Source organism: Scyliorhinus canicula, chromosome 4 (genome assembly GCF_902713615.1).
Source record: "Scyliorhinus canicula chromosome 4, sScyCan1.1, whole genome shotgun sequence".
NCBI classification, from domain to species: Eukaryota; Metazoa; Chordata; class Chondrichthyes; order Carcharhiniformes; family Scyliorhinidae; genus Scyliorhinus; species Scyliorhinus canicula.
Genome location: NC_052149.1, coordinates 5,796,099 through 6,071,697, shown reverse-complemented (window position 1 = coordinate 6,071,697; position 275,599 = coordinate 5,796,099). Strand labels below are relative to the sequence as shown.

Genomic DNA, 275,599 nt, shown 5'->3' with positions numbered 1-275,599 from the left:
TTATTACTGCAGAGTAGTAGTGCGAAACAGTTAGAATACATCTATTGCCAAATCTTTTGAGACACTTTATCCTTCCAGGGAGCCTGAGCGCTTCTCCAGTCCGAAAGGGGTGACCTGAGGGCCATTCATGAGTTTGTGCAAGTGGTATGATCCCAGATCTCGAGCCTGTACAAAGACACGGGGAGAATTTGCAAACTCCACACGGACAGTGACCCGGGGCTGGGATCGAACCTGGGACCTCAGCGCCGTGAGGCAGCAATGCCGCTCCACAGGCTACAATTAGTTAAGATATCTTCAGAGACCGCAAGTCATTAACTGACATATTTCTTTCTTAACAGGAACTTGTAGAATATTATAAATATCATTCACTGAAGGAGGGATTTCGATCTTTGGACACGACTCTCCAGAACCCGTACAAAGAGCCTGAGGAGGCGTCAATGTTCAAACCACAGCGAGGTCGGGGTCACTGTGAGTATTCACACTTTATTCCATCCTTCTATACTGCTCAGCAACAAACTAAACAATTCAGGTTTAGAACCTTTGAGACTGGATAATGTCAGCAGTGACCGCCTGTCTCCCCGTGTCCAGGACAGTCCATCCAGAGAACACGGCCTGAGTTTGAAGGAGGAAATTTTAAATGAATCTGGGGAAACAATATTTGAGTGAGTGAGTGATTAATCTCTGGAATAGGATCTCCAGGGAGATGGTGGAAGGTGTTAGTATTGAATCATTCAAATCGGAATTGGAGAGATTTCTCCAGGAAATTCACATTTTGGGCTCCAGTACCTGAGTAATTGGAGACAGGACTGGGGGGGGGGGAGGGGGGGGGGGGGGGGGGGGGGGGGGGGGGGGGGGTTGGGAGGAACAGGTGATTTTGGGCTGATGGTTCCCAAAGCTCCCACCCCCTGGGGGCTTTCCTCAGCTCAGCTCTGGGGGGAGGTGGGCTGCTGTAGATTCACTGATAGCGATTGATCACTGTGATTGGTCAATTACTCCATGGCCATTGGATCATGTGACCACCAGGGTGGCAGACGGTGAACGAGATGAACCCTGGGACTGTTCTAGCATCACAATAGAACAGTCCCTTCGGCCCTACAAGCCTGTGCCGACCATGCTGCCCGTCTAACCTAAACCTTCTACACTTCCGGGGTCCGTATCCCTCTATTCCCATCCTATTCATGTATTTGTCAAGATGCCCCTTAAACGTCACTATCGTCCCTGCTTCCACCACCTCCTCCGGCAGCGAGTTCCAGGCACCCACTACCCTCTGTGTAAAAACCATACCTCGTACATCTCCTCTAAACCTTGCCCCTCGCACCTTAAACCTATGCCCCCTAGTAATTGACCCCTCTACCCTGGGGAGAGCCTCTGACTATCCACTCTGTCTATGCCCCTCATAATTTTGTAGACTTCGATCAGGTCGCCCCTCAACCTCCGTCGTTCCAGTGAGAACAAACTGAGTTTATCCAACCTCTCCTCATAGCTAATGCCCTACATACCAGGCAACATCCTGGTAAATCTCTTCTGCACCCTCTCCAAAGCCTCCACATCCTTCTGGTAGTGTGGTGACCAGAATTAAACACTATATTCCAAATGTGGCCTAACTAAGGTTCTATACAGCTGCAACATGACTTGCCAATTTTTATACTCAATGCCCCGGCCAATGAAGGCAAGCATGCTGTATGCCTACTTGACTACCTTCTGTACCTGCGTTGCCACTTTCAGTAACCTGTGGACCTGTACACCCAGATCCCTCTGACTGTCAATACTCTTGGGGGTTCTATCATTCACTGTATATTCCCTACTGCATTAGACCTTCAAATGCATTACCTCACATTTGTCCAGATTAAGCACCATCAGTCACAGATTAGAGTCAGTCACCGGGAGGGGTCAGTCATACCAATAGAGTCAGCTCACCGGATAGTTCAGTCACCGGGAGGGTTCAGTCACAAGATAGATTCAGTCACCGGTGGAGAGGTCAGTCACCGGGGGGACGGTACAGTCCACGATTGAGTCAGGCCACGGGAGAGGAGTCAGTCACTGGGCAGAGCAACGTCAACGCAAGAGAGTCAGTAACAGATAGATCCCAGTCACCGATTGTCAATCACAGACGGAGCTACGTCAATGGGAGAGTCAGGTCACACGATAGAGTCAGGTCACCGGGAGAGTGAGTCACCGGGTGAGTCATCACCGATGGAGTCAGTCAACGGAGACAGTCACAGACAGAGTCAGTCACCGGGAGTGTCAGTCACTTTGACAGTCAGTCACCGCGAGTGTTCAGTTACCGATTGAGCCATGCAATGGGAGAGTCAGTCACCGATAGAGTAAGTCACCGGGAGAGTGTCACAGATAGAGTCAGTCACCAGACACGAGTTTCCGATGTGAATCTAGGCTTTAACAACTTACTTCAGAGCAGCTATTACCCGTTGATGAACTAGTAGTGACCAGGCTGACTCTGGACACGGATACTTATACAGCTGCACTAGGGGGAGGAGTAGTGGTGGAACCAAGGGTGGAGCCAGTACAAGTTCCTAAGTGCTCCCAGCGCTACTCCCCCTAGTGGTAGAATGGCTCTACTGCGCTTACAATAACAGTGTGAATAGTATATATACATTCATATATTACATTCACCACACCAGCAGGAACAATTCTCCCCCGTCTACTCTGTCCAGCCCCTCATGATTTTGAAATCCTCAGTCAAATCTACTCTCAGCCTTCTTCCCTCCAAGGAGAACAGTCCCAACCTCTCCAATCTAACTGAAATTGCTCATTCCTACAACTATTCTTATATACCTCTCCTGCATTCTCTCCTTATTAATCTTTTAAACATTTTTTTGATGCGCTTCATATTCTGTCCAATCTTCCGACCTTTGCAGAATATTTTTCTTTCAACTTGATACTATCTTTAACTTCCCTAGTTAAGACAAAGATCGTGCAACCTTCCCATTAAATCATAGAATTTACAGTGCAGAAGGAGGCCATTCGGCCCATCGAGTCTGTACCGGCTCCTGGAAAGAATGAAATGAATGAAATGAAAATCGCTCGTCACGATTAGGCTTCAAGTGAAGTTACTGTGAAAAGCCCCTAGTCGCCACATTCCGGCGCCTATTCGGGGAGGCTGTTACGGGAATCGAACCGTGCTGCTGGCCTGCTTGGTCTGCTTTCAAAGCCAGCGATTTAGCCCTGTGCTAAACAGCTAAAGAGCACCCTACCCAAGGTTAACACCTCCACCCTATCCCCACAACCCAGTAACCCCACCCAACACCAAGGGCAATTTTGGACACTACGGGCAATTTATCATGGCCAATCCACCTAACCTGCACATCTTTGGACTGTGGGGGGAAACCGGAGCACCCGGAGGAAACCCACGCAGACACGGGGAGGATGTACAGACTCCGCACAGACAGTAACCCAAGCTGGAATCGAACCTGGGACCCTGGAGCTGTGAAGCAATTGTGCTATCCACAATGCTACCGTGCTGCCCATAAGTCTTCCATTTGCTCTAGAATGCAACTATTCTGAATATGCTGAATTCTGCTTCAACCCTGCATTTAAACATAGCTTCTATGTGCTGGTGCACTCATTGTAAAACACCACCGACTAACCTGGGATTGACGGTTGTAAGGTTAATGATTCCCTTGTTGCCCTTTACAACAAACCAGTTAAAGAAAGCATTCTGTTGTTTCGTCCCTTCTGACTGATATGCTCTCGACCTCCAATAACCTAGCGGCTGAGGTGTCGCTGACACCAAAGTTACTTCCTTTAGATTTCTCTTTTTCAAGTTTGCACACACAAAAAAAAAGACTTCAAAATTCTGATAAAGACCAACCACGCAGTAACGGCAACAGGAAGTGCAGCGCTGGTTCAAAGCTTGCAACTTTACAGTACAAGGGTTGATGCACCTGCAACCGATACACCAGGTTCCAAAGTTACATTTCTTATGAAATGAAAATCGCTTATTGTCACGAGTAGGCTTCAATGAAGTTACTGTGAAAAGCCCCTAGTCGCCACATTCCGGCGCCTGTCCGGGGGAGGATGGTCGCACTTTAACAAATCATAAGACCATAAGATATTGGAGGAGTAGGCCACTCGGCCCATCGGGTCTGCTCCGCCATTCAATCATGGCTGATATTTTTCTCGTCCCCATTCTCCTGCCTTCTCCCCATAACCCCTGATCCCCTTTATTGATCAAGAACCCATCTATCTCTATCTTAAAGACACTCAGTGACTTAATCCCAGCATAATGTCCAGACATTAATAAATAATTAATCAAATAAATAAATTCATTATTAATAATAAGACGACCATCTATAAAACACCAAAAACAAACTATTCAAGAATGGAAAAAATAAACATTATAGAACTGGAAAAGTTGCCACAATGCTTCACACAGCATTCCATTTTAAAATTCACTCTGCTCTTTACGGCTGAATGTTCTTTTCTTAAAAACACGAAAATACCAAATCTATCACGATTTCCTAACCATCTAAAACCTCATGCGACATGTTCTGTGATCATTAATGGAACACAAGGCTTACAGTTCAACAGAGAACTTCTTCCAAAAATGGACTGACAGAATTGAACTCTTTTTGTATTGAAGCTAATGGGTTACTAAAGATACTGAAACCTGTGCTGAAGGACAGAGTTCAGGTGCAGGCCCACAATACCACTACGTTTTAGATCAGTGTGGGGTCCATGGAGTCTCCAGAAATTAACTAACCTCATAGACACCACTGTGAGCAACCTGATAAATCTAATGGTAATAACCTACAAGTTTGAAAAAATATATAAAGATATCAATTTTTAAAACTGGATGTGGAAAATAGGACAGCAAAATAAAAATCTAATTAGATATTGAAAAGTCAGTTTGTTTCCCAATTGGTTTGGGTGATGGATGATGGGATAGAAGGAGTTGCACATCCAGGCAGAGAGATTTAGGGCTGGATTCTCCGGTCGTCGATGCCGAGATCGCGCTTGGCGATCAGCCTGAGAATCACGGTTCCTGACCCCGCCGTGTGGGGGGGGGGTGTGATCCGCCGGCAAGGGGGACATTATCTGGTGCAGGGGGCACTAGGGGAGGGGGGGGGGGGGGTGTCCGGGGCACACGAGCCGGCCAAAAGGGGGGGGGGGCAACTATTTCACGGGCCTGGTCCACGAGCGGCCAGCACCGTGTAGCCCGGCACAGCCATTGTAGGCCGCCGCCATGCGGATGCCCAGCCACGGAACCGTCAATTCTCCGGGCCGTATCAGCAGCTGGAGCCGGGTGCTCTACACTATTGGCATGCTGGCCCCAGCAAAGCAGGGAATCGGCGGCCTTTTGACACCATTTTCTCCTGGAGTAAAACGCCACCGTTCCCACGCCGGCGTGGGGACATACCCCAGAATCGGAGAAGCCAGTCCTTATGAGCTGTTAGGTCCTAGCAGGCTCCTCTGCTGGTAGCCAGGTGTAAGGTAGCCTCAAGTGGACAAAATGCACAAAACAATTTTCAATATGCGACGATGGATGGGCATGTCAGGCGAGCAATGGCGAGTGTGGGGACAAAGCAATTGCTGGCACAAGATTGTGTGATGACACCTCCAGGAACTCTTCCAACCAGCGTGGTCAACCATAAATCAATAACTTGAAAAGCCCCAACTATAAAGCTCGAGTGCATAACTTCCTGATTACAGAGAGACTTTATGCAATACTGAGAGACAGCCACATTATCTGGGCCATAACACTATCTGATGAGCATGAAGTGATCCGAATGTCCAAAACAATATTTTCCCCACTCAACCAGGAGTTCAGCTTCTGGGTCGGCGTGGTATTTTCCACTAACAGCATGCTGCCGTCAGTTCAGAAACATTACGACACAATTGAGCAACGTTGCATATGAATTTCAGTGCTGGGTATCTAGGCAATACATCCCAGTGGATGGCGGACGAGAACAAATAGCATGTTTCTTCAGTTGTTCATTACAGACAGAGTGCAGACCGTACTCAACCAGCCCATGCATTCACCTGAAGAAGGAGCCGTGCTCCGAAAGCTCGTGTTTGAAACAAACCTGTTGGACTTTAACCTGGTGTTGTAAGACTTCTTACTGTGCTCACCCCAGTCCAACGCCGGCATCTCCACATCATTATAAAGTGCAGCAGTGGTGGAAGGAATGAATGTTGACAGTGGTGGGTGGGGTATCCATTCAGGTGCCATTTTTCCCCTGGATGGTGTCAAGCGTTTGAGTGTTGTTGGAGCTGCACTCATCCAGGCAAGTGGAGAGTATTCCACCACACTCCTGACTTGTGCCTGGTTACATGTAGATGGCTTTGAAATTAAATGAAAATCGCTTATTGTCACGAGTAGGCTTCAATGAAGTTACTGTGAAAAGCCCCTAGTCACCACATTCCAGCACCTGTCTAGGGATCGAACTGTGCTGCTGGCCTGTTTGGTAAGCCAGCGATTTAGCTGAGTGAGCTAAACAAGCCCCTAGTGAGCTAAACCAGCCCCTAGTGAGCTAAACCAACCCCTTTGGGGAGTCAGATGAGACACTGCGTTCAGAGTCTCCAGCCTCTGGCCTGTGTTTGTAGTCACGGTGTTTACAAAGCTCAGCCCTGTTCAGTTTCTGGTCAATGGTAACCCCTGGACCTTGATTCTGCTGATGGTGTGAAGTAAGCAATTCTTGGTCTGAATTGTATTGGGAAAGGGCAATGTAATATTACAACACAAGAAACCAAAGAGTGTTACCTGGGTGGAAAGTAGCTATTCTGGTATAAAAGGAACTTAAATATAGCAATTAGCGGAACAACCGGATGATTCAAGGCATTTCTATATTGAGTGAAGTGTGAACAAAGAGGGGAATAGTTTTATTGTGCACCATCGCCCAAATCTATGTTTGATTATTTGATCATCAACTCCATACACATATCTAAAACTGCATTCACGGAAGTTAAACTCATTTTGAACAGCCAGCTATAGAGTTGGCTCATGAAACAAATCCCATCGTAATCATAAAGTGTGACCTATGGGTTGTAAAATTACATCAGGTTTTTCCTCAGCCTCTGTGTATTTTAGACAAGTAACCATGCATTTTCACAGACATCTCTTCATTGTAAATTATGGAGCTGGTGCCACTGAAGACCCCATCTCGTTCCAGGAGACTGGGCTTGTCAGGGGAAAAAAAAAAGGTTTTTTGCAGCTACTTATCGTCCTCCGACCCAGCGGTCACCTCAGTGGGTAAACTCTAGCCTCAGAGTAGCCCCACACTGGAGACTGTAGGACATGTCAACACTCCCAGTATGGGACTCAGAGTGCTGCACTGAGATCTACTTCAAACAAGATATTAAAACCTGTTCAGTCCTCCCAGGTAAGAGTTCATTTTACTATTTTCAAAGAGGTGAGTTCTCCCTACCTGCTAAGCCACTTTTTATCTTGCAAACAACAATATTTTTTAAAAACGGTCATTTACCGTGCAGAGATTTTTTGTATATAAATTGGTTGCCATATTTCTGCCATTGTCTAATGATAACTCCAGAGGTAACATTGCTCGTAAAGCACTTTGTGGGTTAAATGACCTGGGCTCAGGAACTTTACAAAGTTTCTTTATTGTTCTTTAGATTACATGTTCAGAACATCGTGGCTGCTGAATAATACCTGTATCTATACATCAAAACGTTCTAGTCTCATTATATCGAAGTAGGATAGCTTTTTTAGCCATGATGTGGAGATGCCGGCGTTGGACTGGGGTGAGCACAGAAAGAAGTCTTACAACACCAGGTTAAAGCCCAACAGGTTTGTTTCAAACACTAACTTTCGGAGCACAGCTCCTTCCTCAGGTGAATAGGATATTGGAGATACCTATTAGAAGAAACTTGTTATGTGGATAGATTGGAGAAGTTGGGACTCCTTTCCTTGGAGTGGAGAAGGCAGAGGAGATTAGATAGAGATGTTCAAATGGCCAGAGTAGATAGAGAAACTGTTCCCATTGGTGAAGGACTGAGAACAGGAGGGCACAGATGGGGGAGTGATTGGCAGAAGAAGAAATGGAGACGAGTAAAAAAAGATCTTCATGCACCAAGTGCCTGAATCTCCAACGCGCTGCCCGAGTGTGTGGGGGCTGCAGGTTCAATCAAGGGAATTGGATTATTATCTGACAAGGAAGGATGTGCAGTTTACGGCGGAATGAAACTCGGTAAATTGCTGCAAGGGCAGACATGACAGGCCTCCTGTGTTGTAACAACGCGGAGATGCTGTGAAGCATCAGTAGATATATCAGCAGCACATTCCCCAGCTGGCACCATTCCTACCCAAGTTCAAAGAGCTACAACAACTCTCACCATCTGTTCACGGTGGAATCCCAAGCAGCAAGGAGTTTACTTTGGAATTTAAATGCATTAGTTTTGCAACAGGTGCAAAAAATAAATAAATTGACATCTTTTTGTATAGTCGGTCATCTGTGAGACAATCTTGATAAAAGCACACTGCAGGAACAGCAACACACAGGACCAAAGGCTACTCAAAAACATGGGGCGAGATTCCCTGGCCTCCCCACGCACGGCGTGTTTCTTGGCAGCAGGAGGCGGCTTGGCGTTGGCTTGTGGTGGGATCTTCTGCTGTTACCACTGCCAATGGATGGATTACTAATGGGAAGAGGCATTTAGGAAAGGAATTCAAGAGGTTAGGGTCTGGACAGCTGACACCATGACAACCAGAGTGTTGAAAGTGTAAGGAGACAGGATTTATAAGCATCGTGGATTGAAGGACTGGAGATTGCTCGTCACGACGCGAGCACATTCCACACACTGGGAGTGCCGACAGGATGCGACACAAACTATTTAAATGACTCCTCCTGGATAAGGAAAGAAAGACACCACGTGAACCAAAAAGGATAATTTATTTCACTTCCAAAAAGAAATGAGCCTTTTTGACTTACATTTGCAATAAAGATTTACCAAGCATATATTAATTTTTGATAATGTATATGATTTAACACATAAAAAAAGTTGAATTCGGGCTGCAAATTAGTTCATTTTGCCATTTCCGTGACTACATTTTGATTCATGACATTATCCGAAGCAAATATTTATTCACACACCCCCACCCCCACCCCGCTGCTCCATTATCACCGTTATTTCAATGCCCGCAAGCAGTAATCCATCAGAAACCTTGCTCCAGGGCCCGTAAAAGGCTTTACAACCAGTGTGATAGAAACGTCATTTACACCCAAGAAAGTGGCAGGCCCAAATTCCCAAAACCCCAGATGGGCAACGTTAGCCCACAAATTAAGAGTCATAAGAACATCCACATCTTGGCACACGAACTTCACAGCTCTACATCATTTTAGAAGACACTTTGGTCACCCTCAAAGTTATTATGACAATCACAGCACTTGTCCAGGGGCAAAACTGTACCATTATCTTATCAGTAGTCTTAGACGCCTTACTTTTAAAATATTGTAAACGTGCAGAAATTGGTATTTATCTTAGGCAGCTTATTATTTCTTCGAAGCAGAATTTCCAGTCGCCAATTAGGTCTGAACCTTTCGGTATTCAAACAAGTCAGCTATCGATCGGCAAACAAATGTTCTCTTTCTCACCAGCATCCCAACCTGGTCAATTAGATGGGTCACTCTCCATTTTGTCAGAACAAATTCAGGTCGAAGGTTTTACTCTCTTAAGCTCCATTTTCGGACCTAAGAAAAAACAAATAATATGCAAAACAATATTTGCATTTCAAACATGCTCTCATCATACAGTCATAGTCACACTCTACCCCCTGGATCCTTGCCAGTGCCCATCCGACTTCCTTTGGAAATCATTCATCATCTCTGCTGTCTGCTTTCGCCACAGTCATTGAGTTCCAGGTCGTTATCACTCACTCCATAAAAAAGCTCCCTGCCTCAGCACATCTTAAAATCTTAACTCCAGGTCCCAAAATCCTTGGGTGGGATTCTCCAATCCTGGGGCTACGTGTTGACGTCGTCGTAAACGCCGGAGTGTTTCACAACGGCGTCATCTGGCCCCGAGGATCAGCGATTCTGCGTCGCACAAGGGGGCCAGCACGGCATTGAAGAGCCTCACGCAGCTCCAGCTGCCGATACCGGTGTCAGCACGGGCGGCACGGGTCCGTGCATGCGCGCCACGGCTGGCGCAAGTTCACGCATTCGCGCCACAGCCGGCGCAAGTTCGCGCCACGGCTGGCGTAAGTTTGCGCATGCGCGTTGGTTGCCTTCGCTGCGTCGGCCCCGACGCAACATAGGCCCCCCACTGGAATAGCGCACCCGCCGATCGGTAGGCCCCTATCACGGGCCAGGCCACCGCCAAGGCCCCCACCCCGGAGTCGGATACCCCTCTCCCCCCACCAGAGTGGCCCCGCAGCATGAACGCAGAGGTCCTGCCGGTTAGAGCCACACGGGAACGACGCCAGCGGGATTAATCGGGGGTCGGCGTCGCGTGATGCGCCCCCCCCCCCCCCAATTCTCTGAACCGGCACAGGGTCAGAGAATCCCACCCCTTGTACCGTCAGCTAATGGGAACATCAATGTTGTGAAGCATTCTCCCTTGACAAAACGCAGTCCCATCTTTTGTTTATTCCTTCCAAACGCGTCATCTCAGCCAGCTGGAAGGATAAAGGCAGCAGGTACCAGAACCCCACCACCTGGAGGTTCCCCTCCAAGTCACGCACCATCCTGACTTGGAAATATATCGCCGTTCCTTCACTGTCACTGGGTCAAATTCTCTCCCTAGCAGCACAGTGGGTGCACCTACACCCCAGGGACTGAGCGGTTCAAGAAGGCAGCTCACCACCACCACCACCATCTTCTCAAGGGCAATTCGGGGTGGCTAACAAATGCTGGTCTAGCCAGCGAAACCCACATCCAAGAACAAATTTAAAAAGTCTAACTAATGATTATCGTTCAAGCTTTGGAAGGTGGTGGTCGGCATCTCGAAAAGGGTCTATTACAATATTGAGGAATCAGAATGGCAAAGCCAATACACCCCACCGACTTTGAAAAGTGGTTCTGCTTTTCAGTGGATCAAGACCAGTCTCTCCCAGGAGTGACCAGCCTCACCCACCAGCTGGGCACATCACTGAAAGACCTGATGGTTTCAGAGACTAAGTGCTGACACCGGAACTGAATGGCTGGTTTTCTACGGCCCCGGAGCAATTTGGGACGGGCTAAAAGGCCACTACTGGCGCCACGGGGAACTAGCGCAATTCCAAATGATGCTGGTGTCAGATTCGCTGGAATCGGGATTGGCACAGGAGTGCCAGACAAGCTGGAGCTGCATAAAAACGCTCCACCCCCCACACACACTCGCATTCCAGCCAAGAAGATGCCACCTGAGAGTGGCCCCGGGATTTGCAGATGCAGAGCTGAAGACACTGCTGGATGCCGTGGAGGAGAGGCAGGACACGCTGTTCCCCGGGAGGGAAGGCAGCTCCCACCCACAGATGTCAACCAGGCCTGGGAGCAGCTGGCAGAGGCCGTGGGTCCCACTGCCAGGACCGAGCAGTAGTGCAGGCAGAAGCTACACAACCTCTCTCAACAACTTCTCCTTTAACTCATCTCACTTTCTCCAAATCAAAGGTGTAGCAATGGGTACCCGCAGGGGTCCCAGCTACGCTTACCTTTTTAAGGGAATGTGGAATATTCCTTGTCCCAGGCCTACCCGTGTCCCCTCCTACAGCTCCTTTATCGATACATTGATGACTTTTTGGTGCTCTCGACCAGACCTGGAAAAATTCATCAACTTCACTTCCAGTTTCCATCCCTCCATCACTTTCACCTGGTCCATTCAGACACTTCCCTTCCTTTCCTTGATCTTTCTGCCTCAATTTCCGGCAATAGACTATCCACTAATACCCACAACAAGCCCACTGACTCCCACAGCTATCTGGGCTACAGCTCTTCGCACCCTACACCCTGTAAGGACTCCATCCCTTTTTCTCAACTCCTTCGTCTCTATCGCATTTGTTCCGATGATACCACTTTCTAAAATGGTGCTTCGAAAATGTGTTCCTTCTTCCTCAACCATGATTCCCCATCTACAGTTGTGGACAGGGCCCTCAACAGTGTGCGGTCCATCTCCCGCGCCACTACCCTCGTCCTCTCCACTCCCTCCCAGAACAATGATTCCCCCTCGTTCTCACATTTCACCCCACCAGCCTCCGTATGTAAAGCTTTTATCCAGCTGCACAAACTCCTCAGGGTGGCCCAGGTGAGTCGCCATCTCTGTGCCCCTGGCACCAACGTCCGTCCCAAACCCCTTTCTCCCCCACACCACGCGGCCCCCACCAGGCAAACCAGGAGGCAGCACTGGGCAAGGGTGGGCAACGGCCCAAGGCCAGCCAGAGTGAGTCACCACCATCATCGTGCGCCTGGCACCAACCCCCATAGCACTCCCACCGAGAGGGCGATCGACCCCTACTCTGCACCACATGCCAACACCCATACCACCTGCCATGGCCAGGTGCCCCACACACAGGACACTGGCTGTGGACTTGTGCTGCCCACGTCCAAGTGTCTCACTCCCCCCCCCCCCCCCAGTACAACCACAGGGAGGGGCAGAGAAAGCAAAATCTGGAGTGGGCCCACCGGACCTACGGACCTTTCACCATTACAGAGGAGGACCGGGTCAGCAGTGTTGGAGGGTGGGCAGTCATTGAGGTGGACTTTGCCATTGAAGTTGCAAATGAGCCCCCAATGAATTGTGATGTCTCTATGGCATGTGTGTCATACACACACACTGAGTCTTGTTTTTTGTCTTGCAGGATCACTTGGCACTGAAGTGGGTCCAACTGGGGGTTCGGTTCCCTTCCCCCCCCCCCCCCCCCCCCCCCCAACCACCCCGACGCAATCCTGCGGTTCATCTGGTGACAAGGAGGAACCTGCTGATGACCCACACCCCCCAACACCAACCCCGCAACACCCCAGAGCACATGTCCAGGGACAACACTGACTTTGAGATACAACCGTCACTGACACCCTCCACCATCCCCAGAGACACTCACTGGGCACTTCAATGAAGAAGCTCCTGGGACACTGTCTGCTGTGCACCACACACGTGCTGCGGGGCATCAGGTGGAGTTAGGAACCTCCGAGGGACGGATGGCTCGAGGGTGGCCAGACGCCAGGGACCAGCTGCCATCCAAATGGGTCTGCAGCTTCTGGAAAGGGAGGTCCCAGCGATCGTGGAGATGCAGTCTCAGAGCCACTAGGGGGAGTCAGCAACCATCCTGTGCCTTCAGGTGTATTATAAGTCGGCACCGACCATATCTACCACACAGACCAACACCGCACTGGTGACATCCACAGTGGAGGCCCAGGATCAATGCTTCGGGCATCCAGTGCGGGTACTGGCCTAGCCACAGGATAGGGTGGCCATGTCACAGGCAGCCATGTACCAGAGGAACATGGACATTACAGTGACGTTCCAGAGCTTGGCCCAGTCACAATGGGGTCATAGATGTGGGTGTTGAGGGCATTGGCCTGGCACCGGCTGACCTGAGCCAGTCACAGAAGAACATGGCACGGCCACGAGGATCCTGGTTTGAGTCGAGAGCAGGCCTTCAGGTGATGGCGGAGCTCGTTCCGACCACGCCCTGTCCCAAGGTGCAGCCCGGGGGGCATCGGGCACCCCGAGGGAGAAGATAGTAATTGGTCCCAAGCTGATGTCTCCTGCAGGGGAGGTGCCAGAACACCGAGCACCCCCTCCCACCCCCAACACACCTGTCCTTGGCACATGCGAAGACTGCGGGGGCCATTTGGGCCGGGTCGCCAAAGGGCCAGATACGCAGAGGTTACCTCCACTTCTGATGTCCGCTTGGTGGAGCCACAAGAGGCGGCGTATGGGCACATAGTGAGAAAGTTAAACACCAGTTAAGTTGGCATGGGTGGTGATGCACACAGGTTAGTGATGATAGGGTCTAGGGCACAATACTTGTATATAACACAACAAAACACCTGTTCACCAACGTTCCGCACTGCCTCAGTCCTTTGCCTGAAGGGTGCGGGGGGGGCGGGCTGTGCTGGGCCAGAAGGTGTGCCAGATATGATCGGGCACCATATGGTAGGGCCAGCCCTGTGCACGGCCCACCACCGCACACTGCCCTGATATCCAACCCCACCCTGGACCCTACCCCCACCCTCGCCACCCCAGGGGTTCGATGAGACAGAATGGACAGCACGCATGCAGGGACCAACTGGCAGACGTCAGAAAGTGCTACTGAGGGCAGGAGTCAGTCCTCGTTGGACGACGCAGAGCATCAGAGCTCATCGTAGAGTGGGTCATCATCATCCGCCATTGCATGGATCAGACCTACTGATACTGTCAGCCAGCACCAGCCCCCTGTTGTGAGGCAGGTAGGAAGCACGGGGGTGGCCAGGCCCCCTAGTCGGTGAACCTGGAGGAAATCAGATGTACGGCAGCCATGGTGTTCATGCTGTGCGGCCTCCTGTGGCTGCCTGGTATCTCAAGCCCTGCCCACCCTGGCCCTCCTCCACATCCTCCTCATCAGAGGGGGCCTGGCATTCATCCACCTCAAACATGCTGCCCCTCTTTTCCCTCTGTTGAGGACGACACAGCAGGCCACCACGATGTGGGAGTCTCTCCCAGGGCTGCATTGGGAGGCCCCACCAGAACAGTCCAGGCACCTGAACCGCATCTTGAGCACAATACACTTCTCAATTACGCTCCTGGCGGCTGCATGGGCCTCGTTATAATGGTTCTCCACGTTGATCTGTGACCTCCAGATAGGTGTAATCAGCCACAGCTGCAACTAATAGCCCATCATCCAGAAGCCAACCCCTCACCCAGGGGAGCACCACGAATGAGTTGGGTACCATTGTGTGCCAGGGTGAAGGCACTATGCGCACTGCCTGGGCATCGGGTGTAGACGTGCTGCTGGTGATCATCACCAACTGTACATTGAGGGAGTGTGAAGGGCATCTCCTCATCCACCCCCATCACCCCTTGGACCTGGGGCATCCGGGTGATGGTGACGATTACCTCTGCCCGGGCAGCCTGGTCTATATCCAGGAGGATGTATTGTGTCACCTGGGCATTTAGGGCCTCCGTAATGGTGCATATGTATCTGTGCACAGATCTGTGGGAGATTGCAGACATGTCCTCACTCGGCACCTGGAAGGACCCCATTGCAAAAACATTCAGAGCAAACGTCGTCTTGACGGCCACCGGGATCGGCTATCCTCCCCCTTATCCCCCCCGACTCCGGATGTGCCATGATCCGGCACAGATGTCTCACGGTCTCCCTACTTAGCCGGACTGGCAGGTCCTCATAAGACAGGCCCTGCCACCGGTATACACTGGCCTTCTGAGACACCTCCTCCTCGGCCTGATGGGCGGCCGGCTCTCTATCCTCACCAGCTGCCTCCTGTTCCTCTGGGGAAGGCTCCGGTACTGCAGAGTCCTCCCCGGGCAGCTTCTGCCTCGTCCAGTCTTAGTGAATCCCCGAGGGCTGCTGGTGGCTGGGCAGATACCAATCACTCCTGGTTTGATATCAAAATCTATTGTCTGCAGGGGCTAAGGAGCAGACATGTTAGCATGGTGGCTCCTCCCGTGGCCAACCAGGTATACATGGCAGCCCTGGCCTGGCCTGCAGTCCCTAACCCCGCATGACTCTCTTTCTCCCCCCCCTCCCCCCCACCTGTTCCCTGACACTTTGACCTCCCGCCTGGACATCAAGGCACTTCACAGCAGCATCATCAATTGAAATTTGACTCTGAAGAACCACACGAGAAGATGATTTTTTTTTTTTTTTTAAAAAAGGTGAGCTCCTCTGCATTGATGACCACTCATTCCCTCTGAGAATACTCCCGTCTGTATCTGTCCCTTGGTCAGGGTGCCAGTTTCTTCAGGGCTGCATGGGCAAGTCTGTGGAGTGCAGCACAGAGTTGCATTTCTAATCCCCCCCCCCCCCGTTTGGATTTCAGACAGAAACACATAGAACATACTGTGCAGAAGGAGGCCATTCGGCCCATCGAATCTGCACCGACCCACTTAAGCCCTCACTTCCACCCTATCCCCGTAACCCAATAACCCCTCCTAACCTTTTTGGTCACTAAGGACTATTTATCATGGCCAATCCACCTAACCTGGACTGTGGGAGGAAACCGGAGCACCCGGAGGAAACCCACGCAGACACGGCGGGGGGGGGGGGGGGGGGGGGGGGAGAATGTGCAGACTCCGCACAGAGAGTGACCCAGTGGGGAATCGAACCTGGGACCCTGGCGCTGTGAAGCCACAGTGCTAATCACTTGTGCTACTGTGCTGCATCCACAGTATTTTGCTTTTTCCCTCTATTTTTCCTGGTTAAACACCTGCGCCCTTGTGTGCCAAGTCTGACTCAAGTTAAGCTGTAAAACGTCATCTAATCAGAAGTCCGTTTGCTGGTTTGCATTGCAACATAACTGGGTTAAGCCCAGCGAAAATTATCGCAGAGCTCAGCTCCAAAACATTTTGACCATTCGCATAGTGGCAATGTATAAATAGAAACAGAGCGCGGAAATAAAAACAGAAAATGCTGGATAAAACTCGGGTCTGGCAGCATTGGAGTTAACGCTTAGAGTCCAATGTCCCTTCTCCAGAATACATAGCTGTTGGATGAGGTAGGTTTACAGAATTGAAGCACAGAAGGAGGCGGTCCATTGTGTCTATGCTTTGAATGCACTATCCGATTAGTTCCACTTTCCCACTCTTTTCCCCATAGCTCCACACTTCCCTCCCAAATATTTATTCAAACCATCTTTGCAAAGTTACCACTGAATCTACTTCCTCTGCCCTTTCAGTCGGTCACTCCAGATCGGAACCTGACACACAAGCATCTTTCCCTTTCAGTCTCCTTCCTGCGTCTGCAAATACTGTGCCGTTTGATTACTGCCCCTTATTCCACCTGAAATTATTCCTCTGAATTTACTCAGCCCATGATTTTGAGCATCTCCCTTAACATTCTGTGTTCCTAGGAGACCAATCCCATCTTCTCTACATAACGCAAGTCCCACCCCTAATCCCTGTGGTGTTCTAGGTGGTTCTAATCCAAGATGGTTGGTGCAGTGTTCACAAAGACCACACCGAGCTTTTATATTAAACAAAGCTAAATATTTATTTACACTACTTAGTTGGATTTGACACTTACTCTGATATAATAAACAGTTTTTTTTTAAATTATAAATTTAGAGTACCCAATTCATTTTTTCCAATTAAGGGGCAATTTAGCATGGTCAATCCACTTACCCTGCACATCTTTGGGTTGTGGGGGTGAAACCCACGCAAACACGGGGAGCATGTGCAAACTCCACACGGACAGTGAGCCAGAGCCGGGATCGAACCTGGGACCTCAGTGCCGTGAGGCAGCAGTGCTAACCATTGCACCACCGTGCTGCCCCATAGAATAATCATACAATCTACACTCATTTTCTATTCATTTACTATTGCAATTACAATCTACACTCATTTACTATTAATCTCTACACTAAAACAATAACTATGATCTGCTCTCACTCACACCATCTTTCCTACAGTCTGTTTCTAGCTTTCTCCTCAACACTCTCTCCCAGAAGGCTTAGCATCGATGCCTTATATAGTTCTGCATCTAGCACCCTCTAGTGGTTGATTTGGACATAACATTAACCCTTACAGTTCTGTACATTTATCATAATGTCACAACCCCATTCCTTTCCAAGATGGCGTCGGAGCGAGGCGACTCTCTGCGAGCTCTCCCCAACAGATCCACTTTTTAAACTTAACTTATACTCATTCTAATCTTTTAAAAATTAATTCTAAAACTAACATTATTACTAACCTCTCTCTTTTATCTTCTCTTGCAGGCTTGAACATCCTTGGAGACCTTTTGACCCGACCCGACCTGACCTCCGCCACCTGGAAGCATAATCAAAGACCCCTTCCCACCCAGCTTACACTCTCTTCCAACTTCTTCCATCGGGCAGGAGAGACAGAAGTCTGAGGACACGCACGAACAGACTCAAAAACAGCTTCTTCCCCACTGTCACCAGACTCCTAAATGACCCTCTTATGGACTGACCTCATTAACACTACACCCTGTCTGCTCCATCCGATGCTGGTGCTTACGTAGTTACATTGTATATCTTGTGATGCCCTATTATGTATTTTCTTTCATTCCCTTTTCTTCCCGTGTACTTAATGATCTGTTGAGCTGCTCGCAGAAAAATACTTTTCACTGTACCTCGGTACACGTGACAATAAACAAATCCAATCCAATCCAATCTAACAAATTTCTCCATACTCGCTCTTAAAGGTTGTGACATCCTTCCTGAGGTACAGTGTCGAGAATTGAACACAAAAACTCCAACTGGGGCCCAATCTGTGGTGTATAAGCAGGTTTCATAGTTACACGTCAGGATTGGGACAAGGGTTACTGACTGTCAAGGAAACAACTCACCTGTTGCAACAGCAGGAGAGAGATAGCGACACCTCTTCCACTCTGTACCTGCCAGAATCCGGCAGATCTTTGCACTCCGCTATAAAAACACGCAAATCAGTCTGAGGGAAGCCAACCTGCTGGTAAAGCTGAAGAGCAGAAGGAAATACGTACTGGTCAGCATTGAGCTATGTAGAACAAATACTTTACATTGTCCAACAAAATTCAATGGGCTCTTAGAACATAGAACAGTACAGCACAGAACAGGCCCTTCGGCCCTCAATGTTGTGCCGAGCCATGATCACCCTACCCAAACCCACGTATCCACCCTATACCCGTAACCCAACAACCCCCCCCATTAACCTTGAATCTCTACAGTAGAGACTTCAACCCAGAAGTCAAAGAGGTTTCTCTCAATATTCCCGGCCTAGAAATCAGATTAATCTCGCGGTTACAGAGGTTGTGCAGTTCAACTGAAAAATAGATTACACATATCCCACGTTTAAAAGTCTAAAGATTCTCCAATATGATCAGAGCCCAAACTTTTTCCAGCTCCAACTCCTTCTCATTGTATACAACATTTGAGACCAAAGATGATGGAGGGACAAATAAAAATCCTGACATTGGGATGTAAACTCTTGGAAAAAGGCATCTCCACACCGACGATACCTTTCACACAAGCTGAAGCACTGATCACAGCAAAACAAAAAAGAACATCTTAGGAAGTACTTCATCGGCAGTAAATTGCTCTGACACGCACCCCACATTATTTAATATTATTGTCCGTCATTGGGCATTGTTTTCTCATATTTCTCCATATGAGACTTTGTGGGTGTCTTGTTATGCTCTTGGTGTAGCACAAGCTGCTTCCTTGATGTTTGTTCTGACAAAGGAAGGTTCAGACGTGGAGATAACTTCAACACGTTTATTTAACTATTTACAATTCTCCTCCTCGGGTTCGCCTCTACTGTTAATCCTTCTATAGCTACTCAGCCTGACGAATCAGTCTGCTACAATCCAGGTGGTGGGTGTGATGTTCAATTAACCCTGCGTCTGTACTCACTGTGTGTCTCCACTGGAAAGAGGAAGATCATGTGTGCTGCGTCCTTTATATATGGGTTGGTACCACAGGGGATGTGGTAGTGTCACCTGTGTATCGTGAATGCCCATTGGACGTGTCCTATCTTACTGACCTATTGGTTGAGTCTCCGTGTGTCATGTCTCTGGTGCTCCCTCTAGTGTCTAGCTAGTCTACGTGCACTTACATTAACCCCTTGTATATCTACAGTGATGCATATCACCACAGTGGGATCCATAGTCGCTGTTGAGGATTCTTAGGGCAACTCCCTCCTGGCTGTACACCACTGCCACTGGGAGAGGACATACATAGAGATGGTGATCGTTGTGTCTGGGACATTTGCTGTAAGGTATGATTCTGTCAGGCTGTTGCTTGACTAGTCCGTCAAGACAGTTCTCCCAGTTTTGGCACAAGCCCCCAGATGCTAGCAAGGAGGACGTTGCAAGGTCAACAGGGCTGGGCTTGCTGTTGTTGTTTCCTGGTGCCTGGGTCGATGCTGCGTGGTGCGATCAGTTTCTTTCCTTTGTAACAGTTTGATACAACTGAATGTCTTGCTCGGCCATTTCAGAGGCCATTTAAGAGTCAACCACATCGTTGTGGGTTTGGTGTCACATGTAGGCCAGATCAGGCAAGGATGGCAGATTTCCTTCCCTAAATGTTTTTTTTTTAAATGTCAATAGTTTCATGGTCACCGACTTTTAATTCCAGATATCTATTGGATTCAATTTCCACCATCTGCCACAGCGGGATCAAACCAGAGACCTCAGGATATTACCCTGCGTCTGTGGACCACCAGTCCTGTAACAACACCACCTCCCCACAAGGATGTCCCGGCCTTAAATATATTCAGCAATGGAGCATTCACAACCCTCTGGAGATAGAAAATTCCAAGGAACCACAACCCTGATTGAAGAAATTTACCCTCGTCGCAGTTTACAATCAGCCCAATAATCCTGAGACTTGTACCCGTGTTCTCGATTCCCCAGACCGGAGAAAACAACCACAGCGTCAGTGGGGAAAACCTCTCTACCAATTCAGCTTTGAAAACCAGCCTGGCTCTCGTGATTACCCCAGCTAACCCCTTGAATTTAAATGATACCACACACACACAAATACAAGCGCCTGAATATCAGTTGTCACAATGGCCAGTCCATCCCTGCTCACTACCACTTTCTGAAGGGCAATTAATAATAATAATAATAATCTTTATTGTCACAAGTAGGCTTACATTAACACTGTAATGAAGTTACTAGGCTTACATTAACACTGCAATAAAGTTACTGTGAAAAGTCCCAAGTCACTACCTTCCGGCGCCTGTTCGGGTACACAGAGGGAGAATTCAGAAAGTCCAATTCACCTAACAGCACGTCTTTCTGGACTTGTAGGAGGAAATCGGAGCACCCGGAGGAAACCCGCTCAGACACGGGGAGAACATGCAGACTCCGCACAGTGTGATCCAAGCTGGGAATCGAACCTGGGACCCTGGCGCTGCAAAGCAACAGTGCCAACCACCGTGTGCTACCGTGCCACCCAATTAGTGTTGGGCAATTATCGCACTGACCTAGCCAGCAGCAATCACATCCCATGAATGAATATAAAAATTCCCACTCTTCAGCATTCAACTGCACACAGCCTCTGAATACATTCTAAATTTAAACGTCATTTGATGGCTAAGAAACCTAACCATTATAAATAGTGGACAGCAAGACAAGGAGGACTACACCTACCTTAATTGTTTCATAAGTGTCAGTAATCAGGGCTATAAAGAGACTGAGAACCATGTAAATGAAGAGGGTGATGAATGTGGACAGATAGACTCGACTGAACACCCAGACTATGTAGCTCTTGTCCTGCATTGCAGCAAAAGTCGCAAACATGTCATCTCCGTTGATCAAAGAGAAGAGGCACTCAGAGACCATATTCAAAGAACGAAACTGTCAGAAGAGAACCACACAATTATTCTTGGTTTGTCGAGGTAAGATTACCACCCTAAAAAAAAATCCAAATGATTTTGTCCGCCACACATGCCAGCTCTTGATCGTGAAATGTGCGGCAGGAGGGGTGCAGAGAGATCGTGGTGTTCATGCGCATAAATCCTTCAAGCAGTGAGGGGGCAATTTGAGAAGGCAGTCTACAAAAAGCCCATCTGTTATCTTGTTATAAATAAATAAATAAATAAATAAATGAATAGAACGCAAAAGAGCAGGGCCGGTGCTAGGAATTGCGGGCCCAATTAGAAAAGTGATGGCGGGGCCCCTACTCTACAAAAGTAAAAATTTATGTATGTTTATATTTCGTGTAGTATGCTCGTCTTTAACCAAAAAAAAACATTAAATGCTTGATATACTAAAATTTTGAAACTTACTTACCCGGGCGGAAGGATTTGGCGGCGCAGGGCTGAAGGATTTGTCAACGGTAATGCGGTGCGTTCCCCAAAAGTAAAAACTACCCTATAGTTCCTCTTAGAATACAGAAAAGGCTTCAAACGGTAACTCTGTCGCCGCTGGCGCGGGGCCCCCTTAAGGTGCGGGGCCCAATTTGATGAAATTGGTCAAATAGGCTTAAAACCGGCCCTGCAAAAGAGGTCCCGTTACAACTTGGTCTTCAGCGGGAATATTGGGCACCAAATTGGGGGAGGTGTACCGGGGGTGAGGAACTTCAGGTCAGAGTAGACTTTGGGAAGATTAGACGCATTTTTCGTGGGCTGAAGGTGGTTCAAGATGATGAAAGCTTTAATAGAGTTGAGAGAGAGAAATGTACTCCCTCTGATCAGTGGGTCAATAATCAGATCTAGATTCCTACTCAGCGCAGGAATTTTTTTTTAAATTCAGTCACGGGATGTGGGTGTTGCTGGTTATGTAAGCAGCTATTACCCAGCCCCAACTGCCCTTGGCGAGTGGCCTTCTCGAAACCCCGGAGACCCTGTGTTGCAGGGACACCCACAAAGCCGTGAAGAAGGGAGTTCCAGGATTTTGACCAAGGTGACAAGAGAAGGAACGGCGATATATTTCCGAGTTAGGGCGGTGAGTGACTTGGAGGGGAAGCTCCAAAAAGACTTCAAATCCTGACAATTCCAAGTGAAAGAAATTTTCCACTTCCAATCTAGATCTTTTGCCAATGACTTTGAATCCATGATACCCGACTGATGACCCACTCACCAGAGGGAATACATTTTATCTCCTTTGTCTATCAAAGCTTTGCCTGAGGCAAGCAATGGTTTGAAAAAAGGGGAGTTGAACAAGTTTCTGGAGATGAATAGCTGCTGACAAAAAGCAGGAATGCAGGGTGAAGCATAGCTGCTATTTTAGAAAAAAACCAGTACCGGTAGAAGGGCCAAATGGCCTTCTTTGACAAGTTTCAATTACTAAGAAAACCCAAGTGGGTTTTACTTTTAAAAAAAGGTAAAAGAAAAAATATAGCTCCTCTCTTGCTCACCTTTTGATGGTAGGGTCCCAGTACAATCCACCCACAGAAACAGTAACCCAGGTAAATCATAGACGCACAGCAGCAGAACCGAATGACATTTGGGAAGGCTGCTCGGAGCGTTAAAATAAGAACCTGCGATAAAAGCAAAAGGGAAGTCAAAATTCCACAAGAGAGAAGACCTTCAACGTGACACAAAGAAAGCCAATTGCCAATTCTTACGTTATACTTTTCAAAGAAGCCCAAGTATCGGATGACTCCAACCCAAACAAGCAAGGTGGCCGTGCCTAGTAAAATACTGCAGACGTCATAAGATGCAAAACTCTGCAAGGAAAAGAAAAGGAAAAGTTTGAGCTTGTGAAACTGCATAGGGAGGAATTTATGATGCTGTTAGGAACAGGGGAGGCCACTCAACCTCTTGTCCTAGTTCTACCTTTCAAATGGGAAAATGGAGACCCCCAGGGTGATGCTTTGGGGACCCCGGTTCAAATCCCACCTCAGCACACGGTGGAATTCAAATTCAATCAAAACATCTGGAATTAAAAGTCTGATGTTGACCATGAAACCATTGTCAATTGTTATAAAACCCCATCTGGTTCAAGGACAATAAGAAATGGACAATAAATGCTGGCCCAGCCAGTGCCGCCCACGGCCCCTGAATGAGTTAAAAACGGAAATGAGATCGAGGCAGATGTGCAAACTATTCACCTGCCTTTGCCCCACACCCCTTAATACCTTTGCTTAACATCAATCAATTTCAGATTTAAAATTTACAATTGATCTAGCATCAATTGCCATTTGTGGAAGAGATTCCCCAAGTTCTACCATCCTTGTGTGCGTTGAATGTTTCCCAAATTTCACTCCCGAAATTTCTGGCTCTAATTTTTAGACCAAACTCTCTACATTCAGGCTCTCCAATCAGTGGAAATAGTTTTAGTCTATCTGTTCCCCTTAATATTTTCAAGCTTCAATCAAATCACCCTTCGAACTTCTGGGGAATACAACCCTAATTTGGACCCTTTACTTCATCCACTTTGTTCAACCCTTGGGAATTCAGGTATCACCGACATTGCAGAACGGTGAGAGACTGAGGAGATTGGATCTGTACAACTGAAACAATTTGATTGAGCTGAACAGACGATTTGTACGTTCGCTGACAGCGATCGACACTGTTACTTGGAGAAGCCACAGGATAGGGTGGGAAATGAAAGGACGTAGGGAGCTCAGTACATTGGGAGCCCCAATCAGAGATGGGGGTAGAGATTTACAGGGGGAAGAGCTGTTTAATATTAGTAAAATCTGGGATGGAGCAATAAGAACCGTTTGCATTTATGGGAGCGGAGAGAAACAAGAGAATGGGGTGCTCAGTACTTAAAAGGGCATAGTTTTAAATTAATTGGTCAAAGAACCAAGCTGAAAGAAGGAGAATTGAATTAAATGCAGCAAGGACCTCAAACCTGATACCTGAAAGGGCGGTGGGAGCAGTTTAAACTGTAACTTTCAAAAGGGATTGATGTACCATCAATTGGACGCGAGGCATGATGAAGGTCCAAACTTGGGCTTTAATCAGCTAGATGTTAGCCCGGTGGTCGACTACAGAGAAAGGCCGACCGCCGGGAACTCTGGGTACTTATACCCCGCCTCGGAGGCGGGGTCTACTTGCCTCTCAACCAATTGGTGAGCAGTCTCATGACTAGTCCCAGCCAATCAGACGAGAGGCACATGACCAGCCAGAGCCAATGGGAAACCAGCACTCCCATTCATACCACCACAGGGATTGAAACGGAGACACTTGCAGAGCTATGGGGCAAAGACAGGGGGAGTAGTACTAATTGAATAACCCTTTCAAAGAGTCATTGCAGGCAGGATGGCCAAACACCATCCTTCAAAAGGTGTAAGATTGAGCCAGGGCCAAACAATTCAAGGTGTGGAAGGCAAATTTAAGATAGATTTTTTTTTAAAGGATTCCCTCCTGGCATGTGGGTTCATTAACTGCTAGAGAGGGTTGCCAGTATGAATGGCCTCCTTCTGTGTTGAGTTCTGGAACAAGTTTCTCCACTTTAACAAACTGATTGGCCAGCAGAAATTCCGTGGCGTTACTGGCGACACCTCCTCCACACAAAGTGGTTCATCTCAACTGAAGAGGAACGGGCATTGGCGGCGACTTTTACGAGCAAGACCACTCAACATAGCTCAAGAGTCTATTGATTAAATGCAGCAATGGACTAGGCCTGGGCCCCAGCAACCACTCTTCATTTACCATTCTGACTTTTTATAATTCATTCACAGGATGCACATGTGGCTGGCCAGGGTGATGTTTGTTGCCCAACCCTCTTTGTCCTTGTATTGAGTGGATTGCTGGGCCATTTCCGAGGGCTTTTACGAGAAAACCACATTGTTGTGGGTCTGGACTCGCATGTAGGCCAGACCGGGCAAGGATGGCAGACTTCCTTCCTTCGATGGCATTTTTATTGAATTTACCGAATTGAAATTCCCCAGGTGTCATGATGGGATTTCAACTCTTGAAACCTGCTACATAGAAGGAGGCCATGTTGCCCACTGAGCCTGTGCCAGTGGAGCAAATAGAGCTCTCCAGCCGAATCCCATTTTCTAGTTTATGGCATTTCAAAATACTCATCCAAGTGTTTTTAAATGTGATGAGTATCTGTCTCCCAAGTATCCAAAGGATTACTTCACGTGGCTACATTACTAGCCCAGAAACATAGAATCCCTATCGAGCAGGAGGAAGCCATTCAGCCCATCAAATCTGCACCAGCCCCCTGAAAGATCACCCTACCAAGTCCACTTCTCTACCCTATCCCCATAACCCCACCTAACCTACACATCTTTGAATACTTTAAGAAAATAAATTTAGAGTACCCAATTCTTTTTTTCCCAATTAAGGGGCAATTTAGCGTGGCCAATCCACCTAACCTGCACATCTTTGGACTGCGGGAGGAAACCGGAGCATTCGGAGGAAACCCACGCAGACACGGGGAGAACGTGCAGACTCCGCACAGTCACCCAAGGCCGGAATTTAACCTGGATCCCTGGTGTTGTGAGGCAGCAGTGCTAACAAAACCACTGTTACCACTCCCCATTGGAGGACAGACATGCTTTACAGGGGGCACAGCAACGATTTCCGGGGATGAGGGGCCCGTCCTATGAGAGGCTGAGTAAATTGGGTCTGTAAACTCTGGAGTTTGGAAGAATGAGGCAATCTCAACAAACAAGATTCTGAGGGGAGGGGGCCTCGAGAAACCATATCCTTTGGCTGGGGAATCTGGAAGGCAGGTGGCAGCTTTGCACGACAGGGGTCCGACCGTGTCGGACTGAGATAAGGAGAATCCTCTTCACTCAATGGTTTGTGAATCTCAATTCTCTGCGGACAGACAGATCTTTGGTCTCTTAGAGAATCAGGGATTATGGAGAGTTGAAGTCCAGGATCATATTGAGTGTTAGAGCAGACCAAATGGGCCGAATGGTCTGCTCCTATCTTATGTTCAAGCACCAGGCTGGACTCCTGGTTCCTTTCCCGTACCTTGGTTTCAATTTCCAGTTTGAGGACAGATCCAACGATCGTCAGCAAGTCGCTAACGATGATGAGAATGTACCAGCCATTCACAAACTCCATGCGGTCGCTCCACGTCACAGCTTTGTTATAGTGGAGCAAGAAGAAGTCCACAAACTCCTGGAGTGGAAGAGCAGCAGCAGTTACTGGCGGGTCAGTTTTGGCAGCAGAATTACAGCAAAGCAAATCCTTATTCAACACCATACGTACATACTGCAGCTTTATTCCATTGACAACAGATCGGGTGCAGAGAGTTAGCGAGGTCAAACAAATCACAACAATAAGAGCATCAAAGACCATCATGTAGTGAGTGTTCTTTTGTACTTTGAGAAAGAAAGAAATGAAAATTTTACAAAAATTACCAATGCAAATCAGCGGGTAAAAATTCGGTGTTGATTCAAAGTCATTTCCATCTACAGCAATCGATGGAAAGCAGATCCATCTAGTGGACGGGTATTAATTAGCACATTTACCGACTTCCACTCAGGAGGAAGGCCATTCGGGCCATCAGGATGTATCCTGAAGTTCCCACCAATTCACTTCCCCAGCTGCTTCCACCCAGACCATCGGCAACTGTGGCAGTTAACAGTCTCTTCAAAAGGGGTCAACGGAGTGTGGATATGCGGAATAGGGGAGGAAAGCTCATATCCATTCTTTCTTTATAAGAACAGATAGAGTTATTAAGACTGTCAACACTCCTCACGATCATAGCATCCCTCGTGCAGAAGGGGCCCCACAGTGTCTGCAATGATCCTCTGAAAGAGCACCTCCTTCCGCCCTATCCTCAAAGACAAAGATCACCCTTCAGTCTCTGGAAAGATGAAGCTCCTGGACAGTTCAGCATGGGCGGGGTGGTCTTAGGCAGAAAGGGTGGACAGGTTACGTTTATATCCGCTGGAGTTTAGAAAAGAAAGAGGCGAATTGATTGAAACATACAAGATCCGGAGGGGATTTGACCGGATGGATGTGGAGAGGCTGTTTCCTCTCGTGGGAGGATCTCAAACTAGGGGTGACTGGCAGAAAGTAATTCTCCTCATCCATGGCCAAATGGCGACCCCAAATTTTCAAACAGAGGGTGGTGAGTCTTAAAAGGTAGAAGTAGACACATTCTTGACAAGCAAGAGGGTGAAAGGTTAACCGGGTGTAGGTGGGAATGTGGAGTTGAGGACAGTTGAGTACTGAATGGCAGTTCCGGCTCAAATCGGTCAAATGGCCTATTGCTAATTTGTATTTATGTCAGTAAAATATTCAACCATTAATTAAATCTGCAAAAGACTAAATACGGGTGGAGGTGGTGAGCTGTTCGACAGTCGAGGATTATTCCCATCGGATTGGTTTGCTTTTTGATTGGTCCAGGAAAGCAGGGCGTGGTTGGGCTCGATACATCAGATGTCATGTGACAAAACCACCCAGAATTCCTACAAGTGAAGTTGGCAATCTCGAACGCTAACCTGGCTAAATACAGATAGCGGCACATCTCTGGTGTGGAGGAAGAGATTCTCATTTCTCCAGATATGGGCTCCAGCTTTCCGGCCGATCATGCCCCTGGACCGTCGGACCCGCTGATCCCGCCACGGGTGCATTCAATGGGAAATCCCGTTGATGACTGCAGGACCAGAAGATCCCGCCATTGGCCAATAGTGCTGTCTCCTGCCACAGCGAAACACACGGACGTTTGTGCGGCAAATCCCCCCATGGACTTCAGAAAGGAGCAATAGTGCCTAACAGACCTCAACTCTCCAAGGAGTTTCATTGGCTTGTCCTTCCTTTCAAGTCCCTCCATGGCCTCACTCCTACCGGTGCTTTGTAAACTCCACCAGCCCCACCGCCGTCCACAATCTCTCGTCTCTGTGCAGGCCTCTATCCTGTGGGGGAGGGGTCCCTGACTTCAGCTGCCTGGGCATTCAAATTCCCATAAGACCATAAAGATATGGGAACAGAATTAGGCCATTCAGCCCATCGAGTCTGCTCCGCCATTCAGTCATGGCTGATATTTTTCTCATCCCCATTCTCCTACCTTCTCCCCATAACCCCTGATCCCCTTATTAATCAAGAACCTATCTATCTCTATCTTAAAGGCACTCAGTGAATTGGCCTCCACAGCCTTCTGCAGCAAAGAGTTCCACAGATTCACCACCTTCTGGCTGAAGAAATTCCTCCTCATCTCTGTTTTAAAGGATCGTCCCTTTAATCTGAGATGGTGTCCTCTGGTTCTAGTTTTTCCTACAAGTGGAAACATCCTCTTCACGTTCACTCTATCCAGGCCTTGCAGTATCCTGTACGTTTCAATAAGATCCCCTCTCATCCTTCTGAACTCCACTGTGTACAGACTCAGAGTCCTCAACCGCTCCTCATACGACAAGCTCTTCATTCCAGGGATCACTCTTGTGAACCTCTTCTGGACCCTTTTCCAAGGCCTCCCTCCCTAAACCTCACTTTCCTCCATTAAGTCTTGCATAAATCCCTACTCCTTGGACCGGTTTCTGGTCACCTATCCTCACACCCCCTTCTTTTGTGCCTTGGTGTCAAATTGTATCTGAATCTCTTCTGCGCAGATTTGAAATCTAGAGGAAAACAACACAGTTTTATCTGAGGTTTGAACTGTTACTCTCGGTATCTAGAATTTGTTTAAAAGCCGAGAAAGGCGTGCATCACAATTTGTAGACGATGCCAAATTGCGGTACCGGTAATTTCAGATAATAAAGGAATTGGCAAAGGGATACTGACAAATGAAGAGGCTATAGAGCTACACACGGAATTCAAACTTCATTAAGTGAAAGTGACGATAGTCCCAGACATTGCTCTCCCCTTGAGAGCGCGGGGACTGGGGGGTGGCTTACCCCGACTGTCACCACACCTCAGGCAAGGGACAAGTTTGAGAAGTTAACCTCAAGCCAATATGGGAATTGAACCCATATTGTTGGCTTCTCCCAACATCATGGAACCAGACATTCAACCAATTTAAAAAAAAATTATTTACAGGATGTGGGCATCGCTGGTTAGACCAACATTTATTGCCCATCCAGAGTTGCCCTTCAGAAGGTGGTGGTGCCCTGCCTTGTCAAACCGCCGTAGTCGCCGAGGTTTTGTTCACCCACAGTGCTGTTAGGGAGGGAGTTCCAGAATGTCGCCCCAGCAAGTGAAGGAATGCCGATATATTTCCAAGCCAGGTTGTTGAGTGACTTGGAGGGGAACCTCCAGGTGAGGTTCCCAGGTATCTGCTGCTCTTGTCCTTCTAGATGGTAGTGATCGTGGGTGTGGAAGGTGATGTCTAAGGAACCTTGGTGAGTTACTGCAGCGCATTTGTAGATTGTACACATGGCTGCCACCGTTTGGTGGTGGAGGGAATGAATGTTTGTGGAAGGGGGAGCAATCAAGAGAGCTGCTTTGCCCTGGATGGTGTTGAGCTTCTGGTGTGTTGTTAGAGCTCCATTCCTACAGAGTGGAGAGTATTCCATCACACTCCTGACCTGTGCCTTGTAGATGGTGAGCACAGTAAGAAGTCTTACAACACCAGGTTAAAGTCCAACATGTTTGTTTCAAACAATAGCTTTCGGAGCGCAGCTCCTTCCTCAGGTGAATGAAGAGGTATGTTCCAGAAACATCTATATAGACAAATTCAAAGATGCCAGACAATGCTTAGAATGCGAGCATTTGCAGGTAATTAAGTCGTTACAGATCCAGAGATAGGGGTAACCCCAGGTTAAAGAGGTGTGAATTGTCTCAAGCCAGGACAGTTGGTAGGATTTCGCAAGCCCAGGCCAGATGGTGGGGGATGAATGTAATGCGACATGAATCCCAGGTCCCGGTTGAGGCCGCACTCATGCGTGCAGAATTGTAGCAGAATTGTATGCATTATAGCCAAGTTCCGCACACATAGGGTCAGTTGGTAACATCTGAGCTAATAAACCAGACAACACAAGTTTAAACCGCACTATCAGAGTTTGAGATTTGGAGTTTGGTTTAAAACACGGAAATATTTTATCAGTAAGAATGACCATGAAGCTGATACATTAGAATGATACAGTTAGCCATTTGCTCCTTCCACTGAGCTTCTCTATCGTCAAAAACCCAACCAATGTGTTTCAGGGTAGGGAAGATGCCTTACTTACCCCTGTCTGGAATATTAAGTGACTTTAGCGCTGCGTCACTCAAATGTGCTTTCTTAACCTCTGGATTTGGATTCTTCCAATGCGCTCCAAGCTGTTCACCCACATTTTACCCACCATAAACATGTGATCATCCAAAACCCTTCTGCCCACATCTTACCTCATGTGGTAGTCACCACTGATGTATATATTGTATATAGAGGATGTTGTTATAGGTGTTTTACGGTAAGGCCCCTGTACTACAGGTACGGGGGTAGATCCCTGCCTGCTGGCTCCGCCCAGTAGGCAGAGTATAAATATGTGTGCTCCCCGTACAGCAGCCATTTCATCAGCTGCTGTAGGAGGCCACACATCTCAGTGTAATAAAGCCTCGATTACATCCTACTCTCGTCTTTGCGTAATTGATAGTGGATCACCTCACATCAAATCCCGTTCCCAAATCACCGCTGTGCTCATTGATCTGAACTGGCCCCTCACTAAGCAAAGCCTTGATTTGTAATTCTCATCCCCGATTCGAAATCCCTTCATGCCTCTCTATCGCGGTCACCTCCTCCACTACCCGACAACATCCCTCCGCTGGTCTAATCCTGGCTTCTTATGCATTCCCGATTTTAATTGCTCCACCATTGATGCCCGAACCTTCAATTGCCGAGGCTCCAAACTCTGGAAAATTCTCCCCGAATCTCTCCACTTAATTTTCCTCTAAAGGTGATCCTTCAAACCCCTCACATTGACTAAGATTCTGGTTATTTGACTTAATATCTGCTGTGTGCTTTGGCATTATACTCCTGTGAAGCACCTGGGGACATTTATAGGGTGCTTTTCATGTAATAAAGCGATCATTGAGGCGATTTCTGAAATGGTCTCAGTTACATTAAACCACTGCAAAGAATATCCAACAGCACTTTGGGAATGCCTTGACTGCAGTTGCTGTAGCAGTTCAACACTACCTTCTGAAGGGCAATTAGGGATGAGTAAGTGCCGATCTGGTCAACAACCCTTAAACCAGGAAAACAGATGCTAAAATATTTAATATAAATGCACTTACCCCTCATAGTGACATAAAGGGGCTAGATGATCAGCATCATCCTCATGAAAATGGGCCAGAACAACTTGTTTTAACATATAGGGATTACAGTATTAGCAAACGTTCTCCAGCAAGCAAAACGGGATATACTTACTGCCCCCGGTTACATGCCATCCTTTACATTCCCTAATGGAAACATCATTGTCCAAATTAATTTGAATCCTTCCGCTGTGTGCTTTATTGTCAAAGGTAATCTAAAAAGGACAAAACAAAACTGTATAAAGAAACCAATGGCTCCAAAGAGTAGATTATTGGGGCTGCTTTAGCACACTGGGCTAAATCGCTGGCTTTGAAAGCAGACCAAGGCAGGCCAGCAGCACGGTTCAATTCCCGTACCAGCCTCCCCGAACAGGCGCCAGAATGTGGCGACTAGGGGCTTTTCACAGTAACTTCATTTGAAGCCTACTCGTGACAATAAGCGATTTTCATTATTGGTCCCTTTATAATCTTTTCATTGCGAAGGCTTCAACAATACAATTCTTCAAATGCCCTGCCCCTTATTATCTCTGTAAACCATCCCCCAAGTCCATTAACAAGCCATTTACTTTACAACCAATAGGGTTGTTAGTAAAATAACTAAACCTTTCAGTATATTTTCTTTGAAATCACACTCAGCACAGGCCGGAATAGTGTGTCCAATTCTGGATAGCATTCTTCAGGAAGGATGTCAGGGATTGGGAGAAGGTACAGAGGAGGTTTCCTGGAATGGGAGCAGGGAGGACGGATTTCAGTTTATGTGGAGAGGTTGGGGACGCTGGGATTGTTCTCCTTGGAGCAGAGAAGTGTTCAAAATCCTGAAAAGGTTTGACAAGGAGAAACTTTCTATTGGCTGAAGGGCTGGAAAGCAGATGATACAGATTTAAGGTAATTAGCAGAAGAGGTGGCAGATGAGGAGAATGTTTTTGTTTTAAGATGTAGTGAGATACGAGACAGTATTTAATGCTCCCTCCCCAGTGATTTCTGGAAAAGGGGGTGATGGGGCAAGAGTGTTAAATTGCACGGATCGCATTCCCTCCAAGTTCCGCCTGTCCCGATCCAGGTTAATTTTACACGGAATCATACCGAAGAACCGGTCTCGGAAGACTCAAGTCCTTTACTAACCCATCCTAGGGCAAGACCCCTCCAAGTTAAATGCAGAAACCCTACCAAACATGGAACATTTCCCAGACGTGAGCAACCATCTCTCCTCTGACTGACATCGATGCAGAGATCCAACATTGTATACAATCCGTGAGTGCCACCTTCAAATGTCTAAGGATCATAGAATTCACAGTGCAGAAGGAGGCCATTCAGCCAATCAAGTCTGCACCGGCCCTTAGAAAGAGCACCCCACTTAAGCCCATACCTCCACCCTATCCCCATAACCCTTCCGACCCTTTTTGGACACATGGCCAATCCACCTAATCTGCACATCTTTGGCCGAGAGTCTTTGATGACTGCGACATTCGTGCTGACATCACATCTACAAGGCAGTCGGACTCAACTTTCTATACGGCTTAGGAACATTGGAATAAGTACAGACGGCACCTCAATGCAACTGGAGAGGTACCATTACCTCTCTTGTTACCTGCACTGTAAATTCTATGATTGTATGATTCATTAACCCTGTCTGAGACGGATTCTCCATATCAGCTGGGGAGACAGGTGCAATAACATCAATGTCCTTGAAGGAGCCAAGAACACCGGCATCGAGACCATGATCATCCGCAACCAACTCCGATGAGCCAGCCACATTCTTCGTCTGTCAGAGTCCTGACTACAAACAAATCATCTTCACACAGCTCAAGGAAGGCTTCCGAACAATCAAGAGGACAATGGAAGCTTCAAAGACACCCTGAAGGCAATACAACATAGGCTCTCCCACCACCAGCGGCCTCACCCTTTCTCCTCCCCCCCCCCCCCCCCCACCCCCAGAGGTCTCCCCCTTCCCTACCCCCCCTAGGGCATCCCCTACCCGGAACTTCCCAGAAATGCGGATCCAGGAATTAGTCTCCAGCACGGTGCTGCAGTACCTCTTCTGGCCACTGCAACGCTGTGTCTAGAAGGCTGAAGAGCTGTCCTGTCAGCCTCTCAAATTGGCCAACACCTCTCCAAGGCAGGGGGCTGGATTCTCCACCACACCGCACCAGATTTCTGATTCAGCACGCCAGCGGGATACTCCATTTTGCCAGCTGGTCATTGGGGTTTCCCATTGTGGGGCAGCCCCACGCCGTCGGGAAACCCCCGGGCTGTGGGCAAAACAGAGCATCCGGCCGGTGGAGAATCCAGCCCAGGGTGTCTATCGAAGAGCGGACAGAAATCTCACCTGGTGCCACGTGGGCATGAAATGGCAGCGGGCCCGAGGGACACTCGGTATGTTCAACACCGAGGGCCCACCATCGAAAGTCCAGGCCATAACGGATATGGAACGTGCTGCCTGAAAGGGTGGAGGAAGTAGAATCTCAAAATGGAATTGGTTACTATTTAAAGAGGAGATAATCTGAAGGACTATGGGTAAAGAGTAGGGTAGTGATACAACTTTCCCCAAGAACACAGGACAAGTCTCTCACCGTAATACAGAAATCGTAACAATCTGGCAGCTCGTGACGACGGATCGTTTGTAGGTTAATTGCCTTCAGTTTGAACTGAACTTGCACCATCACAAGCCTGATACAAGGAAAAGAAAAAGAAAAACAAACACATAGAATTTACAGCGCAGAGTAGGACCTTCGGCCCATCGAGTCGATGGTGGCCCACCGAAAGAGGGACGTTTGTTTCCTTCGGATTAAAAATAAACATGGAGACACAAGTTCATTTCAAAGACAGTCAGGGAAAGCAACAAAACCTCACCTGTGGAAATGCAGAGTCAGGTTCAGCTTATTGTCCATTAAGCGTCCACTAAACAGGGGCAGGATTGGTTCAATGTCAAAGCATTCTGCATGATAGAGAGAACACTGCAGACTTTACATTGGTTAAACCTTCGGTGTTATCCATCATTTTCATTAAAGGATTGACTTAATTGGCAAGGAAATGGATGTGGGGGGAGGGGTTACGTGAGAAATACTCGCTGTTCTTTTAATGCCACACTTTTAATGCACCATCGGAGCATCGTACTGCACCATCAGACCAGATCGGAAGCAGGACTTCAACCAATCATCTCCTGATGAGAGTCTGATGGGAAAAAAGTTCCACCTAACACACAGCTCATTTAGTGGTGGCACCAAGGCGTCCTACGTCCTGTCTGGAGGCTCTAGATCGAGGGGCTAGTCGGGGTTAGCTACTTCGGACAAAGAATATTTCTTCACTCAGCAGGTTGTGATTTTTTTAGAATTCTCCACCTCAACGTGTACGCAGACTCAGTCTCCGAGTACATTCAAGTCAAGAGAGGGCATGGAATCGGAGCTGATGTTGAGGTTTAGCCGTGGTCTTACCGAATAGCAGAGCAGACTCGAGAGGCTGTATGGCTTAGGCCTGCTCTTATGTAGAGCAATCTTCCAAATTAATTAACTGTAAAGTGGAGCTCCACTTTAGAAAGAGGGATAAAGTTGCCAAATACACCCAAACCTGGACAGGGTAGAGATTGGACATTGTTTGACAGGCAGAGAACGGGCATGAGGATCGGTTTTGGGGTCAAAGTATACAGTCCATCCAGATACCAGTGTGGCTAACAGCAGCATAAAACAAATCAGTAATAGGTCACTTATTTACATATACATAGGGTCTAATGGTGGTTTTAGCCGACAGTCCTGTCTCACACCTTTTGTGGGACTGTGGTAGTATGACTAGAGGTATTACGGTAACTAGCAATGCTGAGACACCATTGGTGGGGAAGGCTCGCTGCTCATTGGCCCAATGGTATGTAACACTAGTCACCCATTGGCTAGAGCTGTAAGGTAGCTCCGCCCTGTAAGGCGGGGTATAAGAGCCCGTGTGTTCCCCACAGATTCCTTTCTGTACCTGAGATGCTGGGGAAACATCCCGTCTATTAACGCCTTCAGTTCGGACTACAACTTCGCTTCTGTGGTCAATTGATAGTGCATCAGGGACATAATGTTCCGGTTCCCCAGCTGCCTTTTTCTCGACAGAACCCGGTTCGCTGGCGGTGGAACGCTCTGCACTCATTGCTCGTCAATGGGATTTCCTATTGATGCCACCCAACGCTGCCGGGAAACCCGCGGGAGGGGGTCATTGCCAGTGGATAAGAGAATTCCCAACAGCCGGAGAATTCCAGCCTCGGTAGCAATGAGCGGAGCAGGATTCCTGATCAGCCACCGGGACCAGAAGACCCACAACAATTTCAAAAGTTGGGCAGGTGAAACGTTGGGATTTTTAGGGTGCTCACTAATCAACTCATTCCTTATCCCGAGCTAGACCTTGAGCAACAAACTTAATCTTTGTAAAATCGGCAAGCTGGAAGCATTAGGCTCGAGACCCAATTCAGTCAATACTGGGTCACTCTTTGAGAAGAATGTTCCTTTGTTGGCCCAAAAGCAGCTTTACCCTCATCATTTTTCAGAAGCACCCTTTCCAACCATCTCCCAGGTTACCAGCTGAGTGAACCAGCTCTGAACTGTTTCTATCTGTATTTATAGAACATAGAACAGTACAGCACAGACCCTTCGGCCCTCAATTTTGTGCCGAGCCATGATCACCCTACTCAAACCCAAGTATCCACCCTATACCCGTAACCCAACAACCCCCCCCTTAACCTTAATTTTATTAGGACACTACGGCCAATTTAGCATGGCCAATCCACCTAACCCACACATCTTTGGACTGTGGGAGGAAACCGGAGCACCCGGAGGAAACCCACGCACACAGGGGGAGGACGTGCAGACTCCACACAGACAGTGACCCAGCCGGGAATCGAACCTGGGACCCTGGAGCTGTGAAGCATTTATGCTAACCACCATGCTGCCCTTGCTTTTATCCTTTTGTAAATATGGAGAACTGTGCACAGTACTGCAATCAAAGGGTAGGATTATGTGATGTAAGAACATAAGAACTAGGAGCAGGAGTAGGCCATCTGGCCCCTCGAGCCTGCTCCGCCATTCAATGAGATCATGGCTGATCTTTTCTGGACTCAGCTCCACTTTCCAGCCCGAACACCGTGACCCTTAATTCTTTTATTCTTCAAAAAACTATCTTTATCTTAAAAACATTTAATGAAGGAGCCTCAACTGCTTCACTGGGCAAGGAATTCCATAGATTCACAACCCTTTGGGTGAAGAAGTTCCTCCTAAACTCAGTCCCAAATCTACTTCCCCTTACTTTGAGGCTATGCCCCCTAGTTCTGCTTTCACCCGCCAATGGAAACAACCTGCCCGCATCTATCCTATCTATTCCCTTCATAATTTTAAATGTTTCTATAAGATCCCTCTTCATGCTTCTAAACTCCAACGAGTACAGTCCCAGTCTATTCAATCTCTCCTTGTAATCCAATCCCTTCAACTCTGGATTAACCGAGTGAATCTCCTCTGCACACCCTCCAGCGCCAGTACGTCCTTTCTCAGGTAAGGAGACCAAAACTGAACACAATACTCCAGGTGTGGCCTCACTAACACCATATACAATTGCAGCATAACCTCCCCAGTCTTAAACTGCAACCTCTAGCAATGAAGGACAAAATTCCATTTGCCTTCTTAATCACCTGTTGCACCTGTAAACCCACTTTTTGCGACTCGTGCACTAGCACACCCAGGTCTCTCTGCACAGCAACATGTTTTAATATTTTATCATTTAAATAATAATCCGTTTTGCTGTTATTCCTACCAAAATGGATAACCTCACATTTGTCAACATTGTATTCCATCTGCCAGACCCTAGCCCATTCAGTTAACCTATCCAAATCCCTCTGCAGACTTCCAGTATCCTCTGCACTTTTTGCTTTACCACTCATCTTAGTGTCGTCTGCAAACTTGGACATATTGCCCTTGGTCCCCAAGTCCAAATCATCTATGTTGTGCCAACAAGTTGACCAATCAGGTTGGGAAGCTGTGGCCACGATTGGGAGCGAGGGCAGTATTGCAGTGCAGGAAGATGACCTCCTTCATGCAGCCAGGGTAAGTCTGCCCGATGTGTCCCACTGCACCTCTAACACACCCATCACACCCCCATGGCGATCTCGCTCCCAACCACCTCGCTGGGTCCCAGCACTTCTTCTGTCACTCTTCCCTCCCCATAATCCTCCCATCATCTCCTCCGCTCCTCACATCCCCACTCACCTCCCGCACGTGCCTGAATTCATTGCCATCTGACCTGGCACAAGTCCCACCTACACTCTCCCCATTTGTCTCATTTCAGGAAAAGGTCGAGCACATCTTGTGTGAGCAAAGCCAAGCGAAGCGATGCCAGAGCCCAAGACCCTTCCCCTTTGAGAAGAGGGAGCTTGAGCTGGCCGGCGAAAAGCAGGATTGCACTTGTGTCAAGGGCCAGGTGGATGGAAGGGACAAAAGCAAGAACCCTCAACACATCCAACCATAGAGCAAGCTTCATGTGAGTTCACCTTATCCCATCAGTCTGCTCCAGTGACACGCTAATGCCATCTCGCTTCCCTTGCAGGTTAATCAGCAGACCTGCCCAGACCATCCTCTCATTCTCTAGAGGCCACAGACCCAAGCAGCTCCAAGGGAGACATCTCAGAGACGAGCACCGAAGAGACGTCACACCTGACGCCCGCACCCATTATGAGCGGGGGGGGGAATTTAGCAGGAAGCAGGTTTCTGGGTCACTCACTGGTGAGCACCTCACACCCGATGATCAACAACAGGCAGGGGCAGTGACAGCCCAGGGATCCAGCACCCAGAGGAATGCCGGAGCCCAGGACTCTACTGAGCCCCAATTCAATGACGTGCCCCTGAGTTCAGTCATCCCCGAGCTGCTGGAGCTACTTCGGTAGAATCACGATTATCAAGGAAGGATGGCAGCTTCCCTCCCTTGGCTGCAAGGCTGACTGGTGGACTTCCATCATTTGGCCCTTTGAGCCTGCTCCACCATTCATGATGACTATCCAACTCATTAGCCTAATCCCGCCTTCTCCCCCCCCCCCCCCCCCCGTATCCTTTGACCCCCAAGTGCTATATCCAACTGCTTCTTGAACACATACAATGATTGGGCTTCAACTACTTCCAGTAGGCTCACTACTCTCTGGGTGAAGAAATGTCTCCTCATCTCCATCCTAAATGGTCTACCCTGTATCTTTAGACTGTGACCCCTGGTTCTGGACACCCCCACCATCGAGAACATCCTTCCTGCATCTACCCTGTCCAGTCCGGTTAGAATTTCACAGGTTTCTGAGAGATTCCCCCCTCTCAGTTTTCTGAACTCCAGCAAATACAATCCTAACCAATTCAATCTTTCCTCGTACATCTGTATCAGGTTACCAGCTGAGTGAACCAGCTCTGAACGGTTTCTATCTGTATTTATAGAACATAGAACAGTACAGCACAGAACAGGCCCTTCGGCCCTCAATGTTGTGCCGAGCCATGATCACCCTACTCAAACCCAAGTATCCACCCTATACCCGTAACCCAACAACCCCCCCCCCCCCCTAACCTTAATTTTATTAGGACACTACGGGCAATTTAGCATGGCCAATCCACCTAACCCGCACATCTTTGGACTGTGGGAGGAAACCGGAGCACCCGTAGGAAACCCACGCACACAGGGGGAGGACGTGCAGACTCCACACAGACAGTGACCCAGCCGGGAATCGAACCTGGGACCCTGGAGCTGTGAAGCATTTATGCTAACCACCATGCTACCCTGCTGCCCTTGCTTTTATCCTTTTGTAAATATGGAGAACTGTGCACAGTACTGCAATCAAAGGGTAGGATTATGTGATGTAAGAACATAAGAACTAGGAGCAGGAGTAGGCCATCTGGCCCCTCGAGCCTGCTCTGCCATTCAATTAGATCATGGCTGATCTTTTCTGGACTCAGCTCCACTTTCCAGCCCGAACACCGTGACCCTTAATTCTTTTATTCTTCAAAAAACTATCTTTATCTTAAAAACATTTAATGAAGGAGCCTCAACTGCTTCACTGGGCAAGGAATTCCATAGATTCACAACCCTTTGGACGAAGAAGTTCCTCCTAAACTCAGTCCTAAATCTACTTCCCCTTACTTTGAGGCTATGCCCCCTAGTTCTGCTTTCACCCGCCAATGGAAACAACCTGCCCGCATCTATCCTATCTATTCCCTTCATAATTTTAAATGTTTCTATAAGATCCCTCTTCATGCTTCTAAATTCCAACGAGTACAGTCCCAGTCTATTCAATCTCTCCTTGTAATCCAATCCCTTCAACTCTGGATTAACCGAGTGAATCTCCTCTGCACACCCTCCAGCGCCAGTACGTCCTTTCTCAGGTAAGGAGACCAAAACTGAACACAATACTCCAGGTGTGGCCTCACTAACACCATATACAATTGCAGCATAACCTCCCCAGTCTTAAACTGCATCCCTCTAGCAATGAAGGACAAAATTCCATTTGCCTTCTTAATCACCTGTTGCACCTGTAAACCCACTTTTTGCGACTCGTGCACTAGCACACCCAGGTCTCTCTGCACAGCAACATGTTTTAATATTTTATCATTTAAATAATAATCCGTTTTGCTGTTATTCCTACCAAAATGGATAACCTCACATTTGTCAACATTGTATTCCATCTGCCAGACCCGAGCCCATTCAGTTAACCTATCCAAATCCCTCTGCAGACTTCCAGTATCCTCTGCACTTTTTGCTTTACCACTCATCTTAGTGTCGTCTGCAAACTTGGACATATTGCCCTTGGTCCCCAAGTCCAAATCATCTATGTTGTGCCAACAAGTTGACCAATCAGGTTGGGAAGCTGTGGCCACGATTGGGAGCGAGGGCAGTATTGCAGTGCAGGAAGATGACCTCCTTCATGCAGCCAGGGTAAGTCTGCCCGATGTGTCCCACTGCACCTCTAACACACCCATCACACCCCCATGGCGATCTCGCTCCCAACCACCTCGCTGGGTCCCAGCACTTCTTCTGTCACTCTTCTCTCCCCATAATCCTCCCATCATCTCCTCCGCTCCTCACATCCCCACTCACCTCCCGCACGTGCCTGAATTCATTGCCATCTGACCTGGCACAAGTCCCACCTACACTCTCCCCATTTGTCTCATTTCAGGAAAAGGTCGAGCACATCTTGTGCGAGCAAAGCCAAGCGAAGCGATGCCAGAGCCCAAGACCCTTCCCCTTTGAGAAGAGGGAGCTTGAGCTGGCCATCGAGAAGCAGGATTGCACTTGTGTCAAGGGCCAGGTGGATGGAAGGGACAAAAGCAAGAACCCTCAACACATCCAACCGTAGAGCAAGCTTCATGTGAGTTCACCTTATCCCATCAGTCTGCTCCAGTGACACGCTAATGCCATCTCGCTTCCCTTGCAGGTTAATCAGCAGACCTGCCCAGACCATTCTCTCATTCTCTAGAGGCCACAGACCCAAGCAGCTCCAAGGGAGACGTCTCAGAGACGAGCACCGAAGAGACGTCACACCTGACGTCCGCACCCATTATGAGCGGGGGGGAATTTAGCAGGAAGCAGGTTTCTGGGTCACTCACTGGTGAGCACCTCACATCCGATGATCAACAACAGGCAGAGGCAGTGACAGCCCAGGGATCCAGCACCCAGAGGAATGCCGGAGCCCAGGACTCTGAGCCCCAATTCAATGACGTGCCCCTGAGTTCAGTCATCCCTGAGCTGCTGGAGCTACATCGGTAGAATCACGATTATCAGGGAAGGATGGCAGCTTCCCTCCCTTGGCTGCAAGGCTGACTGGTGGACTTCCATCATTTGGCCCTTTGAGCCTGCTCCACCATTCATGATGACTATCCAACTCATTAGCCTAATCCCGCCTTCTCCCTGCCGCCCCCCCCCCCCCCCATATCCTTTGACCCCCTTTCGCCCCAAGTGCTATATCCAACTGCTTCTTGAACACATACAATGATTGGGCTTCAACTACTTCCAGTAGGCTCACTACTCTCTGGGTGAAGAAATGTCTCCTCATCTCCATCCTAAATGGTCTACCCTGTATCTTTAGACTGTGACCCCTGGTTCTGGACACCCCCACCATCGAGAACATCCTTCCTGCATCTACCCTGTCCAGTCCGGTTAGAATTTCACAGGTTTCTGTGAGATTCCCCCCCCTCAGTTTTCTGAACTCCAGCAAATACAATCCTAACCAATTCAATCTTTCCTCGTACATCTGTACTGTCATCCCAGGAATCAGTCTGGTAAACCTTGTTGCATTCCCTCTACAGCCAGAACATCCTTCTCAGATGAGGAGACCAAAACTGCACACAATATTCCAGATTTGGCCTCACCAATGCCCTGTATAATTGCAGCAACACATCCCTGCTCCTGTACTCAAATCCTCTCACAATAAAGGCCAGCATATCATTTGCTTTCTTTACCGCCTGCTGTACCTACATGCTTACCTTCAGTGACTGGTGTATGAGGACACCCAAGTCTCGTTGCACAAAACCCTCTCCTAAATTATGGCCATTCAGATAGTCTGCCTTCTTGTTTTTGCTACCAAAGTGGATAACCTCGCATTAATCTAAATTATACTGCATCTGCCATTCATTTGTCCACTCATTCAACTTGTCCAAATCATAGAACATAGAACAATACAGCGCAGTACAGGCCCTTCAGCCCTCAATGTTGCACCGACATGGAAAAAAAAACTAAAGGCCATCTAACCTACACTATGCCCTTATCATCCATATGCTTATCCAATAAACTTTTAAATGCCCTCAATGTTGGCGAGTTCACTACTGTTGCAGGTAGGGCATTCCACGGCCTCACCACTCTTTGCGTAAAAAACCCACCTCTGACCTCTGTCCTATATCTATTACCCCTCAATTTAAGGCTATGTCCCCTCGTGCTAGCCACCTCCATCCGCAGGAGAAGGCTCTCGCTGTCCACCCTATCTAACCCTCTGATCATTTTGTATGCCTCTATTAGGTCACCTCTTAACCTTCTTCTCTCTAACGAAAACAACCTCAAGTCCATCAGCCTTTCCTCATAAGATTTTCCCTCCATACCAGGCAACATCCTGGTAAATCTCCTCTGCACCCGTTCCAAAGCTTCCACGTCCTTCCTATAATGAGGCGACCAGAACTGTACGCAATACTTGTTGGGCAGCAGGGTAGCATGGTGGTTAGCATAAATGCTTCACAGCTCCAGGGTCCCAGGTTCGATTCCCGGCTGGGTCACTGTCTGTGTGGAGTCTGCACGTCCTCCCCCTGTGTGCGTGGGTTTCCTCCGGGTGTTCCGGTTTCCTCCCACAGTCCAAAGATGTGCGGGTTAAGTGGATTGGCCATGCTAAATTGCCCGTAGTGTCCTAATAAAAGTAAGGTTAAGGGGGGGGTTGTTGGGTTACGGGTATAGGGTGGATATGTGGGTTTGAGTAGGGTGATCATGGCTCGGCACAACATTGAGGGCCGAAGGGCCTGTTCTGTGCTGTACTGTTCTATGTTCTATGTTCTATGTTCTATGTTCTATGTTCTATGTTCTATGTTCTATGTTCTATGTTCTATGTTCTATGTTCTATGTTCTATGTTCTATGTTCTATGTTCTATGTTCTATGTTCTATGTTCTATGTTCTATGTTCTATGTTCTACTCCAAATGCGGCCGTACTAGAGTTTTGTACAACTGCAACATGGCCTTATGGCTCCGGAATTCAATCCCTCTACCAATAAAGGCCATCACACCATAGGCCTTCTTCACAACCCTATCAACCTGGGTGGCAACTTTCAGGGATCTATGTACATGGACACCGAGATCCCTCTGCTCATCCACACTACCAAGAATTTTACCATTAGCCAAATATTCCTTATTCCTGTTATTCTTTCCAAAGTGAACCACCTCACACTTCTCCACATTAAACTCCAGTTGCCACCTCTCAGCCCAGCTCTGCAGCTTATCTATGTCCCTCTGTAACCTGCAACATCCTTCCGCACTGTCTACAACTCCACCGACTTTACTGTCGTCTGCAAATTTACTCACCCATCCTTCTGCGCCCTCTTCGAGGTCATTTATAAAAATGACAAACAGCAACGGCCCCAGAACAGATCCTTGTGGTACGCCACTCGTAACTGAACTCCATTCTGAACATTTCCCATCAACCACCACTCTCTGTCTTCTTTCAACTAGCCAATTTCTGATCCACATCTCTAAATCACCCTCAATCCCCAGCCTCCGTATTTTCTGCAATAGCCGACCGTGGGGAACCTTATCAATCACCCTGAAGGATCTCTGCATCCTCCTCACAGCTCACCCTCCCACCCAACTTTGTGTCTTATGCAAACTTGGAGACATTATATTTTGTTCCCTCATCTAAATCATTAATATATACTGTGAATAGCTGGGGTCCCAACACCGAACCCTGCGGTACCCCACTAGTCACTGCCTGCCAATTTGAAAAAGACCCGTTTATTCTTACTGTTTGTTTCCTGTCTGCCAATCAGTTTTCTATTGATCTCAATGCACTACCCCTAATCCCATGCGCTTTAAATTTACACACCAATCTCTTACGCGGGACTTTGTCAAAAGCCTCCAGAAAGTCCAAATAAACCACATCCACTGGCTCCCCCTCATCAACTGTACTTGTTACATCCTCAAAGAATCCCAGCAGATTTGTCCAGCATGATTTCCCCTTCATAAATCCATGCTGACTGTCCGATCCTGCCACTGTTTTCTAAGTGTTCTGCTATAAAATCTTTGACAATGGATTCTAGAATTTCCCCCACTACTGACGTCAGGCTGACTGGTCTATAATTCCCTGTTTTCTCTCCACCTCCCTTTTTAAATAGTGGAGTTACATTAGCTACCGTCCAATGTGTTTGAACTATTCGAGAATCTGCAGAATCCTGGAAGGTGACCATCCACTATTTCTAGGGCCATTCCCTTTAATACTTGGGGATGTAGATTATCGAGCCCTGGGGATTTATCCACCTTCAATTTCCCTAACACTATTTCTCTACTAATATCCCTCTCCTTCAATTCCTCCCACTCACTAAACCCTGTGTTCCCCAACATTTCTGGTATCTTATGCATGTTCTCATTTGTGAAGACAGAACCAGTGTATATATTTAGTTGCTCAACCATTTGTTTATCCCCCATTATAAGTTCCCCTGTTTCTGACTGTAAGGGACCTACATTTGTCTTCACCGATCTTTTTCTCTTCACACACCTATAGAAACTTTTACAGTCAGTTTTTATGATCCTTGAGGGCAGCACATGGCACAGTGGTTATCACGGCTACCTCACGGCACTGAGGACCCGGGTTTGAATCCCAGCCCTGGGTCACTGTCTGTGTGGAGTTTGCACATTCTCCTCGTGTCTGCGTGGGTTTCACACCCACAACCCAAAGATGTGCAGGTTGGGTGGATTGGTCACGCTAAATTGCCCCTTCATTGGAAAAAATAATTGGATACTTTAGATTTTTTTTTAAATTCTGTTCCTTACAAGCTTAGTCTCATATTCTATTTTCCCCTTCCTAGCCAAATTCTAACCTGCTCCCAATCCTCAGACCGGTTGTTTGTCATGGTCAATTTGTGGGCTTCTTCCTCTGATTGAATACTATCCCTAATCTGCCTTGCAATCCATGGATTGGCCACTTTTCCCCCATTTTACTTTAGTGCCAGGCTGAATAAACAATTGTTGAGTTCCCCCCATGCATTCACTGAATGTTTGCCATTGCCTATCCACGGTGATCCCTTTAAGTAATGTTTCCCAATCGATCACAGCCAACTCATCCCTCATATCATCGTAGTTTCCTTTATTAAGATTCAGGACTCGAGTCTCAGAATCAACTACCTCACTCTCCATCTTGTTGAAAAAATTCTATCATATTACGGTCACTTATCCCCCAGGGACCTCGCACAACTAGATTGCCAATGACTCCATTTTCATTAAACAGTACCCAGTCTAGGATGGCCTGTTCTCGGGTTCCTCAATGTATTGGTCCAGAAAACCACCCCGTATACACTCCAGGAATTCCTCCTCTTATGATATTGTGACTAATTTGATTTGCCCAATCTAAAATCACCCATAGTTACAGATGCTCCATAATTGCACGCGTCTCTAACTTCCTGCTTAATGACATTCCCAATCACCACTGCAGTTAGGGGGTCGACGTACATCGCCCACTAACATGTTCCTTAGCTCAACAGAGCTAATATCTTTCCTCACCATTCCATTAATTTCTTCTTTAACCAGCACTGCTACTCCACCGCTTTTTCCTTTCTGTCTGTCCTTCCTAAATACTCAATACCCCTGGATCTTCCATTCCCATCCCTGGTCACCCTGCCGTAACCACGATTATATGATACCCATTTACATCTATTTGCATGATTAGTTCATCCGCTTTATTATGAATGCTCCATGCGTTAAGGCACACAGCCTTTTTAACATTACTATGTTTTTCACTGTGACCCTGTTTGAACCTGGCCCTTGGTTTCTCTGCCCCCCATCGCTTTTCTTATTCCCCATTCTGTTTTTGTTTTGTTCCTCATTTCCTCCTCCTCTGACTCCTTGCATAGGTTCCCATCCCCCTGCCCTTTTACGCTTAAACCCTCCCCAGCCACTCGAGGAGATACTCCCCCTAGGGCATCAGTCGCGGTCCTGCCCAATTTGTACTGGTCCCAATGCCCCAGGAATCTTGAAACCCTCCCCCTGACACCATCTCTTCAGCCATGTATTCATCCGATATATCCTGCTATTTCTACTCTATCAAGGACGTGGCACTGGTAGTAAATCGGGAGATCACTACCTCGGAGGTCAGACTTCTGAACTTTCTTCCTTTGCCTTCTGTACGAGGAGATGGTGACATCACAATGATGCAATGAGGCCGACACTGCGAGGATGCCATCCGCATAGCAGACCTGCACGCCATGGTTTGGGAGATGTCCACGCCATGGTTTGGGAGATGTCCACGCCATGGTTTGGGAGATGTCCACGCCATGGTTTGGGAGATGTCCACGCCATGGTTTGGGAGATGTCCACGCCATGGTTTGGGAGATGTCCACGCCATGGTTTGGGAGATGTCCACGCCATGGTTTGGGAGATGTCCACGCCATGGTTTGGGAGATGTCCACTCCATGGTTTGGGAGATGTCCACGCCATGGTTTGGGAGATGTCCACGCCATGGTTTGGGAGATGTCCACGCCATGGTTTGGGAGATGTCCATTCCATGGTTTAAGAGATGTCCATTCCATGGTTTGGAGACGTCCATTCCATGGTTTGGAGACGTCCATTCCATGGTTTGGAGACGTCCATTCCATGGTTTGGAGACGTCCATTCCATGGTTTGGAGACGTCCATTCCATGGTTTGGAGACGTCCATTCCATGGTTTGGAGACGTCCATTCCATGGTTTGGAGATGTCCATTCCATGGTTCAGCTCATGACCTCCATGGCTGAAGGCATAAGCTCCACCATTCAGGGCTTCAACCCGTGCAGGCATCAGTGGAATCTGAGAGCGTCAGAGGACGATGGGTCTTCTGGATCTCACTCCAGCTGCTCCTCTGTCCCATCGAGAAGCCCAGGGGGCCTCCAGGCAGCCGAAGTGAAAAAGATCGGCAGGTGCGCAGCCTGGGGCTTTCCACCGAGGAGACCGTGGATGGGGGTGTCCAGCCCATCTTAAACCCCCCTCCCCATGAGTGATGTACTTCCAGCCCAGAACGACGAGGGGGCAGCACTGCAACACCCATGCTGTCCAAAATCAGCTCCGGACCCTCATGGTCCCAGACCCACTAGGGAACGTCCGCCAAGATCATCTCAGGCAACAGGGCCTGGCAGACAGCAGATCACCTCAACCTCAGCTGTAGTTCCTGGGGATGCACCTCGACGTAGCAGGAGGGTGAGGAAGGCCAAGAAAAGATAGGCACATACTGGGCATAGGTGAACCTAGGCATGAGCAGAGATAAGAGTCACAAATGTAATAACAAGCTCCTTAGAGAGTCTGTCTACCTCATCATTGGGTGGACAAACACACCTAGACCACTGATCCCGGAGGCTGTAGTAGCTGAGATGGATCAGACCGCTGATCCCGGAGGCTGTAGTAGCTGAGATGGATCAGACGGCTGATCCCGGAGGCTGTAGTAGCTGAGATGGGTCAGACCGCTGATCCCGGAGGCTGTAGTAGCTGAGATGGATCAGACCGCTGATCCCGGAGGCTGTAGTAGCTGAGATGGGTCAGACCGCTGATCCCGGAGACTGTAGTAGCTGAGATGGATCAGACCGCTGATCCCAGAGGCTGTAGTAGCCGGGATGGATCAGACCGCTGATCCCGGAGGCTGTAGTAGCTGAGATGGATCAGACCGCTGATCCCGGAGGCTGTAGTAGCTGAGATGGGTCAGACCGCTGATCCCGGAGGCTGTAGTAGCTGAGATGGATCAGACCGCTGATCCCGGAGGCTGTAGTACCCGAGATGGGCCATGCAGCCCATCTGGGCCTCTGGATGACCTCTTTCAGTGGCAGGCCCCACTCACTGTCAGGCAGGAGTCAGACATTTCATAGAGAATTAGAGAATTATCGCTTTGTCCTCATTGCACGTCATCATCATTCTCCTGCAGTGTCCAGTCATTTTGCTTTCACGCCCATTAATGTTGCCAACATCATGATGCTGGACCAAGTGAGAAGGTGCGAGGCCCCATGGGGGGGGTTTAAAAAACCCAGGGGTCTTGACACCCTAGTCCTGGCCCTCCCCAAAGTGAGGGGCAATGGCGGCATCTCAAACCCTGGCTGGCCATCCTCCAAGGTCCTTCCCCTGCATGTTGCCCCTCGCCCCCCTCCTCATCCGAGATATGGTGCTTCTTCATGACCATCTCATCCGGGTGTGGAGGGAGTGGAGGGAGTGGAAACCTTAACGGTTTATAAACAGGGTTTCATGTCGCCATGGGGAACACAGGACCACACGGGGGCAGTCTATACAAAGAACAAAGTAAATTACAGCACAGGAACAGGCCATTCGGCCCTCCCAGCCTGCGCCGATCCAGATCCTTTATCTAAACCTGTCTCCTATTTTCCAAGGTCTACTTCCCTCTGTTCCCACCCATTCATATACCTGTCCAGATGCATCTTAAATGATGCTATCGTGCCCGCCTCTACCACCTCCGCTGGTAAAGCGTTCCAGGCACCCACCACCCTCTGCGTAAAAAACTTTTCACGCACATCTCCCTTAAACTTTCCCCCTCTCACCTTGAAATAGTGACCCCTTGTAACTGACACCCCCACTCTGGGGAAAAGCTTGTTGCTATCCACCCTGTCCATACCTCTCATACTTGTGTAGACCTCAATCAGGTCCCCCCTCAACCTCCGTCTTTCCAACAAAAACAATCCTAATCTACTCAACCTTTCTTCATAGCTAGCACCCTCCATACCAGGCAACATCCTGGTGAACCTCCTCTACACCCTCTCCAAAGCATCCACATCCTTCTGGTAATGTGGCGACCAGAACTGCACGCAGTATTCCAAATGTAATATGTAAATATGACATCCCGCATCTGGGATAGGCCAGCTATGCAGATGAAACCCTTTGCCCTGGCATCCTCGTTCGTCTGGTCCCCACCAAAGTTCATGTACAAGTGGACCTTCACAAATAACGCATCAGTCACCTCCTGTATGCACGGCAAAATGAGAGATGCCTCATAGGTCTCCAGTCCAAGGCCAGAAATATGAGCCACCTACACAGAAGTTCAAAGCAGCTGTAACTTTCGGGGCCAAAGGCAATGGGTGACCTCCCAGTCCGTATGGTGCCACTCCTGCTTCACCTGGCACAGGTGGTCCATTATCCCTCGCAGCCGCCTCCGGGCCTCTGACATTTGGGGTTATGATGCTGTCCAATGGTAGGCCCGTGACTGGTAGTGTCTCCTCAGTCTGTGACCCTGCACCTAGTACATCAACGAGCCCCCCCCCCCCCCCCTCCCCCCCCTCAGAGTAAGGCGTAAGGGCAGCTGAGTGCATTCAATGAACCTGCGTTCTAATCTCATAGGGGAATGAGACACTGCCGTCTGTGATGTCCTTAACAGGGTGCCTGAGGAACGCATTCACCCTCACTCATTGAATTGGGGGAGCATCGATGTCACGTCTGTTACGGAGAGGTGAGTATTGGCCTTAAAGATCGATGCTTGGTGGCTAACCTCCCAAAGGGTTAACTATTGGGTGCCAATGAGTCAATGAGTGGCACACTCATACATTGTGATACTGACTAAATTGGCACAATTGACTCGTCAAGGGTCAGGAATCCCATCCAAGGACTGTGCTATCACCACCACCACAAACACAGCAATGAAGACGACACAGGAAGCACTGCCAGCGTAGCAGCTGTCAGACCCCTTTACACCTAGAGGCACACAGACACGAAGGGCCCGCTAAGGCCTAGGAGCAGCCCTATCGCGCACACCCACCCCCCCCCCCCGTTCCCGAGATGCCGAGATTGGCCCCTGGCGGTTCCCAGCCTCCTCTCTGGTGCCCCCTCTGCAATTGACACCCTGGAGGCGATACGGGCCAGAATGCTCACCTCCGTATCTCCTTTGCCAGGTTCTCACTTTACACACAATGAATATTCAGTGGCTTGGGGGGGGGGGGGGGTCCTGGCAGGAGGGCTTGTCTAAATCGTGCATGTAATGGAGGTTCCCAACCTTCCTGGGGGGGGGGGGGGGGGGGGAAGCCTAATCATGTGACCGGTGAGGAGTGTGGAAAATCAGGAAACGCATCAAAAAGGGGCTGGTTTAGCACACTGGGCTGAATGGCTGGCTTTTAAAGCAGACCAAGGCAGGCCAGCAGCGCGGGTTCAATTCCCGTACCGGCCTCCCTGAACAGGCGCTGGAATGTGGCGACTAGGGGCTTTTCACAGTTACTTCATTTGAAGCCTACTTGTGACAATAAACGATTTTCATTTTTCATTCATTTCTTGCTGCTAATGCAGGCTCAACATTCCACCCGAGGTCTCACCAAGGCCCTGTGTAACTGTAGCAAAACATCCCTACTTTATTATGCCACTCCCCTTGCAATAAACATTCCATTTGCCTTCCTGATCACTTGCTGTACCCAAAATGTGCGATTGATGTACCTGGACCCTGCTACAAGAGAGTTCTGCAATCTCTCTCTCTCATTGCCTATTCTTGCTGCCAAAGTGGAAACTCGCAGTAAACTACCAACAGCAACCTTTCGCCACTGAGCTTCACTCGACTGAGACCTGAGCAGGGCTGGGGTGGGGTGGCTGGCCAAGGAAGGTGGACAGGTTAGGCTCATGTCCATTGGCGTTTGGGAGGTTGAGGGGTGATCTTATTGAACTCAAGATCCCGTCAGGGTGAGAGGAAAGGATGTTTCCCTTTGTGGGGGCAGCGAGAACTGGGGGAGGGTAGGAGAGGGTGGGGGAACACAGTTAAATCAGCGGTCGCCTATTCAAGGTGGACAGGAGAGGAAACGTTTACTCGGAGGGTTGGATCTTTGGAATTCTATCCCCCAGCCAGCACTGGAGGCAGAATCATCGAATATTTTTAAGGCAGAGATAATTTATATGAGAAGGCCAAATTTCACTGCACTCCTTCACGGCTGGGATTTTCCGGCACAAAAATGAAAGTGAAATGGTATTTTGGTTGGAATGCCATATTTTTCCCATTCTTGCTCGCAATGGGTCCCGCTACGGACAAGACTGGAGCATTCCACCGTGGATTGGAGCCCACAATCAGCTCAGCCATGATCTTAATCAATGGCTCGAGGGGCCGAATGGCCTTCGTCTGCCCCCTGAACAGTGCAGAAGGAGGCCATTCGGCCCATCTAGTCTGCACCGACCCACCCTGTCCCCGTAACCCAATAGCCCCTCCTAACCTTTTTGGACACGAAGGGCAATTTATCATGGCCAATCCACCTAACCTGCACATCTTTGGACTGTGGGAGGAAACCGGAGCAGCCGGAGTAAACCCACACACACACAGGGCAAACGTGCAAACTCCGCACAGACAATGACCCAGCGGGGAATCAAACCTGGGACCCTGGCGCTGTGAAGCCACAGTGCTATACACTTGTGCTACCGTGCTGCCCATGTATCACACTTCATAAGATAATGTGTCATGGCTGATCTTCTACCTCAACTTTACTTTCCCGTCCCAACCACCCGATCCCTTGTGTCCATAAAGCAAAATGTGATCCCAATCATCAGACATGTCAGTCTTCACCAGACGATACAATCTCACCTACCTGTCTCAATCTTTGGGTCAATGTTAAAGGTTTCATTCCCAGGGTTGACACTCCCCCTCTTATAAAAATACTGACACACAGTCAACGGTGTTAAGTCCATCCCCTTCCTCTCATAGGCGTGATTGCCAACAGAAATCTTACGCAGGTGCACATACTGGAAAGCAAAAGCAAAATTTAGAAATTGTCGGCATTATACTGCAAAAGGATACATTCCAGCTAAATTCAAAACATCTCCAATATCTTAATCATGTGACAATAATTGGTAAGAGGAGGAGCCAATGCAGATTTTCTCCTGATTAAAGAAATTAGCTCCAAATTAGGGATTCACAACCAGAGTCTTGACCCCCAGGAGGTGTTGAGAGATTAAATTTTAGAGTCACGCGCTCGGAGGCGGAAATGGTAACTCTGGTGCTCAGATGGAGTAGTAACAGCAGCAGGACAACTTCAAATCCTCACTTTTTTTTCTAATGGTGAGCAAGGTCTAATTGGCAGATCCTGGGAGGCAAATAAACAAGGTAGGCATAAGAAAATCCCCTCGAGTTGAAACAATTTTCTCCCAACACCTCCCACCCGCTGGAGTCACAAAAGGTCCATGGCATCACATCAGGAAAATGTTGGGAAGCACTGCTCAAATTTCCTGAAGAAATTAATGTATCCTCCACTATTCCGCTCAACATCAAAAACGTCTTCTCTTTGACCAAGGGTATAACTTGCTCTGCAATGCTCAGAAAGCTTTTTTCAAAAACAGCGTTTAAACTACACTTGGTGTATTCTGCAGAGTTCTCAAAAGAGATGGACGTTGTTGGAGAAGGTGCAAAACATTCAAAGAATGACAATGATATCAGAAGGAGAGGATATTATTATTCTTCAAGGTTGAACAGGCTGGAACTCATCTGGAAAAGTAGGTTGAGGGGTAACCCAATAGAGGCAGTGACATGGATGTCTTGCACTAAAAATCGTGTTGTGCATTTTGTCCACTTGAAGAAACCATACACATGTACCAGCAGAGGGAGTCTGCTAGGAAGAACCAATAAAAGATAAATTTTTAAAAGATCATTCAGTTCGAATAAATAGTTCTCACTTAATGTATAGCTGTTTCTGTCCCAAGGACTTTATTGTAGAGGTGGTCACTTGTAGTCAGCTCTCATCAACTGGCAGAAGCTGTCCTTTTAACCTTATCCTAGTCTGTAGGCTCTTTTGATATCCCAGTAGGGCGTCTCAAGTTCCACTCTTTTTTTTTGTGGGAACATATTCGATCTGAAGGATCTCTAACTCCTCTTCGATTTTCTCCCACTGCTCAGACAGCACAGTGGTTTCCAATTCACTTACGCCAAATCATATCTCAGTTTCGCAAATTAGTCTTTTCCCAATTTAGAGTTTATAATCTTGGTCTCTCTCTGTATTTTCCCGTGTCCAAACTATGATCAATAGAAAAGTCTGGCACATACAGGGTTAATGGGAGACTGTTTGAGTACATTACTGCCCACAGTGATGCAAGAAGGCACATAAGCCAGACCTACATTTGTGCGTTTTTTGGCCAGGGATATGTTTAAAACCAAAGATGGAGATTGCTCTGAGCCCGAATCCTTGCTGTATATAGATTTAGAGTTAATAAAGACTACCTGAACAGACAGACAATGTTCTCCAACCAACACTATCCCAATGACCAACCTCATCATTTTGACTTTTATCAAACTTTATTTCTTTTGGGGCCCTTTACACTAGTTTCTGGATTTAAAAAACAAACACATTCAGCTGTGAAGGAGGCTAACAGCATTCACCGATATATGCACACTAATCAGGCAGCAACTTTCAACAAGGACAAATGTGTGGTCGAGTGTGAACATCCTGGTTGCATCACTCCACCATTAGCTTTGAGAAATGCTAAAGATACTGCAAAAAAACATCAAGCTTGTCTCAGGAAAGGTGGGGCTGATCTATTTCAGTCCAAATATTATTTAAAAAGTGGGTGATAAATGCTCACTCCTGCTAAACACTAATGGTTACAAGCGTGGCATGTCATTCTTACAGCCTTTTATTGCTATTGGAGATTTTTGAAAACATTTTACATGCTGTTTTTTTGGTTTCTTAACCCAATCTCTCTTTTCCTCTCCATTTTGAATTAAAAATAGACTAACCAAAAAAGGACATAGCTGCCAGGCTGGGTCTGGGGCAGGTGATGAGGAAACGAATAGGAAGGAAAGATTTGCCTTGATGTCATCCCCAACTCAACTGTCACAGATGCATCCATCGAGGACAGTATTGGTAGGAGTGACCAAACAGTCAATGATCAATGATATTGGGTTGTGTGGCACTACAATTATGCCAAATGGGATAGGCGTCGAATGGTTCCAGCAATTCAAAACTGTGCATCCATGAGGCGCAGTGGGCCAACAGCAGCAGCCGAAACCACATTCTGTAACTTCATGGCTCGGCATGACCCAACTCTACCATTAAGCCAGGGGATCAAGGAGGGCATGTCAGGTCCAACATCAGGCATACCCAAAAATGAGGCATCAACCTGGTGAAGCTACAACACAGGACTACTTGTGTGGCAAACAGAGTGAAGGACAGAGCTAAATGATACCACAACAAATGGATCATCTCCTAACTCTGGCTTGGGTCAATAATTGGAAAGTAACATTCGTGCCACACAAGTGCCAGGCAATGACCATCTCCAACAAGAGAATCCAACCATCTCCCTATCATAGAATTTACAGTGCAGGAGGCCATTCAGCCCATCGAGTCTGCGCTGGCTCCTGGAAAGAGCACCCTACCTAAGGTCAACACCTCCACCCTATCCCCATAACCCAGAAACCCCACTCAACACTAAGGGCAATCTATCATGGCCAATCCACCTAACCTGCACATCTTTGGACTGTGGGAGGAAACCGGAGCACCCGGAGGAAACCCACGCACACAAGGGGAGGATGTGCAGACTCCGCACAGACAGTGCCCCATGCCGGAATCGAACCTGGGACCCTGGAGCTGTGAAGCAATTGTGCTATCCACAATGCTACCGTGCTGCCCATTCAATGGCATTACCATCGCTGAATCCCGCACAATTAACAGACGAGATGATGGTGGGGGGGTTAACCATTGTTGGTATTTCGCATCTCTCTTTACTCCGTAAGATAACCCAAACTATCTGACCTTTTTCTATGCTACCACTTCCCTGAACCATATCCAAAATGTGGTTACCCTCAGTATGGTCTCTACCCGATCTAGCATGTTCAGTCTATCGGAGTTACATGTGATAGCTTTGATGTGTTGGGTAAGCTGGGTCTACGAGCATTTACTGCAGCAGAGAGAGAGACAGGCTTCCAACACTTGAAGAAATGCAACTCGATTTTATTGAACTCTTAGCTATTATACATACTTTAACTGTGGGTTGACACTGTGCTGACTTGACTGGAGACCTGAGGCTAACCTGACCAGACTATCTTACTACCACATGGTGTATGTTCCAGATGCTGTTGGCGAGCTATGACTGTCTCAGAGGCTGCATCCCAAGAGAGCGGGAAAACTAGTGCCCTCTGGCTTTATAGTGGTTGTGTCCTGTCTGGTGATTGGCTGCTGTGTTAAGAACATAAGAACTAGGAGCAGGAGTAGGCCATCTGGCCCCTCGAGCCTGCTCCGCCATTCAATTAGATCATGGCTGATCTTTTGTGGACTCAGCTCCACTTTCTGGCCCGAACACCATAACCCTTAATCCCTTTATTCTTCAAAAAACTATCTATCTTTACCTTAAAAACATGTAATGGAGGAGCCTCAACTGCTTCACTGGGCAAGGAATTCCATAGATTCACAACCCTTTGGGTGAAGAAGTTCCTCCTAAACTCAGTCCTAAATCTATTTCCCCTTATTTTGAGGCTATGTCCCCTAGTTCTGCTGTCACCCGCCAGTGGAAACAACCTGCCCGCATCTATCCTATCTATTCCCTTCATAATTTTAAATGTTTCTATAAGATCCCTCCTCATCCTTCTAAATTCCAACGAGTACAGTCCCAGTCTACTCAACCTCGCCTCATAATCCAACCCCTTCAGCTCTGGGATTAACCTAGTGAATCTCCTCTGCACACCCTCTAGCGCCAGTACGTCCTTTCTCAAGTAAGGAGACCAAAACTGAACACAATACCCCAGGTGTGGCCGCACTAATACCTTATACAATTGCAACATAACCTCCCTAGTCTTAAACTCCATCCCTCTAGCAATGAAGGACAAAATTCCATTTGCCTTCTTAATCACCTGTTGCACTTGTAAACCAACCTTCTGTGACTCATGCACTAGCACACCAAAGTCTCTCTGAACAGCGGCATGCTTTAATATTTTATCGTTTAAATAATAATCCCGTTTGCTGTTATTCCTACCAAAATGGATAACCTCACATTTGTCAACATTGTATTCCATCTGCCAGACCCGAGCCCATTCACTTAATCTATCCAAATCCCTCTGCAGACTTCCAGTATCTTCTGCACTTTTCGCTTTACCACTCATCTTAGTGTCATCTGCAAACTTGGACACATTGCCCTTGGTCCCCAACTCCAAATCATCTATGTAAATTGTGAACAATTGTGGGCCCAACACGGATCCCTGAGGGACACCACTAGCTACTGATTGCCAACCAGAGAAACACCCATTATTCCCCACTCTTTGCTTTCTATTTATTAACCAATCCTCTATCCATGCTACTACTTTACCCTTAATGCCATGCATCTTTATCTTATGCAGCAACCTTTTGTGTGGCACCTTGTCAAAGGCTTTCTGGAAATCCAGATATACCACATCCATCGGCTCCCCGTTATCTACTGCACTGGTAATGTCCTCAAAAAATTCCACTAAATTAGTTAGGCATGACCTGCCCTTTACGAACCCATGCTGCGTCTGCCCAATGGGACAATTTCTATCCAGATGCCTCGCTATTTCTTCCTTGATGATAGATTCCAGCATCTTCCCTACTACCAAAGTTAAGCTCACTGGCCTATAATTTCCTGTTTTCTGCCTACCTCCTTTTTTAAACAGTGGCGTCACGTTTGCTAATTTCCAATCCACCGGGACCACCCCAGAGTCTAGTGAATTTCGGTAAATTATCACTAGTGCATCTGCAATTTCCCTAGCCATCTCTTTTAGCACTCTAGGATGCATTCCATCAGGGCCAGGAGACTTGTCTACCTTTAGCCCCATTAGCTTGCCCATCACTCCCTCCTTAGTGATAACAATCCTCTCAAGGTCCTCACCTGTCATAGCCTCATTTCTATCAGTCGCTGGCATGTTATTTGTGTCTTCCACTGTGAAAGAGTGTGTGTTCACTGGTCATCCTGTGTGTCAATCACTGCCTGTCTGTGCACCATTATATAGCTGTGTGTATATTATGACAAGCTTCAGCTGCATCTTCTTCTGCTTTCATGTGTCCCAGATTATGCTGTTCTCACATACATAGAACATAGGAGGAGGAGGCCATTTGGCCCTTCGAGCCTGCTTCACCTTTTATCATCATGGCTGATCATCAAATTCACCACTCTGAAACTGCCTTCTCCCCACATTTTGGCCTCAACTAGTTTCTGTGGCAGTGAATTGCACAAATTCATCACTCTCTGGGTGAAGAGATTTCTCCTCACCTCAGTCCTAAAAGGTTTACCCCTTATCCTTAAACTATGATCCCCTAGTTCTGGACTCCCCCACCATCGGGAACATTCTTTCTGAATCTACCCTGTCCAATCAAGTTCTAAGATCTCCTCTCACTCTAAACTCCAATTAATATAATCCTAATCGATATATTTGGCTGAATTTGTTAGTAAAGGACTAACTCATCTTTAATGGCGAGGAGACTTTGGCCTATTTTGAACACTCTTTCCTTCTCGTATTATCAAGCAACATTACCTCATTATGCCCCATTTTTTCTGATTTACGTCAACATTTCCTCTTGTGGTACATGTACATCTCTAAGTTCACCCAGGTCTGACTAAGTTCTCTCAGCACCGCTTTCTATGGAATCTTATATCACTAACTGATCCTAGAATTCCCAATGTCTTTTGGAACAAAGCTCTTCTGGAAGGGAAGACCTTTGAATTGTAAGAGGGCAGGCACACCATAACGCTCCACGTCAATACATCATTCTCACAGTGCAGAAGGAGGCCATTCGGCCCATCGAGTCTGCACCCACCCTCTGAAAGAGCACCCCACCCAGGCCATTCCCTCAGCTGTTTCTGTAACCCCACATAACCTGCCATTCCCAGAACACTAAAGGGGCAATTTTATCAAGGCCAACACACCTAACCCGCATATCTTTGGACCGTGAAAGGAAACCGGAGCACCCAGAGGAAATCCATGTAGTCTGGCCCGATTTTAATTTTGGGGCACTCCTGCTATTCTCCCGAGGTAGAGGGGTTGGCGCCAGGCTCAACAACTGGCCCAGTGCTCAAAGGGGTCTTCAAGGGGTTGGGGAGGTGGAGGTGGTGGCGAGGAACTTTATGTATGAGGACTTCAAGCCATCTTAAATATTGTGCAGACCCATAATAGGGGCCAGTCGCAGTCTGTCTGTCCCACCAAACACTGCCAGGCCAGGGCCCTGCTGCGGATTCAATGCTGAAATTCAATTACACTCCCTTTGACTGTATGAGCCTCTAGCTTCACAGCTGAGGGCTACTGCAAATGATGAATTAGTCTGGTTAGTTGCTAGAGCACTTCTGAGCTACAGGTTGTGCTCGCTGCTGCTCCTGCTGGTGGCTGTTGTTGCCTTCCTTTTCTATAGCCGGTGATGGAACCATCAATTCTACGGACACGTGCTTGTAGGATTAGAATAGCGGTTTTAATATACTTACAACAGAGCCAGCCTGTTCGCTGTTGAACTTTCGATGAACTGGTCGGCTGGCTCTGTGGCACGGGTCTTTATACAGCAGCTCCAGGGGGAGGAGTTCTGGGGGGAGCCAAGGGGGAGCCCAGTACAAACTCTCGAGTACTCCCAGAGCTACTCCCCCTGGTGGTCAGGTAGTGCAACTGCACTTACAATATCGGTACGTATATACAATGGGAACAGAGTGATATTGGTAACTTATAATACCGTGTGAATCTCATTCACCAGAGCCGGAAAGAAGGACAATTTAAATATTACCCACAAAACATGGCGGCCCTCCATAAATCACTTTATTCATTTAAAAGCCACTTGCACTGGTCATGGAAGATTACAGCTGTTAATAGATGCTCGGCATGTGATGCTAATTTACAAAACATGAGGTGCACATTTAAGCACAGTCCAACCCTGAGACACTCAAAAAGCAGCTACCGTTACAAGACACTATCAGAGTCCAAATTTCCACTCATCCATTATAGATCAGGAAAACGCCACCAAACGCATGATCAAACCTGGATGCATTGCACCAGTAAATTGTAAATAAGCTCTCAAGGCAGGGAAAGTTTAAAACAGTCTAGTTCAGAAGTTGAATTGAAAGGTTTTGGCGATTACTTTCCCCAAACATCTGTAAGAAACATAATATCGATTTTACATGACCTGTGGACCACAAAAAAAAATTTCATTTTATCTACAATTCCTAACATGAGCTCAAGACGTTCCGAAGAATTGCAAGTCATGTGGAGTATTGTCATGGTTATATTCAAGGGAAATTTAGCTGTTAAATTGCACACAGCAGACTCAAAGGAGGTAACCGAGCTGATAACCATTGCTGGGTGTGTCAGTGGAGGGTTAAATGCTGCTCTGGACACATCATCTCCCAGAGAAGACAATGCGCCTTTAAAAGACAGCAACTCAGACAGCGCGGCACTCTCTCAAGAACGTGTACCCCAGACTGTGGAGAGTAGTGATACCAATTACCTTATATTTCAGAGAAAGCTACAATACTCTACCCTGCCTCTCAAATCCTTGCTTCAAATGAACCCACCTGGGTGATTCTTATTTGGTAGCTTGCTGTTTCAAAAAGGAAATCTTAAAATAACGTCTCAAGGAAATAATCCGCTGGAAGTAAAAATTAATCATGTGCGTGATGTATATTTCAAAATACGCAGTGATTGATATACTAAAGATCGAACTCGGTGTAGCGACGTTTAGCGAGGGTACACAAGATCAATGATTCACTTACCTGACTAATCATAAAATTGAGATACTCATAGACTTCACTTTGTGTATAGATTGCAAAATCATTATCGGCATTATCAGTTGTATCCACATAGTTTTTAATAAAGAGATGTTTAAAAGCTATCGTGTTCTCCTCCTTAAAAAGCACAACCATCTGATTGCTCAGCCCAAACAGAACTAACTGAAAGGAAACAGAAAAACAATTGCATTACAATGAAGTGGCTGACGGGTGAAGGAAAGTTATCATTTATTTTCAAGGATACATTTCTCTATATCCCACAGCAATGTGCACAGTTATGGATTGATTTTCAGCTATGTTATTGAGTAATAAGGCACCAAAGGCCAGGATTTCTGGTGGAATTGTGACAGGCAGGCTTTCTGCCTGCCCCACTGCCAGCTTCGTCAAACGTCATCCCTGGCCTGATATATTGGTCAGTTTGCACAATTTTCATCTCAGTCTTAAATAGGCGGCCCCTTTTTCTGAAACTGTATGCCCCATTTCTAGCCCTTCCCACAAGGGGAGGCCTTCTTTCAGCATCCACCGTCAGTAAATGAGTGGGTTTTACGACAGCTGGGAGTTGAAAACACAAGACCGATTGTTGTCAGTGGTGGACAGACATAAAGTTGAAATACTTTGGGCATCTGGCAAGAAGTAACAGTATAAAAAAGGATGGAAAACAGCGTAGACAGGTAGAAGACCAGTTGAAGAGATAGTGTCATTGAACTGAAGGACTGGGATTTCACATGGACACAGTGACACATGACGGATGCAGCCCGAGGAAGAGAGAATGCACGTTGCCATAGCAATACTGCCCTAGTTATCTGTGCACACCCTTCACTGCTTGGCCAGGAAATATCCCCGAGATATGAGCATTGCTGCCAAAGCCAGGATTTATTAACCGTCTCCCCCACCATCACCTTCTCAAGGGTGATAAGGCATGGGCCTAGCCAGCAACACCTGTGACATACTCTGAACTAATACACATTCAAACAATTGCCTACAAGAAGGTGGTAGTGATGGTAAGTGGGCTGCCTTCACGAACTGCTGCAGTCCGTGCTGTTATGATCCCAGTTGATGTTCTAAGGGCAGCACGGTAGCATAGTGGTTAGCACAGTTGCTTCACAGCTCCAGGGTCCCAGGTTCGATTCCCGGCTTGGGTCACTGTCTGTGCGGAGTCTGCACATTCTCCCTGTGTGCGCGTGGGTTTCCTCCGGGTGCTCCGGTTTCCTCCCACAGTCCAAAGACGTGCAGGTTAGGTGGATTTGGCCATGATAAATTGCCCTTAGTGTTCAAAAAGATTGGGTGGGATTACGGGGATAGAGTGGAGGTGTGGGCTTGGGGAGGGTGCACCTTCCAAGGGACAGTGCAGGCTCGATGGGCTAAATGGCCTCCTTCTGCACTGTAAATTCTATGATCTATGATAACTGGACAGGAAGGTCCCAGGATAGAACCCTGGCTGAAAAAAAAACATTAACTTTTATTTTTAAATTAAAAGTTGAAGGAATTGAGAATACCAATTAATTTCAACAAGATTTCTCATGTTTACCAATACAAATACAAATACCTTAAAGCTAATTTTGTTTTCAAAACAGTCTGGTGCAGGTACACCTTAGGAAAGTTTTGGGATTTTGATGCAGAACACAGTGGCACAGTAATATACAGAGGGTTCCAGTGGTGTGCGGTTCTGGACGGTGTCAAGCATCGGGTTTTGTTGGGAGCAAATGGAAGAGTGTTCCATCACATTACTGACTGTGCCTTGCTGGTGGGCAGGCTTTGGAGAGCCATTAACCTCAGAATCGCCAGCCTCAGATCTATTCTTGTAGCCACTGCAAGTATTTCTATGGATAGTCCAATTCAGTTTGTGGTCACAGATAACTCCCAGCTTGTTCTGGGGGTGGGGGTGGGGGGATTCAGCAATGTGAAACCATTGAACATAATGTGGGAGGGATGGGGGCAGAGGAAACATTTAGATTTAGTCAGAACAGTCACAGCCTGGCACTTGTGTGGTGGAAATGTTATATTCCTCTTAGCTGAAGCCATTTCATATGGAAATTCAACACTCAAGAAGCTTTTCTTTCACAAAACTCATTCAGACCCAGGAAACTTTGATCCAGTTTGGTAAGTTATAAGTGGTTATTTGTAGGTGTAAATCACATTCTTAAAAACAAAAAAGGACCTTACCTGGAGAGTAACCATCGCTATTTTTAGGATCTGCACTCCCAGTTTCCATGGTTTGCGACCACGAGCTTGGAATTTTTCACACGGATTCATGAAGAAGAACTTGAGCTTTCTTCGGAGTTGATCAGCAACTGCTGGGTCATGTACAAAACCACCATTCCTCATAAGTGACCGAACATCCCCTGGTGCTCCACAACTGCCATTGATGATCAGCTCTGGACTCTCCATATCTGGATATGAAGAAACACAATGTCTCATCTTCTGTTCCTGGTCTCATTACCATCCCCCTTCTTGCCACAAGTAATAAACACAAAAAATGCTGGAAAAAAACCACAGCAGGCCTGACAGCTTCTGAGGAGGCAGTTTCGACTCCAACGTGGGCAGCACTGAAGCATAGTGGTTAGCACTATGGCTTCACAACACCAGGGTCCCAGGTTCGATACCCGCTTGGGTCACAAAGAGTCTGCACGTTCTCCCCGTGTGTGCGTGGGTTTCCTCCGGGTGCTCCGGTTTCCTCCCACAGTCCAAAGGTGTGCAGGTTAGGTGGATTGGCCATTATAAATTGCCCTTTGGTTAGGTGCGGTTACTGGGTTACAGGGATAGGGTGGAGGTATGGGATTAAGTAGGTTGCTCTTTCCAAGAGCTGGTGCAGACTCGATGGGCCAAAAGGCCTCCTTCTACTCGGTAAATTCTATGATCCTTCTTTGGAACTGTCATTTAAGTATCCCTTCCTCCAGCCCATTACAAACCCGATTTTATTTTCTCTCCTTGCCCCTGCCTCTTCACCTCTCCAAGCCATCCCAGCTCTGATGAAAGCTCATTAATCTGAAATGTTAACAGTTTCACTTTCCACAACTGGCACAGTGGTTAGCACTGCGGTCTCACAGCGCCGGGGACCCGGGTTGGATTCCAACCTTGGGTGACCGTCTCTGTGGAGTTTGCACATTCTCCCCGGGTGCTCCCGTTTCTTCCCATAGTCCGAAGCTGTCCAGGTTAGGTGAATTGGCCATGATAAATTGTCCTTTATATGCCCAAAAGCTAAATGGGGTTACGGGAAATATTTTGTTTATTAAAACAGTCAACGGTAACAAAGATTTGAAAATCACACTGACCATTAAACAACAGGGAAATGGACTTCCGGTTGCGGCTCTGCGGAGCTAAGCCGCTCGTTCGGCAGCTCCCGCTACTTAAGGACTTTTGGGCCAATTTGAGGGCCCCAAACGGCGCTGTTGCGACGAATCCCGGTGGGGGAAGGTGTCTAGAGGAGCATTCCCCATAATTTATGGTGCTCACCCAGAATGGGGCAAAGGAAAAAGCTGCAGCAGCTCCCCAAGAAAAGCGGGGGAAGAAGGACAAAATGGCGGCCGGCGGAACACCCGAGGACTGGTGGAAGTGGGCGCAGGAGCAGCAAGCCTCTCTTCTGCGCTGTTTTGCGGAGCTGAAGGCTGAGCTGCTGGACTCCCTGAATGCGACTACCAACAAGCTGCTTGGGACCCAGGCGGCCCAGGAGGCGTCCATTCGGGAGTTGCAGCAGCAGGCCGCTGAGCGGGAGGAGGAGGCCGTGGTCCTCGTGGGGAAAGTGGAGCTGCACGAGGCACTTCACAAAAAATGGCAAGACTGCTTGGAGGAGCTGGACGTTCGCACGAGGCGAAAGAATTTGACGATCCTGGGCCTGGCGGAGGGATCGGATCTTCCGTCGTATGTGACCACGATGTTGAGCTCGTTGATGGGGGCGGGGTCCTTCCATTTGCCCCTGGAGCTTGAGGGAGCTCATCGAGTGATGGCCAGGAGGCCTAAGGCAAATGAGCCCCCGAGGGCGGTGCTGGTGCGGTTCCATCGATTCAGCGACCGGGAGTATGTGCTGCGCTGGGCCAAGAAAGAGAGGAGCAGCAAGTGGGAGAATTCGGTAGTGCGAATCTACCAGGACTGGAGTGCGGAGGTGGCTAAGCGGCGGGCCGGGTTCAACCGGACGAAGGCGGTGCTACATGCCAAGAAGGTCAGATTTGGAATGCGCGCCTGTGGGTGACATATAAGGACCGGCACCACTACTTCGAGTCCCCGGAGGAGGCGTGGGCCTTTGTACAGCCGGAGAAGCTGAACTCGAACTAGGGTCTGGGGACACACTATGGCCGTTGCTGTTTTCGCTGTTGCTGTTCTTTAACTTTGACGTGTGCTTTTTATGCTGGTTTTCATTTTGCTCTGTTTCCGGGTGGGTTTGTCTGTTGGGTATGGGTGTGGGGAATGTTGGGGGTTTGTGTTTTATATGTTCTCTTCTGTACGGGGCTGGGGGTTGGGGTGAAACTGGATTTTGGGGAGCTGCGTCAGAAGGGTGAGTGTGGCAGTGTGAAAGCGCGGGCTTTCCTCTGGTTTCCCGCGCTGCGGGGCAGGGGGGGGCGTGGCCTCTACTGGTTTTCTTTCCCGCGCTAAGGAGGTGTGGTAAGAGGAGGATGACCCCATGCCGGGAGGGTTCTGGCGGGAGCTGCCGGGGTCAGCAGAAGTCAGCTGACTCACGGAAGTACCATGGAGGGTGCGTCGCGGCTACGAGGGGTCCTAGCCTGGGGGGGGGGGGAGATACCGAGTTGCTGCTGGAATGGCCAGGAAGGAGCTGGTGTGGGCCAGGGGGGTGGAGGAGAGGCGTTATCGCCATGGGGAATGGGTCGGGCGGGGCGAGCTGGCCTGGGGCGAGCAGTCGATAAGCTATGGCTAGCTGGCGGGGAAGGGGGGCGGGTAGCCCTCTGATCCGGCTGATTACCTGGAACGTGAGGGGGCTGAATGGGCCGGTTAAGAGAACTAGGGTATTTTCTCACCTGAAGGGGTTGAAGGCGGACGTGGCTATGCTCCAGGAGACCCACTTGAAGGTGGCGGACCAGGTTCGTCTGAGGAAGGGGTGGGTGGGGCAGGTTTTTCACTCAGGATTGGACGCGAAGAACCGGGGGGGTGGCGTTCGAGGCAGCTGAGGTGGTGTCGGACAAGGAGGGCAGATATATTATGGTGAGGGGTAGGCTGCAGGGAGAGAAGGTGGTGCTGGTTAATGTATATGCCCCAAATTGGGATGATGCTGGCTTCATGAGGCGCTCGTTGGGCCTGATCATGGGGGGAGACTTTAACACAGTGCTGGATCCCACACTGGACCGGTCCAGTTCAAGGACGGGTAGGAGACCGGCGGCGGCCAAAGTGCTGAGGGGATACATGGACCAGATGGGAGGGGTGGATCCCTGGAGGTTTGGGAGACCGAGAGCGCAGGAGTATTCCCTTTTCTCTCATGTCCATAGGGTTTATTCCCGAATAGATTTTGTCGTCCTGAGCAGGGGATTAATCCCGAGGGTGCAGGATGCCGCGTATTCGGCCATAGCGATTTCAGACCATGCTCCGCACTGGGTTGATCTGGAGATGGGGGAGGCGCGGGACCAGCGCCCGCTCTGGCGCCTGGATGTAGGGATGCTGGCTGATGAGGAGGTGTGTAGGAGGGTCCGGGGAAGTATTGAGGGGTATCTTGATACCAATGACACGGGGGACATCCGGGTGGGGATGGTTTGGGAGGCTCTGAAAGCAGTGATCCGGGGGGAGCTGATCTCCATCCGAGCCCATAGGGAAAGGAAGGAGAGGGAGAGACTGGTGGGAGAGCTCCTGGATGTGGACAGGAGATACGCGGAGGCACCGGAGGAGGGGTTGCTGGGGGAGCGGCGTAGTTTGCAGGCCAAATTTGACTGGTTGACCACCAGAAAGGCGGAGACACAGTGGAGGAGGGCGCAGGGCGCGGTATACGAGTATGGGGAGAAGGTGAGCAGGATGTTGGCGCATCAGCTCCGTAGGCGAGATGCGGCTAGGGAAATTGGTGGAGTGACGGATAAGGGTGGGAATGTAGTGCAGAAGGGGACAGAAGTAAATGGGGTCTTTAGGGACTTCTACGAGGAACTGTACCGGTCAGAACCTCCGATGGGGAGAGGGGGGGATGGAGAGCTTCATGAACAGGCTATGTTTCCCAAGGGTTCAAGAGGAGCTGGTAGAGAGGCTGGGGGTGCCGATAGAGTTGGAGGATCTAGTCAGGGGGATTGGACAAATGCAGTCAGGCAAGGTCCCGGGGCCGGACGGGTTCCCGGTGGAATTCTATAAAAAGTATGCGGATCTGGTGGGCCCCCTGTTGGTGCGAGCTTTCAATGAGGCATGGGAGGGGGGGGGCTTTGCCCCCGACGATGTCGCGGGCACTGATCTCTCTGATCCTCAAGCGGGATAAGGACCCCTTGCAGTGTGGATCATACAGGCCTATCGCGCTCCTCAATGTTGACGCTAAGTTGCTGGCGAAGATCCTGGCCACCAGGATAGAGGACTGTGTGCCAGGGGTGATACACGTAGACCAGACAGGATTTGTCAAGGGACGGCAGCTCAACATGAATGTGCGGAGACTGCTAAATGTTATCATGATGCCGGCAGTGGAGGGGGAGGCAGAGATAGTGGTGGCGCTGGATGCCGAGAAAGCGTTTGATAGAGTTGAGTGGGGGTACCTGTGGGAGGTGCTGGAGCAGTTCGGATAAGGAGAGAGATTCATCAAATGGGTGAGGCTGCTCTACGCGGCTCGGATGGCGAGTGTAGTTACCAACGGAAGGAGATCAGAGTACTTTAGGCTCTACCTTGGGACCAGGCAGGGGTGCCCCCTGTCCCCCTTGCTCTTTGCACTGGCGATTGAACCTTTGGCTTTGGCGTTGAGGGAGACAGGGAGATGGAGGGGTCTGGTGCGGGGTGGGGAGGAACATCGGGTATCGCTGTATGTGGACGACCTGCTGTTGTATGTGGCGGACCCAGAAGGGGGAATGCCGGGGTTGATGGAGCTGTTAGCGGAATTTGGGGGCTTCTTGGGCTATAAGTTAAATTTAGGCAAGAGCGAGGTATTTGTAGTACACCTGGGTGATCAGGAGGGGGGAATTGGGAGGCTCCCATTTAAGAGGGCAGTGAAGAGTTTCAGATACCTGGGGGTGCAGGTGGCCAGGAGTTGGGGGACTCTCCATAAGCTTAATTTTACCAGGCTGGTGGAGCAGATGGAGGAGGAATTTAAAAGGTGGGACATGGGGCCGCTATCGTTGGCGGGTAGAGTGCAGTCCGTCAAAATGACGGTTCTCCCGAGGTTCTTGTTCCTCTTCCAGTGTTTGCCCATCTTTATCCCTAGGGCCTTTTTTTAAGAAGGGTGACCAGCAGCATCATGAGCTTTGTTTGGGCGCATGGGACCCCGAGGGTGAAGAGGGTCTTCTTGGAGCAGGGTAGAGATGGGGGGGGCTGGCGTTACCCAATCTCTCGGGGTATTATTGGGCGGCCAATGTGCCGATGGTGCGCAAGTGGGTGATGGAGGGGGAGGGGGCAGCATGGAAACGGATGGAGAGGGCGTCCTGTGGAGATACAAGCCTGGGGGCCCTGGTAACGGCACCGTGGCCGCTCCCTCCTATGAGATATACCACGAGTCCGGTGTTGGCGGCTACCCTCAAGATTTGGGGGCAGTGGAGGCGACATAGGGGAGAAGTGGGGAGCTCGTTGGAGGCTCCGTTAAGGGGGAACCATAGGTTCGTCCCGGGGAACATTGATGGGGGATTTCAGGGTTGGCACAGAGCGGGCATCAGACAGCTGAGGGACCTATTTATTGATGGGAGGTTTGTGAGCCTGGGGGAGTTGGAGGAGAAATTTGGGCTCCCCCTGGGAAATATGTTCAGGTATCTGCAGGTAAAGGCATTTGCTAGACGGCAGGTAGAGGGATTCCCTTCGCTTCCCGCGAGTGGGGTGAGTGACAGGGTGCTCTCGGGGGTCTGGGTCGGGGAGGGGAAGATATCTGATATCTACAAGGTTATGCAGGAGGTGGAGGAGGCGTCAGTAGAGGAGCTGAAAGCTAAGTGGGAGGGGGAACTGGGGGAACAGATCGAAGACGGGACATGGGCTGATGCCCTGGAGAGGGTTAATTCTTCCTCCTCGTGTGCGCGGCTTAGCCTCATCCAATTCAAGGTGCTGCACCGGGCCCACATGACTGGGACGAGGATGAGTAGGTTCTTTGGGGGTGAAAACAGATGTGTCAGGTGCTCGGGGAGTCCAGCGAACCATGCCCATGTGTTCTGGGGCATGCCCGGCATTGGATGAGTTCTGGAAGGGGGTGGCGAGGACGGTGTCGAGGGTGGTGGGATCCAGGGTCAAGCCAGGATGGGGACTCGCGATTTTTGGGGTGGGGGTGGAGCCGGGAGTGCAGGAAGCGAAAGAGGCCGGTGTGCTGGCCTTTGCGTCCCTAGTAGCCCGGCGAAGGATCTTGCTACAATGGAAGGATGCGAGGCCCCCAAGCGTGGAGACCTGGATCAATGACATGGCTGGTTTTATTAAGCTAGAGAAGGTCAAATTCGCCCTGAGAGGATTGGTACAAGGGTTCTTTAGGCGGTGGCAGCCTTTCCTCGACTTTCTGGCTCAACGATAGGGTACTGGGGCAGTAGCAGCAGCAACCCGGGGGGGGATGGGGGGAAGGGGGGAACGATGACTATGTTTGTTTATTTAATTTTAATTTATTCTCTTGTTGTTTATTGTTTTGTTTTGTTTATTTAATTTGTTCTCTTGTTGTTCATTGGGGTTGGGGGGCTGGGGGGGATGTGATACATGCGTTGATACGGTCTGGGGGTTGTTACAGTTACTATGGGTTATTTTGTTGCATTTCATTGTTTGTCGTTATATTTTACATTTTCTGTAAAAAATTCCAATAAAAATTATTTTTTAAAAAATTAAGTCAGGGCTTTTGGTGACCGAATGGGAATGTCGAAAGTCCTCGCTATTGCTTGAAAAATAAAGGCTATTTTTTTAACTCCAAAAAAAAACAAAAAAACAACAGGGAAATGTTACTGTGTCATATTGGTATCAATACAAAGCTATAATCAGCTCATTCTCACAAAAACAAACACACAAAGCAGAGAAATGGCCCTGGGTACGATGCTCTTTAGAGGGCCGGTACAGATTCGACGGGCCGAATGGCCTGCTTCTGCACTGTAGGGATTCTATGGTTCTATAACTGCTACTTGAGCTGCTGGGTTATTTGAGCGTTTTCTGTTTTTATTTTAGATTTCCAGCATCTGCAGTGTTTTACTTTTGTTAAAATAACATCTCAGTTGGTGAGACAGTGTCCAATGATCAACACGCACGGAAAGGCCAGCTTCAGGATGCACTATGTGGAACTTATCCATTAAAGCCTCCATTTCTCTCCCCACCCATCCCCCCCACCCCTCCCCCTCAGCCACCCAATCCCTCCAAGCCTTTGTTCATCCAACAATACACAAAAAGCTCAACACCATCCAGGACAAAGCAGCCCGCTTCATTGGCACCCCATCTACCACCGTAACATTCACTTCTCCAGCACTGCTACTTCATGCCAGCAGCAACGGGCACTACAAAGCCCCTACAACATGACCTAGAGGGCAAGGGAATCAGTAGCAACATCACCACTTACAAACTCCCAAGCCACACACCATATTGACTTGAAACTTTCCTTCACCATCGCTGGGACAGAAATACTGGAACTCCCTCCCTAACAACACATGAATTGTAGCGGTTCCTGGCAGCAGCTCACCACCACCCTCAAGGCCTCCTAATGATCTCATGAATGAGTGACAAATAAAAGGAGGAAATGTAGAGAAAGGCAGGTGTATGAAGATAAATCGGTCAGCTACAATCTCACCGAAGACGGAACAGGATCAAGGGGACTGACTGAGCCATTCCCAACTTCTGCTTCAGTTTGAGTAACCAGGGGAAGAGGATGGCCAAATCAGTACCCAAGGTAGAATGTTTCTGGTCAGAGTCACAAAATTTAGTTATAATCTTCCCAACTTGCAACTGAAGAATGTTGAATATCGTTCATCACTTGGCACCAGTCAATCAGTTGTCATGGCTTCCAAGGTGCTCAGGACAAGAGAAAAGAAAACAAAGAAAAAAATATGGGCAGGGGAAGCCATTCAGCCCTTCAAGCCTGCTCCGCTATTCATTATGATCATGGCTGATCATCCATCTCAATAGCCGAATCCCATTCTTCCCCCATATCCTTTGACCCACTTCTCTCGAAGTGCTATATCTAACTGCTTCTTGAAACCATACAATGTTTTGGACTCAACTACTTCCTGTAACAAATTCCATAAGCTCACCACTCTCTGGGTGAAGACATTTCTTATCTCTGTATGGGCAGCACGGTAGCACAATGGTTAGCACTGTTGCTTCACAGCTCCAAGGTCCCAGGTTTGATTCCCGGCTTGGGTCACTGTCTGCGCGGAGTCTGCACGTTCTCCCCGTGTCTGCGTGGGTTTCCTCCGGGTGCTCCGGTTTACTTCCATAGGTCCCGAAAGACGTGCTTGTTAGGTGAATTGGATATTCTGAATTTCCCCTGCGTACCCAAACAGGCGCCAGACTGTGGCAACAAGGGGATTTTCACACTAACTTCATTACAGCATTAATGTAAGCCTACTTGTGACACTAATAAAAATTATTACTATTATCTATGCCCCTCGTAATGTTATACATCTCAGTCTCCTCTGCACCAAGGGAATAAATGCAAGTCTATCCAATCTCTCTTCAAAACTAAAACTCTCCAGCCCAGGCAACATCCTGATAAATCTCCTCTGCACCCTTTCCAGTGCTATCACACCCCTCCTATATTGTGGATTCCAGAACTGCACACAATACTCTAGCTGTGGCCTAACCAATGTTTTGTACAGTTCCAGCATAACCACACAGTGAGACACAGAGCTCACAGTCACATCAGAGGCTGTGCGCAGGTCAAAGAGGAAAGGTTTGCAGGTGGTCTGTCCTCCTCAAGGCAACAACTCAAAAATCAGCCATTCCCTATTTGTCAACCGAGTGACTCTGACGGGAATGCACATATGGACATTGCAGGAGAGCTCAGTCCTGCTTCCATTTGCTGCCAAGACTAACAGATGAATTATTGTCACATGGGCTGAGGTACCATTGGCACCAATGATGTGTTTTTGGGCCAATTAACTAAATAGAGGAACAGAGGGATAAATAAAGGGCCGCTCCAAAAAGATGCACAGCCCAAAGAGAAATGGAAACATAAAAACATTAAGTCAAAATGTGAAAATTGGGATTGATAAAAGCGGTCCAACCACTGTGTTGCCCACCGGGCACAGAGGGTCTTGAGTGTGCCCATGGATCCCGCATGCTCCCTCTTCAGGGACACCTGGCTACCAATAAAGCTGCAGACGCCAGGCAGGCAATCTGGTCGGATAACCCCCCCCCCCACCCCCCACCTCGGTCACCCGCCCGCTGCCTGGACCCATTTATGCCAAGCTTCGCCAGGCCCAGGAGCAGGGTGCCACCAAATCAACCATGGAAACAATCGACACTTTGACAAGAAGCTTAATGGAAAGACAAATTCCAACAAACTATAATAATCAATTAAATAAAAGCCATGATGTGGAGATGCCGGCGTTGGACTGGGGTGAGCACAGTAAGAAGTCTTACAACACCAGGTTAAAGTCCAACAGGTTTGTTTCAAACACGAGCTTTCGGAGCACGGCTCCTTCTTCACCTGAAGAAGGAGCCGTGCTCCGAAAGCTCGTGTTTGAAACAAACCTGTTGGACTTTAACCTGGTGTTGTAAGACTTCTTACTGAATTAAATAAAAGGCAGTTATGTATTGCACAATAATCCCCAGGATCATTTACACCACCAACTTCAAGTCAAAAGCTTATGTTGGTCATAAATAAAAGGACAAAAGTAAGAATGCCACCCAAAAGTACTAAACAGAACTAAATATTTCACAGAGATACCTTCCAGGGCTGGGCATATTCCAAACTGGAATTCACTTCCTAAAGGTTTGCGCAGGCATGCAAATGCCAAAACATGCAACGCGTAAAAGCACATGATAGGAGTTAACTGACATTCAAATTTAAGATCCTGGCCTCTGTCTTTTGAACAGAAAAAATGATAAAACTCCAGGAAACTGGTTTCAAGGACAGAGTTAGAAGAAAATCGACCTGGTTGACCAAAACCAGCAGATTTTTTAACGATAATAATTGAAACATCATATCAGTAAAGTTGGGAGATAATTTTGGTCGAAATCTACTGTAACTGTCCCATTACAATGACACATCCTATCTTCCGGGGGCGAGGGAGGTTATATTCAAGTCAGGGTTAAATAATGTATTCAATCTTATTTCTGGATCAATTATTTCCTTGTAGGCAAAGTAGTAACGGTGAGTTATGAACAACTGACCTTGTGCTCTTTCAGGGGTTGGTGGACAGACAGACAAACATTGCATTTCACACACCGTGGTGTCGCTTATTGCGGTTTCCATCTCATTGATATTGACACGGATACAAAACTACCCCATTGAATTTTATAGCTGGCTTCCATACTTTAGAGATTTCTGCAGTGGCAGCATCGCCCTGCGCTTAAGGAGGGACCTTTCCTTGCAGCCAATTGCCCGCAGAATAAGCACTCACCTCCTGTACAGCGGCGAGGTGTTAATTACACACAAGTGTCCCCGCTTGATTCAGCGCTACATCTTCGGGTTTGAGCTCAAGATGAGCTCTCCCGACAAGCCGCAATTAATTCAGCAGACGTCATCCTGTCTGCCCGCCAATCAAGAGCCGCCGGCCCGGGGTTGTTGTCGGATTGGATTTCCCTCTCAATCCCAAAAGTAGAAGGTTTAAATTGCTGGAAAATGCACTTTAACAGCCAGAGCAAGCATTCTGGAATGACTCACATCGAGTCTTATTCACTTGTATCAGTGTAGCGCCTGTCTTTTGGGTCAGTATGTGTTGAGTTGAGTTGAGTTGAGTTGACCACTGTGCTGCACTGTCAGAGGTGCTTGTCTTTCGCCCCCTACACTCCTGAGGAGCCCTACTCTCTCAGAAGGGCAAGGGGAGTTCACCCTGGACAGTATTAGCACTCAACCAGAGGAGCTGGTCACGATCGCATTGATGTTTGTGGGATCTTTCGGTGCTCAAATTGGCTGCTGAGTTTCCTGCATTACAACAGTGACAGGAACCTCTAGCTGTAAAACACTCTGGGAGATCGGATGGTCATTAAATATGCAATATAAATTCAAGCCACCTGCCGTTACACTCTTGCCCCTTGTGTGTTCATTTTCCTGGCTTCCTTCCACTCCTGAATAAAGGACATCTATTTACTGCTAGTTAACGGCTGCTTCATCTTAAATTCACCACAAGAGAGGGGAAGAGATGGCTGTACAAACTCAGGCAGTTCAAGCAGTTCCCTTTCATTGTTTTGAATCGGCTGGGTGATAGGAGCAATTTAGGCTGGTTACATTTACTGAGGAGTTTAAAACAGACAAAGATCAAATAGCAGCAAAAGGAAATTGCAGATCAACTCTGCAATTGGCGAGACAAATGTAAACCAGGTGAAACAGATTACAAATGTGTGTGGTTAGTGCACAGAGAACTGATTGTAAGCATTGAAAGAATGGACAATCTCAGATAGGCAATGGAGGCTTAAAATCCTCCTTTCCGGCAGAAGTCCTGTGATTGGAGCTGGAAGCTCCTTTGCCCTGCTATGACTGGGATGTCTATTAACATCTAGTCTGCCAGCCAATCAGTTGGAGAGGGGAGACCGGGCTTATGGGAATATTCACAGCAAACAAAGTCTATTTAAAAAGAACCTCTACCAACTACAGCAGACATAACCGATGACTCGTAACTACAGCAACCCTTCCCAATATCAGCAGGGTGATTTGTCCACATGCACTGAGTGGAGGATAGTCACATTATAGAAATTAATTCACCAGCAAAATGCAGTGAATAAATTAGAGATGTGCAACATTATTTTTTTCAGCAAAATACAGAGTGGAGGATAGTTTTCAAAATGGATTATTTTATGTGAACGTCGCTGGCAAGACCAGCACTAACCCCACACATTTGCAATCAGTTACACCTGGTTTACATTTGTCTCATCAATTGCAGAGTTGATCTGCAATTTCTTTTGCTGCTGTTTGTCTAGGTCAAGTCGGCATAAGGAAGGGGGAGGTTTTGGGTATTCTAAAAGGCATTAAGGTGGACAAGTCCCCAGGTCCAGTTGGGATCTATCCCAGGTTACTGGGGGAAGTGAGGGACAAAATAGCTGGGGCCTTAACATATCTTTGCAGCATCCTTGAGCACAGGTGAGGTCCCGGAGGACTGGAGAATTGCTAATGTTGTCCCTTTGTTTAAAATGGGTAGCAGGGATAATCCAGGGAATTATAGATCTGTGAACTTGATGTCAGTGGTAGGCAAACTGTTGGAGAAGATACTGAGGGATAGGATCTATTCACATTTGGAAGAAAATAGACTTATCAGTGATAGGCAGCATGGTTTTGTGCATGGAAGGTCATGTCTTACAAACCTAATAGAATTCTTTGAGGAAGTGACAAAGTTAATTGATGAGGGAAGGGCTGTAGATGTCGTATACATGGACTTTAGTAAGGCATTTGATAAAGTTCCCATGGTAGATTGATGGAAAAAGTGAAGTCACATGGGGTTCAGGGTGTACTAGCTGGATGGATAAAGAACTGGCTGAGCAACAGGAGACAGAGAGTAGTGGTGGAAGGGAGTGTCTCAAAATGGAGAAGGGTGACTAGCGGTGTTCCACAGGGATCTGTGCTCGGACCACTGTTGTTTGTGATATACATAAATGATCTGGACAAAGCTATAGGTGGTCTGATGAGCAAGTTTGCAGATGATAGAAGATTGGTGGAGTTGCAGATAGTGAGGTGGACTGTCAGAGAATACAGCAAAATATAGATAGATTGGAGAGTTGGGCAGGGAGATGGCAGATGGAGTTCAATCCAAGCAAATGCGAGGTGATGCATTTTGGAAGATCCAATTCAAGAGCGGACTATACAGTCAATGGAAGAGTCCTGGGGAAAATTGATGTACAGAGAGATCTGGGAGTTTAGGTCCATTGTACCCTGAAGGTGGCAACGCAGGTCGATGGAGTGGTCAAGAAGGCATACAGCATGCTTGCCTTCATCGGACGGGGTATTGAGTACAAGAGTCGGCAGGTCATGTTACAGTTGTATAGGACTTTGGTTAGGCTACATTTGGAATACTGTGTGCAGTTCTGGTCGCCAAATTACCAGAAGGATGTGGATGCTTTAGAGAGGCTGCAAAGGAGGTTCACCAGGATGTTGCCTGGGGGCTGTTTAGCTCACTGGGCTAAATCGCTGGCTTTGAAAGCAGACCAAGGCAAGCCAGCAGCACGGTTCGATTCTCGTAACAGCCTCCCCGAACAGGCGCCGGAATGTGGCAACTAGGGGCTTTTCACAGTAACTTAATTTGAAGCCTATCGTGACAATAAGCGATTTTCATTTTCATGGAGGGTGCTAGCTATGAAGAAAGGTTGAGTAGATTAGGATTGTTTTCGTTGGAAAGACGGAGGTTGAGGGGGAACCTGATTGAGGTCTACAAAATTATGAGAGGTATGGACAGGGTGGATAGCAACAAGCTTTTTCCAAGAGTGGGGGTGTCAATTACAAGGGGTCACGATTTCAAGGTGAGAGGGGGAAAGTTTAAGGGAGATGTGCGTGGAAAGCTTTTTACGCAGAGGGTGGTGGGTGCCTGGAACGCTTTGCCAGCGGAGGTGGTAGAGGCGGGCACGATAGCATCATTTAAGATGCATCTAGACAGATATATGAACGGGCAGGGAAGAGTGGGAAGTAGATCCTTGGAAAATAGGCGACAGGTTTAGATAAAGGATCTGGATCGGCACAGACTGGGAGGTGCCGAAGTGCCTGTTCCTGTGCTGTAATTTTCTTTGTTCTTTGTTCTTACCCATCCCTAACTGCTCTCTTCAGCTGAATGTCTTGCTAGACCATTTCGGGAGGTAGCTGAGTCAACCACATTACTGCCTTCCACGCAATGAGTTCCTCCGATTCACCATCCTCTGGCTGAAGAAATTCCTTCTCATCTCCATTTTAAAGGATCGCCCCTTCAGTCTGAGGCTGTGCCCTCGGATTCTAGTTCTAGAGAAACATTCTCTCCATGTCCACTCTATCCAGGCCTCTCAGTATTCTGTAAGTTTCAATGAGATCCCCCTTCATCCTTCTAAACACCAACAAGTACAGACCGAGAGTCTTCAACCGCTCATCATGGGACAAGTACTTCATTCTGGGCATCATTATTGTGAACCCCTCTGGACCCCCTCCAAGGCCAGCACATCCTTCCTTTGATGCCATATATAGACCCCCAAATTGCACCGGTGATGTTGGGAATGGCATTAAACACAAAATTAGAGATGCATGTAATAAGGAAATATCGGTGATCATGGGTGATTTTAATCCTCACATAGATTGGGCAAATCAAATTAGCCACAATGCCTTAGAGGAGGAATTCCTGGAGTGTATACGGGATGGTTTTCTTGACCAATATGTGGAGGAACCAAATAGAGAGCAGGCCATCTTCGACTGGGTACTGTGTAATGAGAAGGGAATCATTGCCAATCTGGCTTCTGCGAGACCCCTTGGGGGTGAGCGATCGTAACATGGTAGAATTTTTTATCAAGGTGGAGAGTGAAGTAGTTGATTCGGAGACTAGGGTGCTGAATCTTAATACAGGGAACTATGAAGATATGAAGCGTGAGTTGGCCTTGATAGATTGGAGAGAGTTAATTAAAGGGATGACAGTGGATAGACAATAGCAAACATTCAAGGAACACATGGGGGAACTACAGCAACTGTTCATTCCTGTCTGGCACAAAAGCAAAGGGGGTAAGAGGGCCAATCCATGGCTTACAAAGGAAATTAGAAATAGTATCCGATCCAAGACTGACACTAAGAGTTTCTGTAGATATGTGAAGAGAAAGAGATTGGTAAAGAGAAATGTAGGCCCCCTACAGACAGAAACAGGGGAATGCATAATAAGGGACAAAGAAATGGCTGAGCAATTGAATATATACTTTGGTTCTGTCTTCACAAAAGAGGACACAAATCAGATACCAGAAGTGTTGAAGAATGAAAGGTTTAGTGAGAGGGAAGAACTGAAGGAGATCAACATTGGGAGAGAAATGGTGCTGGGAAAATTGATGGGATTGAAGGCGGATAAATCCCCAGGTCCTGCAAATCTGAATCCCAGAGTGCTTAAGGAGGTGGCTCTGGAAATATTGGATGCATTGGTGGTCATCTCCCTGGATTCTATAGACCCTGAAACAGTCCCCGCAGATTGGAGGGTAGCTCACGTCACTCCAATATTCAAGAAGGGAGGTAGAGAGAAAGCAGGGAATTATAGACCAGTAAGCCTAACATCGGTAGTGGGGAAAATGCTTGAATCCATTATCAAGGACTTTATAGCGGAACATTTAGAAAGCAGTGGCAGGATCAGTCAGAGTCAGCATGGATTTATGAAGGGAAAATCATGCTTGACAAATCTGTTGGAATTCTTTGAAGGTGTAACAAGTACAGTTGACAAGGGGGAGCCAGTCGATGTTATATATTGGATTTTCAGAAGGTGTTTGACAAAGTCTCGCGTAAGAGATTATTGTGCAAAAAAGAGAGGAAACAAACAGTAGGGATTAATGGATCCTTTTCAACGTGGCAGGCAGTAACTAGTGGGGTACTACAGGGATCGGTGCTGGGACCCCAGCTATTCACAATATATATGAATGATTTGCAAGAGGGAACAAAATGTAACATCTCAAAGTTTGCAGATGATACCAAGTTGGATGGGAGGGTGAATTGTGACGAGGATGCAGGGATCGTACAGCAAGATCTGGACAGGTTGGGCCAATGGGAAAATCAATGGCAGATGCAGTATAATTTGGATAAGTATAAGGTTATTCACTTTGGAAGCAAAAACAGGAAGGGAGATTACTACCTGAATGGTTATAAATTGGGTGAGGGGAGTGTGCAGTGGGAGCTGGGTGTCCTTGTGCACCAGTCACTGAAGGTAAGCATGTAGGGTGCAACAGGCGGTAAAGAAGGCATTCAGGTGATGGGTGTGAGCATGCTGTCAGCAGAAAGACAGGAGTCAGACTTTGGCAGAAACTGAGGAGCATCAGAATTTTCCTCTTGGGTTATTGGGAGGTATTGGGTCATTTTGGATGGTCTGCTGTGCCAGAATGTGGAGGGCACTGCAGACCACCCAAAATGGGAGATCCTCCAGGGTGTGTGCTGCAGGGTACCACCAGAGTGGTCCAGGCATCGGAACTGCATTTTGTGCAGTCCGATGCACCGCTCAATGACCGCACGGGAAGCAGCATGGGCCTCGCTATATCGGGTCTCAGCCTTGTTCTCCGGCCTCCATACTGGCATCATCAGCCAGGACCACAGAGGGTACCCCTTGACCCCCAAGAGCCACCCCGTCATTCTGGGGTGGTCCTCGAAGATGCTGGGGATCTCTAAGTGCCCCCGGATGCAGTTGTCATGCATGGTCCCTGGGTAGCGTACACATAGTCGACGCTATCACCAAGAAAGCACAACAGCGCCTTTACTTCCTCAGGAAACTAAGGAAATTTGGCATGTCCACATTAACCCTTACCAACTTTTACAGATGCACTATAGAGAGCATCCTCTCGGGCTGCATCACAGCCTGGTATGGCAACTGCTCGGCCCAGGACCGCAAGGAACTTCAGAGAGTCGTGAATACCGCCCAGTCCATCACACGAACCTGCCTCCCATCCATTGATTCCATCTACACTTCCCGCTGCCGGGGGAAAGCAGGCAGCATAATCAAGGATCCCTCCCACCCGGCTTACTCACTTTTCCAATTTCTTTCATCGGGCAGGAGATTCAGAAGTCTGAGAACACGGACGAACAGACTCAAAAACAGCTTCTTCCCCACTGTCACCAGACTCCTAAATGACCCTTTTATGGACTGTCCTCATTAACACTACACCCTGTCTGCTTCATCCGATGCCAATGCTTATGTAGTTACATTGTATATCTTGTGTTGCCCTATTATGTATTCTCATGTATTTTCTTGAATTCTGTTCAATTCCCTTTTCTTCCCATGTACTGAATGATCTGTTGAGCTGCTTGCAGAAAAATACTTTTCACTGTACCTCGGTACACGTGACAATAAACAAATCCAATCCAATCCAATCCAATCCAATATGTGTGTGATATGGAAGCGATGGTCGCACACAATCTGAACATTCAGGGAGTGGAAAAACTTTCTGTTATAAAGTGCACTCCCTGATGCCCCGGTGCGCACAAGGTGACATGCGTGCCATCATTGCCCCAAGGACCTGGTGGAGAATCCTGCAGCCCGGACATCTTGGTGGGCCTGGTCCAGGTTGAGGGTAACGTAGTTGGATGCCCAGTCACACCAAACTGTGACCTCCCCGATGTACCTGTGGGCTGAGAAATGCCGCACAGGTCCCCACTCGAGCCCTGGAATGAATTGGTTGCATTAAAGTTCAGGGCTGCTGTTACCCATAGATCCCATCCTGCCCCGGGGACTTGTCTACTTCCTCCACTTATCTAGGCCTCTCAGCATCCTAAAAGTTTCAATAATAACAATAATCTTTATTAGTGTCACAAGTAGGCTTACATTAAGACTGCAAGTAACACTGCAGCCTCCCGTAACAGCCTCCCTGAACAGGCAGCCGCAATGTGTCGACTAGGGGCTTTTCACAGTAACTTCATTTGAAGCCTGCTCGTGACAATAAGCAATTTTCATTTCATTTTTCAATGAGGTTACTGTGAAAATCCCCCAGTCGCTGCCACATTCCGGCGCCTATTCGGGTCACAGAGGGAGAATTCAGAATGTCCAATCCACCTAACAGCCGTCTTTCGGGACTTGTGGGAGGAAACCGGAGCACCCGGAGGAAACCCGCGCAGACATGGGGAGAACGTGCAGACTCCGCACAGATACTGAGCCAAGCCGGGAACTGAACCTAGGACCCTGGCGCTGTGCAGCAACAGTGCTAACCACTGTGCTACCCCTGCCGTCCTTAAGCACTATCGCACATTAACAAGTATAATCAGAAACCAATCCAATGGAAGTCCTTGGTCGCCAATGCGGTCTTAGGGCCTGCTACTTGAATGGAGGGCAGACGGCACGCCAACATGGGCAGAGATGGGCATGACCTGAAATTTCCCCCTCATCATCCCCAAGCTTATTGTTGAGTAGTCAGCTACTCAGACCAAAAAGAAAACTAAACTGGAAATGCTGAAGGGGGACCACAGAGTAAGCAGCTCAGTGATTGAGGGAAGACCCGCCCTGCTCCATGTCTCCAGCTGCTATAGAGTGCGGGCTAGGGCCCCGATTGGCTGGACGGCCTGTCAATCACCAGAGTCTTCCTGTGTTTCGTAGCAACGGCCATAGAAACGAGAGACGCCGGAAGAAGCTGCGGGACAACAAGGAAGAAGCGAGTGGAGCCGAACTGAGCAACATGAATGTGAGTGAGCAGCTCCTTCCCCATGGGGGGCAGCCCCTTCCCCATGGGGGGCAGCCCCTTCCCCATGGGGAGCGGACCCTTCCCCATGGGAGGGCAGCCCCTTCCCCATGAGGAGCGTCCCCTTCCCCATGGGGAGCGGACCCTTCCCCATGGGGGGCAGCCCCTTCCCCATGGGGGGGCAAACCCTTCCCCATGGGGGGCAGCCCCTTCCCAATGGGGGGGGCAAACCCTTCCCCATGGGGGGCAGCCCCTTCCCCATGGGGAGCGGACCCTTCCCCATGGGGAGCGGACCCTTCCCCATGGGGGGCAGCCCCTTCCCCATGGGGGGGCAAACCCTTCCCCATGGGGGGCAGCCCCTTCCCAATGGGGGGGGCAAACCCTTCCCCATGGGGGGCAGCCCCTTCCCCATGGGGAGCGGACCCTTCCCCATGGGGAGCAAAACCCTTCCCAATGGGGGCAGCCCCTTCCCCATGGGGAGCGGACCCTTCCCCATGGGGAGCAAAACCCTTCCCCATGGGGGGGGGGGGGCAAACCCTTCCCCATGGGGGGGCAGCCCCTTCCCCATGAGGAGCGGCCCCTTCCCCATGGGGAGCGGACCCTTCCCCATGAGGAGCGGACCCTTCCCCATGAGGAGCGGATCCTTCCGCATGGGGGGGCAGCCCCTTCCCCATGGGCAGGCAACCCTTCCCCATGGGGAGTAGCCCCTTCCCCATGGGGGGCAGCCCCTTCCCCATGGGGAGCGGACCCTTCCCCATGGGAGGGCAGCCCCTTCCCCATGAGGAGCGTCCCCTTCCCCATGGGGAGCGGACCCTTCCCCATGGGGGGCAGCCCCTTCCCCATGGGGGGGCAAACCCTTCCCCATGGGGGGCAGCCCCTTCCCAATGGGGGGGGCAAACCCTTCCCCATGGGGGGCAGCCCCTTCCCCATGGGGAGCGGACCCTTCCCCATGGGGAGCAAAACCCTTCCCAATTGGGGCAGCCCCTTCCCCATGGGGAGCGGACCCTTCCCCATGGGGAGCAAAACCCTTCCCCATGGGGGGGGGGGGGGCAAACCCTTCCCCATGGGGGGGCAGCCCCTTCCCCATGAGGAGCGGCCCCTTCCCCATGGGGAGCGGACCCTTCCCCATGAGGAGCGGACCCTTCCCCATGAGGAGCGGATCCTTCCGCATGGGGGGGCAGCCCCTTCCCCATGGGCAGGCAACCCTTCCCCATGGGGAGTAGCCCCTTCCCCATGGGGGGCAGCCCCTTCCCCATGGGGGGCAAAACCTTCCCCATGGGGGGCGGACCCTTCCCCATGGGGAGCAGCTCCTTCCCCATGGGGGCAAACCCTTCCCCATGGGAGCAGCCCCTTCCCCATGGGGAGCAGCCCCTTCCCAATGGGGGCAAACCCTTCCCCACGGGGGGCAGCCCCTTCCCCATGGGGGGCAAACCCTTCCCCATGGGGAGCAGACCCTTCCCCATGAGGAGCGGATCCTTCCCCATGGGGGGCAAACCCTTCCCCATGGAGAGCAGCTCCTTCCCCATGGGGGGCAAACCCTTCCCCATGGGCCATGAGGGGCAATTGGACAACATTTACCAAATTCAGAGTAAAAAGAAAACTCTGTGTGGAAATATCTTATTTCTACATCAGGGAAAAGAGTAAAAAAAGCACAATTCCCTCCAAAGGACATATCCCCCACTCTCCACCCCACCGCCCACCCTATCCCCTCCCCACCCTAACCCCTCCCAACCCTATCCCCTCCCCACCCAATCCCCTCCGCACCCAATCCCCTCCCTCAACCTCCCACCCTCTCCACCCCTCCACCCTCTCCACCTCTCCACCCCTCCACCCTCTCCACCCCTCCACCCTCTCCACCCCTCCACCCTCTCCACCTCTCCACCTCTCCACCCCTCCACCCTCTCCACCTCTCCACCTCTCCACCCCTCCACCCCTCCACCCTCGCCACCCCCTCCACCCCTTCCACCCCTCCACCCTCTCACCTCCACCCCTCCACCCTCTCCACCCTCTCCACGCCCTCCCCCCCTCCACTCCCTCGACCCTCTCCACCCTCTCCACCCCTTCCACCCCTCCACCCTCTCCACCCCCTCCACCCCTCCACCCTCTACACCCCCTCCACCCCTCCACCCTCTCCACCCCCTCCACCCCTCCACCCCTCCACCCTCTCCTCCCCCTCCACCCCCCTCCACCCTCTCCCTTCCACCCCTCCAACCTCTCCACCCCCTCCACCCTCTCCACCCTCTCCACCCTCTCCACCCTCTCCACCCCCTCCACCCCCTCCACCCTCTCCACTCTCCACCCCCTCCACCCCTCATCCCCCTCCACCCCTCCACCCTCTCCACCCCTCTCTACCCCCTCCACCCTCTCCACCCTCTCCACCCCTCCACCCCTCCACCCATCCACCCTCTCCCCTCCACCCCTCCACCCCCTCCACCCTCTCCTCCCCCTCCACCCTCTCCACCCACTCCACCCCTCCACCCTCTCCCCTCCACCCCTCTCCACCTTTCCACCCACTCCACCCTCTGCACCCCTCTCCAACCCTCCACCCTCTCCCCTCCACCCCCTCCACCCCTCTCCACCCTCTCCACCCCTCTCCACCCCTCTCCAGCCCCTCCACCCCCTCCACCCTCTCCACCCCTCCACCCCCCTCCACCCTCTCCACCCCTCCAACCCCTCCACCCTCTCCACCCTATCCTCCCTCTCCACCCCTCCTCCCTCCTCCCTCTCCACCCCTCCTCCATCTCCACCCTCTCCACCCCCTCCACCCTCTCCACTCTCCACCCCTCTCCACCCTCTCCTCCCCCTCCCACCCTCTCCACCCTCTCCACCCCCTCCACCCTCTCCACCCCTCCTCCATCTCCACCCTCTCCACCCCCTCCACCCCTCCACCCACTCCACCCTATCCTCCCTCTCCACCCCTCCTCCCTCCTCCCTCTCCACCCCTCCTCCATCTCCACCCTCTCCACCCCCTCCACCCTCTCCACTCTCCACCCCTCTCCACCCTCTCCTCCCCCTCCACCCTCTCCACCCTCTCCACCCCCTCCACCCTCTCCACCCCTCCTCCATCTCCACCCTCTCCACCCCCTCCACCCCTCCACCCTCTCCACATCTCCACCCCTCCACCCTCTCCACCCTCTCCACCCCTCCACCCTCTCCACCCTCTCCACCCCTCCACCCTCTCCACCATCTCCACCCCTCCACCCTCTCCACCCCTCCACCCTCTCCACCCCCTCCACCCTCTCCACCGCCTCCACCCTCTCCACCCCCTCCACCCTCTCCATTCCTCAACCCCCTCCACCCCTCCACCCCCTCCACCCCTCCACCCTCTCCACCCCTCTCTACCCCCTCCACCCCCTCCACCCCCTCCACCCTCTCCACCCCCTCCACCACTCTCCACCCCCTCCACCCTCTCCACCCTGTCCTCCCCCTCCACCCTCTCCACCCCTCCTCCCTCTCCACCCCTCCTCCCTCTCCACCCCTCCACCCTCTCCACCCCTCCACCCTCTCCACCCCTCCACCCTCTCCACCCCTCCACCCTCTCCACCCCTCCACCCTCTCCACCCCTCCACCCCCTCCACCCTCTCCACCCCCTCCACCCTCTCCACTCTCCACCCCCTCCACCCCCTCCACTCTCCACCCCCTCCACCCCCTCCACCCTCTCCATGCCCTCCACCCTCTCCACTCTCCACCCCCTCCACCCCTCATCCCCCTCCACCCCTCCACCCCTCCACCCTCTCCACCCTCTCCACCCTCTCCACCCCTCCACCCTCTCACTCCCACCCTCTCCACCCCTCCACCCTCTCCACCCCTCCACCCTTTCCACCCTCTCCACCCCTCCATCCTCTCCCCTCCACCCTCTCCACCCCCTCCACCCTCTCTACTCTTCCACCCCCTCCACCCCTCCACCCCTCCACCCTCTCCACCCTCGCCACTCTCTCCACCCCCTCCACCCCTCCACCCCTCCACCCCTCCACCCTCTCCACCCCTCCTCCCTCTCCCCTCCACCCCTCCACCCCTCCACCCTCTCCACCCCTCCTCCCTCTCCCCTCCACCCCTCCACCCCCTCCACCATCTCCTCCCCCTCCACCCTCTCCACCCTCTCCACCCCTCCACCCTCTCTCCTCCACCCCTCTCCACCTCTCCACCTCTCCACCTCTCCACCCCCTCCACCCTCTCCACCCTCTGCACCCCTCTCCACCCCCTCCACCCTCTCCACCTCCCGCCTTCCACCCTCTCCCCCCTCCACCATCTCCACCTCCCCCCTCCACCCCATCATTCTCTCCCTCAGTGATGATCAATCCTCTTCAGAAATGACATTGAACCAGATGCAAATGTAATATTTAGACAAAAAAAAGTGCACATTTTAGTCAGTGACACAGGTCATCTGATTGTTTGCTCCAGCACCACCATTATCAATGTAACGTATACTATTAATGTAAACTTGACATCATCCAAAATTCTGCTGCTCGTGTCTGAGTTCACAGTCAGTCCTGTTACCCTCTCTCCCCTGTGCTGAGTGGCTGACATTGGGCTCGTGGTTAGGCAGCGCCTCACTTTTAAAATTCTCACCCCTGTTTTCAAATCCCTCTGTGGCCTTGCACCCCCTCCCTCTCTCTGCCATTTCCTCCGATTCTTGCATCTTCGCCATCCTTACTTAAGTTGCTCAATTGCCTTATGTTGCCTGGGTCCAAGACCCTCTCCCCGAAGCTTATCCAACTCCCCACCACCCTCCTGTAGGTCGCTCCTCACAATTAAGTGGCCAGAAGTTGAAAAATCCATGACCAAACCTTTGGCCATCAGCCTTAAGGTTGGCTCATCTGGTTTGGTGTTAAATGTTGCCTATCCAATGCTCCAGTCTTGGGATGTCTGTAGTTGTTATTGAATCTTCGAATTTACAGTGCAGAAGGAGGCCATTCAGCCCATCAAGTCTGCACCAGCCCTTGGAAAGAGCATCCTACTTAAACCCACACTTCCACCCTGTTCCCCGTAACGCAGTAATCCCACCTAACCTTTTTTTATTGGACACTAAGAGCAATTTAGCATGGCCAATCCACCTAACCTGCACATCTTTGGACCGGAGGAAGTCCACGCAGACACGGGGAGTACGTGCAGACTCCGCACAGACAGTGACCCAAGCCGGGAATTTAACCTGGAACCCTGGAGCGGTGAAGCAACTGTGCTACCCACTGCGCTACCGTTATGGACGATCAATAGCGCAAATTATATTTATTGCAGGGTTTTTTATACGTTGAAGCGCCAGAAGGTGTTTTGAGAGAATGGGGAGAAAATCCAATATCAAACAGGAATTGGAGAGGAGATGGGAGAGTAACAAAGCAAAGTTTGAAGAGTTAGATTGTGAGAACATTGTTAAAGATGGGGGAACTTGAAGCGAGGTTTGAGAATTTTGTGCAGATGTAAGCCCGGGTGGCAGGTGGATCTGCCGTTAGAGGTTGAACAAAGAGAGGTGAGATGCTCAGTGACCTACAAGAGCAGAGGTGCCAGCTGGAAGGTGCGGAGCTGGGCAAGTTTTCTTTTCAGCACCGAGGGCGATTTAATTCCACTAACCATATATGAATATAAATTATGGAGAGATTTGTTCATGGTTTGTAGACAGTCCTGGCTAAGCCAGCATTTATTACCAAACCTAATTGCCCTTGAGAAGGCGGTGGCAAGATGCCTTCCTGAATCGTTGAAGTCTCTGAGGTGTAGGTAGGCCCACAGTGCTGTTAGGGGAAGGAGTTCCAGGATCTTGACGCAGTGACAGTGAAAGACCGGTGATGTATTTCCAAGTCAGCATGGTGTGTGGTCTGGAGGGGAACCTATTGACATTGCCAAAGACATACTGTCCTTGTCTGTCTGCATGTTAGAGTTTGCCGCTTTGGAAGAAGCTGTCGAAGGAGCCTTGTCAATTGGCTGTGGTTGGAGTGCTGATCGAGCGGGGTCGCTTTGTCCTAGATGGTGTCAAGCTTCTCGAGTTGAAGCTGCACTCATCTAGACAAGTAGAGAGTATTGCATTGCACTCCTGACCTAAACATTGCTAATGCTGGGGAGTCAGGAGATGAGTTACTCACCACGTAATGGGCGGCACAGTAGCACTGTGGTTAACACTGTTGCTTCACAGCGTCAGGGTCCCAGGTTCGATTCCTGGCTGGGTCACTGTCTGTGCGGAGTCTGTACGTTCTCCCCACACCTGCGTGGGTTTCCTCCGGGTGTTCTGGTTGGTTTTCATTTATGCCACGGGCTTCTTCCAGGTGCTGAGTGGAGACCTGTCCGCAATCTCACAGACCTCGGTGCACAGGTACATCCGTCCCATCACAGAGGCCCTTTATGCCCAGGCAGCTGAATACATCCATTTCAATGTGGACTGAGCCACAAGGATGCTTGAACAGTAGGATGCCATCGAGAGGATGCCCGGATCCAGGAGGTCATCGCCAGGATGCATGTCCCCCTACAAGCATCTGCAGAGGACAGGCCGCTGTACACAAGCCGAAAGGGGTTCCACTCGATGAATGTACAGCTGATATGTGATCATAAGCTGAGCATCATTCACCTCTGCGCCCGATACCTGGGCAGTGTGCACGACTACTTTAGCCTGGCACACGCGACGACTCCTGAAATGTCTGGCGGGCAGGAACAACAACGATGCCTATGCAGCAACCAGGAGCATGATCGAACGGTGCTTCGGCCTCCTGAAGATGTTGTTCAGTTGCCCGGGCGGCTCTGCAGCGGCCCTCCAGTATGATGCTGAGACGGTCGCCCGCATCGTGGTGGCCTGCTGCGTCCTCCACAACATCGCACAGCAGAGGGGCGATGTGCTGGAGGAGGACGTTGAAGGCCAGGCCTTGTCTGACCAGGAGAATGCGGGGGAGGGGAGGATGGGCAGGACATGGGGAGCCCAGGCAGGTACGGGAGGCCACACAACGTGTGCGCCACGGCCAATGCACACAGGCCGCTCGCATGGGAAGCCTCCAACTTGCTGTCAGTTTCAGCGGAGTGACAATGGCGAATGTTGATCATTTTACTCCCTATCGCTGCCTCGGCAAAAGGCAATGTTTTGGGGGGGGGGGGGGGGGCGGTTTCTGATCCACAGCCTATCGCCACAGAGGATAATGTAGCCACGTCAACATCAATAAACTTCTATTGTTTGTGGGTTGTAAAGATGAGCCCTTTTCACTGCCATTACATGCACGTGGAGTTAAAATCTGAAATAATCGGACCCAAGAAATTACACACGAATCAAAATTGGAATTTATAGGGAATGAAGTTCCTGTGTAGTGCATTTATCCCATGTATTTTACCGAGATTACTGGCATTTTCCACAGTCTACATTTTAGTTTCTTAATTGCGTTGTGTTAATTTCCACAGCTTTTAGCAAAGGAGAGTGAAGTTGCGATATCAAGACCTCTAACACCCTCTGATATGAAACTTCCGCATAAATTGAAAGACAGAGTTCGGTCTAAAACACGCTTAAAGTCAGCAAAAAGAGTCAGATCTGGCGGTGAGTTTCTTTTGAATTCATAGGTGGGTTGTCGAGATCGCTGGCAGGGCTAATATTTGTTCCCTAATTTCCCTATAAATGCTACCGGCTCTCACTCATGGTGGGATTTGAGCCCACATCCTCAGCGCATCAGTCCTGGCCTCTGGATTACTCGTCCAAGTGATGTTATCGCCCTGCTCCCACCTCCCCCAGAATGTAAATGTTTTTGTGCAGTGACTAGGGGCCAACCTGTGCAGAAACCTCGAGATGAAATGTAAATGGACAACAGTGTGGTGATATAACCACTGTAGATATGTGTGCTTGCAGTAGGGGGATGTATGGGGGACCACTGTCACCAGACTCCTAAATGACCCTCTTATTGCCTGACCTCATTAACACTACACCCATGTCTGCTTCATCCGATGCCAATGCTTATGTAGTTACATTGATATATTGTGTTGCCCTATTATGTATTCTCATGTATTTTCTTGAATTCTGTTTAATTCCCTTTTCTTCCCATGTACATAGAACAGTACAGCACAGAACAGGCCCTTCGGCCCTCAATGTTGTGCCGAGCCATGATCACCCTACTCAAACCCACGTATCCACCCTATACCCGTAACCCAACAACCCCCCCTTAACCTTACTTTGTAGGACACTACGGGCAATTTAGCATGGCCAATCCACCTAACCCGCACATCTTTGGACTGTGGGAGGAAACCGGAGCGCCCGGAGGAAACCCACGCACACACGGGGAGGACGTGCAGACTCCGCACAGACAGTGACCCAGCCGGGAATCGAACCTGGGACCCTGGAGCTGTGAAGCATTTATGCTAACCACCATGCTACCCTGCTGCCCTATGAGTAGGCTTCAAATGAAGTTACTGTGAAAAGCCCCTAGTTGCCACATTCCGCGCCTGTTCGGGGAGGCTGTTACAGGAATATGTGAGCTTGCAGTAGGGGGATGTATGGCCGTACCTGTAATACAGGTTCCTCCGGTAAGCCCCTGCCGGCTAGCTCTGCCCACAGGGAGCTTGTGTATAAATATGCGCTAGCTTCACTGAGATACTATTCTACAGCTGCCGCCGGAGGAATAGCATCTCACAGCAATAAAGCCTCTCTTGTACTTCACTCGAGTCTTTGCGCACAATTGTTACCGCCACAAACAGCTCCAAGCATCTTTTCTGATGCAGCTGTGTGTGATATCCTACTAATTTGTTGAAATGAATGATTCAATTGTTAACTTTTATAAGGAAGCATAGAGACCTCGTGCTTGTATTAGCAACAAAGTGAAGACAGCAGGGAGAGTCTTTTGGAAGTTGTTATTTATGTTGACCTAATTTCAGCAAAGATGTGGAGATGCCGGCGTTGGACTGCGGTTACAACACCAGGTTGAAGTCCAACAGGTTTGTTTCAAACACTAGCTTTCGGAGCACTGCTCCTTCTTCAGGTAATTTCAGCAAAGAAAGAAGAGATTGGGGAATTCTTTGGAAATACTTCGGTCCTTCCGTGGTCGAGAAGGAAAATCTTTGCTCCGGTTTATTAATGGGAAAGAGGTTTGACCAGGATGTTTATGCACCAAACCCATTTGCACCAACCATTGGCGGAAAGTTAAAAAAGAGCAAACTTTCATTTTTATAGCACCGAGCAAGACCTCAGCTTCTGGATTCCTTTTGAATTGTAGTTACTATTATAAAGTTGGAAACATGGCAGCCACGTGGGGTCCAAGTAATTACATAAATCACAGCACAATCTGTTTTCTTGTGATATTAGTTATGGGATAGATATTGGTCAAGACATTGGGAGAATCCACGTCCTCTTTGTCACAATTTGCAAGGAGATGTTCTATATCCAGCTCATAGGGCAGGCAGTGCTTTAACTTAAATCCCAATCTGAAGATAGTGCCGACCTCACTATTGTACTGGAGATTAAGTCTGGATTATGAGAAGGGGAGGATTCCTTGCCCCAATGGGGCCGGGCATGGAGGCAAGTACGCACAAAGATTTGCATTGGTAGCTGGTGTACCAGTTTCCAGGCTGCATCCTGCTCCCGGGTCACTTTCCCCGGGTCACGATCTCACTGACTCAGTGGTGACAGTGTCATCAACTGAGACAAGAGAAATGTCTAAAATCCTCCCCCTTTCCTACTCACTAGGCAGTAATAAGATAGCAGTGTAGCTCCGAGAAATGAGGACCAAAGTAGGGTCGATTCAGGTTGATTTTGTTGCGATACCCACAGGTGACAGAATTACATCAGGTAGGTGAGTATGGATCTTTTAAAAAAAATAATCTTTATTGTCACAAGTAGGCTTACGTTAACACTGCAGTGAAGTTACTGTGAAAAGCCCCCAGTCGCCACATTCCGGTGCCTGTTCGGGTACACAGAGGGAGAATTCAGAATGTCCAATTCACCCAACAAGCACGTCTTTCAAGACTTGTGGGAGGAAACCGGAGCACCCGGAGGAAACACGGGGAGAACGTGCAGACTCCGCACAGACAGTGACCCAAGCCGGGAATCAAACCTGTGACCCTGGAGCTGTGAAAAACAATGCTAACCCCTGTGCAAACAAAATCACAGCGGATTCCTGGAACTCTAATGGTCCTCTAAATGACCTCAAAATTATTTTTATTTAGAGAATTTAAAGTTTGAAAGGAATACAGTTTGGTTGTTTCCTTGCCGTCAATTTTGGCCGAGGCTGTTGGGGAAAAAACCCCAAAGCTGATGGCGATTTGCTTTTTTTTTTGGGGTGGAATGGGATCCCATTGCAGTGTTATCTCCAAAGGGCACCAACTAGTTTGATTGCCCATTGTTGGCTGGGAGGTTAACAGTGAGGTTGAGTGTACGGGATCATCAAATGGGCAGAAAGGTGGTGGATGGAATTTAACTCTGAAAAGTCTGAGATGATACACTTTAGAAGGAGTAACTTGACAAGGAATGAATGGCCTGACACTGGGAAGTTCCGAGGAACAAAGGGACTTTGGCGTGTTTGTCCATAGATCTCTGAAGGTTAATAGGGTGGTGAAAAAGCCATATGGGGCACTTGCATTTATTAATCGAGGCGTAGATTACAAGAGCAGAATTTGTGTTGGAGTTGTATAGAACGTTGGTGAGGCCACAGCTGGTGTACTGTGTGCAGTTCTGATCGCCACATTCTTGACCAATTGAGCCAGTGGGCCGATGAATGGCAGATGGAGTTTAGAACACAGAACATACAGTGTAGAAGGAGGCCATTCGGCCCATCGAGTCTGCACCGACCCATTTAAGTCCTCACTACCACCCCATCCCCATAACCCCTCCTAACCTTTTTGAACACCTAAGGGCAATTTATCATGGCCGATCCACCTAACCTGCACATCTTTGGACTGTGGGAGGAAACTGGAGCACCCAGAAGAAACCCACGCAGACACGGGGAGAACGTGCAGACTCCGCACAGACAGTGACCCAGCGGGGAATCAAACCTGGGACCCCTGGTACTGTGAAGCCACAGTGCTAGCCACGTGTGCTACCGTAATTTGAATAAATGTGAGGTGATGCATTTTGGTGGATCAAATTGGCAGGACCTACTCAGTTAATGGTAGGGAGTTGGGGACAGTTACAGAACAAAGAGATCTTGAAGGTGGAGTTGCAGGTGGACAGGGTGGTGAAGAAGGCATTCAGCATGCTGGGTTTTATTGGTCAGAATATTAAATACAGGAGTTGGGACGCCTTGCTGAAGTTGTACAAGACATCAGTAAGACCACACATGGAATACTGTGTTCAGTTCTGGTCACCCTATTATAGGAAGGATATTGGTTAAACTAGAAAGAGGGCAGAAGAGATTTACGAGGATGCTACCAGGACTTGATGGTCTGAGTTATAAGGAGAGGCTGGATAGGCTGGGACTTTTTCCCTTGGAGCGTAGGAGGCAAAGGGGTGATCTTAATGAGGTTTATACAGTAGTCCCCCTTTATAACGCGGGTGTTGGGGTCCAAGACAGCCACCCGCGTTGCATCCGAGCCACGGATATCCATGATGGGGGTTTTAAATTTATTTAAAAATCTATGCATGCGCTTCCCATTGTGAGTCTACGGGGGGCGGGGGGAGAGGTCAGACCCCCGTAGACTCACAATGGGAAGCGCATGCATAGATTTTTAAATAAATTTAAAACCCCCATCGTGGATCTAATTAAAACAACCCACAGAAACTTACCAGGAACTTACAAGGTCTTGCTGTCTGCACCCCATCTGCCGCACGTGCTTGCACCCTGCGCTGCATGTCAGTTTCAAAGGCAAGGCTGGGATTCAGTTTTAGGTGTAAGGGCTGTCAACTTGGTGGTTTGGGAACAAGTGGCAGGGGGGTGTCGCATCTCTCCTCGGTCCCAAACCCCTGCAGTTCAGGCCTTTCTCCACACCGCCACCCCCACCCCCTCCCCCCCCACCCCCACCCTACCTCAACCACTATGGAGGTACCAGCTGTAGCTCTGCACTATCCACTTCCGGACGCTGTGTGAGCTGCTCCTCTCTCACTGAATCTCAGTGAGAGAGGAGCAGCCGGCAGTGTCAATTTCAGCTGGCAGTGTCAATTTCAGCCGGCAGTGTCAATTTCAGCTGGCAGTGTCAATTTCAGCTGGCAGTGTCAATTTCAGCCGGCAGTGTCAATTTCAGCCGGCAGTGTCAATTTCAGCCGGCAGTGTCAATTTCAGCCGGCAGTGTCAATTTCAGCTGGCAGTGTCAATTTCAGCCGGCAGTGTCAATTTCAGCCGGCAGTGTCAATTTCAGCGGCCGGCTCACTTTGATCTGGAGAGGGAAGCTGACAGTTGGGGTCCATAAGCCCCCCCGCCGTATATCGCGAACCGCGGTATTGCGGAGCGCGGTATAACGGGGGACTACTGTAAAATAATGAGGAGCATCGATAAGGTAGATAGTCAACATCTTTACCCAAAGGTCGAGGAGTCTAGAACTAGAGGCTATAGGTTTACGATGGGAGAGGAGAAACAAAAGAGACCAGAGGGGAAATTTCTTCACACAGAGGGTGGTGAGTATCTGGAACGGGCTGCCAGAGGCAGTGGTAGAGGCCGGTACAATTTTTTCTTTAAAAACAGTTAGACAGTTACATGGGCAGGGCGGGTATAGAGAGATATGGGCCAAATGTGGGCAAGTGGGACTAGCTTAATGATAGAAACTGGGCGGCATGGACTAGCTGGGCCGAAGGGCCTGTTTCCATGCTGTAAACATCTATATCTCTATCTATGATGTGATTGCACTGGAGGTTTGCAGAGGTGATTCAGCAGGATGCTGCCTGGATGGAACATTAAAGTTATGAAAAGAGGTTGGATAGGCTCGGGATGTTTTTGCTAGGGCAGAGAAGATTGCGGGGTGACCTAATCGAGGTGTACAAGGTTATGAGGGGCATGGGCAGGGTGGATGAGTACTTAGCATGTTATAACATTCGGGGCCATGGGCTAAGTGCTGATAAATGAGGTTAGGTAGGCCATGTGATGTCTTTCATGCGCCAGTGCAGACCAGATGGGCCGAAGGGCCTCTTCTGCACTGTGTTACTCTGTGATTCTCTAAAACAAGCCCTTTGACAGTGCGGAACATTTTCAATACTGACCATCCGACAGTGCGGCACTCCCTCAGTACTGACACTCTGACAGTGCAGTACTCCCTCAGTACTGACCCTCTGACAATGCAGCACTCCCTCAGTACTGACCCTCTGAAAGTGCAGCACTCCCTCAGTACTGACCCTCTGACAATGCAGCACTCCCTCAGGACTGACCCTCTGACAGTGCGGCGCTCCCTCAGTACTGACGCTCTTACAGTGCAGCACTCCCTCAGTACTGACCCTCTGACAGTGCGGCACTCCCTCAGTACTGACCCTCTGACAGGGCAGCACCCGCTCAGTACTGACGCCCTGACAGTGTAGCACTCTCTCAGTACTGACCCTCTGATAGTGCAGCACTCCCTCAGTACTGACCCTCTGACAGTGCAGCACTCCCTCAGTACAGACCCTCTGACAGTGCAGCACTCCCTCAGTACTGACTCTCTGACAGTGCAGCACTTCCTCAGTACTGACCCTCTGACAGTACAGCACTCCCTCAGTACTGACCCTCTGACAGTGCAGCACTCCCTCAATACTGACCCTCTGACAGTGCAGCACTCCCCCAGTACTGACCCTCTGACAGTGCAGCACTGCCTCAGTACTGACCCTCTGACAGTGCAGCACTCCCTCAGTACTGAGCCTCTGACAGTGCAACACTCCCTCAGTACTGACCCTCTGACAGTGCGGCACTCCCTCAGTACTGACCCTCTGACAGTGCAGCACTCCCTCAGTACTGACCCTCTGACAGTTCGGCACTCCCTCAGTACTGACCCTCTGACAGTGCAGCACTCCCTCAGTACTGACCCTCTGACAGTGCGGCACTCCCTCAGTACTGACCCTCTGACAGTGCAGTACTGACCCTCTGACAGTGCAGCACTCCCTCAGTACTGACCCTCTGACAGTGCAGCACTCCCTCAGTACTGACTCTCTGACAGTGCGGAGCTCCCTCAGTACTGACCCTCTGACAGTGCGGCACTCCCTCAGTACTGACCCTCTGACAGTGCAGCACTCCCTCAGTACTGACCCTCTGACAGTGCAGCACTCCCTCAGTACTGACCCTCTGACAGTACAGCACTCCCTCAGTACTGACCCTCTGACAGTGCAGCACTCCCTCAATACTGACCCTCTGACAGTGCAGCACTCCCTCAGTACTGACCCTCTGGCAAGTCAGCACTCCCTCAGTACTGACCCTCTGACAGTGCAGCACTCCCTCAGTACTGCCCCTCTGACAGTGCAGCACTCCCTCAGTACTGACTCTCTGACAGTGCGGAGCTCCCTCAGTACTGACCCTCTGACAGTGCAGCATTCCCTCAGTACTGACCCTCTGACAGTGCAGCACTCCCTCAGTACTGACCCTCTGGCAAGTCAGCACTCCCTCAGTACTGACCCTCTGACAGTGCAGCACTCCCTCAGTACTGACCCTCTGACAGTGCAGCACTCCCTCAGTACTGACTCTCTGACAGTGCGGAGCTCCCTCAGTACTGACCCTCTGACAGTGCAGCATTCCCTCAGTACTGACCCTCTGACAGTGCGGCACTCCCTCAGTACTGACCCTCTGACAGTGCGGCACTCCCTCAGTACTGACCCTCTGACAGTGCGGCACTCCCTCAGTACTGACCCTCTGACAGTGCAGCACTCCCTCAGTACTGACCCTCTGACAGTGCAGTACTGACCCTCTGACAGTGCAGCACTCCCTCAGTACTGACCCTCTGACAGTGCAGCACTCCCTCAGTACTGACCCTCTGACAGTGCGGCACTCCCTCAGTACTGACCCTCTAACAGTGCGGCACTCCCTCAGTACTGACCCTCTGACAGTGCAGCACTCCCTCAGTACTGACCCTCTGACAGTGCAGCACTCCCTCAGTACTGACCCTCTGACAGTGCGGCGCTCCCTCAGTACTGACGCTCTGACAGTGCAGCACTCCCTCAGTGCTGACCCTCTGACAGTGCGGCGCTCCCTCAGTACTGACGCTCTGACAGTGCAGCACTCTCTCAGTACTGACCCTCTGATAGTGCAGCACTCCCTCAGTACTGACCCTCTGACAGTGCGGCACTCCCTCAGTACAGACCCTCTGACAGTGCAGCACTCCCTCAGTACTGACTCTCTGACAGTGCAGCACTCCCTCAGTACTGACCCTCTGACAGTACAGCACTCCCTCAGTACTGACCCTCTGACAGTGCAGCACTCCCTCAATACTGACCCTCTGACAGTGCAGCACTCCCTCAGTACTGACCCTCTGACAGTGCAGCACTCCCTCAGTACTGACCCTCTGACAGTGCGGCACTCCCTCAGTACTGACCCTCTAACAGTGCGGCACTCCCTCAGTACTGACCCTCTGACAGTGCAGCACTCCCTCAGTACTGACCCTCTGACAGTGCAGCACTCCCTCAGTACTGACCCTCTGACAGTGCGGCGCTCCCTCAGTACTGACGCTCTGACAGTGCAGCACTCCCTCAGTACTGACCCTCTGACAGTGCGGCGCTCACTCAGTACTGACGCTCTGACAGTGCAGCACTCTCTCAGTACTGACCCTCTGATAGTGCAGCACTCCCTCAGTACTGACCCTCTGACAGTGCGGCACTCCCTCAGTACAGACCCTCTGACAGTGCAGCACTCCCTCAGTACTGACTCTCTGACAGTGCAGCACTCCCTCAGTACTGACCCTCTGACAGTACAGCACTCCCTCAGTACTGACCCTCTGACAGTGCAGCACTCCCTCAATACTGACCCTCTGACAGTGCAGCACTCCCTCAGTACTGACCCTCTGACAGTGCAGCACTCCCTCAGTACTGACCCTCTGACAGTGCGGCACTCCCTCAGTACTGACCCTCTGACAGTGCAGCATTCCCTCAGTACTGACCCTCTGACCGTGCGGCACTCCCTCAGTACTGACCCTCTGACAGTGCAGCACTCCCTCAGTACTGACCCTCTGACAGTGCAGCACTCCCTCAGGACTGACCCTCTAACAGTGCAGCACTCCCTCAGTACTGACCCTCTGACAGTGCGGCACTCCCTCAGTACTGACCCTCTGACAGTGCAGCACTCCCTCAGTACTGGCCTTCTGACAGTGCGGCACTCCCTCAGTACTGACCCTCTGACAGTGCAGCACTCCCTCAGTACTGACCCTCTGACAGTGCGGCACTCCCTCAGTACTGACCCTCTGACAGTGCAGTACTGACCCTCTGACAGTGCAGCACTCCCTCAGTACTGACCCTCTGACAGTGCAGCACTCCCTCAGTACTGACTCTCTGACAGTGCGGAGCTCCCTCAGTACTGACCCTCTGACAGTGCAGCACTCCCTCAGTACTGACCCTCTGACAGTGCAGCACTCCCTCAGTACTGACCCTCTGACAGTGCGGCACTCCCTCAGTACTGACCCTCTAACAGCGCGGCACTCCCTCAGTACTGACCCTCTGACAGTGCAGCACTCCCTCAATACTGACCCTCTGACAGTGCAGCACTCCCTCAGTACTGACCCTCTGGCAAGTCAGCACTCCCTCAGTACTGACCCTCTGACAGTGCGGAGCTCCCTCAGTACTGACCCTCTGACAGTGCAGCATTCCCTCAGTACTGACCCTCTGACAGTGCGGCACTCCCTCAGTACTGCCCCTCTGACAGTGCAGCACTCCCTCAGTACTGACCCTCTGACAGTGCAGCACTCCCTCAGTACTGACCCTCTGACAGTGCGGCACTCCCTCAGTACTGACCCTCTGACAGAGCAGCACTCCCTCAGTACTGACCCTCTGACAGTGCGGCACTCCCTCAGTACTGACCCTCTGACAGAGCAGCACTCCCTCAGTACTGACCCTCTGACAGTGCGGAGCTCCCTCAGTACTGACCCTCTGACAGTGCAGCATTCCCTCAGTACTGACCCTCTGACAGTGCAGTACTCCCTCAGTACTGACCCTCTGACAGTGCAGCACTCCCTCAGTACTGACCCTCTGACAGTGCGGCACTCCCTCAGTACTGACCCTCTGACAGTGCAGCACTCCCTCAGTACTGACCCTCTGACAGTGCGGCACTCCCTCAGTACTGACCCTCTGACAGTGCAGCGCTCCCTCAGTACTGACCCTCTGACAGTGCGGCACTCCCTCAGTACTGACCCTCTGACAGTGCGGCACTCCCTCAGTACTGACCCTCTGACAGAGCAGCACTCCCTCAGTACTGACCCTCTGACAGTGCGGCATTCCCTCAGTACTGACCCTCTGACAGTGCGGCGCTCCCTCAGTACTGACCCTCTGACAGTGCGGCGCTCCCTCAGTACTGACCCTCTGACAGTGCGGCACTCCCTCAGTACTGACCCTCTGGCAGTGCGGCACTCCCTCAGTACTGACCCTCTGACAGTGCAGCACTCCCTCAGTACTGACCCTCTGACAGTGCGGCACTCCCTCAGTACTGACCCTCTGACAGTGCAGCATTCCTTCAGTACTGACCCTCTGACAGTGCGGCGCTCCCTCAGTACTGACCCTCTGACAGTGCAGCGCTCGCTCAGTACTGACCCTCTGACAGTGCGGAGCTCCCTCAGTACTGACCCTCTGACAGTGCGGAGCTCCCTCAGTACTGACCCTCTGACAGTGCAGCACACCCTCAGTACTGACCCTCTGACAGTGCAGCACTCCCTCAGTACTGACCCTCTGACAGTGCGGCATTCCCTCAGTACTGACCCTCTGACAGTGCAGCACTCCCTCAGTACTGACCCTCTGACAGTGCGGCACTCCCTCAGTACTGACCCTCTGACAGTGCAGCACTCCCTCAGTACTGACCCTCTGACAGTGCGGCGCTCCCTCAGTACTGACCCTCTGACAGTGCAGCACTCCCTCAGTACTGACCCTCTGACAGTGCGGCACTCCCTCAGTACTGACCCTCTGACAGTGCGGCATTCCCTCAGCACTGACCCTCTGACAGTACGGAGCTCCCTCAGTACTGCACTGGAGTGGCAGGCTAGATTTTCTGTGCTGAAGTCTCCGTGATGCAGGGACCTGAGCCCAGAACATTATGATTCAATGGCTCGAGTCATATCAAATGGAGCCACAGCTGCCACCACAAGTGATTAATTTCCTCAGGACAAACGTATCGCTTTGCCCAGCTCAAGAATTGTCAGGATTTTCTATTCTGGGTTATATACTTAGTCTGTGGTAGGACTAGAAGGAGGAATTCCACAGTGAGCTATGAAAATATTGGCTATGGTTAGAAGACCTGGGCAATGACGTAATCCCTTCCCCCACGCGCTGTAAGATTGGTGTGCAGAAGGAGAACTTGAAGTGGTACCTGCATCTGCTTCTTCCCAGGTAAATCGCACCGACCCCATGACTGTGGTGCAGTCAGCATTAGAGGCACCTCATCGAATCCACAGCATCCCAGCAGTGCAGAAGTAGGCTATTCAGATCATCAAGTCTGCACTGACCCCCTGAAAGAGCACTTTACCTAGGCCCGCTCCCCCGCCATATACCCGTGACCCCAACTAACCTGCTCATCTTTTGGACACTTAAGGGGCAATTTAGCACGGCTAATCCACCTAACCTGCACATCTTTGGACATGCGCTTCCTGATGCTTGATTCCCACTGAACTGCTGGATTTGAAACTTGCGGAATTTTAATCCACTCCCCTTTCCCAGTTTTTTATCATTTAATATAGATCATCTTGTGTGAATGGATTCAAAGGAATTTGATTAGCGTTTGGTAACTTGGAGTCAACAGAACAACACTTTACTCCCTTCCATGGAAGTGCTTCCTGATGAGAATGCATTAAACTCGAAGGGTGTTTCAAATAGAAAACTTTCACATGATCAGAAAGCAATAGAGAATGGTAACAGTTTCAATCCTTGATTGCAGTTTTCAGTGAGGACATTGTTCCTCTTGTCCTCACCTCCAAGACCCAAGAAATCTTCCAGTGTGTGGTCGATCAGGATTTTACAGATGAGCAACCTTACAAAATGATTAAAAAGGAAGATATTCTGAATGACTTGAAGGCAAGGGGAGGCATCTCCGACTTTTACCCCTTCAAACAGCAGATCCTGGTTAGTAATGTATTTAATTTTGAAATGATTCAGCCACCTGGAAAATGTATATGGAGGTTAAGTGCTCTTCCTAACCCCCATTCAACGACAAGTCATTGAGATAATATTTGTGACTGACCAAAATGCAACTTGAAATATTTCATCTTGTCTGTTGTATTAATTCAGACGAACTGGGAGTGGGTTTCCGTGCATTTTCAAAATAGCCGAGTGACATTAACTGTACCACATTGCAAAGAGTTATTTAGCAGAACTTGAGTACTGCTGAAAAAAGTTAGAGGTCGATGAAGATTTTCATCTTGCACTCATCAGGACAATTCACAAGAATGCCAAATGGCAAAGGGGACATCAATTTATACTGCATGAGAAGAGAGCGCTGATTGCACTTGCCAACCAATCAGTGCTCTCTTCTGATGTGGTATGAATTGTCGTTCCCGTTACATTTGGTATTCTTGCAAATTGTCCTGATGACTGCAAAACAAAAAGTTTCAAAGAACAAAGAAAAGTACAGCACAAGCACAGGCCCTTCGGCCCTCCAAGGCTGCGCCAATCATGCTGCCTGTCTAAACTGAAATCTTCTGCACTTCCTGGGTCCGTATCCCTCTATTCCCATCCTATTCATGTATTTGTCAAGATGCCCCTCAAATGTCACTATCGTCCCTACTTCCACCACCTCCTCCGGCAGCGAGTTCCAGGCACCCACTACCCTCTGTGTCAAAAACTTGCCTCGTACATCTCCTCTAAACCTTGCCCCTCGCACGTTAAACCTATGCCCCCTGAAGTAAAAAAACTCACCACTATTCTGAGAATTCCCCCAATACCAAAAAGGGTCAATAAGACATTCTAAATGGTGAAAAGGGATTCTCACTCCCTGACTCCTATGCAGACTTAGGTGGGTGCCATTCGGCTCAATCTATATTATCAAGTTATCCCCCGTCATAAGAACATAAGAACTAGGAGCAGGAGTCGGCCATCTGACCCCTTGAGCCTGCTCCACCATTCAATTAGATCATGGCTGATCTTTTGTGGACTCAGCTCCACTTTCCGGCCCGAACACCATAACCCTTAATCCCTTTATTCTTCAAAAAACTATCTATCTTTACCTTAAAAACATTTAATGAAGGAGCCTCAACTGCTTCACTGGGCAAGGAATTCCATAGATTCACAACCCTTTGGGTGAAGAAGTTCCTCCTAAACTCAGTCCTAAATCTACTTCCCCTTATTTTGAGGCTATGTCCCCTAGTTCTGCTTTCACCCGCCAGTGGAAACAACCTGCCCGCATCTATCCTATCTATTCCCTCCATAATTTTAAATGTTTCTATAAGATCCCCCCTCATCCTTCTAAATTCCAACGAGTACAGTCCCAGTCTACTCAACCTCTCCTCGTAATCCAACCCCTTTAGCTCTGGGATTAACCTAGTGAATCTCCTCTGCACACCCTCCAGTGCCAGTACGTCCTTTCTCAAATAAGGTGACCAAAACTGAACACAATACTCCAGGTGTGGCCTCACTAACACATGATACAATTTCAACATAACCTCCCTAGTCTTAAACTCCATCCCTCTAGCAATGAAGGACAAAATTCCATTTGCCTTCTTAATCACCTGTTGCACCTGTAAACCAACTTTTTGTGACTCATGCACTAGCACACCCAGGTCTCTCTGCACAGCAGCATGCTTTAATATTTTATCGTTTAAATAATAATCCCGTTTGCTGTTATTCCTACCAAAATGGATAACCTCACATTTGTCAACGTTGTATTCCATCTGCCAGACCCTAGCCCATTCACTTAACCTATCCAAATCCCTCTGCAGACTTCCAGTATCCTATGCACTTTTCGCTTTACCACTCATCTTAGTATCATCTTCAAACTTGGACACATTGCCCTTGGTCCCCAACTCCAAATCATCTATGTAAATTGTGACCAATTGTGGGCCCAACACGGATCCCTGAGGGACACCACTAGCTACTGATTGCCAACCAGAGAAACACCCATTATTCCCCACTCTTTGCTTTCTATTTATTAACCAATCCTCTATCCATGCTACTACTTTACCCTTAATGCCATGCATCTTTATCTGATGCAGCAACCTTTTGTGTGGCACCTTGTCAAAGGCTTTCTGGAAATCCAGATATACCACATCCATTGGCTCCCCGTTATCTACTGCACTGGTAATGTCCTCAAAAAATTCCACTAAATTAGTTAGGCATGACCTGCCCTTTATGAACCCATGCTGCATCTGCCCAATGGGACAATTTCTATCCAGATGCCTCGCAATTTCTTCCTTTATGATAGATGCCAGCATCTTCCCTACTACCAAAGTTAAGCTCACTGGCCTATAATTTCCTGCTCTCTGCCGACCTCCTTTTTTAAACAGTGGTGTCACGTTTGCTAATTTCCAATCCACCGGGACCACCCCAGAGTCTAGTGAATTTTGGTAAAACATCACAAGTGCATCTGCAATTTCCCTAGCCATCTCTTTTAGCACTCTGGGATGCATTCCAGGAGGGCCAGGAGACTTGTCTACCTTTAGCCCCATTAGCTTGCCCATCACTACCTCCTTAGTGATAACAATCCTCTCAAGGTCCTCACCTGTTATAGCCTCATTTCTATCAGTCGCTGGCATGTTATTTGTGTCTTCCACTGTAAAGACCGACCCAAAAAACCTGTTCCGTTCCTCAGCCATTTCCTCATCTCCCATTATTAAACCTCCCTTCTCATCCTCTAGAGGACCAATATTTACCTTAGCCACTCTTTTTGTTTTATATATTTGTAAAAACTTTTACTGTCTGTTTTTATATTCTGAGCAAGTTTACTCTCATACTCTATCTTACTCTTCTTTCTAGCTTTTTTAGTAGCTTTTTGTTGCCCCTAAAGATTTCCCAGTCCTCTCGTCTCCCACCAATCTTTGCGACTTTATATGCTTTTTCCTTCAATATGATATTCTCCATTATTTCCTTAGATATCCACGGTCGATTTTCCCTCTTTCTACCGTCCTTCCTTTTTGTTGGTATAAACCTTTGCTGAGCACTGTGAAAAATCGCTTGGATGCTTCTCCACTGTTCCTCAACTGTTCCACCATAAAGTCTTAGCTCCCAGTCTACCTTAGCTAGTTCTTCTCTCATCCGATTGTATTCTTCTTTGTTTAAACACTAGTATTTGATTTTACTTTCTCACCCTCCATCTGTATTTTAAATTCCACCATATTGTGATTGCTCCTTCCGAGAGGATCCCTAACTATGAGATCATGAATCATGAATCAATCCTGTTTCATTACACAGGACAAGATCTAGGACCGCTTGTTCCCTCGTACGTTCCATTACATACTGTTCTAGGAAACTATCACAGATACATTCTATAAACTCCTCCTCACGGTTGCCTTGACCGATCTGATTAAACCAATCGACATGTAGATTAAAATCCCCCATGATAACTGCTGTACCATTTCTACATGCATCAGTTATTTCTTTGTTTATTGCCTGCCCCACCATAATGTTACTATTTGGTGGCCGATAGACTACTCCTATCAGTGACTTTTTTGCCTTACTATTCCTGATTTCCACCCAAATGGATTCAACCTTACCCTCCATAGCACTGATGTCATCCCTTACTATTGCCGGGATGTCATCCTTAAATAACAGAGTAACACCGCCTCCCTTACCATCCACTCTGTCCTTCCGAATAGTTTGATACCCTCGGATATTTAACTCCCAGTCGTGACCATCCTTTAACCATGCTTCAGTAATGGCCACTAAATCATAGTCATTCACGATGATTTGTGCCATCAACTCATTTACTTTATTTCGAATACTACGAGCAGTCAGGTAAAGTACACTTATGTTGGTTTTTTTACCTCTGTTTTGAATCTTAACATCTCCAGTTTTATTCCTTTTAGTATTACTGGGCCTATTCACTGAGCTCCCCTTAGTCACTGTACCTTGTACTGTCGCCCTTTTTGATTTTTGACTATGTCTTCTCTGCCTTGCACTTTTCCCCTTACTTCCTTTTGCTTCTGTCCCTGTTTTACTAACCCATAACCCATATCTTCATATAAGAATTTTATCTACTTAGTAGAATCGATCCTGGGTCCCGCGTTGCTAAGTAAGTAAAGTTAACTTTGTAATGACCACTGTTTTAAGTTGTCTTATTATTATATTTTTTCTTTCAAAAGATTAAATCACTGTCTTTACAGAAAACTATAAAGATCTTGCTTCTGGATTCTCCTGGTTGGTTGAAAAGACCTTCAGGTCCACCTTGACAATCTCTCTTCTTTAGCTTTTGGTCTTCCTCAGATGGATTTGCTGTTCAGCTCGGTTTCTGTGTTCTATCCTTCCCAAGACCGAGGGCAGCTATGAGAGCTGACTCTGCTGGTTGTCTCCCTTTTTAGGGTTTATATTCCATTTCTAGCAGTTATTAAGCTTATATGACATTATCGTAAAGTTATTTTATTTTACCCTTGATTGTACAAAGTCCTTTAATCTGAATTATTTCTAACACAACTATGTATTCGTGTTGAGCATGACTTCATCTCATCGAACACTGATTACATTGTTACCCTTGTGATGTTCAAAAGTGCTTTGATCCTAGACGGGTGTTACATCTGGTTCCTGTCACTTCTTAAAGTTGCTTTATTATCAAATAGTGCCCCCAGCTCAGAACTTTGACTCTGATTTGGGTCTCTCGTGTGTTCCTGTGGACACATTGTCTTCACATATTCACCTGGTGTCAGCAGAATTTCACACCTAACAGTTGTCACCCAATTCAACTGAAGATCCTAGCAATTCTTTTTTAGCTGCTTAATAAAATAATTAACTTCAAAGAAGGTACAAAATATTGCTTTTTTTCCATATAATTAAAAGTTCAATGTGCTGTGACTTAAAATACTTGCATCAGTTTTACAGCTTGAATAGTCACAAACTGTTTTCTTAACGCCTGCTTGATAAAGGTTATCTGCATTTCAAGACCTTCTTTTGCAGCTGCTGTTAACCCTTCGTGGGATTTTCCCCTACATTCTCTCATGTACCTTATCAAGGTATTGCCAGACGTCCATGTTTCAAATGACATATTTTCCCATTTTTACTTTTACACCTCTGGTAATTGACCCCTCTACCCTGGGAAAAAGTCTCTGACTATCCACTCTGTCTATGCCCCTCATAATATTGTACACCTCTATCAGGTCGCCCCTCAACCTCCGTCGTTCCAGTGAGAACAAACCGAGTTTATTCAACCTCTCCTCATAGCTAATGTCCTCCATACCAGGCAACATCCTGGTAAATCTCTTCTGCACCCTCTCTAAAGCCTCCACATCCTTCTGGTAGTGTGGCGACCAGAATTGAAAGCTATACTCCAAGCGTGGCCCAACTAAAGTTCTATACAGCTGCAACATGACTTGCCACTTTTTATACTCAATGCCCCGGCCAATTAAGGCAAGAATGCCGCATGCCTTCTTGACTACCATTTCCACCTGTGTTGCCCCTTTCAGTGACCTGTGGACCTGTACACCTATATCTCTGACTGTCAATACTCTTGAGGGTTCTACTATTCATTGTATATTCCCTACCTGCATTAGACCTTCCAAAATGCATTACCTCACATTTGTCCGGATTAAACTCCATCTGCCATCTCTCCGCCCAAGTCTCCAAATAATCTAAATCCTGCTGTATCCTCTGACAGTCCTCATCGCTATCCAAAATTCCACAAACTCACTAGTCAGACCATTTACAATTTCCTCCAAATCATTTGTATATACTACGACCAGCAAAGGTCCGAGCACTGCACCCTGTGGAACACCAATAGTCACAGCCCTCCAATTAGAAAAGCACCCTTCCATTGCTACTCTCTGCCTTCTATGACCTAGCCAGTTCTGTATCCATCTTGCCAGCTCACCTCTGATCTCATGTGACTTCACCTTTTGTACCAGTCTGCCATGAGGGACCTTGTCAAAGGCCTCACTGAAGTCCGTATAGACAACATCCACTGCCCTACCTGCATCAATCATCTTTGTGACCTCCTCGAAAAACTCTATCAAGTTAGTGAGACGCGACCTCCCCTTCACAAAACCGCGCTGCCTCTCGCTAATACGTCCACTTGCTTCCAAATAGGAGTAATGAAATGAAAATCGCTTATTGTCACTAGTAGGCTTCAAATGAAGTTACTGTGAAAAGCCCCTAGTCGCCACATTCCGGCGCCTGTTCGAGGGGGGCTGGTACGGGAATTGAACCGTGCTGCTGGCCTGCCTTGATCTCCTTTCAAAGCCAGCGATTTAGCCCTGTGCTAAACCAGCCCCAGTAGATCTGTAGATCCTGTCTCGAAAAATTCTCTCGAGTCATTTCTCTACCACTGACGTAAGGCTCCCCAGCCTGTAGTGCCCTGGATTATCCTTGCTGCCCTTCTTAAACAAAGGAACACAATTGGCTCTTCTCCAGTCTTCTGGGACATCACCTGCAGACAGTGAGGACCCAAAGATTTCTGTCAAGGAAACAGTAGTTTTTTTTAAGCAAGTATCACATTAATCCCTCCCAAAGGAAATAAATTCAATTTCTAATTTCAAGCATGAGGATGTAATTTCGAATTTGAAATGCAACTTGGACAATTAATAATATCACAAGGCAATGGAATTCGTAATGAGAGTTGGCACTTGAGGGAGTTTGAGTGGGTCCAGTGTTGATAAGGCAACGATTCCAACTGTGATTCCTCATGGTTTTATAGGAACTTTACTGATCACCACTAAACCACCTTTGATTTTTTTTTTAAACACAGGATCATGCAACAGAAGAATTTCTAGTTGTTCTTGACAAAGATTTCAAATACGGTCAAAGTTTCTACATGGTTATGAATGAAACGATGAAGGATGTGATTCTACAGGTATGATATTTTCTTGACGTAGAGGGAGAAGGAGGCCATTCAGCCCCTCCAGTCTGTTCTATCTTTCAGTGAGGTAATTGCTAATTTGTCTCCAAATGTCACACCAAATAATCACCCTACCCATTTGCACTCCCCCGTCCACCCCACCCTATCTCCGTCACCCCATAACCTAACCTGAACATGAAGGGTTAATTTATCATGGCCAACCCACCTAACCCACACATCTTTGGACTGTGTGAGGAAACCGGAGGACCCATGGGAACTCCACAGTCACCCAAGGCTGGATTTAAACTCGGGTCCCAGGCGCTGTAAGGCAGCAGTGCTAGCCACCGTGCCGCCCTTTTTAAAAAAAAGTGATTTTCTATCCCGTTCTTAAAGTTACAAAGCCAATGCGCAGACAAGGCAAGCCTTTAATCCATCTCTTCCTTTCAGATAATAGTCTAATTTCCTTTTAAATGCCTCAGTTATACCTCCCTCCACCACATTCTGAGGCAGTGCATTCCAGACCCTGACCACTCGCCGTGTGAAAATGGTTTTCCGCAATGGTGCCATTTGCTTCTTTTGCCAATTACCTTAAATCTGTGCCCATCTCATTCTCAAGATTTCCACCAGTGGGAACAGTTGCTCCCTATCTACTCTGTCCAGACCCCTCATGATCTTGAATAGCTCCATCAAATCTTCTCTCAACTTTCCTTTCTCCAAGGTTAAACAGCCCAAAACTTCCTCGAACTATCCACGTAACTGAAGCTCCTCATCCATTGATTGATTGATATTTATTGTCGCATGTACCGGAGTATAGTGAAAAGTATTTTTCTGTGGCCAAGGGAACGTACACAGTACGTACGTAGTAGACAAAAAGAACAATCGACAGAGTACATTGACAAATGGTGCATGAACAAATAGTGATTGGTTACAGTGCGGAACAAGGCCAAACAAGTGCAGCATAGGGCGTCGTGAATAGACTGCCTGAGAGAGCTCACAGAGAGTCGCCATGCTCCGGCACCACCTTGTGGAACCATGAAACCATTCTCATTCATCTTTTCTGCACTCTCTCTGATTCCTTCCCAGCTTTCTGGAAGAATGATGTCCAGGACTGGAGACAGTGTTCCAGTTGCGGCTGCCCCAGTATCGTGTGCCTTTGTTCATTCTCTTGCCGAACAAAAGCTTGCCAGTCTCGGTTTTCAGGATGCCTGTCTAACCTCAGCACCATTATTTGGGAAGGCAGAGTTCCAGATTTCCCAGCGATCTTGGCTCTTTGTTGCTGGGACCCAGCAATGTGCCGCAACCCCCTGAAAAGGAAAAGATTATGAGAAATGTCACTGAAACCGCCCGTTTGTTTAAATAATGTTTATCTCTTCCTCGCAGTCATTTGAACAGAAACAGGAAGTAAAGGGAAAGGACGAGGAGGAGGAGGAGGAAATATATTTCAGAGATATCAGAATTAAAAGTTGGACGGATCTGGGCAGCGGCATTGAAATTGAACATGAAAAAGTTGAAGAATTACCAACTAAGGTCAAATATTTCTTTCACTTTTGTGGCATCTTAGTTGAGACAGAGCACGCTCAAAAAGTAAATTTCAATGGGGCCAGTCAGTATCTTTCTCTAATTTGGCCAATTTCTCCCCTCATTTTTCACATCTGCACAATGTTGCACTGGGTAATGTTTTTTTTTGTTTAAAATTAAATAAGGCCTCGTCCTTGCCTTCATGGGGAACACTGTCATCTCCAGATTAGAAGGTTCTGGGTCCATAGCCCCACAGCAGAGAGCTGGAGCACAAACCCCAAACTGATCCTGCACTACAGTACTGAGGGAATGTTGCACTGTCTGAGATGCTGTCTTATGGAAGCGGTGTTAAATAGAACCTCTGTCTGCCCTGTGTAAAAGATATCGAAACATAGAGCAGCAGATAATAAAGAAAGCAAATGGAATGTTGGCATTTATAGCTAAAGGAATATAGTATAAAGGTAAGGAAGTGTTGTTGCAACTACACAAGGCATTGGTGAAGCCACACCTGGAGTTTTGTGCACAGTTTTGGTCTCCTTATTTGAGGAAAGATGTAACTGCATTGGAGGCAGTTCAGAGGAGGTTCACTAGGTTGATTCCAGGAAGGAGGGGTTTGCCTTATGAAGAGAGATTGCACAGTTAAGGCTTATACTCTTTAGAGTTTAGAAGAACGGGGGGGGGGGGATCAAATTGAGGTATACAAGATGATAAACGAGATGGATAAAGTAGACCTGGAGGGGGGATGCTTCCTCTATCCCACCTGAAACATCTAAATCCTGGAACGTTTAGCTGTCAATCCTGTCCTTCCCTCCACCAGGTCTCTGTAATGGCAGCAACATCATAGTTCCAAGTACTAATCCAAGCTCTAACGTCATCTGCCTTACCCGTAATACTTCTTGCATTAAAACATATGCACTTCAGGCCACCAGACCCGCTGTTTTTAGCAACATCTCCCTGTCTGCTCTTCCTCAGAGCCATGCTGGCCCTATTCCCTAGTTCTCCCTCAATGCTTTCACCTTCTGGCCTATTGCTCCGGTACATATCTAATGAACTTATGACCAGGATGAGGCCATTCAGCCCTTCGAGCCTGTTCCGCCGTTCATTATGATCATGGCTGATGCTCCAACTCAGTAACCGTTCCAGCTTTCCCCCCATACCTTTTGATCCCTTTAGCCCTAGGAGCTATATCTAAAGGCAGAAGAGTTCTCCGCAGTGGCCTGACCAATATTCATCCCTTAATCAACATCACTAAAGAACACAGGCTATCGAGTCATAATTATTTGGACTTAGATGAACAGGTCACATTTATGACATTTGCAGATGATGCAAAAATTAGCTCTGGAATTTCTGCAAGGACGTATTTCTCCACCCCCTCCCTACTCCCCCAATTAGTAAAAGCAGTCGCAAACCGGCCAGCTTTAAAAAAAAAAGGCCTCTTCACAGAGATAATACTCAGGAGACAACCTTAACCACGTGAGAGTGGAACTGCCACCCACAGGGCCCCTCTGATTGGCCAGCAGCTGAGTAGTCCCAGCAACACCAGCTGCAAGAGGTGACCGCTGCTGGCATTACATCCCGCAGCCTCCGGGAAGAAGTGCCTTGCATGAAGGCTTAAATTAAATTGGGTTTTCTTTTGGGTGCAGAGGCATTGGGGACCCTGGGGGAGATGGTCAGGGGGTAGGCGGAGGGTTTGGGAGTCTTGAAAGAGGCATTAAGGGAGGGTATCAACTTAGGGGAAGGGGCATCGAAAGGACATGTCCCCAATGGAGATAAACCTACTCTCCTTTCTGCCTTTTCAGTAGAGTCGGTGATAAAAGAAAGCTGGCTTCTTTCCTCCACCTCTCCCTGCTCTGTGTTAAGGTGGGAGAGGCAGAATTAGCTTCATAATGGCCCTTAACGGCCTTACCCACCTAGCGTAGCACAGGGGTGGGCGGGAAGGCAGTGGGCTTGAGGCCTGTCCTATTTCACCTGTTCCCGCCCAGTAGTTTTCCACAGGGCTCAGTGTTGGGGTCCCTGCTGTTTGCCGTATACATTAATGATTTAGATTTAAATGTTGGCGGCATGGTTGAGACATTTGCAGTTGACACAAAAATTGATCAGGTAGTTGATAGTGAAGATAGCTGTTGACTCCATGAAGATATCATTGGTTTGGTTGAGTGGGCAGAGAAGTGGCAAATGGAGTTCAATCCAGAAAAGAGTGAGGGAAAGCAAAGGAATGCTCAATAAATGGGAGGATAATGAGAGGGGTTGAGGAAGTGAAGTGCATGTCCACAGGTCCTTGAAGATGTCCGGATAGGTGGACAAGGTGGTAAAGAGAGCATATGAATGCTTTCCTTTATTGGGCAAGGTATTGGATACAAAAGCAGGGGTGTAATGACGGAACTGTATCAAGCGTTGGTTAGGTCACAGCTGGGATTTTGTGTACAGTTCCTGTCACCACATTACAGGTAGGGCATGATTGCTCTGGCGAGAGTGCAGAGGAGAGTCACAAGAATGTCGTCGAGCTTGAAAATTGCAGCTGTGGGAGAAATTAGATAAGCAGGGGTTGTTTTCCTCCGAATAGAAAAGAGGCTTAGGGGTGACCTAATTGAGGTGTAGAAAATATTGAGCGCCATGATGGGGAGATGCTGGCGTTGGACTGGGGTGAGCACAGTAAGAAGTCTTGCAACACCAGGTTAAAGTCCAACTGGTTTGTTTCAAATCACTAGCTTTTGGAGCACTTCACCTGAGGAAGGAGCAGTGCTCCGAAAGCTAGTGATTTGAAGCAAACCTGTTGGACTTTAACCTTGTGTTGTAAGACTTCCTAAAATAATGAGAGGCCTAGACAGTGTCAACAGGAAGGACCTGTTTCCCCAGCTGAGGGGTCAGTTGTCAAAGGGCATAGATTTAAGGTGCTTGGTAGAAGGATCAGAGGGGACACATGGGAAAACATTTTCACCCAGAGGGTGGGGGGTGTGCAGAATTCACTTCCCGAGTTGGTAGTTGGGGCCAAAAGGCTCAACTCATTTAAAAGGTCCTTGTATGGGACCTGTAAGGCTACAGACCAGGGGCTAGAAATTGAGATTAAAATGAGCAACTAGTTTATTTTATCTCTGATTTGGCCGGCAGGTACGTGATGGGCTGAACGGCCACTTTCTGCGCAGTAACTTTGCTGATATCAGATCTATTCCTATGAAGAAAAATAAACAATGTGGCACATATTGATAATTCCAGTTGTAAAATGTTTAAACACTCCATGCAGGTGAAGTTTATGATTTCGCGTGTCCGTAGAGAGTTTGGGGTCCCGGTGGTATTTCATGATCGCAATGATGCTGAAACAAAGGACAGCTACATGGAGTGCACATCCTACCAGGACAAGAATTTCAGCATTAAAAAACTGGAAAGGGACATCGGGATCCAGGCTGTCTGCATATTAGAGGAGTGCAGCACACAGACAGTATGGTAAGTTAACATGTCGATTAATCAGTGCGCTCCTAACCTTAACCTACCTCCCAATGATGTGAACATTAGCTGGAATGGGGTTTCATGGATGAGGAGCTTAAGATAGCACAAGCCAACCAAGTTGTGGTTTATTTGCACACTCGCCTGAAGGGTGGAGAGGGGGTGTCAGCAAACAGCAGATACTCCTTCAATTGGCAACACAATGGGTCATGTTAGTGGACTAATAATCCAGAGTCCTAGACTAAAGGTTCAGAGGCAAGGGCTCAAATTCCCCCCCCCCCCCCCCCCCGCCCGCCCCCCGCCCGCCCCACACACACACACACACACACACACATACACACACACATATACACACATACACACACACACACACACACACATATATACATACACACACACACACACACACACACATATATACATACACACACACACACATAAAGCTGGGGAATTTTAATTACATTAATGAAATAAATCTGGAATGAAAATAAAGAACAATAATAATCTTTATTAGTGTCACAAGTAGGCTCACATTTACACTGCAGTGAAGTTACTGTGAAAAGCTCCTAGTCGCCACATTCCGGTGCCTGTTCGGGTACACAGAGGGAGAATTCAGAATGTCCAATTCACCTAACAGCACGTCTTTCGGGACTTGTGGGAGGAAACCAGAGCACCCGGAGGAAACCCACGCAGACACGGGGAGAACGTGCAGACTCCGCACAGACAGTGACCCAAGCCGGGGATCGAACCTGGGACCCTGACGCTGTGAAGCAACAGTGCTAACCACTGTGCTACCATGCCACCCTCACATCAGTAATAATGACCATATGATAATTGGATTATTATAAAAGCCAACCTGGTTTTTAAATGCCCTTTAGAGAAGGAAATGTGCTGGACAAGACTTACTGCTGCTCTGGGCCTCCATGCCACCCCAGGCCCACAGCAACATGTTTGATTCTGAACAGTGTGTGAGATGACGTAGAAAGCTAACAAAGTGATACGCCACCAGCTTGGGGGACGGGATGGACAGTAAAGTCTGATCTGCCAGCAATGGCCACATCCCATAAGCGAACAAAAGCTTACCACAGATTTAAGGTAAATTTTATTTTCATAAATTTAGCGTACCCAATTAATTTTTTCCAATTAAGGGGCAATTTAGCCAATCCACCTACCCTGCACATCTTTGGGTTGTGGGGGCGAAACCCCGCAAACACGGGGCGAATGTGCAAACTCCACACGGACAGTGACCCAGAGCCGGGATCGAACCTGGGACCTCGGCGCCATCAGGCTACAGGGCTAACCCACTGACCCACTTTGCTGCCACACAGATCAGCTCAAGAATCGGAGAGTGAGATGAGGATAGTTGTTTTTTTATTTGCCTTTTGATTTCTTACACTTTAAAACACACATCCCTGAGGGGATGAGAGAAACAGAAACAAGGCATTGGATTCAGTGCAGGGGAGATTTATCAGGGTGGACTTTAATTATATGAAGTAACGGGAGAAGCTGGGGTGGTTGGAGAACTTCAAGGGATATTTAACGGAGGTGTTCCAAATCGTGAAGGATTTTGAAAAAGTTAATAAAGAGAAACTGTTCCTCGTGGCAGGAGGGCAACATAGATTTATGGTAACTCGCAGAAGAACTGAGGGGGAGATGAAGAGTATTTGTTTTTATACAGCGAGTTGTTGTGACCAGGATGGCTCTGCCGCAAAGGGAGGTTGAAGCAGATTCATCAGCAATTTTCAACGGGAATTGGATATATAGTTGAAATGGAAAATGCAGGACTAGGGGAATGGGCACGGAGAGTGGCTGGATAGCTCCTTCAGAGGGCCAGCACAGGCACAATTGGACAAAAGGCCTCCTTCTGAGCTGTGAAATTCAAAGATACCCCGTGAATTATCGCGTAAGATTCGGTGAAGCATTCCGGATAGAATTTTACCATGTTTAAACTCTTGCTGTTTCAGGACATATCCACGGAACGCTTGCACCCAGTATACACCCACCGAGTTTACCCAGGAGGAAAAAGATGAAATTTTAAAATCTGAAGCCCTCAACACATTTATCAACTCGGTTGCTTTGAGGTATGGTGGCAGATCACAACTGTATTCAAAGTGGCCAACTCTGGTTGGCTGGAGGTTACATCACATCACCATTCTAACTTCATCAATAGGGGGTTTTATACCTCCCCGATTTTCAATCTCTATCCCCCTCCCTATCTACATATATATATATTAATAAACTAAAGTGTTCAAATTAAAAGGAAAATGCACAGAATTCCCGAAAGATTCTTGCTCATTGGGGTTCCAAGGAGATTAATATTTAATTCCTAAAGACTCAAAGACGCCTTGCAGGATTATCAAAGCTTTGTTGTATAATGTTCAGGTTATATTGGCTTTAGATGGGTGCACGGCAATACATACAGGGCATCTAAAAGTTAGATTATCAGATTCAATCAATTAACCTTGCATTCCTGGGTTATACAAGACTTCCTGTTTGAATTCCTCCAATCACGTATTGAAACAGCTCACATGGAAGTCACAAATGATGTCCGCCCGTGACAATGGTAAACTTTCCCTTCTTCTCAACCTATCTGCATGTTTGACAAGGTTGTCCACACCACCCTCCTTCAAAGCCTCTCCACTGTTACCCAAATGGGTCAGGCTGCTCTCACCTGGTCCCATTGGCCGCGATCTATCGGCCCCATTGCGCCCCACTCAAGATGCGACGAGGCTGGTAAGTCTTGCCAGAGGCCTCTCGTGAGTTAGATCTCGCGAGGCGTCGCGCTCTGAATCACGGCTATTGAGGTCGGGATCCAGATTTGCATTTTCAAGTGAGTAGGCAGTCTCACTTGAATATGTCTTCGCAGATCTACCCAGTGCCCAGGATCAAACAACACTGGTTTCCACATATGAGGAACAGGGTTACCGGCACTTGGCGGGGGAGCGATTGGAGGCCCCTATGTGGTCGGGCTCGAGGCAGTGTGGTACCCTGGAATCCCTGGTGCCACCTGGGAACCCTGGTGGTGTCATCTGGGCACCCTGGCAGTGTCACCTGGGTGCAACTCTGGCACTGCCAGGCTGGTGGGGCACTTGCTCGGAGTCAGGCTTGCGATGCCCAAATGGGATCTTGCTCATGCTTGGGATTGGGGCTGGGGGGGGTGCCCTGTACTTATGAGAGGGGTGAAGGGATGTTGCGGGGGATCTGGAGAACCCTGTGGATGATTTAAAGATCAGATGCCTCCCCGATCCCCGATCTCTTCCTGCACAGGTGAGCTTGGCTCATTAGTGCAGAAAATGAGCCTAATTTTAATCTCAGCTGGGGCGTTCCTCAGCTGGTGAATGGTCATTTAACCATTGCAGGCTCTCCATGATATTGTGTTAATAAACTCCTGAAATGAAGCTCAAAGTCTCTATCTAATATTGTTTCCCTGACAGAACCCCCAATTTTAATGGCACCATTATTGGTCATCGTTCCTTCAGCGGCCTGGCCTCTAGACTCCGCATTTCCCACCTTGCACGTCTCTATCTCTTTCTTAAGGTGTTTCTTAAAACCTAGGTCTTTGACCAATCCGCTGGTCATCCACCTGAGGCTCTCCTTATGTAACTGTGTCAAATCTGATTGAATAATCATAGAACATAGAACAGTACAGCACAGAACAGGCCCTTCGGCCCTCGATGCTGTGCCGAGCAATGATCACCCTACTCAAACCCACGTATCCACCCTATACCCGTAACCCAACAACCCCCCCTTAACCTTACTTTTTAGGACACTACGGGCAATTTAGCACGGCCAATCCACCTAACCCGCACATCTTTGGACTGTGGGAGGAAACCGGAGCACCCGGAGGAAACCCACGCACACACGGGGAGGACGTGCAGACTCCGCACAGACAGTGACCCAGCCGGGAATCGAACCTGGGACCCTGGAGCTGTGAAGCATTTATGCTAACCACCATGCTACCGTGCTGCCCTGTGTCAGCACCATGAGCGGTTTTAGTATATTAACAGTGTTATATACATGCAAGTTTTTGTTGTGATACACTTGAATCTGTTAGAATTTTGAAAAGTAAATTTCAGATGTGAGAAAACATATTCAGAAGTCAAGGTTGCCAACACTCTGTCATACAAATTGTGGTTAGAAGGGTTAAACTCTCCCATATGTTACGATCTCAGACCCGATCCCATCAGTGCCTGGGATACTGGACAGAAAGACCAATATTTTGTTTTAATTTTGTCGAACTGTGAGCTGCAGGAGTGATTACAAGGGGAAATAGGGATATGGTAAATTAAAACAAACTTTATTACTAACTCAGTATTAAAATCTTTACCATCACACCAGAAAACAGCTTACAATTACTCCTTGAGCAATATGATGTGGAGATGCCGGCGTTGGACTGGGGTGAGCACAGTAAGAAGTCTTACAACACCAGGTTAAAGTCCGACAGATTTGTTTCAAACATGAGCTTTCGGAGCACTGCTCCTTCTTCCGGTGAATGACAATAGTAAAAAAAACGCACCGACTTCCTCAGAAGACAAACACGGGACACGACCTTCAGAGTACCCTTCGTAGTCCAATACATTCCTGGAGCGGAGAAATTACGACGCCTTCTTCACAGCCTTCAGCACGTCATCGATGAAGCCAAACACCTTGCCAAGGTCATCCCCACTACTTGCCTTCAAACAACCACGCAACCTCAAACAAACCATTGTTTGCACCAAACTACCCAACCTTCAGAACAGCAACCACAAAACCACACAAGCCTGCTATGGCAATCTCTGCAAGGTGTGCCAGATCAGCGACTCGTGAGACTCGGCCAACGTTGGCTACCTCATACGCTGCAGGAAAGGATGTCCCGAAGCGTGGTACATTGGGGAGACCATGCAGACACTGCGACAACAGATGAACGAACATCGCACGACAATCGCCAGGCAGGAATCTTCCCTTCCAGTCAGAGAACACTTCAGCAGTCAAGGACATTCAGCCTCTGATCTTCGAGTAAGCGTTCTCCAAGGCGGCCTTCAGGACACGCGACAACACAGAATCGCCGAGCAGAACCTTATAGCCAAGTTCCGCACACATGAGTGTAGCCTCAACTGGCACCTTGGATTCATGTTGCATTACATTCATCCCCCACCATCTGGCCTGGACTTGCAAAATCCTACCAACTGCCCTGCCTTGAGAGAATTCACACCTCTTTAACCGGTGATTATCCCTCTCTCCAGTTGCTCCGATTGAACCTGTAAAGATTTAATTACCTGCAAAGACTCGCATTCAAAGTATCATCTTGTATCTTTGACTTTTGTCTACATAAATGTTTCTGGAACATACCTCTTCATTCACCTGAGGAAGGAGCAGGGCTCCAAAAGCTAGTGATTCGAAACAAACCTGTTGGGCTTTAACCTCTTGTTGTAAGACTCTTACTGTTCGATGAGATGATGACTGATCTGATGTGATAATCCTCTATTCTACTTTCCCACCTTATCACCATAACCCTTGATTCCCTGACTGATTAAAAACGTATCTATCTCGGCCTTGAACATACTTAACAATTCTGCTTCTACAGCTACCTGTGGTAAATAATTTCACAGATTCACTGCCCGCCGAGAGAAGAAATTCCTGCTCATATCTGCCTCAAATTGGCTATCCCCACTCTGAGAGTACCCCTTGCATAAAGCAGTAGACATTAGCTCAGTACACAATATGAAATCAAAGACTGTTAGATTTATGCTGGATAAGGATAAAAAGATGTGGAACAAGACTGATGGATGCAATTATCATACAGATCAACCAGAATTTCACTGAATGTTGTGTTCAGAAAATAAAGATAGTTTTGAGGGATTTATATTTGTAGTGGTAAACATTAGAAATAAGGTGCTATTGTCGTCTGGTGCACTGACCTCTACCTCGCAGAGGCTTAGCGCCAACTCTCAGATACTTCCTCTTACCTCCCCCCGGACTATGACCAGACCACTGAACATCAAACCATTATCGCCAACCTTCCATGCTTAATATCCCAGGCCAAAAACACTCATTCCAGGTTAAGCCGCGTTTCACTTGCATCTCTTCCAATTTGATCTACTGCCTTCGCTGCTCCCAATGTGGTCTCCTCTATATCAGAGGGATCAAACACAGACTCGGTGATCGCTTTGCTGACCATCTTCGGTCTGTGCGCATTCAGGACCCTGACCTTCCTGTTGCTTGCCATTTTAACAAAAGACCCTGCTCCCATGACCACATGTCTGTCGCGGCCTGCTGCAGTCTTTCCCCTTGGCACCTGTCAACATTAGCACCGGGTTCCAGTGAAGAGCAACGCAAACTGGAGGAACAACATCTCATCTTCCGGTTAGGCATGTTACAGCCTTCCGGCCTGAACATCAAATTCAACAACTTCAGATGATCAGCTCCACCCCATCTCGAACCATTTGTTTTCATTTCATTTTAACTGTCTTTTACCGTTTCCCTCTTTCTTAATATATATTCAATCCCCCCCCCCCCCCCCAACCTTATCCACCTTTCCTTCACCTTTCTCCTCTTTGCTTCCCCCTTCCCCTCATCTACAGTTCATCCTCTGATGTTAGTTTCCCTGCTGTTTGACCTTTCATATCTTTTGTCCTCTCTGGGCACTGCCATTAGCACTCTTTCCCCTTGGCATCTGTCAACATTAGCACCGGGTTTCCCTGGGTTTCTGTGGCTATGACTCCTCTTTCATTCTCACTCCTCAGTATAAATATTTTTCACTGTCTCTGTCTGTTAGCTTTGACAAAGAATCATTGGACTCAAAACGTGAGCTCTTTTCTCTCCCTACAGATGCTGCCAGACTTGCTGAGATTTTCCAGCATTTTCTCTTTCGTTTCAGATTCCAGCATCCGCAGTAATGTGCTTTTATTAAAAATAAGGTATTGTTTTAAGTGGGTTTAATTTAATATTTTTAATGTGCTTGGAAGGATAAAACCTATAGTTAGACTCATGGTGGACAACGGTGTTTGTATGTTTGAGGGTTGGTTAAGTTCCAAATGTGTTCTATTGTGCTTAGAGGCTGTTACTGTATGAAGAGTAAATAAACTAGCTGTGGTTGCTTAGCAATTTGGGAGCCTTGTAAGGTAGAAAATCTTTTAGGTTTTAGCTGGATAAGTTGCAGTTGGAGACAGGACACCAGGGAGTGAATACCTCTCAACAAGATGAAATTCTAGACAGGATGGGAGCTGCAAAGAAGCAGACTTCTAAAATAACTAGTTACAATCCAGATAACCAGAGAATTGGGACTGAAAGAATGTCTCAAAAAGACTGAAGTTAAGAGAATGGATACCAAAGTATTGTACAGTAGAAATCAAGTTAGAAGTCTTACAACACCAGGTTAAAGTCCAACAGGTTTGTTTCAAACACTAGCTTTCGGAGCACTGCTCCTCCCTCAGGTGAATTATTTACCCGAGGAAGGAGCAGTGCTCCGAAAGCTCGTGTTTGAAACAAACCTATTGGACTTTAACCTGGTGTTGCAAGACTTCTTGCTGTGCTCACTCCAGTCCAACGCCGGCATCTCCACATCAGTAGAAATCAAGGAAGAGTAAACAAAGTGTTCTGAGTTAAATAGACAATTGCAGTAACCAGACTTAATGTGGGAACGCAGACTTCAGAGGTAAATCAAACATTTGATGCCATTTTAATAGAGTCTGGGAATCGAGAATGAAAGCAAATGTGAACAGTTTGTACAGCAGCCGAGTCAAAGGAACCCCTGAAGTATAGAACTTGAATACTGGATTCAATGGTAAAAATGGAGCGGAAGCTATGTTTAAAAGAGTAATTTTAAAAACCGGCACTGGATTTCAAAACTCAAACCACAAAGGCAAATTTTAACGCATGTTTTTTGGGAGAGGACATTCACTTTGGTTCAGTGTGTGTTTACAGGAACTTTGCGTTACTGAGACCATTTAAGATGTACTTTGTAATCTTTGTTACTCTTAAAATCTGTGTGTATTTGCTAAGCTAAGGGGGGAATAAAGGAGTATAGTATAATAGTCCAGTACTTTCATTTTAATAAGTGTTTTTCTCTTGTTAAATTACTGGTGGCCCTGTGACTCTGTTCTCCATGTTTTATATATAAAAGTTACAGTCTTTTGAGTCAGGGTTCCATTCTGGAATCTTCTCATCCAGTTGTAACATCAACTAGGATCATAACAGGTGAAACAGACCCAAAGGGCTGAAGAGCCTCTTTCTGCTCCCCTGATTCTTCCTCAATTTCTTCTTCTTTCAGGGTAGAAGGTGAAGATATTGGAGAAGAGAGGGTCACGGAAAGCATAAAATAGACGGAGGGAGATCTCAACATAATAGAATCAAAGCAAAATAATGCAGATGTTGGAAATCTGAAATAAAAACAAAATGCAGAAATAACTCAGCAAGTCTGGCAGCATCTGTGGAAAGAGGAAAAGAGTTAATATTTCACATCCAACATGGCTCATATGACAGATGACTGAAAGACTTTAAGAATATTGGGTTCTAAATATTGTGCAATTAAAGGGTTAAAAGCCTTGGGTTAGAGTGTGTTTGATGCAATGGTCATTTAGAAAAAAAAAAGAATTCTGTTTTGCAGGGCCTGGGTGTTTTTAGCAGCCAGAAGGTGAAATTGAGAAAGGAATGTGTTTTTCAGTCTAGGCTAACGGACTGTGGTTTGACTGGGGAAGCCCCGAGCGAGTTAAAGTTCTTTACAGCCTGCAGAGACCATTTGATTTCCAGCTTGGGACAATGAAGTCATTGCTGGGTGGAGCCAAGGAATGCAGAGAGTCATTTTGAAAGGCTTTTGGAGAGGCAGTTTTGGGAGAAAGCTGTGGAGAGAGGCAGTTTTTGGAGAAAGCTGTGGAGAGAGGCAGTTTTGGGAGAAAGCTGTGGAGAGAGGCAGTTTTGTGGAGAAAGCTGTGGAGAGAGGCAGTTTTTGGAGAAAGCTGTGGAGAGAGGCAGTTTTGGGAGAAAGCTGTGGAGAGAGGCAGTTTTGTGGAGAGAGGCAGTTTTGGGAGAAAGCTGTGGAGAGAGGCAGTTTTGTGGAGAAAGCTGTGGAGAGAGGCAGTTTTGTGGAGAAACGTTGGAGAGGTGAGTTGAATTCTGATCTGCCTGATGTTGAGTCCATTCCCCCCCAGTAAGATAGATTGTGAGCCGTTGTTTGTTGTTTAATTGGAAATTGAGTGTTAGTGTTTAAGTTGTAAATTGTAAACTGTTCTTTTGGGTGTGAAGTTAACAAAGTGTAATATTGTATTCATAATAAAGTTTTGTGTTAAAAATAACCACGCCCAATTTCTTCATGCAATCATTCCTGGAACGAATCAAATAAACAAAATATTGGCGCTTCAGTCTAATATCCTAGCTACTGTTGGGGTCTGGTCTGGGATCTTAATAGCTGCCAGTGATTTTGATTTAGAAGCTAACAGATTATACAGATTGTACAGAATTCCTCTTTGATTTCAAGTGGCCTGGAGTTTTCTCAACGTGCTGTATGTTTGTGACTCCCACTATATGCTGATGGGTGGGAGGGAGAATTGAAGGTCAGTGTTTCATTGCAATGTTACTGTATGGGCAGGCTTCATGAACCTGTAGCTTTTCTCCAGTTCATTATTTGCACATATTCACATTAATAACTTTCCACTATGCTCTGCAACCTGGACGTAGGAACAGGAGAAGGCCATTTCGCCCCTCGAACCTGTTCCGAAATTCAGGGAGATCATGGCTGATCTGTGACCGAACTCTGTATCAAGCTTTGCCTCATATTCTACAATACCTTTGGTTAATAAAAATCTATCACTCCCAGTTTTAGGATTAACAATTGATGTGGCATCAATAGTCTTTTGTACAAAAGAGTTCAAAATTTCTACCACCTTCCGTGTGGCGAATTGTTAACCCATTTCACTCCCGAAACATCCAGTTCTATTTTTTAGCCTCTGCCCTCAATCCCAGGCTCTCCAAATAGTTTCTGCCTATCCAGTACGTACGTTCCCCAACCGGAAACCATGGCTCAATCGCCAGATTGACTCCCTACTGAGGCGTTCAAGGCAGACGACCTTGACCTATACAAGAAATCCAGGTATGACCTCCGCAAAGCCACCTGAGATGCCGAGAGAGAATATCATACCAAGCTAGAGTCACAGACAGACTCTCGGCGGTTGTGGCAAGGACTAAACACCATAACGGGTGACAAAGCGAAGCCGAGCAGTATCTCTGGCAGCAGCGCACCCCTCCCCGATGAACTCAATACATTCTATGCTCGGTTTGAGCAGGTAACCAAAGATCTGCTGTCGAGTGCCCCAGCAGCCCATAATTCACCCATACCCACCATCCCAGCTTCCAAAGCCAGATCGGCCTTCCTGAAAGTGAGCCCTCGGAAGGCGACGGGCCCGGACGGGATCCCTGGTCGTGCAGTCAGAGCCTGCGCGGACCAGCTGGCAGAGGTATTCGCAGGCATCTTTTGTAGCCACCTGGGGTGGCCACTGCCCAACACAAAATGGAAAATTACAAAGAATGCAGGGAAAATGGACATGTTGCAAAAGCAAGCAGCTTGCAAAAGCACATGTGTATTCTGACTGCTGCAGAAACCAGACGCACTGTGAAAAAAACAAGTTAGCATACTAATGAGGCGATACCGAGTGATTCCCAGGTACAATGGAAACAAGTTAACTCAAATCGCTACATTGAATAAAAGGCCAGACTTCTCGGTGCCAAGAGAAGTCCAAAACAATAAGCCCCAAGAACCGCTCAGTGATCGAGGGACTGCCCCGTTATTGGGGAAATTCAAATCAATCGATTGGGAAGAGACCCAATTGATTGCGAGTGTATAGAGCAGTGCTTCTCAAACTATCTGATGTGGCGTACCGGCAGTTTTTTTTTCAATGTGCCAGGGACCGGTGCCGGAACCTTGGAACCCCCCCCCCCCCCCCCCCCCACCGAGGACGGAGCTTGGACCCCCCCCCCCCCTGCCCAGCACGGCCCGAGGACGCAACCCCCCCTCAGCACAGCCCGAGGACGCAACACCCCCCCCCAGCATGGCCCGAAGACGCAACACCCCCCCCCCCAGCTTAGCCCGAGGACGCAACCCCCCCCCAGCACGGCCCGAGGACGCAACCCCCCCCAGCACGGCCCGAGGACGCAACCCCCCCCAGCACGGCCCGAGGACGCAACCCCCCCTCCCGCTCAGCACGAGGACGGAACCTTGGAAACCCCCCCCCCCGCCCCAGCTCAGCACTCACCTTTGCGCTGTATCAAGTGTGAAAGTATTTATTTTCTGGGAGTACTCCACGTACCGGCAGACGACGGCTCGCGTACCGGCACCGGTACGCGTACCACACTTTGAGAAGCACTGGTATAGAGGGTCCGCCCAGGTGGGCGCGAGACCCTGGGAAAGGTATAAGACAGAGACCCCGAACCCAGCTCTCTCTCTCAGCCGGCCCTCCCAACAAGAACACCTTTGTAGCAGCTCTCAAACTTGACCACGGAGAGGAGAGGCCTGGCCAGCAGCCGCCATCAAGTAAGTGTCACACAACGCACGCTACGAGAGTAGACACTCCTGACCCCTTTAGTCCACACCGACTGGAAGCCTGCGGATCCAGGACAAAGTTAGAGGCCGTTGTTCCCTGATCTGGCAGTTCCCTTATCCAGATAAGTATTGGCCTGTTAGTGGTAGGATTAACCTAGTCTTGTAGTTTTATATGCATAATTAGTAGATAACTGTATTATAATAAACGTGTCTTGTTTGAACTTACTAACTGGTGTATGGAGTTATTGGTCTGAACTTGAACTTGAAACTTGAGGCGGTATCTTAACGATACCTGGCGACTCTAGAGCTAAGGAACGAAACAGAGCCAAATTGAGTGTAGAGCACACTCACCCAGAACGAGCAACACTTTAACCTGTCCATACTCCACTCCGAGGTCCCCAACTGCTTCAAGAAGACCACCATCATACCGGTACCAAATAAGAACCAGGCAACGTGCCTCAATGACTACCATCCGGTGGCCCTGACTTCAGTCGTAATGAAGTGCTTCGAGAGGTTGAACATGAAGCGCATCACCTCCATACTCCCAGAACACATTGATCCACTGCAATTTGCATACCGTTGACCCTGTCCACATCAGACGCCATTTCCCTGGCCCTACACTCATCCCTAGAGCATCTCGAAAATAAGGACTCCTACATCAGACTCCTATTTATTGACTACCGCTCCACCTTCAACACCATAATTCCAGCAAAGCTCATATCAAAGCTCCAAAACCCAGGACTTGGCTCCCCACTCTGCAACTGGATCCTCGATTTTCTGACCAACAGACCACAATCAGTAAGAATGAACACCAACACCTCCTCCACAATAGTCCTCAATACCGGTGCCCCGCAAGGCTGCGTACTTAGCCCCATACTCTACTCCCTGTACACACACGACTGCGTGGCAAAATTTGCTTCCAACTTTATCTACAAGTTTGCTGACGATACGACCATAGTGGGCCGGATCTCGAATAACGACGCGTCAGAATACAGGAGGGAGATTCAGAACCTAGTGGAGTGGTGTAACGATAACAATCTCTCCCTCAATGCCAGCAAAACTAAAGAGCTGGCCATTGACTTCAGGGAGCAAAGTACTGTACACACCCCTGTCAGCATCAACGGGGCCGAGGTAGAGATGGTTAGCAGTTTCAAATTCCCCTGGGTGCCATCTCCAAAAATCTGTCCTGATCCACCCACGTCGATGCTACCACCAAGAAAGCACAACAGCGCCTATACTTCCTCAGGAACCTAAGGAAATACGGCATGTCCACATTAACCCTTACCAACTTTTACAGATGCACCATAGAAAGCATCCTATCTGGCTGCATCACAGCCTGGTATGGCAACTGCTCGGCCCAGGACCGCAAGAAACTTCAGAGAGTCGTGAATACCGCCCAGTCCATCACACGAACCTGCCTCACATCCATTGACTCCATCTACACGTCCCGCTGCCTGGGGAAAGCGGGCAGCATAATCAAGGATCCCTCCCACCCGGCTTACTCACTCTTCCAACTTCTTCCATCGGGCAGGAGATACAGAAGTCTGAGAACACGCACGAACAGACTCAAAAACAGCTTCTCCCCCACTGTCACCAGACTCCTAAATGACCGTCTTATGGACTGACCTCATTAACACTACACCCTGTCTGCTTCATCCGATGCCGGTGCTTATGTAGTTACATTGTATATCTTGTGTTGCCCTATTATGTATTTTCTTTTATTCCCTTTTCTTCCCGTGTACTGAATGATCTGTTGAGCTGCTTGCAGAAAAATACTTTTAATTGTACCTCGCTATACGTGACAATAAACAAATCCAATCCAATCCCATCTGTTCTCCTTAATATCTTGAAATTTTCGATCAAATCCTCTCATTATCTTGAGCAGCTCGGAGGGTGATGAATCTGTGGAACTCTTTGCCGCAGAAGGCTGTGGAGGCCAAATCACTGAGTGTCTTTAAGACAGAGATAGACAGGCTCTTGATTAATAAGGGGATCAGGGGTTATGGGGAGAAGGCAGGAGAATGGGGATGAGAAACATATCAGCCATGTTGATGGACTGAATGGCCTAATTCTGCTCCTATACCTATGGTCTAATGGTTCACTCCTTAATCTTGTACAGAGTAGAGAATGCAAGCTTAATTTATATCATCTATCCTTTATAACTGAATCTTCCTAGTCCTACTATCATTCTGATGAATCTGCACTAGCAAGACCGATACACAAACCAAGTGACAGCGCGGACAGGTGGAGAGGAGTGGCCTCTTTCTATGTCGTAAATATTTCTACGATTTTCAAAATATTTGCAAACTAAGAATGTGTGCGCATGTGGGTGCGTGCATGTGTTGGGGGGAGGGGGTGGGTGCAGGAGCTAATGGTAGTATGTGAATGTCTTCTGATGACAACCAGCACAGATACGATGGGCCAAAATGACCATCTTCTGTGCTGTAACTATTCTATTCTATCCCCTGCCTGAGGTGCGGTGTTCAGAATTGAAGGCAGCTCCTCCAGCTGCAGTCCAGGCGCCTATCATTGGCATTGATCATCCTGTGCTTTCACGGCAGGTTCGAGGTAGCCTTACAGCAAAATGAAATTATGGATGTCTTCTACGATGACTGGAGAGGGCTTTCGGATGAAGATAGTACATTTGGAGGAAAGGCAGACTGCCACTTAAAGGAGTACCAATCCTTCACTGACCTTCTAAAGAGTCAAGGAAAGAGGATTAGCAACATTGAATGGCACCCAGTCATCCTGGGTAAGTTCAATTTCACCATGGGAATTCTTTGTTCACTGGGTTTGGCGGTGGGCACTATGAATCTGAGTCAGGAAGTCGAAAACCTACCGGCATAAAATCCCATTGCAATTCCCCCAATGGCGACTTATGGTGAGTCGCTCTTCCCACCGACAAAGGCCATTTTCATTCATTTGTATCTCATGACTGCTCATTGAAACAGCTACCCGCAGACATATCATCATGCCTTTCAATTTTGCATCACAACAATAGGAATTTACGATTGAAAATCCGATTACTAATGAGTGGCGTCCACAAGGCAGTTCTCAACTCACCCGAGACATCGGAGTGAGTGGAACAAAGCCTGTCTGCCATGGTGCTGTCATGCTCCTGATGTGTTGTTGACCACTCTGCCGGGGCAGACCAGTTCCTGCCTCCATCTCCATGCCAAGCTGGTCTTCATGGTCAGCATCGTGCAGCTGGACCCATGGACCCTCCTGGGTCTTCTCCCCCCCCCCCCCCCCCCCCTCCCTCCCTCCGGTGCCACACGCCGGTGTCTGTCCGGACAGGACTGTGCTGTGGGGTCCATGCAGCCATTGCAAGGTCCGAAGTTTGACCGCAGTTGGAGTGAGAGGTGAGGTCGGTGGGTGGCGGGGGGAGATAGGTGGTGGTCTTATGAAGACAAGAGGGGGAAATGTGGAAGGAGGGTGTGCGAGAGGGGAGGGGGGAAAAGCGAGGGTTCACAATGGCAGGCAGAGGGGTAAAGAAGTGGATGAAGAACAATGGACTGCAGAGAAAGGCCACGGGGAGGGAAACTGGACCCCGATAGGACTACCTTGGAAAGGGACACCACACTGTTTACTGAAAGGGGATTGGTGAACACTCCAGGTGTAGTGGGTAGAGTTCCAAGTGGGGCTGATAGGCACGGGGAAAGGGTAGTTGAATTGAGGAACAGACCACCTCTTGAGGCTGTTAGCCTTTTCTCTCTGGCTTGTTGACATTCTGCACAATGTGCTGAAGTTATGGGGGCTTTACGGGGATAGGGTGGGGGATTGGGCGTAGGTAGCGTGCTCTTTCAGAGGGTCAATGCAGACTCTATATGCCGCTTGGCCTGCTTCTGCACTGTGGGGATTCTATGATTCTAGCAGGTTTCAGGGGGTGAATAGCCTACTCCTGCTTCTATTTCATGTAAACATCTTACAATGCTTGACAAGGGTAGGTGCTGAGAGGCTGTTTCTCCTGGCTGGGGTATCTAAAACACCGGGTCACAGTCTGGGAATAAGTGGCCGGCCATTTGGGATTGAGAAGAGGAGAAATCTCCTCACTCAGAGGGTTGTGAATCTTTGAAATTCTCCACCCCAGGGGGAGGTCGAGGTTCAGTCACTTGAATATATTCAAGAGAGAAGTTGATAGATTTTGATACCAAGGGGGTTCCGAGATATGGGATTATGCAGAAAGGTCGGGTTGAGATAAGAAATCAGTCATGGTCTGATTAAGGGCCAGATGGCCGGTTCCAGCAGCGATTTATTATGTTATGTTTTTAATCTGAAAAATAAATTGTGTTTTTTTTTTGGATGCTGAGGTTAGTTTTAACCGTGATTTTTCAGTTAAATGTGTAAATTCCTCTGTTTGTGACCAGGGCTAGTGGCTGTGTCAATCGTCGATCGCGTGACCTGGGAGGACAGGGTTAACGTAACCAACAGAGCTCTCCGAACTCATTCATATATTCTGTTCTGGAATTTCACTGATCCCATCCATCCTCAGGTATCCAAAGCTCTTTTGCACATTACTCATGAACCAGCCATTCATAGGCATATAAACCTATCTGAGCTCCTTGTGTAATTATAACACTATTAACAATCTCAGCCATCTGTCTGGCCTTGGAATATGACAGTGGGTAAAACTCTATGTAAAGCAAGAGGGAGCTGAAAAGATTCTTGACCGGAGCAGAAACTACAGCAATTAGAAGATTAAATATAAGGATTTACAGATAATGTAACCTCTACCACCTCGAAGGGCAAGGGCAGCAGATGAAAGTGGACCTCGCCACCTGCAAGTCCCTCAAGTCACACACCATCTTGGCTTCAAGTCACACACCATCTTGGCTTCAGGTCACACACCATCTTGGCTTGGAACTATCTCGCCATTCCATCATTGACACTGGGTCAAAATACTGAACTCCCTTTGGTCTATGTGATGTCTATGTTTTTTGTTTGGGCAGCACGGTAGCACAAGTGGATATCACTGTGGCTTCGCAGCGCCAGGTTCCCAAGTTCGATTCCCCACTGGGTCACTGTCTGTGCGGAGTCTGCACGTTCTCCCCCCCCCCGTGTCTGCGTGGGTTTCCTCCGGGTGCTCCGGTTTCCTCCCACAGTCCAAAGACGTGCAGGTTAGGTGAATTGGCCATGATAAATTACCCTTAGTGATCAAAAAAGGGGAGGAGGGTACGGGGATAGAGTGGAAGTGAGGGCTTAAGTGGGTCGGTGCAGACTTGATGGGCCGAATGGCCTCCTTCTGCACTGTATGTTCTATGTCTATGTTTTACTGGTTCAAAGAATGTGAATGTTCCTGGCAAGGCCAACTTTCGTTGCTCATCCTGAATTGTTGTTGTGAAGTTGGTGGTGAGCTGTCTTCGTGAACAGCTATAGTCCATGTGCTGTCGGATTGCCTTCAGGGAGCCGGGGAGGATTTTCCAGGATTCTTTTTTCCCCTTATTGGCTCTTGGATTTTCTCTGTTTTGCTCACCTCTGCCAGAAGGTGGCAGGAGGCAATAGGGGGAATTCCCAGTCTCCCACCTGCTCTTGTGGCCATTTATCCAAATGTAGTGTAACTGTATGTTGTCCGCTGCGACCAATCCTGTGCTCACTGACTAACACGGCCACCTCGTTAGGCAACCCCTTGTTGTCAAATCCTTTGATGTCCTCATCACTTCCTATCTCTGTAACCTCCTCCAGCTCTACAGTCCCCTGAAACCCCTACAATGCTCCAATTCTGTCCTCTTAAACTCTTTTATCTCTCCACAATTGGTGACTGCCTGGCGCTCGTAAGGCCTGGAATTCCCTCCCGCAAAATCCCCTCCCCTCCATTCTTTCCTTCTTTAGAACGATTCTTAAAACCTACGTCTTTGATCAAGGTTTTTCTCACCAATTTAAATTGTAATACCCCACCAGATAAGACAGTCTGCCTCTGCGGAGATTATTAATTGATGGTGAACGCGGTTTCGAGGTTAGACCGTGATCCTTTACCGCACATCGGGATTTGTATGCACCATTGGCCGGTACATTCACTAAACTTGACACGAGCAATGCTTACCTACAGCTGGAGCTACATTCCGGAAGTATGTCACGATTAATAGGTCCAGGGGACTCTAGGAGTACATCTGGCTTCCGATCAGAGTACCCTCGGTGTGCGTAATCTTTCAGCGCGTCATGGAGAACATCCTGCGTGGTTTTCCACGCGTTGCAGTTCAATTAGTTGACGTGTTAGTCACAGGGGCCTCAGACACAGCGTTGAAGCGGTTTTCTGAATAATAGGATCCACCTGCGCCGCGCAAAGTGGGTGTTTCACGCGAAATAAATGGTGCTTTTGAGAGGACAGAGACTGCCCGCACCTTGTCGCCATGAAGGTACGGGCAATCAAAATGGTCCCCGCTCCATGAGATGCCATGGACCTTCACTCTTTTCTTGGTTAGTGAATTATTCTGGGCGATTTATTCTGAATTTGGCTACCGCCTGTAGTGATCTCTGTAGGTGCATGTGCACAAGGGGTTGATGGGTAAATAGCAGCACTACATGATAACAAGAGAGCTGGACCAACAGGGGTATAAAAAGCAGCCACAAGGGGTCTCTCTCTCTCTCTCTCTCTCTCGTGGGAGTACTGTGAACAGGGCAACATCAGAATAACATAGATAGTTAGTGGAGTCACGTTTAGTTATTATTATTCAATCTTGTTAACCCCATCCCTAGTTTCCATGTTAAGGTAAAGAACTCATGCACTTATTGTTATAGTTACTAAATAAATCTTTGTTGTTACTGGACGAGTTTGAGTCTTCAACACGATTCAGAGGACCTCACCATCAACCAAGGATTGAGTAACACGTGTTATCGACCACGCAGGTAACACCACATGGTACCAAGGAGTGTTGGCCGTAACAACAAAAACAGAAGCTAGATTTGGTTCGACAATCAAAAAAAAAGAAGAGACAAAACAAGAAAATTTCGGATAAGATATTCGGCCGAGGAAGGCATCGCTAAACTCTGATCTCTCGGGCACAAACTGGTATGATGGAATCACTTCCAGCTCCAGAACACCTCAGAACCTCTGGTATAATTGGAAGATTTTCTGACAGCAATTTAATCTGTTTCTGGAAATTAAGGACACGGCCGCTGCACCAGGTTCCAAAAAAATAGCATACCTCTTAGCTGCGGCAGGGAAACCGGCCATATATAATTCATTCAATTTCTTGGAAGGTGAAGACAAAACTAAATTTAAAGTCCTTATCCCAGAATTTGAAGAACAGTGTAAAGGTCAGCCTGGTGAGACGCTGAAAAAACTTAACTTTCGTAATAGGTGCCAGAGATTCGGAGAGTCAATCACTGATTTTATTGCAGACCTCCAGGTACTAGCACAAGGCTGTAATTATGCTGATCTCAGAGATGCTATGATAATAGATCAATTAATTTATGGGCTGTCTGATAAAACTTTAACGAAAAAACTTTCAGAAAAACAGTATCTAACTCTAGACATCGCGATGAAACTGTGGGTAGTGCATGAACAGAAAAAAAGAGTCACTACCTTCAATCTATCCAAAGAAAAAATGGCGCCAAAACTTACCACGAGGCAGGGGCAGGATCTCACTCGATGCAACAGCACTTTTTGATTGGCAGCCACCTTGAGCGAGAGCGTTCTGGTCAGTACGCACATGCGCACTTCTCAAACAAAGAAAAAAAAATGGCAAAATACACTTGCGCGTATGCGCGAGAAGCAGCACATGCGCAGTTGTGAAAAGAGCAGACTGCAGGCAACTCGGACTGCGCATGCTCAATCGATTCCTACGCGTTACATCACGAGCATAATGACATCAGAGGACCCGGACCACACCCACTTAAAAGGGAAATGCCCGAAAATTGCAAACAAGAAATGTAGAGCTACAAAACACAGATTTTTTTTCCTCGAACGACAGAGTGAAGCCCGAGCCTCCGCCCACAGTTAAAGATTACCTCCGCAGCACCCTGGAACAAGCAGTTTGCAACACCCAAAGAGGAGAGCGCAATGACAAATCCAAAGTAGAAAGAGAGGATTTGTTCTATGACGATTACTGCTCAGACATGGATGAGTTATTCGGATTGATGATCATTGCATCAGCAACACAGTTGAAAAGCTCAACACGAATCTTCTCATGGTAGATGAATCCAATACCACGATGCCATGGCAGATCGTCGATACATTAGATGACAGCAATACCCAAGAAGAAGATGACGCCACACAGAGCACGCAGATTGACTCCACAGAGATAACACTGCAAGACTCCACTGAGGGAGTGATACCAGCCTCCACGGCGAGCTCATTGACAAGACTCCAGAATGGAAGCAATTAAAGACTCCAGAGCGACAACGGTGCAAGAAGAAGACTATGAAGGTCTATCCACCTTATCTGAGCAACCAGCAGCAGACTATGAAAGTCTACCCAGCTCATTTAACCAGCAAGAAGACACTGAATGTCTTCCCACTGTATGTGAAAACAGTGACGAAGTGATCGCACTCGACATACAGAGTGTGCAGGATCACAGCGAGACTGATAGATCTCAGCTCGTCTGTACAGAAGCACAGAGTAAAGAACAAAGAAAATTACAGCACAGGAACAGGCCCTTCGGCCCGCCCAGCCTGCGCCGATCCAGATCCTTTATCTAAACCTGTCTCCTATTTTCCAAGATCTACTTCCCGCCCATTCATATATCTGTCGAGATGCATCTTAAATGATGCTATCGTGCCGCCTCTACCACCTCCGCTGGTAAAGCGTTCCAGCACCCACCACCCTCTGCGTAAAAAACTTTCCACGCACATCTCCGTTAAACTTTCCCCCTCTCACCTTGAAATCGTGACCCCTTGTAACTGACACCCCCACTCTTGGGAAAACATTGTTGCTATCCACCCTGTCCATACCTTTCATAATTTTGTAGACCTCAATCAGGTCCCCCCTCAACCTCCGTCTTTCCAACGAAAACAATCCTAATCTACTCAACCTTTCTTCATAGCTAGCACCCTCCATACCAGGCAACATCCTGGTGAACCTCCTCTGCACCCTCTCTAAAGGCATCCACATCCTTCTGGTAATGTGGCGACCAGAACTGCACGCAGTATTCCAAATGTGGCCTAACCAAAGTCCCTATACAACAGTAACATGACCTGCCAACTCTTGTACTCAAGAGGACTACTAGGACTACTCTTGGGTCCAGTGCGATCACGTCAATTGAAATCTTGAAGATTTTGACTCCAGAAGATGAGCACCAGGAAATCAAACGTGATTCAAATAAGCCAGAAATAACTCCTGAAGAGGAGCATAAAGAGATCACAGATGATTCAAATGTACTGGAAATGTCTCCAGCAGAGGAGCACCAAGGCAGCAAAGAAGAGCAATCCAATCCACCACAAACGACTGATGTCATCAACATCAATACAACATCAGATCATTCTCACAATTCTCAAGAAGAAACGTTCAATGTAACTGACACCAATAACTGTGAAAATTACTCAAATTATCCAAACGGAACACACATTGAGCGCAACAAGAGTACAAACATGCCATAGCATGGCAACAAATCTCACAAATTCGCATTTGCTCCACAACAAACTAGCAAACCAGCTTTCAAGAACGATGCAACACAGAATCGCTACCACAAGCATCAAAAAAAAAAATCAGACAATGAATGAAATGAAAATCACTTATTGTCACGAGTAGGCTTCAAATGAAGTTACTGTGAAAAGCCCCCTAGTCTCCACATTCCGGCGCCTGTTCGGGGAGACTGGTACGGGAATTGAACCATGCTGCTGGCCTGCCTTGGTCTGCTTTAAAAGCCTAGCCATTTAGCCCAGTGTGCTAAAGCAGCCCCTGAATCACAACAAAGTGATTCGACCCTTCAAACACCTCATTGATAAGCTCTCAGCTTCATAAACACAGGAGCACTGCTGAGTGATTCACAACGAAATAACAACATCAACATCACCACTTCAACAACAGAAGAAAGCAACACAACCGAACATATTAATACAGTCTGGACTCACAAAGTTTTTTGTTGAGGTTAGACTTTTTAAACGTCGATTGACTTTGTACAGTCATCTTTACCATCACATACTTTACACAATGTTACTTGTTTTATCTGTCCCCAGTTGACTTAATTCATTATGTTTGTTCAATTTTCTTTACAGCATACAGAAAATCTGTAACACACGAAAAAGGGGGGGATGTAGCGATCTCTGTAGGTGCATGCGCACGAGGGGTTAATGGGTAAATAGCATCACCACATTATCACTAGAGGGCTGGACCAACAGGGGAATAAAAAGCAGCCACACGGGCTTCTCTCTCTCTCCCTCTCTCTCTCTCGTGGGTGTACTGTGAACAGGGTAACATCAGAATAACATAGATAGTGGAGTTACGTTTAGTTATTAATGTTGAATCTTGTTAACCCTATCCCTAGTTTCTATGTTAAGGTAAAGAATTCATGCACTTAAGGTTGTAGTTACTCAATAAATCTTTGTTGTTACTGGATGAGTTTGAGTCTTCAACAAGATTCAAAGGACCTCACCATCAACCAAGGATTGAGTAACATGTGGTTATCGACCACGCAGGTAACACCACACCGCCCTCTCCCCCCTCCACTTGCTCTTGAAACAGCATCAGCTTTGAGTTTGGGGAAAGGCCCAGGATGTGGAGTTTGAAAAGGTGAAGCGTTGTTTGTCGTCTTCAAGGGTGTTGACGCACTTTGACCCCTCAAAGCTCTTGTACGTCACATGCGTTGCTTCAACCTGTGGCATTGGGCAGTTCTGTCCCATCGGATGAGCAAAGGACATGACCGACCGACCGACTTTGCCTCACGGACGCTGGCTGTGGCCGATAGAAAATATGCCCCGATCGAAATAGAAGATCAGACATTCAGTGTACAGCGAGTTCATCACTCTACGTCTATGGCCGCCATTCTTTTATTGTCGCCACTCACAAGCTATTGCTAGGTCTCTTCCATGAGAACAAGACGATTTCCCCCAATAACATCTGCGAGGATTCAGCGCCGGATTCCGTTATTGGCTGTTTATGAATACTGTTTCGAGCACCTCCCAGGGACCCAGGTTGCGCATGTTGATGCGTTGAGCCGTCTTCCCCTGTAAGTCAGATCCGCGAACCCTCCTACGGTGGACAAAGAGATTGCTGTCCACAATTTCATGTACTCCTTACCTGTCACTGCCTCCTGTGTTCGTGATGGACGCAAACCGATCCTGTACTTGCCAAGGTGTGACATCTGGTGCTGTACGGTCGGCAAATCGACAGCTACCAGGGGAGTTGTAGGCTCTCTCCTCCAAATCGTCGGAGTTTACCGTGGAGGGCGGCATCCTCCTGTGGGGCACCAGGGCTGTTGCCCCAGCAAAGGGACAGACATGTTAAAGGGACAGACATGTTAAAGGGACAGACATGTTAAAGGGACAGACATGTTAAAGGGCCTTCACAACGGACATCCCTGATTGTCCAAAATGAAGATGCTGTCGAGGAGTCACGTCTGGTGGCCGGATTTGGACACAGATATCGAGACATTGGCTCAGCAGTACTGCTTCTGCCAAGAGCATCAGACACTCCACATGGTGGCCCCCCTACTCGCTTTGCAGTGGCCAGAGCACCCTTGGGCTCGTGTACACGCCGATTTCACCGGTCCCACCTTGGATGCTCCTCGTCCTGGTGTACATGCACTCCCGGGTGACCATTGAGTGATTGCACATGTCTTTTTCCACCCATAGAATTCCTGAGATGCTCGTGAACGACAATGGGACCGCTTCCATGAATGAAGAGTTTGCCGCTTTTGTGAACAGCAACGGGATTCGCCAGTTCCACACCTCCCCGTACCATCCAGCATCGACTGGTTTGATAGAGAGGCGCCGTACAGATGGTTAAACAGGCGCTCAAGAAACAGATCTGGCTAGATGGGCACCACTGTGGCAATATTTTTATACACTAACAGGACCACGCCCTCGCTGAGATGTTATTGGGTCGCAGGTTTCGTACACGACTGAGTTTGATTATATCGGACATCGACGCGAAGATACGCCATAACGAAGAATTGCAAGGGCGTTTCCCAGTTCGCTGTCGACCACTTTGACACGTTGCACCTGAAGACATGGTGTTTGTTCGTTACTTCAACTTTCAAGATACTGCGAGGCCTGGATAGAGTGCACGTGGAAGGATGTTTCCACTTGTCGTAAAAACTAGAAGCAGATGTCACCATCTCAGACTAAAGGGACGATCCTTTAAAACAGAGATGAGGAGGAATTTCTTCAGCCAGAGGTTGGTGAATCTGTGGAACTCTTTGCTGCAGAAGGCTGTGGAGGCCAAATCACTGAGTGTCTTTAAGACAGAGATAGACAGGCTCTTGATTAATAAGGGGATCAGGGGTTATGGGGAGAAGGCAGGAGAATGGGGATGAGACAAATATCAGCCATGATTGAATGGCGGAGTAGACTCGATGGGCCGAGTGGCCTAATTCTGCTCCTATGTCTTATTGTCTTCAATGATGGTGCTCGCTGGCTCTCTGGGATTGGTGTCTGTCAAACGGGACCAGTCTCTTACCAAATTCGAATCCGGGGCCAACTAATGAAATTGCACCTGGATCACATCGCTCATGGAGGTTGATCCCTCGTGAAGTGTCTCAAAAGAAGCCTGTCCTTGATCCTCCGGCTCCATTGCCAAACCAGCATGCTGTGACGTCTCCAGTCTCTCTCGACGCCGACATGCCGAAGACGTGGTGTATTCCGCCTGAGGGATGGAGACGCAGACCTCTGAGGTCTTAGACGCCGACCCCGCAGTTCAGCTGCCTACTAACGATCGTCCACTATGAGCATCCTGATGCAGAAAGGCATTCACCAGCGAGATGTACGCCGACTGATCCGGCGCGTCAGCTCCACGATGACTTGTCGGACCGAAGAGTCTCCGACATACTCCGCCTGCTCCTCCTTTTCCACCTCATCGTTCGTCGAGGGGGTCTTCCGATTTTGTGGGGGAGGAATATAGGGCAGGATTCTCCGACCTCCCCCCCCCCGCTGGGTTGGAGTATCCCCTGGGGGAGTCGCGAATCCTGCCTCTCCGCGCATAGGCACCGGCCCTTCTGCACCGGCTGGAGCGGCGCCAACCCCTCCAGCGTCCGCCAAGCCCCCAATAATACGGAGAATTCCGCACTTTCGGGGCCTGCTGGCGGCGGAGCAGTTGGCGCCGGTTTTCCCGCCGCCGTGGGTCCCCCAGAAGGGAGAATCCCGGCCATAATATCCCGCACGGGATCTACGGGGTGGGAATTGTGGCGCTAACAATTATACTCAAAGCCGAGAGACTAGTACAATAGAGGCTTTATTGCTGTACGATGTTGTCCCTCCATCTGCAACAGTAGACTAAGGGTCTGAGCAGCTCTCATACATTTATACATAAGCTCCCTGTGGGCGGAGCTAGCCGGCAGGGGCTGACCGGAGGAACCTGTATTACAGGTACAGGCATACATCCCCCTACTGCAGTACACATAACTACAGTGGTTATCTCACCACATTCACCCCCTGTAAAAAATGAGTCCGGCAGGGGTGACATGTAACTCTAATACAAAGGATGCTATTTACAAGAGGGTCCAACAAGGAAAATCAAGAGTCCATCCGGTTAGCAGGTTACAGGTTGAGCCGAATCGGTGGTCGGACGTTCCGCTGTGATCGGCGTAGCTGTGGTGGTGACGTTGGCACAGGCGGTGATGACCCCGATGGTGCAGGTGCTGGCGGTGTTGGTGCTGGCTGCTGGCGGGATGACTCCGAGAGCAAGCCAAAATCTTCCGTGTCCTCCAGGGTGGGCAGGGGGATGAGGGATGGACCTGATGGGGACGAATAGGGGGGCGCTGGGGTTGGCGCAGGAAGGGGTGTGGGCATGGGATCGGCACCTGAGGGAGCCAGGTCCCGGAGCGAGACTGTGTCCTGGCGGCCGTCGGGGAACTCCACGTAGGCATACTGAGGGTTGGCGTGGAGAAGGCGTACTTTGTCCACCAGGGGTTCCGCCTTGTGGTGCCGTACATGCCTACGGAGAAGGACTGGGCCCGGAGTCGTGAGCCAAGTCGGGAGCGACACTCCGGATGTGGACTTCCTAGGGAAGGCAAAAACACATTCATGGGGTGTACTGTTAGTTGCGGTGCACAGTACCGGGCCTTCTCTACTATTGACCTGAAATCCGCCTACCACCAGCTCCCCATCCGTAAATCGGAACGTCCCTACACTGCCTTCGAGGCGGACGGTCGTCTGTACCAATTTCTGAGGGTTCCCTTCGGCGTCACGAATGGGGTCTCGGTCTTTCAGCGAGAAATGGACCGAATGGTTGACCGGTACGGATTGCAGGCCACCTTCCCGTACCTTGACAATGTCACCATCTGCGGCCATGACCAGCAGGACCATGATGCCAATCTTTATAAATTCCTCCACACCGCATCTCTCCTTAATCTCACGTACAACAAGGAGAAATGCGTGTTCCGCACAGACCGCTTAGCCATCCTTGGCTACGTAGTCCAAAACGGACTACTGGGGCCCGACCCCGACCGCATGCACCCCCTCATGGAGCTCCTAATTCCCCACTGCCCCAAGGCCCTCAAACGCTGCCTTGGGTTTTTCTCTTATTACGCCCAGTGGGTCCCGCAATACGCAGACAAGGCCCGGCCACTTATCCAGTCCACACATTTTCCCCTCTCGGCCGAGGCACAACAGGCCTTCGCCTGCATTCGATCTGACATAGCCAGGGCGGGGATGCACGCCGTAGACGAGACTCTGCCTTTCCAAGTAGAGAGCGACGCTTCAGATGTCGCCCTTGCCGCCACACTGAATCAGGCCGGCAGACCCGTGGCATTCTTTTCACGCACCCTCCACGCCTCCGAAATTCGGCATTCCTCTGTCGAAAAGGAAGCCCAGGCAATCGTTGAAGCGGTGCGGCACTGGAGGCATTACCTGGCCGGCAGGAGATTCACTCTCCTCACTGACCAACGGTCTGCAGCCTTCATGTTCAACAACACGCAGCGGGGCCCCGGAGTCGATGAGGCAGGAGGTCACATGGCCGTTGACCAGCACCGATGTGGAAGAGGGTGCCAGGTTGCGAGGACGGGACTGGTCGAGCGTAACGGAGGCGAGCAGTGTTTGGTCGGCGGTTGAGTCAGATGAGTCCGACGAGGAGCGGTAGCGACCCGTGTCCCGTGATGGCGGCCCCTGGAGACGAGATGGCGGCATCCGCAGTACCTGTGGGTAAAATGGCGGCGTCCATGGAGCGCACGTTATGGGGTCGGAACAAAATGGCGGCGCCCATGGAACGCACATGGCTGTGGTGGATGGAGATGGCGGCGCCCATGGGGCGCACGTGGCGGGGGCGGCAAAAGATGGCGGCGCCCACTGATCGCACGTGGGGTCGGGGGAAGCGGACGGCGGGGCCCATTGAGGGAGCGGCTGAGGCGTGGGGACCGGCGGCGCGATAGCGGCGACAGTCCGGGACTGACACACCGCTGCAAAGTGGCCTTTCTTTCCACAAGCTTTGCAGGTCGCTGTGCGGGCCGGGCAGCGTTGGCGAGGGTGCTTCTGTTGGCCGCAGAAGTAACAGTGGGGACCCCCAGGGGGTGCGGTGCGGCGGGCAGCGCAGGCATAGTGCGCGGGGGCGGCTGCTGGGGGGGCCGTTTGCGGGGTCCACGAGGGGTAGGACGGATGGGCCTGGGGAGCCGTTTGCGGGGTCCACGAGGGGTGGGACGGATGGGCCTGGGGAGCCGTTTGCGGGGTCCACGAGGGGTAGGACGGGTGGGCCGAGTGGCTAGCGGAGTAAGTGTGCGCACTACGGGAGGCGGCCATCATGGAGAGCGCCAGGGCCTTTGCGGCCGCGTGGTCGGGGGCGACCCCTTCCAGCAGTCGTTGCCGGATGGGGTCCGATGCAATGCCTGTAACGAAGGCATCGCGCATGAGTAACTCAGAATGTTCCGTGGCTGTGAGGGCCCGGCAGTCGCAGTCTCGTACCAGAGGTATAAGGGCCCTCCAGAAGTCCTCAATCGACTCACCCGGCTGCTGGACGCGAGTAGAAAGTTGATGCCTCGCAAACAGGGTGTTCGTCGATGGTGCATAATTCTCCTTGAGCAGTTCCATAGCTGCGGTGTAGTCGGTCGCATCTCGAATGAGCGGAAAGACGCTGGAGCTAAGTCTGGAGTACAGGAGTTGCTTTTTCTGAGCCTCCGTCGGGGGAGGGTGTGCTGAAGAGATGTAGGCCTCGAAGACTGCGAGCCAGTGATCAAAGTCTTTTCTGGCGTGAGGCGAATGCGGATCCAGCTGCAGACGGTCAGGCTTGACTCTGATGTCCATGGTGACTGGGAAATCGTACAGCAATAAATTGTGGCGCTAACAATTATACTCAAAGCCGAGAGACTAGTACAATAGAGGCTTTATTGCTGTACGATGTTGTCCCTCCATCTGCAACAGTAGACTAAGGGTCTGAGCAGCTCTCATACATTTATACATAAGCTCCCTGTGGGCGGAGCTAGCCGGCAGGGGCTGACCGGCGGAACCTGTATTACAGGTACAGGCATACATCCCCCTACTGCAGTACACATAACTACAGTGGTTATCTCACCACAGGAATGCTGGTCTTCCCCATGCTCCCTGCGGCAATTGAGCTCCACTGCTACGTGGGGTATCTCAATTAACACATGTATATAAGGTTGGCCAGTACGGCACCGACCAGAGAGAGGAACCTATTCGTATCCAGCTGGTTGTGCACAAACAGATTGTGTCAATGAAACGTTGTTCCTATTTTACTTGGTGTGGACTCGCTGTGTCCTTATTAAATGCATATCTCCTTACGTGGCTCAGTGTCCGATTTTGTATGGTGAGGCTCCTGTGAAGGGCCTTGGTCCCTTTATGACATTAAAGGCGGTACGTAAATGCAATTTATTGTTGTTGTTGAAAATGGTGCAAATCATACGGGGGCAATCATTGATTTCAAATCCCAGAGCAAAGCCCAATCTGTGACAGATTTCACATTGGTATTTTTGTAAAGATGCCTAGCGATCTCCAAGTTTGCCTTTGGGTGTAACTCAGTTGATAGGTTGCTGGTAATTCACATCCAGGCATTTCCATCCTTTCAATGGGATTGTTTCAGTTCGATGCACACGTTCTTCATTCTTAATTGAGCCAGCAGAGGGAGCTCCGCATAGTCACAGCGAAGACTGCTCTGATGGTAAACTAGTTACACCCTGGCCGAAACTTGTCCACAATCAGCTAAATAATTCATCTAGAAGATTCACAGCAATGAGACCAGAATGGCGAGGTTACAGAACTATTAGAAAAACCGAAATAGGCAGGGATTCGGCCCTCTAGAAAAGAGAAGATTGATGAGTGTCATGATAGAGGGCTTGAAAGAAAGTGTGGTTGAATTATTTACTCAGAGAGGAGAGAATATGGAACTCGCTCCCACGGGAGTGGGGAGAATGTGGGACTCGCTCCCACAGGGAGCCTGGCGAATGTGGAACTCGCTCCCACAGGGAGTAGGGAGAATGTGGAACTCGCTCCCACAGGGAGTGGGGAGAATGTGGAACTCACTCCCACAGGGAGTGGGGAGAACGTGGGACTCACTCCCACAGGGAGTGGGGAGAATGTGGGACTTGCTCCCATGGGAGTGGGGAGAATGAGGGACTCGCTCCCACAGGGAGTGGGGAGAATGTGGGACTCGCTCCCACGGGAGTGGGGAGAATGTGGGACTCACTCCCACAGCAAGCAGTTGAGGTGAATAGTTGAGGTGAATAGTATCGAGATATTTAAGGGAGAAGTTGGATAAACTGATGAGGGAGAGATGTTGATGGGGTGAGATGGAGAGGGGGATGAAGGAGGCACATGTGGAGCATGGACTATTTGCTCTGAATGTCTTGTAAATTCTTTATATCTACAACATCTTTCACATTATAGATATTTTAAAAGATTGTTTAGTTTTTATTTTGCTTTGAAATAGAACTAACCCAAAGCTGAATTTGTGAAGAGAAACAACCGTCTAGCAGCTGCTGTTCTTGGTGTTTGTTTCATCCAACCGCACAAACAGACCAATTAGAAGCAGGAGGAGGCCATTCGGCCCTTCGAGCCTGCCTACCATTCAATAAGATCATGGTTGATCTGATTGTGGCCTCAACTCCACACTCCACCCCCGATGACCTTCGACCTTCTTATTCGTCAAGAATCTATCTACCACTGCCTTAAAATATTCACTGACCCTGCCTCCTCCGCTCCCTGAGGTAAAGCGTTCCAAAGGTTCTCAACCCTCCGAGAGAAAATATGTCTTCTCATCTCCACCTTAAACAGGAGACCCCTTATTTTTAAACGCTGTTGCCTAGCTCTCGGCCCTCCCACAAGGGGAAACATTCCTTCAGCTTCCTCCCGGCCAAGTTCCCTCAGAATCTCATTTGTTTCGATAGGATGAGTGCTCAATCGTCTAAACTCCAATGGATGCAGGCCCAGCCCAGCCTGTGCAGCCTTTTATCATAGATCGTAGACTTTACTGTGCAGCAGGAGGACATTCGGCCCATCGGGTCTGCACCGGCCCTTGGAAAGAGCACTCTACCTAAGCCCGTACCCCCACCCTATCCCCGTAACCCAGTAACCCCACCCAACCCAACCTTTTTGGACACTGAGGGGCAGTTTATCATGACCAATCCACCTAACCTACACAACTTTGGACTGTGGGAGGAAACCGGAGCGCCCGGAGGAAACCCAGGCAGACACGGGGAGAAAGTGCAGACTCCACACAGACAATGACCCAAGCCGGGAATCGAACCCGGGTCCCTGGAGCTGCGGGTAAGCGTTCTCCAAGGCGGCCTTCAGGACTCGCGACAACGCAGAATCGCTGAGCAGAAACTTATAGCCAAGTTCCGCACACATGAGTGCGGCCTCAACCGGGACCTGGGATTCATGTCGCATTACATTCACCCCCCACCATCTGGCCTGGGCTTGCAAAATCCCACCAACTGTCCTGGCTTGAGACAATTCACACCTCTTTAACCTGGGGTTACCCCCTCTCTGAATCTGTTTAGACTTGATTACCTGCAAATGCTCGCATTCTAAGCATTGTCTGGCATCTTGGAATTTGTCTATATAGATGTTTCCGGAACATACCTCTCCATTCAGCTGAGGAAGGAGCAGTGTTCCGAAAGCTAGTGTTTGAAACAAACCTGTTGGACTTTAACCTGGTGTTGTAAGACTTCTTACAGTGCCACGTGCAATTGCAGTGGAACAATCAGTCCCAAGTAAGGTGTAATTCAACTCAGAAAGCGGCATCAGGGGAGTGAAGGAAAGACCTCCGCTCTTCTTAACCTATTTTTAACCTCACTATCTAGTCATGAACATTGATGCTCACATTTATCTACATTGGCTGGAGGGTTGGTGTGGACCAGATTAGTGCCCACAGCATAGAACATAGAACATAGAACATAGAACGATACAGCGCAGTACAGGCCCTTCGGCCCTTGATGTTGTGCCGAGCAATGATCACCCTACTCAAACCCACATATCCACCCTATACCCGTAACCCAACAACCCCCCCCCCCCTTAACCTTACTTTTAAGGACACTATGGGCAATTTAGCATGGTCAATCTACCTAACCCGCACGTCTTTGGACTGTGGGAGGAAACCGGAGCACCCGGAGGAAGCCCACGCACACACGGGGAGGACGTGCAGACTCCGCACAGACAGTGACCCAGCCAGGAATCGAACCTGGGACCCTGGAGCTGTGAAGCATTTATGCTAACCACCATGCTACCGTGCTGCCCATGGAAACTTCCGTGGAAACCCCAAATTCACCCCAACTATGCAGTTCTTGCTGTTTGGCATCCTTGATAACTTTTTCATCTAATTTATTGGAAGCCACCAAAATCCCAATGTGGGCTTCTACTCCTCGTAGTATTCGTAGTCTTACCCACGTTCCGAGACCTTGGCAAACTACGTCCCCTCTCCCGTCTGGTATCTCGTTCTGTACTGCTACTGCTTGATCTTCCCGTCCTGCTGTGGGATGTCCTATCAATAGTTCCGTACCTTTTTCTGCGAACATGTTCACTATTCGATGTACTATCTGAACTGGCACCGTGTTTCTGTGCCCTCCATTTGTGAACTTTATGTTCCCAATCCATTGTCTTGACACCCTCCCCTGAATGCTGTACATTCAGCCAATGTTTATACTTTGCAGTGGCCTTCCCTGCTCCACTAATAACAGTTGCATCCTTCCATTGACTAGACCCTTCAGGCAAGTATGTCACTTTTGTACCAACATTTGGCAGTTGTCCTTTTGGAAAAATGGCCTATTCTAATTCATCAGAAGTATTGCGTTCCTCTTCAAAACACTGTCTATATTAGTTAACTGATCCTCATAGTTCTGCACCATCTGTATACCAGATGACTCTGGTTCCTCATCATGTCTGTCTGGTCATTAGAAAATTTGTAATCTGTACCCATTATCCTTGATGAATGTACCCTAATAGTCTGATTACTATGTTGCAAAATAATTGTTTTGCCATCTATGCCTATGATCTTCCCTGGGCCTGTCCATTCATTACAATTGTCTCTCTCATAGTATACTATGTTTCCTTGCTGAAAAACGGTATTTGATGGCTGTACATTATGCCTTAAAGCTCTGCGAATTCTTTCAGAGACTTCCGCTTCCAAAAAAGCTTTTCTACTGCTATGTAATGAATTTAAGTGCTCAGCAAAGGCAGAGCTGATTGTAGTCCCTTCCTAAGTTGGAGGCTGGTCATCCAAAATGGACAAAATTTTAGGATTTCTACCAAACACTAATTAATAGGGACTATCAATTTGCATTTTTTGCATGTACCACCCATGTTAAGGCTGAATTTAATTTGCAATTTGATCTATCTGCCAAAATTGTCCGGAGCATGTCATCTATTACAGCATGGTTACTTTCACACACACCAGTACTAAATGGGCTTTCTGCAGCCGTATTCATTACTGTGATATTCATGTTTTCACACATATCCCCAAAGTCATCATTAGCAAATTCTCCCCCATTGTCTGGAAGAAATTTTGCTGGTGGGCCCATTCCTGTCCCTATCCTTTTTTCCACGATCCCTTCTATTGGATGGATGAATATTGAAAAGATGTGGGTTGGTATAGGGGGGCAGAGTCCATGTGGGGGCAGATGGAGAGCAATGACAGTAAAGGCACCAGTTTGAGAATATTGGTCACGGCTCCCCTTCTGTTCTCTCGGACGAAATGGTATTCCAATCCTGTGGTGGTGGCCACCCTGAGAATATGAGGGCAGTTTAGGCGATTTTAAGCTGGGTGCCATGTCAGTGTTGGCCCAATTTGTGAACAGCACCATTTTGCGCCTGTGGTTTTGAACTTGTTGTTTGGGGCTTGGAGGGACGAGTGGTTAGAACGGTTCAGTGACTTGCTTGCAGATGGGAAGCTCGCTGGATTTGAGGAGTGACTGGAGAAGTACAAGCTTCCGAGAGTTATTGGTACTATCAAGTTGGATTGGATTTAATTTATTGTCACGTGCACCGAGGTACAATGAAAAGTATTGTTCAGCGTACAGTCCAAACAGAATATTCCATCCATGAAAAAACATACGATACACATCAATACACAATGTAAATACAGAGGCAAAGGCGTCGGTGAGCATACAGAGTGTGGTACTACTCAGTAAAGAAAATGTGTGAATAGATCAGTTCAGCCCATAAGAGGGTCATTTAGGAGTCTGGTAACAGAGAAGTTGTTTTTGAACCTGTTAGTGAATATTCTTAGATTTTTGTATCTCCTGCTCAATGGAAGAGAGAATAATAGGTAGGAGGGGTCTTTGATTATGCTGCCCGCTTTCCCAAGGCAGCGGGAGATGTAGACAGAGTCGATGGATGGTAGGCAGGTTTGTGTGATGGACTGGGTTGTGTTCACGATTCTCTGAAGTTTCTTATGTTCTTGGGCTGAGTAAAAATGAAATGTAAATCGCTTATTGTCACGAGTAGGCTTCAATGAAGTTACTGTGAAAAGCCTCTTGTCGCCACATTCTGGCACCTGGGAGTCTGTTACGGGAATCGAACCGCGCTGCTGGACTGCCTAGGTCTGCTTTCAAAGCCAGTGATTTAGCCCAGTGTGCTGAGTAGTTGCCATACCAGGCTGTGATGCAGCCAGATAGGATGCTTCCCGTGGTGCATCTGTAAAAATTGGTAAGAATCAGTGTGGACATGCCGAATTTCCTTAGTTTCCTGAGGAAGTATAGACGCTGTGGTGCTTTCTTGGTCATAGCGTCGACATCGGTGGACCAGGACAGATTGCTGGTGATGAGCACGCCTAGGAATTTGAAGCTGCTAACCATCTCCGCCTCGGCACCATTGATAGGTGTGTGTTCACAGGGGTGTGTTCGAGACTCCGCTTCCTGAGGTCAATAACCAGCTCCTTAGTTTTGCTGACGTTCAGGGAGAGATTGTTGTCATTACACCATGTCAGTAGGTTTTCTATGTCCCTCCTGTACTCTGATTCATTGTTGTTTGACATCCGACCCACTATGGTCGTGTCATCAGCAAACATATGGATGGAGTTGGAGCCAAATTCTGCCACACAGTACATGGCCTTGTGCGGCCCCGGTATGGAGGACTATCGTGGAGGAGATGTTGTTTACCCTTACTGATTGTGGTCTATGGGTCAGGAAGTCGAGGATCCAATTGCAGAGGGAGGAGCCAAGTCCTAGGTTTTGGAGCTTTGATATGAGCTTGGTTGGGATTATGGTGTTGAAGGCGGAACTGTAGTTAATGAATAGGAGTCTGACGTAGGAGTCCTTCCTTGTCGAGATGCCCAAAGGATGAGTGTTGGGCCAGCGGGACGGTTTCTGTTGTGGACTGGTTTTGGAGGTATGCGGATTGCAGTGGATCAAGGCATTCTGGGAGTATGTAGTTGATGTGTCTCATGACCAACCTCTCGAAGCACTTCATAATGATAGATGTCAGGGCCACTGGAGAGTAGTCGGTGAGGCACGTCGCCTGGTTCTTCTTTGGCACCGGTATGATGGTCTTCTTGAAGCAGGTGGGAACTTTGGTGCGGAGTAGGGACAGGTTGAAGATGTCTGCGAACACACCCACCAGTTTGTCTGAGCGCACAACCAGGGAATCGGTCAGGACCTGTTGCTTTCTGAGGCTAATCTAACTTCATGATGGTGGCAGGGGTGTATCCGAAGCTGCTGAGGCAGTGGACAACGGTTTGATGGTTTTCTGCCCGAACCAAGTACAGGAAATGCATTGTGTTGATCGGGGAGGGGTGCGCTGCTGCCAGAGAGTCTACTCTGCTTTGCTCATTAGCCCATTATGTTGTTTAAGCCTTGCCACTACCGACAAGACTCTGGAACTCTAGCTTAGTCTGGTATTGTCTCTTGGCATCCCTGATGACTTTGCGGAGCTTCAAAACATTATATGCAAGGTGGTCACTTCCCTCCCTTTGGCCCCCATCTCCCTGCCCTCGTTGATGGGCAGAGTTCTCTGAGTGATTCATGTAGGGAAGTTGCTGGAAAATCTCAGCAAGTCTGGCAGCATCTGGAGGGAGAGAAAAGAGCTAACGTTTTGAGTTCGATGACTCTTTGTCAAAGCATCGGACTCATCAGAGTCATCGGACTCGAAACGTTAGCTCTTTTCTCTCCCTACAGATGCTGCCAGACCTGCTGAGATTTTCCAGAATTTTTCCTTTCGTTTCAGATTCCAGCATCCGCAGCAATTTGCTTTTATTTGGAGTTGGTTCATGGATCAGCTGTAATCTCATTTCATGGTGGAACAATTTCGAGGGGCAGATTGGGTCAATCCTGTTCCTGTGTTCCTGTCAACATATTCTATTCATAAGACCATAAGACATAGTGGCAGAAGTTAGGCCATTCAGCCCATCAATTCTGCACTGCCATTCAATGAGGTCATGACTGATCCGATATGATCCTCAACTCCACTTTCCTGCCTTATCCTCATAACCCTCGATTCCCTTATTGATTTGAAAATCAATTTTGCACATACTTAACATCCCAGCCTCTACTGCTCTCCGCGGTAAAGAATTCCACACCTTTGCTACCATCTGAGAGAAGAAACTCCTTGTCATCTCTGTCTTAAATGGGCAACTCCTTACTCTGAGATTATACCCTCTGGCCCTAGACTCTCCTACAATAGGAAACATCCTCTCATCATTCACCCCATCAATCCTCCTGAGAATTCTATAAGACTCAATAAGGTCGCCGCTCATTCTTCTAAACTCCGATGAGCACAGGCCCAATCTCCTCATATCTTGCCATACCCGGGATCGACTTAGTATGGTGTTCTTAGTGTTGTTTATTTCAGGATGGTTGGCGTAGTGCTCACAAAGACCACAGAATAGCTTTTAACTTAACAAAGCTATGATTTTATTTGCAGTACTAAATTAGGATTCAACACTTAGTCCTTAAGGATACACAATTGATCAATAACATCTAACTACACTCATCTACTGCTGATCTCACTACTGGTATAAACTATAATCTAACCTTACTCATACTATCTGGTCTTAAGACCTTCACGAGCTATCTCCTGCAAACACTCCTACCCTAAGGTCTAGCATCACTGTCTTATAGACAGGCTGTTTAGCTCACTGGGCTAAATCGCTGGCTTTGAAAGCAGACCAAGCAGGCCAGCAGGACGGTTTGACTCCCGTAACAGCCTTCCCGAACAAGCGCCGGAATGTGGTGACTAGGGGCTTTTCACAGTAACTTCATTGAAGCCTACTCGTGACAATAAGCGATTTTCTTTCATTTATAGGGGCTGGTTTAGCTCACTGGGCTAAATCGCAGGCTTTTAAAGCAGACCAAGGCAGGCCAGCAGCACGGTTCGATTCCCGTACCAGCCTCCCCGGACAGGCGCCGGAATGTGGTGACTAGAGGCTTTTCACAGTAACTTCATTGAAGCCTACTCGTGACAATAAGCGATTTTCATTTTCATTTTCATTTCATTTCATATAGATGTACCTGTAGCTCCCTCTAATGGCTACTCTCAACACTATATTAACCCTTGTAATGCTGATAATTATTATAATACCACACTTCGTGAACCTTCTCTGTAATGCCTCCAATGCCAGTATATCTTTCCTGAGATTAGGGACCAAAACTGTTCAGAGTATTCCAGGTGTAGTCAAACTAGTGCCTTGTATAGTTTTAGAAGACTTCCCTATTTTTAGATTTAATTCCCTTGTAAATACAGGCCAACATTCCATTTGACTTCCCTATTACCGCTGAACCTGCATGCTAGCGTTTTGTGATTTATGCACAAGGACCCTCCCAAATCCCTCTATTATTGGGAAGCTGCTCCTTAAATGCCTGAACTTTCTTTGTGTTAGTGAATCCTACACTCTCTAATGCTCACTGTCACACCGGATTAAATCTTTGCTAGTTGTAGTTTGTGAGTTAAGTTTAGCGCGAGATGGAAGTGAATGTTGGTCCAGCGATGTGGATGGACATGTTTTTGAAGAGTTCTCATTGTTTGTGTGTCGGTTTTCGATTTGTTTTTCAGATAATGTTGGAGGCTCCGGACGATATTTACTGCTTTCAGTTTTGTCCCACTGATCCAAATATCGTGGCTGGTGGCTGCAAAAATGGCCAGGTACTGAAACACACCTGTGTACATTGCAAAGAGTCTCCAGAACCAGCCCGAATCAGAGAATGCAGTCCACAAAAATAAATCATGCCGTCATTCAAAATAAAGATGACAGAAGTTTCGGGATTTTGTGTAACTATCAAGAAGCCACAATTATCTCCATGTCCCTGACACCCTTTGTTCTACTGCAGGTGGCCACATCTTCATCACCTAGTTCAGTCTTCTTCAAAGCCGGGGGCGCGACCCCCGGGCGGGTGTCGGGAGGGTCGTGGAGCCGTTGTCCGTGGCGCTCCCGATCGCGCAAATCACCGCGCAGCAGCCGGCTTTTCATAACGCCGGCTGCAAGCGGCCGCGAACATGTTTTTTTTTAAAATTTGGCCGCGTTGCGCATGCGCGCCAATAATCGGGCACGTATTTTTTTTAACGGTTGCAGCTTTTTGTTTTACAAGTTCTGTAGTGGTTTTTATTCATTTATTCATTTATTTTATTCGTTTTATTTTTTTTACAAGTTTGGGGGGGGTTTTATTCATTTTTTTCATTTATTTTACACATTTTTATTTTTACAAGTCCGGGGGGGGTTTTATTTGATAAAATTTTACAGGAAAAATTTCAGAACTTTGGACAGATGGAGACTCCATACTTTCCAACACCAGAAGGCTTCACCTTCATCCAACAGGTTCCATTGGAGGAGTGTGTACCAGGGCCAAAGGGACCCAAAACCATTACCTCCATTTTTGTCAGCAGCAAACGAGGTAAGAGAAAATGGTGGGTCGCACAGGTCAGCCGGGTTGGGTCCCAAAGGTTGGCCGATTGGTAAAAATGGGTCCCCGCAAAAAAGTTTGAAGAACACTGACCTAGTTCCCTCCCTACACTTCTCTGCCTCTCTACCTCACCCTCATTTCTTAAGATGCTGCTTCTCTAACCAAGGTTTTAGAACCATAGGATAGAATTCCCACAGTGCAGAAGGAGGCCATTTGGTCCATCAAGTCTCAACTCAACCTCTGAAAGAACACCCTACCTAGGCCCACTTTCCGACCTATCCCTTTAACCCCATGACCCCACCTAACCCACGCACCTTGCTTGACTCAATGCCAAGTTTTATTTGAGAATCACTGAGGGGCAGCACCTAGTGAACGCTTTACTATGTTCAAGACACCATGTAAGTGCATAGGGTTGTTGTTGTTGAAAATTGTTCTATGTATTTCCCCACTCAGGTGGTGCTCTGGGACATTTCAGAGTTCTCGGGGAGATTGCAGGGTAACCTGCCAGCAGCAAAGCCCGACACCGTCAAATCAAATCTGTTGGTGAGTAAGCTGAGAAAGCACAAAGACTGTATGGGAGGAGGGATTGGCCAGTGGTTTTATCACAGCCTGTTCCAGGTGGACAAGCATTGCTCTTTTTAGTTGCATCTCAAATTGACACATATTCCTGAAGTTTCAACCTCCTGCCTCCATTGGCCCACCCCATACTCATGCCATTCAAGTCTGTTTTCTCCCACAACCTCCCACCTCGCCCCACCACATCCTGTGCCACGCTCCATCCCAGCCCCACAGACCCTCACTAAAGGTAATATTCCCCAGATTACTACAACTATCACGTGAAGATAGAAATAGGAGAACAGAGCATTTGAATGCATGCCTAGAGAGAGTGCCGGATGAAGGGCTTTAGATTCTTGGGATATTGGAACCAGCTCCAGGGGAAGTGGAACAAGTTGCATTTGAACAGAGCCAGGATCAATATCCTTGCAGGGTAATTTTGTAGTGTTATTAGGGAGGGTTCAAACCAACCTGGCAGGGATGGGGTACTAGGGCAGCACGGTGGCGCAGTGGGTAGTACTGCAGCCTCACAGCGCTGAAATCCCAGGTTCGATCCCGGCTCTGGGTCACTGCCTTTGTGGAGTTTGCACATTCTCCCCGTGTTTGCGTGGGTTTCGCTCCCACAACCCAAAGATGTACAGGGTAGGTGGATTGGCCACGCTGAATTGCCCCTTAATCGAAAAATTAATTGGTATTCTAAATTTTTTTAAAAAGGGATGAGGGTACTAGGAAATATCAGTGGGAAAAACAAGGTGCACAGAGAATTGGAAGGTACAGGTAACATTCGAGTAGGAAATAGTATGCTGTTAGGTTGGGTCAGAGTAAAGGAAATAAGTTGTAACTTAGGTTACTGTGTATATATGTGAATGTGCCAGTCCACTGCTGGCAGAGATACATGTGAATTTAACGTCCTGGTGGTAATAGAGACCGAGGACAAAAAAGGACAGGACTGGATATTAAAAATTTCTGGTTACAAGGTGTTCAGGAAATATAAGAAAAGAAAGATTGGAGATGGGGTAACAGTAGTGAGAGAGAGAATGTCCCAGAGGGTCAAGGGCAGAATCTATTTGGTTAGAATTAAGAAACAATGCAGGTACCATTAGACCAGGGGTGGGCAAACTACGGCCCGCGGGCCGCATGCGGCCCGCCAAAGATATTTCTGCGGCCCACCAAGTCATTAAAAAAAAAAAAAAAAATTGTTTTAAAAAAAAAATTTTTTTTTTTTTTTTTTAATTTTTTTTAAGGTTAATGGGGGGTTAGGCTGTTGGGTTACTTACTGGTATAGGGTGGATACGTTGACTTGAGTAGGGTGATCATTGCTCGGCACAACGTCGAGGGCCGAAGGGCCTGTTCTGTGCTGTACTGTTCTATATGAGGCGCCCAGAATCATAACCGGGTGAAGTAATTATTTTACTTAATATACTATGCGGCCCTTTGTGAATTGTGAATTTCTGAATGTGGCCCTTGCACGGAAAAGTTTGCCCACCCCTGCATTAGACTGTTACCTGCATTCTACAGGCCACAAACTAGTGGGAAAGATGTAGAGGAACACATTTGCAAAGAAATTACAGAGAGACGCAAAAGCTACAGAGTATGGGGGACTTTAGTGATCCTAGTGTAGACTGGGATAGTACCAGTGTAAAGGGCAGAGGGTGAGAAAAGTGTGTTCGGGAGAATTTACCACACCAAAATGTTCCCAGTCCAACAATAGATTCAAACTGATAGATCTGGTTCTGGGGAATGAGGTATGTCAAGTAGATCAAGTGTTAGCAAAGGGAACATTTAGCAGGCAGTGATGATTATATCATAAGGTTTAATTTGGCTGTGGAAAAGAGTACGGAACAATCTAAAGGAAGAATAATTGATTGTGGGAAAGATCAACTTCAATCGGGTTGGAACAAATCTGGCCCAGGTACATTGGAATGAAAAACTGTCTGGCAAAAAACTCTAAAAGAACAATAGGCTGCCTTCAAAGGGGAGATAGCTTCGGTACAGTCAAGGTAGGTTCGCATGAGTGCAAATCAAATCCAGAGCTCCACATATGACAACAGTGATAGAGAGTAAGATGAAGCAGAAAAAGGGTGCATAGAAACTACATCAGGTCGAAAATACAATTGAGAACGAACCTGAATATAGAAAGTTTCAAGAGAAAAATGAAGTAAGAGAAGAAACGCGAGCGTAAGAAAAGAGACTGGAAGCTACCGTAAAAGGGAAACCAAATGTCTTCCATAGGCATTGAAAAATTAAAAGCAAAGGGCAGCACGGTGGCGCAGTGGTTAGCACTGCTGCCTCCTGCCGCCGAGGTCCCAGGTCCGATCCCAGCTCTGAGTCACTGTCCGTGTGGAGTTTGCATATTCTCCCCGTGTCTGCGTGGGTTTCGCTCCCACAACCCAAAGATGTGCAGGGTGGGTAAATTAGCCATGGTAAATTGCCGCATAATTGGAAAAAATGAATTGGGTACTCTAAATTTATGTTTTAAAAATGGGCAATTGGACTAATTAAAGATCAACAAGAGGATATAAGGATGAAGGCAGCAGGTATGTCAGAGAGGAATACTTTGCATCTGTTTTTATCAAGGATGGAGTTGCTGCACAGGTTATAGTGAACAAGGAGGTAGCTAAGACACTGGAGGGGTTAAACATTGATAAGAAGGTATTAGCAAGGTTGTTTTTACATAAAGTTGGTAAATTACCAGGACTAAGTCAGGTGAATCCAAAGATACAGAAATTGCAGAGACATTGGTCATAATTTTCCAATCCTTCTTAGATAAAGGGTGATGCCAGAAGACTGGAGAATTGAAAATGTTACAACCTTATTGAAGATAAGATACAAAGATAAGCTCAGCAACTACAGGCGGGTCGGTTTAACCTCGGGAGCAAGTAATCCTTTAGGAATGATCATTCAGGACAAAATTAACGATCAATTGGAAAATGTGGGTTAATTATGTAAAGCTAGCACAGGTTTGTAAAGGGCAAATCGTGTTTAACTGATTTGATTGTGCGTTTTGATGAGTTAACACTGAGGGTTGATGAGGGTAACTGGGTTGATGTGCACACTATAGGTTTCACATTCCTGGCCTACCAAGATTCCACGTCAGTGAAGGCAGCTAGTGATCTAAATGCCCGGTTGCCTCTGTAAAACATAAGTGTGAACCCTGGCCCAACATCAGCCCTGCTTCCGTGAAATGAGAGAATTCGTCACCATTGTGGCATACATCTAGGCCATTATTTCCAATTTGGGGCACCACAATTTGGGAAGGGTGTGAAGGCCATCGAGAGGGTGCAGAAAAATGACAAGAATGCTTCCAGGAATGAGGAACGTCAACCATGCGGATCGATTATGGAAGCTGCGATTGTCCTCCTCAGAGAAGAGAGGACAAAGGAAGATTTGATAAAGAAGATTTGAAAAATCATGAGGGGTCTAGATGGAGAGATGGAGAAGATGGGGAGAAAATATTGCCATTGGCAGAAGGCTCAAGAACCAGGTGGAGACCAATTTAAGGTGATTGGCAAAAGAGAAGGTTTTTACGCAGGGAGGGTCTGAATCTGGAATGCCCGGCCTGACAGTGTGGTGGAGGCAGATTCAACTTCTAAAGGCATTTAGATCGTTATCTGAAGCGAAAAAATTTAAAGGGCTCTGGGGAAAAGGCGGGGTAGTGGGACTGGGTGAGTCGCTCTTCCGGAGAACTGGCACAGGCAAGCCAGGAGGAATATCTTCCTTCTGTGCTGCAGCATTCTGTGACGGCATGATTCTATGATTACTTATGCCTCCAATGCTGCTATACCATCGAACAGCACAGTAGCACAGTGGGAAGCACTGTTGCTTCACAGCTCCAGGGTCCCAGGTTCGATTCCCGGCTCGGGTCACTGCCTGTGCGGAGTCTGCACGTTCTCCCCGTGTCTGCGTGGGTTTCCTCCGGGTGCCCTGGTTTCCTCCCACAAGTCCAGAAAGACGTGCTTGTTAGGTGAATTGGACATTCTGAATTCTCCCTCAGTGTACCCGAACAGGTGCTGGAAAGTGGCAACTAGGGGCTTTTCACAGTAACTTCATTGCAGTGTTAATGTAAGCCTACTTGTGACAATAAAGATTATTATTATTATTATTATTTTACCCTATTCCCTAAAATCGGGGACCGGATAGACACTTCATGACTTGCGATTGGATGATTCTGAGCAGCCATTTTTTTTTTCTCCCATGCGGCCAACAGATTTTATAATTAATAAATAAAATAAATGTTTTCAAATGCTAAGGTCTGGATTTTACCGCTTTGCCCACTGGAATATTATGGTCCCCCCAATGTAAACGACAATTTAAACGACCTGTCACATCAGCTGGTGGTGGGGGGGGGGGGAGGTGACGTGCCGTGGGTCAAATCCCGGCCTACATTTTCTTTTCACACCGCTTTGATTTTCTCCCAGAGTTTTTCTGGCAGTAGTTTTCTGAGACGCAGTTTATGTAAAAGCAGTTCGTGCCAACGGCTTCAGAATGAAATATCACTTCTGGATATGAAATACTCTGAAAAAATGTCCATTAAAGTTAAGAAACAGATGCTGCCCTCTCTCAAAAGGACAAGAGAATCATGTGCCTTAAATCGTTAATCTTGGCGATTGTGTAAACCAACTAAAAAGGAACCACAAGATTTTTGTGCAGGAGGCCTCTTTGTTTATTGATCTTTACTGGAAACGACAGCTGGGTGCAGCGTGGAAATGGTTTGGGATTGTTTGCTCAGTTCACATCGTTCCATAGATTCCCATCTGTGCAGCAGTCCCACTTAAACTGGAAATAATCCCCTTTACCGATCAGCAAACTCAAGGCGACAGCCAAGCACAGGATCGATAAAAGTTAACAGAAAGGAAGCAGTCTACTGTGCATTTCCTCTCACTTTGTTGAGGGATCTGGCAGCCATCTCCTCTCTCTCTTTCTGTCTCTCTCTCTCTCTCTATCCCAAACACCATCTACACTCTCTGGAACTCAGCTCCTTATCTGTCCAACTTGCTATGCTGTCTCCTCAACTTCAGAACTCCCCGTAAAATGTTTTTTGTCTTATTCACCGCGGGATATGGGCGTTACTGGCAAGGTCAGAATTTATTTCCCGTCCTTAATTGCCCTTAAGAAGGTGGTGGTGAGCTGCCTTCTCACAACTGAGTGGCTTGTTTGGATCATTTCAGGGGTAGTTAAGGGTCAACCACATTGCCCAGCATCCAGAATCGCATGTAGGCCGGACCAGGTAAGGATGGCAGATTTTCTTCTCTAAAGGCTTTTGACGGCAGTGAGGGAACCATCAATTCACCAGACACATGTTTCCGATATGAATCAAGGCTTTAATCAACTTACTTCAGAGCCAGCCTGTTACCCGTTGATGAACTTAGTGAACTCAGGCTGACTCTGGACAAGGGTATTTATACAGCAGCACTAGGGGGAGGAGTCGTGGGCGGAGCCAAGGGTGGAGCCCAGTACAAGTTCCCGAGTACTCCCAGAGCTACTCCCCCTAGTGGTTGGATAACGCTACCGCGCTTACAAAGACAGTGTGAATTATCATATCATATATATTACATTCACAGGCAGTTAATAAGACGATTATTTAATAGTCACCATTATTGGAACTAGCTTTATTTATATCACTGAATTTAAATTTCTCAGCTTCAATGGTGAGATTTGAAAATGTGTCGAGATTATTGGGTCAGCCCTCAGGATTACCAGCCACCAACATAACCACTGTTCTATCGAGCCCCGATATGACCATCGCTTTCAGCCACCTGGTCTGGTTGTTCTCTGAACTCTTTGATGGCATTGAACTTTTCACCCTCATGAAGATGATTGTTGGCACGTTTCACCCCACTGTTGTTGATATTGTCCTTCATGTGGTTAGAGATAGAATCTGCTGCTTGTTCTATCACTTCCAATATACAATATTCACTGGATGTGTCATTCCTCAACACTAGGCTCCACCTAACTATTCACCTTTGTAGCCTGAGAGCTGGATCACAAGAACCTTCCGTAAACCAGAGAAATTGGGTGGCATAATGAAATTTAATTGGTTCCTTTTTTTGTTCCTTGAAGTATTTAAAAGCGATAACTGGCGGTTTGACTAACCCAGCCGAAAATGGGATTTACACCAAAATTAAGCATATTTTATAAATGTGTTTACTCCTCAACCTTTGACTGATCTGATTTAAATTCACAGAATTTTTAAAAAAAACGCAAATGAACCATTTAATAGTCTCATAGTGCACACCAGTCAGTTCCTTAATAAATTAAATGATTTTGACGTGTATTCAAGCCTGTCAAATATTTTCCTGTGCGCCTCAAGTAACGAAAGCAATTCAAAGATTCTTCCTCAACTAGTCCCAGTCCAGTGGGCAGCATCTCAGAACTTTGGCATGGGGGAGACGGCGTGGGGGGTGGGGGGGGGGGGGGGGGGGGGGGGGGCGGTGGAGGCGGTGGAGAGGAGAAGAGGCGCGGTCAGATTTTTGGGATCTATCCTGGGGATTGATCCTGAAATAGCGGAAAAGATCACAGTAAACCTGAGCGCGAGTGTTTTTAGGTCTGACTCATTTGCGTTTCAAACTGCCCATTCAATGAGAGTACACTGATATTACTGGTGGAAATAAGCAGGTTCAGAGGAGATTTACTAGGATGTTGCCTGGTATGGAGGGAAGGTCTTACGAGGAAAGGCTCAGGGACTTGAGGTTGTTTTCGTTAGAGATGAGATGGCTGAGAGGTGACTTAATAGAGACATATAAGATAGTCAGAGGGTTAGATAGGGTGGACAGTGAGAGTCTCTTTCCTCGAATGGTGATGACCAACACGAGGGGACAGAGCTTTAAATTGAGGGGTGGTAGATATAGGATAGATGTCAGAGGCAGTTTCTTTACTCAGAGAGTAGTAGGGGTGTGGAACGCCCTGCCTGCAACAGTAGTAGACTCGCCAAATTTAAGGGCATTTAAGTGGTCACTGAATAGACATATGGATGAAAATGGAATAGTGTAGGTCAGATAGGCTTCAGATGGTTTCACAGGTCGGCGCAACATCGAGGGCCGAAGGGCCCGTACTGCGCTGTAATGTCCTATGTTCTATGAACTTTTCGCCTTCATTGATGCACATCATTTTGCCCAGTCTTTTTGAATTTTGGACTCAATTGCATGTCTTAACCCACACCAAATCTCCTTCCCCTTTCGCCCCTGTGCTCGTTGACCTGCATTGCCTCAGGGTCAAGCAACGCATTCTTTAAAAATTCTCGTCCTTGTGCAGAAATCCCTGCATGGCCTAACCCCCGAAAGATGTGCAGGTTAGGTCGATTGGCTATGCTAAATTGCCCTTAGTGTCCAAAAAAGAAAGGTTAGATGGGGTTACAGAGACAGGGTGGAGGTGTGGGGATCGGATGGAGGTGTGGGCTTGGGTAGGGTGCTCTTTCCAAGGGCCCTGTGCAGACTCGATGGGCCAAATGGCCTCCTTCTGCATTGTAAATTCTATGAAATCCTCTGAGTTATTTGCGCACCTCTAATTCTGGCCACTTGTACATTCCCAATTTTAATTGCTCCCCCATTGGTGCTGTCATAGGGGGAGGCAGTGGCACAATGGTATTGTCACTGGACTAGTAATCCTGAGACCAAGGGCAGTGCTTTGGGGATCCAGGTTCAAATCTCGGGCAGCACAGTAGCATGGTGGTTAGCATAAATGCTTCACAGCTCCAGGGTCCCAGGTTCAGTTCCCGGCTTGGGTCACTGTCTGTGCGGAGTCTGCACGTCCTCCCCGTGTGTGCGTGGGTTTCCTCCGGGTGCTCCGGTTTCCTCCCACAGTCCAAAGATGTGCGGGTTAGGTGGATTGGCCATGCTAAATTGCCCGTAGTGTCCTAAAAAGTAAGGTTGGGGAGGGGGGGGGGGGGGGGGGGGTTACGGGTATAGGGTGGATACGTGGGTTTGAGTAGGGTGATCATGGCTCGGCACAACATTGAGGGCCGAAGGGCCTGTTCTGTGCTGTACTGTTCTATGTTCTATGTCCGTTGAGTCTGGACCCACCCTCTGGAATTCCACTACACCTCTCCACATCTCTCTACTTCACTTACCTCCTTTAAGGCACTCCTTAGAACATACCCCTTTAAACAAGCTTTTGGTCTTTGGACCGAATAACCCCTTTTGTGACTTGGTGCCATACTTTGGGCGCAATTCTCCAGCCTCGTTACGCTCTCACTCAAGCTTAAGGAGGCCGGTGAATAGCGGGAGAGGCCAAAACGAGATCTGGGTCAGGCGGCAAACCGTCTGCGATGCAACCGGCCCGTTCCCAAAAGCAAAATCAGGATCTCGGCGTAGCGCAGCAAGAAACCAATTATTGCCACTTAAGCCCCATTTCCATACAATTAATGAGAGCCACCCCATATCCAACAGCCTCCCGTCATTCAGCAGCCTCCCCAGCGAGTGCTCACACTGCAGCTAATTAGAACTCCTTTTGACAAACGTGAACCTGGCGGAAGGGCTTCTGTGGGGAGCCGGGGAAGTGGGTCGCCATCTTTGCTCACAGGCAGCGAGCCCGTATGGGAATCTTTCCGATGCTCACAGCGATTCTGTTGGAGTTTGGGAAAGTCCGAATGATGAAAAGATAATGACAGGAACAGGAGTCTGACCCAGACAGCACCAAATTAAATATTCCCATTTGGAAGAATGGAATTGCTTAGAGGGAGCACAACAAAGGTTCACCAGACAGATTCCTGGGATAGCAGGATTGTCGGTGTGAGGAGAGAATGGGTCGACTGGGCCCGAATATAGGGAAATTTAGGAGAATGAGAGGGGGATCTGATTGAAACACATAAAATTCTGAAGCTTTAATATACTAGATGTTAGCCCTGCGGTCGATTGCAGTAGAAGGACGACAACCGGGAGTACTGGGTATTTATACCCCGCCCTGGAGGCGGGGTTAACTCAGCCTCTCGACCAATCGGGGAGCCGTCACATGACTGGTCTCAACCAACCGGTCGAGAGGCACATGACCGACCAGGGCCAATGGTAACCGGTGTTCTGCACCAATGGCAGGCAGCTATGCTAATCATACCACCACACTGAATACAGAGTTAAAGGCAGGATTCTTGGAAGTGTGGAGGAACAGAGGGATCTTGGGGTCCACATACATAGACCCCTCAAAGTTGCCACCCAGGTTGATAGGGTTGTTAAGAAGGCATATGGTGTGTTGGCTTTCATTAACAGAGGGACTGAGTTTAAGAGCCATGACGTTTTGCTGCAGCTTTATAAAACCCTGGTTAGACCACACTTGGAATATTGTGTCCAGTTCTGTTCGTCTCATTTTAGGGAGGATCTGGATGCTTTGGAGAGGGTACAGAGGGGATTTACCAGGATGCTGCCTGGACTGGAGGGCATGACTTATGAAGAAAGGTTGAGGGAGCTAGAGCTTTTCTCACTAGAGCGAAGAAGGCAGAGAAGTGACTTGATAAAGGTGTACAAGGTGATGAGAGGCATGGATACTTTTCCCCAGGGTGGAAATGGCTGTCACGAGGGCACATAATTTTAAGCTAATTAGAGGATGGTATAGGGTAGATGTCAGAGGTAGGTTCTTTACCCAGAGAGTGGTGGGTGTGTGGAATGCACTGCCAGCAGAGGTGGTGGAGTCAGAGTCATTCGGCACATTTAAGCTACTCTTAGACAAGCACATGGACAGCAGTAAATTGAAGGGGTGTAGGTTAGGTTGAACATCGTGGGTTGAAGGGACAGTTCTGTGCTGTACTATTCTAAGTGCTAAACCTCTTCAGTCAGAGGATGGCGAACCTGCAGAACTCTACCACAGAAGGCTGTGGAGGCCAAGATTTCTAGATGCTAAAGATGTCAAGGGGTATGGGGAAAGCGTGGATCTGGTGTTGGGATAAAAGGTCAGCCAGGACAACATGCCATTTGCCTTCCTAATCACTTGCTGTACCTGCATACAAACGTTTTCCTGATTACATATCAGGACAACCAGACCCCTCTGTGACTTAAGAGTTCTGCAATCTCTCTCCGTTTAAGTAATTATTATCGATAAATAATTATAGACAAAGAGACTGCTCAAGTGGTTAGCATAAATGCTTCACAGCTCCAGGGTCACAGGTTCGATTCCCGGCTGGGTCACTGTCTGTGTGGAGTCTGCACGTCCTCCCCCTGTGTGCGTGGGTTTCCTCCGGGTGCTCCGGTTTCCTCCCACAGTCCAAAGATGTGCGGGTTAGGTGGATTGGCCATGCTAAATTGCTCGTAGTGTCCTAATAAAAGTAAGGTTAAGGGGGGGGGGGGTTGTTGGGTTACGGGTATAGGGTGGATACGTGGGTTTGAGTAGGGTGATCATGGCTCGGCACAACATTGAGGGCCGAAGGGCCTGTTCTGTGCTGTACTGTTCAATGTTCTATAAGTTAAACAGCATCCCATACACATTAGATTTCAATATACCTGAGCAATGCAGAAAGCAGACTGTGAATCTTTAAATGGATTAACTGGATATGTATAAATAGTATCCTTTGAGTGATTTCAGTTTTAATTGAAGTTTTCATACAGACTTTCCCACATTTATTAGAAAGATTTGACATGCCAAGTACTTTGAACCACTCAAATCTGTCTGACTCAGGGGAATGTATTGTCAGCACAGGTATTAGCTTCCCAGTTTTCTTAATGCCCTCAGGTCACAGTTAATTCTACCCTTCATGTCTTACTTGATTAAGTTCAACCTATTACACTATTACCTCACACAGTTATGGTACAATGATAGCTAACACAGTTATAGTGCAACGATAGCTCACACAGTTATAGTACAGTGATAGCTCACACAGTTATAGTACAGTGATAGCTCACACAGTTATAGTACAGTGATAGCTCACACAGTTATAGTACAGTGATAGCTCACACAGTTATAGTACAGTGATAACACACAGTTATAGTACAGTGATAGCTCACACAGTTATAGTACAGTGATAACTCACACAGTTATAGTACAGTGATAGCTCACACAGTTATAGTACAGTGATAACACACAGTTATAGTACAGTGATAACTCACACAGTTATAGTACTGTGATAGCTCACACAGTTATAGTACAGTGATAGCTCACACAGTTATAGTACAGTGATAGCTCACACAGTTATAGTACAGTGATATCACACAGTTATAGTACAGTGATAGCTCACACAGTTATAGTACAGTGATAGCTCACACAGTTATAGTACAGTGATAGCTCACACAGTTATAGTACAGTGATAGCTCACACAGTTATAGTACAGTGATAGCTCACACAGTTATAGTACAGTGATAGCTCACAGTTATAGTACAGTGATAGCTCAAACAGTTATAGTACAGTGATAGCTCACACAGTTATAGTACAGTGATAACACACAGTTATAGTACAGTGATAGCTCACACAGTTATAGTACAGTGATAACACACAGTTATAGTACAGTGATAGCTCACACAGTTATAGTACAGTGATAGCTCACACAGTTATAGTACAGTGATAGCTCACACAGTTATATTACAGTGATAACTCACACAGTTATAGTACAGTGATAGCTCACACAGTTATAGTACAGTGATAACACACAGTTATAGTACAGTGATAGCTCACACAGTTATAGTACAGTGATAACTCACACAGTTATAGTACAGTGATAACACACAGTTATAGTACAGTGATAGCTCACACAGTTATAGTACTGTGATAACACACAGTTGTAGTACAGTGATAGCTCACACAGTTATAGTACAGTGTTAACACACAGTTATAGTACTGTGATAGCTCACAGTTATAGTACAGTGATAGCTCACACAGTTATAGTACAGTGATAGCTCACAGTTATAGTACAGTGATAGCTCACAGTTATAGTACAGTGATAGCTCACAGTTATAGTACAGTGATAACTCACACAGTTATAGTACAGTGATAGCTCACACAGTTATAGTACAGTGATAGCTCACACAGTTATAGTACAGTGATAACTCACACAGTTATTGTACAGTGATAGCTCACACAGTTATAGTACTGTGATAGCTCACAGTTATAGTACAGTGATAACTCACACAGTTATAGTACAGTGATAGCTCACGCAGTTATAGTACTGTGATAGCGCACAGTTATAGTACAGTGATAACTCACACAGTTATAGTACAGTGATAGCTCACACAGTTATAGTACAGTGATAGCTCACAGTTATAGTACAGTGATAGCTCACACAGTTATAGTACAGTGATAGCTCACACAGTTATAGTACAGTGATAGCTCACACAGTTATAGTACAGTGATAGCTCACACAGTTATAGTACAGTGATAGCTCACACAGTTATAGTACAGTGATAGCTCACACAGTTATAGTACAGTGATAGCTCACACAGTTATAGTACAGTGATAACACACAGTTATAGTACAGTGATAACACACAGTTATAGTACAGTGATAGCTCACACAGTTATAGTACAGTGATAGCTCACACAGTTATAGTACAGTGATAACACACAGTTATAGTACAGTGATAGCTCACACAGTTATAGTACAGTGATAGCTCACACAGTTATAGTACAGTGATAGCTCACACAGTTATAGTACAGTGATAGCTCACACAGTTATAGTACAGTGATAACTCACACAGTTATAGTACTGTGATAGCTCACAGTTATAATACAGTGATAGCTCACACAGTTATAGTACAGTGATAGCTCACACAGTTATAGTACAGTGATAACTCACACAGTTATAGTACAGTGATAGCTCACACAGTTATAGTACAGTGATAACTCACACAGTTATAGTACTGTGATAGCTCACAGTTATAATACAGTGATAGCTCACACAGTTATAGTACAGTGATAACTCACACAGTTATAGTACTGTGATAGCTCACAGTTATAATACAGTGATAGCTCACACAGTTATAGTACAGTGATAGCTCACACAGTTGCAGTACAGTGATAACTCACACAGTTATAGTGCAGTGATAGCTCACACAGTTATAGTGCAGTGATAGCTCACACAGTTATAGTGCAGTGATAGCTCACACAGTTATAGTGCAGTGATAGCTCACACAGTTATAGTGCAGTGATAGCTCACACAGTTATAGTACAGTGATAACTCACACAGTTATAGTACAGTGATAACTCACACAGTTATAGTACAGTGATAACACACAGTTATAGTACTGTGATAGCTCACACAGTTATAGTACAGTGATAGCTCACACAGTTATAGTACAGTGATAGCTCACACAGTTATAGTACAGTGATAACACACAGTTATAGTACAGTGATAGCTCACACAGTTATAGTACAGTGATAACTCACACAGTTATAGTACAGTGATAGCTCACACAGTTATAGTACAGTGATAGCTCACACAGTTATAGTACAGTGATAGCTCACACAGTTATAGTACAGTGATAGCTCACACAGTTATAGCACAGTGATAGCTCACACAGTTATAGTACAGTGATAGCTCACACAGTTATAGTACAGTGATAGCTCACACAGTTATAGTACAGTGATAACTCACACAGTTATAGTACAGTGATAGCTCACACAGTTATAGTACAGTGATAACTCACACAGTTATAGTACAGTGATAACTCACACAGTTATAGTACAGTGATAACTCACACAGTTATAGTACAGTGATAACTCACACAGTTATAGTACAGTGATAACTCACACAGTTATAGTACAGTGATAACTCACACAGTTATAGTACAGTGATAACTCACACAGTTATAGTACAGTGATAGCTCACACAGTTATAGTACAGTGATAACTCACACAGTTATAGTACAGTGATAACTCACACAGTTATAGTACAGTGATAACTCACACAGTTATAGTACAGTGATAACTCACACAGTTATAGTACAGTGATAACTCACACAGTTATAGTACAGTGATAACTCACACAGTTATAGTACAGTGATAACTCACACAGTTATAGTACAGTGATAACTCACACAGTTATAGTACAGTGATAACTCACACAGTTATAGTACAGTGATAACTCACACAGTTATAGTACAGTGATAGCTCACACAGTTATAGTACAGTGATAACTCACACAGTTATAGTACAGTGATAACTCACACAGTTATAGTACAGTGATAACACACAGTTATAGTACAGTGATAACACACACAGTTATAGTACAGTGATAACACACAGTTATAGTACAGTGATAGCTCACACAGTTATAGTACAGTGATAGCTCACACAGTTATAGTACAATGATAGCTCACACAGTTATAGTACAGTGATAACACACAGTTATAGTACAGTGATAGCTCACACAGTTATAGTACAGTGATAACTCACACAGTTATAGTACAGTGATAGCTCACACAGTTATAGAACAGTGATAACTCACACAGTTATAGTACAGTGATAGCTCACACAATTATAGTACAGTGATAGCTCACACAGTTATAGTACTGTGATAACACACAGTTATAGTACAGTGATAACACACAGTTATAGTACAGTGATAACTCACACAGTTATAGTACAGTGATAACACACAGTTATAGTACAGTGATAACACACAGTTATAGTACAGTGATAACTCACACAGTTATAGTACAGTGATAACTCACACAGTTATAGTACAGTGATAACTCACACAGTTATAGTACAGTGATAGCTCACACAGTTATAGTACAGTGATAACTCACAGTTATAGTACAGTGATAGCTCACACAGTTATAGTACAGTGATAGCTCACACAGTTATAGTACAGTGATAACTCACAGTTATAGTACAGTGATAGCTCACACAGTTATAGTACAGTGATAACTCACAGTTATAGTACAGTGATAGCTCACACAGTTATAGTACAGTGATAGCTCACACAGTTATAGTACAGTGATAACTCACACAGTTATAGTACAGTGATAGCTCACACAGTTATAGTACAGTGATAACTCACACAGTTATAGTACAGTGATAGCTCACAGTTATAGTACAGTGATAGCTCACACAGTTATAGTACAGTGATAGCTCACACAGTTATAGTACAGTGATAGCTCACACAGTTATAGTACAGTGATAACACACACAGTTATAGTACAGTGATAGCTCACACAGTTATAGTACAGTGATAGCTCACACAGTTATAGTACAGTGATAGCTCACACAGTGATAACTCACACAGTTATAGTACAGTGATAGCTCACACAGTTATAGTACAGTGATAACTCACACAGTTATAGTACAGTGATAGCTCACACAGTTATAGCACAGTGATAACTCACACAGTTATAGTACAGTGATAACTCACACAGTTATAGTACAGTGATAGCTCACACAGTGATAACTCACACAGTTATAGTACAGTGATAACTCACACAGTTATAGTACAGTGATAGCTCACACAGTTATAGTACAGTGATAGCTCACACAGTTATAGTACAGTGATAGCTCACACAGTTATAGTACAGTGATAACTCACACAGTTATAGTACAGTGATAGCTCACACAGTGATAACTCACACAGTTATAGTACAGTGATAGCTCACACAGTTATAGTACAGAGATAGCTCACACAGTTATAGTACAGTGATAGCTCACACAGTTATAGTACAGTGATAACTCACAGTTATAGTACAGTGATAGCTCACACAGTTATAGTACAGTGATAGCTCACACAGTTATAGTGCAGTGATAGCTCACACAGTTATAGTACAGTGATAGCTCACACAGTTATAGTACAGTGATAGCTCACACAGTTATAGTACAGTGATAACTCACAGTTATAGTACAGTGATAGCTCACACAGTTATAGTACAGTGATAGCTCACACAGTTATAGTACAGTGATAGCTCACACAGTTATAGTACAGTGATAGCTCACACAGTTATAGTACAGTGATAGCTCACACAGTTATAGTACAGTGATAGCTCACACAGTTATAGTACAGTGATAGCTCACACAGTTATAGTACAGTGATAGCTCACACAGTTATAGTACAGTGATAACTCACACAGTTTTAGTACAGTGATAGCTCACACAGTTATAGTACAGTGATAGCTCACACAGTTATAGTACAGTGATAACTCACACAGTTATAGTACAGTGATATCTCACACAGTTATAGTACAGTGATAACTCACACAGTTATAGTACAATGATAACACACAGTTATAGTACTGTGATAGCTTGCACAGTTATAGTAGAGTAATAACTCACACAGTTATAGTACTGTGATAGCTCACACAGTTATAGTACAGTGATAGCTCACACAGTTATAGTACAGTGATAGCTCACACAGTTATAGTACAGTGATAACTCACACAGTTATAGTACAGTGATAGCTCACACAGTTATAGTACAGTGATAACTCACACAGTTATAGTACTGTGATAGCTCACACAGTTATAGTACAGTGATAACTCACACAGTTATAGTACAGTGATACCTCACACAGTTATAGTACTGTGATAGCTCACAGTTATAGTACAGTGATAGCTCACACAGTTATAGTACAGTGATAGCTCACACAGTTATAGTACAGTGATAGCTCACACAGTTATAGTACAGTGATAGCTCACACAGTTATAGTACAGTGATAACTCACACAGTTATAGTACAGTGATAGCTCACACAGTTATAGTACAGTGATAACTCACACAGTTATAGTACAGTGATAGCTCACACAGTTATAGTACAGTGATAACACACAGTTATAGTACAGTGATAACACACAGTTATAGTACAGTGATAGCTCACACAGTTATAGTACAGTGATAGCTCACACAGTTATAGTACAGTGATAACACACAGTTATAGTACTGTGATAGCTCACACAGTTATAGTACAGTGATAGCTCACAGTTATAGTACAGTGATAGCTCACACAGTTATAGTACAGTGATAACTCACACAGTTATAGTACAGTGATAACTCACACAGTTATAGTACAGTGATAACACACAGTTATAGTACAGTGATTGCTCACACAGTTATAGTACAGTGATAGCTCACACAGTTATAGTACAGTGATAGCTCACACAGTTATAGTACAGTGATAGCTGACACAGTTATAGTACAGTGATAGCTCACACAGTTATAGTCCAGTGATAGCTCACACAGTTATAGTACAGTGATAACACACAGTTATAGTACAGTGATAGCTCACACAGTTATAGTACAGTGATAGCTGACACAGTTATAGTACAGTGATAGCTGACACAGTTATAGTACAGTGATAGCTCACACAGTTATAGTCCAGTGATAGCTCACACAGTTATAGTACAGTGATAGCTCACACAGTTATAGTACAGTGATAGCTCACACAGTTATAGTACAGTGATAACTCACACAGTTATAGTACAGTGATAGCTCACACAGTTATCGTACAGTGATAACACACAGTTATAGTAGGGTAGGGGCAGCAGGGTAGCATGGTGGTTAGCATCAATGCTTCACAGCTCCAGGGTCCCAGGTTCGATTCCCGGCTGGGTCGCTGTCTGTGCGGAGTCTGCACGTCCTCCCCCTGTGTGCGTGGGTTTCCTCCGGGTGCTCCGGTTTCCTCCCACAGTCCAAAGATGTGCGGGTTAGGTGGATTGGCCATGCTAAATTGCCCGAAGTGTCCTAAAAAGTAAGGTTAAGGGGGGGTTGTTGGGTTATGGGTACAGGGTGGATACGTGGGTTTGAGTAGGGTGATCATGGCTCGGCACAACATCGAGGGCCGAAGGGCCTGTTCTGTGCTGTACTGTTCTAAGATAGTACTGTGATAGCTCACACAGTTATAGTACAGTGATAGCTCACACAGTTATAGTACAGTGATAACACACAGTTATAGTACAGTGTTAACACACAGTTATAGTACAGTGATAGCTCACACAGTTATAGTACAGTGATAGCTCACACAGTTATAGTACAGTGATAACACACAGTTATAGTACAGTGTTAACACACAGTTATAGTACAGTGATAGCTCACAGTTATAGTACAGTGATAACACACAGTTATAGTACAGTGATAGCTCACACAGTTATAGTACAGTGATAGCTCACACAGTTATAGTACAGTGATAGCTCACACAGTTATAGTACAGTGATAGCTCACACAGTTATAGTACAGTGATAGCTCACACAGTTATAGTACAGTGATAGCTCACACAGTTATAGTACAGTGATAGCTCACACAGTTATAGTACAGTGATAGCTCACACAGTTATAGTACAGTGATAGCTCTCACAGTTATAGTACAGTGATAGCTCACACAGTTATAGTACAGTGATAACACACACAGTTATAGTACAGTGATAACACACAGTTATAGTACAGTGATAGCTCACACAGTTATAGTACAGTGATAACACACACAGTTATAGTACAGTGATAACACACAGTTATAGTACAGTGATAGCTCACACAGTTATAGTACAGTGATAACACACACAGTTATAGTACAGTGATAACACACAGTTATAGTACAGTGATAACACACAGTTATAGTACAGTGATAGCTCACACAGTTATAGTACAGTGATAGCTCACACAGTTATAGTACAGTGATAGCTCACACAGTTATAGTACAGTGATAACTCACACAGTTATAGTACAGTGATAGCTCACACAGTTATAGTACAGTGATAACTCACACAGTTATAGTACAGTGATAGCTCACACAGTTATAGTACAGTGATAACTCACACAGTTATAGTACAGTGATAGCTCACAGTTATAGTACAGTGATAACACACAGTTATAGTACAGTGATAGCTCACACAGTTATAGTACAGTGATAGCTCACACAGTTATAGTACAGTGATAGCTCACACAGTTATAGTACAGTGATAGCTCACACAGTTATAGTACAGTGATAGCTCACACAGTTATAGTACTGTGATAGCTCACACAGTTATAGTACAGTGATAACTCACACAGTTATAGTACTGTGATAGCTCACAGTTATAATACAGTGATAGCTCACACAGTTATAGTACAGTGATAACTCACACAGTTATAGTACAGTGATAGCTCACACAGTTATAGTACAGTGATAGCTCACACAGTTATAGTACAGTGATAGCTCACACAGTTATAGTACAGTGATAACTCACACAGTTATAGTACAGTGATAACTCACACAGTTATAGTACAGTGATAGCTCACACAGTTATAGTACAGTGATACTCACACAGTTATAGTACAGTGAAACACAGTTATAGTACAGTGATAGCTCACACAGTTATAGTACAGTGATAAGCTCACACAGTTATAGTACAGTGATACACACAGTTATAGTACAGTGATAGCTCACACAGTTATAGTACAGTGATACTCACACAGTTATAGTACAGAAACTCACACAGTTATAGTACAGTGATAACTCACACAGTTATAGTACAGTGATAACACACAGTTATAGTACAGTGATAGCTCACACAGTTATAGTACAGTGATAGCCACACAGTTATAGTACAGTGATAACACCAGTTATAGTACAGTGATAGCTCACACAGTTATAGTACAGTGATAACCCACAGTTATAGTACAGTGATAAGCTCACACAGTTATAGTACAGTGATAACTCACACAGTTATAGTACAGTGATAACACACAGTTATAGTACAGTGATAGCTCACACAGTTATAGTACAGTGATAACACACAGTTATAGTACAGTGATAGCGCACACAGTTATAGTACAATGATAGCTCACACAGTTATAGTACAGTGATAGCTCACACAGTTATAGTACAGTGATAGCTCACACAGTTATAGTACAGTGATAGCTCACAGTTATAGTACAGTGATAACACACAGTTATAGTACAGTGATAGCTCACACAGTTATAGTACAGTGATAGCTCACACAGTTATAGTACAGTGATAGCTCACACAGTTATAGTACAGTGATAGCTCACACAGTTATAGTACAGTGATAGCTCACACAGTTATAGTACAGTGATAGCTCACACAGTTATAGTACAGTGATAACTCACACAGTTATAGTACAGTGATAGCTCACACAGTTATAGTACAGTGATAGCTCACACAGTTATAGTACAGTGATAACTCACACAGTTATAGTACAGCGATAACTCACACTGTTATAGTACAGTGATAACTCACACAGTTATAGTACAGTGATAGCTCACACAGTTATAGTACAGTGATAACTCACACAGTTATAGTACAGTGATAACTCACACAGTTATAGTACAGTGATAACACACAGTTATAGTACAGTGATAACACACACAGTTATAGTACAGTGATAACACACAGTTATAGTACAGTGATAGCTCACACAGTTATAGTACAGTGATAACTCACACAGTTATAGTACAGTGATAACACACAGTTATAGTACAGTGATAGCTCACACAGTTATAGTACAGTGATAACTCACACAGTTATAGTACAGTGATAACTCACACAGTTATAGTACAGTGATAACTCACACAGTTATAGTACAGTGATAACACACAGTTATAGTACAGTGATAGCTCACACAGTTATAGTACAGTGATAGCTCACACAGTTATAGTACAGTGATAACACACAGTTATAGTACAGTGATAGCTCACACAGTTATAGTACAGTGATAACTCACACAGTTATAGTACAGTGATAACTCACACAGTTATAGTACAGTGATAACTCACACAGTTATAGTACTGTGATAGCTCACACAGTTATAGTACAGTGATAACTCACACAGTTATAGTACAGTGATACCTCACACAGTTATAGTACTGTGATAGCTCACAGTTATAGTACAGTGATAGCTCACACAGTTATAGTACAGTGATAGCTCACACAGTTATAGTACAGTGATAGCTCACACAGTTATAGTACAGTGATAGCTCACACAGTTATAGTACAGTGATAACTCACACAGTTATAGTAGAGTGATAGCTCACACAGTTATAGTACAGTGATAACTCACACAGTTATAGTACAGTGATAGCTCACACAGTTATAGTACAGTGATAGCTCACACAGTTATAGTACAGTGATAACACACAGTTATAGTACAGTGATAACTCACACAGTTATAGTACAGTGATAGCTCACACAGTTATAGTACAGTGATAGCTCACACAGTTATAGTACAGTGATAACTCACACAGTTATAGTACAGCGATAACTCACACTGTTATAGTACAGTGATAACTCACACAGTTATAGTACAGTGATAACTCACACAGTTATAGTACAGTGATAACTCACACAGTTATAGTACAGTGATAGCTCACACAGTGATAACTCACACAGTTATAGTACAGTGATAGCTCACACAGTTATAGTACAGTGATAGCTCACACAGTTATAGTACAGTGATAGCTCACACAGTTATAGTACAGTGATAACTCACACAGTTATAGTACAGTGATAGCTCACACAGTTATAGTACAGTGATAGCTCACACAGTTATAGTACAGTGATAACTCACACAGTTATAGTACAGTGATATCTCACACAGTTATAGTACAGTGATAACTCACACAGTTATAGTACAATGATAACACACAGTTATAGTACTGTGATAGCTTGCACAGTTATAGTAGAGTAATAACTCACACAGTTATAGTACTGTGATAGCTCACACAGTTATAGTACAGTGATAGTTCACACAGTTATAGTACAGTGATAGCTCACACAGTTATAGTACAGTGATAACTCACACAGTTATAGTACAGTGATAGCTCACACAGTTATAGTACAGTGATAACTCACACAGTTATAGTACTGTGATAGCTCACACAGTTATAGTACAGTGATAACTCACACAGTTATAGTACAGTGATACCTCACACAGTTATAGTACTGTGATAGCTCACAGTTATAGTACAGTGATAGCTCACACAGTTATAGTACAGTGATAGCTCACACAGTTATAGTACAGTGATAGCTCACACAGTTATAGTACAGTGATAGCTCACACAGTTATAGTACAGTGATAACTCACACAGTTATAGTAGAGTGATAGCTCACACAGTTATAGTACAGTGATAACTCACACAGTTATAGTACAGTGATAGCTCACACAGTTATAGTACAGTGATAACACACAGTTATAGTACAGTGATAACACACAGTTATAGTACAGTGATAGCTCACACAGTTATAGTACAGTGATAGCTCACACAGTTATAGTACAGTGATAACACACAGTTATAGTACTGTGATAGCTCACACAGTTATAGTACAGTGATAGCTCACACAGTTATAGTACAGTGATAACTCACACAGTTATAGTACAGTGATAACTCACACAGTTATAGTACAGTGATAACACACAGTTATAGTACAGTGATTGCTCACACAGTTATAGTACAGTGATAGCTCACACAGTTATAGTACAGTGATAACACACAGTTATAGTACAGTGATAGCTCACACAGTTATAGTACAGTGATAGCTGACACAGTTATAGTACAGTGATAGCTGACACAGTTATAGTACAGTGATAGCTCACACAGTTATAGTACAGTGATAGCTCACACAGTTATAGTACAGTGATAGCTCACACAGTTATAGTACAGTGATAGCTCACACAGTTATAGTACAGTGATAACTCACACAGTTATAGTACAGTGATAGCTCACACAGTTATCGTACAGTGATAACACACAGTTATAGTAGGGTAGGGGCAGCAGGGTAGCATGGTGGTTAGCATCAATGCTTCACAGCTCCAGGGTCCCAGGTTCGATTCCCGGCTGGGTCGCTGTCTGTGCGGAGTCTGCACGTCCTCCCCCTGTGTGCGTGGGTTTCCTCCGGGTGCTCCGGTTTCCTCCCACAGTCCAAAGATGTGCGGGTTAGGTGGATTGGCCATGCTAAATTGCCCGAAGTGTCCTAAAAAGTAAGGTTAAGGGGGGGTTGTTGGGTTATGGGTACAGGGTGGATACGTGGGTTTGAGTAGGGTGATCATGGCTCGGCACAACATCGAGGGCCGAAGGGCCTGTTCTGTGCTGTACTGTTCTAAGATAGTACTGTGATAGCTCACACAGTTATAGTACAGTGATAGCTCACACAGTTATAGTACAGTGATAACACACAGTTATAGTACAGTGTTAACACACAGTTATAGTACAGTGATAGCTCACACAGTTATAGTACAGTGATAGCTCACACAGTTATAGTACAGTGATAACACACAGTTATAGTACAGTGTTAACACACAGTTATAGTACAGTGATAGCTCACAGTTATAGTACAGTGATAACACACAGTTATAGTACAGTGATAGCTCACACAGTTATAGTACAGTGATAGCTCACACAGTTATAGTACAGTGATAACTCACACAGTTATAGTACAGTGATAGCTCACACAGTTATAGTACAGTGATAGCTCACACAGTTATAGTACAGTGATAGCTCACACAGTTATAGTACAGTGATAACTCACACAGTTATAGTACAGTGATAGCTCACACAGTTATAGTACAGTGATAGCTCACACAGTTATAGTACAGTGATAGCTCACACAGTTATAGTACAGTGATAACTCACACAGTTATAGTACAGTGATAGCTCACACAGTTATAGTACAGTGATAACTCACACAGTTATAGTACAGTGATATCTCACACAGTTATAGTACAGTGATAGCTCACACAGTTATAGTACAGTGATAGCTCACACAGTTATAGTACAGTGATAACTCACACAGTTATAGTACAGTGATAACACACAGTTATAGTACAGTGATAGCTCACACAGTTATAGTACAGTGATAGCTCACACAGTTATAGTACAGTGATAGCTCACACAGTTATAGTACAGTGATAACACACAGTTATAGTACAGTGATAGCTCACACAGTTATAGTACAGTGATTGCTCACACAGTTATAGTACAGTGATAGCTCACACAGTTATAGTACAGTGATAGCTCACACAGTTATAGTACTGTGATAGCTTGCACAGTTATAGTAGAGTGATAGCTCACACAGTTATAGTACTGTGATAGCTCACACAGTTATAGTACAGTGATAACACACAGTTATAGTACTGTGATAGCTCACACAGTTATAGTACAGTGATAACACACAGTTATAGTACAGTGATAACTCACACAGTTATAGTACAGTGATAGCTCACACAGTTATAGTACAGTGATAGCTCACACAGTTATAGTACTGTGATAGCTTGCACAGTTATACTAGAGTAATAACTCACACAGTTATAGTACTGTGATAGCTCACACAGTTATAGTACAGTGATAGCTCACACAGTTATAGTACAGTGATAGCTCACACAGTTATAGTACAGTGATAGCTCACACAGTTATAGTACAGTGATAACTCACACAGTTATAGTACTGTGATAGCTCACACAGTTATAGTACAGTGATAACTCACACAGTTATAGTACAGTGATACCTCACACAGTTATAGTACTGTGATAGCTCACAGTAATAGTACAGTGATAGCTCACACAGTTATAGTACAGTGATAGCTCACACAGTTATAGTACAGTGATAGCTCACACAGTTATAGTACAGTGATAGCTCACACAGTTATAGTACAGTGATAACACACAGTTATAGTACAGTGATAGCTCACACAGTTATAGTACAGTGATAACACACAGTTATAGTACAGTGATAACACACAGTTATAGTACAGTGATAGCTCACACAGTTATAGTACAGTGATAGCTCACACAGTTATAGTACAGTGATAACTCACACAGTTATAGTACAGTGATAGCTCACAGTTATAGTACAGTGATAGCTCACACAGTTATAGTACAGTGATAACTCACACAGTTATAGTACAGTGATAGCTCACACAGTTATAGTACTGTGATAGCTCACACAGTAATAGTACAGTGATAGCTCACACAGTTATAGTACAGTGATAGCTCACACAGTTATAGTACAGTGATAGCTCACACAGTTATAGTACTGTGATAGCTCACACAGTTATAGTACAGTGATAGCTCACACAGTTATAGTACAGTGATAACTCACACAGTTATAGTACAGTGATAACTCACAGTTATAGTACAGTGATAACACACAGTTATAGTACAGTGATTGCTCACACAGTTATAGTACAGTGATAGCTCACACAGTTATAGTACAGTGATCACACACAGTTATAGTACAGTGATAGCTCACACAGTTATAGTACAGTGATAGCTGACACAGTTATAGTACAGTGATAGCTGACACAGTTATAGTACAGTGATAGCTCACACAGTTATAGTCCAGTGATAGCTCACACAGTTATAGTACAGTGATAGCTCACACAGTTATAGTACAGTGATAGCTCACACAGTTATAGTACAGTGATAACTCACACAGTTATAGTACAGTGATAGCTCACACAGTTATCGTACAGTGATAACACACAGTTATAGTAGGGTAGGGGCAGCAGGGTAGCATGGTGGTTAGCATCAATGCTTCACAGCTCCAGGGTCCCAGGTTCGATTCCCGGCTGGGTCGCTGTCTGTGCGGAGTCTGCACGTCCTCCCCCTGTGTGCGTGGGTTTCCTCCGGGTGCTCCGGTTTCCTCCCACAGTCCAAAGATGTGCGGGTTAGGTGGATTGGCCATGCTAAATTGCCCGTAGTGTCCTAAAAAGTAAGGTTAAGGGGGGGTTGTTGGGTTATGGGTACAGGGTGGATACGTGGGTTTGAGTAGGGTGATCATGGCTCGGCACAACATCGAGGGCCGAAGGGCCTGTTCTGTGCTGTACTGTTCTAAGATAGTACTGTGATAGCTCACACAGTTATAGTACAGTGATAGCTCACACAGTTATAGTACAGTGATAGCTCACACAGTTATAGTACAGTGATAGCTCACACAGTTATAGTACAGTGTTAACACACAGTTATAGTACAGTGATAGCTCACACAGTTATAGTACAGTGATAGCTCACACAGTTATAGTACAGTGATAACACACAGTTATAGTACAGTGATAGCTCACACAGTTATAGTACAGTGTTAACACACAGTTATAGTACAGTGATAGCTCACACAGTTATAGTACAGTGATAGCTCACACAGTTATAGTACAGTGATAACACACAGTTATAGTACAGTGATAACACACAGTTATAGTACAGTGATAGCTCACACAGTTATAGTACAGTGATAGCTCACACAGTTATAGTACAGTGTTAACACACAGTTATAGTACAGTGATAACTCACACAGTTATAGTACAGTGATAACTCACACAGTTATAGTACAGTGATAGCTCACACAGTTATAGTACAGTGATAACTCACACAGTTATAGTACAGTGATAACTCACACAGTTATAGTACAGTGATAGCTCACACAGTTATAGTACAGTGATAGCTCACACAGTTATAGTACAGTGATAACTCACACAGTTATAGTACAGTGATAACTCACACAGTTATAGTACAGTGATAGCTCACACAGTTATAGTACAGTGATAGCTCACACAGTTATAGTACAGTGATAACACACAGTTATAGTACAGTGATAGCTCACACAGTTATAGTACAGTGATAACTCACACAGTTATAGTACAGTGATAGCTCACACAGTTATAGTACAGTGATAGCTCACACAGTTATAGTACAGTGATAGCTCACACAGTTATAGTACAGTGATAACTCACACAGTTATAGTACAGTGATAGCTCACACAGTTATAGTACAGTGATAGCTCACACAGTTATAGTACAGTGATAACTCACACAGTTATAGTACAGTGAGTGCTCACACAGTTATAGTACAGTGATAACACACAGTTATAGTACAGTGATAACACACAGTTATAGTACAGTGATAGCTCACACAGTTATAGTACAGTGATAACTCACACAGTTATAGTACAGTGATAGCTCACACAGTTATAGTACAGTGATAACTCACACAGTTATAGTACAGTGAGTGCTCACACAGTTATAGTACAGTGATAACTCACACAGTTATAGTACAGTGATAGCTCACACAGTTATAGTACAGTGATAGCTCACACAGTTATAGTACAGTGATAACTCACACAGTTATAGTACAGTGAGTGCTCACACAGTTATAGTACAGTGATAGCTCACACAGTTATAGTACAGTGATAGCTCACACAGTTATAGTACAGTGATAGCTCACACAGTTATAGTACAGTGATAGCTCACACAGTTATAGTACTGTGATAACTCACACAGTTATAGTACAGTGATAGCTCACACAGTTATAGTACAGTGATAGCTCACACAGTTATAGTACTGTGATAACTCACACAGTTATAGTACAGTGATAGCTCACACAGTTATAGTACAGTGAGTGCTCACACAGTTATAGTACAGTGATAGCTCACACAGTTATAGTACAGTGATAACTCACACAGTTATAGTACAGTGAGTGCTCACACAGTTATAGTACAGTGATAGCTCACAGTTATAGTACAGTGATAACTCACACAGTTATAGTACAGTGATAGCTCACACAGTTATAGTACAGTGATAGCTCACACAGTTATAGTACAGTGATAACTCACACAGTTATAGTACAGTGATAGCTCACACAGTTATAGTACAGTGATAACTCACACAGTTATAGTACAGTGATAGCTCACACAGTTATAGTACAGTGATAACTCACACAGCTTTAGTGCTAACCAGCTGAATCACTCCGTGGTAATACGTGCATGTAATACTTGACACGTGCACAATTTTAAATTCCCTTTCAACTGTTTAACGTTATTCTTGTAATTGTTGGAATGAGAAAGCAAGGTGGGAATAATGTAATTTGCCATTTGTCACATTCTCTGTATCGTAAGGGAACATAACATAAGAACACACAAAATAGTATCAGGAATGGGCCATTCAGCCCATTGATGCTTCTGTGCCATTCATACATAGTTACAGGCATCGAAAATAGAAGCAGGAGTAGGCTATTCAGCCCTTCGAGCCTGCTCCACCATTGATTATGATCATGGCTGATCATCAAATTCAATAGCCTGATCCTGCCTTTCCCCCCATATCCCTTGATTCCTTTAGCTCCAAAAACTGTATCTATTTCCTTCTTGAAATCACACAATGTTTTTGTTATAGTGAATTGCATAGATTCACCACCATCTGGGTGAAGACATTGTTTATCTCCCAGTGGGCCATTGGCCTGTGCAATTCCCCTCCCCGGGGGGGGCTGTGGGGGCTGGCTCATTGAATATATTCAAGGCCGAGTTTGATAGACTCTGGATTGACAAAGGATGGAGCCAAGGTTTATAGAGGACGGGGCAGCTAACAAGAAAGTAAAATTAAGGCCACAATCAGATCAGCCATGATCTTATCGAATGGGGGAGCAGGCTCGAGGGGGCCCTACTCTCAACTCATCTATTCATTTTGGAAACGGAAGTGAGTTACCAACTAAACAACATTTGTGTTTTCAGTGACTGTTACCGCTGGTTCGAGGGTCACTTGTCCCAGTCAGGCCGCTCCCACTTGACTGGTCAGACTGTTGTTGAAAGGGTGAGACTTGTGCTGTTTCAGGAAGGATTTCTGATGGTACCCCTTTCCCGACGGTCTGAAATGAAAATGAAAATCGCTTATTGTCACGAGTAGGCTTCAATGAAGTTACTGTGAAAAGCCCCTAGTCGCCACATTCCGGCACCTGTCCGGGGAGGCTGTTACGGGAATCGAACCGTGCTGCTGGACTGCTTGGTCTGCTTTAAAAGCCAGCGATTTAGCCAAGTGAGCTAAACCTTGGAAACTAGTCTTGGAAACTAGCCAGCATATTGGTAAAACTTGCTTCGTTCCAAAAAAAAATTAATTTACAAATTAATTTTCAGTGATTTTTAAAGCTAGTCACTCAGTTTGAGAACTGGGCACCCATGTTGAAATGCTTATTTCTGGTCATAAACCCATATTTAGCTGTATTTGTGCAATTGCATCTGCTCATAATGCATAAATATATACAAATACTTCTCAACGGGAATGAAACAAAACCAAATAATTATATTCTATTACGCTCACCGACAGCACAGGCTCATGGGAGATTACGTTTGCGATTTTGAAAGTGGCTCATTCATTTTTGGCTATATCAACCCCATCATGCCATTTTGCGAATCTTGCTTTTGGAAATTTGGATAATAGATGTTTGCATTTTGTCTTACAGCCAGAGTTAGATCCAACACCTCACTTTGAGGTACCCATTGCTCACCATTGTGGAGTGTCATCAATTGAAAATGGACACAAATCAGTTATTTATGACTTATGCTGGATACCAGATCACTTTGAGGTAAAGAAACTTCATATGAAACTTAATGTGGGCGGCGTGGTGGTACCGTGGTTAGCACTGCTGCTTCACACCGCCAGGGTCCCAGGTTCGATTCCCGGCTTGGGTAACCGTCTGTGCGGAGTCTGCACGTTCTCCCCGTGTCTGCGTGGGTTTCCTCCGGGTGCTCCGGTCTCCTCCCACCAGTCCCGAAAGACGTGCTGTTTGGTGAATTGGACATTCTGAATTCTCCCTCGGTGTACCCGAACAGGCGCCGGAATGTGGCGACTAGGGGCTTTTCACAGTAACTTCATTGCAGTGTTAATGTAAGCCGACTTGTGACATTAAAGGTTATATTATGAAGATTGATAATATATTATTATTCATCTTTGATACTGACCGCTTAGAGGTTATTTTGCCGGGCTAGTAATCGAGAACACTTATGATGAGGAAATGTGAGGTTAAATCCCACCACCGTAACCGAGGAATTTAAATGCAATTAATTTGCTTTGTTTGGCCCTTGTTCCGCACTGTAATCAATCGCTATTGTTGATGTACTATTTGGCAATATACTTTGTCGATTACTCTTTTTTGTGTACTGTGTATGGTTCCTATGGCCACAGAAAAATACTTTTCACTGTACTTCGGTACATGTGACATATAAATCAATCAATCAATCAATCTAATGAAATAAATCAGAATTAAAAGATTAAAAAATGATTTTTTTAAAAGTCTTATCAGTACTGGTGACCTATCCGGTGATATAATTTGGATCATTAATGCCCTTTCGGGAAGGACATCAGCTGTTCTCATCCAGCCTGGCTGACCTCTGACTCCAGACCCAAGGCAATGTGGTTGATTCCTGACAGCAATCTGAAATGACCTGGCAAGCCCCTCCATAATGGAGGAATGGACAATAAATGCTTGCCTTGTTTGTGACCTCCACATCCAGTGAACATTAAAAAAAACGTATCTTCAAGTGTTTGTGGGATGAAGACGTTGCTGCTTGGGCTTACATTTATTGTTCATCTCTAATTAACCTCGAGAAGGTGGTGATGAACCGCTTTCTTAATTGCTGCAGTCCATCTGGTTTAGGTACAACTGCAGGAGGCGGAACAAAGAACAAAGAAAATTACAGCACAGGAACAGGCCCTTCGGCCCTCCCAGCCTGCGCCGATCCAGATCCTTTATCTAAACCTGTCTCCTATTTTCCAAGGTCTACTTCCCTCTGTTCCCGCCCATTCATATACCTGTCTAGATGCCTCTTAAATGATGCTATCGTGCCCGCCTCTACCACCTCCGCTGGTAAAGCATTCCAGGCACCCACCACCCTCTGCGTAAAAAACTTTCCACGCACATCTCCCTTAAACTTTCCCCCTCTCACCTTGAAATCGTGACCGCTTGTAACTGACACCCCCGCTCTTGGGAAAAGCTTGTTGCTATCCACCCTGTCCATACCTCTCATAATTTTGTAGACCTCAATCAGGTACCCCCTCAACCTCCGTCTTTCCAACGAAAACAATCCTAATCTATTCAACCTTTCTTCATAGCTAGCACCCTCCATACCAGGCAACATCCTGGTGAACCTCCTCTGCACCCTCTCCAAGGCATCCACATCCTTCTGGTAATGTGGCGACGAGAACTGCACGCAGTATTCCAAATGTGGCCGAACCAAAGTCCTATACAACTGTAACATGACCTGCCAACTCTTGCACTCAATACCCCGTCCGATGAAGGCAAGCATGCTGTATGCCTTCTTGACCACTCTATCAACCTGCATTGCCACCTTCAGGGTACAATGGACCTGAACTCCCAGACCTCTCGGCACATCAATTTTCCCCAAGACCCTTCCATTGACCATATAGTCTGCTCTTGAATTTGATCTTCCAAAATGCATCACCTCGCATTTGCCTGGATTGAACACCATCTGCCATTTCTCTGTCCAACTCTCCAATCTATCTATATTTTGTTGTATTCTCTGACAGTCCTCCTCGCTATCTGCAACTCCACCAATCTTAGTATCATCTGCAAACTTGCTAATCAGACCACCTATACCTTCCTCCAGGTCATTTATGTAGATCACAAACAACAGTGGTCCGAGCACGGATCCCTGTGGAACACCACTAGTCACCCTTCTCCATTTTGAGACACTCCCTTCCACCACTACTCTCTGTCTCCTATTGCCCAGCCAGTTCTTTATCCATCTAGCTAGTACACCCTGAACCCCATACGACTTCACTTTTTCCATCAACCTGCCATGGGAAACCTTATCAAACGCCTTACTAAAGTCCATGTATACGACATCTACAGCCCTTCCCTCATCAATTAACTTTGTCACTTCCTCAAAGAATTCTATTAGGTTTGTAAGACACGACCTTCCCTGCACAAAACCATGCTGCCTATCACTGATAAGTCTATTTTCTTCCAGATGTAAATACATCCTATCCCTCAGTATCTTCTCCAACAGTTTGCCTACCACTGACGTCAAGCTCACAGGTCTATAATTCCCTGGATTATCCCTGCTACCCTTCTTAAACAAAGGGACAACATTAGCAATTCTACAGTCCTCCGGGACCTCACCCGTGCTCAGGGATGCTGCAAAGATATCTGTTAAGGCCCCAGCTATTTCGACCCTCGCTTCCCTCAGTAACCTGGGATAGACCCATCCGGTCCTGGGGACTTGTCCACCTTAATGTCTTTCAGAATACCCAAAACTTCCCCCTTCCGTATGACAACTTGACCGAGAGTATTTAAACATCCATCCCTAGTCTCAACATCCATCTTGTCCCTCTCCTTTGTGAATACCGATGCAAAGTACTCATTAAGAATCTCACCCATTTCCTTTGAGTCCACGCATAAATTCCCTCTTTTGTCTTTAAGTGGGCCAATCCTTCCTCTAGTTACCCTCTTGCTCCCTACATACGAATAAAATGCTTTGGGATTTTCCTTAACCCTGTTAGCCAAAGATATTTCATGACCCCTTTTAGCCCTCTTTATTGCACGTTTGAGATTCGTCCTACTTTCCCGATATTCCTCCAAAGCTTCATCAGTTTTGAGTTGCTTCGATCCTATGTATGCTTCCTTTTTCATCTTAGCTAGTCTCACAATTTCACCCGTCATCCATGGTTCCCTAATCTTGCCATTTCTATCTTTCATTTTCACAGGAACATGTCTGTCCTGCACTCTAATCAACCTTTCCTTAAAAGACTTCCACATTTCAAATGTGGATTTACCCTTAAACAGCTGCTTCCAATCCACATTCCCTAGCTCCTGCCGAATTTTGTTATACTCTGCCTTTCCCCAATTTAGCACTCTTCCTTTCGGACCCCTCTCGTCCTTGTCCATGAGTATTCTAAAACTTACGGAATTGTGATCGCTATTCCCAAAGTAATCACCGACTGAAACATCAACCACCTGGCCGGGATCATTCCCCAATACCAGGTCCAGTATGGCCCCTTCCCGAGTTGGACTATTTACATACTGCTCTAAAAAACTCTCCTGGATGCTCCTTACAAACTCTGCTCCATCTACGCCTCCAACACTACACGAATCCCATTCAATGTTGGGGAAGTTAAAATCTCCCATCACAACCACCCTGTTGTTCCTACATTTTTTTATAATCTGTCTGCATATTTGTACCTCTACTTCATGCTCGCTTTTCGGAGGCCTGTAGTAAAGTCCCAACAATGGTTAGCACTGTTGCTTCACAGTGCCAGGGTCCCGGGTTCAATTCCCGGCTTGGGTCACTGTCTGTGTGGAGTCTACACGTTCTCCCCGTGTCTGCGTGGGTTTCCTCCGGGTGCTCCGGTTTCCTCCCACAAGTCCCGAAAGACGTGCTTGTTGGGTGAATTGGACATTCTGAATTCTCCCTCTGTGTACCCGAACAGGTGGCGAAATGTGGCACCTAGGCTTCACAGTAACTTCATTGCAGTGTTAATGTAAGCCTACTTGGGATAATAAGGATTAATAATAATAATTTTTATTGTCACAAGTAGGCTTACATTAATAATTATTGTTATTATAACTCAGGCTGTAATATATAACACAAAAAGATTTACCCAACATCTATTTTCCAAATTTCCAAAAACAAACAAGATTCATAGATATGTAGATACATAGAAGATAGGAGCAGGAGGAGGCCTTTTGGCCCTTCGAGCCTGCTCCGCCATTCATCACGATCATGTCTGATCATACAACTCAATAGCCTAATCCTGCTTCCTCCCCATAGCCTTTGATCCCATTCTCTCCAAGTGCTATATCCAGCCGCCTCTTGAATATATTCAAAGTTTTAGCATCAACTGCGTCCTGTGGTAATGAATTCCACAGGCTCGCCACTCTTTGTGAGAAAAAATGTCTCCTTATCTCTGTCCGAAACGGTTTACCCTGAATCCTCAGGCTGTGATCCCTGGTTCTGGACACACCCATCATTGGTAACACCTTCCCTACATCTACCCTGTCTAGTCCTGTTAGAATTTTGTAAGTCTCTTTGAGAACACCCCTGATTCTTCTGAACTCCAGCGAGAACAATCCCAACCTAGTCAATCTCTCCTCATATGACAGTCCCGCCATCCCTGGAATCAGTCTGGTAAACCTTCGCTGCACTCCCTCGAGAGCAAGAACATCCTTCCTCAGAGAAGGAGACCAAAACTGCCCACAATACTCCAGGGTATGGCCTCACCAAGGTCGTGTACAATTGCAGAACACCTCCCTGCTTCTATACTCGAAACCTCTTGCAATGAAAGGGGGGGGGGGGGGTTGTTGGGTTACTGGTATAGGGTGGATACGTTGGCTTGAGTAGGGTGATCATTGCTCGGCACAACATCGAGGGCCGAAGGGCCTGTTCTGTGCTGTACTGTTCTATGTTCTATACCATTAGCCTTCTTTGCCGCCTGCTGCACCTGCATGCTTACCTTCAGCGAATGGTGCACAAGGACACCCAGGACCCGCTGCACACTAACCTCTCTCAATTTACAACCATTCGGATAGTAATCTGCCTTCCTGTTTTGGCTTCCAAAATGAATAACCTCACACTTATCCAAATTATACTGCATCTGCCATTGACTTGCCCATTCGCCCAACCTGTCCAGATCTAGTTTCAGAACTAGTTTGATTCTATTGACAAAATCCAACACCTAAAAATGCTTCCAAAGTCAGTAGCATTTGTAATTGTAGTGCTGCTTGTAGATGATGCACACTGCTGCCTCTGTGCATTGGTGGTGGAGGGAATGGTGAATGGAGTGCTATTCATGATTGCTTCTTTGTCCTGGATGGTGTTCAGCTTCTTGTGTGATGCTGGAGCCTCACTCAACCAGGCAAATGAGGAGTATTACTTCACTCCTTACTTTGGTCTTGTAGGTGGAGATGATGGCATAGTGACCATGTTGTAATCCGGCTATTGTTCTGGGGTGGGGTGGGGGGGGTGGGGGGGAGGGGGGCATGGCTTTACATCTCGCTACCCTAGCTGGTGGCATTTATGATCCTTAAAACCTACCTTTACGGCCAGGCTATTTATTATTTAAATGAACGGCTCTTTATGTGACTCGGTGCCAGATTTTCTTTGATAATACTCCTGCAAAGTGCCTTTGAATGTTTCACTGTATTAAAGATGCTATATAAATGAAAGTATTTATTGTTTGTAACACTGTCTAAAGTTGATCACTTTGCTGGTGAAAACATTACGGTTCTTTTTCAAGGTAACAAAGTTTGGCGTCCCGTGTGAGTCTGGAGAAGGGGCTTCTGTCCAACTTATCACATGCTCTCCTGATTGGTAAATATGCAACATTTGTATTTTGTTTCTTGTCACTTTGCTTTTCCTGTCACTGTAATTGTAAAGTAGGTTTAACGGATTGTTTTTCCAAATTTCAAAGATTTGCTCCTCTCCCTGGTCCCATAACTGTCTACTGGATACAAATTCTGCTCGTTTTGATAGCGGAAGGTCCTCACTTCATTTTGTCGCATTTGCAATTAAGACGTCAGTGTTGATAATGGCTGCCATTAACCTGAGGCCAGCAAAGTGAACAGGAATCTGTCAAGGATATCCTCTTGATCAATGACTCGTGAATGTGTGCCTCACTTATACCAAATAAAGAACAAAGAACAAAGAAAATTACAGCACAGGAACAGGCCCTTCGGCCCTCCCAGACTGCGCCGATCCAGATCCTTTATCTGAACCTGTCTCCTATTTTCCAAGGTCTACTTCCCTCTGTTCCCGCCCGTTCATATACCTGTCTAGATGCATCTTAAATGATGCTATCGTATCCGCCTCTACCACCTCCGCTGGTAAAGTGTTCCAGGCACCCACCACTCTCTGCGTAAAAAACTTTCCACGCACATCTCCCTTAAACTTTCCCCCTCTCACCTTGAAATCGTGACCCCTTGTAACTGACACCCCCACTCTTGGGAAAAGCTTGTTGCTATCCACCCTGTCCATACCTCTCATAATTTTGTAGACCTCAATCAGGTCCCCCCTCAACCTCCGACTTTCCAACGAAAACAATCCTAATCTATTCAACCTTTCTTCATAGCTAGCACCCTCCATACCAGGCAACATCCTGGTGAACCTCCTCTGCACCCTCTCCAAAGCATCCACATCCTTCTGGTAATGTGGTGACAAGAACTGCACGCAGTATTCCAAATGTGGTCGAACCAAAGTCCTATACAACTGTAACATAAATAGACACAAATATGTGTCTATTTTCCGTGCAACTCCATGTTTCAACCTCTTCAAACTGCTTTCCAGCCCTTCCACAGCATTTAAAAAGCTTGAATGAAGCGCAGGGCCTGTGGTTCACTGGTGACGTCACACAGCGTTAGTATGGTGATATTGACCAGGAACTTGCCCAACTTGCCTAACTCCGTGCGGAGCCAGGTAGAGCAGGAATGAGTCTCCCAAACCCACATCATCAGTGATGTCCTATCTGTCTGTGACCTCATTAAACTATTCCTTTTTGTCCTTCTTGTAATAACTTCAAGAATTGGCCATACCAGTAACTTATAAAACACGATTTGTTACAACAATAAACAACTATTTGCAGAGTTCCTTAAAATGGTCTTTCCCGGGGCAGCACGATGGCGTAGTGGTTAGCATTGCAGCCTCATGGCGCCGAGGTCCAGGATCAATCCCAGCTCTGGGTCACTGTCCGTGTGGAGTTTGCACATTCTCCCCGTGCTTGTTTGGGTTTCGCCCCCACAACCCAAATTTGTGTAGGCTAGGTGGATCGGCCACGCTAAATTGCCCCTAAATTGGAAAAATATAATTGGGTACCCTAAATTTATTTTAAAAGAATGGTCTTTCCCTATTGCGCTCCAAATGCTGGGACAAGTCCCAACACGTTCCAGTAAATTTCCAACTCCGTCCCTGATTCGACTGGTGGGTCACATAACCCCTCCCTCAGAGAACTTCCCTTAAAGGGGCTAGCTAGTCCATTGGATGAAGGATGCTATTGGGCCGTTCTGATACGTTTTATTCCGTTAAAAGTCAGAGACATCTGGAACTCGGCACCGGTAATAGCTGTTCTGTTGTCCGACACGAGGACCTCTGATACCCCATGGATTGCAAAATCCTGGCGCAACTTCTCAACTGTGGCGTAAGCAGTTGTGGATCTCATCTCTATCTACTTAGAATGGGCATCCGCTAACAACAAAGACATGGTGCCCATGAACGGTCTCACATAGTCAATGTGGACCTTAACACGTGGTTGACCTGGCCATTTCCATGGACGTAAGGGAGCTACGGCAGATAACTTCTTACGAAATTGGCACTGATTGAGGTACCTTGCCATTCTTTCAATTGCAGAGTAGATGCCAAGACACCGCACATAACTTTCCGCTAGCATCTTCAATTTAGGCACACATCTCACTAGCATCCTCATTTTAGGCACAACTGGATGGGAACTATGTATCTCTTCCAGTAATAGTTCCTTTCCTAGCTCAGGAATGACCACTCTCGCTCCCCAGAGGACAAGACCATACTCACAGCTGAGATCATCTTTCCTGATCTGATGAGGCTTCACTTCCTCTGAAGATCTCTCATTCTGCCATCCATACAATATCTTCAGTTTCACCTTCGAGAACAGTGGGTCTCTGTTTGTCCAGTACTTAATCTGTTGAGCCGACACTGGCAAAGTGTCCAGAAAATCCATGGCCATTCTTATCTCTTCTGGTGATTACATAGAATTTACAGTGCAGAAGGAGGCCATTCGGCCCATCGAGTCTGCACCGGCTCCTGGAAAGAGCACCCTACCCAAGATTAACACCTCCACCCTATCCCCATAACCCAGTAACCCCACCCAACACTAAGGGCAATTTTGGGCACTAAGGGCAATTTATCATGGCCAATCCACCTAACCTGCACATCTTTGGACTGTGGGAGGAAACCGGAGCACCCGGAGGAAACCCACGCACACACGGGGAGAATGTGCAGACTCCGCACAGACAGTGACCCAAGCCGGAATCGAACCTGGGACCCTGGAGCTGTGAAGCGATTGTGTTATCCACAATGCTACCGCGCTACCGTGATGTGTGGGGTGCACCCATCTCTGGCAAAGGAAATGACTCATGGCATCTGAATTGGCTATTTGTGTCCCTCGATGATGTTCAGAAGCCAACAAGAACATCACCAACGCTGTATCTGGCTCCGAAGCTATTGTTGGAACTGCCTTATCTTCCTTAAATAAGCCCAACAATGGCTTATGGTCTGTCACTAAAGTGAAATGTCTCTGATGCACAATCAATGGACACGAAACGTGGATGAGATCCAAATGATAGGCTTTAATGCACAAGATGTGTGCCCGGCAGCAGACGTACAAAAGAAAGGCCGACTGCCGGGAAGCACGGGTTCTTATATCCCGCCTTGTAGGCGGAGCTACCTACCTCTCAACCAATTGGCTGAGGGCAATGACTTACCCGGGCCAATGGGCAGTGAGTCCTCTGCACCAATAGCAACTCACTTCCAAGGTACCGTAATACCCCTAGACATACTACCACATTCACCCCTTGTTGAAAAAGAAGCGGGGGGGGAAATAAAACGCGGGCATGAGGGGGGCGGGGGGGGGGGGGGGGGGGGCGGGGGGGCGTGTCCTGTGAGTACGTGAGACTGGTAGTATGACTAGAGATGTTTAGGTTGTACCATTGCATCGATGGCTGCCCACTGGCCCGTAACTTATGTGCAAAATACAGCAACTATGTAAAGTGTACAAAATTGGGGGGGGGGTAAAATGGAGAACAGGTAAGGAAAAGAAACAAGAGTCCATCCACAGGCAGAAGTCCACCAGTAGGTCAATCAGTCGAATGGGCGCCTTTGATGTCCTGCTTGACCTGCGCAGCTGTGCCGGCGACGTCGGAGCGGTGGTCGTCCGTGACTCCGGGAGCGATGATCCTGTTCCTGTGTCCGTACCCCTGGTCGGAGCTAGCGGGGGCCAGGCCAGGGAAGGGGTGTCCTGTCCGCTGGGCCGTGGGGGTGTCGGTGGGGGAGGGGGGGGGGGGTTTCTGGGGGCAGTTGGGGTTGGGGGAGGGGTGCTGGTGTTGGGGGGTGTGGCCGAGATCCGGCGGGTGCCAGGTCCCGAAGGGAGACCGTGTCCTGTCGGCCGTCGGGATACTCCACATACGCATATTGCGGATTTGCGTGGAGTAGCTGGACTCTTTCGACCAACGGGTCTGACTTGTGCACCCGCACATGCTTCCGGAGCAGAATGGGATCGGGGGTAGCCAGCCAGGTCGGGAGCGGGGTCCCTGAGGAAGACTTCCTGGGAAGAACAAGAAGGCGTTCGTGAGGCGTTTGGTTAGTGGAGGTACAGAGAAGTAACCGGATTGAGTGGAGGGTGTCTGGGAGGACCTCTTGCCAGTGGGAGATTGGGAGATTTCTGGACCGTAAGGCCAGCAGGACGGTCTTCCAGACCGTACCGTTCTCCCTCTCAACCTGTCCGTTACCCCGGGGGTTGTAACTGGTCATCCTGCTGGAGGCGATGCCCCTGCTGAGCAGGAATTGACGCAGCTCGTCACTCATAAATGAGGACCCCCCGATCGCTATGGATGTAAGCGGGGTAACCGAACAGGGAGAAGATGGTGTGTAGGGCTTTGATAATGGTGGTCATGGTCATGTCAGGGCAGGGGATGGCGAAGGGGAAGCGGGAGTACTCGTCAATCACGTTGAGGAAGTACGTGTTGCAGTTGTTGGAGGGGAGGGGACCTTTGAAGTCCATGCTGAGACGTTCAAAGGGGCGGGAAGCCTTAATCAGATGCACGGTAGAAGTGTGGCTTGCACTCCGCGCAGATGAGGCATTCCCTGGTCACTGTCCTGATCTCCTCGATGGAGTAGGGGAGGTTGCGGGTCTTAATGAAATGGAAAAAGCGGGTGACAGAGGTCCGCGAGGAGGGACAGGGCATCGGGAGGCTCGTTTAGCTTCCCAGGACGATACAAGATGTTGTAGTTGTACGTGGACAACTCGATCCTCCACCGCAAGATCTTATCGTTCTTTATCTTGCCCCTCTGTGCATTATCAAACATGAAGGCCACTGACCGTTGGTCTGTGAGGAGGGTAAACCTCCTGCCGGCCAGATAGTGCCTCCAATGTCGCACAGCTTCGACTATGGCCTGTGCTTCCTTCTCGACCGAGGAATGGCGGATTTCAGAAGCGTGGAGGGTACGGGAGAAGAAGGCCACGGGTCTGCCCGCTTGATTGAGGGTGGCCGCCAGAGCAACATCCGACGCGTCGCTCTCGACTTGAAAGGGGAGGGACTCATTGATAGCGCACATCGTGGCCTTTGCAATGTCTGCTTTGATGCGGTTAATGGCCTGGCGGGCCTCCATCGACAGGGGAAACGTGGTGGACTGGATGAGTGGGTGGGCTTTGTCGGCGTAATTGGGGACCCACTGGGCGTAATAAGAAAAGAAGCCCAAAAAGCACATGAGGGCTTTGGGGGAGTTGGGGAGGGGGAGCTCCATCAGTGGGCGCATGCGTTCGGGGTCGGGGCCTATCACTCTGTTACGCACTACGTAGCCGAGGATGGCTAGACGGTCGGTGCTAAACACGCATTTATCCTTATTGTAGGCCAGGTTGAGGAGTTTTGCGGTACGGAGGAATTTGTGGATGTTTGCGTTGTGGTCCTGCTGGTCGTGGCCACAGATGGTGACATTGTCGAGATACGGGAAGTTTGCCCGTAAACCGTGTTGGTCGACCATTCGGTCCATCTCCCTTTGGAAGACCAAGACCCCATTTGTGACACCGAAAGGAACCCTTAAAAAGTTGTAGAGTCGCCCATCCGCTTCGAACGCAGTGAACTTTCGGTCACTCGTGCGGATGAGCAGACTTAAGGTCCACCGTGGAAAAAACCTTGTACTGCGCGATCCTGTTGACCAGGTCGGAGATATTTGGGAGAGGATACACGTCCAGCTGCATAAACCTGTTGATGGTCTGACTGTAGTCTATGACCATCCGATTTTTCTCCCCGGTCTTAACCACAAGCACTTGTGCTCGCCAGGGGCTGTTGCTAACCTCGACGACCCCTTCCTTCAGAAGCCTATGGACTTCGGACCTGATGAAGGTCCGGTCCTAGGTACTGTACCGGGCGTCTGCTCCTGGTGGCAACGGGTTTGCAATCCGGGGTGAGGTTTGCAAACAAGGATGGGAGATCGACCTTGAGGGACGCGAGGCTGCAGACAGTAAGGGGGGGGCCATAGGGCCGCCGAATTTGAAGTTAAACTCTGGAGGTTGCACTGGAAATCTAACCCCAGAAGTGCTGCCGCGCAGAGATGGGGAAGGACGAAGAGCTTATAGTTTTTAAACTCCCTGCCCTGGACTGTGAGGTCCGCTATGCAGCACCCTATGATCCGGACCGAGTGCGAACCGGAGGCCAGAGCGATTCTTTGTTTTACCAGGTAAACGGGAAGGGCGCAGCGTCTTACCGTGGCGGGGTGGACGAAACTCTCTGTGCTCCCGGAGTCCAGCAGGCAGCTCGTCTCATGGCCGTTGAGGAGGATCTTCGTGGTTGCCGTGGACAGCGTGCGGGGCCGCGACTGGTTCAATGTGACTGAGGCGAGTCGTGGCAGGAACTCCGAGTCGTCATCTGGCAGGGAGCAGTCACCTGCGGGGTCCTCGGTGCCGATCCAAGATGGAGGCGCCCGTCGGCCGCACGTGGAGTCAGGGGTCCAAAATGGTGGCACACAGGGGATGGCACGTGGCGGTGGGGGGTGGGGGCAGCGAGGTCCGCGGGCCGCGTGGGGCCCCTGAGGAGCGCGGGGGGGAGACCCGCGGTCGCTGCTCGGGACCGCAGCGACTGCCTTGGACTGGCAAATGGCCGCAAAATGGCCCTTTTTGCTGCAGCCTTTACAGGTTGCGGTGCGGGCCGGGCAGCACTGGCGGGGGTGCTTGGCTTGGCCACAAAAGTAGCAGCGGGGCCCTGTGGGTTTATCGGGGCGCCCTGCGGCGCAGGCCTGAGGGATTCTTTGGGAGATGAGGAAATGGCTGAGGAACTGAACAGGTTTTTTGGGTCGGTCTTCACAGTGGAAGACACAAATAACATGCCAGTGACTGATAGAAATGAGGCTATGACAGGTGAGGACCTTGAGAGGATTGTTATCACTAAGGAGGGAGTGATGGGCAAGCTAATGGGGCTAAAGGTAGACAAGTCTCCTGGCCCTGACGGAATGCATCCCAGAGTGCTAAAAGAGATGGCTAGGGAAATTGCAAATGCACTAATGATGATTTACCAAAATTCACTAGACTCTGGGGTGGATCCGGTGGATTGGAAATTAGCAAACGTGACACCACTGTTTAAAAAATGAGGTAGGCAGAGAGCAGGAAATTATAGGCCAGTGAGCTTAACTTCGGTAGTAGGGGAGATGCTGGAATCTATCATCAAGGAAGAAATAGCGAGGCATCTGGATAGAAATTGTTCCATTGGGCAGACGCAGCATGGGTTCATAAAGGGCAGGTCGTGCCTAACTAATTTAGTGGAATTTTTTGAGGATATTACCAGTGCAGTAGATAATGGATGTGGTATATCTGGATTTCCAGAAAGCCTTTGACAAGGTGCCACACAAAAGGTTGCTGCATAAGATAAAGATGCATGGCATTAAGGGTAAAGTAGTAGCATGGATAGAGGATTGGTTAATTAATAGAAAGCAAAGAGTGGGGATTAATGGGTGTTTCTCTGGTTGGCAATCAGTAGCTAGTGGTGTCCCTCAGGGATCCGTTTTGGGCCCACAATTGTTCACAATTTACATAGATGATTTGGAGTTGGGGACCAAGGGCAATGTGTCCAAGTTTGCAGATGACACTAAGATGAGTGGTAAAGCGAAAAGTGCAGAAGATACTGGAAGTCTGCAGAGGGATTTGGATAGGTTAAGTGAATGGGCTAGGGTCTGGCAGATGAAATACAATGTTGACAAATGTGAGGTTATCCATTTTGGTAGGAATAACAGCAAACGGGATTATTATTTAAACGATAAAATATTAAAGCATGCCGCTGTGCAGAGAGACCTGGGTGTGCTAGTGCATGAGTCACAGAAAGTTGGTTTACAGGTGCAATAGATGATTAAGAAGGCAAATGGAATTTTGTCCTTCATTGCTAGACGGATGGAGTTTAAGACTAGGGAGGTTACGTTGCAATTGTATGGGGTGTTAGTGAGGCCACACCTGGAGTATTGTGTTCAGTTTTGGTCTCCTTACTTGAGAAAGGACGTACTGGCGCTGGAGGGTGTGCAGAGGAGATTCACTAGGTTAATCCCAGAGCTGAAGGGGTTGGATTATGAGGAGAGGTTGAGTAGACTGGAACTGTACTCGTTGGAATTTAGAAGGATGAGGGGGGATCTTATAGAAACATTTAAAATTATGAAGGGAATAGATAGGATAGATGCGGGCAGGTTGTTTCCATTGGCGGGTGAAAGCAGAACTAGGGGACATAGCCTCAAAATAAGGGGAAGCAGATTTAGGACTGAGTTTAGGAGGAACTTCTTCACCCAAAGGGTTATGAATCTATGGAATTCCTTGCACAGTGAAGCAGTTGAGGCTCCTTCATTAAATGTTTTCAAGGTAAAGATAGATAGTGTTTTGAAGAATAAAGGGATTAAGGGTTATGGTGTTCGGGCCGGAAAGTGGAGCTGAGTCCACAAAAGATCAGCCATGATCTCATTGAATGGCGGAGCAGGCTCGAGGGGCCAGGTGGCCTACTCCTGCTCCTAGTTCTTATGTTCTTATATTCTTATGTTCCGGGTCAGCGGAGGTGAGGGGGGTCGCGTTCCATGCTGCCCGGGGGGCCGCCGCGCGGTCGGGAGCATACACGCCGGCGTTGCGATTAGCGACATCTAGGGAGGAGGCGAGGGCCTGTGCCTCAGCGAGGCCCTTTGCACCAATAGCAGCTCACTTCCAAGGTACCGTAATACCCCTGGGCATACTACCACAGTCTCCCGCATAGATTTTGATGGAATGTTTCAGGTGACATCCAGGCCCTCTCTCTTGATTTGCGAATAGTTCATTCCTGGGTCTGTAAGTCTTCTCGATGCATATCCCGACTCATCATCCATTCTGAGAGATAAAACATCCTTAACTTCAAATGGGGACGCATCACATGTTAGTATTATCTTATCATGGGGCCGAAGTGCACAAGTAAACACAATGACCGCCACACCTGCTTGACCTGGTCAAATGTCTCTGTGACCACCTGGTCAAAAGGTGGTGCCTTCTGCACCCAGATGTTTCTTTAATAATACATGCAGTGGAGCTAACATCATCATCGTTTGGTTTGGGAGGAACGCCCACAATAGTTAACCACCCCAGAAAGAATTTGAGGTCATCCTAGGGGCCGGTGGCTCCATTATTGCTGTCACCTTATCCTCCATGGGGTGAAACCCCTGTACATCTACCCAATAACCCAGGTAAGCCACCTCATTGGCCTGGAAGGACTCTATCAGGTCCACTCCTGCTTCCTGGAATCTCCTTAATACTTCCTCCAAATTCGACAAGTGTTCTTCTTCTGTAGGTCTTGTTACTAATACATCGTCCAAGTACACGACACCCAGCAGCCATGCAGTAAAGTCTCTATGGATATCTGGAATGTAGCACACATTGATGATACTCCAAAAGGGCAACCATCTTTACTGGTACAATGCCTTATGGGTGTTTATGTTCATATATTCTCTCGATTCATCATCTAGCTCCAGCTGCTGATAGACATGACTCGATCTAACTTGTTGAGCATTTAACCTTCTGCCAGTTTCCCATGCAGATCTTCAATTTTGGGATTGGGCTTCGCAGTTTGGTTCACAGTCAGCTTGTAATCGCCACAGATGCGAATGGTTTTATCCGGTTTCACTACTGGCACAGTGGGTGCTGCCCATTCTCCAAATTGCACTGGTTGAATGATGTCTGGGTCTTCCAGCCTTTTCTACACTGTTTCAACCTTCTCCAATAGTGCATAAGGAACATGTATAGCTGGAGTGGCTTCCAGGTTCACGCCTTTCATTTTTCCCAGTTCTTTCTGGAAAACATTTTGGTATTTGCTGATGATCATGTGAGGCCCCCCTTCTCTGATGATTTGGCCCATCAAGTCTGCACCGGCCCTTTCAAAGAGCCCCTACTCAAGCCCATGTATCAACCCTATCCCCGTAACCCAGCAACACCCACTTAACCTTTTTGGACAGTAAGGGCAATTTAGCATGGTCAATCCACCTAACCTGCACATCTTTGGACTGTGGGAGGAAACCGGAGCACCCGGAGGAAACCCACACAGACACGGGGAGAACATGCAGACTCCGCAAAGTGACCCAGCCGGGAATCGAACCTGGGACCCTGGAGCTGTGAAGCAATTGTGCTATCGTGCTGCCCGTTCATGGCTATCTTCATGGCCTCGCCCATATATGTTATCAGTTTGTCCCAGTGTTGTTCACCCTGAGGTGGACCCCCTTCTTGAAGGTACCGGTAGGTCTGCTCCCCACCACCACGGTGGCTGAGGCCCCAGTGTCCACTTCCATCCATAATGCCCTTCCGTTTATCATTAAATGGTTTAGCTCAGTGGACTAGACAGCTGGTTTGTGATGCAGAACAATGCCAGCATGCGGATTCAATTCCCGTACCAGCTGTGTACCCGAACAGGTGCCAGAGTGTGGTGACTAGGGGCTTTTCACAGTAACTTCATTGCAGTGTTAATGTAAGCCTACTTGGGCAGCACGGTGGCCTAGTGGTTAGCACAACATCCTCACGGCGCTGAGGTCCCAGGTTCGATCCTGGCTCTGGGTCACTGTCCGTGTGGAGTTTGGACGTTCTCCCCGTGTCTGCGTGGGTTTCACCCCCACAACCCAAAAATGTGCAGAGTAGGTGGATTGGCCAGGTTAAATTGCCCCTTAATTGGAAAATATAACTGGCTAATCTAAAAAATTTATTTAAAAAAAATGTAAGCCTACTTGTGACAATAAAGGTTCTTATTATTAATTCTACTATGATGGGGGCCACTTTGCCCACTTTTACATTATTAACTTTCCACTCCACCTCAGGACCATCTTCAATACAGTATACCAGTGCTGTATTGTTTGATTTACTAGTGCTAGGCAGGCTTTGCTTATTCTTGCACTTGGGGGAGCGGTACAGTGGTTAGCACTGCTGCCTCACGGCACTGAGGTCCCAGGTTCGATCCCGGCTCTGGGTCACTGTCCGTGTGGAGTTTGCACATTCTCCCCGTGTCTGCGTGGGTTTCACCCCCACAACCCAAAAATGTGCAGAGTAGGTGGATTGGCCATGCTAAATTGCCCCTTAATTGGAAAAAATTAATTAGGTACTCTAAATTTATTATTTTTTTTATTTTTTGCACTTGTATCTCAAATGTCTTTTCTTCCCAACACCTGAAGCATTCACCTTCCTTAAATCTGCATACACCTGGGGGGTGGCTTCCTCCACACCTGTAACACTCTACTCACTCTGAGTCTCTCCTTAGCAGTGGATTTAACCTTCCATATCTACTGGCTCTTCCATTTCCCATATTCATTTCCTTGCTTGGACCAGCGCCTTCGCTGCTGGCCCCACTGCTGCTTCTGGTTTCACACCCTAACCTGCGGAATGTGATGCGCAACGTGCTTCGTTGCTGCTCGCCACTCTTTGCCGCGCGGGATGGCTAAAGCAATCGCCAGTACTTTTTTAAAACCTATGTCCAATTCTGCCCTAAGATTATTTCCTATGGCTTCATTGTTAACATCACATAGTACAGCGAAGGTTTACCAGACTGATTCCAGGGATGGTGGGACTGTCATATGAGGAGAGATTGACTAGGTTGGGATTGTTCTCGCTGGAGTTAAGAAGAGTGAAGGGGGATCTCATAGAGATTTATAAAATTCTAACAGGACTAGACAGGGCAGGTGCAGGGAAGATGTTACCAATGATGGGTGTGTCCAGAACCAGAGGTCACAGTCTCAGGATTCAGGGTAAACCATTTCAGACAGAGATAAGGAGACATTTCTTCACCCAAAGAATGGTGAGCCTGTGGAATTCATTACCACAGGAAGTAGTTGATGTTAAAACTTTGAATATATTCAAAAGGCGGCTGGATATAGCACTTGGGGAGAATGGGATCAAAGACTATGGGGAGGAAGCAGGATTAGGCTATTAGAACAGTACAGCACAGAACAGGCCCCTCGGCCCTCGACGCTGTGCCGAGCAATGACCACCCCACTCAAACCCACGCATCCACCCCACACCCGCAACCCAACAACATCCCAACCTTTCAACCTTACTTTTTAGGACACTACAGGCAATTTAGCATGGCCAATCCACCTAACCCGCACATCTTTGGACTGTGGGAGGAAACCGGAGCACCTGGAGGAAACCCACGCACACACGGGGAGGACGTGCAGACTCCACACAGACATTGACCCAGCCGGGAATCGAACCTGGGACCCTGGAGCTGTGAAGCATTTATGCTAACCACCATGCTACCGTGCTGCCCCTCTTTGCAATCTGATGATTCTCCATTAATTCTTTGCATACAACTATTGAGTTGTATGATCAGCCATGATCGTGGTGATTGGTGCAGCAGGCTCGAAGGGCCAAAGGGCCTCCTCCTGCTCCTATCTTACATGTACATGTATAGTAACCAATCTCTTCGCATCTCACTTCATGCAGTCCCAATATCGCAATGCTCTGCATTCTTCTTCAGCAATCTTCTTCGGCATCACCGTGAAGACAGCAATGGTTTCTCCTGGGGCTTTCCTGGTTGAATTAAACTTGTAATGCTGTAAAATTACTGGGGGCTTGGGGTGGTAATGCCCTTTGAGTGACTCTCCGATCTCTGCAAATGTATTGGTATCGGGGGCATCCAGTAATGTTAAGCTTTGAATCAGACTATAAGTCTGTGCCCTCCATGCTTTACAAAATTACTCTCTGCTTCTTCTCCCCCTCTATTTCATTCACACGGAAAAATAATTTAAAGTGTTCCACATACTGGGATATGGGCCAAATGCGGGCAATTGGGACTAGCTTAGTGGTTAAAAACTGGGTGGTATACAAATTGGCCGGCATGGACAAGTTGGGCCGAAGGGCCTGTTTCCATCGTGTAAACCTCTAAGACTCTATACTGTACCCAATCTTCTGTAGCAGGATCGAGCGGCTCTAGTTTTCTGAACAGAGGCATTTTGGCTGTTGGCTTCCTTGCAGGCTGGACTTGTCTGCACTTGTTCTGCATCTCTTTGCAATCTGATGTTTCTCCATTAATTCTTTGCAATCTCAGTCTCTGGTCTTTACCTTGTCGCCAATGTAATAACTTCAAGAATTGGCTCCACCAGTTAACTTATTAAACGCAATATATTACAACTATAAACAGACTGCATAATACGGTCTCTCCATAGTCCGCTCTCGGGTCCTACTATTGGGACACAACACATCCCAATTAAATCACAGCTCCATCCCTGATTGGACTAGCGGGTTGCCTGACTACTTCTCGGAGTGCATCCTTTAAAGGGGCTAGCTGTTACATTTCCCGACCTGTCTGCAGTCTTTAACGTGGCTGACCACATCATTCTCTTTCATCACCTCTCCACTCTTACCCAGTTGGATGAGACGTCTCTCACCTGGTTCTATTCTCATCTATCCAACCATAGATCGAGAATTACCTACACTGGTTCTTCCGCCCCTCATTGAAGCACAAGCTCTGGGTCTCCCTCACGGTTCTAACCTTGTCCCCCGCCTATTTCTCATCTGCATTCTTCCCCTTTGCAACACAAAAAGCTGGAGTTTGCATTCCCTGCCAGTGGGTTTGAAGGCCGGGAGGCATTCCAGCACCCCATTTGGCTGATATTTTAGGGGGGGCGGACGAGACAAGCTCTTCCTAATTATTCCCATAAGCTAATGGCTACTCAAGGCTGTCATCATGCCTCCTGCTGCCAGTTCGCTAATGGTGGGGCTGGGGCTGGGGAGCTAGGCCATGTGGTAAGCCTGACAACTTTGGTATAACTCCTTTGGAGCACTCCTGTGCTCATCGGAGGCACCATCCATGAGGTCCTTCCTTCCTTCAACCTCCCCCCCCCCCCCCCCCCCCCCCTCCCGGGCCTCTTGATTCCAGACCCCTACTCCTCTCCCTCAGCCAAGGCTTTCCTGGGCCAGGTGTGTTGGGACCGCCTGTAGTACCAGCAGTGGCCTCTGCTCCTGACTGGCGCTGCTGGGACTTCAGTTGCCAGCCAATCTGATTGACCAATAGCTCTCTAAGCCTGGACTTGAGAAAGGAACTGGCGTCTTGCCTTGAAGCAATAAACTCTGCCCCCGTCGGGTTGGTGAGCAGGTCCCCCCCCCCCCAACCTTTTAGCTAAGGGGTGGGGGGCAGAGAGTACAGCATGCTGTAATATCCAACCAAGTGGATGAGGGTGGGGGAGGGACGTATTCTTTTAACACGGTGTTGGAGGGTGAACTCCTGCTTCTCCTGGCTCCACTTGTGATAAGTACAGGTGTCTGTCTTCCTTCAGCATGTGGTGAGTGAGGGCTGGGATATCCGCAGAACTGAGAGACAAGCAGTGCCCGGATTTAAACGAATTACTTCTGCCTCTGTTCAGTTCTGACACCAGTGAAAACCACCAGGTACAATCTGGTGCATTACAGTCTCCCATCCAGAAATATGCTCAAGTGTTTGCTAACCACCATTTTGGAGCATCGTGGGGGGGGGGGGGGGGGGGGGGATGTTTTACACCCAGAAAATTAGCACAGGGCCAGTTAGAGGCCATTTAACAGTGGTTCAATAAATCAGTAAAATAATGGCACCACGGTAGCATAGTGGTTAGCACAATTGCTTCACAGCTCCAAGGTCCCAGGTTCGATTCCCGGCTTGGGTCACTGTCTGTGCGGAGTCTGCACGTTCTTCCCGTGTCTGCGTGGGTTTCCTCCAGGTGCTCCGGATTCCTCCCACAGATGTGCAGGTTAGGTGGATTGGCCATGCTAAATTGCCCTTTAAGTTGGGTGGGGTTACTGGGTTATGGGGATAGGGTGGAGGTGTGGACGTTGGGAAGGGTGCTCTTTCCAAGAGCCGGTGCAGACTCGATGGGCCGAATGGCCTCCTTCTGCACTGTAAATTCTATAATGTTCCCCTGAGAGCAATAAATCGAATTTGGAAATTCTGAGCGGCTCAATTCCTGTCATTCAGGGTCAGCGTCCTGACTATTTAATGCATAGCGTTACAAATATTTTCTTCCACTCTTCCAAAATTAAGAGTATAAGAATATATAACCACTTAAGCCTGCTCGAGATCACTAAGATCATGGCTGATCTTCTAACTCAACTCAGTTCTAAATATCCAATCCCTAATCCTGAGAGTGTGACCCCATGTTATAGATTCCCTAACCACTGGGAAAAGCCTCTCCACGTCTTTAAGTCAAGTTCCTTTAAGAATTCCACATGTTTCAATGACATCGCCTCTCATTCTTCGAAACTCCAGAGAAAGTGGACCCATTCGCTCAATCGCTCCTCAAAGGACAGCCCTCGCAAGCAATGTCAATGGAAATATAGATCCCGAAACACAAGCAGATCATGCTTGATCTTGAATGGAGGAGCAGGCTCGAGGGGCCGATCGGCCAACTCCAGCTCCTACTTTCTGTGTTTGTAAATGTCCCTTTAGTATCACTCAGGAAGTTGGTTGCTCATTCTAGCAGTATGAATTTTCCATGTTCCGACGCCTGCCATTATTCTGGCCTCTCTATGGGTCAGTGTTTATATGTTGCAGAATGCTTATGGCATCACTTTTCTGCAGCTCCATATTGTTCTGGGATATTCGACGACCCAAAGCTCGCGTCCTGACGAGACAGGAGAAACAGAAAATGGAGAAAGAGCTGCCAAATCCCGAAGGAGTACCTGACACTTTTAAGCATCTTGATCTCTACTGGAAGCCGATGCATAGGGTAATGTGAATGTATTATTTTTAAAACATTTATTTATGTGACATGGACGCACAGGCTGGGCCAGCGTTTATTGTCCATCCCTAATTCCCCTTGAGGGGGCAGTTAAGAGTCAACCACATTGCTGTGGGTCTGGAGTCACGTGTAGGCCAGACCGGGTAAGGACGGCAGATTTCCTTCCCTAAAGGACATTAGTGAACCAGATGGATTTTTCCGACAAAAGACAATGGTTCCATGGTCATCATTAGACTTTTAATTCCCGATTTTTATTGAATTCAAATTTCACTATCTGCAGCGACGGGATTTGAACCCCCGAGCATGACTCTGGTTTAGCTCAGTGGGCTAGACAGCTGGTTTGTAATGCAGAACAAGGCCAACAGCGTGGGTTCAATTCCCGTACCAGCTTACCCAAAAAGGCGCCGGAATGTGGCCACTAGGGGCTTTTCACAGTAACTTCATACTTGTGACAATAAAAGGTTATTATTATTACTCCAAGTTTACTAGTCCAGTGACAATGCCAAAATGACACATCCCCAATATGAAAATGAAGACATGGCCATGACTGAATTATACTTTTACTGAAAACAGTCTCACCGTTGTGGCTCAGTGGGTAACACACCTGTGCACATCAGAAGGTGTTCATGTTCCCGTGCATCTATTGCCCTTGTCCTTCTGACGTGGTGGAGGTTGTGGGTTTGGGAGGTGCTGTCTAAGGGGCCGCTGGAGTGCATCTTATAGATGGTTCACACTGCTCCTATTGTCTGTCTGTTGGTGGAGGAGGGAGTGAATGTAGAATGTGGTGGATGAGGTGTCAATACAGCGGCTGCTGGATGGTGGTGAGTTTGAGTGTTGTTGGAATATTCCATTAGACTCCTGACTTGTGCCTTGCAGATTGTGGACAGGCTTTGGGGAGTAAGGACGTGAGTTACTTACCGCAGAATTCCCAGCTTCAGACCTACTCTTGTAGCCATGGTATTTATATGGCTGCTTCGATTCAATTTCTGGTCAGTGATAAATCTCTGGATTCTGATAATGGGGAATTCAGTCATGGTAATGCGACCGAATATTACGAGGGGATGGTTAGAATCTCTCATGTTGGAGATGGTCATTTCCTGACACTTGTGTGACGCAAATGAGCGAAGAAAGATTACCCTCAGATTTTCACTTATTATCAGCCATCAAGAGTAGGTGCTCCAAACGCCCTGGGGTCATTTAAACTGTATTTATTGTGGTGTTACTGCAGGCCATGCACACCACAACATCTTAATGCACTTGCATGTGCAGTGCAGTTAGGTACATAATAGAGATTTGGTCCAAAAGGATGTCCCGTATCCAACCTGTGATAAAGCATCCCCAGTGTAACATGTTCCCACTAATATTGAGCTTTTTTGAGAAGTGAGGAATCCAATTTAGAGACAGTTTTGGCTTCATGTTCACGGGAATTGGATTGAGACAAGGTAGAATCTCTAGCTGTGAGATTCTGGTTACCCTGGACACAAGCCCGGGCCAGATTTCAGTCCAGGGGCCAAAGGTGAATGATCCGATCAAAAGGGATAAACTTACTTAAATTAATTACAATTTACTGTGTCGTATGTTTAGTTAAAATACCAGAGGGACACAGACTGAAGGTAATTGGTGGGAGAATCTGAGGGTGATAATGAGGATTTCTTTAAACACAGCGAGTTGTTGTAATCTGAAATGCGCTGCCTGATAGAGCGGTGGAAGCAGATTCAATGAAATTAAATTAAATTAAAATCGCTTATTGTCACGAGTAGGCTTCAATGAAGTTACTGTGAAAAGCCCCTAGTCGCCATATTCCAGCGCCTGTTCGGGGAGGCTGTTACGGGAATTGAACTGTGCTGCTGGCCTGCCTTGGTCTGCTTTCAAAGCCAGCGATTTAGCCCAGTGAGCTAAACAGCCTCAATGGGCTGGATTCTCCATTTCAGCGGCTAAGTGCCAGAGCCAGCGGAGCATGTGTGGTCTTTTACGACCAAAAATTCGGGGTGATACCCTCACCCATTCTGGGACCGGTGAGGGGCTAGCACCAGCGGCGGGTGATACGCCCGCCCAAAAGGACGAAGAATGGACTGCAGTCGCGCCGTACAACATGGCGTCGGCCGTGCACGACCCGACCCCGCCATCTGCGACCCCACAGCTCACCCCCTGGTCACCCCCTACCAGTCCCACCAGCCCTCGCAGAAGCCCTGCAGCCAGCGGCACGGATCCCGGCCGAGTGGTGGCGTTGGACACAGTCCGCAGCCGCCACGCCAGGTTCCCGCATGGTTGGGACCACACGTCGTCGGGAACTCACATATCGGGGGCGGAGCATCGCAGGTGGGCAGACTGCTGATGCATCAACGCCATTGCAACGGCGCGCGGCACATGGTACGATGATGCCATTTCCGAGAGGGCGGAGCATGGCCAACCGGCATCAAACTGGCGCCGGCTCCAATTTCGGCATCGGAACCTATTCTCCGCCCGATCGGTGAACATGATTTTGGCGCGGGCAACGGAGAATCCCACCCAATAACTTTCAAAAAGGGAATTGGATACATTCTCAGAGGGAAAAAAAGGGGGATGTCTCTACCTTAGAGCTGGCACTGTTATTATGGGCTGAATAGACATGTCCTGGAATTCTATGATTCTAAGAATAAATCTTTTACTCCAAACCCCCAACAGGTGACATTACCTAAGGTTTCAAGCGCAGGAGAATACAGCCCTTTGAAAATTAGCATGAAGGAGAAATGCAGTGAGAAAGTCTTTGGTAAATACTCTTATATTCCCTACCTACTACTTCTAACACTGTCAGGGCTTACCGGAATATTTTTTTTAAAACTTAGTTGTTAAATGTAAATAAGTCCTTTACTTCTCAAACTCGGGGAATTTCCACAGGGTCAGTCTTGTACAAACGTTTCTCGGAACTAGGATATGTTGGTGATAGTTACTTCCAATTCCAATTTGAGTTTGAGTGTGACAGTAACTATTCAGTTATTACCCTATATTATGACTTTATTGAATTGGATTGGATTTTTTTACTGTCACGTGTACCGTGGTATGGTGGAAAGTATTGTTCTTTTTTTTTCTTTTTTTAAAAATAGATTTAGAGTACCAAATTCTTTTTTTTCACAATTAAGGGGCAATTTAGCATGGCCAAGCCACCTAACCTGCACATCTTTGGGTTGTGGGGGTGAAACCCACGCAAACACGGGGAGAACGTGCAAACTCCACATGGACAGTGACCCAGAGCCGGGATCGAACCTGGGACCTCAGCGCCTTGAGGCTGCAGCGCTAACCCACTGCGCCACCTTGCTGCCCGAAAAGTATTGTTCTGTGTACAGTTCCGACAGATCATTCCATACATGAAAAGAAAACACATAGGGCAAAGATAAAATACACCATGTAAATACATAGACACAGGCATCAGGTGAAGCATACAGGAGGGTAGTGCTACTCGGTAAGATGTGCAAACAGATCAGGTCAGTCCATAAGAGGGTCGTTTAGGAGTCTGGTAACAGTGGGGAAGAAGCCGGTTTTGAATCTGTCAGTGAGTGTTCTCAGCCTTCTGTATCTCCTGCCCAATGGAAGAAGTTGGAAGAGTGGGAAGAGTCTTTGATTATGCTGCCCGCTTTCCCCAGGCAGCGGGAGGTGTAGACAGAGTCAACCCAAAGGCGGGTTCTCGTGATGGACTGGGCTGTGTTCACGACTCTCTGAAGTTTCTTGCGGTCTTGGGCCGAGCAGTTGCCATACCAGACTGTGATGCAGCCCGATAGGATGCTTTCTATGGTGCATCTGTAAAAGTTGGGAAGAGTCAATGTGGACATGCTGAATTTCCTTAGTTTCCTGAGGACGTACAGGCACTGGTGTTGGTGATGTATGCACCTGGCAATTTGAAGCTGTCAACCATCTCCACAGAATTCTTCACCTGCTACATAAGAGTATAAGAAATAGGAGCAAAGTAGGCCAAAGGGCCTCTCGAACCATCTCTGCCATTCAATATGATCGTGGTTGATAGGCTTCAGTTTGTACTTTCCTGCTCTTTGCCTGTGTCCCATGATTTCCTGAAAGATTAAAAGTATCTCGGTCTCGCTTAAGTCCAAGGATGGAGATTCAGCAACCCTCTGCGGTGGAGAATTCCAAAGATTCACAAGCCTCTGAGTGAAGACATTTCCCCTCGTTTCAGTCCGAAATACCCTTTACCCTGAGTCTGTGACCCCCAAGTTCTCGATTCCCCAGCCGGGGGAAACAGCCTCTCAGTGTCTACCCTGCCAAGCCCCCAATTTTATTATGGCCAGGGTTTAACAACTCTAAAGTATATTATGGAGCCCACCTGACCTACAACCTTTATGTTGAATTTGTCTAGGATGAACCTGCATTTCAGGTGTTATTCAACAGACTTCTTGGGTACTTTTAATTATAGAAAAACAAGCTTTATTCTAAAAATTTAGTTAACATTTGTATAAACACACACAGCAAGAATTTTTATCAATTACGAACATAAAGACTCCACACAGCTTTTGTAATCTATGTATAACCCTTAATGAATTCCCCCTTAACTGTTCCAATTCAATAACAAAATCCAAGTAAAACCAGAAACCCCTTTTCAAAGGCGAGGCCCAGCTCACGACATTCTCACTGGTATAGGACTGTTATTAATACTCTGTTCCCCTTTTCAAACAGCAGATTAGAATTCCTTCCAGAAAGCAATTATCTCTTTTAAATTACCAAGCAGTCTGGAACAGCTTTAAAAATGAAGGTCGAGAAAGACACTTATTTCAATCTGTACAGTTCAAACCAGTCCAAATCTCAAAGCGAAAGTAGAAACATGGCGGGACTTGGCAGGCAAGTTGGCTGGTGCGGTCCTTGGGTGGGGGCTCCGTCATGGCCGTCGCGAAGATGACACCCCCTGCGCATGCGCCAGAATACGTCGGCCGGTCTGCACATGTGCGGAATCACACCAGCGGTTCTGCGCATGCGCTAACTCATGCAGTCCCTTCGGCACCGGCTGGGGCAGTGCCAACCCCTCCGCCGAGAATTCCGCTACTTCTGATCAGCCCGACGCCGGAGTGGTTCACACCGTTTCTGACGCCACATCGGGCCATCGCGCCGATCGCGGAGAATCCCGCCCTTTGTATCATAGTGGTACCTCACGATGGAGAAACATTATCACATTTATCCCTAGAGAATACAGATCATCTCATTCATATGACAGAGATTGTAAAATAGAATATTGAACTGTTGAGAAGGAAGTTCATTAACTCTGTTCCAAACACCAACAATGAATAAACAATGGCTTCATTTATGCCCAACGCAAATATCTTTAGAGTGCACATCACAAGAATTGGTTGACACAGCTGCCAGCTGCTCAGTGCTTCGTCGCTGAATAGTTTCTTTCAGCTGTAGTGCATTCTTTTACTAGGGTTTTTACTGTCAGTCTTAAAAGTAAAATACCAATCGCTGGGTGGAATTAATAGCCGACCCCCAATTGATCCAGCTGACAAGCCTTGTGTGTCAGTCAACAAAGATAAGGTGAATTAGAACGCGAGAAAAAATGTGGCAGATAGAGTTCAACCTGGGATAGAATGAGGATGTCCATTTTGGACAAAGGGAACATTATTACTTCAACGGTAAGAATCTGAGACCAGGCAAGTTCCAAAAAGAGGACCTTATGCAAAAGACAATATATACGTAGTGGTCAGCTTTTTAAAAAATAATCAGAAAGACCAATGGAATGTTCACCTTTATAATCTAGCGAGCTACAACATGATGGGGAGAATATTTTGCTGCCACTATGTAAAACTCTGGTTGTATCGACCTAGTTAGTAAATATAGGCCACATCTCGATCATGGTTTACAACTCTGAGCTGCACATCTTAGAAAAGATTTGCTGGAAGCTTTGGAAGGAGCATATCTCAGATTCACCAGAACGTTACTAAAGCTTCAAGGGTACGATTATGAGGAGATTACACGAGTTCCCCAGAATCTAGAAGGTTGAGGGTGATTTGATTGTAGTGTTTAGAATTGTGAAAGGAATTGATAGGGCATAGGAATTAATAGATCACCACAGGGTTCAGTGTTGGGTAGTTGCTGTTTGTCGTACATGTGAATGATTTAGACTTAAATGTGGGAGGCATGATCAGGACATTTGCAGATGGATTGTTTTTCGGGCTGTTAGAGGAAGCCGGGGGGGAATTAGCACATGCTTTCCAAACCTCGATAAATACAGGTGAGGTACCAACGGATTTTCAGGCCAGTTTTTCTGGTTTCGAATGGTGGGAAAATTATTCACAACAATTCTAAGACACAGGGTAAACTGTCACCTAGAAAGGCATAGATTGATCAGGGATAGTCAACAAAGGTTTGTTCAGGGAAGATTGTGCCTTACTAACTTAATAGAATTTTTTGAGGAAGTAACGAGGAGGATTGATGAGGGTCGTTCAGTGGCTGTAGTCTACATGGTTTTCAGTAAGGCATTTGACGTGGTCCCACGTGGCAGACTGGTCAGAAAACATAGGGTCCTAGGAATTAAGAGCAGAAGTCGGCCACTCAGCCCCTCGAGCCTGCTGTGCCATTCAATCAGATCATGGCTGATCTCTTCCTGGTCTCAAATCCACCTCCCTGCCTGTTCCCCCATATCCCTTCAACCCGTTTTTAAAATCAGAAATATATCTATCTCCTTCTTGAAACCATTTAATGACTCTTCGCCACCGCACCCTGGGGGAAAAGTGAGATCTGGGCTGCCGGGGAAGGTGTTGGATCCAAAATTGCCTCAGTGACAGGAAACAGGGAAATGGTTGATGGATATTTTTATGAATGGAAAATGGTTTCCAGTGGTTTTCCAGGCTCAGTGTTGGATCCTTGCTGTTTGTTGTATATGTGAATGATTTAGACTTAAATGTGAGAGGCATGATTGCCAAGTTTGCAGATGACACAAAAATTGGCCGTGTAGTTGATAGTTGAAGAGGTCTACGAAATGATGAGGGGCAAAGACAGAGTGGATAGTCAGAGGCTTTTCCCCAGGGTAGAGGGGTCAATTACTAGGGGCATAGGTTTAAGGTGCGAGGGGCAAGGTTTAGAGGCGATGTACGAGGCAAGTTTTTTACGCAGAGGGTAGTAGGTGATGTGTTGGATACTCTGGATCCGTGGAGACTGCGTTTACCTCAGCAGTAACACATACAGGCGGCCAACACTTAAAATAGTACAACACTATTTTATTAAGCTAGAAACTGTTGAACATACTTTCACTGTGGGTCGACACTATGTTAGATTAAACTAAAGACCTATGCCTATCCTAACCAGTCTATGCATTCAGCACATGGTGAAGATCTGTGCTACAAGCTGTGAGCTCTGTCCTCCTTAGAGGCTGCATCCCAAATGAGCGGGAAAACTAGTGCCCTCTGGCTTTATAGTGATTGTGCCCTAACTGGTGATTGGCTGCGGTGTTGTGTCTGTTGATTGGTCTTGCAGTGTGTCAATCAGTGTGTGTCTGCACCATGATATACTGGTGCATATTATGACAGTGGGTGCCTAGAACTCGCTGCCGGAGGAGGTGGTGGAAGCAGGGACGCTAGTGACGTTTAAGGGGCATCTTGACATATACATGAATAGGATGGGAATAGAGGGATACGGACCCCGGAAGTGTAGAAGATTTTAGTTTAGACGGGCAGCATGGTCGGCGCAGGCTTGGAGGGCCGAAGGGCCTGTTCCTGTGCTGTACCTTTCTTCGTTCTTTGTTCTTTGATAGCTGTTATCTCCAGAAAGAATCATTAGTTTGGTAGATTGGGCAGAAACATGGCAAATGGGATGTAATCTGGAAAAGCGTGAGATTATGTATTTGGGGAGAGCAAACATAGCAAAGGCAATACTCAATAAACGGGAAGATGTTGAGAGGAGCTGAGGAAGTGGGACCTTGGAGCGCATGTCCACAGGTCCTGGAGGATGGTAGGACAGGTGGACAAGGTGATCAAGAAATCATGGTCAAGATTCTCTGTTTTGGAGCCAAAATGCTCTGGCCAGCAGAGAATTGGGACTGGTCTCCATTGCCGCTGGGAACAGGGCCCAGGTGCGAGTCATTCTCCTTAACCCATTCAAATCTATGCATGTGGATAGCTCGCTGGATCCTGTTGGAATCCTGGTATCGGGCCGCCATGTTCAGCCATGTTGATCCGGAGGTCCGGCGGTGAGCCCCTCCACAGCCCAAATCCTGCTGCCCCTCCCCTGATAAGTAGGGGAATCCTCCCCCCACCATGGGAATAACGGGTCACCACTCCACAGCACGCACAAGTGAGGATGACCCGACCCCCTCCCCAAAGACACTCCACCAACCTCTCCATTAGATCCTCCCATCATGTCTCCCATCAGTAATCCCCCATCCAAAACTCTCAGTAGCGACCCGATTACACACCCATCAGAGGCCCCCCACCTGAGACCCCCATCAGTCACCCTGGCCTGAAAGATGAAGAGCAGTCCACGCAGTAGAGTGAAAGATCACTGCATTCACATTACCTTTCCCTAATATCTGCTGCCTCAGACAGAAGTGTTTCAAGCAGCAGCCGATTCAAGTATCTACCAGGGGGCAGTGCCAGGGAGTAGTGCCAAGAGACTGCCCTGTCCCCGACCACGCATAGGCTCCAAAGGCCTCTCAGCCCCAGGTGTGGTCATTACGTCTGGTCTCTGATACGTCGGCGGGGTCGGTGAATCCCGGGAGCTAGGAGATTCCAGCTAAAGCCTGGACATCCATATTTAAACAAATTTAAATACGTGAGTCTGGTTCACACCCGGTAAGGGTATTTAGGGGCTCGTCCGCTATTCTCAGGAGCCAGACGTATGCCAGGTGCAACGCGGGGAAGAATCGCCCCAATGAGATGGTGCCTGGCACCAGTGTGACCCATTGACTTTCAACCAACTTGGAATGTACCAGGAAATAGTTCTGGACTCCCATGTACCTTTTTTAGGCCACATTTGGAGCATTTTGCATAGTTCAAGTCTCACGAGGATAGATTTTTGATAGTCAAGGGAGTCAGTGGGTGACAGGTATGAAAGTGGTGTTAATGCCACAATCAGATCTGCCACGATTCTTATTAAATGGCAGAGTAGGCTCGAAGGGATGAATAGTTTTTTCCTGCTCCTAATACTTGTGAACACCATAACATAAGAAATAGGAGCCAAATAGACCATAGAGCCTGCTCCATCATTCAATACGATCATTGTCAATCTGCGGCTTCAATTCCATTTCCCGCCTCTCCCGGCCATCCTTGTGTGCCTTGGTTAGACCACACTTGCTGTAGTGTATACCGTCCTGGTCTCCACATTGTAACTTGTATTTGGCATTGGAGAAAGTGCGACAAAGAATCTAGTTCTGGGTAAATTTGTTCTCTGCTGCATTAAAATGCTATTTGAAGTGTTTTATAATAGAGTCCTGTTGAAAGGCAACTTCTCAAACCATTTCATTACCATACCGATATGTTAACACATATAGAATCATACAGAAATTTCAACACGAAACAGGCCATTCAGCCCACATGTCCATGCTGGTGTGTCAGCTCCACATAAGCCTCCTCCTATCCCCCTCTTACCCTCACCCCTCCTCCCCCCTCACCATACCAGCCCCCTCCCCGCACCCCATCAGCATCTCCTTCTATTCCTTTCCCCCTCATGAGTCTATCTAGCTTCCACTTAAATGTCTCGACACAATAGAACTCGACCGCTCCCTGTGGGAGCGACTTCCACATTTTCACCACTCTCTGGGTGAAGAGGTTTTTCCTGAATTCCCGATTGGATTTAGTAGTGACTGTTTACGTTCCCCCCCCCCCCCCCCCCCCCCCTCGATTTTGGGCTCCTCAAACACACGGAAACGTTTCTCTACATCGACATACATTGAATATTTTAATCAGGGCCTTTGAAAGACTTTTAAACCATTCTTCGCATTTATGCCTTTTTATACTCCACTTTATGCAACTGAACTGTAAAAGTAAATGCAGTCAAATTTACAATGATCTATGTTTTCCTTTTCTACAGAGAAAGCCCAACTCAATCTTGCAAAAGGTAAAGGAGGAAGTTCAGAGTATGGCACCATGGACGTTCCTTCAAGCAGAGATCTGACTAGCTTGACTGAAATTAATACCTCTTTGTTTATTGGTACTGAAGTAAGTCTGATCAATCTGAGCCTTGATTATTTATTTGGTGAGGATAAAGTGCTAGAAGATTCCCAGGACAATATCAGTCATGGGAAAATAACAGACCAGTTGATTTCAAAATCATAATAATAACCTTTATTAGTGTCACAAGTAGGCTTACATCAACATTGCTAAGAAGTTACTGTGAAAAATCCCCTAGTTGCCACACGCCGGCACCTGTTTGGGTGCACAGAGGGAGAATTCAGAATGTCCAAATTATCTAACAGCACGTCTTTCAGGACATGTGGGAGGAAACCGGAGCACCCGGAGGAAATCCATGCCGACACGGGGAGAACGTGCAGACTTGCACAGACAGTGACCCAAGCTGGGAATCAAACCCGGGTCTCTGGTGTTGTGAAGCAACAATGCTAACCACTGTGCTCACGTGATGAAGGAAGGACAGTGGATGTTGTCCCTTATGGCAAATTGGTACAAAAGGTGAAGTCACATGGGATCAGGGGTCAGCTGGCAAGATGGATACAGAACTGACTCGGTCATGGAAGACAAAGGATAATGGTGGAAGGGTACTTTTCTGAATGGATGGCTGTGATTAGTGGTGTTCCGCAGGGATCAGTGCTGGGACCTATGTCAGATAATGCTGGAAAACCTCAGCCGGTCTGGTAGCATCTGTGGAGAGAGAAACAAAGTTAATGGGCTGGATTTTCCGATTCTGAGACTAAGTGCTGACGCTGGAGTGGGAACAGTGGCTATTTAAGAACAAAAGAAGGCGCAAAATGGCCACCGATCCCCCGACTGGTGAGGGGCTAGCAGGAAGGCAGTGGAGAGAACCCAGCTTTAGCTGCTGGGTCTGTGGCTGTGCGTGTTCACGGTAGCAGCCTGCAGCGGCCGCGCCTGCAACATGACGCCGGCCGCGCGGGGATCCGGCCTGCCAAATAGTGCCCCCCTCTGGCCAGGCTTGCACTCCCGGACCACCCCCCACCAGTGCCCCCAGACTCTGCCAAAGCCCCCCCCCCCCCTCGCCCACAGTTTGGCTCTCCCACGCCGTCGGGAGCGGAGCATCGGGGGGGAGGGCCTTAGGTAACCCAAGCCGGGAATTGAACCGGGTTCCCTGGCACTGTGAAGCAACAGTCGGGAGGGAAGGGGGATCAGTGATAGGACCCCAGCTATTCGCAATATTGGGCGGGATTCTCCGACCGCGCCTGCCCGGCGACCGGATATTCCCACCCTAGGCCAGTGGATCTTTACATGGTCCGCGTCCATCCTGCGATTTTTCAGCAGGCAGGACGGAAGAATCCGGCCCATAGATTACTGATGTAGATGAGAGAACTAAATATTATATCTCCAAATTTGCAGATGACACAATGCTGGGTGGGAGGGTGAGCTGTGAGGAGGATGCAGAGATCCTTCAGTGTGATTTGGACACGTTCAGTCACTGAAAGTAAGCATGCAGGCGGTAAAGAAGGCAGATGCTATTGGCACGGTGGCACAGTGGTTGGCACTGCTTCCTCACAACATCAGGGAACCGGGTTCAATTCCGGCCTTGGGTGACTGTCCATGTTGAGTTTGCACTTTCTCCCCGTGTCTGCGTGGGTTTCCTCCCCCAGTCCAAAGATGCGTAGGTTGGGTGGGGTTATGGGATTATGGGGATGGGGCGGGGGTGGGCTGAGGGGGGGTACTTATTGTGAGGATCGGTGCAGGCTCGATAGGATGAATAGCCTGCTTGTGCACTGTGGGAATTCTATGATTCATACTAAGAGGAATCGAGTACAGGAGCAGGGATCTCATGCTGCAATGATAAGGAGCTTGGTGAGTCCACACCTGGAATATTGTGTGCAGTTTTGGTCTCCTGACCTGAGGATGGTTGCTCTTGCTATAGAGGGAACGCTGGGAATGTTTACCAGACTGATTCCTGGGATAATGGGACTGACGAATGAGGAGAGATTGAATCGGTTAGGAATATATTCGCTGGAGCTTAAAACAATGAGGAGGGATCTCATAGAAACCTATAAAATTAACAGGATTAGACAGACTAGATGCAGGAAGGATGTTCCCGATGGTGGAGGAGTCCAGAACCAGGGGTCACAGTCTGAGGATAAGGGATAGACCATTTAGGCCAGATGAAGAATGGCCTCATCCTAGAACATAGAACAGTACAGCACAGAACAGGCCCTTCGGCCCTCAATGTTGTGCCGAGCCATGATCACCCTACTCAAACCCACGTATCCACCCTATACCCGTAACCCAACAACCCCCCCCCCCCCCAAACCTTACTTTTATTAGGACACTACGGGCAATTTAGCATGGCCAATCCACCTAACCCGCACGTCTTTGGACTGTGGGGGGAAACCGGAGCACCCGGAGGAAACCCACGCACACAGGGGGAGGACGTGCAGACTCCACACAGACAGTGACCCAGCCGGGAATCGAACCTGGGACCCTGGAGCTGTGAAGCATTTATGCTAACCACCATGCTACCCTGCTGCCCCCAAATCCTGCTCCTATTTCCTATGTGTCTATGTGTTGGATAGAAACCTGTTGAAATTATCCAATTTATTTTGGATCCTTTAGGATGGAGAAGTCACTTCTGTAGACTGGCAAATTGAAAAAGACATGGATACTGGAAAAATGACCAGTAAGTATACATTTCACAAAGCTCCAAAATATTGAAAAATACAACTGCCATATAAAATGAAATGTGCAGTTTCTGGCTGATATCTGCAGTACAGTATACACCAGTTAATCTCATGGTTGTTATATTACGTATAGTAATATCTTCTACTCATTTGCTTACTTCCAGAAGAAAGAAATAAAGAAATAATCGCTTATTGTCACAAGTAGGCTTCAATGAAGTTGGTGTGAAAAGCCTCTAGTCGCCACATTCCGGCGCCTGTTTGGGGAGGCCAGTACGGGAATTGAACCCGCGCTGCTGGCCTTGTTCTGCATTACAAGCCAGCTGTTTAGCCCACTGTGCTAACCCCGCCCCGAACAGTCGGGTGGTTGATGTTCGGTTACGCTCGAAGTCTTCAAATTAAGCAAATACTGTTTATTGAGTAACAATTATATATAACTATGAGTTTGTTCACTCTTCTACAACTATAACTAAAGATTAGATAAATAAGATTAAGTGTATAAAATGTCTAACCATACCTGCTCACTACGCTATATCTCTAACACTCTATTCACTTGTCACTCCTGATACCAAGAAGCGGGAACTCCCTCTGAGTGTAGCTTATATACGTATATCTGGTGCTGCCATCTAGTGGTTGTCTAGCACTTACTTACAGAACCCCTTACATGCCTGCAGATCACTACAATGGTGACGTCAAATATGACAAAGAATGTCCTAAGAAAAGGCTACAATTTATATTTATGGAGTATTTACAGAAAAGAATGGAGGTTTATGGTGCAGTAGGTAGTGCCCCTAACTCTGGGACAGAGGATCCCGGTTCAAGTCCCAACCCATGTCTTGATTGAGTATTAACCTGCAAAATCCTTCCAACGTACCTGATGACAGGCAGTGAGACTGCAAGAGTTTTCTGGTCAGCCACGCTGCAGTACTTGGCAAGAATAATCATGGACCAATCAGTGGACTGCACAGTTAGCACTGCTGCCTCACCGCGCCAGGGACCCGGCTTCGATTCCAGCCTCGGGTGACTGTCTGTGGAGTTTGCACTTTCTCCTGTGTCTGCGTCGGTTTCCTCCCACAGTCCAAAGGTGTGCAGGTTAGGTGGATTGGCCATGCCAAATTTCCCCTTCGTGCCCAATGGTTCGGTGTGGTTCCGGAGATCGGGTGGAGCATTAGGCCCAGGTAGTGTGCTCTTTCGGAGGGTCGGTGCAGACTCGATGGGCCGAATGGTCTCCTTCTGCACTGTAGGGATTCTATGATTCAAATCTATGAAATGTGACTGCGCTTCTCAACACCTTCTTTGACGATGGTACAAGGAGGAGGAACGGAAATGTCCCAGGATGCTTCACAGGAATTTGACATCTAACCACAGAGCAGAGAGTTTAAAGAGACAAGTTTTTAAAAGTGTCTTATAGGAGGAAAGTGAGGCAGAGACGTGGATTACGATCTCTTGACTTAACCAGTTCAAGATGCTCTCCCGATATTGTGCTTTTACGGTGTTGACCTCATGGCCTTGGAGTGCCATGTGTGTACGTTTTAGAACCATAAAGTTTTACGGCATAGAGGGATATCATCCTTCAAGCAATTTCTAACCGAGGTTGATGGAAGACATCTAGCCAACAAATAAATTAAACTCAGCAGATTTTAACTTAATTCATTAATTGGTAGTTGGCAGTGATTCATTTTTTAATTCATCTCAATCAATTGGGTCTGCGGACTCGATGGACTATTTAATTATTTGGTGGTCATGCGTTTAGATGGTGCAAGCACTACATACATAGAATTTACAGTGCCGAAGGAGGCCATTCAGCCCATCAAGTCTGCACCGGCTCCTGGAAAGAGCACCCTACCCAAGGTTAACACTTCCACCCTATCCCCATAACCCAGTAACCCCACCCAACACTAAGGGTAATTTTGGACACTAAGGGCAATTTATCATGGCCAATCCACCCTAACCTGCACATCTTTGGACTGTGGGAGGAAACCGGAGGAAACCCACGCAGACACAGGGCGAACGTGCAGACTCAGCACAGACAGTGACCCAAGCCGGAATCGAACCTGAGACCCTGGAGCTGTGAAGCGATTATGCTATCCACAATGCTACCGTGCTACCGAGGAAACCAGCACAAGGAATGTTCAATAAATTAACTTACACTTACAGGGATTAATTTACACGCACAGGGTGTCTTCTTACTGGACTAGTAATCCAGACGCCCAGGGTCATGTTCTGTGGACCCGGGTTTGAATCCCACTATCTTGTGAAATTTGAATTCGATAAAAATCTGGCATTAAAAGCCCAAAAAGGGCCATGAAATTATTGTCAATTGTTGCAACAAACCATCTGCTTCACTTGAATGGCCTACATGTGACTCCAGACCCACAGCAATGCGGTTAACTCTGAAATGCCATCTGAAATGGCCCAGCAAGTCACTCAGTTGTGTCAAACTGCTACGAAGTTTAAAAGGAACAAAAGCAGTTCGCGAAATTGACTTGGGCACCAGAAATGACAACGGCAAACCCGGCCCGGTCGACCCTGCAAACTCCTCCTTACTAACATTGGGGGGCTTGTGACAAAGTTGGGAGAGCTGTCTCACAGACTGGTCAAGCAATAGCCTGACATAGACATACTCACAGACTCATACCTGGCAGATAATGGCCCAGCCAGCACTATCGCCATTCCTGGGTATGTCCTGTCTCACTGGCAGGACAGACCCAGCAGAGCTGGCGGGGGGCACAGTGGGATACAGTCTGGAGAGAGTAGTCCTGGGAGTCCTCGACATTGACTCTGGACCCCATGAAGTCTCATGGCATCAAGTCAAACTGAGAAAGGAAACGTCCTGCTAATTACCATGTATCGTCCACCATCAGCTGATGAATCAGTTCTCCTCCATGTTGAACACCACTCGGAGGAAGCACTGAGGGTGGCAAAGGCACAAAATGTTCTCTGGATGGGGACTTCAATGTCCATCACCAAGAGTGGCTCGGTAGTGCCACCACAGACCGAGCTGGCCGGGTTCTAAAGGACAATAGCTGGTAGACTGGGACTGCAGCAGGTGGTGAGGGAACCAACAAGAGGGAAAAACATACTTGGCCTCATCCTCACCAACCTGCCTGCTGCAGATGCATCTGTCATGACAGTATCAGTAAATGTGACCACTACACAGTCCTTGTGGAGACAAAGTCTTGTCTTCACATTCAAGATACCCTCCATCGTGTTGTGTGGCACTACCACAGAGCTAAATGGGGTAGACTTCAAACAGAGTAATTCAAGACTGGGCATCCATGAGGTGTTGAGGACCATCAGCAGCAGCATAGAACATAGAACACTACAGCGCAGTACGGGCCCTTCGGCCCTCGATGTTGCGCAGACCTGTGAAACCATTGCATTCAACCACAATCTGTAACCTCACGGCCCGGCATATCCCCCACTCTACCATTACCACCCAGCCAGGGGATCAACCCTGGTTCAATGAAGAGTGCAGGAGAACATGCCAGGAGCAACATCAGGCAGACCGAAAAATGAGGTGTTCACCTCACGAAGCTACAACACAGGCCTGTGTGCCAAACAGCAGAAGCAGCAAGTAATAGACAGAGCTAAGCGATCCCACAACCAATGTACAGATCTAAGCTCTGCAGAGGGCAACAAAGAATCCACATCGAGTAGGTTAAAACAAAACTTACTTTCTTTCACAATTACTATTATCTGCAGCTCCAGTAGGGTGCAGAAGGATGGGTTAGTAAATTTGCAGATGACACGAAGGTCGGTGGAGTTGTGGATAGTGCTGAAGGATGTTATAGGATACAGAGGGACATAGATGAGCTGCAGAGCTGGGCTGAGAGGTGGCAGATGGAGTTTAATGTGGAAAAGTGTGAGGTGGTTCACGTTGGAAGGAGTAACAGGAATGCAGAGTACTGGGCTAATGGCAAGATTCTTGGTAGTGTAGATGAACAGAGAGATCTCGGCATCCAGGTGCATAAATCCCTGAAAGTTGCCACCCAGGTTAATAGGGCTGTTAAGAAGGCATATGGTGTGCTAGCCTTTATCAGTAGGGGGATTGAGTTTCGGAGCCACAAGGTCATGCTGCAGCTGTACATAACTCTGGTGCGGCCGCTCCTGGAGTACTGCGTGCAGTTCTGGTCACCACATTATAAGAAGGACGTGGAAGCTTTGGAAAGGGTTCAGAGGAGATTTACTAGGATGTTGCCTGGTATGGAGGGAAGGTCTTACGAGGAAAGGCTCAGGGACTTGAGGTTGTTTTCGTTAGAGAGGAGAAGGTTGAGAGGTGACTTAATAGAGACATATAAGATAGTCAGAGGGTTAGATAGGGTGGACAGTGAGAGTCTTTTTCCTCGGATGGTGATGACCAACATGAGGGGACATAGCTTTAAATTGAAGGGTGGTAGATATAGGACAGATGTCAGAGGCAGTTTCTTTACTCAGAGAGTAGTAGGAGTGTGGAACGCCCTGCCTGCAACAGTAGTAGACTCGCCAACTTTAAGGGCATTTAAGTGGTCACTGGATAGACATATGGATGAAAATGGAATAGTGTAGGGCAGATAGGCTTCAGATGGTTTCACAGGTCGGCGCAACATCGAGGGCCGAAGGGCCCGTACTGCGCTGTTATGTTCTATGTCTACTGGGTCTTCCCTAGTCGGTGCCTTACTGCCCGACTCTATTTATACAAAGCCAAGTATTGTTAAAGGTCCCCTGCCTCCTTATCGGGGGAACTCGTAGTTAATCATCCCTACCCTGTGCAGGTTATATCACAATCTAGGAGCAATTTACAAGCCGTGGCAACAAGCCAAACTCTATCACATCCTCAGCCCGTCGTAATATCTTCCCATTAATTGGATTTGGATTTGTTTATTGTCACGTGTATCGAGGTACAGTGAAAAGTATTTTTCTGCGAGCAGCTCAAACAGATCATTTAGTACAAGAAAAGAAAAGAAAATAATAAGGGAATACATAATAGAACAACACAAGGTACACAATGTAAATACATATACACCGACATCAGGTGAAGCATACAGGGGTGTAGTGTTAATCAGGTCAGTCCATAAGAGAGTCATTTAGGAGTCTGGTAACAGCGGGGAAGAAGCTGTTTTTGAATCTACAATACATTAAGTATTTCCTTGCTTTTTTTGCCCTCTCCAAATGCATTACCTCACACTTTTCTAGATGAATTCTATTTGCAACTTCTCTGCCCACTCAACCAAACCACTGATATCTTTTTGGAGTCGACAGCTATCCTCTTCACTATCAACTACATTGCCAATTTTATATCATCTGCAAGTTTCCCAATCATTCCTCCCACATTAAAGTCTAAATCATTAATATATACAACAAATAACAAGGGCCCTGATGCTGATCCCGGTGGAACATCATTGGAAACTACTTTCCATCTTCAGATATTCCATCAATGGCCATCCTTCCAACATAAGGTCACGTGTGGGGATATTCGCTGATGACTGCACAATGTTCAGCACCGTTCGTGACTACTCAGATATGGAAACAGTTCATGGCAAATGTAGCAAGACTTGGACAATATCCAAGCTTGGGCTGACAAGTGGCAAGTAACATTCATGCCACGCAAGTGCCAGGCAATGCCATCTCCAGTAAGAGAGAATCAAACCATCACCCCATGACATTCGATGGGATTACCATCGCTGAATCCCCCACTATCAACATTCTGGGGGGTTACCATTGGTGATAAATTGAACTGGACTGGCCATATTAATACTGAGGCTACAAGAGCAGGTCAGAGGCTAGAATTCTGTGGTGAGTAATTCTGACTCCCCAAAGCCTGTCCACCATCTACAAGGCACAGAAATGTGATGGAATACTCTCCACTTGCCTGGATGAGTGCAGCTCAACGTCACTCAAGAAGCTCAACACCATCCAGGACAAAGCAACCACTTGATTGGTGCCCCTTACATTGAACCCGCACAGCTGGCCTTGCTCTGCATCATGAACTAACTGTCTAGCCAAGTAAGCTAAACTGGCTATAGCAGCTGTGTGTACCATCTACAAGATGCACTGAAGGAACTCACCAAGGCTCTTCAGACAGAACTTTGCAAACCCACAGCACTACATCAAGAAAGACAAGGGAAGCAGAGACATGGGAACCCCACCACCTGGAGGTTCCCCTCCAAGTCACTCACCATCGTGACTTGGAAATACATTGCGTTCCTTCACTGTCACAGGGTCAACATCTTGGAACTCCCTCCCTAACAGCACAGTAGGTGTATCTACACCACGTGGACTGCAGCAGTTCAAGGCAGTGGTGCAACACCACCCTCCCAAAGGCAACTGAGCGTGGGCAATAAATGCTGGTCACCCACACCCAGTGAGTGTTTGTATCTGCAGTACTGGTAGGCACATGTTGTTTAATGTCAATCCCATCCAACTCACCATGTCTGGCTGATAATCACAAATAAACAGTTTTGTTAGTTGGAGTAAAGTTGATTGTGGCAGTGTGAAGGTGCTTCAGACAAACTGAACTTCAGAGTATTGGAACTAAAACTTTCACATTGCACTCGACACTTTTTTTTCCCCTTTGATGATAAAAAGTTGAATTATTTTTCCTGTACTTGTCTTTTTTTTTTAAATTGCATATCTGAAAGTTTTTGGTGTTTGTTAATATTACAGCTCCAAGACCAACTCATTCCTACGCTGTCCATGATGGTCCTGTAAACACAGTGCAAAGGTCACCCTTCTTCAGGGATATCATTTTAACCGTAGGAGGATGGACATTTGCCATCTGGAAGGAAGGTGTCACTGTGAGTAGTTGCCGCTTCAGTTTTTCCTGCTGAATTATTGAAAACTACTCTCCAGTGTTAAGAACACACCTAGTATTTATCATTTTCCATCTTCCTGCCCTGCACTCAACGGTAAAGTCTTACAGTCCTCCTCTGTCAATGGTCCTTCTTAATGTGTGCACAGTAAGAAGTCTTACAACACCAGGTTAAAGTCCAACATGTTTGTTTCAAACACTAGCTTTCGGAGCACTGCTCCTTCCTCGGGTAAATGATTCACCTGAGGGAGGAGCAGTGCTTCGAAAGCTAGTGTTTGAAACAAACCTGTTGAACTTTAACCTGGTGTTGTAAGACTTCTTACTGTGCTCACCCCAGTCCAACGCCGGCATCTCCACATCATGGCTTCTTAATGTGTGAACAGTGACAGAAAGTATCACCAAATTCTTTGTTCACTGACAGCCTATTACGCAGCGCAAGCACGCATTCTCATACACCACCCCTGACACATACACACAGCCTGTAAACACATCATACCCACTCCACACGCATGCACGCACACATATAACACACCTTGCACAAACACGCACTCCCTCCCTCCCCTCCCCACACACACACACACATGCATGCACACTCATAACACAGGTGCATGCACACACATACAATTAAATTAGTCACTTCCAGCTCCATATAGTTTAGTGCTGTACCCAGAAACAGAACCGTTATCTAATGAGCAAACCTATCAGCCCAAATTATCTTTTGATTGAATCGGCGAACTGGTGTAAAATTGATGGAAATTAGAAAAGATATTGTAACATTTAATCACGTTCAGTTTACTTCAAGAGTTTTTTGGAGCCTATAAGAGTTTAGAGAGTAGCGAAGGGTTTTAACATAAGGAAGGGTATTTTAAATTTAAGGCGTAGATGGAACCGGAGCCAATATAGGTCAGCGAGTGCAAGCGTTGTGGGTGAACAGGACTTGGTTGGGGACACAGGCAGCAGAGTTTTGGATGAATTCACGTTTACAAAGGGTGGGAGGTGGGATATAAGCCAGGAGACCATTGGAATACTGGACCCAAGGTTAACAATCACACGGTTGAGGGTTTGAGTTGCTGACCGTCATCCATGTTTTTGTGAATAAGCGATAGAAAAGCGACGGTTACCCCTGTATACATCCCCCAGTCTAATCTGAAAGCTAATGATTGAGTCTATTGAGAATATAACCTTGTTTGGTTCCCTGTTATTGCATGTTCAGCTTGGACCCCTGCTACATTCAGCCTGTGCAACAAAACGCTGTCAAACTGGCCACTGGTCCCTCACCAGACCCGGGGTCGTTATCATTGGAAAAGAAGACGGGAACATTGATATTTGGGATTTACTCGAAAAAACACATGAGCCCTCCCAGACACAGAATATTACTTCTGTCTCAATAAGTTGCATCAAACCGTGGATAATCACAGGTATGTATCATTTTGGCAAGAAAGACACCAAACAAAACACAACTTGTGTCTGGATATTATGTAAAAACAACCACTTATATTCAGATAGTGCCTTTAATGTAATAAAATATCCCAAGGTGTTTCACTGGGGTGTTATGAAATATGGCACTGGGCCACCGAAAGAGACTCCGTCTGACATGATGGTGGAAGGAAGGTCATTGACTAAGCAAGCGTTAACATGGCTGCGCTTTCAAAAAAACAGCATAGGCATAAGGGCTGAATGGCCTCCTTCTCTCCAGTGAGTTTCAATGACACGAGGAAACATTTCACCCACTCGTTGTTCTGTGCTGGAATTCACTGCCTGAATGAGAGCTGGAGCATATTCAACAGGAACTTTCAAACAGGAAATTGGGTAAATACTTGAAAGAAGTCACAGAGCTATAGGGAAATGACTCCGGAAGCCCTCCAGAAACTTGTGGTCATTAAAATCTCTGCCATCCATTGCAGAAAGTCCAGCTTACCCATCACAAAATAAAAGCAAATTACTGCGGATGCTGGAATCTGAAACGAAAGGGAAAATGCTGGAAAATCTCAACAATGTCAGAGATTTTCCAGCATTTTCCCCAGTTTACCCATCACTCCCCGTGCTCACTGATGTAGATTGGCTTCCGATTCAGTACCGTCTCAATTTTAAAATGTTCACTTTTGCTTTTAAATCACTCCACACCCGACACTCCTCCCTATCACTGTAATCTCCTCCTGCCCCTATACTCCTCCCGATTTCTGTAACCTCCTCCTGCCCTACACCCCTCCCTATCTCTGTAACCTCCTCCTGCCTCAACACCCCTCCCTATCTCTGTAATCTCCTCCTGCCCCTATACCCCTCCCTATCACTGTAATCTCCTCCTGCCCCTATACCCCTCCCTATCACTGTAATCTCCTCCTGCCCCTATACCCCACCCGATCTCTGTAACCTCCTCCTGCCCCTACACCCCTCCCTATCACTGTAATCTCCTCCTGCCCCTATACCCCTCCCGATCACTGTAATCTCCTCCTGACCCTACAGCCCTCCCGATCTCTGTAACCTCCTCCTGCCCCTACACCCCTCCCTATCACTGTAATCTCCTCCTGCCCCTATACCCCTCCCTATCACTGTAATCTCCTCCTGCCCCTATACCCCACCCGATCTCTGTAACCTCCTCCTGACCCTACAGCCCTCCCGATCTCTGTAACCTCCTCCTGCCCCTACACCCCTCCCTATCTCTGTAATCTCCTCCAGCCTCCAAGATCTCTGCACATCTCTAACTCTGGTTTTAATCACTCCACCATTGATGGTTGTGCCTTCGGCTGCCGGCTCCAAGCTCTGAAACTCCCACCCTAAACATCTCCCCCCCTTATTAAACCTTCTTAAACCTACCTCACTGACCCAACAACCCTTATATCTCTCAGTGTAGGTCAATTACATATTTAATCTATTAACACCCCTTTGAAGACCACTTTAAACATGCTAAATGCGTATTGTTGTTGTTGTTGTTGGTGTTACAAGAGCAGGGTCCTGGGGCTAATTGGATAGTTCATTCAAAGTGCTAGCACAGGCACAATAGGCTGAATGGCCTTCCGTGCTGTATCATTCTACAATAAACTGATTAATTGATGGCACCAGTGTTGATAATTATAGTCACAGATTAAGAGCCCTCATTTCAAAGGCAATATAATGTAAAAATAGGGAAGTACTGCTGAGACTATACAACACGCCAATTAGACAACACCTGAAATACTGTGAACAGCTCTTGTCCCATTACCTAAGGAAAGATAGACTGGCATTGGAGGGAGTCCACAGAAGGTTCACTAGGTTGATCCCAGGGGATGGCTATATAAGGCTCTGGTCATTTGGAATATTGTGAGCAGTTTCTAAGGAAGGATGTGCTGGCCTTGGAAAGGGTCCAGAGGAGGTGCACAAGACTGATCCCTGGAAAGAAGAACTTGTCGCATGGGGAACGTTTGAGGACTCTGGGTCTGTACTCGTTGGAGTTGAGAAGGATGGGAGGGGATCTTATTGAAACTTACAAGATATTGCGAGGATAGAGTGGACGTGGAGAGGATGTTTCCACTTGTAGGAAAAACTAGAATCAGAGGACACCATCTCAAACTAAAGGGACGATCCTTTAAAACAGAGATGAGGAGGAATTTCTTCAGCCAGAGGGTGGTGAATCTGTGGAACTCTTTGCCGCAGAAGGCTGTGGAGGCCAAATCACTGAGTGTCTTTAAAACAGAGATAGATAGGTTCTTGATTAATAAGGGGATCAGAGGTTATGGGGAGAAGGCAGGAGAATGGGGATAAGAAAATATCAGCAATTATTGAATGGCGGAGCAGACTCGATGGGCTGAGTGGCCTAATTCTGCTCCTATGTCTTATGGTCTTCTTATGAAGAGATGTTGGGCCTGGGCTGATCGGAGTTTAGAATAATGCCCTTATTGAGACATATAGGCCGCGATTCTCCGCAACCACGATGGGTGGGAGAATAGCGGGATGTCCGCTCCCGCACCTCCCGCTATTCTCCCCCCCCCCCCCCCCAAAATGGCGTGTCCGGTTTTGTGACAAGCCACTCGGAGAAACGCAGGCCGCCATTTTTCACAGCGGCCCGCGATTCTCCGACCTGGATGGGCCGAGCGGCCTGCCGTTCCAAACCTGTTCACGATGGCGGCAACCACACCTGTCGTGAACATGGCGCGCCAGGTAAGTGTGGGGCCTGTGGAGGGCGGATCGGGTATCGAGCACCACGACCGTGCTCGGGAGGGGACGGGCCTGTGATCGGTGCCCACCGATCGTCGGGCCGGTGTCTCAAGGGGACGCACTCTTTCCCCTCCGCCGCCCCGCAAGATCAAGCCACCACGTCTTGCGGGGCAGCTGAGGAGAAAGACGGTAACCGCGCATGCGCGGGTTTGTGCTGCCCAACCCGCGCATGCGCGGCTGACGTCATTAGGCGCCACCGCGGTGTCATTCTTGGCGCGCCGGGCCTTGAAGCCAGGGACAAGGCCCGGCGGCCGAGTTTCCCAGTACGGCCCGCCTATCCCCCCCGCGTAGGGGAGAATAGGGGACCGGGAGAGGCTTCCAACGCCATCGTGAACCTCTCCAGGTTTCACGACGGCGTCGGGCCTTGCGGAGAATTACGCCCATAGGAATCTCAGGTTGCGTGACAGGGTAGATGCTGAGTGGATTTTGCCCTTTGTGAGAGAGTCGAGGGCATAATCTCAGAATAAGGGGCCGCCCATTAGAGACAGAGATGAGGAGGAAATTTCTTCTCTCGGAGGGTAATGAATCAGTGGAATTCAACCGCAGAGAGCTGTAGAGGCTGGGTCGTTATGTTTCAGGCTGCGATAGACAGAGTTTTAATCAGTGAGGGAACCAAGGATTATGGGGATAAAGCAGGAAAGTGGAGTTGAGGATTCTATCAGATCAGTCATGATCTCATTGAGTGGCAGAGCAGAATCGATGGGCCGAATGGCCTACTTCTGCTCCAACGTTTTATAGCCTTGCGGTCAATCCTGGGGGCATTGTGATCTTGTGTCCAGTGTCCAGATCGCTGATCAGCTAGACGTGGAATTTAAAACCTACACAAAGCTCAATGCTTTAATTTACAAGCCAGTGAAGATAATATATATATTTCAGTTACACTAAGGTTATAGTAATGGACAGTAAATAGTTGAAATATTTGCATTGTCCCCAACCTAATCTGTTTTTCACCAGCAAAACAACACTTACTGGCTGTATCTGATGACTTTGGTACTCTGCACATTCTGGAGGTGCCCTGGGCTTTGCGACACCCATTAACACAGGAGGTAAGTACAAGGATGTTACTGTGGCATTTTCATACTTCGATTTAAAAAAAATACAAGTTCTTGCAAGTCATCTGTCTGTCCCCTGAAGCATCTCAATTGCTGGTTGAACCTATTCTGTTTCAGTAGATTGATACAGGGTTAAGGTCAGACTGTGTGGACTGAGGCAGCTTCTTGCAATCCCTTCACAATAAAAGCACATGTTGAAACATGCTTCACTCACTTCATCAGCAACCAAGCGAGCAAAAGTTGTTGATTGCTAGTCAGACAAAAGACTTGCATTTGTATAGCATGTCTCACAACTGTAGCACAGTGGTTAGCACAGTTGCTTCACGGCTCCTGGGTCCCAGGCTCGATTCCCGGCTTGGGTCACTGACTGTGCGGAGTCTGCACGTTCTCCCCGTTTCCAAGAGCCGGTACAGACTCGATGGGCCGAGTGGCCTCATTCTGCATTGTAAATTCTATGATTCTCTCAAGTCAGGAGTGTGATGGAATACCCTCCACCTTCCTGGATGAGTGCAGCTCCAACAGCACTCAAGACGCTCAACATCACCCAGGACAAAGCCGGCAGCTTGATTGACACCCCCTCCACCACCTTCAACGTCTACTCCCTCCACCACCGACACATGATGGAAGCTGTGTGTACCAATGGCGTCTAATAGATGTTCTGCAGCTACTCACCAAGGCTCCTTCAACAGCACCTTCTAAACCCACAGCCTGTACCAGATAGAAGGACAAAGGCAGCGTTGCAACACCAGCACCTCCAAACCACTCACCATCCTAATATGGAAATGTAGCAGCCATTGCCTCACTGTCACTGGGGTCAAAGTCCTGGATCTCCCCCCCCCCCCCCCCCCCACTCCACCCCCCACCCCACAACAGCACAGTGGATGTACCTACACCACATGAACTGCAGAGATTCAAGAAGGCAGCTCACCACCGGCTTCTCAAGGACAACTAGGGGTGGATAATAAACACTGGCCTTTGCCAGCGATGCTCACACCCTGTGAAAGAATAAATAAAAATGGTTGTCAAATAGGGAATGTGGCGGCCATTTTGCACCCAGCCAATTCCCACAAACAGCAATGTGATAACGACCTGATAACCTGCTGGTTCAGGCATGAATATTGGCCAGACCACCGGGGAGAACTCCTCCATCCTTTTGAAATTGTGCTGTGGAATTGTTAGCATCCACTTTGAGAGGACAGACTCAGTTAACATCTCATCTGAACGATGGAACATCTGACTGTGCATCAACTCCCTCACTGCGCTCGGTATGTTAGTCTAGATTCTCTGCTGAAGTGTCTGAAGTGGGGGTGACCTCACACCCTTCTATATTGAGAGATGAGGGGGCCACCCATTGAGCCACCATTTTACAGACCCAGGCTGATGAGTGGGGTACGTGATGGTGATATACGAGAACAGACCTGCATTAAGCAATAGTGCTCACAGTGGTCAAGTAACCTTCAGACATTCACTGCCTTGGCTCACATCTAAGGAATAAACTCTGGAGCGGGGTAAGGGAGGAATATCAATAAATATCGATATGTAATCGAGGAGGAGCCAGTGTTATCAGGGAGAGTTGAGAGGGTGATGGACAAAATGCGGGGCAACTGGATTGGGATCATCAGAACCATCTTTGGTGAAGGAATCATTCTGTTGTTTAAAAAGCAATCAAATTTCCATCTGGGATCTGAAGGGCAAAAACGGAAGTTTTTAAGCACAAGAGGCCAGATTCTCCGACCCACCCCCCCCCCCCCCCCCCCCCCCCGCCAGGCTGGAGAATTGCCAGGGGGTGGGCGTGAATCCCGCCCCGCCGCCCTGACGGTGGCTGCCGGATTCTCCGACCCCCCCGCCGGGCTGGAGAATCACCAGGGGGCAGCGTGAATCCCGCCCCTCCGCCCTGACGGTGGCTGCCGGATTCTCCGACCCCCCCGCCGGGCTGGAGAATCACCAGGGGGCAGCGTGAATCCCGCCCCTCCGCCCTGACGGTGGCTGCCGGATTCTCCGACCCCCCCGCCGGGCTGGAGAATCACCAGGGGGCAGCGTGAATCCCGCCCCTCCACCCTGACAGTGGCTGCCGGATTGTCCAGCGCCGGTTTTTCGGCAGGGGCGGGAATCTCGCCACGTGGGTCGGGGGCCGTTGGCAGCAGCCACCCCCCCCCCCCCCAGTGATCCACCGCTCTACGGTGGGGCGAGCGGCCGCCCATTTTCGGCCAGTCCTGTCGGCGCCAATCAAACAAGGTCCTTACCGGCGGGACCTGGCTCTGCGGGCGGCCTGCGGAGTCCTCGGGGGAAGGGTGGGGGGGGGAGCGGGGGGATCTGGCCCCAGGGCATGCCCCCACAGTGGCATGGCCCGCAGTCGGGGCCCACTGATCCCGGCCTGTGCCGTGGGGGCACTCTTTCCCTCTGCCCCGGCCGCTGTAAACGTCCGCCATGGCTGGCGCGGGGAAGAACCCGCATGCGCTGGGATCACGCCAGCATGCGTTGGCGCTCCCGCGCATGCCCCAACTCACGCCGGCCGTCAGAGGCCCTTTGGCGGCAGTTGGCGCAGCGCCAACCCCGTTGGTGCCGGCCTAGCCCCTGAAGGTGCGGAGGATTCCACACGAGTTGGGGCATGCGCCGTACAGCCCACCCTGCCGGATAGGGGAGAATCCTGTCCAAGGAATAGGGCGAGAACGAACGGCATCATTGCGCCAGACTCCATGACAGGACAAATATGAGATTTGTGATGCTTGGAACGCCTCGTGGGATCTAATGGGATCTCTCGAGATGTCGCAAGGGCAGATCCAAATATATGTCTATGCCAGATAATGCCAGCGCCTGGGAGACCTCGCCATGCCGCTGTTTAGCACTGGTACACACAATCATGGACCCATGTAAAAGCACATGGGAGGGTCTCCTAGGCCATTGGATACCCCTGGGTGGTCAGGTGGCACCCTGGCTTGCCCACTGCCACCCTGGCACTGTCAAGCTGATACTGCCCATGTGCCTGGGGGGGGGCAATGCCAAGGGCCAGGGCCCGAGGAGGCCATGCCCACAAAAGGGGGGAATAAAGGGTGGGGGGGAGAGGGAGCAGGACGGGTATGAAGGGGCCTCCTAAAGATTGGGGGTTGAAGGGTGGGGGTCCTGAATTGGTGTGCGGGAGGTGACATTGGCTGTCGGTGGGGGGAGTGAGAGAGACCCTAAAACTTACTTGGGAAAAGGTCCCTCTTTCAAAATGGCAGCCCGATCCCTAAGGGGTCGGGGGTCGGTCTCGCCAGCGGGTTCAGCTCCCCAGTGATGAAAATCATTCTAAGTGCCGACGAGACCGGGGAGAAACTCCCCAAGGCCCATAAAAGTGACTAAGTGTCAGTGAATACCGGTGTAGATCTCACCCAAAGAGCCAGCGAGAAACATCCTGTCAAACTCGCCCAAAATTGTACTTAGAAATGTTTCCGTTAAATCGATCCCATAATCTTTTGTCTACCTCTGGTGACGCATTAAGAAGGTCGAGTTTTCTTTTTGAGAAACTGTCCTGTAGTGATAAGCACAGCCTCCCAGTACAGGGAAGAGCTGCCCGTTTAACGAAGCATCTTCCATTGGGATAGATTGCAAAAGAGTAAGCAATGTGCTGGCATGAAAGACCCCTCCCTCAAGCAAACCCATCCCATTAAAAAAATAAATACTTGTTTTTCTTCCAGAAAGCTAACGTCGAAGCTTACTTTGAAAGAGAAGTTAAACGACTGGAATATTTTGAAACAAGAAAAATATTTAGAAGTGAAAAGCAGGAAGCGGAACCGGAAGAGAAACCTGTGAGCAAAATAATCTGGTCCTTTTAAATCAAGCAGGAAACGGCTTTGGAATCAATGCACAAAGTTTACTACTTGCCACCTCATCCAATTGCACATCTGCTTTCCTTTACTGTCTCATATCTGCTATTATTTATTTATTCAGATGGAAATCAGTGAGTGCAAAGGAAACAGCAGCAAAATCAATGGTGTAATTACTGCTGCTGCAGTATTTAATCCATATAAACCTTTATGAGGTATATGGAACTCTTTAAACCACACAGTGAAGTTGCTCTTGCTGAATTCATTTTTGGTATTTGCAACAATACAACAATCCGTGTCCTTAGTGTAGCGAGTGGAGAGGGTGGGGGAATAGCAAGGGTTCCCTGCTTCTGCTCCCTATTCAACAAGCCCTGGTGGAAATAGCTCATGGGTGGACATTGGGCAGGTACAGGACAGAGTTGGCGGCGTTGTGACATTCGCTGAATAGCGGGTCAGTGCGTACGATCTTGCATCGAATTTCCAGCACAGAAACAGGCCATTGGCCTCATCTGTGTCAACGTTTATGCTCCTCAAAGCCGTCGCCCACTTTACGTCATCTCACCCCAGCACTGTGTCCAACTATTTCTTTATCCGCCATGTACTCCGATGATGAAGCTATTCTCCTTAACCACTCCATGTTGGGAAAGAAAACGGAGCGGGTTCATTGACAAGGCAGCATTCCCGTCCCGTAGCTCAGAAACACAGAGGGCCTGATGCAAAACACTTGCTCTGTCCTATCAAGCATTTCAAAGGGAATGAAACCGCACGCAGTACCTTTGCCATTCCTCTATCAAGCAGGCCTCTGATAAATTGGATGGTGATGTTTGGCCATTAATGAAGGGCAGGTACCTGGGGGGGGGGGGGGGGGGGGGGGGGGGCTGGTACTCCCCAGAGGGAGAGGAACTCTCAGAGAGCAGAGTGTAAAATGAAACAGAAATGATGAGAAATTAAGGAAGAGGACAAAGAAATCAAGCACAACTTTAAAACGAAAGTATACCGGAATGCAATTAATGCTTTCTCTAACCTGCAGAGATCTCATTACACACTGGAGGCTTGTTTCAAACAGTCACTGTATCCCAGACACTTTGTTCAAAACCTTAAGTGTTGAGAATTCCAACCATTGCTGTTAAGGTTTTGAACTGAAGCGGTGACCTTTCTCTTTATTTAGTATAGTCCCGACTAATTTAAAAAAAAATTATTCTAATGTTAATACCAGAGAGGAAAGTTAAAATCAGGAATGATATAGGTCTGGATGAGATTTTAATCCATTCGCTTCCGAAGAGTTAAAATTGTGCCCTGGGGAAAGTTAGGCAGAATTTTCACCGCGAGGTAAATGTTTTGGCGAAGTTACCAGATTGGTGTTGTCAAGGCAGAACGTGTAAATGGGCGCACCAGAAAGTTGAGTTAGTTTCGGAAGGGACTGGTGGATAGGGGATGGGATAAAAGGGCATCCTGGTTTCCCTCACCTCACAGTGTTTATGTTCCATTTCCACAGCCTGTCGAGGCAGAGGTAAAGGCGACGGGACAGGTGGAAGATGAGTTGAAGAAGGAATATGGATTGTATCTTCAAGAGGAAAAGAAGATTATCTTTGCTCAACTTGGGAAAGTGTGAAGGGGTTTGAAAGATATTTGATGTGTATTTTTCTATTAAAATGTAATCAGGTTTTTAAAAAAAAGTTTTTATAGATGGTGTCATCAGCATAAAAACTAACCGGCAAACAAGCATATTAAATTTAACCTGGATATGGACCATCAAAGCTTCAGGATTGGAAAATTAATAATGGCCATTTGGATAAATGGGGTTAATCAATGAACAACAGCATAGATTTTTTTAAAGACAAATTGTGTTGAACTACCTTAATGTCGTGAATCTGAAGTATTATATAATAGACTTGCAAACACATGCTGTGCCAGCATTTATTGCCATCCCTAATTGCCCTCAAAGCGAGTGAGCTTGCTGGCCATTTCAGAGGGTGTTTTTGAGTCAGCCACATTGCTGTGGATCTGGAGTCACATGTAGACCAGATCAGGTCAGGACGGCGGCATTAGCAAACCAGGTGCATTTTGATGTCATTCAGTAACGGTATCATACTCATTGTTAAATGTTTAATTTGCAATTTCCCACCATCTGGCATGATGGGATTTGAATCGGGGTCACCCAGGGCATTACCCCGGGTCTGACATTATTAACCCAATGACAATGACATACCACCTCCTCCTCCTCTCCGATTCGAAGCTGACAGGATTAAAGTGGCATCAGTGTTGCAAAGTTGGCAATGATAGAAAGCAGAGACTAATGGTGCCATTTCGGATTGAGGTGCAGTCGTGTCTCCCGGGGATCAGTGTTGGGGCACTGCTCTCTTGACATGTGCCTTTTTCTAAATTCTTCACAGGATGTGGGCATCACTGGAAAAACCTCCACCTGCTCCCAGGGCCGGCGCTGCCTGCTCCCAGGGCCGGCGCTGCCTGCTCCCAGGGCCGGCGCTGCCTGCTCCCAGGGCCGGCGCTGCCTGCTCCCAGGGCCGGCGCTGCCTGCTCCCAGGGCCGGCGCTGCCTGCTCCCAGGGCCGGCGCTGCCTGCTCCCAGGGCCGGCGCTGCCTGCTCCCAGGGCCGGCGCTGCCTGCTCCCATTACTAATTGTTTCAGAACTGAACTCCAACAGAGTCAATCACATGGTCCCGTCTCCCACACACTCCTTCCCCCCCCCACATAAACTCTTTCCCCCCCACCCCGCCCCCTACACATAAACTCTTTCCCCCCACCCCGCCCCCCCACATAAACTCTTTCCCCCAACACCCCCACACACATAAACTCTTTCCCCACCACCCCCCACATAAACTCTTTCCCCCACCACCCCCCACACATAAACTCTTTCCCCCAACACCCCCACACACATAAACTCTTTCCCCCACCACCCCCCACATAAACTCTTTCCCCCACCACCCCCCACACATAAACTCTTTCCCCCAACACCCCCACACACAAACTCTTTCCCCCCCACCCCGCCCCCACACAAACTCTTTCCCCCCCACCCCGCCCCCCACACATAAACTCTTTCCCCCCACCCCGCCCCCAAACATAAACTCTTTCCCCCACCACCCCCCACATAAACTCATTCCCCCCCACCACCCCCCACATAAAATCTTTCCCCCAACACCCCCACACATAAACTCTTTCCCCCACCCCGCCCCCCCACACAGAAACTCTTTCCCCCACCACCCCCCACATAAACTCATTCCCCCCACCACCCCCCACATAAACTCATTCCCCCCACCACCCCCCACATAAACTCTTCCCCCACCACCCCCACACATAAACCTTCCCCCCAACACCCCCCACACAAACTATTTCCCCCCAACACCCCCCCCCCACACACACACTCTCCCCCCATCCCTCCACATAAACTCTTTCCCCCCAACACCCCCACACATAAACTCTTTCCCCCCACCCCGCCCCCCCACACAGAAACTCTTTCCCCCACCACCCCCCACATAAACTCATTCCCCCCACCACCCCCCACATAAACTCATTCCCCCCACCACCCCCCACATAAACTCTTTCCCCCACCACCCCCACACATAAACTTTCCCCCCAACACCCCCCACACAAACTATTTCCCCCCAACACCCCCCCCCCCCACACACACACTCTCCCCCCATCCCTCCACATAAACTCTTTCCCCCCAACACCCCCTACACATAAACCCATTCCCCCCACCACCCCCCACATAAACTCTTTCCCCCCACCACCCCCACATAAACTCATTCCCCCACCACCCCCCACATAAACTCTTTCCCCCCACATAAACTCTATCCCCCACCACCCCCCCCCCCACATAAACTCTTTCCACCCCCCACACACACTCTTTCCCCCCCACCACCCCCCCACATAAACTCTTTCCCCCACCACCCCCACACACATAAACTCTTTCCCCCCACCCCGCCCCCCACATAAACTCTTTCCCCCCACCCCCGCACACACACACACTTTCCCCCCCACCACCCCCCCACATAAACTCTTTCCCCCCACCCCCACACACACTCTTTCCCCCTACCACCCCCCCCACATAAACTCTTTCCTCCCACCACCCCCACACACACACTTTCCCCCCACCATCCCCCCACATACACACACTTTCCCCCCACATAAACTCTTTCCCCCCACCACCCCCACACACACACACACTCTTTCCCCCACCACCCCCCAACATAAACTCTTTCCCCCCACCACCACCCCACACACACACTCATTCCCCCTACAACCCCCACACACACTCTTTCCTCCCCCACCCCCCGCACACACACTCTTCCCCCCCACCCCCCCCACATAAACTCTTTCCCCCCCACCACCACCCCACACACACACACTTTCCCCCCACCACCCCCACACACACACTCTTTCCTCCCCACCCCCCGCGCACACACTCTTCCCCCCCCACCCCCCCACATAAACTCTTTCCCCCCCACCCCCCCACATAAACTCTTTCCCCCCCACCACCACCCCACACACTTTCCCCCCATCACCCACCCACACACACCCACCCCAACACCCCTCTTTCCCCCCACTACCCCCTCAAACACACACACACACACTTTCCCCCAACCCCCCTTCACACACACACACACTTTTCTCCCAACCCCCCCCACACATACACATGCACATACACTTTCCCCCAAACCCCCCCCCCCACACACACACTTTCCCCAACCCTCCTCACACACACACTTTCCCCCAACCCTCCTCACACACACACTTTCCCCCCACCACCACCCCCACACAAACTCTTTCCCCCCACCCCGCATAAACTCTTTCCCCCACCCCGCCCCCCACACAAACTCTTTCCCCCCACCACCACCACCCCGCATAAACTCTTTCCCCCACACCGCCCCCACACAAACTTTTACCCCATCACCCCCCCCCCACTCTTTCCCCCCACTACCCCCTCAAACACACACTTTCCCCCCACTACCCCCTCAAACACACACTTTCCCCCCACTAGCCCTTCAAACACACACACACACACACTTTCCCCCACTCCCCTATTGCACACACACACTTTCCCCCCACTAGCCCCTCACACACACACACACACACACTTTCCCCTAACCCCCTCACACACACCCACATTTCCCCCCCACTATCCCCTCACACACACACACACTTTCCCCCAACCCCCCCTCACACACCCACATTTCCCCCCCACTATCACCTCACACACACATTCCCCCCACTAGCCCCTCACACACACACTTTCCCCCAAACCCCCCCCACACACACTTTCCCCCAACCCCCTCACACACACCCACATCCCCCCCCCACTATCCCCTCACACACACACACTTTCCCCGAACCCCCCTCACACACACACACACACTTTCCCCCAACCCCCTCACACACACACTTTCCCCCAACCCCCCTCACACACACACACACTTTCCCCCAACCCCCCTCACACACACACACACTTTCCCCCAACCCCCCTCACACACACACTTTCCCCCAACCCCCCTCACACACACACACACTTTCCCCCAACCCCCCTCACACACACACACTTTCCCCCAACCCCCCTCACACACACACACACACTTTCCCCCAACCCCCCTCACACACACACACACACTTTCCCCCAACCTTCCTCACACACACACACTTTCCCCCAACCCCCCTCACACACACACTTTCCCCCAACCTTCCTCACACACACTTTCCCCCAACCCCCACACCCACACACTTTCCCCCAACCCCCCTCACACACACACACTTTCCCCCAAACCCCCTCACAAACACACTTTCCCCCAACCCCCCTCACACACACACTTTCCCCCAACCCCCCTCACACACACACTTTCCCCCAACCCCCCTCACACACACACACTTTCCCCCAACCCCCCTCACACACACACACTTTCCCCCAACCCCCCTCACACACACACACTTTCCCCCAACCCCCCTCACACACACACACTTTCCCCACACATCATACACACACTCTCCCCACTCACACTCTCCTCTCTCACACACATGCACTCACACATTGTTCCCCTCTCTCACACACACTCTGCCCTCTCTCACACACACTCTGCCCTCTCTCCCTCTCTCACACACACTCTGCCCTCTCTCACACACACTCTGCCCTCTCTCACACACTCTCACACACACTCTGCCCTCTCTCACACACACTCTGCCCTCTCTCCCTCTCTCACACACACTCTGCCCTCTCTCCCTCTCTCACACACACTCTGCCCTCTCTCCCTCTCTCACACATACTCTGCCCTCTCTCACACACACTCTGCCCTCTCTCCCTCTCTCACACACACTCTGCCCTCTCTCACACACACTCTGCCCTCTCTCCCTCTCTCACACACACTCTGCCCTCTCTCCCTCTCTCACACACACTCTGCCCTCTCACACACACACTCTGCCCTCTCTCCCTCTCTCACACACACTCTGCCCTCTCTCCCTCTCTCACACACACTCTGCCCTCTCTCCCTCTCTCACACACACTCTGCCCTCTCTCCCTCTCTCACACACACACTCCCTCTCTCCCTCTCTCACACACACTCTGCCCTCTCTCCCTCTCTCTCACACACTCTCCCTCTCTCCCTCTCTCACACACACTCTGCCCTCTCTCACACACACACTCTGGCCTCTCACACACACACTCTGCCCTCTCTCCCTCTCTCACATACACTCTGCCCTCTCACACACACACTCTGCCCTCTCACACACACACACTGCCCTCTCACACACACACTCTGCCCTCTCACACACACTCTGCCCTCTCACACACACACTCTGCCCTCTCTCCCTCTCTCACATACACTCTGCCCTCTCACACACACACTCTGCCCTCACACACACACACACTGCCCTCTCACACACACACTGCCCTCTCACACACACACTCTGCCCTCTCACACACACTCTGCCCTCTCACACACACTCTGCCCTCTCTCACACACACTCTGCCCTCTCTCACACACACTCTGCCCTCTCTCACACACACTCTGCCCTCTCTCCCTCTCTCACACACACTTTGCCCTCTCTCCCTCTCTCACACACACTCTGCCCTCTCTCCCTCTCTCACACACACTCTGCCCTCTCTCACACACACTCTGCCCTCTCTCCCTCTCTCACACAGACTTTGCCCTCTCTCCCTCTCACACACACACTCTACCCTCTCTCACATACACTCTGTCCTCTCTCCCTCTCTCACACACACTCTGCCCTCTCTCCCTCTCTCACACACACTCTGCCCTCTCTCCCTCTCTCATACACACTCTGCCCTCTCTCCCTCTCTCACACACACTCTGCCCTCTCTCCCTCTCTCACACACACTCTGCCCTCTCTCCCTCTCTCACACACATAAACTTTCCCCCCAACACCCCCCACACAAACTATTTCCCCCCAACACCCCCCCCCCACACACACACTCTCCCCCCATCCCTCCACATAAACTCTTTCCCCCCAACACCCCCACACATAAACTCTTTCCCCCCACCCCGCCCCCCCACACAGAAACTCTTTCCCCCACCACCCCCCACATAAACTCATTCCCCCCACCACCCCCCACATAAACTCATTCCCCCCACCACCCCCCACATAAACTCTTTCCCCCACCACCCCCACACATAAACTTTCCCCCCAACACCCCCCACACAAACTATTTCCCCCCAACACCCCCCCCCCCCACACACACACTCTCCCCCCATCCCTCCACATAAACTCTTTCCCCCCAACACCCCCTACACATAAACCCATTCCCCCCACCACCCCCCACATAAACTCTTTCCCCCCACCACCCCCACATAAACTCATTCCCCCACCACCCCCCACATAAACTCTTTCCCCCCACATAAACTCTATCCCCCACCACCCCCCCCCCACATAAACTCTTTCCACCCCCCACACACACTCTTTCCCCCCCACCACCCCCCCACATAAACTCTTTCCCCCACCACCCCCACACACATAAACTCTTTCCCCCCACCCCGCCCCCCACATAAACTCTTTCCCCCCCCCCCCGCACACACACACACTTTCCCCCCCACCACCCCCCCCACATAAACTCTTTCCCCCCACCCCCACACACACTCTTTCCCCCTACCACCCCCCCACATAAACTCTTTCCTCCCACCACCCCCACACACACACTTTCCCCCCACCATCCCCCCACATACACACACTTTCCCCCCACATAAACTCTTTCCCCCCACCACCCCCACACACACACACACTCTTTCCCCCACCACCCCCCAACATAAACTCTTTCCCCCCACCACCACCCCACACACACACTCATTCCCCCTACAACCCCCACACACACTCTTTCCTCCCCCACCCCCCGCACACACACTCTTCCCCCCACCCCCCCACATAAACTCTTTCCCCCCCACCACCACCCCACACACACACACTTTCCCCCCACCACCCCCACACACACACTCTTTCCTCCCCACCCCCCGCGCACACACTCTTCCCCCCCCACCCCCCCACATAAACTCTTTCCCCCCCACCCCCCCACATAAACTCTTTCCCCCCCACCACCACCCCACACACTTTCCCCCCATCACCCACCCACACACACCCACCCCAACACCCCTCTTTCCCCCCACTACCCCCTCAAACACACACACACACACTTTCCCCCAACCCCCCTTCACACACACACACACTTTTCTCCCAACCCCCCCCCACACATACACATGCACATACACTTTCCCCCAAACCCCCCCCCCCACACACACACTTTCCCCAACCCTCCTCACACACACACTTTCCCCCAACCCTCCTCACACACACACTTTCCCCCCACCACCACCCCCACACAAACTCTTTCCCCCCACCCCGCATAAACTCTTTCCCCCACCCCGCCCCCCACACAAACTCTTTCCCCCCACCACCACCACCCCGCATAAACTCTTTCCCCCACACCGCCCCCACACAAACTTTTTACCCCATCACCCCCACCCCACTCTTTCCCCCCACTACCCCCTCAAACACACACTTTCCCCCCACTACCCCCTCAAACACACACTTTCCCCCCACTAGCCCTTCAAACACACACACACACACACTTTCCCCCACTCCCCTATTGCACACACACACTTTCCCCCCACTAGCCCCTCACACACACACACACACACACTTTCCCCTAACCCCCTCACACACACCCACATTTCCCCCCCACTATCCCCTCACACACACACACACTTTCCCCCAACCCCCCCTCACACACCCACATTTCCCCCCCACTATCACCTCACACACACATTCCCCCCACTAGCCCCTCACACACACACTTTCCCCCAAACTCCCCCCACACACACTTTCCCCCAACCCCCTCACACACACCCACATCCCCCCCCCACTATCCCCTCACACACACACACTTTCCCCGAACCCCCCTCACACACACACACACACTTTCCCCCAACCCCCTCACACACACACTTTCCCCCAACCCCCCTCACACACACACACACTTTCCCCCAACCCCCCTCACACACACACACACTTTCCCCCAACCCCCCTCACACACACACTTTCCCCCAACCCCCCTCACACACACACACACTTTCCCCCAACCCCCCTCACACACACACACTTTCCCCCAACCCCCCTCACACACACACACACACTTTCCCCCAACCCCCCTCACACACACACACACACTTTCCCCCAACCTTCCTCACACACACACACTTTCCCCCAACCCCCCTCACACACACACACTTTCCCCCAACCTTCCTCACACACACTTTCCCCCAACCCCCACACCCACACACTTTCCCCCAACCCCCCTCACACACACACACTTTCCCCCAAACCCCCTCACAAACACACTTTCCCCCAACCCCCCTCACACACACACTTTCCCCCAACCCCCCTCACACACACACTTTCCCCCAACCCCCCTCACACACACACACTTTCCCCCAACCCCCCTCACACACACACACTTTCCCCCAACCCCCCTCACACACACACACTTTCCCCCAACCCCCTCACACACACACACTTTCCCCACACATCATACACACACTCTCCCCACTCACACTCTCCTCTCTCACACACATGCACTCACACATTGTTCCCCTCTCTCACACACACTCTGCCCTCTCTCACACACACTCTGCCCTCTCTCCCTCTCTCACACACACTCTGCCCTCTCTCACACACACTCTGCCCTCTCTCACCACTCTCACACACACTCTGCCCTCTCTCACACACACTCTGCCCTCTCTCCCTCTCTCACACACACTCTGCCCTCTCTCCCTCTCTCACACACACTCTGCCCTCTCTCCCTCTCTCACACATACTCTGCCCTCTCTCACACACACTCTGCCCTCTCTCCCTCTCTCACACACACTCTGCCCTCTCTCACACACACTCTGCCCTCTCTCCCTCTCTCACACACACTCTGCCCTCTCTCCCTCTCTCACACACACTCTGCCCTCTCACACACACACTCTGCCCTCTCTCCCTCTCTCACACACACTCTGCCCTCTCTCCCTCTCTCACACACACTCTGCCCTCTCTCCCTCTCTCACACACACTCTGCCCTCTCTCCCTCTCTCACACACACTCTGCCCTCTCTCCCTCTCTCACACACACTCTGCCCTCTCTCCCTCTCTCACACACACTCTGCCCTCTCTCCCTCTCTCACACACACTCTGCCCTCTCTCACACACACACTCTGGCCTCTCACACACACACTCTGCCCTCTCTCCCTCTCTCACATACACTCTGCCCTCTCACACACACACTCTGCCCTCTCACACACACACACTGCCCTCTCACACACACACTCTGCCCTCTCACACACACTCTGCCCTCTCACACACACACTCTGCCCTCTCTCCCTCTCTCACATACACTCTGCCCTCTCACACACACACTCTGCCCTCACACACACACACACTGCCCTCTCACACACACACTGCCCTCTCACACACACACTCTGCCCTCTCACACACACTCTGCCCTCTCACACACACTCTGCCCTCTCTCACACACACTCTGCCCTCTCTCACACACACTCTGCCCTCTCTCACACACACTCTGCCCTCTCTCCCTCTCTCACACACACTTTGCCCTCTCTCCCTCTCTCACACACACTCTGCCCTCTCTCCCTCTCTCACACACACTCTGCCCTCTCTCACACACACTCTGCCCTCTCTCCCTCTCTCACACACACTTTGCCCTCTCTCCCTCTCACACACACACTCTACCCTCTCTCACATACACTCTGTCCTCTCTCCCTCTCTCACACACACTCTGCCCTCTCTCCCTCTCTCACACACACTCTGCCCTCTCTCCCTCTCTCATACACACTCTGCCCTCTCTCCCTCTCTCACACACACTCTGCCCTCTCTCCCTCTCTCACACACACTCTGCCCTCTCTCCCTCTCTCACACACACTCTGCCCTCTCTCCCTCTCTCACACACACTCTGCCCTCTCTCACACACACTCTGCCCTCTCACACACACACTCTGCCCTCTCTCCCTCTCTCACACACACTCTGCCCTCTCTCACACACACTCTGCCCTCTCACACACACACTCTGCCCTCTCACACACACACTCTGCCCTCTCACACACACACTCTGCCCTCTCTCCCTCTCTCACATACACTCTGCCCTCTCTCACATACACTCTGCCCTCTCACACACACACTCTGCCCTCTCACACACACACTCTGCCCTCTCACACACACACTCTGCCCTCTCACACACACACTCTGCCCTCTCTCACACACACTCTGCCCTCTCTCACACACACTCTGCCCTCTCACACACACACTCTGCCCTCTCTCACACACACTCTGCCCTCTCTCACACACACTCTGCCCTCTCGCACACACACTCTGCCCTCTCTCCCTCTCTCACACACACTCTGCCCTCTCTCCCTCTCTCACACACACTCTGCCCTCTCTCCCTCTCTCACACACACTCTGCCCTCTCTCACATACTCTCTGCCCTCTCTCCCTCTCTCACATACACTCTGCCTGATGTGTTATGTACTCTGGGATAACACAGGCTGCAACTCGATGCAGCTTTGACCAAAAGATACTCCAGACTTTGAAGTAAGTTAAATGTGATTTATTGAACCACTAGCACAGTTCTCTATGAGTTCGACTCTCCTGCTAATCTTGCTATAGTAACTCAGTCTAACTAACCAGTCTGCTCTAAGCCACGTGGTGGGTATGATGCTTCTGATCTGCCCCTGTCCTACTCTCTAAGTGCCACCTGTGGAAAGAGCCAGAGCATGTGTGCCCTGGCCTTATATATGGGTTGCCCCCTTGTGGTAGTGTCACCTCTGGGTGTCTTGACTGCCCATTGGTCGTGTCCTATTCTATGTGTTCATTAGCTGTATGTCTGCATGTCATGACATCTCTGGTGCTCCCTCTAGTGCTTACTTAGTCATAGTGTATTTATATTAACCCCTTGTGTATATACATTGATGCATATCACCACACTGCCCTCTCTATCTCTTTCTCACACACACACACATACAGTCTGCCCTCTCGCTCTCTCTCTCACTCACACACACTCTGCCCTCTGTCTCTCTCTCTCACAAACACTCTGACCCCCTCTCTCTCTCTCTCTCACACACACACACACACACACACACACACACATACAGTCTGCTCTCTCTCTCTCTTTCTCACACACACACATACAGTCTGCCCTCTCTCTCTCTCTCTCTCTCTCACACACACACACACACACACACTCTGCCCTCTGTCTCTCTCTCACAAACACTCTGACCCCCCTCTCTCTCTCTCACACATACACATACAGTCTGCCCTCTCTCTCTCTCTCACACACACACACTCTTGGAAATCTGCTCTAAGCCACACGCCATCCTGACATGGAACTATATTTGCCCATATTCAAGGGATTTGTGAATCGCTGGTTAGGCCAGCGTTTCTTGCCCAACCCTAATTTCCCTTGAGAAGGTGGTAGTGAGCTGCCTTCTTGAATGGTTGCAGTCCACATGGTGTAGGTGCACCCACAATGCTGTTAGGGAGGGAGTTCCAGGATTTTGACCCAGCGACAGTGAAGGAACAGCCATATATTTCCATGTCAGGATGAGTGGCTTGGAAGCAAACTTGCAGGTGGTAGTGTTCCTATGTATCTGCTGCCCCAGTCTTTCTAGATCGTAATGGCCATGGGTTTGGAAGGTGCTGCTGAAGGAGATTTGGGCAGTTCCTGCTGCTACGGTGGTGGAGGGAGTGAATGTTTGTGGAAGGGGTGGCAATCAAGAGAGTTGCTTTGTCCTGGATGGTGTCGAGCTTCTTGAATGTTGTTGGAGCTGCACTCATCCAGGCAAGTGGAGAGTATTCCATCACACTCCTGACTTGTCTTGTAGATGGTGGACAGGCTTTGGGGGGTCAGGAGGCGAGTTACTCACCGCAGGAACCCTAGACTCTGACCTGCCCTTGTAGCCACAATATTTAGATGGCTAGTTCAGCTCAGTTTCAGGTCAATAGTATCCCCCCCAGGATATTGATAATGGGGGATTCAGTGATGGTAATGCCATTGAATGTCAAGGGATGATGGCTGGATCCTGTCTTGTTGGAGATGATCATTGCCTGGCAGGTGTGGCGCGAATGTTATTTACTGTGGGTCTGAGCTACAAGTGACTTGAGAGCCACAGAAATGCGATTGACCCCTAACTGCCCTCTGAAACGGCAGGGAAAGCCACTGAGTTCAAAACCAATCGGGATGGACAGAAAATGCTGGCTTTGAAAGAATAAAGAATTCAAGAAAAAAAATACAACTGTTCAACCCTTGCCCAGCTGAATTTACCTCCAGCAGCACCAATGGGGTTAAAGCTCAGAAATGGAAGATATGCATAGTTTTAAAGGCGAGGATAAACACTTTAATCATTCCAGTATGTCTGTGGGCATATTTTCCACTTTTCACTCATACTCTATTACCAGTTCAAGAAGGACGACTTGGCATTGAAACAGCAAATGGAAAGTCTGTTTTAAATTAGCGTTGGAGAGTTTACCAGCATTCCAAATTATACCCTGCTGCTTTGCATTTCATCGTCATGACCTATAGGTTCAAGCTCGATAGGCACTTTTGGGTATTAATATTTGGTAACAAAAATGTGAACTGTGCAGATCCCAACTGCATACCTTGGTTTAAAAAAACTTCAGCTGTGAGCTGTGGAAACCTCACGAATTGGGCTGAATTGCTCGTGTCAGGAGAGGCAAACTGGACCTCAGACTCCAAACCCAGCTCCCGTCAATAATGGCTGTATAGATTCACATCTAATCTCTGGTCATTAACTCTGAAGTTGTACTTTATGCAACACTGAGCTAATACGAATTGCACGTTGAAACAGAATTGTAATGTTGAGGAACTCGAATGAGGGTTAAGCACAGAAAACACACTCATTTTGTTACCCCTGGCTTTCCTTTACCTCCTTTCTGCCTCTTTCCGAGAGGTGGATTCCTCTGCTGTGTTGCTATCCCGATGTGTTTCGACAATTATGGGTTGATCGAATTGAAGTGCTTAAAGATGATTGAAGGGTTTAATAGGAAAAATAAAGTATTTCCTCTGGTGCAGGGTCATGGACTTAATGGGTCCAATGACCTCCTCTGCGCCATAATAACTCGGAATCCGGAACAAAGGGAACATAACTTTAAAAGCTGTGCCCGGCCATTCAGTCAGGTTGTCAGGAAGCATTCCTTCACACAACATGTCATGGAAATCTGAAACTCCCCCAAACAACCTGTAGAGGTAGAGGATCAGTCAGAAAATTTGAAACTGAGGTTGGTGTCTTTTTCCTGGCTAAAAATGTTACGGAGTACAAGAACCAAGGTGTTAAGATACAGATGGTGGAACAGGCCTGAGAGGCTGAATGGTCTCATCCTCTGTTATTCCAACGGAAACAACTATCGTTCTTGTACTATTGCAATGAGTGATGCAGAGTTTCACAAGACAGGACAGAACCTGATTCTGCCCATGTGAATATACTTTCCTCAGAACCTGCAAGATAGCAATCAGGAGTAAGAACTCTGGCCAAGGCCTCTTCCTCCTGCCATGCTATTGGAGCGATAATTGAGTCTGATCAGCTGACATCTCAAACATGGAGCATCGGTCAAGATCTCATGAAAAATACTTTGGAAAGTACCATTCATTTGTTGTCAAGTGTACGTGGTATTACATTGTTGTGATCCTGGAGATGTGTTAGGAACAGCGATAGACCATTCAGCCCATCCAAACCTGCTCCATTGTTCAATATGTTTGCCCACGTCAATGCCCTTTCTCCAGACGATCCCCATATTCCTTTATGCCATTGATATTTACAAACTTCTCAAACTCTGCTTCAAACATACGCAACGACTGAGCTTCCATAGGTCTCTGGGATAGAGAATTCCAAAGATTCACAACTTCCCGCGTAAAACATTTCTCCTCAGCTCGCTCTCAAGTGGCTTCTTCCTTACTTTGGAACTTGGCCCCTGGTTCTAGACTAGCCAACTGTTGTGTCTTGGAGCTGTAATACCAGGGAGCACGGAGGTTTAAAACAACTGCTGTGGGATTCTCCGTCGGAGGGATCGTCCACTTCACCGGCAGCGCACCCACATGAGCGGGTTTCCCAACAACAGTGGGATGGCCACAATGGGAAACCCTATTGGCTCAGGATTGTTGGAGTGTTGATCCAATCCTTTTTGGATGTTATATACCAACTGCACCGCCCCTACTTTCTCATAGGACTGATCACCTCGACAAGCCCTCAGATACAATACAGAATGTGGTCTTCACCACCACCAGGGGCTGGTTTAGCACAGGGCGAAATAGATTACTTTTAAAGCAAACCAAGGCAGGCCAGCAGCACGTTTCAATTCCTGTACCAGCCTCCCAGAGCAGGCGGCGGAATGTGGCGACTAGGGGCATTTCGTAGTAACTTTATTTGAAGCCTACTTGTGACAATGAACGATTTTCATTTCATTTCACACTCAGGTCACAAGCATCACAACATTTAATGCTTGAACCGTTATAATCCCCCGGATATATATTGGCTGAATTTTTCGATTTTTAAAATCAGTCATGCTGATTAAATTGGCCTTAGCACCATTGTCTAACTTCAATTGGACCACTGTACCGTTCACTTCAAGTGATGACCACCATTTGTCTTCATCAACCGCATTTATTTTCAATGGAGCATCAGTTTGCATTTTTTTTAGGCGCTGGAGAATTTTTTGATGTCACCAGAAAATTCTTCTTCTTTGTTATTACTCCAACAAACAATGATGTTTCATCATTGGAGACTGTGTCTTTCACTGTGCTGACTGATCTGGGGTTGAACTGAGAGTAACAATTCGGAGAAATTCCTGTACGGAAGAAGGATAAATACGGCAAATTTCGTGAACCTTGGATAACGAGAGATATTGTAGGCCTCGTCAAAAAGAAAAAGGAGGAATTTGTCAGGGCTAGAAGGCTGGGAACAGACAAAGCCTGTGTGGGATATAAGGAAAGTAGGAAGGAACTTAAGCAAGGAGTCAGGAGGGCTAAAAGGGGTCACAAAAAATCATTGACAAATAGGGTTAAGGAAAATCCCAAGGCTTTTTACATGTACATAAAAAGCAAGAGGGTAGCCAGGGAAAGAGTTGGCCCACTGAAGAACAGGCAAGGGAATCTATGTGTGGAGACAGAGGAAATGGGCAAGGTACTAAATGACTACTTTGCATCAGTATTCACCAAAGGGAAGGAATTGGTGGATGTTGAATCTCGAGAAGGGTGTGTAGATAGCCTGGGTCACATTGAGATCCAAAAAGACGAGGTGTTGGGCGTCTTTAAAAATATTAAGGTAGATAAGATCGAAACCCAGAATACTAAAGGAGGCGAGAGAGGAAATTACTGAGGCCTTGACAGAAATCTTTGGATCTTCACTGTCTTCAGGTGATGTCCTGGAGGACTGGAGAATAGCCAATGTTCCTTTGTTTAAGAAGGGTAGCAAGCATAATCCAGGGAACTACAGGTCAGTGAGCCTTACGTCAGTGGTAGGGAAATTACTGGAGAGACTTCTTCGAGACAGGATCTACTCCCATTTGGAAGCAAATGGACGTATTAGCGAGAGGCAGCACAGTTTTGTGAAGGGGAGGTCGTATCTCACTAACTTGATGGAGCTTTTCGAGGAGGTCATAAAGATGATTGATGCAGGTAGGGCAGTGGATGTTGTCTATATGGACTTCAGTAAGGCCTTTCACAAGATCCCTCATGGCAGACTGGTACAAAAGGTGAAGTCACACGGGATCAGGGGTGAGCTGGCAAGATGAGAACTGGCTCGGTCATAGAAGGCAGAGAGTAGCAATGGAAGGGTGCTTTTCTGATTGGAGGGCTGTGACTAGTGGTGTTCTGCAAGGATCAGTGCTGGGACCTTTGCAGTTCATAGTATATACAAATGATTTGGAGGAAAATGTAACTGGTCTGATTAGTAAGTTTGCAGACGACACAAAGGTTGGTGGAATTGCAGAGAGCGATGAGGACTGCCAGAGGGCACAGCAGGATTTAGATTATTTGGAGACTTGGGCGGAGAAATGGCAGATGGAGTTTAATCTGGACAAATGTGAGGTAATGCATTTTGGAAGGTATAATGCAGGTAGGGAATATACAGTGAATGGTAGAACCCTCAAGAGTATTGACAGTCAGAGAGATCTAGGTGAGGTGTACAGCTGCACAGGTCACTGAAAGGGGCAACACAGGTGGAGAAGGTAGTCAAGAAGGCATACGGCATGCTTGCCTTCATTGGCCGGGGCATTGAGTATAAAAATTGGCAAGACATGTTGCAGCTGTATAGAACCTTAGTTAGGCCACACTTGGAGTATAGTGTTCAATTCTGGTCGCCACACTACCAGAAGGATGTGGAGGCTTTAGAGAGGGTGCAGAAGAGATTTACCAGGTTGTTGCCTGGTATGGGGGTCATTAGCTATGAGGAGAGATTGAATAAACTCGGTTTGTTCTCACTGGAACGACGGAGGTTGAGGGGCGATCTGATAGAGGTTTACAAAATTATGAGGGGCATAGACAGAGTGGATAATCAGAGGTTTTTTCCCCAGGGAGAAGCAACGGGGAGAGTGGGTACCCCTGTCTCATCCCACGGTGTAACCCAAAGTGCCCCAAGCTTCATCAGTTCGTCTGCAAACTCACAAGTGTCATTTCTGGCAACTGGACCCAATCCACAAACCCAAACCTCCCCAACACCTCAAACAAATACTCCCACTCCTTCCGATCTAAAGCCATTTCCGCATCCATCGCCACCACAACTCAACCTCCTGCACCCCCCCCCCCCCCCCCCCCCCCCCCCAAGGGTATTTTAATCACATTAAGTAGCCTCAGGACATTTGCCGACAACTACCTTCCTTTCACAAAACCCGCCTGGATGCTCCCCAATCATACCCGGCACACAGTTCTCAATCCGCGATGCAAGCACCTTCACCAATAGCTTGGCATTGACATTCAAGAACGATATCGCGCAGTATGACCCACACTGCTTTGGGTCCTCAACCTTTTTAAGAATCAGGGAGATAGAAGCCCGAGACAGGAGTTTCCCCCCCCCTCACTCTCAGCCCTTTCCCTCATCTCATTAAAAGCCATCACCAGCAGTGGTTGCAGCTCTGCCCCAAACTTTGATAGAGTTTTTCGAGGAGGTCATAAAGATGCATTTTTATAAAATTCCACTGGGAACCCATCTGGACCCGGGGTGAGCTCATAAGAATTAATGCAAATACATAACATTTCACCCCCTCCCCCCTCTTAAATTCAACATCCCCAACAAGTTCAACATGAACAGTGATCAATAAGTCAAACTGGAGGTCATCGCTCTTGAAAGGTTTGACGGCGAACCTCTGGCATCTATTTCACACTGATGGTAACCTCTGGTGTTTCCGTCTTTGCACTAACGTCAATGTTCGGTGTTTGGTTTAACCGTCGTTGACATAGGAACTATAGGTTGTGTCTGATCAGAAGGTGAGGTGTCACTTTCCTCAACAGTGTATGTTAATATCATGCTTGTAGGAAAAGTCAAGTCATTACTTTGTAGGGTTGAACCTGGATTTTTCCGCAGGCCCCGAATCCGTTCTTCCAGCCAGCATGTGGTCTGCATGTCTCCCCAGATATCATCTTTGGTCTAGTCTGTGCAAGGATTGTGGCAGGAACCCAATTCTCCCCTGTGGGATTAATCCCAGCCCAAACTCCTTGCCTTTGGTGGAAAACCCTTTGCTTCCTTTGCAGCATCCCATTTGTACTTGCTGTTGTACGATCTCTTTAATTTTCGGAGGTTTACACAGATTGAACATGGAACTACCTTTTCATCATTAGTAATACACCAGTGGTCTTGATTGAGAAATGTTCGGTGTTCCTACACTAGTTGGAAGCTGTAAAGATGTTTGATCAGTGAACCTTGTGCTCTGGTTTCTCTCATGGTATGTTTCATCATTTGGACAAAACGTTCTGCTCGTCCGTTAATAGCAGGGTGGTAATGGTGTGGACTCAATATGCTGAACACCACTCGCTTGTAAGAATCCAATTCCTGAGTGACAAATTGAGGTCAGTTGTCACCAGTTGTTCAGGGAATCTAAAATTACTAAACATTTCTATTAGTTTCTCAATACACTTCTCTGACAAGGTAGCTTTCTTCACAGTGACTTCTGGCTACTTGGTAAAGGTCGATGTGATGTCCCTCAAAAAGCCCTGCAGAATCCACATGCACATGTTGTTAAGCCTGTTCAGGCCATCCTCCTGGATGCAGCGGTGCTAAGGGTGGCAGGTTTCTTACCTTCGCACAGGAAGAACATGTTCTAGCTTCTCTTCAATTTCCGCATCCAGTCCAGGCCACCAGAAATAACAACTCGCCGATTCCTTCATGTGTACGACTCAGGATTGGCCCTCATTTGAAGACAAGCATGGCGAGTTCGAGGACAAACCTCTTGATTTTTTAAAATCATCAGCTGAAATCATCATCAGAAATGTAAATTTGAATACCAAAACAAGCGAGATTGTGAGGACCATTAGCTGTCACATTAAAGGTAAGTGAAAATGATGGGTCGCGAAGGTCAGCCGGCTTGGGTCCCAAAGGTCGGCATGGGTCCCGAAGGATGGTCGGTTGGTAAAAATGGGTCCCGGGCAAAAAATATTTTAAAAACCCCTGCCTTAAATAATGTAGCAGCCCCGACAATGTCAGGCTAGATTCTGTGGTCATGTCAACTGTGGGCCTTAGAATCCAGATTCTCTTGAGTTTGAGGCAAATGTACAACCAACTTGAGGTTAGCTGACACTTTAGAAGGTCATGCGATAGAATTACTTCTTCCAATGGCTAATTTGCTCATCTTATATGCCTCCAGGGAAGACCTAGTTGAAAAAAGTCACAAAATGTTTTATTTATTTATTTATGGGACATGAGCATTGCTGGCAAGGCCAACATTTGTTGCCCGTCCCAAATTGTCCTCGAGAAGGTGGTGGTGAGTTACCTTGAACTGCCGCAGCCCATGTGGTGTACCACTGGTAGGTGCACCTAACATAAACCATGAGCATGTAAATATGTTGCCTCAACAGCTCAGACTCCAAGTGAACTGTAACGCACTATCACACTTGTACAGATGTTAATTATGTCACTTTGGGGGTACCGTGAGATCCTGAAAAGTGCCTCTTCATCTGGGACTGTGGTGACTTTACTACAGATCACCTAAACAGGAGTGGGCCTTTAAGCCCATCAAATCTATTCTGCAATACATTAAGGTTTATATGTGCATGAACTATTTACTCACCTTGGCTCCATAAACCTCAACCTCCCCCAATTAAAACCAATCAATCCTGGTTTCCAAATTTCCAACCGTCTGTACCCCTCCCCCCAACACAGTCCCGACATCTTCATTGAGAAAGCATTCCAGATCTCCACTCCCTTTGTGCAAACAAGTGCTTTCTGATATCACCACCGAGGGCTCAAATCTCAAGGTTACACCAGCGTCTTGCTGCTGACTTACCTTCCCAGAAACCCCAGCTTCTCTCCCTTTATCTTATTGAATACTTTCATCATCTTCATCACCGGTTATCAACTCAGGCACTGCAACAGCTCTGGGCTACACATAGTTAAACATCTTGGTGATCTTGTGTAATCAGATATCGATTATATGTTTACTGAGTTTCAGTTTTAGGCGCTTACATATCAAAACTTTGGTGATAAAATAGTGTCACGTGACACTATCAGCCTTGTGATTGCTGCTGCCCTCCAAATCAGTCATCTACAATGTCCTTTTTCCAATGTCAACCTTTGTCCTTGAAAGTGGACTCATCGTGCTTGCCACACAACTGGAACAAAAATTATTACAGGCAATGCATTAATTATTTATATAAAAGTCACCAGACTGCAGGGCAGGTGGTAAGGGTGGGCGTGACTCCTGCTCAGCCCACTCTGCTTGGTGCAGAGTGACACCCCTCAGGCTGGAGATCCTGGCTTTGGGCGAGCTGCCTACAGACACAGATGGAAAAGTGTGCCGCCTTTGTCTCTAAATATGGGAAGTCGTCCAAGTTTATGCCTGCCACAGCTGTCATAGTACCCGATAGGTCAGGGGTAAATATATGGGAAAAAGTGGAAGGATTTTCCGATAATCAGGTAGCTCGGTAATCTCACCAAGGAAGGGGCCCCTAAGTGGCTGTCAATCCACAGGCAGAAGTAATTACTAATTAATTGACCTGAGGACCCAATACAATCAGTGCAATCAGTGAGAATGACTAGAGCGAGGGTAGGTCCGATCAAGGACAGTAGCGGGAGGTTGTGTATCGAGTCTGAAGAGATAGGAGAGGTCTTGAACAAGTATTTTTCTTCAGTATTTACAAACGAGAGGGGCCATATTGTTGGAGAGGACAGTGTGAAACAGACTGGTAAGCTCGAGGAGATACTTGTTAGGAAGGAAGATGTGTTGGGCATTTTGAAAAACTTGAGGATAGACAAGTCCCCCGGCCCTGATGGGATATATCCAAGGATTCTATGGGAAGCAAGAAATGAAATTGCAGAGCCGTTGACAATGATCTTTTCGTCCTCGCTGTCAACAGGGGTGGTACCAGAGGATTGGAGAGTGGCGAATGTCGTACCCCTGTTCAAAAAAGGGAATAGCGATAACCCTGGGAATTACAGGCCAGTTAGTCTTACTTCGGTGGTAGGCAAAGTAATGGAAAGGATACTGAGGGATAGGATTTCTGAGCATCTGGAAAGACACTTCTTGATTAGGGATAGTCAGCACGGATTTGTGAGGGGTAGGTCTTGCCTTACAAGTCTTATTGACTTCTTTGAGGAGGTGACCAAGCATGTGGATGAAGGTAAAGCAGTGGATGTGGTGTACATGGATTTTAGTAAGGCATTTGATAAGGTTCCCCATGGTAGGCTTATGCAGAAAGTAAGGAGGCATGGGATAGTGGGAAATTTGGCCAGTTGGATAACGAACTGGCTAACCGATAGAAGTCAGAGAGTGGTGGTGGATGGCAAATATTCAGCCTGGAGCCCAGTTACCAGTGGCATACCACAGGGATCAGTTCTGGGTCCTCTGCTGTTTGTATTTTCATTAACGACTTGGATGAGGGAGTTGAAGGGTGGGTCAGTAAATTTGCAGATGATACGAAGATTGGTGGAGTTGTGGATAGTGAGGAGGGCTGTTGTCGGCTTCAAAGAGACATAGATAGGATGCAGAGCTGGGCTGAGAAGTGGCAGATGGAGTTTAACACTGACAAGTGTGAGGTTGTCCATTTTGGAAGGACAAATATGAATGCGGAATACAGGGTTAAAGGTAGGGTTCTTGGCAATGTGGAGGAGCAGAGAGATCTTGGGGTCTATGTTCATAGATCTTTGAAAGTTGCCACTCAAGTGGATAGAGCTGTGAAGAAGGCCTATGGTGTGCTAGCGTTCATTAGCAGAGGGATTGAATTTAAGAGTCGTGAGGTGATGATGCAACTATACAAAACCTTGGTCAGGCCACATTTGGAGTACTGTGTGCAGTTCTGATCACCTAATTTTAGGAAGGATGTGGAAGCTTTGGAAAAGGTGCAAAGGAGATTTAACATAAGAACATAAGAACTAGGAGCAGGAGTAGGCCATCTGGCCCCTCGAGCCTGCTCCACCATTCAATTAGATCATGGCTGATCTTTTGTGGACTCAGCTCCACTTTCCGGCCCGAACACCATAACCCTTAATCCCTTTATTCTTCAAAAAACTATCTATCTTTACCTTAAAAACATGTAATGAAGGAGCCTCAACTGCTTCACTGGGCAAGGAATTCCATAGATTCACAACCCTTTGGGTGAAGAACTAAACTCAGTCCTAAATCTACTTCCCCTTATTTTGAGGCTATGTCCCCTAGTTCTGCTTTCACCCGCCAGTGGAAACAACCTGCCCGCATCTATCCTATCTATTCCCTTCATAATTTTAAATGTTTCTATAAGATCCCCCCTCATCCTTCTAAATTCCAATGAGTATAGTCCCAGTCTACTCAACCTCTCCTCATAATCCAGCCCCTTCAGCTCTGGGATTAACCTAGTGAATCTCCTCTGCACACCCTCCAGTGCCAGTATGTCCTTTCTCAAGGAGCCCAAAACTGAACACAATACTCCAGGTGTGGCCTCACTAACACCTTATACAATTGCAACATAACCTCCCTAGTCTTAAACTCCATCCCTCTAGCAATGAAGGACAAAATTCCATTTGCCTTCTTAATCACCTGTTGCACCTGTAAACCAATCTTCTGTGACTCATGCACTAGCACACCCAAGTCTCTCTGCACAGCGGCATGCTTTAATATTTTATTGTTTAAATAATAATCCCGTTTGCTGTTATTCCTACCAAAATGGATAACCTCACATTTGTCAACATTGTATTCCATCTGCCAGACCCGAGCCCATTCACTTAACCTATCCAAATCCCTCTGCAGACTTCCAGTATCCTCTGCACTTTTCACTTTACCACTCATCTTAGTGTCATCTGCAAACTTGGACACATTGCCCTTGGTCCCCAACTCCAAATCATCTATGTAAATTGTGAACAATTGTGGGCCCAACACGGATCCCTGAGGGACACCACTAGCTACTGATTGCCAACCAGAGAAACACCCATTAATCCCCACACTTTGCTTTCTATTAATTAACCAATCCTCTATCCATGCTACTACTTTACCCTTAATGCCATGCATCTTTATCTTATGCAGCAACCTTTTGTGTGGCACCTTGTCAAAGGCTTTCTGGAAATCCAGATATACCACATCCATTGTAATTTCCCTAGCCATCTCTTTTAGCACTCTGGGATGCATTCCATCAGGGCTAGGTGACTTGTCTACCTTTAGCCCCATTAGCTTGCCCATCACTACCTCCTTAGTGATAACAATCCTCTCAAGGTCCTCACCTGTCATAGCCTCATTTCTATCAGTCGCTGGCATGTTATTGGTGTCTTCCACTGTGAAGACCGACCCAAAAAACCTGTTCAGTTCCTCAGCCATTTCCTCATTTCCCATTATTAAAACTCCCTTCTCATCCTCTAAAGGACCAATATTTACCTTAGCCACTCTTTTTTGTTTTATATATTTGTAAAAACTTTTACTGTCTGTTTTTATATTCTGAGCAAGTTTACTCTCATACTCTATCTTACTCTTCTTTATAGCTTTTTTAGTAGCTTTCTGTTGCCCCCTAAAGATTTCCCAGTCCTCTAATCTCCCAGTAATCTTTGCCACTGTATATGCTTTTTCCTTCAATTTGATACTCTCCCTTATTTCCTTAGATTTAGCAGGATGTTGCCTGGAACGGAGAGTAGGTCTTAACGAGGAAAGGTTGAGGGTGCTAGGCCTTTTCTCATTAGAACGGAGAAGGATGAGGGGCGACTTGATAGAGGTTTATAAGATGATCAGGGGAATAGATAGAGTAGACAGTCAGAGACTTTTTCCCCGGGTGGAACACACCATTACAAGGGGACATAAATTTAAGATAAATGGTGGAAGATATAGGGGGGATGTCAGAGGTAGGTTCTTTACCCAGAGAGTAGTGGGGGCATGGAATGCACTGCCTGTGGAAGTAGTCGAGTCGGAAACGTTAGGGACCTTCAAGCGGCTATTGGATAGGTACATGGATTAGGGTAGAATAATGGAGTGTAGATTAATTTCTTCTTAAGGGCAGCACGGTAGCATTGTGGATAGCACAATTGCTTCACAGCTCCAGGGTCCCAAGTTCGATTTCGACTTGGGTCACTGTCTCGACTTGGGTCACTGTCTGCGTGGAGTCTACACATCCTCCCCGTGTGTGCGTGGGTTTCCTCCGGGTGCTCCGGTTTCCTCCCACAGTCCAAAGATGTGCAGGTTAGGTGGATTGGCCACCATAAATTGCCCTTAGTGTCCAAAATTCTATGATTAACCTAGGATAAAAGTTCGGCACAACATCGTGTGCCGAAGGGCCTGTTCTGTGCTGTATTTCTCTCTCTCTCTCTCTCTCTCTCTCTCTCTCAGAGGCACATCCAGATAGTTGGCCTGAGGTTAACTGTGACCAATAAATAAAAACTTGCAATTACTTAGTGTTTTTCTCAATCTCAGGAGGCGATTCCTCAGCACTGGACTTGGCGACAATGTAACGCTCACTCAGCAAGGCCCACCTGCAGCGTGGCGTGCTCTCAACCCTCTGAACTGCCGGCAGTGTGGCACTACCTCAGCACTGGACCCACTGGCAGCGTTGGGCTCCCTCAGCACTGGACCTGCCGGCAGCATGGCACTCCCTCAGCACTGGACCCATTGGCAACATGGCACTCCCTCAGCACTGGACCCGCTGGCAGCATGGCACTCCCTCAGCACTGGACCCGCTGGCAGCGTTGGGCTCACTCAGCACTGGACCCGCTGGCAGCGTGGCACTCCCTCAGCACTGGACCCGCTGGCAGCATGGCACTCCCTCAGCACTGGACCCGCTGGCAGCGTGGCGCTCCCTCAGCACTGGACCCACTGGCAGCGTTGGGCTCCCTCAGCACTGGACCTGCTGGCAGCGTGGCACTCCCTCAGCACTGGACCCACTGGCAGCGTTGGGCTCCCTCAGCACTGGACCCACTGGCAGCATGGTGCTCCCTCAGCACTGGACCCGCTGGCAGCGTTGGGCTCCCTCAGCACTGGACCTGCTGGCAGCATGGCACTCCCTCAGCACTGGACCCGCTGGCAGCATGGCACTCCCTCAGCACTGGACCCGCTGGCAGCGTGGCACTCCCTCAGCACTGGACCCACTGGCAGCGTTGGGCTCCCTCAGCACTGGACCCGCTGGCAGAATGGCGCTCCCTCAGCACTGGACCCGCTGGCAGCATGGCACTCCCTCAGCACTGGACCCGCTGGCAGCGTGGCACTCCCTCAGCACTGGACCCACTGGCAGCGTGGCACTCCCTCAGCACTGGACCCGCTGGCAGCATGGCACTCCCTCAGCACTGGACCCACTGGCAGCGTGGCACTCCCTCAGCACTGGACCCGCTGGCAGCATGGCACTCCCTCAGCACTGAACCCACTGGCAGCGTTGGGCTCCCTCAGCACTGCACCCACTGGCAGCGTGGCACTCTCTCAGCATTGGACCCGCTGGCAGCGTTGGGCTCCCTCAGCACTGCACCCACTGGCAGCGTTGGGCTCCCTCAGCACTGGACCCGCTGGCAGCGTTGGGCTCCCTCAGCACTGCACCCACTGGCAGCGTGGCACTCTCTCAGCATTGGACCCGCTGGCAGCGTTAGGCTGCCTCAGCACTGGACCCGCTGGCAGCGTGGCACTCCCTCAGCACTGGACCCGCTGGCAGCATGGTACTCCCTCAGCACTGGACCCGCTGGCAGCATGGCGCTCCCTCAGCACTGGACCCGTTGGCAGCGTTGGGCTCCCTCAGCACTGGACCCACTGGCAGCATGGCACTCTCTCAGCACTGGACCCATTGGCAACATGGCACTCCCTCAGCACTGGACCCGCTGGCAGCGTGGCGCTCCCTCAGCACTGGACCCGCTGGCAGTGTGGCACTCCCTCAGCACTGGACCCGCTGGCAGTGTGGCACTCCCTCAGCACTGGACCCGCTGGCAGTGTGGCGCTCCCTCAGCACTGGACCCGCTGGCAGTGTGGCACTCCCTCAGCACTGGACCCGTTGGCAGCGTTGGGCTCCCTCAGCACTGGACCCACTGGCAGCGTGGCACTCTCTCAGCACTGGACCCATTGGCAACATGGCACTCCCTCAGCACTGGACCCGCTGGCAGCGTGGCGCTCCCTCAGCACTGGACCCGCTGGCAGTGTGGCACTCCCTCAGCACTGGACCCGCTGGCAGTGTGGCGCTCCCTCAGCACTGGACCCGCTGGCAGTGTGGCACTCCCTCAGCACTGGACCCGCTGGCAGCGTTGGGCTCCCTCAGCACTGGACCCGCTGGCAGCGTGGCACTCCCTCAGCACTGGACCCGCTGGCAGAATGGCGCTCCCTCAGCACTGGACACACTAGCAGCATGGCACTCCCTCAGCACTGGACCCGCTGGCAGAATGGCGCTCCCTCAGCACTGGACACACTAGCAGCATGGCACTCCCTCAGCACTGGACCCACAGGCAGTGCACCACTCCCTCAACCCACTGGAATCACCATCCATTAACACTGAATTCATCGACAAAGCGGCACTCCTGCAGCACTGGACTATTCGCTTGGAATTGTCTGTCCCAGAGAGCAGTGGACACTGGATCAGTTGGCCAGATCTTCGATTGAAAATGGAGGTTATGGGGAGGTGACAGGGAAACAAAATTAAATCTATGGTCTTATTGATTGGTGGAATAGGCTCAAGAGCCCAAACGGCCCACTCAGCCTAGCTTCTGGGCTCACGTCTCTGGTGTGGGACTTGAACGCACAACCTTCTGACCCACTCAGTTAAGCCACCTGTAGTTATTTCACAAGTTAATGCCGTCAAGGGTCGGTGCTTTATTTGGCTCTCAATCTGATAAAGTATCGCACTTGATGTTTCAGCAAGATGATTTCATGCTACTGCTGGATTTTCCCAATTCTGTTCTGGCCCAATCAACTGATACGCTAGCAGTCTACGGTTGACCCATCATGAATGCAAAATGAGAAGCCAAAGGCTTGTAAACACATAATAATGTCCTCCAGGCTTACCACCTTCTGAGATCTTCACATTCCTCCAATTCTGCTCGACCATTCCTGATTTTAATGGCTCCACCATTGACGCCAGGCATTCCGCTACTTGGACCCTCAGCTCTGGAACCCCCTCCCCAAAAGTGTCCTCTGTCCTCCTTTAAGATGATCATTAAAACCTCCCTTTGACCAAGCTTTCAGTCACCTGTCCCAATGTGTGGGTCAGTGTCACATTCTGTTTGATGATGTACTACACTCAAGGGCATAAATACCACTTGGTGTTTTTTTACAATAACTAGGATGAAACTGACAGGTCTCCAGACCACATATCAAGCAGTTTGGACTTCCAACATCACCGACCTTTAACTGATGAAGCAAATTGTCGTTTTATCCTGAAGAATGTTAAAGTTAACTTAATGCACAATTTGATTGGTTTGTATTGGAACCAGAACGAAGCAGAAATGCTGAACTCATAACGCCAATTTGTAGCACACAAAGACATGTTCGAGCCCAAGGCAAGTTTCATTTGTTTTAAAATTTCATTTATGTGACGTAGACTGTGCTGGCAAGGCCAGCAGCATTCATTGTCCCTCCTATTTGTCCTTCCAAAAATGACCAGCTGCAGTCCTCGTGCTGTGGGTATGCCCAACAGAGCCAGTGTTATTTCTGTCCTTTGCGTGTCTTTTGGATATTAGTAATCGGTGTGGATATATCATCAGAAGTATACATCGGACAAAATGGAGTATATTTGGAAAAAAAAGACAACAGCTAAAGGAGAAGGAGATATTCGGAAGGGGAAAAAGGAAGTGGGTTTTGTAGAGCATTTGATGGGAAGAAATAGAGGTAAAGATGAGGAGGGGTTTAGGGAAAGAATTCTAGAGCTGAGCCTCTAGGCAGCTGAAGGGATGAAAGGGTGAAGGAAGGGGACAAGCACAAAAGATCAGAGTGTTCTGGAGAGTTTCTAAAGAGACAGAAACAAGGGGTAAGGTAATGGATTTAACTATAAGGAAGCAAATAGAGATAAAAGCAGCAGAGATTTGGATCTTCTGAGATTTTTTGTGGGCTGGAGAATGAGGCTGATCAGAATAGTCATGGAGATGAGAAAAGTTTGGATGGTGGTTTCCACAACCAATGGATTAAGGGGAAAGGTACAACTGCTGGTATTTATGATCACAGTAAGAAGTCTTACAACACCAGGTTAAACAACAGGTTTTTTTCAAACACTAGCTTTCGGAGCACTGCTCATTCCTCAGGTGAATGAAGAGGTATGTTCCAGAAACATCTGTGAGTGGACCAGAACAGGCTTGTCGTTGTTTGAGATATGACCCACAACGAGCCCCGCTTTTTAGGAGACCTTCCCCAAACACCCTACCCCACAGGGCAGGATTTTCACTGTGGGCTGCAGGACCCAGCTATCAGACTCAAACAGGGGTCTGAAGTCCCCATCGTATCGGAAACAATTACTCCAATGATTGCCTCGAAATTAGAAAATGTCCGTACAGAAAGTCAGGGAGAGATGGAGGCATCCTCTAAGTTTTTGAAAACTAAAATAAAAGGCCTACGCAGCTGACCCACGATTGCGTGTGTGTGTGTGTGTGTGTGTGTGTGTGTGTGTGAGAGAGAGAGAGGGGGGGGGGGGGGGGGGTGTTTGCCAACTGTGATTAAATGTCTTCCTGAGGTTTCGCCACATGACTTTCCCCCACGGTCCAGCCATTTTTTGCACAGCACATCTATCCTTACACCTACGGTCTTTCCACATTAATTGGAAAGAAAAAAGACTCGTTGCCGATGCTCGACTGTCAGCCACACAAACTGCCACTCGCCCCACCCCCACTTTCATTTTCTTTGTATCTGGTAAAGAGAAATACTCAAAAAAGTTTTTCATGAACTATTTTTATTACTGTACCTATGATTTTTCACCAGGGTTGCACACATCGGCATCGTGGAGATTGATCTTCAATCGCTGGACTCTGGGTCAATCCAGGTGGGGCGAGGGTGGTAGCAGCTCTGCAATGCAGCCTGCTGCTAAAGCTGAACCTTAGCAGGCAATGAATGCCTCCAAACCTGCAGCATTGCTGATCTGTCGCCACCATTCAGCTGCTCTGCCCCTCACTGCCTCTGGGGATTTGGACGGTGATTGGGATTTTCGTTCAGGCCTTTAATTAAGTAAACATCTACCCATCACTGCTTGCGTATGGGTAGCCCATCTATTTCAGCCCCTGCCCCTCCTTTCCTGGGAACTGAGCCCCAGGACAGGATGGAGTCAGTGGTGGTGTGAAAGTCTGCACCTTTGCAGCTTTCCTATCGGGGGAGTGGGGGTTTAAAAAGTCAGCTCCTCCATTGCTCACAGCCTTCTCAGTGCACATCCCTTCAACAATCCCTTCCTCCTGCTCAAACACTCCTTCAATTCTTTGTGAAACATTTTGAGACGTTTAAAAAGATGTGGAAATGGAAGAGGTGGTTTGGTATCATTCATTATCACTGATTCAGTGAGGTGTTTAATTCCCTTTTTTTTAAATGTAACCTGTTTAAATAGGTTTGCAATCTCTGGGGTACTTCTGTTAATCATGAAAGTAACCAACATTGACCCAACACTGACAGCATTGTCAAGTGAATTGTTCCTTTTCTTTGTTTAAGAGGTGCAGCTGGGGATTCACTGAGCCACTCTAATTTAGTTAATGACAAATGTAAGAGACAAGACCATCTGCTTCAAGCTCGCTATTGAGACAGATGTGGACAGCTTGTTTTACATGAACCACAGAGAATATATTTGCTGGATAGGTGCAAATAAATTTCCTGAAACACAGTACGCAGAATAATCTCAACATGTGTATTCTCTCAGCCAAATCATATACAGGAGTTTTATCCGTGTGGTAATTGTACTGATGAGTATGGTGTTTAATTACATCAGCTCGGAGCAAAGTTAACATTGGCTCCTAATAACAAAGGGCACAAGAAGGGTCCACTTAATGTTGAGATATGTTGCAACCTCACCCAGTGTGCTGAAGCTAAATTACAGACTCAGTGGAATAATTTTTGACCAACCAGGAACTGGGGATTGATTGCTGACTGAATCATTTTGGCATCTTCCGAATCAGCTCATTAGCAGTTGATGAAAGGAAGCGAGGTAAGAAGTTGTTTTATATAGATCCCCAACCTTCCCATCCAACCGTTCAACAAATCAAGGCAAAAGAAACGCAAAATACTATGGATGCTGGAAATCGGAAGATATATATACTCAAAATAATAAATCTGTTTTTCTTTGCAGATGATGCCAGATTTTACAGAAAGCCGGGGGGGGGGGGGGGGGGGGGGAGACACAATTAGAGCATTGTGGGGAGTTGTTTTTGAGCCTGGACTAAATTTGATATTGCCTCCACTGCCCAATCCAATTTTGGAACCCCGTCCCAAATCGGGCTTCAGACAGCTGACAATGGGTTGGAACCAAGCACATTCGCTGGACTCCACTCCCTCACTCCCCTCCCCCCACCATCCAAACAACCCGCTGGCCAAATCCAAACAACACTCAGAAGTCAGTAAGTGCTTCCTTTGCTCCTCGTGGCTGTAGGAGCGTGGGTTGCGCATGGGCAGATGCAGACAAGAGACAAATCTGGGACAAATGGCATCCTGGGAAGCCAAGTGAGGCAGCAGTGCTAACCACTGTGCCAAGCCATCATGCGCACTTTTGAGCACAGAATGCTAGATAGTGAACAGGAGTGAAATTCCTTTCTTCCTAGCCCATGGACACTAATGTTAATAGGGCAACACAAGAAACAGGAGCAGGAAAAGACCATTCAGCCCCTCGAGCCTGCTCCACCGTTCAATAAGATCATAGCTGATCTGAAACCTCACCCCCGCTCCCAACCATACTTCTGACAAATTCCCCCCCCCCCCCGCCATCCACAGGTGCCTCAATTCCTTTAGACTTCAATAGACTCACCAACAGAATATTTAGTCACACATCTTGCCATCCCAGCTAAATAAACTGCAATTTGCTGGTGTTCACTATATCCACAAAGAAATAGAATCTATGGGCAGGATTCTCTGAACCCCCGCCAGGCCGGAGAATCGCCGGGTGGCGGCGTGAATCCCGCCCCGACGCCAGCTGCCGGATTCTCCGGCGTTGGTTTTTCAGTGGGGACAGGAATCGCGCCGCGCCAGTCGAGGGCCGTTGGCAGCAGCCCCCCGGTGATTCTCCGCCCCACAATGGGCTAAGTGGTCGCCCGTTTTCAGCCAGTCCCGCTGGCGTATATTACACCAGGTCCGTACCGGCGGGACCTGGCTCTGCGGAGTCCTCGGGGGGGGGGGGGGGGGGGGGGGGGGGGGGGGGGCGCAGGGGGATTCAGAACTCCAGACGAAAGGTCAAAGGCGTGAAATGTTAACTTTCACTCACCACAGATGCTGCCAATAGCCAACACTTTCTGCTGATCATACAACATTGTCTCATCCTTGAGTTGTTTAAAATACTTTACGATCAAATATCCTTGAAGTTTAGTCTCATTGTTGTTGCAGGGAAATGTACACAGCAAGCTCCCACAAACACAAGTGACCAGTTAAACTATTTATGGTGGGATAAATGATAATCAGGACACCAGTGGAACTCGACTGTTCTTCACGGAATAGTGACAGAGATCTTTTTACACTCATGCAAGAGAGCACATGGAACACTTGATTCAATGACTCATTCAGCAGACAGCATCTCGGAGAATACAGCAGATCCTCAGTATTGAGCATCAGCCTCTATTGTGCGTTCAGGTCTCAGAGTGATCCTTGAACCCACGACCTTCTGACTCAGAGGGAAAAGAGTTAGCAGGGTGCCAACAATGATTCACACAAATCAGACATCATATTTTGAATTTAGGGGCAAGGGCTCACCTGGGCTCAGAATGTGACATTACAGTTAGGACTGGAAACCTGCAGCTATAATAGTGCCTCAAAGACTATATTTAAACAATGCAGCGTTTGTCTGTAACTCCTCTTCATATTGGTAAACGTTTGTGCATTCCTCTGAACATACATCATGCAATTTCCAGCTTGTTAAGACTACTTTTCAGCAGTAATTGGGTTGCGTACTTGTTGTGTCCAGGCGTGCCAATCTGCATTTGGACCTAATACAAAACTAATTTTGCAGTGCAAGGTTTGTTAAAAAGCCATTGAAAATTATTACAGCTCATCATTACCAACAGGTACTGATAGTGCCTCATCTAAAGTCTGCCTAATTCATGTCTTACCAAAGACTGAAGGAGTCACTGGGCTTCCGGATCATTTTCATCATTATAATCCTGCAGTTCAGGGCGTTACTCCTGGAGGAAGAAAGTCACTGTATTAAACAGTTCCAAAATTATTTTAAGCTGAGGTTGGATGGTTCCTTGATGCCAAGCCCATGGGCAGAGCAGCTGCAAATCCCAGAAATCCCAGGTTTGCATAACCTGTGCTGGGAAGACACTTACCTGCTGGATCGGGTCCATCTCAACCCCTCCAGCTGCCAGGTTTCCCCAGAGTTCCAGAAAACCAGTTTCCGAGGCATGTCAAAAGGCCCTCATTTGCATTTAATTAAATTACACCAATTCCAGTGAGGATAGCTGAATGAAGGCAAACATGCTTCAGGTAAACCAGAATTTGCCTTGTTGTTGTCACTCACTTTTTTGTTAAATTTAACTATGCATCTGGTCCCAATCGGCTTGACGTTTTGTATTAAAATTCTCCCCCGTTCCCCTTCTTTTCAATAGAATACAGAAAATCAAATGTTTGGAGAAATGGTAATAAATGTCTGTCAAGATGGCGTATCGCTTGAAGGTGATCGTGTATCTGTGAACCTGCTGCCATTATCCTAGCTGTTGGAGGTTGCGGGTCTGGGAAGTGGTGCAGAAGCAGCCTTATTGAGATGATGAAGTACATCCTGTTTATAGTACACAATGCAGCCATGGTACAACGGTACACAAGATTGAGGTTTTCCACTGACCAGAAACTAAATGAGACTAGCCATATAAATACTTTTGACTTACAAGAGGTCAGAGGCTGGGAATCCTGCGGAGATTAACTCCCCTCCCTACTCCCCGAAGCTTGTGCACCATCTACAAGACACAAATCAGGAGTGTGATGCAATACTCCCCACTTGCCTAATGCCTGGATGAGTGCAGCTCCTACAACACAAGAAATGCGACACCATCCAGGCCAAAGCAGTCCACTTGATTGGCACCCCGTCCACCACAGCATTCACACCCTCCATCACCAACACACAATGGCAGCAGTGTACAATCCACAAGATGCACTGCAGCAACTCACCAAAGTTCCTACAATATCACCTTCCAAACCTGTGACCTCTACTACCTAGGACTAGAGCAGTAGATGCATTGGAACACCATCACTTACAGGCTCACCTCTAAGCCACACACCATTCTGACTTGGAACAATATTGCTATTCCTTCACTGTTGCTGGGTCAAAATCCCGCAACGTCCTCCCCAACAGCACGGTGGGTGTACCTACACTGTGAACCGAAGGGGTTCAAGGCGGCGGCACAACTCCACCTTCCCAAGGGCATATGGGATGGGCAATAAATGCGAGCCGAGCTAGCATCACCAACATGAATGAATGAGAAACAGAGGAGAGCTTGTACTTCTGTACAATGACCGAGTTACCTATTAAGCTGATAGTTTTGGATGACGTGGGGCTTTGAGTGTTGCGGGTGCAGCTGCATTCATCCAAGCATGTGTGGAATACTTCTGACTTGGACAAGAGAATAGAAGCAAAAGGAGGCCATTCAGCCCCATTCACTATGATCACAGCTGATCATCAGGTTCAATACCTCGGTCCCACCTTCCCCTGATATCCCTTTAGTCCCAAGAGCTATATCTACTTCCTTCTTGAAATCACACAACTTTTTCATCTCAACTACTTTCTGTGGTAGCAAATTCCAGAGATTCATCACTCTTTGGGTGAAGAAATTTCTCCTCACCTCAGTCCTAAAAGATTTACCCCTTGCCTCTTATTCTCAAACTGAGCCCTAGTTTTGGACTCCCCCACCATTGAGAATATTCTTTCTGAATCTACCCAGTCTAATCCCGGTAGAATTCTGTAAGTATCTATGAGATCTCCCTCCTCACTTTTCTAAATTCCAATGAATATAATTCTAACTGACTTAGTCTCTCCTCATATGACAGTTCCGCCATCCCAGGAATCAGCCTGGTAAACCTTCGCTGCACTCCCTCCATAGCAAGAACCTCCTTCCTCAGATAAGGACACCAAAACTACACACAATACTCCAGGTGTGGCCTCACCAATTCCCTATACAATTACAGTAAAACTTCCCTATTCCTATATTCAAATCCTCTCACTATGAAAGCCAACATACCATTTGCCTTCTTTACTGCCTGCTGTACCTGCGCGTTTACTTTCAATGCTTGATGCACAAGGATACCCAAGGTCTGGGCGAGTATCCACCCCTCCAAACTTACACGCATCCACATAATGGGCGGTATTCTCCGCTCCCGGGACTAAGTGCCCGCGCCATCGTGAACGCCGTCGCGTTTCACGACGGCATGAACAGGTCCCAGGCATGACCTATTCTGGCCCCCAAATGGGCACCCGCCAACCCGCCATGTGTAGTTGGGGCAGCTCAATCCTGCGCATGCGCATTGGGGCACTCAATCCTGCGTAGTTGGGCCGCGCCATCCTGTGCATGCGCGGGGAACTTCTTACGCGCGCCGGCCCCTCACCAACATGCCGTTGGTGTTCTGGGGCCAGCCACGGAAAGTGGTGGGGAGGGTGGAAAGAGGCTGGCCCACCGATCGGTGGACCCCGATCGCGGGCCAGACTCTATCGGAGGCCCCCCTCCCCCGGTGAAGGAGCCCCCCCCTCACAGGCCGCCCAACCCCCCCCCCCCCCCCCCCCCAGCGTTCCCGCACAGTTCCCGCCAGCAGCGACCAGGAGTGGACGGCGCCGGGGGGGAACCTATCATGTCGGTGTGGCTGCTCGGCCCATCCAGGCCGGAGAATCGCCACTCGCGGCGATTCTCTGAGCGGCGCTGGTTTCGGGAGGGGTGGGGGGGGGGGGGGGGGGGGGAGAGAAGAGGGGAGAATCGCATGCGGGGGTCGGGGCGGCATGGCGCGATTCGCGCGGCGCCCTGGCGATCCTCCCACCTCGTGTTTGGGGGGGGGGGGGGGGGGGGGAAAAGAGAGAGAATACCACCCAATAATCTGCCTTCCTATTTTTTGCTACTGGAGTGGGTAACCTCATATTTATCTACATTATACTGCATCTGCCAGGCATATGCCCACTCACTCAGCCTGTCCAAATGCCGCTCCTCACAGCTCACCCTCCCACCCAACTTTGTATCATCTGTAAATTTGGAGACACTAAAGTTCCCTTGTCCAAATTATTAATATACAATGTGAACAGTTGGGGTCCTAGCACCGATTCCTGTGGTACCTCACTAGTCACTGCCTGCCATTTATTCCAATTTTTGCTTGACGCCTGCTCACCAACCTTCTATCCATCTCAGGACGCTGCTCGCCATCCCGTGGGCTTTAACTTTACCCTGTGGAAACTTTACAGAGTCGGTATGTGAATCATTTGCACTGGAATATCCTGTTTTAGTAGCCATGGTCTTTAAGTAGCTGGGCCAGTTGTGTTTCTGATCAATGGTCATTTACAGAATGTTGATGGTAGGAGTGCCATTGATGGTAATGGTTAAATGTTGGAAGAGATGGTTAGGCCCCCTCTGCGCGATGGCTACTGCCTGGCATTTGTGCGGCATGATTCATATTCGCTACTTATCAATCCAAGCCAGAATGTTGTCCAAGTCTTCTTTTATGGAGACATGTTTTATTATTGGAGGTGTTGAGGACAGAACTGAACATTGTGCAAGCAGTCCCACTTTTTTAATCCATTAACAGGAAGTGGGTGTTACTGGGAAGACCAACATTTATTGCCATCCCTAATTATTAATCTAGAAATAAAATCTGATAGGCTATTTTAGTGAAGAATCAAGCACATTGCTGGTCACTATGTGACTCCAGATCTACAGCAAAGGTATGCCCTTTACACAAGAAACAGGACAAATCCTGGCCAATTACTGACCCATTCATCTAATCTTGACCATCAGTAAAGTGAGGGAAGTGGCCATCAACAGTCCAATCAAATGGCACTTAGCAATAACCTACCCACAGATGCTCAGTTTGCGTTCTGCCAGGGCCACTCAGCTCCTGGCCTCATTACAGCCTTGGTTCAAACATGGAGAAAAAAAGCTGAACCCCAGGAGGTTCGATATGTGTAACTGCCCTTACTATCAGGCCACATTTGATCCAGTATGGCATCAATAAGCCCTAGCTAAACTGGAGTCAATGGGAATCGAGGGTAAAACTCTTGTTGGTTGGAGTCATACCTTGCACAAAGGAAGATGGATGTTGGAGGTCATCTCAGCTCCAGGTCATCACTGTCGGAATTCCTCAGGGTGGTGTCTAGACTCAATCATCTTCAGCTGCTTGATCCGGGACCTTTCTTCCATAAGATCAGAAGTGGGGATGTTCACTAATAATTACACCATGTTCAGCACCATTGCCGACTCCTCAAATATTGAAGCTGTCCAATTCTAAATGCAGCAAGACTATGCCAAATAACATTCGTACCACACAAGTGCCAGGCAATGACCTTCTCAAACAGACAATCTGACCAATGCCCCAAGACATTCAATAGCATTGCCATTGACAAGGTACTCAACTGGTCTAGCCATAAAAATACTGTGGCTTCAAGGTAGGTCAGCGATTAGGATCGCTGCGGCAAGTAAGTCACCTCCTGACTCCCCAAAGACTGTCCACCATCAACAAGGCACAAGTCAGCACTGTAATGGAATACTCTCCACTTGTCTGGATGAGTGCAGCTCCAACAACACTCAAGAAGCTTGACATCATCCAGCACAAGCAGCCCGCTTGATTGGCACCCCTTCAACAAACATTGATTCCCTCATTCACCGGCGCACAACAGCAGCCGTGTGTATCATGTACAAGATGCACTGCAGGAACTCCTTTGGTTCCTTTGACAGCACCTTCTAAACTCACAACCACTACCATCTAGGACAATGGCAGCAGATACCCGGGAACCCCACCACCTGGAGGTTCCCCTCCAAGTCACTCACCACCCTGACATGGAAATATATCGCCATTCCTTCACTGTCGCTGGGTCAAAATCCTTGAACTCCTTCCTCAACAGCATTACACTACAGCGGTTCAAGAAGCCAGCTCATCACCACCTTCTCAAGGGCAATTAGGGATGGGAAAATGTTAGTCTAGCCAGTGAAAGAACAAAAAAGCCTGGTGAGAAAAGCATTTTTCATTCCTTAAAATGTATTAGTGAACCACATCAGTTTTTCTGACAATGTGGTAGTTTCATGGTCACATGCTACAGTGACTACCATTTTTATTCCAGTTTCTAATGCAAAGTTGGTTAATTCTTCTTCAGTGATCACTTACTAATGAGTATGATTGTCCACCTAAGAAATTCTATGTTACTAGTCGTGCTGCCCGATGAGCCGCATCTTTGACTGCACACTTGGCAAGTGGTTTCCGGGAGATGGGATTGGTCCTTGCACTCTAGATCGCTGGTGTTCCTTTCTCAGGTTCAATTCCCGGCCCTCCTCTTGCCGTTGGGTTTTTGCATGGCTGATGAGCCGCATCTTTTTTTTTTATAAATTTAGATTATCCAATTATTTTTTCCAATTAAGGGGCAATTTAGCATGGCCAATCCACCTGTCCTGCACATCTTTTGGGTTGTGGGGGTGAAACCCACGCAAACACGGGGAGAATGTGCAAACTCCACACAGACAGTGACCCAGGGCCGGGATTCGAACCCGGGTCCTCAGCGCCGTAGGCAGCAATGATAACCACTGTGCCACCATGCTGCCTGATGAGCCGTATCTTTGACTGCACACTTGGCAAGTGGTTTCCGGGAGATGGGATTGGTCCTTGCACTCTAGGTCGCTGGTGTTCCTTTCTCAGGCTCAATTCCCGGCCCTCCTCTTGCCGTTGGATGACCTTGAAGAATTGTGTCCATTCAATCAGGAGGTTCTCCCAAGTAGGTCTCTTCTGAGCAAACACCTCCCAGGCGTTGACACCTATGTTGCATTTATTGAGGTAAGCCTTCAGGGTGTCTTTGAAGCACTTTCATATCCTTTTGACCAGAAGCCTTCCTTAAGCTTATGAGGAATGAGCCTAAAATCTTATGAGGAAAGGCTGATGGACTTGAGGTTGTTTTCGTTAGAGAGAAGAAGGTTAAGAGGTGACTTAATAGAGGCATACAAAATGATCAGAGGGTTAGATAGGGTGGACAGCGAGAGCCTTCTCCCGCGGATGGAGGTGGCTAGCACGAGGGGACATAGCCTTAAATTGAGGGGTAATAGATATAGGACAGACGTCAGAGGTAGGTTTTTTACGCAAAGAGTGGTGAGGCCGTGGAATGCCCTACCTGCAACAGTAGTGAACTCGCTAACATTGAGGGCATTTAAAAGTTTATTGGATAAGCATATGGATGATAATGGCATAGTGTAGGTTAGATGGCCTTTAGTTTTTGACTTCCCATGTCGGTGCAACATCGTGGGCCGAAGGGCCTGTACTGCGCTGTATCGTTCTATGTTCTATGTTCAGCTGGGTGATAATTTGCTTGTAGTCACGTCTCTAACAGCCTATATTATTATTAAGCACAAAGCTGGCCCAGCGGTGTTGGTTTTGGATGATCATGATCTCGATGCTAGTGCTCTTGGCTCCTTCAAGGATGCGGATGTTATTGCACCTGCCCTCCCAGCTGATGCGGAGATTCCGTCTCGGACAGCGTTAATGGTACCTCTCCAAATGTACGTGGTCCAGGTTTCCGTGCCATGTAGAAGAGTTGGGAGGATAGCTGCCTTTTACGCGAGGATCTTGGTGTCAGCACGGATGTCGCGGTCAAAGATGTTCGTCCTTAGGCTTCCGAAGGAGGCACTCGCGGCTAGGATACGACATTGGATCTCTGCATCGATGTCAGCCTTAGAGGAGAGGTGGCTCTCCAGGTATAGGAAACATTCCACGTTTGGTAGGGATTCTCTGAAAGTGATACAGATAGTACAAGGACAGAGAAAGAGCTTGGAAATAAAACAACCGAGGAATTGAGGATGGAGCAAAGGTAAACTGGAGAAAAATATTGACAGAGGTAGAACAACAGTGGATAATAATTAAAGAGGGGGAAGAAATCAATAGAGTTCAGGAGAAATATATTCCAGTTAAAAAAATACCCAACCAGTCAATAATTAATAGTGTTGAAAAGGCACACACACGTGTACATAAACAAGTAGAGAATTGCAAATTGGAATGTGATGAGGTTTGGAAAGAGTTTTAAAAACAATAGGAAGCTAAAGAAATAATGGAAATAAATTATCAAAGAATATTCATATCAATGGTAAAGTATTCTACAGGCACCGAAGCAGAAAATAAGATGCGGCACAAAGGGACGAGGCAAGGTAAACTCAAAGGAATAGGATATTGAAATGATAGGGGGACAGAATAGATACTTTGCCTCAGTTTTCACTAACAAGAGAAATTACAACAGTGGATATCAAGGAGGATGTTAGCAACGTTTACAAGGTGAGATATCGGGACTTGGAAACGCATCAAATTCTGTGGTCCAGATGGATCACACCCTGCCCAGATCCTCAAAAAGCCCTGGGAGATAACAAAAGCACTAGTATCCATATACAAAATTCCATTTAAAAAGCAAAGTACTGGTGAAAAGCAAATATAATTCTCATCTGCTAAAAGAGAACTAATCCAGGTAACTATAGAACAGTTAGCTGAATATCAATGGTGGGGAAAATTACTGGAATCTTTGCCAGAATTACAAATTACAAAATATCTATACATAGAGCATATTGAGAAAAATAAATTGCATGGATTTCTGACAAAATCAACCCTTTTGAAATGTTTTTGAAGCAACAGGAATGGACAAGGCAATAGAGTGGATGCAGTTGGCATGAATTTTTTTTAGAAGGCCTTTGATAAGATACCAGACAAGAGGCTCATGCTAAGTGTTGGGTCATGTGAAGGCACAAGCTTGGAGAACAGAAGACAGAATTGAACAGTTACGACACAATAGAAAACATAGGGTAGGCAGGGAGTGGGAACAGTGTCCTGCAAGGCTACATCCTGGGAGAACTGTTATTTGTCAAGCATATAAATAAATAATTTACAATCAGATTTACAAATCAAGGTGGCAGTGATATAGCTAATTGTGGAGAACTACAACAACACACAGGAGGCCTCAACAGGCTTGTAGGATCGATAGATAAATTACAAACAAAAGTACGAGGACAGAAGGTGGGGGCAGGAGGAATAAGGAAGTGACTTTTTTGCAAAGAAACAAACCAAGAGTACAGGAACGAAGAGATCTGGAACATAAATACACAGACACTAAAAATAATAACAACATGATAATGCCTAAGCACAGGCTTGTATGGGTGGAACGGTAGCACAGTAGTTAGCATTGTGGCTTCACAGATTCAGGGACCCAGGTTCAATTCCCGGCTTGGGACAATGTTTGTGCAGAGTCTGCACGTTCTCCCAGTGTCTGCGTGGATTTCCTTTGGGTGCTCCGGTTTCATCCTGAAAGACGTGCTTGTTAGGTGAATTGGACATTCTGAATTCTCCCTCTGTGTACCTGAACAGGTGCCCTAGTGTGGCGACGCGGGTATTTTCACAGTAACTTTATTGCAGTGTTAATGTAAGCCTACTTGTGGCAATAATAAAGATTATTATTATTACAGGCGGATCATTCCTGGAGGAATTTAATGCACAATGCTAAATTTATATGGAAGCCTGGTGAGACCATAGGGCACTTGTATAGTTCTGGTCTCTATACTGCAAGACATTAAAAAAAAGAGGAACAAAGACAGGCCGATCGGCCCCTTGAACCTGCTCTGCCGCTCAATAGGATCATGGCTGATATTATACAAACAATATTGAAGCACTGGAGAAAATCCAGAAAGGATTTACAATGCGACCAGAATTGAAAGAGTAAAACGAACATGAGCGACAGAGAAAGTTGAGATTATCAGTGCAGATTTGTGAGAGATTTTTTTATGAAGAGATTCAAAAATGTGGATGTGGCAAAATTATTTCCACCTTTGGGGCATAAGTGCATGATAGCCTCCAATAGATTGAATAAAGGATTTAGGAGTAATTTCTTCAGAGGTTGAAAATGCATAACTGGAGTGATGGATACAATTAATTTTTGCTTTCAAGAACACTTGATGAGGGAGATTATAGAATTGTTAGAAGGTAGGAGACAGCCATTTATTCCATCGGGTCTATGGTAGCGCTCTGCAAGCAGAATTCATTTAGAGCTACTCCCTGCAGTCCTGCACACCATTTCCCTTCAAATAATCCAATTTTTTTCTGAAAGCCACAACTGAATCTGCCTCCACTTTTCTCAGGTAATGCTCTCCAGAATAGGGGCAGGGATAGAGTGGGAAGAGGGTTTTAGATTGGGACCGTACTCGTGTACAAAGACTAGTTTTTGTACTGTAGATTTTTCTTAATTGTGATCACAAAGTAGAACCAAAGAGAGTCATATTTGGATTGGGTCAACTAAGTACATTGCCAAAATAAATGCAATCAAAGTGGGCAGCACGGTAGCACAAGTGGATAGCACTGTGGCTTCACAGCGCCAGGGTCCCAGGTTCGATTCCCTGCTGGGTCACTGTCTGTCCAGAGTCTGCACGTTCTCCAAGTGTCTGCGAGGATTTCCTCCGGGTGCTCCTGTTTCCTCCCACAGTCCAAAGACGTGTAGGTTAGGTGGTTTGGCCATGATAAATTGCCCTTCGTATCCAAAACGTTTAGGAGGGGTTATTGGGTTATGGGGATAGGATGGAAGTGAGGGTTTAAGTGGGTCGGTGCAGACTCGATGGGCCTAATGGCCTCCTTATCACTGTATGTTCTATGTAATCTATGTTCTGCACTGTATGTTCTATGTTCTAAAGCTGGTTACAGGAGGTAAGGATGCTATGAAAATAACTCACTTTCATCTAGTGTATGTGTATCCATTAAATTCCATGGAAAAATTACATTGGAAAAGAAAACTCCATTGATATTAAATATTGGCAAGTGAGCTTGGTATCTTATTTAGCAGAATGAGATTTCAACCAAGTTTTAGCGGATACTGCATCCATAATTCACAACCTGTTTGCAATATATTAGTCTAATCCACAGCCATTCAAATACTTTTAAATTAGGCAACTAAAACTAATGATTGAGAAGCCAATATTACAAATTGGGGGTCCAGATGTATGGTCAAAATATATTTAACAATTAAATCCTTTCAACACATACTTGCTGCATTCTGATCAGTAGTACTCTTGCTTAATGACTTAAGGTTTAATGAAATCTAATCTGTCAGATACTTTTTACAGTTATTTTAATGGATTCCCAGTTATTGGAGGCTGGATGAATCAAGCCTCTTGTTTTGTAGCAAACACCAAAGCTACAGATTAACTTCTGTCAAATTTATGATGTCCAAATATTGCACTTAAAGAGTGCAGATTTTACCTGTTCGCTTATCTATGGGGAGATATTTCTTCCCCCAAAAAACATGGTATTGTTGAAAAGAGGGACATGTTGCTGGACCTTTATGTCTTCCACTCATCATGAGGAATGCAAAAGTGCCAAATTTCACGACAATTTATACTGCAGGTGAAAAGTGTGCTGATTGCCTTTAGACTGAGCAAACATGCCAAAGTATCTCAAAGATTTGAAGTGAAGCAAGCCATTTCACACTGCTAACATGCAGTGTCTATGCGAGTGGTATTTTCCACTATAAGGATGCTGCTGCGCAGTCAGTCCAAAAAAATGTCCTGCCTACCACATAAGTAGGTAATTTTGTGTATGAATTTCAGTGCTTGTGCAATGCCAGGTACTTAGGCCATATATCCTAATAATTGGCTACTTGAATCAATAGCACGGCCCTTTGGTTGTTTGTAACAGGTAGGAGTACAGAATATACTCAACTAGCTTGCGCTTGCAAATCCCACAACAAAATGTCAACTGTTAGATGGGATTCTGCAATTGGGAAGTGCATGAACATTCCCGAGAGCGCTAATAGTACAGGAACAACCAATTCAAGATAATTAGTAAAGCTCGTATCATGGTTAATTTATGCTTGCTAGAAGTGACAAACCCATTCTCTTCAAATTAAAGGAATATGTTGTTTTTTAATTACCTGTGAGCTGGTGGTGCATATAGTTCCCCGCTACTTTCCCCTTGGCAACACCTCGGCCAGAGTCAACTTGCCAACCAATCAGCATGCTATTTTCTGAACAATACATAGCTGTGATCGTTTCAAATTTGGCATTCTTGCGTTTGGCTTAATGAGTGCAAGATGAAAATCTTTGGCAACATGTTTCCCTTATCAGCAATATTCAAAAAGCATGTTGTTCTTTAGTCTATAGTGAAAAAAGATGTGTTATTCTATTCACTCTGCTAGGTACAGTAAACTAAGAAAACCTAATTAAATAATTGTACATTTGAGTGAACACACTAACCTCATTGAAAAAGTATTTATAATAAACTATATATATTGCTCATATTGGTGTGGATAACTTTATCCCAGATGGCACAGATAATATTCTACAGAAATTATCCATATTTAGCAGTATCAGCAAAACTGAATTTGTTAAATATGCATTTTTAATATTTGTGTCACAGTACAGCACAATACTCAAAAATCAGCATATATAGTCATATTTACAAGTTTAGTGATACTTTATCAGGTTCAAAGTAACTATCGCTTTGTGGAACAGATATGGGATTATGAAAACACAAGAATAGAATTTTCAACTGATAACTTACAGCCTGAAAACCCTTTTACAAAGAATCTTTAAGCTGTGAGGAATGTTAATTAAAACCAACATGATCCAATTTGTTCATATTATACACTGTATACAAATTAGTAGATCATTTTAAAAGCAAGTTAAAGAATAGGAGAACAAATCTGTGACATTACTGCACTGGCATTTTTAAAAAAGTTAATTGTTTTACAACCAGACTTAATATTTTCAGTAAGTTTTCAAGATTGCATCCACCAGTTTTTCAAACAAAAAACTTACGGTCAAAATGTCTGAAAAATGAAAGTACCAGTATTACATAATTTAATTTTTTAATCCCATCATTACTGGTCTGGATGTAAATGTAACTACCAAATGGAATTGCTCAAGGTGTAGATCATATAATTTTTATATTTCTTTTTCAAATTAAATATTTTTCACATACACGTTGTGGAACTAGAAAATTCAAGGATTCTGTAACTCTTCATTCCAGATGTTAACCTACAAGAGGAACATCTAGGCTATGCCAGAATGTCTGTTGGCACGTTGACAGATTAAAATATAAATATGCTGCTTGCGCTCAATTTATTGTGGTCGGCTCATCAGCATAATTTTGGCTGAGGATCAGAATAGATCATGCAGCCGAAAATCAAGTAACATTTAAATTTGGACAGACTGTGGGGAATTATAATTCTGAAAGCTGAGAGCCGCTAAAGCCACCTCAATGCACTGACAGTCCTTGCCAAGACAAGAAGCACAGAGACTAAGAAAAGGGGCAAAAACGAAGGGAAAACAAAGCCCAAGGTGCAAGAATAAAGTGCAGACAAGTAATCATCTGCTCAACACCTCAGCTTTTAGGGCAATGGAAATGATTCTGCTTCAGGGCTAATTTAATTGTACTCAGAAATGCCAGTGTTAATGGACCAGAAATCAGCACGTTGCATCATACAGGTTACAACTAGCACAATATTAAAATCATTGAATACCTACAGTGCAGAAGGCGGCCATTCATCCCAACGAGTCTGCACCTACCCTCTGAAAAAAGCACCCTACCTAGGCCCACTCTCCTGCCCCAATTTAGCATGGCCAATCCACCTGACCATCTTTGGACTGTGGGAGGAAACCGGAGGAAACTCACGCAGACACAGGGAGAATGTATAAACTCCCCACACCCACAGATAGTCACTGAAAGTCAGGAGCAAACCCAGATCCCTGCCACTGAGGGGTAGCAGTGCTAACCACTGTGCCACCCTTTCCATCCGCCTCAACATGGCTGTGAGATTTGGACAGCGAGATCTGGGGGTGCAGGTCCACAGTTCCTTAAAAGTGGCAAAACAGATGGAAATAGTGGTATAGAAAGCACATGGCATGCATGCCTTCATCAGACAGGGTATTGAGTATAAAAGCTCGCAAATTATGTTATAGTTATATAGAACGTTGGTTAGGCCACATTTCGAATACTGTGTCTAATTCTGGTCACCACACTACCAGAAGGAAGTGGAGGTTTTGGAGAAAGTACAGAAAAGGTTTACCAGGATTTTGCCTGGTATGGAGGGTATTAGCTATGAGGAGAGACTGAATAAGCTGGGATTGTTCTCCCTAGAGAGAGGGAGGCTGAGGGGCGACGTGATATAAGTTTCTAAAATTATGACGGGTATAGATAGGGTGAACAGTTGGAGGCTTTATCCCAGGGCAGAAATAACAATTACAAGGGGTTACAAGTTCAATGTGAGGGGGGATTAGGTTCAGTGGATGTGCGGGGGAA

General features: G+C 47.8%; 2 protein-coding genes across 8 annotated transcripts; one reads left to right on the top strand and one right to left on the bottom strand.

The window, feature by feature from the left end:
- Window positions 1–8,848: 8,848 nt before the first annotated feature.
- On the bottom strand, window positions 8,849–73,275 carry LOC119964323 (mucolipin-3-like). Of its 7 annotated transcripts, XM_038793630.1 has the most exons (14): window positions 72,373–72,579; window positions 62,146–62,372; window positions 59,968–60,144; window positions 51,876–52,029; window positions 34,492–34,576; window positions 34,212–34,308; window positions 31,757–31,856; window positions 26,677–26,789; window positions 26,437–26,586; window positions 23,118–23,219; window positions 22,908–23,030; window positions 21,200–21,406; window positions 18,416–18,543; window positions 8,849–9,665 (listed from the first exon to the last, which is right to left on the bottom strand). In XM_038793630.1, exons 1-14 carry the CDS (start codon window positions 72,452–72,454, stop codon window positions 9,647–9,649), a joined length of 1,764 nt encoding a protein of 587 aa, XP_038649558.1. In that variant the 5' UTR covers window positions 72,455–72,579; the 3' UTR covers window positions 8,849–9,646. The 7 variants fall into 7 exon arrangements, with proteins under 7 accessions (XP_038649558.1, XP_038649556.1, XP_038649557.1 ...); XM_038793628.1 differs by lacking the exon at window positions 72,373–72,579 and adding an exon at window positions 73,216–73,275 and having other exon boundaries at window positions 22,908–23,219; XM_038793629.1 differs by lacking the exon at window positions 72,373–72,579 and adding an exon at window positions 72,866–72,909 and having other exon boundaries at window positions 22,908–23,219.
- Window positions 73,276–80,435: 7,160 nt separating this feature from the next.
- Window positions 80,436–230,593, top strand: dnai3 (dynein axonemal intermediate chain 3). The gene is made up of 22 exons (XM_038793427.1): window positions 80,436–80,490; window positions 87,853–87,985; window positions 99,378–99,562; window positions 106,320–106,424; window positions 107,790–107,936; window positions 111,169–111,368; window positions 113,333–113,449; window positions 125,439–125,629; window positions 127,245–127,369; window positions 148,396–148,485; window positions 149,694–149,783; window positions 178,831–178,953; window positions 184,623–184,696; window positions 200,140–200,287; window positions 202,964–203,048; window positions 210,299–210,426; window positions 212,986–213,049; window positions 219,693–219,823; window positions 221,051–221,255; window positions 224,983–225,074; window positions 228,755–228,865; window positions 230,379–230,593. Exons 1-22 carry the CDS (start codon window positions 80,485–80,487, stop codon window positions 230,493–230,495), a joined length of 2,667 nt encoding a protein of 888 aa, XP_038649355.1. The 5' UTR covers window positions 80,436–80,484; the 3' UTR covers window positions 230,496–230,593.
- The last annotated feature ends 45,006 nt before the right edge of the window (window positions 230,594–275,599 follow it).

What these genes read in the sequence shown, in the direction of transcription:
- dnai3 (XM_038793427.1), top strand. An exon ending in ATGGCACCCAGTCATCCTGG is followed by an intron (nt 125,630 to 127,244) that starts GTAAGTTCAATT and finishes GTTTGTGACCAG; the next exon opens with GGCTAGTGGCTGTGTCAATC. An exon ending in GGATACTGGAAAAATGACCA is followed by an intron (nt 213,050 to 219,692) that starts GTAAGTATACAT and finishes TTAATATTACAG; the next exon opens with CTCCAAGACCAACTCATTCC.
- LOC119964323 (XM_038793625.1), bottom strand. Translation starts at nt 72,454, where the DNA reads ATGGAAACCGCAATAAGCGACACCACGGTGTGTGAAATGCAATGTTTG. An exon ending in GTTACGATTTCTGTATTACG is followed by an intron (nt 31,857 to 34,211) that starts GTGAGAGACTTG and finishes TGTCCTTTTTAG; the next exon opens with ATTACCTTTGACAATAAAGC. An exon ending in ATGGAATAAAGCTGCAGTAT is followed by an intron (nt 26,587 to 26,676) that starts GTACGTATGGTG and finishes CTTCCACTCCAG; the next exon opens with GAGTTTGTGGACTTCTTCTT.